General features: G+C 48.1%; 2 protein-coding genes and 1 long non-coding RNA gene across 3 annotated transcripts; 1 reads left to right on the forward strand and 2 right to left on the reverse strand.

Moving 5' to 3' along the window:
- The first annotated feature begins 75,341 nt into the window (after window positions 1–75,341).
- On the forward strand, window positions 75,342–242,176 carry CACNA1A (calcium voltage-gated channel subunit alpha1 A). The gene is made up of 46 exons (XM_090289739.1): window positions 75,342–75,442; window positions 77,503–77,642; window positions 129,677–129,768; window positions 132,247–132,399; window positions 136,252–136,445; window positions 151,726–151,829; window positions 152,915–153,030; window positions 154,357–154,419; window positions 155,399–155,488; window positions 160,329–160,538; window positions 163,128–163,240; window positions 164,811–164,923; window positions 165,051–165,182; window positions 165,482–165,554; window positions 167,233–167,350; window positions 167,468–167,535; window positions 170,821–170,927; window positions 172,517–173,326; window positions 181,937–182,400; window positions 183,946–184,081; window positions 185,656–185,785; window positions 189,739–189,798; window positions 190,588–190,694; window positions 199,304–199,403; window positions 201,290–201,450; window positions 203,164–203,301; window positions 204,796–204,997; window positions 206,077–206,241; window positions 208,583–208,693; window positions 212,838–212,921; window positions 220,519–220,635; window positions 220,789–220,854; window positions 221,030–221,145; window positions 222,510–222,660; window positions 226,008–226,135; window positions 228,602–228,698; window positions 231,179–231,284; window positions 235,137–235,244; window positions 235,380–235,480; window positions 236,402–236,487; window positions 236,599–236,737; window positions 236,886–236,999; window positions 238,275–238,310; window positions 239,402–239,588; window positions 239,880–240,127; window positions 240,874–242,176. Exons 1-46 carry the CDS (start codon window positions 75,350–75,352, stop codon window positions 241,549–241,551), a joined length of 7,125 nt encoding a protein of 2,374 aa, XP_090145865.1. The 5' UTR covers window positions 75,342–75,349; the 3' UTR covers window positions 241,552–242,176.
- A 12,375-nt stretch (window positions 242,177–254,551) lies between these two features.
- On the reverse strand, window positions 254,552–269,054 carry LOC149999960 (uncharacterized). The gene is made up of 5 exons (XR_016513597.1): window positions 268,832–269,054; window positions 267,555–267,687; window positions 261,479–261,528; window positions 258,056–258,198; window positions 254,552–256,990 (listed from the first exon to the last, which is right to left on the reverse strand). It is a non-coding gene; the product is annotated as an uncharacterized LOC149999960 (long non-coding RNA).
- Window positions 269,055–273,719: 4,665 nt separating this feature from the next.
- IER2 (immediate early response 2) lies at window positions 273,720–275,426 on the reverse strand. The gene has a single exon (XM_090289742.1). The coding sequence runs from the start codon at window positions 275,305–275,307 to the stop codon at window positions 274,627–274,629; it is 681 nt and encodes a 226-aa protein (XP_090145868.1). The 5' UTR covers window positions 275,308–275,426; the 3' UTR covers window positions 273,720–274,626.
- Between the last annotated feature and the right edge of the window lie 2,285 nt (window positions 275,427–277,711).

Genomic DNA, 277,711 nt, shown 5'->3' on the forward strand with positions numbered 1-277,711 from the left:
ACAATACAGATGTAGTCCTTACTGGCCAGCATCCCAATCTCACAGGTAACTGGAGTGTCCTGAATGAAGAATAAGACTTATAATTGCAAATCTAAATGTAGTCTAACAAGCTCAAAGAAGGCTTCTTGGATAAAGGAGCATTTAAGCTGAAATCTGGAGAATGAGTAGAAGCTAGCTGAGGAAGGCAGAGAGGAAGGAAGAGTGCATCTGGCTATAGGTATAATATTGCAAAGGTCTGAAGATGGGAAAGAAGATGGTATATTTAAAAAATTGCAAGTAGTCTGGGTCACCTAGAGGGTAGAGTATAAGAGACAGGAGGCCAGATCATGGATGGTTTCTGGGTCACAACAGAGTTGGAATTTATTCTAAGAGATGATGGTGGCCTGGAATTTGATGAATGTAATGGCGATGGAGAGAAAAGGATGGATTTGGGAGGTGTTTGGATGTAGAATCAGTACATCTTGGCAATGAATTGAATAATGGGATGAAGGAGAGAAAGGAGTGAAAAATAAGTCCCAGTTCTCTGCTTTAGCAACTGGATTGCCTAGTGGTTAGAGAGCATTATCACCAAGTCTAAAGTCATAGGTATGACCTCTCCAGCACAATTGATTATTTTCTTTGCCAGCCCCCAGGCAAGAGAGAGGGAAACTGAGCTAATTACTAAGCCATTGCTGCTATTATTCAGCTGCGGAAAAGAGCATTCAGAAAACCCCAAATATAATTCACCTTATGGACATCTCTCTCTCTCTCTCTATTTCTGTCCCCCCTTCTCTCTATCCTTCTTTCTCTCTCTCTGTCTCTCTCTTTCTCTCTGTTTATTTCTCTTTTTCTGTATCTCTCATCTCTTTCTCTCCCACACCTCCTGTTATATACTTTGATTGTATCATATGTCTTTCTTTTATTACCTTTGCCAACATTGCCATTTAGCTTTTATTGATGTGATTATTTCATTATTATGATGATAAGGGCTATGGCCAGTTTTGCTCCTAATGCATCCCAGCACAGAGCAGGTGCTCAAAAATATTTATTAATGAATTGATGTACAGCTGTTAACACCTAATTATTCACATTCCTTTCTTAAACTTTTCTTGTTCTTGTGATTTATTCCTGCCCTCTGAGTGGCTCTTTCCCTCATCTGCTTCAGATGTCTATTCAAAGCGGCCTTCCCGGACCCCAGACACCTATGTTCAGTTGCAACCACTCCACCGTCACCCAGTTTTCCCATCCCTGTTCCTCCTTCCTTTCTTTTTAATCCCCTTTTCCTTTTTTATTTTTTACTTTCTGTTTTGTAATTTATTAATATAAGTTTATTTGCTAACCCAAACACACATTTACTTATTATCAGGAAAAATTAATACACATACAGTTCTTCTGACAAACACAAACATTTGAAGTCAGAGGTCTATCAGCCCACTTATGTATCTTTTTGTATTTTTCTGAATGGGGCCACCACACAGCAGATTTCACATATCTCAAGTCTATGGCTCAATAACTTTTAGCACGTGTAGGCCCTTGTGTAACCACCATCAGTTCATGATTAACACCTTTTCCATCGCCCTAGAATGTTACCTCCTGTCCCTCCCCTGAGGCAGCCACTGCTCTATGACCCCTGTGGCTGTGGGTTGGTTTTGCCTGGTGTCGTCTCGGGTCTGAAGTTTTCCTTTCTTGTTGCTACATCATATTCCGGCAGATGGGCATGCCACGATCTGTGCATAACCATGAATTAGTTGTGCCTGTTTCTGAACTTTAAATAAATGAGTCATCTCTGTTTTATCTTTACCCTAAGCAATTGCCACTGTCTCACATACTGTAAGTTTTACCTATTTATCTTGTTTATGCTTCTCTCCTCTTTAGAATGGCAGCTCCCTGAGGGCCGGGTTCACATCAGTCTTGTTCATCACTATATCCTCAACATATAGAAGTTGATTCTTTTTGAATGATCGAACCAGTGAAGCTGAAATCCTTAGTAGAAGAGATCACATTATGCTTAGAGAGGAACCCGCTGGGCCACCAGCTTCCAGCCTGTGGAGTGCAGAGGGAATCTGAGGATAAGAAAAAAAGAATCAGAGTAAGAGAAGGGCTGTTGACATAAATGATTTATTTTAGATAACATTATTTTTATTTATTGGGAATTTCTTGTGTGTGTAGAAAATAGGACAAGTCACCCATAATTTGAATAGAAGAAAACTTTCATACTGTTATTTTAATGTCTCTATAAGTTTCTTTACCTTAGAACAAACTTAATTCCCCTATTGCTGGGCATATTTTGATATTACAAAAATGCTACAATAAGATTTTTACATGCCTTTATCATCATTTGGATTATGTCCTTTGTATAGATTTCTAGGAATAGTTTCACTGGGTCAAAAGTAAGATTCATTCTAATGACTTCTGATACATATGGCCAACCAGCAATGCATGAGTCTACTCATTTGTATGCCCACTGACCAGCATCGTGTATTGTCATTTAAAAATATTTTTGTTAATAGGTACAAAAGGAATCACCTTATTATTTTATTTTATTACTATTTTTTAAATCCTCATCCGAGGACATGCTTATTGATTTGAGGGGGTGGGGGAAAGGGGGGGAGAGAGAGAGAGAGAGAAAGACTCATCGATGTGAGAGAGAAACATTGATCGATCGGTTGCCTCTAACATGAGCCCTGACTGGGAACCAGACTCGTAACTTTCAGTTTATGGGATGACGCTCCAACTAACTGAGCCACACTGGCCAGGGCCATCTTATTACTTTAATTCTGACTTGTTTGATGATGAGAGGCTAGTTATTCCACAAATATTCATGAAGCAACTTCTCCATGCTAGGCCATGTGCTGGGTCCAGGGTACCGTCGTCGTCGTCGTCGGCAGCCGTCCGTCTCGAGAGACGATGGCGTAGCTTCTTGAGAGTCTATCTGCACCGCCGAGAATGGCTGTGCAGTCCGATTCGGGAGTGACAATCCCTGCCGCACTTGGTACAGGTGAAGGCAGATGGCTGTTGTTGCTGCTGTTGACGCTGCTTCCGCCTCGATCTTTTCTGGACCGCCTCCTCGTTGCGCACAGCCTCCGCGCGTGACGTACCTTGCCTGACCGCGAGCCTCCAGGCTAGGCGGTCGTCTGCTTGAACTTTCCATGTGTTGAGATTGATGGAGCATTGTGTCATGTCCTTTTTGCAGATGTCTTTGAACCGCAGTTTTGGGCGCCCTGTCATCCTCTTGCCTTCTGCTAGCTCGCCGTAGAGGAGGTCTTTGGGGATACGGCCTGCATCCATTCTTTTGACATGGCCGAGCCACCTGAGGCGTCTCTCGCTAAGAACTGCATGCAAACTGCTCATATTGGTTCGCTTCAGCACCTCGGTGTTGGGGACCTTATCCTGCCAGGCGACATGCAGGACGCGTCGCAGGCACCTCATGTGGAAGCTGTTGAGTTTCCTTTCGTGCCTTGCGTAGGTGGTCCACGTCTCGCTGCCATAGAGGAGAGTGCTGAGTACACAGGCTTGGTAGATGCGCAGTCTGGTTTTCTCAGTGAGGCTGGAATTATTCCACGCTCGCCGATTCAGTCTGGCCATAACTGTGGCTGCCCTGGCGATTCTCCGGTTGACCTCCAAGTCGACTGACAGAGAGCTCGAGATGGTGGACCCGAGGTAAGTGAAGTCGTTGACAACCTCCAGGGTGTATCCGTCGATGGTGATGCATGGGGGAGTCCCCGTGCCTTGAGCCATAACATTCGTCTTCGTCAGGCTGATGGCTAGTCCGAACTCCTTGCATGCGTGGGAAAGGCAAGTGACTAGCTGCTGGAGTCCCTCTTCGGAGTGTGATGTCAAAGCTGCATCGTCGGCGAAGAGCATCTCACGGATGAGCACCTCTTTGACTTTGGTCTTGGCTCGTAGACGGGCCAGGTTGTAGAGCTTGCCATCGGATCTGGTGTGAATGAAGACACCCTCGCTGCAGTCCTTAAAGGCGTATTGGAGGAGCATGGAGAAGAAGATTCCGAACAGCGTAGGCGCGAGGACGCAGCCCTGCTTTACTCCGCTGCTGACTGGGAAGGCCTCAGAGGTTGCGCCGTTGTAGGACACCGTGCTGTGCATGTTGTCGTGAAAGGACATGACCACAGCAAGCAGATGTGGTGGACAGCCAATCTTCCGTAGCAAGCTGAAGAGTCCGCTTCGACTGACCAGATCAAACGCCTTCGTGAGGTCAATAAAGGCGAGGTAGAGTGGTTTATGCTGCTCGTGACACTTCTCCTGCAGCTGGCGTAGGGAGAAGATCATGTCCACTGTTGATCGGCCAGCTCTGAAGCCACACTGGGACTCTGGGTAGACGCGGGAAGCAAGGGTCTGCAGGCGGGCAAGAGCGACCCGGGCGAATACTTTGCCGACGACGCTGAGGAGAGAGATGCCCCGGTAGTTGTTGCAGTCGCTGCGGTCTCCTTTGTTCTTGTACATGGTGATAATGTTGGCGTCTCTCATATCCTGGGGGATGTAACCCTCCTTCCAGCAGAGACAGAGTAGATGGTGGAGCGGCTGTAGCAGGACTGGTTTCCTGCTCTTTAGGATTTCTGGAGGGATTCCGTCGCTTCCTGGTGCTTTCCCGCAAGCGAGGCGGTCGATGGCTTTGCCGAGCTCTGCCGCAGTAGGTGGGGTGTCTAGCTCCTCCATGACTGGTAGGTCTGGGATGGCGTTAAGAGCAGTGTCTGTTACGATGTTCTTCATTGCGTACAGCTCGAGGTAGTGCTTGGTCCACCGCCGCATTTGCTGTTCCTGGTCAGTGATGACCTCACCTGTCTTGGACTTAAGGGGGGCGATCTTGGAGGGGATTGGGCCTGTTGCCTTCTTGATACCCTCATACATTCCTCGTGCGTTGCCTATATCGGCGGCTTCCTGAATGCTTCTGCACAGGTTTAGCCAATAGGTGCTGGCACAGTGGTGGGCGGTCTTCTGGACTTTGTTCCTGGCAGCCCGTAGAGCTTGAAGTGTACTGGGAGTGGGCGTGACCTTGTAAGCCAGTAGGGCCTTCCTTTTAGCCTCGATCACGGGTTCCATTTCTTCCCAATGAGCCTCGTACCAGTCAGCGTTCTTCCGCTCTTTCTTACCGTAAGCAATAATGGCGGAGTTGTATATGGCGTCGCGGAGACGTGGCCAATTGGATTCGATAATGTCATCTGCCGCCACTCCCTCGCCGAGTGCATCTTCCATCTTGTTGATGAATTGCTGGGTCTTAACTGGGTTGCTGGCACAACTGGTGTTGATGCGTGGGCGACCCTTCATCTTGGAGTGGTGCAACCTCTTCGGTATTATGCGCACCTTGCTTACCACGAGGGCATGGTCCGTGTCGCAGTCTGCACTGTGGTAGCTGCGGGTGAGGAGGGTGCTGCCAATATCCGTTCTTCTGGTGATGACGAGGTCAAGCTGGTGCCAATGGCGGGAGCGGGGGTGCCTCCATGACACCTGGTGGATCTCTTTGCACTTGAAGAATGTGTTTGTCACGCACAGGCCGTGGTGACACAAAAGCTCAAGCAGTCGCTGACCATTCTCATTGATCTTTCCTCTCCCAAAGTTTCCAAGGCAGGTGGGCCAGGCCATGTGGTCGGCTCCTACTCTTGCGTTGAAGTCTCCAAGGAGATAGAGAGCGTTACTTCTGGGAATCTTGGATAACGCTTCGTCCAGTGCATGGTAGAACTGTTCTTTCTCTTCAGTGGTGGCGCAGAGGGTTGGGGCATACGCGCTAAGAATGCTGACTGGGCCGAAAGTTGTTGACAATCGGAGGGTAAGTAATCTCTCTGTGCCTCCTGTGGGTGGCTCTATGGAGTTAACAAGCGTGTTCTTCACAGCGAACCCAACACCGTGCTGTCTTGGTTGGTCCGGAGACTTCCCTTGCCAGTAGAAGGTGTAGTTGGTTTCTCTGATAGTTCCGTTGTCGGCCAACCGGGTCTCCTGTAGAGCCGCAATGTCGATGTTTAGTCGTGCCAGTTCCCTATCGATGACAGCGGTTTTCCTGGCACCCTTGATCCACGGAAGGTCTGCAGTAAGTCCGGGGCACATGGTCCTGATGTTCCAGCTAGCGAGGCGAAGAGCCGGAGGCTTCTTTCTTGTTGTTTGCTTGGAATTAACTGGTGCGGGTGTTTTGTGGCCCACTTTTCGAGAGGCGCCTCTCTGATCCCCACGCACCCAGTGGGGCAGGCGAGCCATGGCGAGACGGTAGCTGTCCAGTGAGGTGCGATGACCTCTCCCACCGTCAGAGGAGACCCCTGGCGCTCGTTTCCTTCGCCAATCGGATGAGCTTATAACCGGTATCTGTCTCCTCCCGTGTTGAGTCGACATCTTGCGATGACGCTGGAGTGTCCTCTCAAGTGAAACTGAAGCTACAGAGCCTGGGCAGGGTGATATGGAGGGTCTGCTGTTGCCCATGCAGCAGACCCCCCCTCTCTTCGCAGCTGAAGGGTCCAAGGGAAAGACAAAGTCAATACAGCTTGGCTTCAGGTGCGCCGCAGGAGTTGCCGGTGTTGACTACAATGTCAAACCGCCTTAGGGACTCCGGCTCCGGATTTTCTGTCGGGGTTTACTCCCTTAGCCTTTCCCCTGAAGAGGTATGCCGCAAGGCAGCGGAGGTTTTTTGGAGTCAGAGTTTTCCTTCTCTGATTTTAGAGATGTCCTTCCTCTTTCCTCCTTTACAGTCTTGAGGGCAGCATTTACAGGCTAAAATAGAAAACTGGCAGTGTAACCTTCTAAGCAGATACTACCAATACCCTGCTTGGGTATACTCACCCAACAATAAACATCTCTTAAATGTCCTCCAAGTGCCATGCCTCGAATTAGTAAATGGCAGTGCAATGGCAGCCAAACATTTGGATCAGTTTCACTAAGTAAACCACCAACACAAGTAGGTTTTTAAAACAATAGAATAGTGTCTCATTTTATTAAAAATAATAACTATTTTTAAGCAACTTACCAGCAACACTGAATAAAAACCTGGCTGTGTTTCCCACTGTTTTAACTGCTCCTCAGCTGGCTTTAACACAGCAGTATCCTGACTGGTGGCCTGAGTTAAGACTTGAAGAACAACAGTGCTGGCACTATTGAGATCCATGGAAACCAATTGGCTCAGTCCGAATAGCCCAGCTCTCCAGCTTCCACTGTCCAACACGAAGTGGCGTCGGTTGGTCCCGCGCCCCACGCTTGCAAGTCCACGCGCCGCCGCCCACTGATGCCGAAAGCGGCTTCTAGGAACGTGCCATGTTCTGAGTCGCAGCTCTAAACGATGCGGACGCTAGAATATCGCGTCACAGACATCCACAGCAATAAAAAAGATCAAAATACTGATACACAAAACAACACAAATGAATCTCAAAAAGCATTACGCTAAGTGAAAGAAGCAAAGCATAAAAGTCTACATGAAGTTCTAGAAAATGCAAAATTATAGAGACAGAAAGTAGATCGCTGGTTGCCTTGGGCTATGGGGCTAGAGGAAAGGATGATACAACAAGACACAGGATAATTTTTAGGGAGATGGAAATGCTTTAATCTTGATTCAATAGTAGTTATGCTACCGAAAAGCAATTTGGGGTCCTGCTGCCTGCCGCCACCCTCTAGGCAAAATTCCAGAAGCAAAGGTTTGGTGATAAAGAAAGTCTATCCAGTCACAGCTTCAATTACTTAAGCCTATCAATTAAGGCTAAACTCTAACACCTGGGCCCTGCTATCATTTCCCCCTGTTTTAATCACCTTATTTCTATAGGGCTAGTTACAAACTAAAACAGCATAAAATACAAAAACTACACAACTTTGGAAGAATGACAGGCTTCTGCCTCATAGCCTGTTCCCTCTAGAACACCCAAAGAATAAACCAGGGACCCTCTGCCAGGCCAGCCCAATCCTTTAGAAAAATAGGAAGCCCCACACTTTGTTCTTCCACAGAGACACGAACTTAACAATATACTGTCTAAAAACGCTTTAAGAGAACTCCAGAAACCAGTTAAAAAGTCATAATATCCCAGGAAAGTGCAAAGCCAAAACCAGCTACATTAAAATGGTTAAAAAAATTATTTCACCCATGAGAGCCCCTCCCCTAAGCCAGCACAGAAACAACCTTAAAGAAATGAAGACCTAATAATTATGAGACAAAAATAAAAACGACCATCTTAAATAAGTTCAATGAACTTCGAGAGAAAACAGACAACTAAGGAAAATCAGGAAAATGATGCGTGAACAAAATGAAAATATCTTAAAAAACAGAACTTCAGGAATTGAAGAATATAATAATTCAATTAAAATATTCACTAGGAGGACTTCTGGCCAAGATGGAGGCATAGACAGACATGCGGCATCTCCCTCCACAACTAAGAAGGAATACAATTACCTCAAAACTAGAAACAACCATAAGATCCAGAAAATCAAAGTGCATGGAAGTCCAGCAAACCTGGTAGATGCTGTCACTATGGCTGGCCCTCGAAATGGTCAACTAATATTTGACAAAGGGGGAAGAAACATAAAATGGAGTAAAAAAACCCACTTCAACAAGTGGTGCTGAGAAAATCAGACAGGGACATGCAAAATAAAAATGAAACTAGACCACCAACTTACACCATACACTAAAATAAACTCAAGATGGATCAAAGACTTAAATGTAAGCCATGGCAGCATAAAAATCCTAGAGGAAAATATAGGCAGAAAAATTTCAGATATCCCACGTAGCAATATTTTCACTGATATATCTCCTAAGGAAAGAATAAACACATGGGACTATATCAAACTAAAAAGTATCTGGTCAGCAAAAGGAAACATCAGCAAGATGAAAAGGGAACCAACCATATGGGAAAACATATTTGCCAATGATACCTTAGACAAAGGATTCGTCGTCGGCAGCCGTCCGTCTCGAGAGACGATGGCGTAGCTTCTTGAGAGTCTATCTGCACCGCCGAGAATGGCTGTGCAGTCCGACTCGGGAGTGACAATCCCTGCCACACTTGTTACAGGTGAAGGCAGGGTACCAGTGAGTAAAGTAGCTGTGTGCTTTGTGCTCTCGTGGAAATACCACTCGGTAGATGTGGTGTCTCTCAGAGTCCAAAGAGGAGAGAGAATTCACCCTCTGCCACTTCCCCAGATAGTTCAAACAAAGAGGTTTTAAGGGGAAGCTCCCTTGAAGATGTGTAGATAGAGTTAAGGGAACCCGCAAGGGATGGGGCACCCAGGAGCCAGCAGTAGTGGAGAGCCCTAATCACCTTTGAACTGAAGAAATGGCATTGCTAGAGCCAGTGAGAGCTGGACTTATGGAGGAAGAGCTGCCTGGCTAGAGGGGAGGGAGGGACCCAACCACTGTCCAGAAATGTGGCCCTAAAGCAGAGAGGAGGAAGGGTGGGGGCGGGGAGTGGGGGGAGAGGGGAGGGAAAAGCCTGGTCCTCTTTCTCCTCTTTGCCTCTGAGTTTCTGCTGGTGCCTCCCATAGGCTGAAAGCAACAGGAACCCAGAAGGTCTGGGAACTGGGGGCACACAGAGCAGAGAAGAGTAGGGAATGAATGGGTCCGGCTTGGGGGGCGGGCAAATGCAGAACAACCTCAGGAGAAGATGCTCATAAGAGAAATCAACAATTCGTTATGAAGAGCGCTGTGAAGGGAACTAACAAGGCGCTGCAGTACAGAGCAGTGGTGGGGCAGGGGCGCAGGAGGAGGGATCCACTTTCCCTAGGGCTGTAGGGAAATAACAATCACAACCAAAGGCAACACTTAGTAGCACTCACAATAGGAGGGGTGCCATTCTACACCTTTGGGCTGTGGTGACTGATTTGATTTTCACGAAAAGCTTGTCCGTAGGTACTGTTATTATTCCCATCTCACAGAGGAGGTTTTCCAAGGCTTTAGGAGTTCATTGTGAAGACTTTGTGGTGGCAGAGGGGTACCACTAGACATTTTGTCATTCGAAATCTGGCCTGCTGTTTTTTAATTGTAAAAGTAGAGCCAACTCCTTTTCATTAATTCATTTGAAATTTCTTTTTAAAAATATTTTTTATTGATTATGCTGTTACAGTAGTCCAAACTTTTTTCCTTTTGCCCCACTCCACCTGGTACCTCCCTTCCTTCTAGCAATCCCATCCCCCTTTAGTTCATGTCCATGGGTCATGCATATAAGTTCTTTGGCTTCACCCTTTCCTATACTATTCTTTTTTTTTTAAGGATTTTATACCAGGTTTATTGAAGGAAGGGAGGGACAGGGGTTAGAGGTAAGAGAAAACTCCTGGACCAACTCGAGGGCCCGTAGGAGCAAGGGAAGGGGAATGGAGACTCCCAGTCCACCTCAAGGGGCCCGTAGCAGTCCCCTCCCTATACTATTCTTAACTTCCCCCTGTCTATTTTGTACCAACTGATTATGCTTCTTAGTCCCTGCACCATTTCCCAATTTCTCCCACTTCCCCCTCCCAGCTGATAACCCTCCAAATGATCCCCATACCTATGATTCTGTTCCTATTCTGGTTGTTTGCTTAGTTTGTTTTCGTTTTTATTTTTTAGATTCAGTTGTTGATCACTGTGAGTTTGCTGTCATCTTAATGCTCATAGCTTTGACCCTCTTTTTATTAAATAAGTCCCTTTACCATTTCATATAATAATAGCTTGGTGATGATGAACTCCTTTAGCTTTACCTTGTCTGGGAAGCACTTCATCTGCCCTTCCATTCTAAATGACAGCTTTGCTGGGTAGAGTAATCTTGGTTGTAGGTCCTTGCTCTTTATTACTTTGAATACTCCTTGCCAGCTCTTTCTTGCCTGCAAAGTTTCTTTTGAGAAATCAGCTGATAGTCTTATGGGAACTCTTTTGTAGGTTCATTTGACATTTCTTGAGGACTTACATAGCTAAATAAAACTGGTTTTTGCACTCAAGTTGTTTTGTGCAGAGAAATGTTCGGATAAAAGGCAGCTTATTCAGTCTCTTTGTATGTGTCATTCATGAATTTTATTTGGCTGCATAGAAAATAAAATGCTACAGTAGCCCAAGGATGTCACAGCCAAGGACCTCTTGGTCTTTACCTTATGGTCAGTCTTAAAATGGCTGCTGCAGCCCAGCCATCATGTCTGTGTGTCAGGCAGGAGGGAGTTCAAAGGACAAAGCTCAGTTGAGACCAGTGCCCTTAGGTTTCACTGATGAGCATTGCTTACATGGCCATACTTCCCTGCAAAGGAGCCTGGGAAATATATTTCTGTTTTATTGCTGGAAAGAAGGCATGAGTAATTAATGGGCGGGCAGATGGCTGTCTTTGAAACACTCTATCTGAGGTGTCCAGTATAGAACCTGGAGCTTAATGATTGTTTGTTAAATGAATAAACAAACAAACTGGAATGCGGTCGGACTGTCATTGGAAAGGGGCCGGGACCAAGGTAGGTCTTCCCTGACACAATTGGAATGTGTGGGTTCTTGCCTTTGTGCAGGAAAGGTTTCACAACATGAGTCCAGGTGATTTTGAGAGTATGTTTATCTCGGGACAATTACTAAGATAAAGGTCACTACAAACAATGAAAGTAGAGAAGGGAACTCGAATCCAGTGCTGGCAGAGGGGAGGGGCGAAGAGGGGAAAAGAGTGCAGCCTCCAGTGGGGGGAGGTAATTAGGTCCAATCTTCTCTTAGATTGAGGCACCCTCTTTCAGTCTGTCCTTCAGGCCAAATATCCTACCCCTTACACTTCTTGTGTTTTCCGTGCTCCAGTCCTTCTTCAGCTCCATTGTGTCTGTCTTCATGTTCCGATGATCCGTGGTCTTATAGAAGGTAGATGAAGGAGTAATAAGGTTAAATAGATTTTTACACGAGGCAAAGACTTTGCTGTTTTCCATCTCCTCCCTGATGGCATTTTATTGGCTTTGATAGCTGTAGAAGCTTAGTTCGGAATTTTTTCTGGCAATATTCCCAGAGAGCAGAGTTTATCTAAAACACCTAATATGCAGCATTTGCAAATAATTATCAATAGATGTTTGCGTTTTCATTCTTTATGAATGTTGCTGTGGGGTGATTCTGTAATTCAAGGGGGATGTGGTGAATGTAGATTGTCAGCCTTACCAACTCCTCCCCACCCCACTCAGTCTTTTCCATCTCAGCAGATGGCAGCTCCGTCCTTAGGCTGCTTGTGTCAAAATCCCCAAGGCATCCTTTACTGCTCACCTTCATTCATCCCTCAGGTCCGGTCCATAAGAAATACCTGTCTGTTTTACCTTCGGAATATATGCAGAAATAACCTTCCCTGCCACCCACCTGGTCACAGCCCCCACCATTCCCCACCTGAACCAGTGCAGGTACCTCTTTCCTAGTCTCCCAGCTTCTGCTTTTTTCTCCCTTGGTACTCATGGCCAAGGGAAGATGCGAACACCCAAGTCAGGTCACATCCCCCCTCTGCTCAGAAACCCCTCATGGCTTCCACCTTATTCAGGACAAAGGCCAAAGCTCTCAAGGCCTTTATGATTTATCTTCACCTACTTACCTGACAATACCAAGCATGGGCCCACCTCAGGACCTTTGCACTTGCTGATCTCTCAGACTGGAATGCTCTTTCCACAGATTTTTGATGGCTCCCTTCTTCCCTTCTTTCAAGTTTCTGCTTGAATGTTACCTTACCAAGGAGGCTTCCCTGATCATCCTCTCTATAGCCTGCACTTCAGTTTCACTTCCATGCCCCACTTCATGTTTCTACACCATGACTGCAATATTAAGTAATTTAATAATTAAATTATTAAATTTATTATTAAAAAATTAAATAATTTAATTTATTGCTTTATTGTCTGTTTTTCCCAGTTAGAATGTCAGCTCTGTGAGGGCAGGGGTTTGAAGCTGTGTAGTTCTGTGCTGTGTCCCAGGTACCTCAAACAGTCCCTAACACATAGTAGGTGCTCAATAAATATATGTAAAATATGAGTTGCAGAAACATCTCTTCAAGTGTTTTGATGGCAGAGTCCATTTGTACAGGCAATTTGGAAAGACAATGAAAGTATGTATTAAGGGTTAGACAAATACAGCAATTCTATAGGTCGGTCGGCAGCCATCCGTCTCGAGAGACGATGGTGTAGCTTCTTAAGAGTCTATCTGCATCGCCGAGAATGGCTGTGCAGTCCGACTCGGGAGTGACATGGTATCTGTCTCCTCCCGTGTTGAATCGACATCTTGCGATGACGCTGAAGCTACAGAGCCTGGGCAGGGTAATATGGAGGGTCTGCTGTTGCCCATGCAGCAGACCCCCCCTCTCTTCGCAGCTGAAGGGTCCAAGGGAAAGACGGAGTCGATACAGCTTGGGTTCAGGTGCGCCGCAGGAGTTGCCGGTGTTGACTACAACGTCAAACCGCCTTAGGGACTCCGGCTCCGGATTTTCTGTCGGGGTTTACTCCCTTAGCCTTTCCCCTGAAGAGGTATGCCGCAAGGCAGCGGAGGTTTTTTGGAGTCAGAGTTTTCCTTCTCTGATGTACCCTGACTGGAAGATCGAACCAGCGACACTTAGCTCGCAGGCCGACGCTCAATCCACTGAGCTAAACCAGCCAGGGCTATATCTGACTCAGTAATTCCACCTGTGGGTCAGTCTCTTTGTGTTCAAGACACAACATTGCTCATTGCCCTATTACTTTTAAAAGCATCGAGTTGGTAACACCATTAAAATTTTATAAAGGGGCCCTGAGTGGCTCAGTTGGTTGGATCATTGTCCCGTACACCAAAAGCTTGCAAATTTGTTTCCCAGTCAGGGCACATACCTAGGTTGCGGGTTCAATCCCTGGTCAGGGTGCATATGGAAGGCAACCAATTGATGTTTCTCTCTCACATCAATATTTCTCTTTTCCTCTCTCCCTTCCCTTTTCTCTCAAAATCAATGAACATATCCTTAGGTGAGGATTTTAAAAAGTTCATAAAAGGGAATAAGTAATAAGTAGGTGATGGTTATAATATGATATTAAGTGAGAAAGTGATAGAGGAAGCCTCTATTCTTCAAATTAACCAAGAATGAGTCAAAAATCAATATTTTGTGCATAATTTCCTACTGAAATTGCACAGTAGAACAATGGAGAGGCCTCCAGTTCATCTTTGACTTCTGTGGTGCAATTTGTGTGAACTTGGGCAGGGTCTTCATCGGTTTTCACAAAGGGCCTTTAAAGTTGTTTACTCATTAACTCATTCGCTTTTGAAGCATTTTTCACTGTCATGGCTCATTTTCTGCTTTTCAGGTACTGGCTCGACTAACTACAAGTTTCTTACTTGTCAACGGCATCCTTTGCATTGCAAGTGGTCAGTCATTGACTTCATGAAATCCTGCCGTCTTTCGCAAAGATTTCCCATTTTCACGTTGCAATTGATACACATGGTTTCCAACTGTATTGTTGAATTTCAACCAACCACCAACAATCAGAAATAAACATTGGCAAACACATTGATCTGATGGGCTCCAAAGCAATGTTTGTGTTTGTCTGGAACAGATCATTGTAAAGTTGTCAGTTCATTAGTGAATATTTTTATGTTAGGATGATTTTTGCTTTCCTAACTGCATAACTGAGTGGATATCTGGATAATGAACCATATAATGAATACTCAGATGATGAGTAACTATTGCATATAAAATATATTTACACTAAATTACCTCTGTAGGTAAAATGAAACATAGGGAAAAAAAACTAGACAGAAATACAAAATACTCACAATGTTTGTGTTGTGGTAGTCATAGGATAGTGACTTAAACTGTTTTTTAACATGGAAATTACTTTTGAAAATGTGTAGAAGCAAATTATGAGAATTTAAAGAAAAGTCTCACTTATTTGGGAAGAAAAGATTCTGTTTGGTAATGAAAAGTGACTCCAGGTTGGAGGCAGTGAAAGTTGGTAACACTAACACACAGGCTCTGAGTCTAACACACTGCCATTTAATCCTCACAACAATCAATTAAGTGAACATTGGAATTTCCTGGTATAAATGAAAGCATTGACCCAGAGAGGTTGAGCAACTGGCCCAAGGCCACACAGCTCAACCACACCTCATGCTGCCTTGTAACACATCTTTGAGATCAATTAAATCTCTTTTGCTTCTGGTCCCCACAGGGTGATTGTTTTCATTATTTTTTTCTCAATTTGGGAACTCATAACCCTTTGAGACAAGCATCTTAGGTATAAGAGTGAAGTGATTTCTGTCAGTGTGGGATGAAAGCATGTTCTGCAACAAAGGACACAAATGATCCTGGAGGAGGGCATAAAAGAGACACAGAACAGAGGGGTTCAACTTTCTGTCCATTATGGTCACTCTGAGGGGTGACATGCGTTCAAACAGCCTGCATCTAATTCTTAGATGGAACTTTTATTCCCTTCCAATGAGTTCATGGGATCTCTTTACTGTTACTTTTATTTGTCTGTGTCTCTGATGGGTCCTTCCTGCTTTTGCCTTCCTTGTTTCTGGAACATCAAATGTCCCCTTTGGACACGAGATGCAATTTCACTGCATGCAGCACATGTTATTATGAATGCAGCTGAAGCCATCCTCTCCTACCCTGTGCCTGGCCATCCTGTGCAGGGTGCCGTCTATCCTTTCACAATCCCAGGAGGTGCATACTGCCCTCATCCCCATTTTGCAGATGAAGAAAATGAGGTGCCAGAGATTAAATGATGGGTCAAGCTCAAGGAGCAGAACATAGCTTGGACATTAGTCTGGAGGAGTGGTGTTGTTACTCTTCCTTATTGTTGCTGTGGTGTCCCTAAGTGAGGAAGCCACCCCCGTGGCTATCATTCCCACCCACAGTGAATGTAGAAATAACAAATGAGACATTTCACATGTTTTTCTTACAGGTCTTCAAAATCTGGTGCACACTCTTATACTTATATCTTGATTTGGACCAGTCATGTTTCGAGTGCTTAGTGGCCACATGAGGCTTATGGCTACATTTCAGAGCGTACAAGTTCCAATCTTTTGACAAGTAGTTCTGGGATTTTTCTATTACACAATGAAGCTGGAGTAGTGCATCTATTGGAGAGTACCTGATGTACACTCAACCTCTATTCCACAAACCCTTAAATAATATTTTTGAAGAGGAAGGAAGAGTGAGAGACAGGAGAAGGGGGACAAGGATGAGGAAGGGAGAAGGAGGAGGAGGTGAAGGAGAAAGAGTGGGTGAGAAAATGAAGGAAGGAAGGAATTTTTCTCCTGCCTAAGATTTTTAAATAACAGAATGTTTCCAACTCCATTGTCTTAGTTTGGGGCCCCTCTCCCCAAAGTAGATCTGGAAGCAAGGATTCAGCTTCTTTGGAGAGAGATTCCAGGACACACTGGTAGAAAAGTAGGGAAGGGAAGACCCAGTAACAGATGTGCCATTCAGGCAAGTTACCACTGTGAGCAACTGGGACTCAGTACCGGTGGGGACCTCTGGGGGGCAACAGAGAGCCCATTCCCTAGAGTGACCACACCCTAGGACCAAGGGAGCTAGATATTTATCCTCCAACTTCCATCAATCACCAGTTAAATGATGCTCCCAGGAGCATTTATTTCCTAGCGTTCCAGCCTGCCGAGTGGACGCTCTGGTGGCCAGAAAAAGACTCCCCTCGCCCCCTCGGTTCAGGGAGACTGGCAGTGGAAGTCAGACCTCTGTGCACTGAAGTAACCAGGTCAAGGCTGGACGTCGACATCCACACACGTGACACACTTACCTTCTCGTAAATTCAAAAGGCTTTCTTTTTCATCTCAATCCCTTCTTACCTTTAAGTCATTAATTTGGGGACAGTCGGGAGCCATATGGAATGTGAAATTTTTTAGCTTTTGTTATCTCAGTGACAGAAAAGGCAGATCAGCTATGGAAGGACATCACAGATGTAACCTTGCAAACACGTGTGTGTGTTCCCATTCATGTTGTCACCAAGCTTAACTCTCACCACATTCTCTGTGGCGTGTGTGTTCCCTGCTCTCTTTTTTAGTCATTGAGCAAAACGGAAGAAAGTAAAAGGAGTATATTCATGTTTCCCAGGGAAATAAGGCTGATTTCTAACCGGTGTCAGGATTAGGTGCCCCCATCTCTGTCTCCAGCCCCGTCCCCTCACTCACCTGACTGGGAAGTCACTTGCACTGGTCTTCAGTTTATCTTTCGCTTCTTCTTAAAAATATGAGCAAACATTTTGATATTTTCATGCATTCTGTTTTTCTCTCACAAAGCTAGTCCCTGTTTTGCACTTCTCTGCAACTTGCCCTTGTTCCTCTTCGAGGCATTGGGCCTCTATGTTGACCTCCCTTGGTTGCTGAGGCTGGAGCCATGAACAGGACAGGCGGGACATCGAAGTCCCGGAACTCCAAACATTTTAAAACCATGATGTGACTTTCCAAGAGGAAAAGCCTTTCAGGTGAGTTTCATAAGATAAAGATATTCACCATGTGTTCTGGATGCTTTGAAATCTGGCTGAACCAGGAAGGACTACCCATAACAGCGTGAGACAGTCTCTGGAGACAGCAAAGGGCTCACCAGTGAGCATGCATTTCAAATACCCACCAACTAACCCAGGGCACACACCCCAGCCACCTCCTCTACCAGGCTATTGCTCTCACAGCCACTGTCCTCTGGTCCTCATCACCCCCGAGCCAGCTGCCCGACAACCAGGGCCAGCCCCTTTGCCCCAGAGCTGCTGAAATTATTAAAACTAGCCCATCCTAAGCCTGCACACCTGCCCCACCTGTTCCTTCCTGAGGAAACCATATGATGGCTCCTGCCCATGTGTACCCCGCATTCCCTCTGCTTCCTGACCAACCCTGGCTCTTCTCCGTGCAGCCCTGTGGGGCATAGTGGGTCCCCTCCTCTCGGGATCTGGGAGTAGAACAAGCTATTTTTTCTCATCTTTTTTCAAATTTTATTTTTCAGTTACAGTTGTCACTCAATATTATTTTTATTAGCTTCAGGTATACAGCATAGTGGTTAGACAATCATATATACTTTACAGAGTGGTCCCCCCAATACTTCAAGTGCCCACTTGGCGTGGTACATAGTTATTACATTATTACTATATTTGGCAGGCTATACTTCAGACTATTTTGTGACTAATGATTTCTACCTCTTAATCCCTTCACCTTTTTCACTGCCACCCCCAGTCCCTTCCCCTCCGGTACCCAACGGTCTTAGAACAAGCTCCCGTTTCAATGGTGGTTGTCTCCTCACCTGTTGGCCTCATAATGCCTGAGTAATAATAAAGCCTACATTTTAAAACAATAGATGGCCAACGTGGGATCACAGTCCTGTCGTCCTCATCACCTCCCTTCCCTCATCTCCTCTCACCGTCTCCAATCCAGCCACAGGAGCCTCCTCGCTGTGCTTCAGACACCAGTTATCATCCCTGAAGGTCTTTGCCATCCACGTGTCCTCCACCTGCAACACTCCTCCTCCTGATATCTGCATCTCTGTTCCTTTCAGTCCTCATTCTCTGCTGCACTGTCTCCTTCTCAGAGAGGTCTTTCTAAAATAACCGTCCTTCCTCTTCTACCCGACCCCTACCGGCTCTGTTTGTCTTATTAAAACAATCTCTTCCTGACATATGATAGAGCTAATCAGGTTGCCTTTTTTTTTTTCTGGCTTCTCATCCCTAAGCATTAGTTTCTTATTTGTTCTATTCATGGCTGTATCAGTCCCCAGTGCCTGACCTATGGCCTGATGTGTAATTGCTGCCCAATAAACACCTGCCAGATAAATGAATAAATGAACAGATGAAGCTGATCATTTTTCTCAAGCATTCCACATGAAATGACACACTTGATTTTGTCACCTGTGACTTGTCTTAAAATGTGGTAAAATCTGTTATTTTGCAAATTATGGGAACCTAGCTTAACTTTCACCCAAGAAAAACCAAGATGGGGGTTTCTATAAACAGATGTAGTTCATGTGATAAAATTTCCCCTGATAACTTTTCAGGATCCACATGACTATATAAGTAAGCATTTAATCAAGCTCCTGACTTAACAGAGGGTTTAGATGTGGAGCATAATTTTTAATTGCTTGAGAAGATAATAAGCTTGAGTACTTTTGTTTTCATAATTAAGTGTGAGGTTTTTGTGGCAATGTGAATCAAGAATAGTTTAAGTACATTATGTGAAAGAGTTTTTCTCTTGGATAAGTTAAAATATAAACACAAGAAGAGAAAATAGAATGGTAGCCCTCCATGTTCCTATCATCCGTCTTCAATAATTATCGCTTCATGCCTCTTATTGTGTTAGTGTATCCCAACCTTTAACATAACTTTACTTTGCAAATTAAAGCAAACCATTAATTTGCTTTAACATAACCCTGGGTTATGTTAAAGCAAATCTCAGATATTATATGATTTCATCTGTAAATATTTTAATACATTCTTCTAACAGCTAAGGATTCTATAGCTGCTGGGGAAAAAGGTCTAGCGAGTCCTCAAAAAATTAAATTTAGGCTAATCATATGACCCAGCAATCTCACTTCTGGATGTGCATCCCAAAGAATTGGAAGCAGGAACTTGAAGAGATGTTTGAACACCTGTGTTCATAGCGACATTGATCCCAACAAGCCAAAGGTGGGAAGCAAGTCAGTGTCCATGAATGGATGTGTGGGTAAACAAATGTGGTCCATCCACACAGTGGAGTATTATTCAGCCTTAAAAAGGAAGGAACTTCTAACACATGCTACAACATGGATTAACCTTGAAGACATTATGCTGTGTGAAATAAGGCAGTTACAAGAGGACAAATACCATGTGATTCCATTTACATGAGGTCCCTGAGAGGAATCATATTCATAGACAGAAAAAAGAATGGTAGGTTCCAAGGGCTGGGGAAGGAATGGGAAGTTAGTGTTTAATGGGGACAGAGATACCGCTCTGTAAAGTGAGAAGAGTTCTGGAAATGGATGGTGGGATGGCAGCACAATATGAATGTGACTTAATGTCATTGAACTGGACAATTAAAATAGTTAAAATGGTCAATATTATGTTATAACATAACATATGTTATGGTAACCTAATCTCAAAAGTACCATCCTATCACTCTTGCACAATTAAAAAAAAATTTATATACATATATATATATATATAATTTTTTTACCATACACAAAAAAGCTAAGCACTCGTTTAAAAAACCATGACTGTGGTGCTATTATTACATTTGTGGCAGGGGCATGATGATATTTTTCAGTCCTTGTCTTGCTTTGTGTTTACCAGTGTTTAATACTGGCCTGCCCCACCCCCAAGACTTTCTGTGGCTTCACCCACCAGGCAGGCTTTCCTGCCACCTCCAGATGGTGCCTCCTCAGTCTCCACTAAGGGCTTCTCTCTCTCTCTGCTCTGCCCTTAAATGCCAGACACCTCTCAGGGATCCTTCTTAAGACCTCAACCCTCTCCGGGGCCATTGTTCAGGATGATTTCATCCATTCCAAAGGTGTTCACTACTGTGTGTGTTCTGAAAGCCCCTGTACAGTACTTGTCTCCTGGGGAAAGCTGTAAAGAAAATTACTGCAAGCTAGGTAGCTTAAAGCAACAGAAATTTATTCTCACCAGTCTGGAGGTCAGAAGTCCAAAATCAAGTGTCAGCAGGGCCAGGCTCCCTCTAGGTCAGTGGTTCTCCACCTTCCTAATGCCATGACCCTTTAATACAGTTCCTCATGTTGTGGTGACCCCCAACCATAAAATTATTTTCGTTGCTACTTCATAACTGTAATTTTGCTACTGTTATGAATCGTAATGTAAATATCTGATATGCAGGGTGTATTTTCATTGTTACAAATTGAACATAATTAAAGCATAGTGATTAATCACTATGTAATTATATATTACATATATAATTATATATGTGTTTTTTGATGGTCTTAGGCAACTCCTGTGAAAGGGTCATTCGACCCCCAAAGGGGTCGTGACCCACAACTTGAGAACCACTGCTCTAGGTGCTCTAAGGTAAATGCCTTCTTTGCCTCTGTCTTAGCTTCAGGTATTGCTGGCCATCTTTAATATTCCTTGGCTTACACATGCATCACTTAGATCTCTCACTTTGTCTTCACATCACTTCTTGTGTCTGTGTCTTTTCTTCTGTCTCTTATAAGGACACTTGTCATTGGATTTAGGGCCCACCCGGATAATCCTGGATTATCTCACCTCAAGATTCTTGACTTGATTGCACCCACAAAGATACTTTTTCCAAATAAGATCATAGTCATAAGTCCTGGGAATTAGGACGTGGACATATCTTTTGGGAGCCATCATTCAACCATGACAGCCCCCAAGTATATACTATACAGCCCCATTGCAACTTCTCTCCTGAGTCTGGAGCCATACAGCAACAGGCAGATTTGTATTTCAGCTTCCAATCCTTTCCATAAGGAATTCCCTCTCTATCTATCCAAACTTTGTTCTCTTCTTCCCAAAGATGGAGCAGTAAGGTTAAAGAGGTTGGGCTGCCTGGGTTTGAAATCCAGCCCTGCTTATTCATTGTGTGAATGTAGACAAGTTATTTAAGCTCCTTATGTCTCATTTATAAAATGCAAGTAGTAATAGTCGTCGTCGGCAGCCGTCCGTCTCGAGAGACGATGGTGTAGCTTCTTAAGAGTCTATCTGCACCGCCGAGAATGGTTGTGCAGTCCAACTCGGGAGTGACACGGTATCTGTCTCCTCCCGTGTTGAATCGACATCTTGCGATGACGCTGGAGTGTCCTCTCCAGTGAAGCTGAAGCTACAGAGCCTGGGCAGGGTAATATGGAGGGTCTGCTGTTGCCCATGCAGCAGACCCCCCCTCTCTTCGCAGCTGAAGGGTCCAAGGGAAAGACGGAGTCGATACAGCTTGGGTTCAGGTGCGCCGCAGGAGTTGCCGGTGTTGACTACAACGTCAAACCGCCTTAGGGACTCCGGCTCCGGATTTTCTGTCGGGGTTTACTCCCTTAGCCTTTCCCCTGAAGAGGTATGCCGCAAGGCAGCGGAGGTTTTTTGGAGTCAGAGTTTTCCTTCTCTGAAGTAGTAATAGTAACTATCGCATAAGACTGTTGTGAGGATTAAATGAGTTAATGTCTGTAAGGCCCTTAGAACAATTGACCAAATAATGACAATATTAATAATATTATAATAATATAATAAAATGTCAAATGAAGTTGTCAGTATCTTGAGAAACTACCATACTATTTCCAACTAGACTTTAAGAAGCATTATTCTCACATGACACCTCTCCCAGGAAGCCTTCCCTGACTATGCCAACCTCTCTGATCTCCCTCTTCCAGCCTCTTTGTAATATAGTCCACAGTCTAGCACTTAATTATATAATCTGTGAGTATTATACTAGTGTACATGTTTAATGGAACATTCATTAAAATTTCCCTCCATATCATATATCCCCTCCATTAGGACTAAGTCCCTGTTTGTTGCCCAAATATTAGTTCGCTCATTGGGTAACCTGGTTAAGAAACTGGCATCAGAATCATACTTGCAGTCATTTTAAGGCAGATGCCAAGAGAGTGATTTGCTGAAATCTGTGAAGGCATAGGGTGTTACAGATTACGCTGCAGTAACAAGAAATCCCCAAATCCCTGCAGCTTTAAAATGACAAATGCTGATTTCTCATTCATCTAATATGTCCTCACATATCAAATTGGGGCTCTGTTCACTGTGGGATCAACCTTGGAGAGTGGTCACTGCCTGGAGCTTTGCTGGCTCCTTCGCAGGTGATGAGTGCCCTGGAGCCGCACTGTCCAGTAGAACCTCCAGGATGACAGAAATGTTCTCTCTGCGCTGTCCCATAAGGTGGCTGCTAGCCACATGTAGCCTCTGGTAACAAGGAATTGTGACTTGTGTAACCGAGGAAGAGAATTTTCAATTTTTGTTTGGTTGTAATTCTCACAGGTGGCTAGTGGCTACTGTCTGGAATGCTGCAGCTCTGGAGAGATTGACGCTGACAATGCAGTGCTCCAGTACTTTCTTTTTTCGCTGAGAGCTCACTGGCCAGAACTAGTCACATGGCCCTAGCAAACACAAGGGGGCCAGGACATGCCATCTTACCATGTGCCTGAATTTGGAGAATGAGCTCTAATGCCGATCTTAGAGAATAAGTCTTTGGGGGGATTCAGAAAAGAGAAACACTGGCTGTTTTATTTTTGGGGAAGATAAGAAATATGGAGCCTTAATGTAATAGCTATCTCTTGCTGCAGAACAAACTACCCAGACCTAGCAGTTTTAAACAGCAATTACTTATGGTCTCGAAGCTTCTGTGGGGGCAGGAGTCTCCCTGCAGCTCATCGGGATCCTGTTTCAAGATCTCTCACAAGGTGACAATCAAGGGTCAGTGGTGACTTCACTCTCATCTGAAGGCTGAGTTGGGGGAGGGCTGCCCTCAATGCTTAAACGTGTGGCTGTTGGCAGAATTCTGTTTCCTGTGGGCTGCAGGACTTAGGGCCTCAGTTCCTCACTAGGTATTCCCTAGAGGCTGCTCTTGGCTCCTTGCCTCGTGAGAGTTGCCACAGGGCAGCTCACAACATGGAACCTGGCTTCCCTCAGCATGAGCAGGAGAGAACTGGAGGGGCATGCAAGATGGAAACCCCTGGTTTTTGGTAACCTAATCTCAAAAGTACCATCCCATCACTCTTGCATGTTTTAAAAAAGATTTTATTTATTTCTTTTTAGAGAGATGGGAAGAGAGGGAGAAAGGGAGAGAAACATCTATGTGTGGTTACCTCTCATGTGCCCCTGACTGAGGACCTGGCTCACAACCCAGGCGTGTGCCTTGACTGGAAAATCGAACCCTTTGGTTCACAGGCTGGCACTCAGTCCATTGAGCCACACCAGCCAGGGTGCTCTTGCACAAGTTATTCATTAGAAGTGAGTCACCAGCTCCCATCCATTTTCAAGGGGAAAAGGATGACACGAGGGTATGAACACCACTAGTCAAGGATCATTCAGGGCCTTGTCAGCAGCTGCCTCCAGCATTTAGAGATCAGAATTGTTTAAAAATATGCGTATTGATTTGAGAGAGAACAAGAAAGAGAAAGAGAGAGAGGAAGAAAGAGAGAGAGAGAGAGAGAGAGAGAGAAATATCAGTTGATTGCCTCTCGTATGTGCCCTGACCTGGGACCGAACCCCCAACCTTTTGGTGTACATAGGATGCTCCAGCCAACTGAGCCTCACTGGCCAGGGCTAGAGATCAGAATTTAAGTAATATTTAGTTGACCAGTTTTTACTGAAGATGAATAGACTGTATCACTTGTACTGCTTTGTATCACTTGCCTCAGAGATCTATGTGACTCTAATTGCCAATGGTCGCACTCTCTATTACCCTTTTCTACTTTGTTCTTTTCCTTAGTACTTAGCACCATCTGATGTTCTATGTGTTTCCTTCTTTATTCTATTTATCCTCTGTCTCCATTTGGCTCCACACCATAGGGAATTTCATCTGTCTTGTTATCTCTTGGAAAACCACCTGGCACATAGCAAATGCTCAATAAAGTGAATGAAGGAATGAATGAAACTTGTGCACGTGTAACTTCTTGTAGCCTTTTGTTTAACTTTGTAGTTTTACAAAATTTCAGACTGATCAAAGTGTTGTAAGAACAGTACAAAAAACTTCTGTATATTCTTCATCCAGTTATCCCAAATTTAACACTTTACTATTTCCACTTTACTCTCTTTCTCCTCTTGCACCTTTGAGAGTGATTTATAGATACGATGGCCCTTTAACCCTATTTACTCCAATGTGTTCTGAAGGGCATTCTCTCTCTTTCATTAAGATTTTATTTATTTATTTTTAGAGAGAGGGGAAGGGAGGGAGAAAGAGAGGGAGAGAAACATCAATGTGTCATTGCCTCTTGTACACACCCAACTGGAGACCTGGCCCATGACCCAGGCATGTGCCCTGACTGGGAATCAAACCAGCAGCCCTTTGGTTCACAGGCTGGCACTCAATCCACTGAGCCACACCAGCCAGGGCAAAAGGGCATTATCTTATGTAACACAACACAAGGATCAAAATCAGGAAATTACATTGATCCCCTATTATTATCTAATCTACAGACCTCATTCAGATATCACCAACTGTCCCAGTAACATCCTTTATCACAAAAGAAGCTCCTGCCCACCTGTTGGATTTGGTCATCAGGTCTCAGTCTTTACTGAGCTTCCTCACATGAACACTTTCAAAGAATAGAAGCAAGTTATTTTGTAGAATGTTCCTCAATTTAAATATGGTATGATTCAACTTAATCAAATAATACCTTTTTGGCAGGAGGTCCCCAGAAGTCATGTTGCATCCATCTTGGTACATCATACTAAGAGTCATGTGATGTCAATTTGCCCCATTACTGGTGTGGTTAACTTTGATCACTTGCTTATCTGCCAGGGCACTTCACTATAAGGTTACATATTTACTGTTAAAATGAACACTCCTGTGTGAGGAGTGACTTTGATACTATGTAAATCTGCTGCTCTGTAAACTTTCACCTGTGACTTTCAGGATTCCCTGAAAGTACTCGCATATTCTTTATGCTGGTTGCCAAATTGCATATATAACCTTCACCAAAATAAAAACTAAAAATGCAATATGGCACCCAGTCCTGAGATCCATTCTCCAATGAAAGAAACCAGGGCTGCTTGGAGAAATGGCAAATTCTAGGGCGGGGCAGTTAAGAATGATCCTGGAGCCTCTTGGAGTGCCAGAAAGTGAGAAAGCTTAAAAAATATATGGGGGCCTATCAAAGGGACACAGGAACCAATCTGAAGGTGCTCCCAATGACCACAGCTAGTAATCCAAAGACTACAATAAATATATGAATCTATATTGATATCAGTAAAAAGTTGAATGAATGAATGAGCGAATGAATGAATGAATGAATGAATAAGGGAGTAGAGATAAATCATCCTCACAAAAGAATTCTAGAAGATACTCTTTCCTCCAGAAGATGGAGTGTAATCTCCTCTCTCCCACTAAATGTGGTCTGAGCTTATTGACTCACTTCCAAAGAGTAGAGTAGGGAAGGGGAAAAATAGTAGCTTGACAGTGGAGACACCTGGTAGATACCACTTAAAACCAAGTGATCAAGGTCAACATCAGAGTAATGAATCATGTAGATGTCATGGATCCCTGATACAATGCAACCAAGCAGGCATTTTACCTCTGTGGTCTTCTTCCCCCAAATCCATTTCCCCAGTCTAATCATGAGAAAACAACAAACCCAAAGTGAGGGACATTCTACAAATGTACCTGGGTTACATAAGATGTTAATGTTAGGGGAAGCTGGGTAAAGGGTATATGGTAACTCTCTTGGACTATCTTTTCAAGCTTTCTGTAAATCTAAAATTATCCCAAAATAAAAGTTTATTTAAAAATTAAAAATAAGTCAGTGCTGAATCAGTCTTGGTGAATGATATTCAGACTTGGATTCCAGGTCTGGAAGGTTCATATAGTGACTTTTATAAAAGAGACTGACATTTTTAAAGCAGTTTTAGGTTTATAGCAAAACTGAGCTGAAGGCACAGGAATTTCCCATATACCCCCTTTGCCCTCCGACATGCGTGGCGTCCTCCATTATCAACATCCCTCACCTGAGAGGTTTATTTGTTGCAGTTGATGAGGCTATATAGATACATCATTATCACTCAAAGTCTAGTTTACATTAGGTCTCACTCTTGGTGGTGTACATTCTGTGGGTTTAGAGAAATGTGTAATGACATGTATCCATTATTATAGTCTATACAGAGTATTTTCACTGACCTAAAATCACTAGCCTATTCTTCTCTTCCCCTGAACCTGGCAACCACTGATCTTTTCACTCTCTACATAGTTTTACATTATACAGAATGTTATATAATTGGAATCATACAGTAGGTAGCCTTTTCACATGGGCTTCTTTCATTTAATAATATGCACTTAAGTTTCCTCCATGTCTTTTCATGGCTTGATAACTCATTTCTTTTTAGTGCTGAATATTATTCCATTGTTTGAATGTACCATACTTTATCCATTCACATACTGAAGAACATCTTGATTACTTCCAAATTTTGGCAATTATGAATTAAGCTGCTATAAACAGCCATGTGCAGGTTTTTGTATGGACATAAGTTTTCAGCCCCTTTAGATAAATACCAGGTAGCGCCGCTGTTGGATCGTATGGTTAGCTTTGTAAGCAGTTTTTCAAAGTGTCTGTACCATTTTGCATACCCACCAGCAATGAGTGAGAATTCCTGTTGCTCCATACCCTCATCAGCATTTGGTGTTGTCAGTGATCTGGATTGTAGCCATTCTGATAGGTATGTAGTAGTATCTTATTTTAATTTGCATTTCCATGGTGACATGTCAAATGGAGACTCTTTTCATATGCTTGTTTGACATCTGTATATCTTCTATGGCAAGGTGTCTGTTAACGTGTTTGGCCCATTTTAGAATCAGACTTATGTTCTTAATTGTTGAGTTTTAAGAGTTCTTTTTGTATTTTGTATAGCAGTCCTTATCAGAGATATCTTTTACAAATATTTTCTCTCCCAGTCTGTGGCTTGTCTTTTTATTCTCTTGATAGAATTTTTTGAAGAGCAGTATTTTAATTTTAATGAAGTCCAATTTATCAACTATTTCTTTCATGGATTGGGCCTTTGTGTTATATTTAAAAAGTTATTGACAAAAAGAAAGTCATCTAGATTTTCACCTACATTATCTTTAGGAGTTTCACGGTTTTGCATTTTATATTCAGTTTGTGATCCAGTTTAAGTTAACTTTTGTGAAAAGTGTGAGATCTGTGTCTAGGTTTTTTTTTTTTCCATATGTATTCCACTTGTTGCAGCACCATTTGCTGAAAAGATTATCTTGGCTCATTATATTTCCTTTGTCAAAGATGAGTTGGCTGTACTTATGTGGGTCTGTTTCTGGGCTCTCTATGTTGTTCCATTGATCTAGTTTTCTATTAGTTCACCAATGTCACACTGTCATGGTTATTATAGCTTTGTAGTAAGTTTTGAAGTTCATAGTGTCAGTCCTTCAACTTTGCTTTTTTCCTTCAATACTGTGTTGGCAATTGTGGGTCTTTTACTTCTCCATAAAACTTTAGAATCTGTCAATATCCACAAAATAATTTGCTGGGATTTTGATTGGAATTACATTGACTCTATAGATCAAGTTGGGAAGAATTGGCATAGCGACAATATTGAGTCTTCTTATCCATGAATATGGAATATCTCTCCAGACTCTGATGACTTTTAAAAATCTATTTGCCATCGTTTTTTGACTGCTTATTATGTGCCAGTCATTGTGCTAAGTGATTACCTGTTTGATTTTAATTCATCCTTATAGCAACCTGTGGGGTAGAGTCATGTCTTCGTTTTACACAAAGAAGCTGAGGTTCAGAGAGCACGCTTTCCCAAAAGCACACAGCTAGGAAGTGCTAGAGCTGAGATTGGAACCCAGCTCTGCATCCAGAATTAGGGTCTGCCTCATTTGTTTTTGGAAATTTATAGGGCATGTACTGCTATGCAATTTTATGCCTAGAGTGACAACCACATTCCATCTCTGTACCACTCTTGAGTGCCTACATCATGACCTGCAAATTTCTGGATTATTAGACTTGGTTTTTGTAATGTATGCCCTCCAATGCCCAAAGACCTTGCTACTCATTCCTGACTGGTATCCGGACCAGAAGGCAGAGACCAAATTGTCTTTTGGCCGATGCATTCTTGCAACTCAGCATGACTGGATTAGCTGGTAATTGTTTTAGCAGCCAAATGAATGCAATCTGCGGTTATTTTATTTGGGGCACTTATTTCAGAGATGCTAGCCCTGTTCAACTGAATGACATTCTCAAAGCCAGGATGGTAATGCTGCTGCTGATTGATAAATTAAACCTCCAGCTGGCAGATGTGTTAAAGATTAGAACCAATGGCTGAGACTGATTTTTGGAGGCTTGCTGTTAAACTGCTTCTGTCTAGGATGTTAATGAGATTCTAAATCTTTTTACCTGATCAACATTAGTAATTTGGATGAATGGGGGCCAAGGAGCTATCTACTTTAGTCATTTGATGATCCTCTGAAGATTTCTTGCTCAACCAGATTTCAATATTAGATATTCACTCCTTTGGCTAAATAAATCTTTGTAATATGTAAAATGAATCCATAATGATAATAAACCTGGAGTCCTGTTTCACTTTAGGTGACTGAGTTGAGTTCTTTCTGGAAAAATGTGAGTACTTGGGGGTTGGTAGACTTGGGAGAATTCTGAGGAAGGAGATGGAAAGCCCAGCATGTCCAACTTCATAGGCAAGCTTTGGGATGCTATTTGATGAGGGGAAAATGTAGACTCTTCTGACATTTTAAGGGGTGATTATTTGTAAATGTATGTGGGTATCTTCGTCACAAAAGTGGGGGTGCTGCTGAGATTTAGTGAGCACATGCCAGGGGTGCTAAACACTCTACAATGCATAGGACAGCCCCAAATAGCAAAAACTGTCCCATCAAAAATGCCAACAATGCCATCATTGATAACGCTAGAGAATGCTGAGATAAGATTGGTAAGTTTGCCCCTTCCAGAGCAGCGATTACCGGCCCTGGCCATACCCCAGTGAACATCAGGGGGAGGGGAGAGCCCAGGAACCAGAATTTTTACAACACTTTTCAGGGCAGCTCTGACAGGAAGCCAGCTTGTGTTCTTCCTAGGCATGGCTTAGGGCAACCTGGAGGACTGCTCTTTGTGTTCTAGTAAAAAGGTCAGAGTTTGTTGTAGGATCATCAGGATACAATTATCATGGATCACTCTGACAAGTGGTGCTCCCAGGGTCTACATTCAGAGGCATTACAAACATTTTCTGTTGAAGTACAACCCACACAGAAAACTGCACAGCTGATAAGTGTGGAGCTCAATGAAAATGTACAAAATGAACTTCCGGCCAAGATAAATGTGTAGACAGACACGCTGTGTCTCCCTCCACAACTAAGAAGGAATACAACTACCTCAGAACTATAAACAACCAGAATTTCCAGAAAATCAGACACCTGGGGAGCATTCCCAGCTCCTCACCAGACCTCGAAGCCCACTGTCCCAGCACCGGAGAAAATTAAGCCTCATTGCTTCTGATTGTGCAAACCAGTGAGGGTTGGGGTGGAGGCAGAAACTGCCAGTCTCTGAGCAGCGTCTGCTTGTTTAAAGGGCCCCCACAGTCTTAGAACGTCTGTAGACCCACCCACTCTGGGAACGACAGCCAGGGAAGCAGCTAGAGGGGTGCCAGTCCGGTGCGGAAGTGGGAAAAGTGCCTGGAAAAGGGGCGAGTGCTGGGCAGGCAGCATTGTTCCCTCTCAGGCCCCTCTCCACCCCACAGCACCACAACATGGTGAAACAGGTTGCCCTGTACTGATGAATCCCTAAGGATCCGCCCCTTACAATGTAACAGGAGTGACAGCTCTATCTGGGACACAGAGGCAAACAAACACAGGAGCCTGTCAGAATGAGGAGACAGAGAGATATGGCCCAAAAGGGGGAACAGATCAAGGTTCCAGTGGGAGAACTAATCGACGAGGAGATAGCCAACCTAACAGATGAGGAGATAGACAACCTAACAGATGCAGAATTCAAAACACTGGTGATAAAGATGCTCACAGGCTTGACAGATATGCTTGAGTACAACAACGCTTAAGAGAAGAAGTGAAGGCTATATTAAGTGAAACGAAGGAAAATCCACACAAAACCAATGGTGAAGGGAAGGAAACCAGGGTTCAAATCAATGATTTGGATCATAAGGAAGAAAAAAACAGTCAACCAGTGCAGAATGGGGAAGCAAGAATTGAAAAAAATGAGGAAAACCTCCCAAGTTTTGTGAAGGAGATGGACATACAGGTCCGGGAAGCACGGAGGGTCCCAGGTGAGCTGGACCCAGAGGGGACCACACCAGGACACATCATGACAGAGATGCCAAAGGTGAAAGATAAAGACAGAGTCCTAGGGGCAGCAAGAGAGAGGCAGAGAGTTGCCTACAGGAGGGTGCCTATAGGACTATCAGCTGATTTCTCAGAGGACACTTTGCAGGCAAGAAGGGACTAGCAAGCAGTATTCAGTGTGATGAATGACAACCTGCAACCAGGATTACTCTATCCAGCAAGGCTATCATTTAGAATGGAAGGGCAGATGAAGTGCTTCCCAGGCAAGGTGAAGCTAAAGGAGTTCACCATCACCAAGCCATTATTATATGAAATGTCAAAGGGACTTACAGTGATCCCTCGCTTATCGCGGGTATTACATTCTAGACACACCCTGCCCCCCGCGATAGGTGAAAATCCGCGAAGTAGGAACCTTACATTTATTTTAGTATTTACTGTACAGTACCACAAAATCCCACGATATAGGGGAAAATTCGCGATAAATAATTAAATATAATATTTTTTAAAATCCCGCAATACAGTGAGGCCGCGATAAGTGAACCACAATACAGAGAGGGACTACTCTACTTAAGAAAAAGAATATCAAAACTATGGACACTAAAATGACAACAAACTCACAACTATCAACAACTGAATCTAAAAAATAAAAACAAAATCCAACTAAGCAAACCAGAATAGGAACAGAATCATAGGTATGGGAATCATTTGGAGGGTTTTCAGCTGGGAATGGGGAGGGAGAGAAATGGGGAAATGGTGCAGGAATTAAGAAGCATAATCAGTTGGTACAAAATAGACAGGGGGATGTTAAGAATAATATAGGAAAGGGTGAAGCCAAAGAACTTATATGCACGACCCATGGACATGAACTAAGGAGGGTGGGATTGCTGGAGGGAAGGGGAGTACTGGGCTGAGGGGAGCAAAGGGGGGAAAATTGGAACTACTGTAACAACATAATAAGGAAAAAGTAAATTAAAAAAAGAAAGAAAATGTACAAAATGCACAAAATTTACATCGCAAACACATTTGTATAATTATCACCTAGATTGAGAAGTTTCCAGAAGGCCCTCTCTAGCCCCAAGGGTGACAATTACTTTGATGTCAAACAGCATAGATGCATTTTATCCATTTTGAACTTTATATAACAGGAATAATATATCATGTTCTAGTGTATGCTTAGTTTCTTTGGCTCAAAATCGTGTTTGTGAGATTCATCCGTGCATTTGTGTGCAGCTTCAGAGGGCTCCATGTGCGAACATTACACACTGTATCGATTCTATTGATAGACATTTGGAAGGTCCCAGTGTTTAGCTAGTACAAATATGCTGCTTTCACATTCTAGGGTATGTCTTTTAGTGGACATATGTCCTCATTTATCCTGGATATACACGCAGGTGTGCCAATACTGGGTCACAGGGTATTCAAATGTTAAGCGGTGGTAGAAATGGCCAAACAGTTTTCCAAAGTGATTATACCAAATTACATTCCACCCAATTGAGTATGAGAATCAGAAGTGGTTTCAGATCCATGTCAGTGACCTGGGAAAGTTTTTAAACCTCTCTCAGCCTGTGTTTTCATCTGTAAAGTAGGACTTCTGGGAAGAACCAGTAGAAGCTTTACTGTGGTAGTCACTCTTCTCTGAAAAGCTCTGGCATCTTTTAGAAATCTCTGTGGGTAATGCTCATGCAATGATACTCAACGATCTTCCGAGGAAGATCTTCCACACTTTCAGTGGAATATACAGCCCTGAAAGTAAACCAATTGCAACTGCATGTGACAACAAATAAATCTTAAAGACACAATGCTGAGCCAAAAAAGCCAGTCCTCACAGAATATAAACTATATGATTCCATTTAGCCAAAACCCCAAAAGATGCCAAGTAAAACTGTATTGTTTAGGAATGCACAATAAAGTAGTAAAAGTATAAAGAAAAGCTCGGTTGTTGATACCATACAGTCAGGATAGTGCTTATGCTGGGGAGCTGGCAATGTTCCATTTCTAGTTCTGGACTTCAGTGTTAGTTTTATAAGTGTTCATTTCACAGCAATTTCTTAAGTTCATTTATGCCTTAGACACTTTTCTGTATTTATTTAATTTCACAATACAAAAAGGGGAATGGGAAATAAATTGCAGTGGCTCTGGAGAGGAGTGAATGCCACGCCAAGTTTATCACCCACAGGCCCTGTCCAGCCCACCAGGACCTGCTTGGTGATCTGCTCCTGGCAGTTAGGATCTGCTACCTCTGGGGTATGTGCAAAGATGGGGTGAATCTTTTTAAAAAATAACTTTTAATTTTTAATTACAGTTGATATACAATATTAGATTATTTTCAAGTGTACAACATAGTGACACCATACGTAGTTATTACAATATTATTCACTATATTCCTTATGCTATACTTTACCTCCCTGTGACTATTTTGTAAATACCAATTTGACTTCTTAATCCCTTCCCCCCTTTTACCCAGCCCCTCCCCCCACTCCCTTCCCATCTGGCCACCATCACAATGTTCTCTGTATCTGTGAGTTTGTTTGTTTGTTTCTTTTTAAGATTCCACACATAAGTGAAATCATACGGTATTTGTCTTTCTCGGTCTGATTTTACCCAGCATAACACCCTTTAGGTCATGTGTATCTTTTATCCCAGCTTGTGGGCCTCTGTGGTATGAAACTTTGACAGAAGTACACCCAAACCATTCTTCCAGTTTTCAAATTTTGTCTTTTGTCAAATAGACCACAGTTGAACAGAGATGGACTAATTGCACCTCTAGACACCAAACACCTTCTTCTTCTATCTTTAAAGTTGTTTCCACCCTTCCTCCTTCCTTCTGCTTGCAAGATGCTGGGTGCGTCCGGTTGTCTGCATCCTAAGTGAATGGAACCCACTGGAAAACAAGGTTTCCTCCCTGGGGAGGAGGAATCCGTAGTCCCAACTGCCCTGCAGCTTCCCGACCATCCTGCTTTCCCCTCTCCCCCACAAACTCCGTGGAGCCAGGTCCCCTCGAGCCTCCGCGATTGGTCACGGGCCATCATGTGTCGACACTCTGGGTGGGTCCTTCTCCCGTTCAACTCATCAATCGCTCCTCTTTGGGGCTTGGCTGCCCAGTGGTTCAGACCTTTGCACCCATTTCTCCCTTTTCTTCCTCTTCACCCACCCTTTCACTCCAGTCTTATTTTAGCAAAGCCAAGAGAAGGAGGAGGAGGAAGAGGCTTTTGGAGGGGGGAGGAGGGAACGCCAGGCATTGCAGCATCCGGGAGCAGCTATTGAGTGGCTAAGCGACGGCGCATACCTCTCCCTTTTTTTTTCCCTCTGTTGGGAATTTTCAGGATTTCATTGCTGCAATTTAACCCCAGGATGATGCACGGTTGAGCGAAGCGCTGCGCGCACACACACTCAAACCCAGCAGAAGAGGCAGCCGCTGGTGATTCAGGAAGAAAAAAAAAAATCACCCAGACCCTGCGGCCTCAAGACTCCTTAGGAGCCTCCCCGGAGCTTTCCCTCTCCTCCCGTCCTCTCCTTCCCCGTTAATATTCTTTACTTTAATTTATTTTTTGGACTACGGATCTTTCAGCATTTTTAAGGTCTAGGAACTCAAGCAAAACAAAAAGGGCGATTTTTAATTTGGGGGGCTGTCCTCCCCCCAGCAGGCCTGGTTTTTATTTTTTCTAATAAAATTTTTCAAAATGGGCCGAGCGCACGCCTTTTGCAAGATGCCAGCCTGACCCGTACCTCGGAGGAATTTGAAGCTTCCACTGCGTCCCGGGGGGGCGTCCTTTGCAAACCGTTTGCGTCTTAAAGGGGGTGTGCGTTTTTTTTTTTTTTTTTGAAGTGCCTTTTTTTTTCCTTTCTCTTTTTTTTTTTTTCCAGAGTGGGTGGCCTGGGGATTGCCTGGATTCCTTCCTTGGTTATTTTTCGCCTCGCTTCCCTCTCCCCTCCCCCTTCCCGGCCCCCGCGCCCCGCCCCCGCCCCTCCTTCTCCGGGGTCAGCCAGGAAGATGTCCCGAGCTGCTATCCCCGGCTGGGGCCGGCCAGCCGCCTGGTGAGCCCCCGACCCGAGGCGCCGCGCCGCCGCCCGATGGGCTGGGCCGGGCAGCGTCTCCGCAGTCGCAGCCCGGGCCGCCGTCTTCGCAGCCCCGGCAGCAGCAGCATCGGCGCCCGCCGCGTCTTCCGCATCGTTCGCCGCAGCGTAACCCGGAGCCCTTTGCTCTTTGCAGAATGGCCCGCTTCGGAGACGAGATGCCGGCCCGCTACGGGGGAGGAGGCTCCGGGGCAGCCGCCGGGGTGGTCGTGGGCGCCGGAGGCGGGCGAGGAGCCGGGGGCAGCCGGCAGGGCGGGCAGCCCGGGGCGCAAAGGATGTACAAGCAGTCAATGGCGCAGAGAGCGCGGACCATGGCCCTCTACAACCCCATCCCCGTCCGACAGAACTGCCTCACGGTCAACCGGTCTCTGTTCCTCTTCAGCGAGGACAACGTGGTGAGAAAATACGCCAAAAAGATCACCGAATGGCCATATCCTTTGCCCGAAGCCCGGCAGCTGCGCCTCCCCCTCCTCCCTGGCTTCCCCTCTTCCAGGCTGGGAGGGAGACCCGGGGGTTGATGGGAGGTGGGGGGGTCTTCCAGGGGCTGGGAGAGGGGGCACCGGGGAGGAGTGTGCAGAATTTCTCCACCCCGAGCTGGGTTGAGCTACCGTGGAGGATTGGGGTGGGGGGACTGGGGGAGTGGATTCCTCCTAAGGACCTATTCCAGAATGAGGGCTGGGCCCTGGGGTCGTGTAGGGGCCTGGTGAGGCCTTTTGGGCCAGTTCCCAAGGGGTCGGAGTTCTCCCAAATGCACTGGGACCCGGCCGCGGCCTGGGTGCACTAGCCAGGGTGGGAGAACCATGGGGGCCTTGGCTGGGTTTCCTTAGCCTCCCCTACAGGAATTCACGGTTCCTCCAGAGCCCAATTCCAGGTCGCTGGCCTCTCCACCGGCCTTCCCCAAGGTGGGGGCTGCACTCCCAGGGCACTTAGAGGTTCCCAGTGTCAAGAGTGAGGGGGAGAACATGTGGCCTTCACACTGAGGGGCTGCCACTGGCCTGAGTGGGCTACTGGCTGGACATGTTGGAGGGCACTTATTCTCCTCATGTTTGCAGCTCCCTTTTCCTTCCACCTTTTGGGGTGTAGAAAACATCCCAACGGCCCCCTCTGGGGTCCTGACCTGGAAGACCCAGGATGGGCTCTTTCAATGCAAAAGATGGGGCAGGTAAAAATGAGCTGTTGGGTTCTTCCTAGAGGGCCGTGTCAGGCCTTGGGTTGGATTCTGCTTCTCCCACCATAGGGAGCTGCAAGGGGACCAGGAGAATCAGCACCCATGTGGACATCTCGGGCAGGTAAACGCCTTTTTAAAATTTTTTAAAAATCAAAGATCCGGAGGAAGGTGAAGACCACATTTTCCTCTACTCAGATGCTATCAAATGCAGATACCCCTGTGTTTCTTTAAATCTGTGCCCGCTTGAAATAAACCTTGAGGAGGGCTTAACATCTGTTGAGATGTAGGCAGGCAAGGATGGGTAATTAGTCGGGCTTTCTAGCAGTTATCTAAGCATGACCCAGATTCCAAGTGGGGGGACGCACCCTGCTCCCCAGGCTGACTGGCCACCGGGCCATGCCCAAATGTGCCACTTCTCATCCAGGTTCCAACTGGCTGCCCTCAGTGTAAAAATTAACAGGGCTGCATAGGTCCCCAGGGCTCAGCAGTGAGCCCACACCCATTTTGTCTATGGTTTTGACTGTTAACATACTCAGCAGGGCTGGGCCCTGGGTGGTCCTGGAGTTGTTTATTTGAGGAGCGAAGTGGTGGGTGGATTCACTTTTAATGGGGCTCAGAATTGAGCCAGGCTTTTGGTTTCTGGGTGCTTAAATTGTCACAGAGGACGCTGAGGTTTGGAGTGTGTGAACAGTCTACTTTGCAGGCAGCGAAAATGAAGAGGTTCAGCTGGGGCCCTTCTGGAGGGGTGTACCCCGAACCACCATGAGTGCCCACAGCAGGAGCCGAGGCTTTGCCTGCTGAGTTCCAGCATCTCAGAGGCCTTGTGTTCACTCTGGTTGCCTCCCTCCCAAACCCCTGGAGGGGCAGTGGGAGCTCGGAGGATGGCAAGGTGTCGATGTGGGTACTGCTTAGCTAACAGGGGGTGCCCAAGAAGAATTCACTGGGCTGACAGGTTTCCAAGTTGAAAATGGCTTTAGATAGCCTTCTGGATCCTGGATTTGGCATCTTCTAAGAGGAAAGGAAGGAGGTGGGAGTCCTAATGTGTCCTTAGCTCACCCTGGTCCAGCCTGAATCCTGCAGAGAGGGCTGCTGGGGAGGCAGGGGATTGCTCAGGGGAGCGGTATGGGTGAATTGGGAGTGTTGGTGGATACTTAGATTTTCTTTGGCTTTTTTGCTCTTGGTAGCTTTGTGATGAGTTTGTGCATTTTTGCTCCTTACAGACAGTTTTTGTTCTCTCTTTCGCCTGAGGCAGCAAACACATTATACAGCCCCTCTCTGGAAGGGAAAGCTCTCCACCCCTCAGTCTGTCACAGAGCAGGTCACCCAGGACTGAGCTTTCTCTAGGGAGTATGAGAGGGGTGGGGACAGAGAGCTGGGAGGCTGGATAAGGGAATTCGGGCCAGTGCAAGACGGTGGAAACACTGAGAAGTCCGTGTACCGGGGCAGAATCCAAACTCTGAATACAAATACTTCTGCCATTTAAGTACTTATATGAACTTTTAGAATAAAGTCTGATATATGTGTAGGAAAGTACACAAGTTGAGTCCCCTTAACAAGTGTTCACAAAGTGAACGCAAGCATGCATCTGGCACCCAAGTCGAGGAAAAGCACATGACCAATTTCCCCAGCACCTTCCTCATGCCTTCTCCCAGTCATGCCCCTACAAGAGTAGCTGCTAACCTGACATCTAACCCACATAGGCTTATTTTGCCTCTTTTCAAACCTGTAAATGGAGTCACAGTCTGTGTTATTTTGTATTTGGCTTCTTCAACTCAACCAGGTTCATCGTCTGCTGCGAGTGGTTCTAGGCTGTTCCTTCTTACTGCTGTGTGGTACCTTATTGTGTGACTTAAACACAAGTACTTATTTGCTCTACTGAGGGCCACTGGGATAGTTTCCATATTGTGCTGTTGGGAACATTGCTGTACACGTCTTTTGTTGAACTTTTACTTTGCATTTCTTTTGGGTCCATACCTAGGAGTGGAATTGGCCTTGTCATTCTCTGACGTGTAACAGGACATGTTTTTGGAAATAGCATTAACTTAAGGATTGCAGCTGAATTTGGAATGCAGCTTCCTCACTGTCTTTGGAGGGAGAGTGAGTGCAAGTTCCATGAACTTGGCTGTATGCTCATTGGGCCCAAAAGTGTTACTTACAGTGGCCACTTCCCACATGGTGCGCTGGGGGAGGGTGCAGCCTTGAGTTCCCCATGCTCACGGGCACTTTGCCACCATGATTTCTTACTCTTCTGCAACAACCCCCCACCCTGGCCCCAAGCCGCACAAGCTTGAAGCCAGCAATGAGAATTAAGCGTTCTCATTAATTTCATTTTTCTCTTCCTAAGTAAGAAAACCGAAATAGAAGTCTTGGACGTTCAGATTTACACTGCTGCCTTTTCTCTTGTAGTAGGCTGGGCAGCAAGCCATCTTGACCACACACCTTGGTTTCATGTTTTTGTTGATTGGAAGTCTGATTTAAAGATGCCTGTGTCGGGCTTCCATGATGGCTTCTAAAGAGCTCAAATCTGTCAGCTCAATAAGGCGCATCTGTCAGCCTTCCTGGAGCCCCCACTTAGTGCCACTTGCTCCTTCTGATGTGCCACCAAGTGCCACTGTGAATGTCATCTTCCCCCAGTCCTGCTGATGCCAGCAGATCTCCCACAGAGCAGGGTGTAGGGATTTGGGCTACAGCAAGCACCACCGACTCAGGTCTGTGTGTTATCACCCTCGGTCTCCTGAATCGCATGTGGGAGTCCTGTCCTGTCAGGTGACCTGTGGACACTGGCCGGCTGGTATTCCCCTAGTTATTTTTTTAATGAAAGGCTCTTTAAAAACAACTTTCCTGCCTGAGAAACAGAGGACGCTCTGGGAGAAGTTGGAGCATGTTTTCAGACTCCTGGCCCATCCTGAAAAGTAGAATGTGCTAGAAGATACTACTCTAGAGGGCAAGACAGTATGACCCATAGATTCTCCTACTAGATCAGCGTGGCTGGTATTTTCAGAAGAGCAGAATTCTGGAAACTAAGAATTAGTGTGGCTTTTTCCATTGGGTTTTTTTTTTTTTTTTTTTTTCCTTTTTCTACAAGGTGCCATCCCTTCTCTGAAAAATCCTGAACTGGCTGGACTTTATAGTCTTAATGTATAGTCTGAATTTATCCCACCTGGTGTTTCTCTGCAGAAATGTTAGCCATGCTTGATAACAGGGTACTGTCCCAGCCCCCCACTGGGTGTGTGATGTGTGCATTGCTGCTGTGCTTCTCATACTTCCATGTGCATGAGGATTATCTTGTTCAAGTGATGATCCTGGTCCAGCAGGTTTGGGGTGAGGCCTGGGATTCTGCTTCTCCAACACACTTTAAGGACTGCCCACGCGCCTAGTATGTGGGTTACGCCTAAGTATCCAGGTCACATCTAGATGCATCCTGTTACCCTTTTGTTTCTTTTTCTCCAAAAATTGGGTTTATTGATTCTCTGGCTGGGTAGCTCAGTTGGTTAGAGCATCGTCCCAATATGACAAGTTTGTGGGTTTGATCTCCAGTTAGGGCAAATACAAGAAGCAACCAATAAATGCATGAATAAGTGGAACAACAAACTGATGTTTCTCTCTCTCTCTCTAAAATCAATATTTAAAAATTGGGTTCTTTGAGGTAAACTTTGCTTATAGCAAATTCACTCCTGTTAGCATACATTTCTGTGAGTTTTGACAAATGCATGCAGTCATGTAGCCGCCACCAAAATCAAGGTAGGGAACACTTCTGTCACCCCAAATTACCCTCTAAGGCCCTTTTGAGTTAGCTCGTCACTGCTCAAGCCCCTTGCTAGCACTAATCCGTTCTCCATCCTTACAGGTTTGCCTTTGAGTCTGGCTGGCTTCTTTCACACGGCCTTTGCAATCCCTTCATGTTGCTGTGGTGCCAGGAGTTCGTTCCTTTTCAGTGCTGTGTAGTATTGCATGGGATGGGTGGACAGAGTCTGTTCATCCATTTCCCGGTTGAGGGACATTTGAGATGCATCCCGGTTGGGTGATTATGAATAGAGCCGCTATAAACACTGGCAGAGATGGCTTTTAGTGGAAGCATTGGGAACCTACATTCCTCTTCTCTTGGGTAAATAAATACCCAGGGGCAGGATTGCTGGGTTGTGCGGTAAATTTATGTTTAACTTTATAAGAGACCGCCGAACTGTTTTCCAAAGTGGTTGTGCCATTTTAACATTCCCACCCTTGCTAGCCTTCTAAAAGCATCAAGCTCTAAATGCCAAGGCACATGTGGCCTCAAGAGCTTAGGATAAAAGGACTGTGGGTAGGTAGAAAGTGATGGGAGTGGGAGCATTAAGTGCCAGTCAGAGAAACAGGGAGAGTGAGGATGTTGTTGGTAGCCAAACGCCTGCACTGGTTTGAAATGTGGGGACAGAAGGGAGTCTCTGGCAGGGGGTGCATTGATTCTGTTGCTCCGCAGTAAACAGTCAAGGCTGTGAGATCCAGGCCTGCCCCCCCCATTTGCCATTGCAGTCCCCCGCACCTGGCACAAAGTAAGCGTCCCATAAACGTTGGTCCAGTGAGTGAAAAAAGGGGCCTTTCTGCATCGTTTGCTAAATCATAGAGATTGGATTTGACCTTGTGCCAATGTTTTAGGGTTTTGGTGGGTTTTAGTTGTGTGTTGGGATGGGAGAGGGGAGAGTTATGCCTGAGGTTATCAGACCAGAGAAGGTCTATGAAATTTTAGTGCTTGAGAAGCTAGAGAGCAGTGACCCCTTGACAGTGAAGTGTCCTTCTTTAGGGCCTTGGGGGGATGTCTGTTGGGTGCTTGCGGCTTATGTACCCCCGTCACCCCACCCCTCCGTAATGAGCACACATATGCTCTCCCCCAATGATGGCAGGCACCACCGGGAAAGTGAGCTAAGTGCAAGCTGCTCAGGACCCCAAATGCCCTGTAGGTAATCCATTTCTGAGAATGCTAACTCAGCCTCTTAGGAAGGAGCTGAGTCCCCAGGTGGTGCCAGGATAGACGGCAGAGAGAGGGAGGGAGAGTGCTCCCGGCTCTGGGTCAGCCAGGCCCAGGTTTGAATGACTCAGTTTCCTCATGTGCATGATGAGGATACTGCTTCTGAGAATATCTCCCTCAGATGGCTCTTGGGGAGTTTAAATGGGGTCACCCATGGGGAAATACTCAGCATCTCAGCACAGTGTCTGGCATAGAGAAAGCCCCCAAAATACACGAGCCATAATATCAGTGAGTACTTTTTCTCCGAATGCTCTTTTTGGGAAATATGGTTTTGGGGAAATGAGGCTCTCTGTAACTGGACAATTTGGGTTTACCCATCCTAATCCTGGTGTGGCACTCTTTAAAGCAACTCTCAGGTGTTTTGCATTCCTTGTTTTCTCCTGAGATTTTCAGGGGGAAATAAAATCATGCCCACTTTTTTCGATTCCTTTCAGTCTAAGACAAAATTGTGTTCCCCTCCTTTGATTCCTCCCTCTGTGGGTGACAAGGTGAGGGAGTTTTAAAAATATATACTTAACCCACCCACCCCCACCCCCAAATGCATCACCTTTTGAGCTTGTCAAGAGGCCAGCCCAGGGTGGAGACCGCAGGCCTAGGAGAGCTGCTGTGGCCCTCCGAGGCGACCACTGAGCGTTAACGGCAGAACCCTGTTCATCTTTGGGGTTGGCATATGTCCCCCTCACACCCCAATTTCTCTCTTTCTTCCTTCTCTCCTGGAAGAATAGAGAAGGCAAGTAACATTACCGAGGAGGAAATCAGGTGGTTGGCCTCAGCAACTTGGGTTTCAAAAACCACTCAGCATGAGTTCTTGTCTGGGTGACCAGATGTCCCAGTTTGCTTAGGACTGTCCTGGTTTTAGCATCTCAGGAAACCCAGCAGTTCTAGACAAATTGGGTGTTGGTCACCCTAGTGATGAGTTCTTAACATCGAAGAGGAGTGGAACAAGAAATGGTCCCATGGTCTAGGAAAGGAGAAGATAGGTAGCTTTTTCCCTCTGAAAATCCAAGACTTCTGATCGGAGTGAATTCTCCTAGCCACCCATCTAAGGCAGCTAATAGAAAAGAGATCCTGGCTCTGAAGCAAATTTCCTGAACTAAGTCGGTATCATATTTTGTCATCTCTCTTGGGTCAGACATGGCTTTGTTTTCTGTTCAGACTTGGGGCTTCCTGGAAGGGGCTCATTCAGTGCTCAGGTTGGACGTGGAATTCAGAATTAGCAGCTGTTTCCCCCAGATAACCCTACTCAAGGAGCAGTGAAGGAAACTGAACTTAGTTACCCACCTGCTAGTAAATAATATTCAGACTGTTAAGTTCTGTTCTCATTTTAGGCCTGTGTGCAATATACACACATATATTTTATATATATATTAAGCAATAAAGTAATTTTATACCAGCAGCATTTGCAGGAGGGCTAAGTCTGACCTCAAGAAAAACTTACAGATTTGTCTTCAATGAGACACACTGGGGCTGATCTAGAACTTGCTCTGGGGTGGGAGTTACGTGGTTTCTGACCTCCCAGAACCTGCCATATTCTTTTATCTCACTGACCTTTACTATTTTATTAAGAATAGTGGGGCTGGGGAGTAGGGGACCTTCACTTGCTGCTGTGAAATGTTTGTGGCTCATTGTAGACTCCACGTAGGTATATGACTGAGCAGTGGCACCAGGAGTGGAGGCTGAAAGGAGACGAAGTGGCAGAGAAAAGAAGTGATAGTGATTGGAGGCACAGCATGCAGGGCTTGGGGACTGGTGAACTCAGCTGCAAATCCCAGCTCCAGTTCACGGTAGTGAAGGCTCAGTCTCTGCTCATCTGTGAATGGGGCACAGTCCAATGTCCAGGGAATTCTGGGAAGGTTAAAAGATACTGTGCACATGTGGCATATATTATCACTGTAAAAAGTAGCAGGACAGATGGATTTTAGACTTCATGATGGCAAGGGTTGTTATGGTCACCACTCTGGCCCTGTGCTTGGCACCTACAGGGGCTGAATACATAATTGTGGGATGTTTTCATGCACCTCGGTTTTACAGCTTATTACTTTAATTCTCTTCTGGGTTTACAATACACTCTCAATATTGTCTCTCCTTTCGCTTATGTTCTTTCTTATTTACTAGAATGTGGAAATACTGGTGGACCAGCTATCTAAGTCAAGAATGAGAACGGTGGTCCTCGGAGTGATACATCACGTGCTATAGGGCAGACTTCTCACACCTGGGCACGCCTCAGCATCACCTGGGGGCTTTAAAAAATTACCGATTGATTTTAGAGAATGAGAAGAAGGGAGAGAGATAGAGAGGGAGAAAGAAACATCGATTTGTTGTTCCACTTTTTGGTGCATTCATTGGTTGAGTTTTGTATGTGCTCTGACCAGGGATTGAACCTGCAACCTTGGCGTATAGGAATGATGCTCTAACCAATTGAACTACCCGGCCAGGGCTCACCTGGAGGACTTTTAAACACAAGCTGCTGGTTCTCACCTCCTCAGTTTCTGATTCAGCAGATTTGGGGTGGAGCCTGAGAATTTGCATTTCTAGCAAGTCCCCAGGTGGTTCTGATGCAACTGGTCTAGGGAGCACACTTTTCAGAAACCCTGAACTAGAACATGACCAATAACTCCTCCCTATAATTTTCCACCTGCCTTCTCCTCATCCCCCTCCTCCACGGGACTCTGCCAAAGTATTTACTCTCTCCTGAATTGTGTGCGTCTTATTTTCTCCCTCCCTCCCTTTTGTTTGTTCGCTCCTTCCCTCCTTGTTTTATACATGTGTCTTAATATAAATTTAACTGGCTTGGCTTCTGAGCTTCTTAGCCTTCTGGAACATGTACTTGTTCTTTCCACTCAACAGTATGTTTCTAAGTTTCATCTCTTGTTGAGTGTAGCTGTAGGTCATTTATTTTTCTTTGTATAAAATTGCATTTTGTGATAATACAACAATTTATCCATTTTCCTGGGTGGTGGATGTTTGGGATATATCCGGATTTATTTTATTTTATTTTGTTCTGTTATGAACAGTGCTGCTGTGATGAATAAATAATTTTTGAGTGAATGAAATCAAGGTGTTAATTTTAGTCTGTGTACTTGGGAATCTAGCTTGAATAAATAATTTTTGAATGAATGAAGTCAAGGTGTTAATTTTAGTCTGTGTACTTGGGAATCTAGCTTCAGTTAGAATCAGCTGAGATTAATCAGCATTTATGGAAACACCAGCCATCTGACAGGCGCTGGCGAAGGCATTTCACATTCTACTCCTCATGCTCTCTAAGGGCTAGGTCAGCCAGACAACTCCTGTTCCTGCTTGTTTTCTGAAAGTCAACCTGTGGTTTAGACCTATTGGTTTGTAGAGAAGCTGCATGGCTGAGCTGAGAGCTTGGACTTTGAAGCAGGGTGGCTGGGGTTCAAATCCCAACTCTTCTAGTAATTATCTGTGTGACCTTGGGCAAATCACTTCAGTGTTCTGTGTCTTAGTTTCCTAGTCCATCTAGTGGGGATTCTAACAGCATCAATCTTGAAAGATTAAGTGAGAATACATGTTATTCTTAGAATAGTGCCTGGAACTTAGTAAGCACGGTATGTGTTTATAGATGGATGGATGGGGGTAAGGAGGAAGGGAGGAAGGAGGGAAGATGGATACATGGATAGGATGGATGGATGGATGGAAGGAGGGAAGGATGGGTGGATGAGAGGAAGTATGGATGAGTGGACTTACTAGGGTGGCCATATTTGAGTCTCCCAGACCTAATGCTTGGCATAGTGTGTGGCACACAGTAGGCGCTACAGAGTATTAGTTATTATCATTCTACCTTTTCTTGCCAAGGTTCTCAACTCCTCTGATCTCTGTTATTCTTTGGCATATGTCTTGTTAACCCATTCTCCTGGATGATTTACTCATCCACCATTGCTCTAAGGGATAAGCCAAGGGGAAATCAATCACAGGGTCCTATTGATTGTCAGTAGTAGAATTCCATAATTCTAAGGCCCAAGTAGAATTTTCTCCATCTCAGCAATCCTTTTCTATGTTCCTAATCATCTTCCTCTCCCATTCCCTATGCCCTGACTGATAGACTCTTTCCAATGCCAGATTCCCTCCAGTCTCCCCACAGCTCCCCCTTCCTCTAACCATACCTTACTCTCCCTAGCCTTGCTCTAAGAGCACCATTGTTGAAGAAATCAATTGCTTCAAACCAGTGAGAATAGATCAGCTTCTATGAGGGTCTTACAAGGACTCAGAGCATGTGGGTGTTGCAGAAATTGGAATAGCCAGAAACATTTATGGACTTGAATTATCTTTGGAAGAATTATTAGAATGCAAATTTTTAACAATTTGGTCTATTCCTAATCACGACGTAGTCTTCTGAGTTATGGATCGTGGATGGATGTTTGTGTAGGAGAGTGGCATCACATGCTACTGGTGTTGGTTGGGTGGACAGATAGATCTACAGATAGTTGGACAGACAGATCGATGGATAGGTGGGCAGATGAATGGGTGGAAGAAGAAGGAAGAAAAGAAAGATGGATGTTGTTGGATGGATGAGTGATTGGATGGGTAGGTGGATGGATTATAGGTGGGTGGATAAAGAGATTGGTGGATGACTGGATGGGTGGGTGGACAGATGGATGGATGATGAAAGGAAAGAAAAAGGAAGGAAGGAAGGAAGAAAAAGAAAAAGAGAAAGAAAGACACACGGATGGATGATGAAAGAAAGAAAGGTAGGATGGATGGATGGATGGATGAGTGGAAGTAGGTGAGCAGATGACTAGATTGAAGGATAAAAAATGGACGAGTGGGAGAATGGGTAGATGTTGGGTGTAAGAATGTGTATGGAAGGGTAGGTATCCATGTTGGGTCTTTCAAATATTTGGTGTTCTTACTGGTTTGCAAATGACCAAGTATGTCCACTTACCACCCTAGCTGGGCCTTCCCTAGTGTCAAGTGAACCTTGCATGCTTTTGGTGAAAATAAGGTTGTATGCATGTGTCTTAGCTCTCTACTTAGGAAGCTCCTGAGGGTAGGGGACAGTAATTTAACTTCCTCATATCCCCCAACAGTTCCTGCACTACATTGTGCATAAATGTTTGTCAGTTGAGTAATGATGAGAAAAATAGTGTTGACAAAGATGATTAAATTTCTGGAAACACCTGTTTTTGTTTATTTTAGCATGAGTCTGAAAGTGGAATTTCTTGGATTTTACTCCATGAGTGAATAGTGGTGGGCAAGAGAGAGAGATATCTCTCTTCTGAGCAGGTTGGGTACCTGCCCCAGGTTCTTACCCACTGGCCAGAGATTACAGATCAGACATATCAGAACCCTACATGGCCCCACTTGATCTGGTCCCTGTTTGGTCTTTGATCTCATCTCTTCCATTTTCTACTCTTTCTACTCTGTCTCAGCCCCATTGGTGCTCTTTGCACTTGGCTGTTCCCTGCCCCAGGGCTCCTCATGGCTGACTCCTCTTCATTTAGGTCTCAGTCTAGAAGTTGCCTCCTCCAAGAAGCCTGTCCTCTTCATTTATTGGACATGTTAAGTACAATGAAGAATATTAAATATGTATATACTCTCCTATCCAGAGAGAATCTCTGGAGACATTTTAATATATTTCATTCCATACCTTCTTATGGATAAAAGCTTTTTTTGAAAAAATTTTATTTATTTTTAGAGAGAAAGGAAGAGAGGGAGAGAAACATTGATGTGTGAGAGGAACATCAGTCGGTTATCTCTTGCACGCCCCCAACCAGGGACCTGGCCTGTGGCCCAGGCATGTGCCCTGACTGGTAATCGAACCAGTGGCCTTTCAGTTTGTGGTATGATACTCAACCCCCTGAGCCATACCAGTCACATTAGATATAAGCTTTTTTGAACACATTTCAATGCCACTAGATGTCCTTGGTAGCATCAAGACTACCATGTATAGTTGCACAGGCTGTACACTACGAAAGGGTATCACATGTCCTAGGCACCATAGGACTATACATTTATTATTTAAATGTCTCAGTTGATAGATGCTTAAGTAGCTTGTTCTAGAAAAATGAAGATATTATGACCATTTTTGATAGATGGACCTAATAACTTGGGAAAAAAAGGCATCTTATTGAAATTTACATAGTGGTGCTGTATGGCTTGGCAGCAACCCCAGAAAAGACTGTTGTTAATATCTGATGGTATTTTGCTTCATGGCTATATCATACTTTGTGTAACCATCTCCAGTTGTTTGCTTTGCTTATAAATAACAGTGGAAGGAACATCTTTGTGCATGCACCTCTGTCCAAGGTACTGGTTATTTTCAGAATAAAAATATGGTCTAGATATGGGACTCAAGTCTTGAAACTGTTGCCACCGCTTTCCTTGAACCTGTAAAAGAGATTTTGAGACCAGGTGACTCAAAATTCAGCTGAGGGGGAGGAGCAGGGAAAGAACAGTGGATTGGTTTGCAATTCTTCCTGGGCTACATGGAAAGCAGTGCCTTTGAAGTAGGGGTGGTTTTGCCCCACAGGGAACTTCTGGCAATTATCTGAAGACATTTTTGGTTGTCACAAACATGGAGGGAGAGGTGATACTGGCAGGTAGTGGGTAGAAGCCAGGGATGCTACGGAATGTATAAAAATGTGCAGGACAGCCCTCCTTTGCCCCAGTAAAGAATTATCCAGTCCAAGATGTCAGTAGTACCAAGATGGAGAACTCTATGACATAAAAGATGTCATAGATTTCTTAGAGGGGAGTGGGTGGATTTAGGGTTTTGGGGAGACTTACATTTAATTTACAGTTTGTCTTCTTGGCTGGGTGTTGAAGCCAGCTTTCTGTGAACTTTAGATATCCTACACAATCAGCAACAGCATAGCTACCAACTGACTCGTTGATGTAAATATAGACAAGTATATAGAAGGAAATCTCACCCGGAGTTGGAAAAGATTGGTATGAAAGCTGCTATGGCCTCTGTTTCTCCTTTCTTCTCCTTCTGGTGCCCAGTTTTTAAATCGTGACTCACTTTCTCTGTGTTCCTGGCATGGCAAGTGCTGCTGGTGTGGACTGTGGTTTCTGCTCCCTCAGTTCCCATACCGGGGCTGGCCTGGGCTTACAGGACACAGACCCCTGGGGCAGATGAGCTTAGAGATGTGAGGGGAGTGGGAATGCATTCATTCATTCATGATGCAGTCATTCATTCATAAGTGTTTATTGAGCACCTACCATGTGCCAGGCGAGGTGGGAGGAGATGAGATCAGGAAGGTGACAAGGGTAGATTTTATGCAGAGCTTTTTTGGCCACAGTGAGGACTTTTTCTCCAAAGGAATTCCTATATTTTCCCCTGGCACACCTGTACTTTCTGTTTTCCATAACGAAAATAGGGTCGTTTTGGGGTGCTATTTTTCCACCAATACGAGAGGCACACTGCTGTGATCCTGCCCCATTCAATGATGTTGTCTTAGCACACATCTGTGACGATTTCCTTGGGACAGAGTCCTGGAAATGGCATCACTGGGTCATGTGTCAGACTTAGGGCCCGGTCACAAGGAATAGTAAGTTTGTGCCCTCCAAGGTCCCGTTTCTCTGATTATGGGGCCCAGCTGGGTTGCCCTTGATTTAACATCCTGAAGATGATGATTCTTTTCCAGATCCATGTGGACTGTCTGCAATGCCTTCATGATCTCCTGGTCACACCTTTTGCTCCGTTTTCTCTAGGGACATTCTGCACAGATGTCTTTGGGGAAGATAGTTGCACCCCAGGTTCTGTAGACACTGAAGTTCTCTGGCTCTGAGTTGGTTTTAGGCAGCCTAGCATAGTGGTGAAGAGGGAGGACTATAGAAGCTGGCTTCCTGGGTTCAAATCCCCACTGTGCTTATTTTCAACAGCACCATCCTGGCGACTCACTTGCTTCCTGGGCCTCAGTTCCTCATCTTTAAAATGGATATAACATTAGTGCCTGCTTTGTGGGGTTGTTTAAAGGAGCAAACAGTACTCAGAACAGTGCCTGGCAACCAGCGTATGCTGAGTAAGAGTTTCTCCCCGCCCCATTATTGTTATAGGCCTTAGCTTCCCCTCCCTTCACTGCAGTAGTATGTGTTTCTGTGTGCCTCTGGTGGTGCTGAAAAGCCCCTCATTTCAGGGTGTCATAAGTGTCACATGGTTCCACGTGAGCTCTCCCAGCCTGAGTGCCAGCCATAGCTCTTCTCACGGACCAAACAGCGTTCCCTGTGCTCCCGGACTTGATGGAAAGCAGCTTGGTTGTTTTCCACATTCACGATGGGTGGGCCTTCCCGTAAGAGCAAGTGCCGTGTCCTGGGAGGACATGGATACTGACTGCTTTTTCTAAAATAGTTAGAGCTACTCTGTGTGGGGAGCTTATGAGCCCCAGGCTTTGTGAGAACCTCTCTGTCCAACTCAGTCTTCATACCAGGCCCACGAGCTCCATGAGTTTATTTTTCCTCCTATGTCACAGATATGCACACGGAGTCTCAGAGCTGAAGCCACTTGCCAACATCCCACATCTGGCAAGTGGGGAAACCTCATGGGACAGGTAACGGCACGGCAGGGACAAAAACCCAGAGAGCTTGGAGTGACTGCGGGCGAGAGATGGCACAGGGAGCACAGGCACACGTGGAGATACTGCGGGTTTGGTTCCAGACCACCCCAATAAAGTGAGTATCGCGACAAAGCGGGTCCTGAGGAGTTTTGGTTTCCCAGTGCGAATAAAAGTTATGTTTGCACAACACTGTATTCTAGAATATTAAGTGTGCAATTGAATTGTATCTAGAAACAGTGTACATACCTAATTAAGCACACTTTATTGCTAAAAAATGCTAACTCTCATCTGAGCCTTCAGTGAGTTGTAATGTTTGTGCTGGTGGAGGGTCTTGCCTCGATGTTGATGAAAATGGAATATCTGTGTATGAGATAAAGTGAAGCCTGTAGCTAAGGGACAGTTCGAGGTCAGCCAGGACTAGGTTCCTCCGTGGTGTGACCTTTGGGAAGTTAACCTCAGGGATCCTCAGTTTCTCTGTCTGTACAGTGGGTCAGAATAGCACTTTCCCCTCAGGGATGTTGTAAGGATGAAATTGATGGTGTGTGTCAAACACTGTGCTTGGCACATAGTAGGTGCTCACCATGTGGGGAAGCACTGTTTCCCCCTCGGTAGGGGCGCTGGGACACAGAAAGGCACAAACAGCGCAAACCCATGCCCTACCGTGGCTGCCTTTCTGGCTGGAGAGACACACCACGGAGCAGATAAAGGGATTAAGTGTGGTGGAAGAGCCATGGTGCAGAAGGCAGGCGGGGCTTGGAGTGGAGGGCGTTGGCACCCAGGAGCTGAGCTGGGAGGTGACCTGAGGGGATGTGTGGGCTGCAGTCAGTTGCTGTGGGGAGCTGTGAAGGTGAGGAGCAGGTGTGGCGACACCAGAGGTCTGTTTGTACATGATGGCTCTGTCTAGGGGGGGTGAAGGCGGTTGGCTGGGGAGACCAAAGGGAGGGCTGGTGAAGGGGACAGGTGGGGGGCCCTGAACAGGTGGATGGTACCAGGAAAGGGAGAATGCGGAAGGATCCAAACGACTTTCTAGTTCTTTCTCCCTTAGGTGTTTTACATCTTTTATCCCAGGTCTTGGGTCACTTAAAGATTCAGACAAAGGAACCGAACTCTGGGTTATTTTTAAGGCTCTAGGTTATTTATTTAAGTTCTAGGGTATTTTTCTGACCTGTTGGATGTCTCATTTCTTTCCTTCCTCAGAGCTTATCTAGACCCGCACTGCCCAATAAGGTAGCCACTAGCCATGTGTGGCTTTTCAATGTTAAAATTAATTAAAATCAAATAAAACAAACAAGTCAGTCCCTCAGTTGCACCAGCCACACTTCAGGTGCTAGGTTGCTACATGTGGCTAGTGGGCACTGTATTGGACGGTGTAGATCTAGAACATTCCATCATTGCTGGAAGTTCTAGGCCATTCTAGCGTCAGCATCTCCTGGGAGCTTGTTGGAAACGCAGTATCACCCCCAACCCTGCTGGGCCCCAATCCATGTCTCAAGAAGATGCCCCTGTTGATTTTGGCTACACTTGAAGTCACTTCAAAGCTTGAAAAATGCTGAGACCTAAGCCTCACCCGACAGGCGCTGATGGGATTGGTCCAGGGCTGGCCCCGGGTTTAGAGGGGTGCTCCTGGTGGCTCTACAGTCCATCTAGAATTGGCAGAGAGCCCACTGGGCGGGCAAGAACACTTGAGAGGCAGACAGACTGGAGCTGGACCCGTGTGGCTTTGGGTAAAGCCACTGACCCTCTCTGAGGCACAAGTTCTCTCTTGAAAAGCAAGGACTTGCTGGCAGGGCCTCAAGGAGGAAATGGTGTACAGGTTCACAGCGCTCAGCAGGGGCCGGGATGTGGGTAGTAAGCATGCTCTACATAAAACATTGTTAATTTTTTAAAATGAGGCCAAGCACCCTTAGAGCAGCTAATAGTTGGGGTGGAAGAACCTGAACTCTTTTTTCATGGTTTTTAATGTTAAAACATTGAGGTAAAAGTCATACAACAAAATTAACCATTAATCTTTTTAAAGTGAACAATTCAGCGGCATTTAGCACATTTACTGTGTTGTGCACCCACCACCTCTGTCTCATTCCAAGACATTTCTGTCACCCCAAAAGGAGACGGCATCCCCATGGGCAGTCACTCCCTGGTCTCCTTCCTTCCCCAGCCCCTGGCAGTTGCTAGTCTGCGTTGTCTTCATGGATTTACCCATTCTGGTTTTGGAGTTTTTGAAGTCCCTTCCCCCAGCAGAGGACCCCTCAGCATCCAAGTGAAACTGTGAGGAAACTCGGCTCTCGTCTTTTCTGGGTCTTCCTTCCAGGGCACGGGGGCTGCCCCCACCTGCGTCGCCTCGGCACCTGGTGACCATGGCTGTGGCTAATCCCAGCAGCGCAGCGGGCCTGTGATCTGCTCTCCTGGGGCCTCCACAAATGAGAGGTTTCATCTCGGCTGGGTTTCTCCCAGTTAAATATTTAATAAATAAGACCTACAACTTGTGATGCTGGGAGCGTTTGATAGTGAAATTAATGAGGGGGAGAGAGTCGCAGGTGGCCCACAGGCCCATGCCTGAGCTTGGCGGAGGGTGTCCTCATGGCGCAAACCTGGGCAGGCGTCTGGGCCACCAATGTTTGGTACCCACGGTGGGCCACACCATCCATGTGCCCTCGCTGTGCCTTCCTCTTTTTCTTTTTATTTTTTTTTAAGGTTTTATTTATTTATTTTCAGGAGAGAGGAAGGGAGGGAGAAAGAGAGGGAGAGAAACATCCATGTGCAGGAGAAGCATTAATTGGTTGCCTCTCACACGCCCCCAACCGGGGACCTGGCCCACAGCCCAGCCACGTGCCCTGACTGGAATCAAACTGGTGACCTTTCAGTTTACAGGGCAGCGCTCAATCCACTGAGCCACACCAGCCAGGGCCCTTCCTCTTTCTTTAGCACTGTGTCTGGCACAGAGGAATCACTTAATAAATGTGTATTAAAAGATAGAGAAGGAGGAGAGGAGAGAGGAAGGGAGGGAGAGAAAGGGAAGATGGAGAAGAAAAGGAAGGGAGAGAAAAATGAGGGAGGAAGAAAAAAATAGACAGAGATGGAAGGGAGGGAGGGAGAAGGAGGGGAGAGACGGGAGAAGGAGGGGAGAGACGGAAGAGGGGAGGGCTGGAGGGAGGGCAAGGAGCCCAATGGTGAGAGAGGGAGAAAGAGAAAGATGGAGGGGATTGAAAGAGGTAGATGGAGGAAGAGAGGGAGAGAAAGAGAAAGCAGAAAAGAACAGAAAAAGAAACAGAGAAGAGAGAATTTAGTTTCTCGAATCTTTTTCCCTCCCCATTACCCTTACCACCTCCGCCCCCACCTTTTCTGTCTTCCATTTCTCATTTCCTTACTCTCTCCTGCTTGCCAGTTCCTCCTCCCTTTTCATTTCCTGTGTCTGTTATCTTTTCATTTTCTGCCTGAGTGTTTGCCTTTCCCTTTCTCTTCATAAACTGTCCCTTGGTGTGTCTTATTTTTTTCTAGTCTGTCTCTGGCTGAGGCTGTGTGTTTGTGTGTGTGTGTGAATGAGAGAGACAGGCAGAGAGGGAAAATGAACCTAAAGAAGGGTGTAGGAACATAGATTATCATTTTAAAGATCAACCATGGAGTGAACATCCATTGTACCCAGGTCAGGAGCCAGAACTGCCACCATTTCCCCAAAGTCTCCCATATGCCCACCCCCCACCCCCACCCTTTCCTTCCTCAAGGAACCATTGTTGATGATTTCAGGGGAGTCATCCGCTTGCCTTTCTTTGTGGTTTTACCACCTAAGCACGCCTCCCTAAGTAATATAGTTAAATGTTTTGTGGTTTTGGACTTTATATAAATAAAATTATGTGATATGAATTGTTTTATATTTTGTTTCATTGGCTCACAGTTATATTAGCAAGATCCATTCTTATTGTGGTCACTGTGGCTCCTTCATAGTCATATTTGTTCACTGATGATGAATATATGAGTTTATTCCCTTTTGGTCATTGAAAATAAGCAGTATTGCTAGTTGTGTCTGGATTTTGCTGCCTGTGTGCAGGAGTCTCTCAGGGTACATGCCTCAAAGCAGGATCACTGGATATGAAAATTAGTGCATTTTAAATTTGACTGAATGCTGCCAAAGTGTTTTTGCAAACTGTTTGTGCTCATTTACATGCCTGCCATCAGTAGCTGAGTGTTCAAGTGGCTTCATGCCCTCACCAACACTTGGTATTGTCGGCCTGAACTGCAACCTGTCCAGTGGGTGTGTGGCAGTTTTAGTACTACCCAATAACAAAATAGATGAATGTATTTTATTATATTTATTGGCTACTCAAGTTTCTTTCCCTGTCTACCTTTTTATTGGGTTGCTTGGGTTTCTTTTCTTTTCCTTTCTTTTTTCATATTGATCTGTAGATGATCCTTAAGTTTTCTGGAAAATGGTCCTTCATCATTATATGCTGTGCTATATCTGTTGACGTGACTTTTGATTCTTTTTTATGATGTCTTTTAATCAATAGCAGTTCTTAATTTTAATGTGGTTGCACTTAGAAATCTTTTTCTTCACAATTTGTGGGTTTTGTATCTTATTTAAGAAAGCCGTTTCTACCCTGAGGTCATGGAGATAGTCTATACTATTTCTGCAAAAGTTTTGCAGTTTTGCTCACTGTATGGCTTTAACCAACTTGCAATTGATTTTTGGGTATGGTGTGAGATACGGGTCTGATTTCCTTATTATTTCATAAACAGTGTGTCAGAACTTTTTTTTTAAGTATATTTTATCGATTATGTTTCTACAGTAGTTCCATTTTTTTCCCCTTTGCTCCCCTCTGCCCAGTAATCCCCTTCCCTCCAGCAATCCCACCCCCCTTAGTTCATGTCCATGGGTCGTGCATATAAGTTCTTTGGCTTCACCCTTTCCTATATTATTCTTAACTTTCCCCCTGTCTATTTTGTGCTAACCAATTATCCTTCTTAATCCCTGCACCATTTCCCCATTTCTCCACCTTCCCCCTCCCAGCTGATAACCCTCCAAATGATCCCCACACCTATAATTCTGTTCCTATTCTGGTTTGCTTAGTTGGATTTTGTTTTTATTTTTTAGATTCAGTTGTTGATAGTTGTGAGTTTGTTGTCATTTTAGTGTTCATAGTTTTGATCTTCTTTTTCTTAAGTAAGTCCCTTTGACATTTCATATAATAATGGCTTGGTGATAATGAACTCTTAGCTTTACCTTGTCTGGGAAGCACTTCATCTGCCCTTCCATTCTAAATGACAGCTTTGCTGGATAGAGTAATCTTGGTTGTAGGTCCTTGCTTTTCATCAGATTGAATACTGCTTGCCAGTCCCTTCTTGCCTGCAAAGTGTCTTTTGAGAAATCAGCTGACAGTCTTCTAGGCACCCCTTTGTAGGCAACTCTCCACTAGGATTCTCTCTTTATCTTTCACCTTTGGCATTTTAATCATGATGTGTCTTGGTGTCGTCCCCACTGGGTCCAGCTCACCTGGGACTCTCCGTGCTTCCTGGACTTGTATGTCTATTTCCTTCACAAAATTTGGGAAGTTTTCCTTCATTATTTTTTCACATAAGTTTTCGATTTCTTGCTCTTCCTCTTGTCCTTCTGGCACCCCCATGATTCGGAAGTTGGCATATTTAAAGTTGTCCCAGAGGTTCCCAAGCCTCTCCTCATTTTTTTCAATTCTTATTTCCTATTCTCTACTGGTTGACTGTTTTTTTCTTCTTTATGTTCCAAATCATTGACTTGAACCCCGGTTTTATTCCTTTCACGATTGGTTTTGTGTGGATTTTCCTTCGTTTCACTTAGCATAGCCTTCACTTCTTCCCTTATGCGTTTGCCGTACTCAAGCATATCTGTCAAGCCCGTGAGCATCTTTATCACCAGTGTTTTGAACTCTGTATCTGTTAGGTTGGCTCTCTCCTCGTCACTTAGTTCTCCCACTGGAACCTTGATCCGTTCCCTCTTTTGGGCCATACTTCTCTGTCTTCTCATCTTAATAGACTCCAGTGTGTGTTTGCCTCTGTGTCTTAGGTAGAGCTGTCGCACCTGTTACATTGTAAGGGGCAGAGCCTTAGGGATTCGTCAGTACAAGGCAACCTGTTTCACCACGTTGTGGCGCTGTAGTGGGGGAGGGGTCTGAGAGGGAACAATGCCGCTTGTCCAGCACTTATCCCTTTTCCAGGTACTTCTCCCACTTCCGTATAGGACTGGCGCCCCTCTAGCTGCTGCCCTGGCTGTCGTTCCCAGAGTGGGTGGGTCTGTGGATGTTCTAGGACCATGGGGGTCCTTTAAACACGTGGACTCTGCTGAGAGACCCGCAGTTTCTGTCTCCACCCCAACCCCCGCTGGTTTGCACAGTCAGAAGCAATGAGGCTTGATTTTTCCTGGTGCTGGGACTGTGAGCTGCATGGTCTGGTGAGGAGCTGGGAACGCTCCCCAGGTGTCCCTCCTGACTTTTTAAAACGTGTAACTGTGCTTTCCGAGGGCCTGCCACTGCCTCCCGCCGCTTCTGCCACCACCACACCCCGTCCTCTCTGCCCCGCTCCGCCCCTCCTACCTGTCTGGATGAGTATTTCTTCTTTATATCTCTGTTGGACTTCCATGCAGTTTTATTTTCTGGAACTTCTGGTTGTTTCTAGTTTTGAGGTAGTTGTATTTCTTCTTAGTTGTGGAGGGAGACGCAGTGTGTCTGTCTACGCCTCCATCTTGGCCCGAAGTCCCAGAACTATTTATTTTAAAATGTCCATCCTTTCCTCAGTGATCTACAAAACAACTTCTCTGACTGCTTAACTCTTACCTCCTTTGGTCTGGTCTATTTTTGTACTCAGCCAGTCAAGCCACAACTATTTATTGAGTGCTGACAACACACTAGGCACTGGTCACAGTGATGAACATGGCAGGTGCAGTCACTGCTTTCATGGAGCTTAAAGTCTGGCAAGAATAATGGATAAATAATTATGGCTACTTGATTTACAATTACAAATGCTATAAGGCCTTAGGAGGGACAAGCCCAGCATGTTCTGAGAGGAGCATGTAAAACAACCTCTCCTAAAGAAGTGGTGGTGATAAACAATCTTTAGTGGAACCCTGCTATAGTGGGTCAGGAGTAGTGGTAAAGATATACTGACCAGAGGGACAGCATTTGCAAAGGCCCTGTGGCAGATGCTTAGAAATTTGGTATTTATTCTAAAGGCACTCCCTGGCCACTGAAGCATCAGTATAATGAGATTGTCTGCTGTGTGGAGAACGGATGGGATGGGGGCAAGGATATAAGCCATGAGATCAGTGAGGAAATGATTGTAGTCTTTCAAGGAGAAGACAGTGTGCCTTGGAGTGGGAGGATGGCTGAGGAGATGGAAATCGTTGATCATAATGAGATATTTGTCTTGTTCAGATACAAGATCATATGACATCATTAAACCTGTTTCCAGGCTCTGCTTTTTGAAGTTGGTTCCATTTTCCGTGTGGATGTGACATGCCATTTGGTCCTCCCTAGATCTTATCCAATGTGACTCCCTTCTGCAGCCATCCTCCCAGCATTCTCAGCAAATGGTTATTGCTTTTGATCAGCTCAGCTGGGCTCCTGTGCTCATGCCTGAGCCAATCACTGCAGGGACATGGGAAGTGTGGAATGGGATGCGCTGATTGGCTTAGGCTTGAGTCACATGATGGTGGTCTCTGGTGTTAGGGGTGGAGCTAACTTCATGGGACAGGGAGGAGAGAGACCCCTTTAAAGGTGTATTAGGGTGTGCTAGCTGCTGTAACAGAAGCAGTGAACCTCACTTCTGGCAGCACTCTGTTTATTGACCAGAATTTCATCCCATGGTGTATCAGTGAGGGTCTTAGTAGGAAACGGAAGAGAATGTGTATCAAGAATTGTGTATCAAGAATTGAAACTGTAGTAGAAAAACAATAAAATTTAAAAAAAAATAAATGGTGAGGCAATGTATTAGAGAACAATGGAGGACCTGCCTAAATATAATGATCAAGAAAAAAAAAGAATTAAGAGATGTGGGCAGTTATTAAAACAGAGCGGGAGGGACACAGGGACAGAAAGAAAGAGATGGAGATAAAAATAGCTGATTGGCAGAAGCTGCAACTTGCGGAAGCTGGCAGAATAAATGCCCCAACTTCATGCCCTCTCCAAATCTCCTGCCAGGGCTCTCCACTGTTCAAACCCATCTGGAAGCCAGAGGGTAGGTTGCTCAGTGAGGTCGTCAGCCTCCCTGGGCGTAGCCCAGTAGAGAAGGAAGGAGAGTGGACTCTGGATCACAGAAGACAGCCAGTGCCTGTGGCCCATGTGTAGGGGAGGCTGGAACATTGGGTCCATGTTTGCATACAGGAGGAGGGGGTTTGGTGGCCACATCACACTGTCTTTTCCACAAGGACAAATCAGGTTCCAAGGTGGCAAAAAAACAAGCAGACAACAAAAAACTACTTTGTTGCTGTTATTATTATTGGTGGTGGGTGCATAGTGGGTCTTTCTCCATGCTAGTGCCTCCTCCCTTTTCTTTCCCTCCCTCACTCTGCTTAGAGAGCTGGTAGTGGGAGTCTCAGCAGCCTCTGGAAAGGCCCTTGGTTTTGAGGGTAGATAAGTTTCCTGCCTAAAGCAAGCGACCATCTTGCTGTAGGTGAAATCTAAGAGAGACACTTCATACTGAGCCCAGGGAGGTAGATTGGGTCCCCAGGACAGGAAGCAACCCCCCTGCATTCTTCACCTGCTCTACCCTCTTTGGAGCCTGTCTTGGCAGCAAGAAGTAGACTGCACACGTGAAATTGTAGCCCAGACATATGAACAATGGCTTGTGCCCACCCCACCCCACCTTAACCTGGTACAGCTGTGTTAGCAATGGATTCTAGTCTCCAGCCCCCTCCAGGGTCAGCCCAGAATCTGTAACAATGACCTGCCCCCTCCCAGCCTTGCCCCTTCTTTGAACTTCTTCAGGGTTCTATGATGATAGGTCATTACTATCTTGGCTTCCTTCATTCAAACTTAACTGGCCTCTCCTCCCCTCCATGGAGAGCAGAAGAGCAATCCACTCAGTGTCTCTGGCAGCAGACCAGCCAGGTCCCTGCTTTCCTGCCACTCCGAAGTCCAGGACATGAGGAGGGAGGTGGACAGACCCATGTCCCCTAAGGTCATGTGCTGGTCCCATCTCTCATGAGCTCCATGGTTCCTGGTTTTCATCACCCGTCTCCCAATTTTGCAATATCCCTGCTCCCAGCAGTGATGGCTATGCAGGTTCAAATCCTGGCTTGATCACACCTGCAAGTGACTTCACCACCCTGTGCCCCAGTTTCCTCCACTGTCCGATGACAATCATAGTAACAAGAGTTCTGGATAATTTGGCAAGCACCTCACGGCATCAGTTAAGTTCATCCTCAACGCCCTGAGGGGTGGGTGCCATTGTCATCATCCCATGTGACAAAAAAACCAGGGCAGAGAAGTTTAGTAGCTTATCTGAGGCTTCACAATCCACAAGTGACAAAGGTGGGATTTGAACTCAGGCTCTATGGCTCCAGAGTCTATGTTCTTAATCAGTAATAATAATATCTTAATTCAATGAGCTATTGAACAGATTTAATGTAATAACATAGAAAAAAAAGCTTAGTCCGGTGCCCAGCACACAGTAAGCACTCAATATAGATGTTATAATAGTAGTTATATCCTTTTACATTACATAGTTATATATTAATATAAAAATACATGCCGTAAGTACTTAATATATTAAAGTACAGTTTTACATTATTGTTATGGTTCAGGGGTCAGCACACTTTCTGCAGAGGACTAGATAGCAGAGATCTGAAGCTTTGGGGGCCACATGGTCTCTGTCGGGGCCACTCGGCTCTGCCATTGTAGCAAAGGCTCCCAAGACAATATGTAAACAAATGGGCATGGCTGTTTTGCAATAAAATGTTACTTACAAAAACATGCCACAGCCTGATGTCATACGTGTTATTATACATCAGCATTTTTTTTCCTGTGTTCCTCTGTTTATATCCCTTTCCCTTCATTTTTTTGACAAGGCAGGTGTTTTTCTCCTTTGCTCCTATCTTTCAGGAAAGCATGTCAGGACTGGAATTGGTGGCCTCTCCTAACACCAAGCTTGTCTGTCTAAGGCATGGGAGTGATGGTAGTGGGGCCTCTGAGCGTAGGTCCTTCTCTCTTTCCACCCCCCATTCCTGAGCTACCAGTCACCATTTCCCTTGTGCATTGCTGGTTTTCTCTGCCTCAGGAAGCCCACAAGCATATCTGGACTCTTGTCCCCATAGTCCCCCCTCACCTATCTGGCTCCCACCATACTGGCCTCGATTCTTCTTCAAACATATCAGGCATGGTCCTACCCCAGGGCCTTTGCACTGTCTGTTCCCTCTGCCTGGATCCTTCTTCATGTAGGTGTCCTTGTGGCTCCTCCCTCACCTCCAGGTCTTTATTCAAAGCCCACCTTCTCTGCATCACCCTATTTTAAATTGCACACCCAGAATTTCCCATGCCTCCCCTGCTTTATTTTTCCTGTTGGCACTCTGGCTGTCTCCTCACTTTTCTGTGACACCCACAAGGTAAGCAGCTCTATTGGTTTCATTCACCAATGTGAACTAGAACAGCCTAGAGCAGAACCTGGCATATAGTAGGTAGTCAATAATTGTGTTGAATGAATGAGCTATGACTTCATTCATTCTTATCGCTGATTAACATTTGATTGTATAGAAATCCCACAGTTTGCTTATCCATTTACCTGTCGATAGACTTTTGGATTTATTCTCATTGTGGCCATAACAAATAAAACCGCTGTGAAATTCTTGTACCTTTCCTTAACTCTTCACTTGACGAATCCTTTAGGTTTCTCATTAAATGGTGCATCTTTGGAGTGCCTTCCTGCCCCAGCCCCCACTCCTGGTCTGAATTAGGTCTCTCGCCATCATTCCTTATAGCATTTGTCACATACAGTGATATGTTTTTGTTGTAGGGGTGCAGGTGGCGTTCTGGCCAGAACTGTCTACTTTCAGAGCAAGGAATGAAAGAAATAAACCAACACAAATATTTGTAAAACAGCTCCAGGGAGGTACCCAGTTCTCTGGCTTCCAAGGACAGAGAGATGAGGGTTTGTGTGGGGAGGGAAACTGGGGGCTGCTTTGTGAAGGAGGCAGCTCACAGTGCTCAGTTCATCCACAGTCTGCAAATGTGAGATGAAAACTATCACAAGGCCTCTGAGCTCACAGAACTCATGGTTGATGATGGAGACAGCGAGGTTGACAAATCCTTGTTTTATGCTGTCATATGATATCATGGAATGTACAGTGGCAAATAATCTTAAGGCTGGCACAGAAACAATGTGGGGTGCTGGTGCAGATACACAGCCAGTCCATTTTTCAGGGCATCTGAAACCATGTGTCTTCTGTTGGAGCCAAATGTGATGGCGGGTGAGAGTTGGGGCAGGAGAGCACTGAGCCAGGTATGATGTCACCTCCATGAGAGCTGAACTCCATCTGTTTTGTCCTTCGTTGTATCCCCAGCCCTTAAAATGCTTCCTGGCACATAGTAGGTGCTCGATTCATCCTTGCTGCATGGATAATAATAAGGGGCAATCATACAGTTGAAAACCTGGGCTATGAGCTCAGAATGAGTTGCATGATTGCCAATCTATTACTAACTGCGTCCCTGATAATGAGCCTCAGTTCTCTGCTTCTGTAAAAGGGGCGGGAGATTGTCTCTGCCTTCCAGGGTTAGACACAGGAAGCAAGCGAAGTCCTTGCCCGTACAGGCTTAAATTCTCTTTGGGAGAGACATGGGATAAACAGCAAACAAAATAATAAGCTGCATAGTACTTTAGATTATAAGGGCAATGAGGGGAAAACAGCAAGGAGAAGAGGTGGGGAGGCCAGTTGCTTTGTTAGGTAAGGCCTCACTGAGGAGTAGACCTCTGAGCCAAGAGTTGATGGAGGTGAGGATGGAGCCATGAGGATATCTGGGGGAAGAGAGAACAGCAGGTGCAAAGGCCCTGAGGCAGGGTCATACTTGACCTGTTTGAGAAACAGGACGCCAGTGAGGCTGAAGGGAGTGAGTAAGGAGGGGAAGTAGGAGGGGATGAGGGCAGGGAGGTGGCAGGACAACGCCTTGTGTTCTGTGGAGAGGTCCTTGGCTTTTTCTGTGTGTGAGGTGGGAGCCATGACATCTTCTGAGCAGGGAGGTATGTGCCTGGACTCAGATGTTCACAGGCTCCTTTGGCCTCTTTGCAGAAGGGGGGAGAGGCAGACTTTGGAGGATGTGAGCAGAAGCTGGGGAGGAGGAAGGAGGTTGACAGTGCTGGTCCAAGCAAGTGGGGGCAGGACCAGAGTGTGGGCTGTGAAGAAAATGAGGAGTGGTTGGAATCTGACAATAATTTTAAATTTTTTTATTGTGGCAAAATACAGATAACATAAAATTTCCCATTTTGAGATGTACAGTTCAGTGGCTTTTTAGTACATTTGTAATGTCGTGCAACCTCTATTTAGTTTCACGTTTCATTCCCCCAAAAGGAAACCCTATATCTGCTAGTAGTCACTTCCTATTCCCCCTCCCACCAGTCCCTGGAAACCACTATAGGATATAATTTAAAGATTGACCAGTAGGATTTCTGGACAAATAAGTGCTGATGACTCAATGAATTAACATGCAGAAAGCCCTTAAGTGGCGTGTAATAGGTGCTCAAGACTGAAATGGCCAAGAGTGTTGGCAGTGACAGTAAGCACTTCCCAGAAGCCTTGCTCTCATGCTAAACCAGCCTACTCCTCTGTTGGGAATTCCCACCTGCAGCAGAGCCAGGACCTTTCACACTAAGAGTCTGACCTGAGTAGGGTGGCAGAGGACTAGGCGGAAGGGCCAAGCCAGCACCATCGATGCTGGAGCATCACCTCGCTTCAGGCCAGATTTCCCAGAACCGCACAGGAAAACACCCAGGGAAGGGCAGTGCAGCTGGTGGGAGTCCTGGCAGGCCCTGGCCTCAGCTTCCTGAGGCTGCTGTTACACCATCTAGCGTCGGTTGGACCTCCGTCTGAGCCAAGGCAGCGGCTTTCAAGGGGAGAGCGAGAAGTGTGCAGCCTCTCTTTGTGGCTGTACCCCCACATCCTTATGTGGCTTCGCGTAACTCCCTACTCCGTTCTCTGCTGCCATTGACCTCTCTCTCCAAGGGGTGTGAAACTCACCACCCTTTTCCTAATGTTTGTGCTACGTTTTGGTTTCTAAAGATGAGACCCCTATGCTCTGGTGTCAACTTTCTGGTTCCTTCCATCTCTCCCTTAATGTATTATTTTTAACTTGTTCTTCTGCCTTGCCCCATGCCTCCATTGATATTTCTTATTATTGTTATCTGAATTTGATTCTCAACTCCTGCCACATGCAGAGGAGTAGAGCTAAAAGACAGTGGACCGTATTGTCCTGAATTCTGATCCCACTTCTGTCACCTTTGATGCTGTTTGACCTTGGGCAAGTCTTCCTGAGTGAAAATACTTCACTTTACTCAGCTAATATTTCTAGATTTTCTCTGCCACATGGTAGAGTCTCTTTTCCACATCCTTGAAGTTAGGCATAGCCTGGTGACTTGCTTTAGCCAATGGAACATGAGGGGAAGTAACATGTGTCACTTACGGGCAGAAGCTTTAAGCGTCAGTGTATGATTCCCTACGTTTCCCTTCCCCTGCCTCCACCATTGTGCATGCACAGAGATGGAGCCGCCCTCAGACTAGGTGCTGGAGACAACAGAGTCCCACTGCATGAGCAAGAAAACCCATCTGCGGTGTTCTCGGCCACTGAGGTTGGAGGATCGTTAGTTACTGCAGTGGGATGTGGAAGATGGGGTTGTAACACCTCATGGTGTGCCTGGGGGCTAGTATGTAAGCGCAGTGTTCTCCCGAGGGTTTTGTAGCCTCACGTGCATTTGAACTTCTAGCTAACAAACATTACTTCCCTTTTATTTTCTTCTATAGGACCTCTGCTTTCTCTCCCTGTTTTTAAATCTTGAAAAAAATGTGGGAAAGAATTGTTTGGCTTTTCCTTTGAGGAGATGAACAGTTTCTAAAGCCCTGAGCATTGATTCATTTGCCCTCAGCTCCATTCTTCCTAAAACCTTTTCTCTTCTTCCCTGATCACTTAGCATCTGCTGAGGGGTGAAGGAGTCTGTTTTATCTCATTCAGTTTTAACTCTTGTCGTTTTCATCTTCTCTTCCTCACACCCCCCACCCACCCTTTGCCTGTTCTACTCCTGCTCACCCCACCAGGGAGATTATACTCAGGTTCTAGAACCTGCAGTGTTCTCTGTTGTTTTCAGTTTCTTGCTTACTTAGGCGCCCCTAGGAATCAGCTGTAGTAACAAATTAACAAATAGCTCTGAAGGGCCTCAAGCTTGAAGACATTTACTTTTGCTCACCTAGGCAGGATCCTGGAGCAATTGCAAATATCCTTTCCCCTACCGTAACTCTTACTTCGTTGCTCTGAGAGACTCAGGCAGGGGCAGTGCAGACCCAAGCAGGAGATCTTGGCCGAGGCTCCTTGAGTGCTGGCCTCATTGGGTGTTGGCATATTGATTAAGCTCCTGGGACTGCTGCCAGCAGTCTCTAGGATTAAATCAATAGAATTTGCAAAAGTAAAAGCTTCTTTTGGAGGCACAGAAGATGTTGGTTTATTTTCTTTTTAATGATAAAGCTTCAAGGAGAATCTTTACAAACAGCAGGGCCAGCAGAGTAAGGGCCAGACAGACCCAAATATTTGGGGAAGTGCATGGGGAGCAGAGCAAGAGAAAGCAGTTTCACTGAGGATTTGGGGATTTCTGGAAAGATCTGTTTAACATGGCTGCCAATGCAACTGCTGGGAGATTTGGAAGGGAAAGGGGAAAGATACTGAAAGGACTGCTGCTGAGATGTCAATATGTAGCTGTGCATTCATTCTCTCCATCAACAAGCATTTACTGGGATCCTAGTATGTGCCAGTCACTAGGATGGGTGATGAGGATGTAATGAGCAAATTCTATGATATGTTCTTAGAAGAGAAGAGAACGAAGGGGAGAGGGTCTTATGAAGATGGAGACAGAGATAGGAGTGATGTAGCCACAAGCCGAGGAATGTCTGAAGCCGTTAGAAGCTAGAAGAAGCAAGGAAGGTTCGTCCTGTACAGGATTTGGAGGAAGCTCAGTTCCATTGACACCTGAATTGCGGGTTTCTGACCTGTATAACTGTGAGAGAATAAATGTATGTTGTTTCAGGCCACCTGATTTGTGGTAATTTGTTACGGCAGTCCTAGAAAACAAATGCAGATGCTCCTATGATGTTTGAGATGCTTCGGAGAAGGCACACAAAAGGACATGGTCATCACCGGAACCTCACTCTGTGGCAGGGAGGAGAAATACCCCAATTCCTCCTCCTTCCCTCCAATCTTCTGCTGGTGCTTCCCTTTGGCCAAACCCTGGAAGGCAGGAGATGGGGGAGGTTGAGTGACACAGTTCACAAGAGGCAGCCCTGCCTCTCTCAGGTTACCAAGCCAAGTGATGGGTGGATATTTTGGAAGAGAGGGCAGCAGGAGAATGACAGAACACGTCGAAATGCATGAGACCCCTAAAAGGTGGATATAGTCCAAGAAGGGAAGATTATGTTGGATTGATCCCCAGGGAACACCAGCAGTTAGAGATTAAGTAGACAGCTAGGAGGAAAACTAGGAAAACCCAAAAGGAGGACATGGCCAAGTCATCAGAGCAAAGAGACGTGGCCCAGGAATTTGGTAGCTTGGAGGTCTTTGGTGATCTTTCCCAGAAGAGTTTTGGTTGTGTGATGGGACTAGAGGCCAGCCTAGAGGGGCAGAGGAATTCAAGGTGAGGAAGTGGAGGTAACACTTTTTTTTTTTTTTTTTTTTTTTTTTTTAATGAAAGGGAGTGAGACATGAATTGGTGGCTAGAAGGAGATTTGGGCCAGGGGCAGGGTATCTAATGATGGGAGAATATTCATTTCTCTAAATTATGTCATTCCCAGCAGTATACCAATATATTCTGCCGTCTGCTCCCACCCAGGATGCTGGAAATCCCAAATGCCCATTTGTGGTTTGGGATCATGACTTCAACATCATCAGCACAGATCATCGATCTCATTCAGGAATGTTGCTCAGTACAGGCACCAGGAAGGCCACTAGTTGGGATCATCCAGGGATGGGCTTTTTCCCAGAGGGAAAGAGAGGCAAGGGAGTGATATGTCAGCAACGTGTGTAAGGTTGACAAGGAAGGAAGTGAAGTCAGGAGAAGAAAGGGTGGTGTGTGTGAGTGGCAAGGCCTGATGGATGGACCTTGGTATGCATGTAAGAGAGTTGAGTGAGTGGGAGGAAGAGAGTGATGGTTAAAGAGAACAACGCTGGAAACGGATGCCTCTCTGAGTGCACGTGGCTGGAGTGACTTGGAGTTGACCTTGGTCATTGATGAGCAGGTAGGGATGTGCTCCGATGATTAAGGAGGGAAGGGATCAGCAGAGACAATGGTTTCCCCACATGGAACTTGAAGGTCATAGGTGGTAACAGGCTTTACCAGAGTCTAACTCTCAGCTTTTATTTTCTTGGGTGCCTCAGCATTTTGGCTGTTGGGACTGCTTTTGACTTTGGACATCCCGCTGAGCCTAGCAGTTCTGGGAGGGACCTTCATGAACTTGTCCGACTTGGGGGGGGTGGCGGTTACTTCTTGGCCTTACTGCCTTTCTTGGGGCATTTTCCTTGCATCTAATGAGAGGGGGACTTCCTCACTTTATCTGGCCTTTTGGGTACCTTTCTCACCACCTGGTTTGGGAGAGTCCGTCTTTATCTCAGTTGCTTTCTTGGGGCTCTTCTTGGCTTTACTGTGTCTTTAAGGCCAGCATGGTAGACATCTCTCTGGGCTGGATTATCCTTTTATTCTTGGGCACTAATTTGAAGCTGCTAGTGGCTCACTTGGCCTTGGAGTTGATGGTTTTCAGAGAATTTCCAGGTTTGAATTGAAGCCAAGAGGCAGATGCATGTATAGAGAAGATGGAGAGGAAGTGGAGGATCTCACTGACAGCTGCAAGGGAGTGACAGCGCAGAAAGGCAGGAGAAGGACCTCTGTCAGGAGAACGTGTCAGGAACATGGTTGTAAATTGGATCAGGAGACAGAGACTTCACACCACTCAGATGTCCCCAGCAAACTTCATTGTCCTGGTAAAGAAGAGACCCCAAGAGTTTAAAATTGACCAACATCTTCTGCTCACAACTTGTTTTGGTGTTTTATTTTTTTCTTTCTTTTTAATCAAGGGAACTTTATTTTGTGTGTGTGTGCGCGCGTGCGTGCGCGTGTTTTCCACGAGTTGTGTTAATTGTTGTTTAAACTTTTTGATACAGAGCAACTTCTACATTTATATTATGGATTTAATTTTAGCAGGAACACAGATACACACTGACCTCACTTCTTAAAAACCTGTGAATTTCCCAGCTTGATTGGCAGTAACTGTGAGAATGTCAAGTGTGTATCCCTCTGACCCAGCAATTCTGCATGTTGGAATTTATCCTACAGAAAAAAAACCTTCACAAGAGCACAAGGAGGTTTGGTCAGATTATTCATCACAGTTTTGCTTGTAATAGAGACAAACTGGACGCTTTTAGGGGAATATTAAATAAATGATGATGCATCCATTCAGGAGAATACTGCACAGCCTTTTAAAAGAGGGAGAGCCAATTAAAATAAATAAAAGAGGGCGCTTCCATGTGTTAATATGCCCAGTGTGGTGAGGGGCACAACAAACTGCAGAAATTATGTATGACCCCAATTTTTAAAGAAAAGGCAGTTTTGCCTGTTTGTTTCCACTCATTCAGTGGTATAGGCTCTGTGTTGGGCACTGTTCTAGCTGCTGGGGACACAGCTGAGAATAAGTCAGGCAAATCCTTGCTCTAATGGGGCTGAGATTCCAGCGAGAAAGAGCACTACCAATAACATAAATAAATCAAATTCCTAGTTTGTTTGATGTGAGGAGCTGCTAAAACAAACAAGGAGGCCTGAGATTTGAGATCTGGTAGCCAAGAAAGCTAATGTTTTAGTGTAGCTTGAAGGAGGCAAGGGGGTGAGCCCTGCCCAAACCCAGGACAAGAGAGCAGCCGGTGCCAAGCATGTATGTCAGGCAGACTCCGGAGACAGACGCCAAGCTGTGGGTGGTGGTTGTCTCTAGGCAGTGGGGTGTGGGAAGGATTTTCCACTTTTTCAATTGTACTTTAGAAATTTTAATAATTAAAAACAAAAGAATACAATAAGCACATATCCCTTTTATAACTAAACTCACTTGTTATTTTTTTAGAAGTGTTGTCCAGGTGGTGTTTCTCTTTCTGGTGACAGTCAGCCAGAACAGTCAGTGAGTAAAGTCATATGATGGGAACTCCTGAGAATTAAGAGGAAATAAGAGAAGCAAAACTAACAGGGATTGTTTTTTAATTGAGGTGAGATTCATATAACATAACCGAACCATTGTAAAGTGAACAATTCAGTGGCATTTAGTACATTCACAGTGTTGTGCAACCATCTCCTCTATCTAGTTCCAAGACATTCCCATCACCCCAAAGGAAACCCTGTCCCCATTAACCATTTGCTCCTGAATTCCCCTCTTCCTGCAGCACACACAAGCACCAAACTGCATTCTGTCTCGATGGATATGCCTACTCTAGGTAGCCAAAAGGTCGAAACAGCCCAAAAGTACATCAGTGGGTGAGCTGATAAACAAATGGTAGTCCATTCATACAGTGGACTGTTATTCAGCCAGGAAAAGGAATGAAGTATTGGTACACACTACAATATGGGTGAACCCCAAATATATCATGTTGAGTGAGAGAAGCCAGACACAAAAGGTCACCTCTTCTATGATCCCATATATGTGAAATATCTGCTGGAGATTTTGCAGCATTTATTTTGAGCCTGATCTTCACAGGGTGGACCACACATACATTCACTGCTTTCTGCTCTTGGAATTACTTCCAGTTCGAGAGAAGGCCTAGTCAGCCATGGTGAGAGTGAAGAGAAGGGACGGAGACTTATGTGGTAAAAAAGAAATAGGAAAGTTAATACTAGTAGCAGCTATTGTAATAAAAACAATAAAATAAGCATTGATTGCATGATCACAATGAGGGGAACCCCATTGTATGCTTTCCTAAGTACTCAGTTTTCTAATCATGACAGGAACCAGAGTAAACAATAACAAAACACATGTATTTAGTATGTACTACATGCCAAGCCCTGTTCTACGTGGGTTGTTTGTCCTCTCATTCCTTTCTCACATAGCCCTGTGAGGTGAGTGCTACTTTTCCCATTTTATATGTGAGGAAACTGAGGCTCAGAGATGAAAATTCTTTTTCCCAAGGTCAAAACCATGTCTGACCCTCAAGCCCTTTTAATTGCTCTGCTGTATGATTTTTCTTGCAGATATTTCCAGCTTTAGGAGCAGAATTGTAATCTAACTGCCCTGGGTAGACTTATCTTTTCAGAACCAAAGTGTTAGAAATCTTTGGATAACGTTAAAAAACCAATGACACATCAAATCTATTTGGTGTCAGGTTTTTAATTTTCTCTTCATTTGATTTTCCTGCTAACATAATGAATTTTTTTTTGGGGGGGGGCCTCTACTCTGTATGTCAGATGTAGATCTTTACAGTGTCTCAGAGGGTGTTAGTACTTGATGCTGGCATTGCTTGCCCTGCCGTAGGCTTGCCTGGGATCTGGATGTGAGATGAAACTTGCGCCTCTTGTCTCTGGCCATGGTGCTGAAAACATCCCAGGCAGTTACTCGAGTTGCCCTTGTTAGCATGTGGTCACTGCTGGAATCTCATACTAGGTGGGCTGGTGGAGACCTGTCTTCTAGGCTTGATTTTCTGTTGTTGCTGTGTGTCAGAGTGTAAAGCCCAGATCTGAAAACTGCAGGCCCCTTGGGTTATTGGAAGTTGAAATACTTATTAATATGATCGCCTTGGATGGGCTTTATGAGGGTGTGGAATGGCGTGCGTTGGTCGAGCGTTACTAAATTGTGGCAGTCGGTTGAGTTTCAGGTGAGGTCTAGGCCATTTGGTCTCATCCATATGATTAAGGCCCCAGGTATACCCCAACTCCAATTTTTAAATAAGGCACAACCATTCACCTTTTAATAAGAGTAAGCTGCCAAGTGGTCTGGGAACCACCAGTTTACAAGCACGAATCTTAGGGTGAGCCCTAGCTCTTCCACTACTTCCTATATGGCCTTAAGGGATTTATTTAACCTCTCTGAGCCTGGATTTCCTTATCTGGAAAATGAGGCTTGTAACAGAACCCACCTTGTAAAATTGCTGCAATGAGTGTAAAGTGCCTAGCACAGTATCTGCACAACAAAGCACTCAATAAGTGGCAGCTGTAATTATGATGTTTGTGCCTGTTAATGGCCCCATAATAGCTTATTGTATTGCCGAGTTAAATTGTGGTTGTTTCGTAGAGCAAGGGATGTGTCCTACACCCATACATCTAGAGCCCTGGTACCCCCTCTTTTTTCCTGGTAATTGTGACAGGCATGGAACTAACATGAAATGAGATCTGTTTGGATTTCCCCTACAAGCTCAACTGCCTGGTTGACTCAATGAAGTATCTGTTTCCTCATAAAACATCCATCAGGCAGCCCCCATAGTAGAGACAAAAATTTTGTGTTAACAAATCTAATGCGATTTTCATACCAACAACAGGAGGCTGGGAAAGAGGTGGAGGTGGGGGCACCACAAAGAGAAGGATGAGTTACTTGGATATTCTGCAAGGTCTTGCTGAGGGGCTGCAACCATCAGCCATGCCCACTTTGCAAATTGATTTTCCTTGATGTTCAGGATCTCAAGAGCCGTTCCTGTTAGCAGATGCATCCCTTCCTCCCTCCCTGGAAAGAACTGCTTGGTTGTTTCCAGTGTCACACACAGCCCCTCTCCAGGGCCTCTGTGGGTCCTTATCAATTTAATCGAGGGTGGGGAGCTTTGTGCCTCTGCTCTTGCCTGCAGGGCTGTTTGCTACCCCACCTTCCATGAGCCATTTCAGGAGCCAGCTTTTCCTCCCATCAGGGATGCTTCTCTCCTTTCATCTCCACCCCCCTTCCTCCCCTTGGCCTCTTCTGCTGGCTGATTATTCTGGATCCCGCTGACACAGGTGCTTTTTCACCAGCCAATCCGGAAGGAGGAAGGCTCAGCTCAGCTATCAGAGGTATTGCTCACTGCAGCTGTGAGTTAGAACCCAGGCTTTCTAAATCAGGAGGATGAAGCACAACTTGGGGTTGGGTTAAGAAAGCCTTACCTCCCCCTGCCTGGACTACCTTTGACTTCTGCCTGGGGTGAGGCATCTCTTCCCATGCCAAGAAGTCAGTACCCCATCCTTGTGCCTGTGCACCAGCCAATCATTGTTTATTTCAAGGAGCAGGCTGTGTCCTTAACATGCCCACAGAGACTTGGCATGAGGTGGAGTGGTGGAGGGGTGCACAAAGCAGGACCTACTTGCCCTTTCTTTCTTGCACAAGTGTTTATTGAGCAACTACTATACTATATAACATATGCTCTCTTAGGTGCTGAGACCAAAGCAGTGAACAAAGTAGACAAAAATCCCTGTTTGCATAGAGCTTACAGTCTAGTGGGGGAGACAAACAGTGAAAGAGATAAAGAATATAACAGATGTTTGACTGAGGACAAAGAGCAATGGAAAGAATGAAGCAGGGAAAGAGGGTTGAAGGCCTTGCTGAGGTACAACAGATGCAAAGGCCCTGGAGCAGGAACCGCCTGGTGTGTTTGGGGAACCTGGAGGAGACTGGTGTGATTACAGCTGAGTAAACAACGAGAATGGAGAAGATGAGGGCAGGGAGGTGAGGGGGTCAGTCATACAGGGCCCTGCTGGCTGCCAAGAGGACTTGGATTTTCTTCTGCTTGAAATGGGAGCCATGGGAAGGCAGTGGACCACTTCCACATGCATTAAGTCATAATTTTCTTTTTGCTTGTTTGTCTTATTCCGACATTGCTCTTGTTTCATCAAGATCTTGGGTTTCTTATCAGTCCCCTTTGCCTGAGTGGTGGCAGAAGAGCAGGACTGCTGAATTCTTCTCCTGGGGTAGGAACGTGGAGGAGAAAGCTTGTGAGAGAAAGAAAAGCCCCTACTTCTTTTGGGATGACTCAAAGCCACAATTACCTGGGCTCCTCCTGCCCCTGAAATAGATCTAAGGCAGCACTTGCCAAACTTCAGTGTGCACACAGATCCCCTAAAGGTCTTGCTAGAATGAAATTTCTGACTCAGTGGGTCGGCCTGGGGTCTGAGACTCTGCATTTCGGTGGGTGCTACCTGTGCTATTGGTCCTTGGACCACAAGGGCCTGAGGTCAGTGTTGCAGGTTCCCTTTGGAGGCATGTCTGTAGACATTGGCAGGATCTGTGGATGCGTGGAGGGAGAGGTAGATGATATTTGATAGCCAGTGTGACAGTGTTTGACAAGAACTAAAAAAAAAAAAAAAAAACCAGAAAAAAGGGAGCATGGGGCAGCCTCGTTCCATTTGCCAGTGTGCTGACTAAGCCTTCATCGCATACCCGGCGAGCTCTGGGTCTGAAACCCAGGCGGCCCTGTGCACCTGAAACCCTGATAATGCAGCCTATAAAAGTGCTGCTTGCTGTCAGCCTTCTGGGACGCTTCCTGGAACCTCAGCTCGAATCTGATGCAAAGGAAGTCACATCCCAGCTGTTTGGGGCAGGAGGCCAGGGGGCCGGAGGAGGGAGAAGGCAGCTTAATGCAGAAGCAAGCAGGGAGCTAGTTGGCAGGGAGGAGAAGCGAAATCATCAGATTCAAATCATGATTTCAGAAGCCTCGGCAAGGAGAGGCCAGGGAAGGGCTTGGCGTTGCTTCTCTGTGTACAAATATTGTCTCTTATTTTCTGGGCTGCAGGGTGAGGCAGAATGGAGTATTTGTGCAACAGAGCCCAGCTTTGTTCTCTGTCCTCCTAATGACTGTCAGCTCGGAGGCAGGAAGCCAATCAGAGATGATCGTAGGCAAGGCTGGCTTTTGTTGGCTCCCGAAATTGCCCTGAGTCTCAGATTTGCTTTTTAGAGTGTGCATGGAGTGCAACTCAGCTGCATCCAGCTGGAGGCAAGGGCTGGAGATGGCGACAAAGAAGGCCTGCTTTTCCTGACCTCTATAGACTTTCTCCCAGGTTTCCTTTTTCAGACTCTGTTTTCCCACCTGGAAAGTGGGTATATGCCCCAATCCTCCAGCCTGTAAATTCCCTTGGTTTTGTGGAGCTTCCAAAATGCCAAACCTAACTCTAGGGCCAAAGGGGAGACTGAGGCCAATTAAGATTCCAAGGGAGAAAGCTGGGAGGAGGGCAGCAGTTTAACAACGGCCGAGTTCCTGACACGCTATTTGATCCTTCTGCACAACAGTGAATTTCAGTGTTCCCAGGAGACACGTGGAGATGTCTGGAGATCACTTTCGGTTATCATAAGTTTGGGTCGTCATAACTGGAGAGGAGGAGGTGCTACTGGCATCTAGTGGGTGGTAGCCAGGGCTGCTGCTCAACACTCTACAGTGCACCGGAGCGCCCCCCCCACCTCCCCAGGGGATGATGCAGCCCCCGGTGTTAGCCGGGCCGAGGTTGGGAAACTGCTCCAGAATAAGCAACACTTTGTGCTTTCTCCCTCTAGCATCCATTTCTCCACACCTAACCCTCCTTCTCAGAGTTTGCCAACTCTGTTTACCGAGGCTATTGGATGGGGGTGCTTCTGCAGGTCTGACAGGAGTCAGGGGACATTCTCACTCACCAACTGATAGCGGATCAAGCCCTAATATGAACTGAGCAGGACAGACCCTCTCCAAGGACACACCATCCAGTGGGACTCTGGTGAGCTCACAAGAGGCAGGGAGGAGTTTGCCTGGAGGAAGTCGGAATGCTGCATCTGCAACTTGCCGGCAGGGACCGCCCTTCCCTTGAGTCTCAAAAGGTCGATTTCCCAGAGGTGACCACCACCATGTAACAGTATTAGCCCTTTTAAAGTGACTAATTCGTGGCATTTAGTACATTCACAATGTACTATCTAGTTACAAAACATTAAGCAGTCACTCCCCAACTCCCCCTCCCCCAGCCCCTGGCAACCACCAGTCTGCTTTCTGACTCTGTGGATGTCCCCATTCTGGACCTTTTATATCAATAGAATTTATAGTCTGTGGTCTTTTGTGTCTGGCTTCTCTCACTCAGCATAATGTTTTTGAGGTTCATCCACACTGTAGCATGTGTCAGCTAATATTCCATTTTATGAATATACAACGTTTTGTTTAACAGTTCATTAGTTGATGGACACTTGGGTTGTTGCTACCTTTTGGTGATTGTGAATAGTGCTGCTGTGAACATAGATGTACAAATATTTATTTGAGTGTCTCTTTCCCATTTCTTTTGTTCATATACCTAAGAGTGGAATTGCTGAATCATATGGTAATTCTATGTTCAACTTTTTGAGGGATTACCAAACTATTTTCTACAGTGGCTGCTTAATTTTACATCACCACCAGCAAAGCACAACCGTTCCAATTTCTCACATCCTTGTCAATACTTAGTTTTCTGATTCTTGCCAACCTGGTGGGTGTGAGGTGGTATCTCATTGTGGTTTTGATTTGCATTTCTCTAATGGCTAATGGTGTTGAGCATCTTTTCATACGCTTGTTGACTATTTGAATATCTGCTTTGGAGAAATGTCTATTCAAGCCCTATGCCCATTTTTTTCAACTGGTTGTGTGTCTCTTTGCTATTGAGTTGTAAGTGTTCTTTATACATTATGGACACTAGACCCTTATCATACATATGATTTGCAAATATTTTCTCCCATTCTGTTGTTTACGTTTTCACTTTCTCGATAATGCTCTCTGATGCACAAAAGTTTTAATTTTGATGAAGTCCAATTTATCAATTCTTTTCCTTTTGTTGCTCATGCTTTTGGTGTCATATCTGACCACCGTATTTTGTTTTTTAATTTTTTAATTTTAATTTTTTTATTGTTGAAACTGTTGCAGATGCCCCCCGTTTCTCCCCCTTTGCCCCTTGCACCCAGCCCCCACGCCCCTCACCCCTTCATCGCACTGCTGTCTGTGTCCATGGGCTATGCATGTATGTTCTTAGACTAATTGCCTCCAGTCCCCACCCCAGACTGATCCCAGAGGGGAAGGGGGAGGACGGGACTGAAATAGCCTGACCACCGTATTTTAAATTGCAACCTGCGACCTTATTTCCTCCTTTTTATTTCCTTAGCAGTCACCGTCTTCTAATGGACTGTATCAGGTGGTTGTCGCACTTGCTTCTCTTCCCGAGGGCAGAGGTTTTTGTCTGTTTTACTCTCCGCTGCGTCCCCAGTGGCCCCAAATAGGGCCTGGCGCACAGTAGGTGCTGACCATATTTGTCTAATAAATATTGGAGGTGAGATGGAGGAAGAGTATCCACATTTTCCTTAAAAAGTCATCTGCCAGGTTTTTAGGGCAGGAAATTACTCTGTGTGAGGCTGTAACAGTGGACACATGTCATTGTACGTTTGCTCAAAAATCCATGGACTGTTCAACACCAGGAGTGAACCCTAACGTAAACTGTGGACTTAGAGTTCTTATGATGTGTCCCTATAGGTTTGTCACTTGTAACAAATGTGCCCCGCTGGTTGGGCGGATGTGGATGGTGGGAGAGGTTGTGCGTGTGGGGGACAGGGGGCAAATGGGAAGTCTCTGTATCTTCTGCTCAATTTTGTGTGAACCCAAACAAGCTAAAAAGATTTTCCTTAATTCTACGATACTCCCTTTGAATATATGATTTTAGCCACCATCATAGCAAACTGCATCGTCCTTGCCCTGGAGCAACACCTACCTGACGATGACAAGACCCCCATGTCTGAACGACTGGTGAGTGATGTCTCTCTTATGGGTTTCTCCTTCGCTATTGGGCCATATCGCTGTGGCAGGGGGAGCAGAGGGCAGCTCTCGGTCTTCAAGCCAAAAGCTAGATCTTGGGCCTTCTGTCTGGGGAAGCCTCAGTTTCATGAACACCAATAATCTGGGGAGAGAGATGTCCTCATTGCCCACCCCTCACCCTTGTCCCCCACCAGAACAGGCATCAACCAGCAGGGGGATAGGTGAGAGTGGTCATTGTCCATAAAAATGTCACATTCAAACCAAAATTCCTGTGAAAAATTTGGACCATTACCAAAATACCAAGAACGATACAATGAACCCTGCCTCCCCCCATGAACCCGTCATCCAGATTCAATAATTGTCAAGATTTTGCCTCATTCGTCCTTTCTGTCCTTTTTTATTTTTGTGGTTTGTCTTTCTTGGCCAGTTTTTAAAGGCAAATCCCAGATAACATGTCGATTTGTGGCCATATACCTAAGTTTGCATTGCTAAAAATATGGGTATTTTCGTAGATCACCACAGTTTTGTGTTCACACCCAAAACAATTCACAGTGGTTCCTTGAGGTCATCTAAGACCCAGTCATTAATCACATTTCTGTGATTGTCTCAGAAATGGCATCTTACAGCTGATTTGTTTGAACTGAGATCCAAACACGGTCTAGATTTTGTTATGTCACTTAAGACTTTTAATCTAATCTAGAGCAATATAGTCTCTCCTGTCGTTGACTTATTGCAGAAACCAGTCCAGATGCCTTAAGGAGTGTCCCACATTCTGATTTTTGCCTGGTGACCTGTCATTTAGCTTGTTTCTTCTTCCCCTGTGTGTCTTTATGCAGGGACGTCAGCGCTGGAGGACATTTTAAGTCCTCGTTGAAATTTGCTCATTTGGTGAAACTGCAGAGCTGAAAACTATGATTAAGACCCTTCTTGATGCCCCCAGTGGCCCCCTAGCTCTTAAGTCCCCTCCTGGCACTCTGACAATACAGTGGAGGAGACTTCTACTCTTTCTTTCACTTTTTAAGAACCGTTTGTAATAGTTCCAGGGTGGGTGAGGGGGATGTAAGAATCTACTGGTTTCTAATCTGTACAATATTGATGGTCTCAAGATTTTAAACTTTTAAGAGTCATGCATTATAATTTATATTCCAGAAAGATAGAACTAACCTAGAAAAGTTATGATTTCAAGACTTTTTTTTTTTTGCTTGCTATGAAACTAAGTGAAAAGAGTCCATTGAAAGAACAGTCAGCAAACAGTGGTGCCGTGGGAAGCTCATACACAGCAGCGAAGGCAGAGAACAAGTGATTGACGTGTGAGAAGCGTTGTTGGAACAGATGGGAAAGGGTCCGTGTAGGGGCTCTGACGGAGGGAGCTTATAGCTTAATTTCAGCTCCTATAGACTATCAGCTGGGAGCCAGAATCAGCAGGGGGTCCCGCGAGAGCCTGGGGGTGGGGGCCCTGCCATTTGCCAGCCAGCACAGAAGTATTATTCCAATATTTTGGCAACCTGAACATCTGTGCTGGTGCATACCAGCTGAGAAGCATCACAAGGGTCAGATTTGGGGGTGAGGTTGGTGCACAGGGTCCCACCTCAAAGGCCTTGAGTGATGTGTATGACGGGTAAACAAGCTAGACCAGCGCTTTCTGGGAGAATTTTCTGCAGTGATGGAAACATCCTCCATCTGCACTTTCTAATATGGAAGCCACTGGAAAGGTAGCTAGTGTGACTACAAAACTGAATCTTTCATTTTGTTTAATTCAAATTCATTACAATATATTTAAGCAGCTACACGTAACCAGCAGCTGCTCTATTGGACAGCACAGGTCTAACCAGTTCTGCTGGCCGAGTGGTATGTGAAGCTGACCCTTGTGTCTGCTCCTCTTGCAAAAGCCTTTAGGCAAGAGAACTCCGGGAAGGATGCGGGAGGAGACAGTGAGCACTGGAGGGTTGTGAGGTGAGGGAGGTGGGTACAGAACTCCAGGTGGCTGATTCCCTGGTCCTGCCGCCCTCTGCCCAGCCAATAACCCTGACCTTACCCTCTCTTCTTTCCAGGATGACACAGAACCATACTTCATTGGAATTTTTTGTTTTGAGGCTGGCATTAAAATCATCGCCCTTGGGTTTGCCTTCCACAAAGGCTCTTACTTGAGGAATGGTTGGAACGTGATGGACTTCGTGGTGGTGCTAACAGGGTAAGCAGAGTGTGCTGCATTTCTCAGAACTCTCTTGAATTCCAGGGACTTTGGAAACGTAACATTTGGTGTGATCCAGACTAGGCTCGGGGAGGCTGAGCCCTTATTTTTTCTGCCTTTTTTCACCCCACCTCCAAGTCTCGGCTGCATGTTACAGCGGAAGCTTTCTGTTACAATTAGAATAATAGCTTATTAGAATCAACTGCTTCCAAAGTGCTTTATGTGCATCTTCTCATTTAATCCTCACAACAACCCAATGAATTAGGAAATATTAATATTCCCGTGTGACCCCTGAGCAATCAGAAGCACAGAGAGGAACTTGCCTGAGATCACCCAGCTAGTAAGTGATGGAACTGGGATTTGAAGCTGAGATTATGTGATCCCAGAAGTCAAATTTTTAACGAGTGTGCATACATGGTCCTTTTGCTTTGCTTGGGGGATGTCTGGCCCCTATTTTAAATTGGTTAATGTTTGTTAGGGACTTTTTGGTACAAGAGATTATGGTAGAACTGTGGAGAAAACCAGGCTAGATAAAGTGCAGTCACTGCCTTCAGGGAGTTTTCAGATCTGTGTACAACGAACCTAAAAGATGGATGTGTATACACTTTTCATTAGTGATCCTTTATAAGGTAATGTTGGCTACTATAACAAAAAATCCAAAACTAGATCATAACTTAAACACAACAGAAGTTTATTTCTCACTCATTTTAAGTCCAAAACAGCTATTCCTCGTTGGCCAGCTTTTCTCCTCCAAACAGTGATTGAGGACCTAGGCCCTTGCTACATTGTGGTTCCTCATTTTTAAACCTCAGCTTCCAAGAACAGAAGGGGATACTTGGGAGGTTTATAAGCCTATCCGGGGCCTGGCACATATTCCAGCCATATGCCTTTCGCTAGAAGTCAGTCACATGCTTACACATCACTGCAAAGGATGCTGGGAAGTGTGAGACTGCCTAGAAGGGAAGGAAAATGGACTTGGTGACTAGCAGCCAGTCTTGGTCACAGACCCAAAGCCCTTCATCAGATCCCAGTATGGACATTACCATTTTGTGTTGATTTCTGCCTCTTCTGCCCACCCACTCCTCTCCTTGAGCTAAGCCTGGCTCTTCCCATCCAAGACCCCTCTTTGTTAAGAGGCCTTCTTTGCAGTGCTCCTCTGTGGGGTCACAGTCCTCTGTGGGTTCATACCTGTCCTCCAGACTCTGTTGCTGCTCTGGGTCCTGTTCTCTTGGCAGATGTCATGGGTCTCAGCACTCACACTGTGTTGGCTAGGCTCTCACTGTTCAGGTTTTGAGGACATATGTTATTCAGGGCCACGTTGCTTCTTACAGTAGGAGCTATGTCATGTGGGGTCGTTTTGGTAGAGCAGTCAGATGTGAGAAGCCTATTGTGAGGACTCTGGGGTAGCTAGCAGGTGGGTCTTCTCTGAGGGACCTCTGTTGGCTGTGCCCACAGTTCTGTGGCTTGGGACCTTGGCAGCTTCCAGAGACATGGCATTGGGGACTTTTCTCTTAGCTTGCTAGGAAACTTGTCTGTAAAAAGTGGCTGACTCTGTTGTTTTATTGTTGTTGTTTAAAAATATATATAATAAAAATAATCAAACATTCAAAAAGAAGTAGAAGATAATATAACAAATACCTGTGTGTGCAAATATTCTTTTGGTGAATATTTGGTGTACACCTACTATGCGTCAGGCTCTGGGACACAGCAGTGAACAAAACAGAGAAAAATCCCTCTTCCTGTGGAACTGATATTTTAGTGGTGAAAAAAGACAGAATGAATGACCGACTGAAATGTCTGATGTGTAAATGGTGGTGAGGGCTACAGAGAAATAATAAATCAGCAAAGAGTGGAGCGTATCATGGGCAGAAGGGCTAGAAGCCAGGGAAGATTTCATTGGGAAGGTGATATTTGCATGAAAACCTGAAGGAAATGAGTGATTGAGCCATGAGGATAGCTGAAGGAGAGTGCCAGGCAAAGGGAACAGGAGGTGCAAAGGCCCTGAGGCTGGGTTGTGTTTGATGAACAGTAGAGGCCAGGGTGGCTGGAGCAGAGTGACAGAGGGAGAGTAGAGGAAGTGAGGGGAGGGAGGTGATGGAGTACCACCATCAAAATGAACCCTTCCAGTACAGTGTAAGTCCCTGTGTTCTTTCTTTTGGCCCCATTCTTTTCACTTTCCCATCCAGGGGCACTTTCCTGAATTTTGTTTATCATTTCCATTTATGCATTTATGGTTTCATTATGTAAATATATAAGAAATTTATACCTGTGGTACTGTTTTGCATTCTTTAAGTTTCTCTGTAATGTTTTCTTCTATAACCTGCCTCTTGCACTCAGCGTGAGACTGATCTGATTAACAAGACTAGGTCTCATTCCCCCATTTTCACTACTACATAGTATTCTGCAGTATGAATATTCCACCAGGTATTTATCCACTGGGGTTGTTTCCAGCTTTGGGCTATTTTGAACCCAGCTGTCCCCTTGTTCTTGGGAGTGGATTTCTCTAGGGCGTATACCCAGGAGTGGAATTGCTGAGTCGTGTCCCATACACGTCTCCAGCTTCACTAGATGTTGCCAAATTGCTCTGCAAAGTGGTTGTGCCAATTTATGCTCCCTGGGGCCTGGCTTTTGCTGGCAGGGACTGCCTTGACCTTGCTGACAGGGAGGAGCCTTAAAAACTCCTGTTTTTTTTATAACATGGTTCTTGAAACACATAGGAAAGCTCATCTGCCGTTGAGAATGTAGTGAGTCTCACTAAGTGATCAGTACATTGAGAGGTGGCCATTTGATGGGTCAGTTTGTTGGCTGGATGTTTGTACCTGCTCCTTGATTACAGCTGTGGCCTTTTCTTTTTTTTCTTTCTTTCTTTCTAGTTTTATAGATCTGATGAGCCTCTATAGGATAAATTCTTCATCTGGGGCAGATAGATTCTAAGAATGGAATCCTATAGTTGTATCCATGAATCCTTTAAAATTGCATGCAAATTGTGTGTGTATATGTATTTTTCTGGTCTTTAGTTTTCATTAGACTCTCAGGTGTTTCTGGTCCTAAAACCGCAGGGAGTCACTATTGTAGGTTTCTAATCCTTTCTTATCCTCTTATTCTTTCCTTCTTTCTTTTTCCTGCATTCTTTTCTCTGGCCTTTCTCGCTCTTACTTCTCCAGTAATTAGCCATCCTTCCTCATTGTCTGGTGGTTCTATCTCCTTCAGAATCAGGCACATGGCTCAAATTTCATACTTCAAATTCCAAGGGGCTGATGAGTCTCCGGTTGTGTTATAAGCTAGGAACAGGGTGAGGGCTCTGCAAACCTAGCCTTCTGCTCTGTGTCAGTGATGGGAAAATGCAGTGAACTCTTAACTCCATGCTCCAGGGGGAGAGGACTCAAGTGTTTTAATTTGACATTGAGACAAAGATGATTTTAACGAGCACTTGCTGATTAATTCACTGTCTTCTCACATTTCTAAGCAAATCACAGCATTAAAACACCATTCATTTTTTTCATGAATTACCAAGGTTTTTGCCTTCTTCTTGGGTAAGTTTGGTGGGAAAGATCTTACCCATGGATTTTTTTCTGTTTGTTCTGCATAGCTCAAGGCTCAGAGAAATTCTGGCTTTGTAATTTAATCAAACCCCTTTAAAGTGTATTTCTATTGTATTTGAAGGACTGACTCAAACTGAAAATGTATAAGAGGAATATTTCAGAAGGTTCGCTATATATTTGAGATAACAGAGCTTTTACCGTAATGCTCAAATATATATAAACATCAGAGGGGTCAAATAATACAATTGTACAAGTTAAAAAAAGACACTGAACATTGCCAAGGTAAGAATAAAGGCAATTGTTTTTGTATTCACGGGCTCAGTGGCTTACCTGCTCTGGAAAATAAATGGTTGCTAAGCTGGAAAGTGGTAACACTTCTGATCATCGTAGTGTCCTGGGAAATTCACTAAGCTGTTTAAGGAGATGGGGACCATTGCATTGACAGAGACAGTCAAACATTCCAGAGGCTGTGACAGACACCCTGACATCACCTAAGGCAAGGAACATGAGCTCTGGGTCCTTGTCAACTCTGACATTTTGTGGTTCTACAAACAAAGGTTCTTTTTTGGAAGGTCCCAAGAAGTACCCCAGGATTTGGGCAGCTTTGTTGAGGATCAGAGTGATTAAAGACCCAAGTATTTGGGGACCAGCAGAGGACATTGGCTTTGGTTTCATAGCATCATTGAATTGTAGGGCTCAATAGACTCCGGCAGGTCCAACCCCTTTATTTCACCCACAAGGGAGTTCAGATGCTCAGGTGGTGGAAAATAAGGACTCCTCGAGATTCAGAATGTATGTTTATGTCAAGAAGTCTGTATTCCTGGCTTGGGGCAGGGGGCAGTGGGCGTAGTATAGGTGATGAATGCCACCCCTCTGGTTAAGCCATTAGAGCTTCCCTTCTCTTCCTTCCTCCTGTCCTCCAACTATGCAGTCTGTGGCCTCTTTCCTGAGATAGAGGAAAGGAGCCTCGGGGTAATTCCACTACCCCCTTTTCTCTTGTATAGTGGAACTGAGACCCAGAGGACTTCAAATGACTTTACGAAAGTCAAACAACTCTCTGGCTCTCTTTCTGCTTTGATTAGTTGATCAAACCCATACAGTCACTCCTCAGCCTCTCTTCCCTCCTTCCCCTGTCATGCAGCTATTCTGAGTTGCCTGCAAATATAAACAGCATTCTAAACAACAAAACATTACCAGTGTTCTAACTCATGAGACCAACTAGCAGCTCCTGTAAATACCAGCTGCATTTTATTTTAACGTCTCCTTGCATTAATTTCTCCACAGTGGATCAGTCACCCTTGATAACCAAAGGATTCCCCACTGTGGCACAAATGCTTTTTATCCTACAGAGAGTTTTACTGTTGAGAGAGCATCAATCTTTTTATTGTCCAGAGCATTTGGTTGTCATGCTATTTGCTGAACCGTGTTCCATCAGGAACGGCCTCACTTCCTAGCAGCAGGAGCTAGTTTCTCCATCTTGTAATGGTGGTGACAGTGATGATAATGGTGTTGGCTGCCATGGCTGTTTCCTCAACATTTATTGAGCACTTATGTGCCAGCACTATATTAACAATTTTGTGTGCACTACCAGTTTCACAAGCCTTTTTTAGAGAGGAAACTGAGGCTCAGACAGGTCAAACTACTTGCAAGGGGTCCCACAGCTAGTAAAGAAAGGGTGGATCAGGATCTTACCTGCTCTACTGAGACACTTCCCTAAAAGCAGGATTACCTGGACCTGAGTTAAGTTCAGACAAAGATCTATATTTATTCCAGTATCCCTTTGAACATAATACCTGTTACTGATAACAGTGGCAACGTTGTCAAACTGGAACTTACAAGGCACTTAGAACATGATATACCAAGCATGTATATATGTTCAGTTAATCCTTACAACCCTCTTAGTTAAGTACTATTATCATCCCCATTTTACAGATGAAAAAAGTGAGGCTCAAAAGAGGTTAAATAACTCACCCAAAGCCACCCATTTCACAAATTAGTAGATGCAGGATTTGAACTCAGGCAGATCTGTATCCAGAATTCATTCTCTCAAGTCCTACACTATTTCCCTAAAGTCATGTGTTCCAGGGAAAGAGGGGAATTGTTTCTTTTCTACCCTTAGTTGGGTTTTACTGCGGCAGAAAAAAAAATGGGCAAAAGAGATTTATAGAAATGGGAGATTGACAGAACCCGGTGTTTAAGATATGGGCTTAGAGTCAGAGGGATCTCTGCCAGTGGCAAACTTGAGAATGTTAGTTAATCTCTCTGAACCTCAGTTTTCTCACCTGGAAAAGGGAAGTAATGATAGTGTCTACCTCCTTAGGCTGTGGTAGGGATTAGAGAAGGCAGTATACGTGGCAAACACTATGAACCGAGTTCCTGGACCTTTCTCAGTGCTTCATAAATGGAAGTTGGTGATCTGAAGGGAAAATTAAAACAAATCCCTTCTGAGGTGTGTGGTTGATGCTGCAGATACCCCACTTCATGTTCCTCCAGCTCACCTCTGAGTTACCTACAGCTGTGGTGGGCAGTTCTCTTGTGAGCTGACCTCTTTGCACCTCCAACAGTCTCATCTTTGTGCATCGCTTTGGGAGGGTCTTCTGCAGCATGGCAGGTGCTTGTTCAGAACACATGACAGATGCTTAACACCTCCAGGAGTAGCCCTTAACTAAGGAGCAAAGGAGTCAGTGTATAAGAACCCTTGCTTAGTAGAAAACTCAGAGGTGTGTTCTACAACTTCTCAGAGGGTCCTCTGCAAGGTTGAATCCCAGTTGCTCACAATGAAACTCATTCATTAATGCACCCTTACCAACTTCCAGTTCATTCCTTGTGATTTCATGGATCATCTCCCTAAAGTCCTTGTCTTGGATCTGCTCTCAACAAATTCCGAAACTAACGTTAAGGAGCAATTGGTGGGAAGCCTAGTGCATTAGAGGTTTCAGCACCCTGGACAGCACACATTGCTGTATAAAGGCGTTCTCCTTTCTCCCTCTGCGCTCTGCTCCCTCCCCCACCCCTGACTGGGGTGGAGAGGGACTGAGCCAGGGCCAGATGGCCAGGTGACGTTTTTTCATACTGAGCTTCTTGGCCATTTCCCTTGTGTGACAGGAGAAGACTTTACCATCCATCTCTCCACAGTTTTAGGTGCTGACTGAGGTCTTATCCTCTCAAATTGCTATGACAAACTTCAGTCTGCTTCCGGAAAGGCATCTGGCCACTGCCCCTACAGTTTGCAGGGCTAATAACTCCCTGTTTTCTCACCAAGGCAGGGAGGCGGCTGCCTGGTGGGCAGAGGAAATCTCAGTGAAACAGGAAGCAAGTGGGTACCTGGGGCCAAGGCAGAGGCTGCCAAGCAAGAGATACTGTGCTTAGCTTTGTGCGGGAAGGAGCAAAGGACCTGAAGATGCTGTGTCGTGACAGCTCTCCAGGGAGGACCTGGGCCTCACCCAGAGACGAAAGGCCCTTACTTTGAGTGGGGTTGGATAGTAGAGGGCTAAAGCTGAGATTTAGGGGAGGTGGAAGTCCTAGGAAAGTGAAAGCCCCCTTTTCCTTGACTTCTCTGGCTGTAAGGAGCCCTTTGGTAATTTCACCCACTGATAAAGGTTGAATACCTCCTATGCCATTGTCTCCTAAACTTAACATCTCCAGCCTGGAGCTTTCTCAGACCCCCACTCAGGGAGGAGTTCACAGGTGTCTCATGCTCTAGATGTCCACAGCTGAACTCCTGAGTATCTGGCTAGTATTTCCTCTTCCTGTCTTCCCACATCATTGGATGGCAGCTCCATCCTTCCAGGACCTGTGGCCAAAAATCTTGACACCTCCTCTGTCTCGCACATTCCCCATGACCAATCCATCTGCAAATTCTGTAGGTTCTTTCTTTAACATACACACAGGGTCTCACTATGGCTCCCGTCTGCACTGCCACCACCCCGAGCTGAGCTGTCACCGTCTCTCAGCTGGGCTGTTGAAGCAGCCTCTGCTCCGGTCTCTCTGCTCCTGCCCTCCTTGCCCACAGCCTGTTATCAACACAAGCTGATCCTTTTAACACATAAATTAGATCAAATCACTTTTCTGCTCACATCCCTCCCATAGTTCCCTCTCACTCAGTGCAGAAGCCACAGTCCTCAACAAGGACCTGCATGATCTGCCCCCACCCCCTCCCACCCCCATCACTCGACCTTCCTCCTCGCTCACCTGGCTCCAACTACACTGGGCTTCTCACTGTTCCTTGAACACTTTAGGCAAGTTTCTACTTTAGGGACCTTGTAGTTTCCTCTGCCTGGTATGCTCTTCTCCAAAATATCTATGCATCTGCAAAACTTGACTCCAGTGTCCCCTGACCCCTTATCTACAATTTCAACACTCTCCCAACACATCCTGTTCTCTTCTATTTAGAATTTTTTCTATGCACTTAACCATTTTCTGACAAACTAAATTTTTCATTTACTTATTTATTTGGCCTGTCTCTTCCCCTAGGTCACCTCCATGTGGGCAGGGATTTGGTCCCTTCTGCTCATGGTTGTCTCCCTCAGTGCCTAGAATAATGCCTGACACACAGTAGGTGCTAAGTAAATGTTTTTGACTGAATGAATGAATCGATAATACCTATGGCTTGTCGATATTGAGGGTAAAATAAACTAATTCTTGAGAGAAGCCTGTGCCTGAGGGCCCATGCCTGTCAGCTGATCTAGATGAGATGGTGCAGTTGGGAGTGTTGACTTAGCCTTTGCCTGTCCTATGGCTAGCATATGCCTGCCTGGGGTTGCGATCTTACCCCAGGAGTTATGGTGTGTCTTAGGTCTTATAGCTCTGAATACTAAAGCCCTTTTGGAGTCAGCTTTCCTAGCTGCTTGGCACTAATAAGACAGCACAAATCCATACAGGTTTGTGTGAAGCAGGCGTGTCGTCTGACAGGGCTGCATTCTCAGGCCAGCTGTGTATGGCTGTACAGGCTGCACATTTAACCAGGCATCTGGAGTCTGTTTTGTAAGTGTGCAAGTCACCTATTTGTAAACCTTTTTTGGAGACATCAAAGACCAAAGAGTGTCAAATGCTTTACTCCCGAGAATCACTTCAGCCCTAAGAAGCTTTGATTTTTAGGGGTCAAAGTTTTGTTTTTTTGTTTGTTTGATTGTTTTGTTTTGTGGAGAGTATTTTGTTGGCTTTTTAGGGGTGAGGGTTGTACTGAAGAGGCACAGGCCACAGGTTGTTTTGTTATTCACCGTTCACAGGCACATTTGAAGGCCACCCACTGAATTTCAGGACACAAAACTGGCATCAGGGACAGAGGCAGGAAGGAAACCTAAGACTCTTAAATCCTGCTCTGAGCACTAAAATGTGCTTGATGCTGTTTTCCTTGCCTCGTGTTGGTATCCCAGGAATGTTAACTAGAACAACTATAAGATTGAGTGGACAGGAGGGATCAGATGAGGAGGTCTTTGTGAACTACACCGAGATATTAAGATGGATAGGACATTTCCAAAGCCAAAATTGTAAACCATGGAGTAGAATTGCATCCCATGCAAATTTGACTTACATAAAATCATTGACATGTAGTTGGCATACATACAAAAAGAAAAAGGAAGAATATAACAATTAAATCATGAGGTCATTTCTACCTGCCATGCCATTTAGTGAGCTTTTTCCAAGGAACATGCATGATAGATGTTCTACATAGAACCCAGTGCAGGGAATGCTTTTCTCTGCAAGTAATAGAAGAGACAGCTAGAAGAGGCATTAGCATTAAGTAGAAGTTTATGCCTCCTGACTTTAGACATCCCCAGATCAGTGGACCAGAATTGGTTGAGTGGCCTAGTGATGTCCTTCCATCTTCCACTCCACCTTCTTTAGTGTGTTGAATTTTGACTCCATGCTTTGTCACCTCAAAGTTGCAAAAGAGCTGCCACATCTCCTCCTCTCATGGCCTCATTCAAAATCAAGAAAGTAATGGTGGGAAGAGAAAACTTTCATTGGAGGCTTTTCTCTTTTTATCTAAATGGAAAAATGTTTCCCAAGAGGTCCCAACAGACTTCTCGCTACATCTTATTGGTCACATGACCATTTCTAGCTTCAGGGAAGACCAGAAACATGAGTATTGGGCATTTTTGCCTTTCTGTGGGAGGCTGGCTCTGCCTCTAGAGAAGGTGGAAGAGGGAAGTGGCTATGGAGACAGTTGACAGTGCCTGTCACATGTGGCATACTATTCTCAGTATTTTATATCACATATTACTGTACACATTATACACACTTATCATTCTCCAGGCTTAAATACATAAAACAATGTATACTGTACTTTATGGATGACTTAAGGGTTTTTCAAGAGTATTTTTGAGTATATGTAATTTTTCCCTTGTGCACTGACTTCAGAATCAGAACGTAACTTTCCCATATAAGACACAACATTACTTTGGAGATATGGGTTCAGATCCTGACTGCCACTCCAAAGATGTGTGACTTATGGGCCAATGATTTAGTCTCCTTTGTTCTTAGTTTACTCATCTGTTAATGAGGCTTGTATTAATACTTACTTCATTGGGTTGAGGTGAGGATTGGGTGGGATATTTCTTAGTATATAATAGAGGCTCAATAAAATATAGTCAAAAGGAGGGGGGAGGGAGGATTCCTGACTGTGATGGAGGTAAGTCATAGAATCAAGATGATTTGGGATGATAATGGAAATAAGAAGGAAAAGATGGATTTTTAGGGCTGTTTCACCAGAAAAAGGAGCATTCCAGACCATGACAATCAACTCTTGGCTGGTTTAATGGTGGTGCCATTGCAGGGGCACAGGGCACTCCTCGTGCAAACTTATTTCAGTCATGTTGAGGTTCCTGCAAGACATGGAATTTGAAACTGCTTAGCAGGCAGATGGAGAAATGCTGAAAATGTAACTAGGGAGACATCCGCTAAGGGGTTGGTTAACGCTGGAGAGTGACTGAGCCCGATAGGCATGATGGTGGGACAGACAGGAGCCCAGGGTCAGAGAAGCTCCCACACTTGGGGACCAGAGGGAGGAAGAGGATCAGGGAAGGAAAGGCAGAGGACAGGGAGTTAGGAAGGGAGGTAAGCACAGTTAGCTCTGAGGATTGCGGCAGAAGAGAGAAGAAACCACCTGGGGTGTCCATAGGGAAGTTAGGATGCTTGAAGCCTTGGTAGCAGACGTCTGACTGAGAAGAAGAGAAAGCAGTAAGTCTCATCACCACCACCCATTTGGGAAGTTTGATGATGACAAGGAGTAGTTTCTACCACCTGTACCAGAGATACGATGGGTTAGGTGGTCATATCTGGGGAATGGTTTGATTTCCAGGGTCTTTTTTCTCTCCTTTACAAAAATTTTTTCAGAATGGTGAGATAGTGGGCATGTTTGGAAACATAAAGAAAATGGACATGATATATTTTGTATCTCTCCATAAATAAAATTCTGGTTATGTCAGCCAAAACATCTGGACAGATCCGCAGGAAACATAGAGAATATGTGTGGGATGGTTGTACTCGGTAATATACAAGAAATTCACTTGAGAAGCTCTCTCTCTTTCTGAGGTAGGCTATGATCCACCAGGACAGCAGAAATTGAGGTACAGTTCTGAGTGATCTCTTCTCAGGACTGACATGTGTGATGTATTAGGTTTCAAATGTGAAACCTACATTAATAGGTACTAAGGTAGAGCCTTCAAGTTGTTGCAACATTGTTCTGCAGCCCAGTTGCTTCTTGTGCAGGCAGCTCTAGATGAGAGGGCAGCCAGGGTATACACATGCAGTTGAAGACCATGGGCTTTGGAATTTGAACAGATTCAAAACCCAGCTCTGTGAGGTTGGCTATTTCCTCGTCATTTAGTTCTCCCACTGGAACCTTGATCCGTTCCCTCTTTTGGGCCATACTTCTCTGACTGCTCATCTTGACAGGCTCCTGTGTTTATTTGCCTCTGTGTCTTAGGTAGAGCTGTCTCTCCTGTTACGTTGTAAGGGGCGGAGCCTTAGGGATTCATCAGTACAGGGCGACCCATATCACCACATTGTGGCGCTGTATGTGGGGAAGAAGTCTGAGAAGGAACACTGCCGTTTGCCCAGCACTCGTCCCTTTTCTGGGCACTTCTCCCACTTCCGTATGGGACTGGCACCCCTCTAACTGCTGCTCTGGCCATCATCCCCAGACTGCGTGGGTCTGCAGATGTTCTAGGACTGTGGGGGCCCTTTAAACAAGCGGACTCGTCTAAGAGACCAGCAGTTTCTGCCTCCGCCCCAACCCCCACTGGTTTGCAGTCAGAAGCAATGAGGCTTGATTTTCCCTGGTGCTGGGACCATGAGATGCTGGTCTGGTGAGGAGCTGGGAACGCTCCGCAGGTGTCCCTCCTGACTTTTTAAAACGTGTAACAGATTAGGAGATAGCCAGCCTAACAGACTGCAGAATTCCAAACACTGGTGATAAAGATGCTCACAGGCTTGACAGACATGCTTGAGTATGGCAGACGCATAAGGGAAGAAGTGAAGGCTATGCTAAGTGAAACGAAGGAAAATCCACACAAAACCAATGGTGAAGGGAAGGAAACCGGGGTTCAAATCAATGATTTGGAACATAAGGAAGAAAAAAACAGTCAACCAGTGCAGAATGGGGAAATAAGAATTGAAAAAAAATAAGGAGAGGCTTGGGAACCTCTGGGACAACTTTAAATGTGCCAACATCCGAATCATGGGGGTGCCAGAAGGACAATAGGAAGAGCAAGAAATTGAAAACTTATGTGAAAAAATAATGAAGGAAAACTCCCCAAATTTTGCGAAGGAAATAGACATACAAGTCCAGGAAGCACGGAGAGTCCCAGGTGAGCTGGACCCAGTGGCCCCACACCAAGACACATCATCATTAAAAAGGCAAAGGTGAAAGATAAGGAGAGAATCCTAAAAGCAGCAAGAGGGAAGTGGAGAGTTGCCTACAAAGGGGTGCCTAGAAGACTGTCAGCTGATTTCTCAAAAGACACTTTGCAGGCAAGAAGGGACTGGCAAGCAGTATTCAATCTGATGAAAAGCAAGGACCTACAACCAAGATTACTCTATCCAGCAACGCTGTCATTTAGAATGGAACAGCCGATGAAGTGCTTCCCATACAAGGTAAAGCTAAGAGTTCATTATCACCACGCCATTATTATATGAAATGTCAAAGGGACTTACTTAAGAAAAAGAAGATCAAAACTATGAACATAAAACAAACTCACAACTATTAACAACTGAATCTAAAAAATAAAAACAAAATCCAACTAAGCAAACCAGAATAGAAACCGAATCATAGGTATGGGGACCGTTTGGAGGGTTATCAGCTGGGAGGGGAAGGGGGAAAAATGAGGAAATGGTGCAGGTTTTAAGAAGCATAATCGGTTGGTACAAAATAGACAGGGGGAAGTTAAGAATAGTATAGGAAAGAGTAAAGCCAAAGAACTTATATGCACAACCCAGGGACATGAACTAAGGGGGATGGGATTGCTGGAGGGAAGGGGGTACTGGGCAGAGAGGAGCAAAGGGGAAAAAAATTGGGACTACAGTAACAACATAATCAATAGAATATACTTAAAAAAACAAGAAAAAACAAAACCCAGCTCTGCTGTTTCCAAGCTCTGTAACCTTGGGTCAGCAACTGTACCTTCCTGAATCTTAGTTTCTCATCTGGAAACCAGGAGTAATAATACTCCTTCTCTCATAGAGTTGTTTTAAAGGTTAGTAAGTTAATGTCTGACATGTGGTAGGTTAGGTTAATAATGGTATTTACCAAAGCATGGTCTGAAGAAAGAGCAAGGGATGCAGTGCTTCTAGGGGCCTCAGTTTCCTCATCTCTGAAATGAGAATAATTCTACGTACTCAAAAGGTAGCATTCAGTGAGTTAATACCTGTAAATCACTCAGAAACTGGCACAGAATAAATGCTCAATGAGATTAGCTATGATAAGACTAATGACTATAATTACAATGATGATAATAATTATTACTATTTCTCCAGGCCCAGTTCCATAGACCAGTTAGTTAACTGTAAAGAACATTTGCTCTCCTTGGTTGGGGACCCAACATCTGATCTGGAAAGACTCCCCGCCTTTGTGTATTATACTGCTGGATTACAGGGCCGCGCACTCACTCCCAGGTTGAAGGTTGTATTCGGGGGGTGTGTCTTGTCTTGCCCGCCACCCCTTGGCAGATAGGGCATGGGACTGAAACGCAATAGTCACATGCTTCCCACCCAGTCAGGTTCTGGACTTTGCAACCCAGACTCCAAACTGAGCCTGAGACAAAGATCTGTGGGCCAGTAGTTTGGAGATCCCAGGAAACAGATTGGTGAATAGAGGACTGAGGAGGGAAGAGGAGGCAGCCAGTGAAGGCTGTCTTAGCGAACAAGTCAGTGCTGTAGGCAGCTAGCACTTGCTTAATGTCTGGTGAACTCTGAGAGGCTGAGTAAAACGTGCTCTGCAAGGTCAGCCCCCCTAAGGAGTGAGGGAGCTGGGATGGGGCATCCTTCGGGGGCATGAGCTCCCCGGCTCCCCCAGCTTGCCCTGCATTCAGGCCGAGCCTGCATCTGTGGCCAGAACATCATAGCTGTTTGTAGTGAGCAGGGCACAATACAGGCCAGCACGCACAGCGTCAGCCTCGCCGGTTACACTTACCTAAGTCTTCCATGGAGCGTGGCTCCACTGCTTAGTTCCTGATGAAGCATTTTGAAGATCGATTCATCTCTAGGCATCAGCCATGAGAAGGGAAAAAAGTTCATCCTGTGGCCCCAAACAGGAAGTGAGAACAGCTGCTCTACAGGGAAGGGATGAATGAGAAGCAGCTGAAGCCAGACCCTGGACCTTTGGGGAGTTGGGGCTCCGTTGATATTCCAAAGACAAAGATCTCCCTCCCTCCTGGCCTGGTGGGTCATAGGATATCTGTGCAGAGAACAGCAGAGGTTGGAGCAAATTAAAGGCATGGAAATTTGAAGCAGAAAAGCGAGACAGGATCTAGGTGGGTTCTAGGACCTGAGGTTGAGGATGGGTTAGCAACATTTTTTATTGTCTGTGACTGGTGATGTTCAGTAGAATTTGTTCCAGGAAGGCAGAAATGAGGAAGCCAGGCTTCTCTCACTGTGAAGTGAGAACTGCATCAGCAAGGTAGCCTCTCCACTGAGTGCGGCACAGCGATCTGTGTGTTCATGCCTGACAAAGGAGAAGTGGGGTTCCTAGTCTCATGGTGGAGTCTTGTGTGGCCTGAAAATGCGGGAAGTTTTAAAAGATCTATTAGGAGTGTGTTCAGTGGCAAGTTACAGAAAATGGAACTCGTGGAAGCTCTGATGTTACAAAAGTATTTGGGGTGGGTACTGGTGGCATGGCCGGCATCTCTGTGGGTCTTTTCACCTTTACCTCAGGGTTGCAGAATAGTTGCTGGAGCTCCTAGCATCCTATCCCCATTCAAGGCAGGAAGAAGCAGGAATGAGATGACTCTATTCAGCTCTAATTTACTTTTGTGTCAGGCAAAGCAAAATCTTTCTTAGAAACCATTCGTTGAGCTTCTACTCACATCTCATGGCAAGAGGTGTGTCCCATGGCCACCCCGAGCCCCAAGAGAGCCTGAGAAAGTATTTAACTTCTCTAACCATTCTAGACACCGTTCTAATTTTTTATTTTATATATGATTAGAGGGTAAAATTTTAAAAATTTTATTTTTAGAGAGAGGGGAAGGGAGGGAGAAAGAAAGGGAAATAAACATCAGTGTGTGGTTGCCTCTCACACACCCCCAACTGGGGACCCAGCCCACAGCTCAGGCCTGCGCCCTGGCTGGGAATTGAACCAGCCACCCTTCGGTTTGCAGTCTGGCACTCAGTTCACTGAGCCACACCAGCCAGGGCTGATTAGAGGATAAATTTAATGTCATAACATTCGATTTTAAAACTCTGTCTTAGCTCTGAGTGGTGTGCTCAGTGGGTTGCACGCCAGCCTGGTAACCAAAAGGTCACTGGTTTGACTCCCAGTCAGGGCACGTGCCGGATTGCAGGCCAGGCCTGCAGTTAGGGACGTGCGAGAGGCAACCGATCGGTCTGTCTCTCCCACGCTGATGCTTCTCTCCCTCTTTTTCCCTTCTTGCCCCTCTCTCTAAAAAAATATAAATAAAAACTTTAAAAAACAATTGGGGAAGAATTATAACTTATTAAAAAAACGAAACAAAACTCTGTCTTAATTCACCTTATAACCCTCTCTTCTGGATGCCGCTTTGTATCACTTACATATTGTAGTAGTAATAGTGCCACATAACAAACAAACCAGAAACCCATTGGCTTAAAGTGAGCAGCATTGATTTGGCTCATTCTGCAGGTTGGCAGTGTAGGCAAGGCTCAGCTGGGTGCCTCATCTGCTCCCAGGTGAGCTCATTCATGCATCTGTGGTCAGCTCTGGAACAGCTGGCTGGCTCCTCTGTCTGGGTGTTGGCTGCCGGTAGACTGGCCTAGGGTGGCCTTCTCAGGGACCATTGTGCTCTGCTCCACGTGGTGCCTCACCCCAGCAGGCCAGCATGGGCTTGTTCACGTGGCAGAAACAGGGTTCCAGGAGAAAGAAGAAGTGCATAGGCCTCTGGAGGGCTCGTCTCAGGAACGGCCCACCCTCACTTTGGCCACTGTTGACCAAAGCAAGCAATGAGGCCAGTTCACATTCAAGGGGGTGGGACGAAAGACCCCCCTCTCTTAGTGAGAGAGGCAATACATCACATTGCAAAGGGTGTGCATCCAAGAAGTTATTCCCTGAGGCCCCAACTCCTGGCCCCTGAAGCCTTCTGCCCTGGCTTCTGTTAGCCAGCGCTGCCACCCTCTCCCCTTCCTTTTCATCCTTGACTCTTAGCAAGAAACAGGGATGATGATGTATTATTATTACTGCGTCACTCACAGAGTGAAAGGGACAAAAAATGCCAGCAAAGCTTCTGCTGAGAGCCCAGGGCCCGTCACACAGCCACCTGGGAAATAGAAGGGGAGAATATTACACGGCCTCTTCAGATGCCTTCAGCTTTTATCAAATCTCAACTTGCTATCTGAGCTCTGAGGCCTCACGGGCAATTGAAGCAAAAGAACAGATTTCTTGCCAACTACATTGACCCAGGGTAGTTCACAGCCACAGCCTCAATCCCTGTGTCAACTGGGGCTTTTGATTTTGTTGTTTTTTTTTAATGTCACCCACTCCTGACCAGAGCTAGATGGAAAGCTTGTTTCGATTTTATTGCCTCAGGGGACAGAAGCCAGGCTGGTGGGCATCTGATGGACTTTTTCTCCACCCTCTCCTTCCCACCCCAACTTTTTCTTTGTGTCTCTGACTTCTTTTTTTAGCTTGCTTGCTTCTCTGCTGCATTTCCAAGTTTGTGGAAACCCAGACCAGTGGGGCAGGTCAACCTCAGAGAAAGGGAATTGGCATTAATTGAGCACCTACTGTATGTGAGGCTTTTACCCAACTTATCACCTCCAAGCCTTTCCATGGCTCCAGTAATATGGTCCAGATGAGGAAAACTAGACTCAGAGAGAAGTTACTTGTCCAAAGTCACACAGGCAGGAAGTCCTGGAGCTGGGATTTGGATGCAGGTCCACCCCACTGCAGAGTTAGGCTTGCTTCTGTTCACTACTTCCTTTTAGAGGAAAAAGAGGGGAAGGGATCTCCACCTCCTCTATCCGCAGCATCTGTTTCTTCACCCCAGGACCTTTGTACATACTGTTGCCTTAGTCTGGAATATTCTCTCTCCTATATGTCTGGCTAATTCTTACTCAGATATGATATTTAAAATATGTAACATCCAAGGTGGCATGGGCACTGAGTAATTTTAAAAGAGGCTCCCCCACAGAAAAAGTGGTTTATTTTGCTTCGAAAGACCTGTTAGACACAGAATTCACATCTTTAAATATTAAAATGATAAACCACATATTGAGATGCTTACACTCAGAGAGTTACATGGGAACTAAGATCAACGGAAGGATATCAGATTGATGTTGTCTGTCTCACATTTACATGGAATCATAAATAAATTCATTGACTGGACTAACAGCAAGGCTAGAAAGACTGTGAATACCGTTTAAATTAATTACATTTCTCTCTTTTTGCCCCGAGGTTGTATACTTGAATTTGTTGATGATAAATACCAGTTTGATGTGACTCCACTGAATGCACAGAATGTGCATTTCTGAGCGCAGTAGCCCCCCCATCCATGGTTTCACTTTCCAAGGTTTGAGTTACCAATGATCTACCACAGCTCGAAAATATTAAGTGGAAAATTCCAGAAATAAACAATTCATAAGTTTCAAATTGTATGCCATTCTGAGTAACTCGATGAAGGCTCCTGATGTCCCTCGCTGTCCTGCCCGGGACGTGGATCATCCCTGTGCCTGGGGCGTCCAGGCCGCAGATGCTCCCTGCCCATTAGTCACTTAGGCATCGTCTCAGTTGTCAGGAACCCTTGTTTTACTTCATAATGGCCCTGCAGCCCAAGAGCAGTGATCTGACAGTCCGGACCCGCCACAGAAAAGCCACCGAGTGCTTCCTTTAAGTGAAAAGATAAACATTTTCGACTTGATAAAAGAGACCACACACACATAACTTCATTCTTCTATTTTATTAGTCACTCTTGTTAGATCTTGCTGTGCCTGATTTATAATTAAACTTTATCATAGTATGTGTGTATAGGAAAAAGCATAGCACATATAGCATTTGGTGCTATTATGGTTTCAGCATTCAGTGGGGTCTCTGATTGTATCCCCGTGGATAAGGAGGGCTACTGTATGTGCTTCTGCTCCTGAAAAGTTTCTAGTGAAAAGGGAAACACTTTAGCTTCATAATAATTACATGAACAACATTCTAACTTCTAGAAGTTAATTTAGGAGAATACCTTTGGGGTAAGGGAAGAAAAAAAAGAAAGGAGCCCCCCCCTTTTGTACCAGCATCATGGTGAGGTACAGGGGTCTTAGAGGGGATTGAGGTGCGGGCGGGCCATGCACTGAACTCAAGGAAGTACATCTTTACTGATACAGTCTTTGTCCTCAGAGAGCCCTCCTGACCTCCCATCCCCAAGTGCATCATGAGGCCAACTTAGGGCCCCTCTTTATGGGCATTGGGTGGCTTCAGTGTGAACCCTCCCATCCTTGTTTTCTGGGTTAATCACCGATCTCCTTCTGAAGGGCAAAAACTGAATCCAGAGTCTGATGCAGACCCTGAGAATGGAGCTCAATAAACGTCTCTGGAATGAATAAGTGGATGGATGGGTGGATGGATGGATGGATGGATTCATGGCTGCTAGTAAAGGGCACCATGCCTTGTAGTAGGTTTGCTGCGGCATTGTTGAGGGATAGACAGGAGGTAGAACAGGATACACTTAGTCCAGTCTTGTTGCAGGAGAGAAGGGGCAGAGAAAGCCCAGATGCAGGAGCATCCAAAACCCACTGCCGACCTGGTCTTCTGCTCGGACTGTGCCAGCCAAGGGGCATTCTGGGAAGCATTGGGCAGCAAGGACACTGGGGATTCCAGAACACAGTACTTGGGGGAACAGCCCCTAATTTCCCATTCCCTGGTCCTTTTTTAAAAAATAATTTATTTATTTTTAGACAGAAGAGAAAGGGGAAAGGGAAGGAGAAAGAGAGGGAGAGAAACGTCAATTGGTTGCCTGCCGTACACACCCCAACCAGGAACCCAACCTGCTCTGTCCAGGGATTGAACCAGTGACCTTTTGCTTTGACGGATGATGCTTCAACCCATGGAGTCACGCTAGTCAAGGATCTCTAGATGTTTCTAAAGCAGTGGCAGAGGCTTGCATGTTTTTAGATTGTGGGTTCAGTGACAAAGCCCAGTGATTAAGAGCGAGACCCTGGGTTCAGAGGGACATGGGATTCCCCAGCATCAGCTGTGGGACCAACAGCAGTTACAGTTAACACTGACATTCACTGAGAACTTATGCATCTGGTGCTGTTCTCAACACTTGGAGTAAACTATCTCCTGTAATCCTTCCAGTATACCTCTCTTGATAGTTGCAGCTATGTCCCCAGGCCAGGTTAGGGTGAGTGGTGGGGCTGCCAGCTTACTGTCGCTGTTTCGCAGAGCAAATGAACATACGGTGATAATGGTGACTGCAGAGACGATGCTTCCTGTGGCCAGGCTTCTGCTCCAAGGGCTTTTCTGAGGACATTCAGTCCCCACCTCCTCATAAGGTGTGAGCTGTTGTCATTCCGATTTCACATATGAGAAAACTGGGGCTCAGAAAAGCTAGAGGATGTGCCCCAGCCACACGGCTGGGAAGCAGTGGAATTGAGGTCTCAATGAGGAGGCCTGGCTCCAGGATCGCTGCTCTTAACCAGCTGCCCTGGAGGGTTTGGCTGGATACACAGCAACCCTTTTCTTGCTAATAATAACAATGACTCCCATTTACCACACACGAGCCAGGTACCAGGGACTGTCCGAACCCTTTCCATACATCTCTCATTTGTGCCTCACAGTGATTCTAAAGTTGGGACTGTGAGCTCCCCCATTTGTGGATGAAATCCCAAGGCCCAGGGGTCTGACCTGCACTCCTCAGCCAGGTCACTGTCACCCTCAGGCCCTGACCCGAAGTTCTGGGTACAAGCCACTTTCCGTGTCTCCAGGGGGTCAGCTTCCTCAGCTGATGTTCGAGGTGTTGAATCAAGTATGACTCTAACAAAAGAACTCTCATCATTGTCACCAAACCTGCCACCTTGTTCATCTCGGTACAAGTGCTTCATCCTTCCAGGTGCTGGGGCCCCAAACCTCAGGGTCCCTCCACTCCACTTTTTCTTAGCCCCCTATATCCAATCTGTTAGCAAATCTTGTTGACTGCACCTTCAGAATCTATTCAGAAACCCCCCCACTTCTCACCACCTTCATGGCCCCCTCCTGGTCTGGCCCCTAGTCTGTTCTCCCACTGTTCTTCCTTTCGTCAGGAAACTTTAATTGTGGTAAAACTCAATTATGCTAAAATTTACCATCTTAACCCTCTGTAACTGTCCTGATCAGTGGCAGTAAGCACATTCATATTGTCGTACAAGCATCCATCTCTAGATCTTTCTCATCTTCCCAAACTGAAACTCTGTCCCCGTGAAACACTGACTCCCCATTCCACGCCTTCCCAAGCCCCAGCAACCAGCATTCTACTTTCTGTCTATGAATCTCACAACTCTCGGAACCTCATATAAATGGAATCATACAGTATTTGTCATTTTGTGACTGGCTTATTTCACTCAGCATAATGTCCTCAAGTTCAGCCATGTTGTGACATGTATCAGAATTTTCTTCCTTTTTAAGACTGAATCGGTGGACTACGTGTTACTTATCCATTTATCCATCGATAGACACTTACTTGGGTTGCTTTCACCTTTGGACGATTGCAAATAATTCTGCTATGAACACAGGTGTACAAGTATCTGTTTTATGAGCCCCTGCTTTCACTTCTTTTGAGTGTAAATCCAGAAGTAGAATTGCTAGATGATTGTTCTCCCATTTTTTGAAAAATGAAGATTAACTCATGGGGGGCTCTGGAGGTCTGACTAAAGCTTTCCTCTGACATTCTGAAACTAGAAATAGGGGTGAGGGGCACAGTGGGGGCAGACAGCTCCTGTCTCAGCTTTAAACACATCGGGAGGAGCATGTGTGAGACCCCCTCCCCACCCGCTCCTGTATCTCAAAATACCCCATTTTAGGCAACGGCTGTGGCATCAGGAAGGCAGCGTGCGGCATCTGAGACACAATATTGCAAGTGGCTGGGAGCCCAGAGAGAAACCAGGACAGGCGCACTGGGGACGCAGACTGGAGATGGAGCTAATTTTAGTGGCTGAAGAGACTGCGGGGGGTGGGAGGGGGAGCACAGTGTCAAAGGCTTCGAGGAGAAGTTGCTGGCTAAGCCAGCCGGGGGAGGGGGGTGCGGAGGAAAAGTAATGGGCAGAGCACTGAGACCCAGCCCAGGGGCTGGTAAAGCAAGTTGGCAGGTGTGAACCCCGGGCTCAAGGTGGACAAGTGGAGTAGAGACCATTGCTTTAATGGAGGCTTGGTCTGTGAGAGGTGCTGTTTGCTCACCCTGACAGCCATTCTGTGAGAAAGACACTATTATCCCTCATTTATGAGCAGGGAAACTGAGGCACTGAACTAAAAAGCTTCTCCTGTAGAAAGCCGGAAATGAGCCTAGAAGAGAGGCAAAGATACAGGGTCAAAGGAGAAGCAAACAAATAGAATCAAGAAGGCGCTCAAGGCCTGCGATGTAGCTGTGAAATCCCCGAGGAGGGTCAGGTTGAAGGAAGAGTCCAGGTGGCAGAAAGTGGCTGAGCACTTGGGTTTGGGAATCAGGGTGGATGTGGTAAAAGTTCTGATTCTTCCCCTCGCTGGTTGTGGGCCCTCTCTGACCCTCGGTTTCCTTATCTGGTGATGCCTGCCACCTGTCTCCCAACTCTTGTAAGAACGTCACGTGCACCGTAGGGGCCTGTTCCAGGGTAAATTCTCAGTGAATGGTAGTCAGGGTTTTCACTATTGGCAGGTAAAGGGGAAGTTCTTATGCATTCAAAAATTGCCTGCTGAGTTCCTGCTCTGTGCCAGGCCCTGCGTGGTGGTCGACAAGACGGGCCTGGCTCCTGCCCTTATAGGACCTCAGTCTAGACACACGGCACTCAGCGGCCTAATAATTCTCCTACCTTATGATAAAAATGACAACTAGCACTTAACTATAAGCCAGGCACTATTCTGAACCCTCTTCAAAACATTAACTCATTTAATCTTCACCAAGAGCCTGTAAGGCAAGAGCTATTACCACGTACATTTTATATATGAGGAAACTGAGGTACAGAGAAATGAAGTAACTTGCTTAAGATCCTGCAACAAGGACTCTGGGTTGCAAATTTGGGGTAGCCTTGGACCCCACACCCCCGCCTCCAGTGGTTCACAGAGGAGTGGCTTTTCCAGGTGCCTCTTATCCATTTTTTTCTTTGTATAAGGATACACACCCCAAATCCCTACCCATAAACTGTAGACATAAATAGTTAAAAGAAGGTAAATGCTTTAGAGATGGAAATCACTGTGCTCCCCGCCCCCCTCCCCCAGGCATTGTTCCCTATGTGCTCATGCAACACAATGTCTGTCTGTTAGGCATTTTAGACAAATTTTATTTTCCTCAAAATATTTTGCCAAAACAAAATAGCGAGTGGGAAAGACATTCAGACACAGGCAGGAGAGGAAGCCATTCTCTTGAGTTTGAATAAATGGCAGAGTGGTGAGGGACGCGATTCTTCAGTTAGACAGATGCCAGTTGGCGATTTACTTCCTCCCAGCAAGCAAGATGCGGGCACTGTATTGCTTCAATTTACTCATTTGTCAAATGAAGAGAATAACTGTCCCTGTCTCCTTCCAGTTTACTGATTCCTTCTTTAGCTGTTTAATCTGTTTTATCCGTGCTCATTACATTTTTAACTCCTAGTGTTAAGTTTTTCATCTCTGGGAGTTCTGTCTGGCCCTTGTCAAACTTGCTTCATCTTTTGTAGTACTTTCGTTTTTCTACAGTAGGGCCTCCCAACCTTGGCACTGAGGACATTGTGGGCTAGATAATCCTTTGCTGTGAAGGGTTGTCCTGTGGTCGGTAGCAGCATTCAGCAGATCCCCTGGCCTCCACCCACTAAACACTGGTAGCATCTCCCCTCCAAGAGTGACAACCAAAAATGTCTTCAGATATTGCTAGATGTCCCCAGAGGAGCAAAATCATCGCCAGTTGAGAATTGCTCTATAGGTATTCTCGAGTGCATCTTATATTTTCTTAAACACAATATTCAAAGAATTATCTTATTATTAGTGTCTGATAACTTAAACATCTAAATTCTTCATGGCTTTTTTCTTGCCATCTCTTGTTTCCTTGAGTGTTTTATTATTTTTGATTATGAGAAACTCATTTTCCTTAGAACAACGCAGGGTGAGTTCTTTGATGCTGAGATGAAGCGTGTTGAGGATTTAGGGCACCTGTGTTTGCAAAGACCAGTTTGTGGTTATTATTTCTCCAAGACTTTTATTTGTCTCCTCTGCTAAGTGAGAAAGTGACTTCCCTCAACATCTCTTGGGATGGGAAGGATGGAGTAAGTTTAATCAGATTTCTCACCCTAAAGTGGTAGCCCTGTGGGGGGATCCATTCCTCATTTAGAGGGTCTCCTTTGAGACTCTCTATCTTAGGTGGGTCCAGGGCTTTGCCTTCCACTCCTGCTCTCAAGGAGGGCATGAAAAACGAAGTAGCATTTTTCTCAGTTAGGGACATGTCTTCAGCAAAAGTGGCTTTGATGTTCCGCCTACCTCCCAGAGGTTCCTGATTTCACTTAAGTTGGGAGTGGATAATGATCTGCTAAATTGTCGGGCCTTCGGGGCTTCAATGAGAGAGTCTTAGAATTTCATGCAGGATTCGAGATTGTTTCCAGCAAGAGGGTTAGTCTGATTACCCGACCTGCCGTATCGCCAGAAATGGAGGTATGTCGTATGGATTATATAAAGTAGCAGAAGGTCTAGCGCAGTGCTTGCTTGGCATACGTTGGCAGTTTTGATTGTTACTAAGGATGGTGTGAAAGGGAAGGGAGAACAGTGAATTCTTAGTTAGGGGCCTTTCTAGGAGGGTGGAAAAGTCAGAGAGTAAGACACAGATTTCCTTGGACAGTGTTTCAAATTTTAGCCAGAATTGTCAAGGAGCCTCATTTATTTCTTGGAGTAGCTTTGAGTACCCAAAATGTCACATTGCTCAGAAAATTCTCTGAGTCTCAGTTGTAGCCCATGCAGCATTGCTGCTCCATTTTACCTCCTCCTCCCCTGAGATACACGGTGTGCACGCACACACACATTCCACCCCACTAACTTAATCTGTGAGCTAGATCCTGGGAATTGTCCCCATCCTTAGCCAGAAGATAAAGAAGAAATGAGCACATGCCCTGGCTGGTGTGGCTCAGTTGATTGGAGCATCATTCCATAAATGAAAAGATTGTGGGTTTGATTCCTGGTCAGGACGCATACCTGGGTTGAGTGTTCAATCCCTCATCTGGGCACATACACGGGAGGCAACCAGTCAAGTGTCTCTCTCTCACATTGATTTTTCTCTCTCACATTGATGTTTCTCTTTCTCCCTTCCTGTCTCTTTAAAAGCAATGAAAAAAATGTCCTCAGGTAAGGAAAGAAAGAAAGAAAGAAAGAAAGAAAGAAAGAAAGAAAGAAAGAAAGAAAGAAAGAAAGAAAGAAAGAAAGAAAGAAAAGAAATGAGCCCACTGGCCCTACATCACACTTTCTGCCATTAGAATACTCAGCATACTGTTTGATCTCCCTTCCATTTTGCCTTCTGTCCTCTGAGTTACTTGGAGACAGGCAACAGTTCTGTCTTTCGGGTTTTCCTAAAGTCCTGTGCCTGGCAAGCAAACATGTCAGCTGGAGTTGCTTTCTCTTGACATGCAAAAAGAACATGAATTTTATTGGCCTGAGGCAGGTTTAAGGTCATAAGGCTATGTGTCACATGTCCCTAAGACCACCTTCAGGTTTGATGACTTGCTAGAAGGACTTATAGGACCTAGTAAGGCTCACAGTTTATTACAGTGAAAGAATACAGACGAAAATCTGCAAAGTACTTCAGGCAGAATCTAGGAGAAACCAGGCACAGGCTTCCAGGTGTCCCCTCCAGTGGAGCTGGGTGGACAGTGTTCAGTTCTCCCAGCAGTGATGTGTGACAGCATGCATGGTGTACTGCCAGCCAGGGATGCTCGCTTGAGCTTTGGTCCAGGGATTTTGTTGGCTGGATAACAGAAGCATGGAGCACCGTGTGGCTGGCTTTAACTGCTTGGTCACCAACCCCAGAGAACAAACAGATACAGCATTGCCCCGGGCCTCAGGTGAACACAAACAGGTGTTCACCACCAATTACATTGTTAGTATAAACTACCTACCATGGCCCAAGACCCCAGGTATACAAAGACAGCTTATCAGGCCAGATGTGCCAAAGGCCTAGGGGTGATCTCCCAGAAGCAGTAAAGGGCCACTCTTTCTTTGGAACAGGTAGGGTTTGAACACACCACCCCTACTTAGTTAACCCATAACTGTACAGAATATAAATCTAAACAAGTTATTCCCCTTGTAAAGTCCTCCCAAGGTAATGTGTTTCTCTTAGCAGGACATTGGAGGCCATGTATCACCTGGCCTTTGCCCACTTCACCTGCGTCATCTCTAACTAGATTGAACTTATTTAAGATCCTCTCACTGGGAAGTCTTTTCTCATAATTCTGGAGGCTAGAAATCTGAACTAAAGATACCGGCAGGCCTGCTCCCTGTGAAGCTCTGGGGAAGAATCATTTCCTTCCTCTTCCAGCTTCTGGTGGCTTCAAGCGTTCCTTGGCCTGTGGCCACATCACTGTAACCTGTGCCTCGCTGGTCAGATGACCTCATCCTCTTCTTTCTCAAAACTCTCTCCCTCCCTCTTCCAAGGATACATGTGACTGTGCTTAGGGCCCACCTGGGTAATCCAAGAATAAACTTCTCTCAAATTTTTAATTTAATCACTCCTGCAAAGACCCATTTTCTAAATAAGGTTACATTCACAGGTTCCAGGGATTCCAAAGGATAAGACATAGACCTACCCTTTGGGGGTGGGGAGTCACCATTTAGCCTACTACACCCAGAATGCCCTTTGGAATTCAATTTCTGACCTCTGGAGGCCTGCCTTGTATTTAAGGCATGGAGCAAACTGCCCCCAGCATTTGCTATGTGACCTGGGAAAGTTGACATCCCGGGGCTTCATTCCTCTTATGATATACCAGTCACTGTCATACAGACTTGACTTACACTAACCAATTTCATTGTTTTCTGTGGAGAAAACCACAGAGGAAGTGAGACACAGAGGGGTTAAGTAACTCGCCCAAGGACACACAGCAAGCGACAGAGCTAGAACTGGAACCTGTCTAATCCAACTCCATGTATGTGCTCGAACTGCCTCACAAGTGTTGTCCAAAATAATTTTGAGCTTCCTGCTAAGTGCCAGGAAGGAAAACTTCGTGGAACCAGGAGAGCACACAGGGAGTTAGGGCTGGGAGTCTGCAAGCCCAAGCCAGGTCACCTCCGGAAAGTCAGGCACTTGCATCTGGAGTTGAACAGGAACAGAGCCTCTGCCACTGGTCAGATGGAACCTGCCTTGCTGCCTCCAGAATGGGCGGTCGGTAGACTGATCCATTTGGGGAGCCAGGCACCCCCATTCTCAGCTGTTGGCCACTCACTCTCTCCTACCGTCACCACAGCAGCCACTGGGCACGCGTGACAGCTTTCCTTTCCTCTCCCTGCCCAGTGGAGTGGAAACCCCCCAGGACCTGGGCACAGACCTGCACACTTCTCCCGCAGCCCTCCGGATGCGAGCTGACAGATTGGTAGCTGGCTGACTGCCAAGGTCCAGCAAGCTCTTGGCAGTTGCTTTTTGACTTGGACAAGTGGCTACCACCTCCTAAAGCATCTATCATCCATCTCCAGAACTCTTTTCGTTTTGCAAAACTGAAATACTGTCCGCATTAAACACTAACTCCCTGTTCCTTCCTCCCCCAGCCCCTGGCACCAACCGTTCTTTCTGTCTGTGGGTCTGACTGCTCTAGCGGCCTCATATTAGTGCGGTCATATAGTATTTGTCCTTTTGTGACTGGTTTATTTCACTTAGATAATGTCCTCAAGGTTTATCCAGTTGTAGCGCATGTCAGAATTTCCTTCCTTTTAAAGCTGAATAATCCCATTGTATGGCTCTGCTACAGTTTGTTTAACCATTGATCTGCCGTGGGACACTTGTGTTGCTTTCACCTTTTCAGTATTGGGAATAATGCCGCTATGAACACAGGGATACAACTATCTCAAGTCCCTGCTCTGAATTCTTTTGGCTGCGTACCCAGAAGTGGAATTGCTGGATCACGTGATAATTTTATGTGTAATTTTTGAGGCACCACCATCCTAAATTTTGAATTAAGTATTCAAAGTTCTGTTTCTCACTTATACTAGCTACATTTCAAATGCTCAGGAGCTACACGTGGCCAGTGGCTACTGTCTGGGACAGCTCTGATAGAGAACATTTCACCATCAGGCAGCTCCATCCGAGTCCTGCGAGGAGTGGCACGAGGCAGTAGAAGGACATGGGCCAGACTCCTACAACTCAACAGCAAGAGACCTAATAACCTGATTTAAAAATGGGCTAAGGACTTGAATAGACATTTCTCCAAATAAGATATACAAATCACCAATAGGTATGTGAAAATGGTTCAACATCACTAATCGTCAGAGGAATATCAATCCAAACCACAATGAGATTATCACCTCACACCTGTCAGGATGGCTGTTATCAAAAGCAAAACAAAACAAAGACAAAAGGCATTGAAGAGGATGTGGAGAAATTGGAATCTTTGCACATGGTTGGCAGGAATGCAAAATGGTGCACACACTATCGAAAACAGGTCCCTCAAAAAATTAAAAATAGAACTACCTTATAATCCAGCAATGCCACTTCTGGGCCTTTATCCAAAGCAGTTGAAATCAAGATCTTGAAGAGATATCAGCACTCCCATGTTTATTACAGCACATTCACAGTGGTCAAGGAGTGGAAACAACCTAAACATTTGTTGACAGACTAACAGACTACATACATCCAATGGACTAGTGTTCAGTATTAAGAAAAGAAAGTTCTGCAATGTGCAACAACACATGGATAAACTTTGAAGACTTCATGCTGAGTGCCATAAGTCAGTCAGACGGACAACTACTGCATGATTCCACTTGTATGGGGAACCTAAAATAGTCAAATTCATGGACTTGGTGTTTCCTTAGGGATCGGAATGGGAGGGGGTTGGGGAGTTATTAACTAATGGGCATAAAGTTTTAGTTAAGCAAAATGAATAACCTTTAGAGCTCTGCTGTACAACATTGTACCTATCATTGATGTATCAATGCTGTACAGTGCACTTAAATTTTTATTTAGACGGTAGGTCTCATGTTAGTGTTCTTACCATAGTAGAATCAAATTTAAAAGAAAAAGAATTCTTAGAGCAAAAGAGAGAAAAGATAGGAACACTATCTGAGAAGTTACTAGGAGGATAGATTTGCCATCAACTAAGATGGGATGGGGGGGGACCAGGGGTTCAGCTTCAGACATGTTAAGTTTTATTTTACTTGCCTGCTCATTAGTAGAGCTACCATGTTGGCCTTTGAATATTTGGAGCCTGAAGTTCAGGAAGAGAAGACAGAGCTAGAGGTGGAAATGCAGGAGTCATCAGCCTGTGTAGGTTATTTATAGCTATGAAACTGGATAAGGAAGAGGATGTAAAAGGGCACAAAGAACTGAGCTGAGGCTGGCTCTCCATCATTAAAGTAGTTGGGGTGATGGGGAGGAAATAGCAAAGGGGACTGAGATTGAGGGAATGGGGGTGCATATGGGTCTTGGACGCCATGTGAGGAAAGTGTTAAGACACTTCAAGTCAGAGGGAATGATTGATAGTGTCAACTGATGCCAGTGGGTTGACTCAAATGAGGAATGAGCATACACCATTAGGTTTAGCAGCATGGAAGGCTTTGGCAATCCTAGCCAGAGCTGCTTTGAAGAGGGATAAAGGGAAAGGGCTATTGGAGGGATTACTAACAGTGAGCCCTGGCTGAGTGGCTCAGTTGGTTGGCATGTCATCATGTACAACCAAAAGGTTGAGGGTTCAATCCCTGGTCAGGATGCATACGGAAGGCAACCGATTGATGTTTCTTTCTCTTTCACATCAATGTTTCTCTCTCCCTCTAAAATCAATAAACATATCCTCAGTTGAGAATATTTTAAAAACTTTTGGTGTGAAAGGTAGAGGGGGAGAGATGGGGTGTTAGCTGGTAGGGAAAGTGGAGTTCAGAGGTTTGTTTTCTTTTTTGGAGATAGGAGACTAACAGCAGATTTTATGCCGATGGGAATAACCCAGTGGGAAGGGAAAACATGATGATGCCAGAAAGAAAGGGAAGGGTTGGCGAGAGGACATCTCTCAGTAGGCAGGAAGGAAAGGCATTTGTACAAGTGGAAGGTTTCACTTCAGGTAGGAGCATACACAAGTCACCCATAGGAGCACGAGGGGAGGCACTCTGTGGGCACCGGTGCTGGGGAGTGGGCAGTGAATACAGTGGCACGTGCCTCTGGAAGTTCTAATGCTTCTGGGTTGTTTTTTGTTGTTGTTGTTTTTACAATTTCTCAAGGGCAGGTTTGTGAGCAATAAACTCTTTTTATGTTTAGTAATTATTTGTAGGATCATTTTACCCTATCACGCACTGTGCTGAGTGCTGGTGTACAGCTGCCAACAAAGACACATCTGAGCACCTGCTCCATTTGTACTGCGACTCTAGTAGAAGACACCACACATACACACATGGGATTGTTCATAGACCAGCCATCTCAGATGGCAAAATCAGGAATGGTGTTTCTCCAGCCCTCTCCCCGACCTTCCACCACCTCTATCTTCTTCTTGCTGTATTTTAAGTCCTTAGACCCCAGCTGATCCCAGAACTCCCTGCATCTCACTTCCTTACCATGATCCCATTCCTACCTCCAAGGCCAACATTCTGGAAAGCAAAGTTCCAAAGAATCAAGATTGTACCAATGAGCCTGTCTCCATGGCAATGGTCATGAATGAGCCAAGCAAGGTAACCGTGGAGATGGCGTGAATGAGAAGTGGTCCGTTGCCATGGAGATGTGCTGAATGGAAAGGCCCACACAAGCAAGGCTACGTCATGAGATGGAACAGTCAGAATGAAGTTGGTGTGCCTATTTTCAACTCAGTTACAAAAATACATTTTAATAAAGCTCATGATCCACCTCATTCCTCCTCTCTGCCTCCCACCCCTTCTTTAACCTTCATCCTACAACTCAACCCAGGTTTACCAGGTCTCCTTCAGATCCATCAAGGACATCCCTGGGGCTGTTCTTTCGTCACATGCCTCCTTCCCTAGGCCAAGTTGGTACTCCTTTGACCAACTACTATCTTCCTTTTGGGACCAACAATATTTTCAAAACCCATGAACTGATGGAAATGATACTAACTACATTCTTTGGGGCAAGAACAGTTTATAAACTGGACCAACTCAGTTCACACCTGTGAGGGTTATCTCATTTGGTAGCGCACTTCTCCATGGAGGATCTGGCATAATACCCCATGCACAGTGACGTGATCTGATCACACTGGTAATGTTGAACATGTATCCTTAGTATTATGTGGAAGCATTTTGTAAAAGTGCAGGACATAGGGCCTAAGAACAACAACTTTGAATCCCTGAAACCCAAGTTCTCTCTGTCCTGCTCAAAAAGCATTTCCTCATTCATTGGTTCTTTTGCTTGTTCAACCATATTTATTAAGCATTGTTGTAGCAAAGAGTTAGATAACTTGTGTTCACCATGGGGAACTAACTACTTAATAAATTAGAGTACATACAGAGGCATTTTATTTATTTATTTTTAATCCTCACTGAAGAGCATGTTTATTGATTTCAGAGAGAGGAATGGGGGGAGAGAGAGAGATGAGGAGAGAAACATTGATGTGGGAGAGAAACATCGATGTGGGAGAGAAACATCGATCAGTTGCCTCCCGTATGCACCCCGACCAGGGATTGAACCTGCAACCTTTGGTGTATGGGACAATGTTCCAACCAACTGAGCCACCTGGCCAGAGGTGGAGGCATTTTTAAAAGGAAGAAGCAGAACTCTGGGTGTTGATGAGAGCTAGCACTTAGAGAATGTCTGCTGTGTGAAAGGCACCATTCTAAACCCTCTTCTAAAATGAATATTAACTCATTTAACTGTATAACAAGTTGTAAGGTGGATTCTCTCATATTCCCACTTTACAAATGGGAAAATAGAAATCTCTATATCCAGGATACACTGTCAGGTAAAAAGGGCAAGTTTTGTAATGGTACGTATAGCGGCTACCATTTGCGTGTAAATGCATAGGCTATTTCTGGAAGACTCCATAGGAAACTAATAATTGTGTTCACCTGTCTAGAAGGACACTGAGAGACTTGGAAATAAGTATACAGAAAAAAAAACTTACATTCTAAGATAAAAGATATATGTTTTTCTGAATTGCATACCATATATGTGTGTTATCTACCACAGAACCAAATGGAAAATGGTCATTGTCTTAATCCATTCAGGTTGCTATAACAGAATACCACAGACTGGGTAGCTAATAAACAACAGAAATTTATTTCTCTTGGTCCAGAGGATGGGAAGTCCAAGATCAAGGCACTGGCAGACTGAGTGTCTGGTGAGAGCCTGCTTCCTAGATTATAGTCATCTTCTTGCTGTGTCCTCACGTGGTGAAAGGGGTGAGGGAACTCTCTGGGGTCCCCCATCTGAGGGCACTAATCCCATTCATGAGGGCTCCACCCTCATGATCTAAAGGTCCCACTTCCAAACATCAACACATTGGGGATTAGAATTTAGAAAAACATGTGAGCAAAATATTTTACTGCTGAGGAAAATGAGGCACAGAGAAGTTAAGTGACTTACCCAAGTGGCAGAACTGGAATTCAAAGCCAGGCAGTTTGGATGCAGGATCTACGCATTAAAAAACAAAGTGTGACTGGAACTGTGTGTGTGCATGCATGTTCATGTGTGTACATACAGTGTGTGCATGCATTTGTTTATACATGCATGTGCGCATTGTATGCACGCGTGTGCTTGTGTGCTGGGAGAGCAAAGTGGCAAGAGAAGAAACTACAGAAGGGCGGCAGGGATCAAGCCATGTTTTGAGAGGTTCGGACTTTATTCTGAAGGCATGAAGGAGCCATGGAAGGATTTAGAGAAGGGGTGGATGTCAACGGATTTTTATTTAGAAGGATTGCTCTGGCTGAATGTAGTGGCCAGAATACAAGTGTAGGTGAAGCATTCGCTCTGCCTGGGTATGAGGATGCCCTCCTGCCCCCGCCCTCCAGCACATTATCAGGTCAGGCAGAATGTGGCCAAGCTGAGCAGCCCCAACCCCCTGAGGTTGAGCAGTGAGTATTGAGTGTATTGGCCTTTGGTTCTGCTCAAACCCTGAACTGAAGCTGTTCCACTAAGGTTGGGGGTCAGGTTCCCTGCTTGGTAAAGGTGGCTTTGGGGAAGAATGCCCGTCCAGTGGTGCTGATGTGGGCAGTGAGACAGGAAGGCAGCGTGGATGAATCCTGACTCCACCATCTCCCTGCTGTGTTAGGTTGAGCAAGTCAGCCAGCCCCCCTGTGCCTCAATTTTCTCATTTATAAAATGGGGCCAGTAATACCTCACCTTGGAGGGGATGAAAATATTGTAAAATACCCAGAGCATCATTATAATGGTGAGGGTAATAAGGATGTCATGTTACCAGACAACCTGGACTCCAACCAGTTCCCTGCTTTGCAAGCTGTGTAACTTGGGGAAGGTTCTGCAACCTCTCTGGGCCTCATTTGTTTCATCTATTCACTGAGAATAGTTCTACTTCCTAGAGTTATGGGGAAAATTAATTGAAATAATCCATGTAAAGCCCTTAAATAGTGTCTGGCTCCTGGCAAGCACTCAGTAAATATTAGGGACTATTGAAAGATGATGGTGGTGATGATAATGACAATAGTAATATCTTCATCATCATCATCATCATCATCATCACTATTACTAAGGGCCTCTCACTCTCTGCCCTGCAGTTTGCCAGTTTTCTTGGAATGGAATTATATGCGCTTCCCCTCTGGGTGATCACATTTAATGTCAATGACCCGTCCCTGGGGTTTCGTTAGCTCATTTTTAGAAAGTGGCATGTGCGCTGCCGGCTTCAGACATCGCTGGACTTTTACGATACAGTTTACCCCTGAAAATATGGTTTAAAGTACACGGGTTCACTTACACATGGATTTTTTTCAATATTGTATTTTCCTATGGTTTTCTTTCTCTCTGCTTTATTGTAAGAATACAGTATATAATACATATAACATACAAAATAAGTGTTAATTGACTGTTTGTTATTAATAAGGCTTCCAGTAAGCAGTAGGCTATTAGTTAAGTTTCTGGGGAGTCAAAAGTAATATGTGGATTTTCAACTCTGCAGGGAGTCACCAACCGTATCTAAGCCCAATACCAGGTTCTTTGGCCAGATCCTGGCAGACTGAGGGCACAGGGGATAGACTTATGCTTTCTTCCCTGCCCACCTCTGCTTTGCTGCAGGCCATTTCCTGTCCTGTTTGGGGCAGCCTGGGCCACTTATCACTTTCAGCTTTCTGTAGAGCTGATGCCTTTCCCCCTGGCAGACCTGTAAGCACACCCCTGTGCTGTTATTTAAAAAGCAACAGTTGCCTAAAGCATCAACACAGAGAAGCTTGTCCTTAAAGTAGCAGGAGTCATTGGAAGGCCACTGTTAGCTCTTCTGACTAACAAAGTGACAACATACCTTTCCCCAGGTGGCGTGTGACAGAATGTAGTGCAGGGATCAGCTCTGCTCTCAGGGGGCCTGCCCCACACTCCTGAGCTTCAGGCGGGAACTGTGATAATTATTTCTTCAGTGGGCACTTTATAGCACTTACTGTGAACCTTGCTGGGTATGTGTGCACATACATGCCATGGGTCTGCACATGTGTGCACGTGTGTATGAACCTGTTCTGAACATTTTACAAATAATAACAAAATTAAGTTTTTAATCTTCCCAACAACCCATTGTATAGATCAGCAATTTTCAATCTTTGTCATCTCATAACACACATAAACTAATTACTAAAATTCTGTGGCACACCAAAAAACATATTTTCACTAAACTGACAAATAAATAGGCATAATTTTGATTTATTCACACCAGATGGCTATTGTTGTATTGGCTGTTGTCATTTTTTTATTTGACAATCTAAGGGAAAAGAGGTCAGTGCCCCTGACTAAATAGCCAGGTATTGCATGTTTTAAAAATTCTTGCAGCACACCAGTTGAAAATTGCTGGTATAAACGATAAGACTGGGTCACAGAGAAGCTAAGTTACTGCCCCCAAATCACACAGCTGATGGGTGGAGGGGCCAGGATTTATAGCATTTACCTCTCCATCCTTTCAGCAGTCACCCAGCACAACTTTGTGGGCCTGGCCATGTCCACACACCATATTCAACATGGCGTATATTTCTCAAGCTAAATTAAAAAAACAGCTCTGATTTTCCTGCTTGTCCATAGTTAGTCAAATCTGTGACATGTGCTCAAACAAAGCAAATTCCAGAAGACCTAGACCCAGGAACTGGGTGGTCTGGGTTCAAATCCTGGCTCTCCCACTTCCTGGCTGAGTGCCCTGTTTTTTCATCTGTCAAATGGGAATAATCATAGTCTCCTCTTTGTTGAACTGTTGTGAGCGTCAAAATGAGTTCATGTGTGTAAAGCTCTTAGAATGTTCCAGGCACTCAATTCAAATCAGCATCTTTTTATTCATTCATTTAGCACCTTATCTGCACTGTTCTATGTGATGGGGGAGACCTTGTGGCCCTTAATATCTAACAGGAGGGGGAGAGGCCATAACTAATAACAATGGTGTGCCAGAAGATGGGGTGTTGTGGGGAAAACGGTGAAGTTGGGTAAAGGCGGTCAGTGTTGGGTTGAGGTGTGGGACGTGGTTTTCAATGGGGTGGTCATGGTAGGCTTCATTGGGAAGGTAACACATGAGCATTTGAGTGGACTACTGAGGTACTGACACAGATTATTACCACCTGGTGACACTGATGTAAGTTTGAATTTCACCTGTGGCAACTCTCACTCACCCTCTCACCCCATTAATTAGGTGAGATCCAAAACTTGGCAGAGGAACCAGGGCTCTTGGGTTCCTCCTAGTTCCTGTGTCAAAGGTCTTTGTGAAGATCTTGGCCTGGAGAGCCATCCAGCTCCTTTACCCTCACTGGGAGAAAGGGCTTTCTCCCAGTTTATCTGCCAGATCTTGGGGAAGGTATGAAGGAAAGTATTCAGTCACCTTGAAGCTGGTCAGATGGTGAGGAGATGAAGATATTCACTGCTGAAGAAAGAGACTGTAACAGATAAAACCAAAAATCCCTAGCTTAAGAGTATCCGAGTGAGAAATGAACTTCTGAAGTACAATTGGAAAGCAGAGGTATGGGGTGGAAGTGTGGGTGGTGCGACTACGGCTCTGCCCCACTCAGTCACTCAGGAATCTGGCCTGATGGAGGTGCCACTTCTCCAGAGTGTGGTTTCCAGGGTTGCCCTAAGAGTCTGCATCCAACAAGTGTACTGGGGAAAGGAGAAGTGGAGAGGTATTTATGAGCTAGGCCAGAAAGTGAACTCATTTCTGCCTGTATCCCATTGGCCAGAATTAGTCATGTGACTGCACCTAACTGCAACAGGGGCTGGGAAATGTAGTTTCTGACTAGGCATCCATATCTCAGCCACCCTATGGAAAGAGAATGTGAATCTTTATTGGGAAAATTGGTACCATGTTTGTACCAGGGATTCAGTCCACTTTCCACCCCATCCCCCAAGCCCCACCTCACTATGTACCAGACACTTTTTAAATGCACTTTACACATCTCAGCCCATATCATGTAATAGCCTTATTCAGTGGGCACTATTATTAGCCACACTTTACAGCTGATAAAACTGAAGCCAGAGTAGTTAAGTAACTTGCCCAAAGTCACACAGCTAGGAAGTGGCAGATTTGGAACTGGAATCCAGGAAGTCTGGCCGCAGAGCCCCGAGCTTCACATAAATTTATTGTGGTTAGAAGGAGACAGAGGGTCCCAAAAGTTGACATAATCCACTTTCTTGTCACTAAGGAACTGACCACTTGGACCAGTGAGTCCCAACTTAAAGAGCTCACCCCGGGGCAATCATGGCGAATTGTGTCCACATCCCTATTAGGTCTTAGATCAGAGTGGCTTGGCTGCAGCATTGCAAGATGTTTAGCAGCATCCCTGGCTACACTAGATCCTCGTATCACCTCACCCCAAGTCATGCAATCAAAAATGTCTCTAGATATTTCCTAATGACCCTGGGGAATGAAATCGCCCCTGGTTAGAACCACTGTTCTAGATTGTTAAATATTATCCTATAATATAGTGCAAGTCCAAGGCAGAATGACTTTGAAATTGCCAACCTTGCAAAAAAAATGCAGGATTTCATACAGTCTGTGAGCAGGACAGTAGCAAACTGCTGAAGTCACACCCTAAGACATTAACAGACAGGCCTGGGCAGAATTCATCTATTAAAATTTTGACAAGGACAGCAACACCACTAGTTCTTTAAAAGAGAATAGCTTAACTATCAAAGGGTCAAAACCAGGGTCACTGGTAAAGCCCCCTGTGAATCTGAAAATAAAAATGATCCTTCTGAAAATTCATGATGCAGGAGTCAAAAGTGGAGTGTGGGGTGTTACCTGCTATCAGGCTGTTTTGCAGGGAAATTGTGCACACACCCCCACACCCCAGCCTGAATATGTGTGCTAGGCACTGTCCGTCCTCTCTGCTCAGTGAGAGCCATTTCCCAACCCAGACTGATCATTTCCGAATTCTTGGATTATTTTTTTCTAATGAATGTTATAGTCGCTGACTTCTAGTGGGTGCTGTTCTTTGTCTTTACCACACTGTAGTAGGTTCTTTTACTACCCACATTTCACAGATAAGGAAACTGAGGCTCAGAAAGATGGACTAACTAGTCCAGGCTACACAGAGCCAGGATTCAGACCAGCCTGGCTCCAGGTGCCATGTTTCTAGCCAGTGGGCTCCATGGATGCCCTGGTTCTGAGGGACCCCCCACTTCCAGAACCTTCTACTCTCACTCCCCTTGGCCCTTTCCCATTGACCAGAGGAAACACAGCTCCCACTCCTTCATTTGCTATGAAACAATATGTATAAATGCAAAGCTTGAGGCTTTGTGGGGAAAACGAGGCAGAAGGATGAAGATTGGAGTCTCTTTTTGGCTTGGTGAGAAACCTGCTGTTGCCTGAAGGAATCAAGAAAAGAGATTGTTGAAGCTTGTATAGAATATGGGGACGTTTTCTGCTAGACAAAGGGTAAAGGGTCTCAGGTTCATTTTGCTGCTGCTCTCCCAAGCCCTGCAACTCTTTCCTGCTTTTTTTTTTCCGTTCTCATTTTTGAATCCAGGCTTCTGCTGATTCATCTCTCTGAGCAAAGAAGGAGGGAGGAAGTCAGAGTTGTTCATTGACCATTTTCTTTCTTCGGTGACTCAGCTGTGATTCACATTTTAATTAATGCAGGAGAAAGACCTGATCAGTCCTCAGGCATGTATGTGTCCAATCAGCCATACCTTCAGGCAGATGATAATAATAAACCCCCCAAACGTGGGATGCCCCAAATTAACTATGGCTGTTTCCTCTGGTAGTCCTGAGGACTCCACCAGGCTCTCTGAGTTCTGGGTTCCCAGTGGGACCCTGACCCAGAGCAGCTGGTCTGAGCCCCAAAGCAGGGGGGCTAATTTCTACAATTAGTCTGAGGTCAGGGTGAGAAACATAGTCTTGAGCCCTCCTGGGACATCAAGAGGATCATGGGACTATAATAGCATTTTCTGAGTTAGACTTTGGCTGTAATCCCAGGCTCAAGCCTTGCTTCTCTTCTCCCCCCATATCTTAGGGCCTGAGATTTGTCAGAGCCAATTGCAGGGGCCGTCTCTGAGCTTTTGGTTCACCCAGAGAATAAGGAAAGTTCAGATCATCCTGACTGTTACTTCCTGAGGGCTTAGTCTGTGTCAGGCAGTGTGCTCAGCACTTTTCATGAATGGTCACATTTAATCCTCCCACTGTCCACTGAAAGAAAAAGCTTTTCTGTAATTCTCCATCGTCCCTGTGAGGAAACTGAGGTTGGGAGTTTGCCCAACATAGACAATTAATGAATAATTTGGCAGGATATAAACCCAGCCCCTTCCCTCCTGAGAGCCAGAGTTTACATCTGCTGCACTTTTCTGCCTCTCACCCAGCTGGAAAGAAAAATTGAAGCTAACAGCTCATTCACCAAATACTTATTGAGGCCAGCCATGTACCAGGCTCTGTTCTAGGCACTGAGGTTCCATCAGTGAACATGAGACAGATCCGTGGCCTCATGGAGCTGAGATTGTAGCTGCCGAAGTGTATTTGTCACTGTGTATTAGATAAGCTAAGTTTCTAGTAAGTAATGTATTAGGTACTTCCTGCTGCTATAACACAGAACCCCCAACATATATAAGGGCTCAAACACAATAGAGGTTTAGTTCTTGCATATGTAAAGCCCCAAAGGGGTATTCTTGAATAATGGGCAGCTCTCCTCTAAGCAGGGAGGCAGGGGCCCTGGCTCCTACTGGATTGTCTTTAGCCTGTGATTTCAAGGTCCCTGTGCTTCTCAGTATGACGACATAGAAGGGAACAGACTGTGGAGAGTACCTGGCAAACGTTTCTGGGCCCAGCCTGGAAGTAGCCCACCTCACTTGCACTGGCCTTTCACTGGCAAGAACTGAGTCACATGGCCATGCCTACCTGCACAAATGGGAAATGTAGTCTAGCTGAGTACCCAGGAGGAAGAGACAGAATGCAGTTCTGTGATGGGTCACTGAGAATCAAGTCCCATTCTTGAGATGTGTCACCCCCTTACAAGTCCCATCTTAGGACAGCTTTTAGAGACACCCTGTCTTTTTCCACCCTCCTCCTCTGTTTCTTGGAGTTCCTGCTCTAATACAGTGGGGGAAAGCAAGAACCAGACAGAATGTCTTTTCCCCAATTTGAAGTCTTATTGGGAAAAGGCAGCAGACTATCCCTGCCTTTTGAGGTAAGGGATCCTAGAATCAAATTCTGCTTCTCCAAAGACTTTTATTTCAGAAATTGGGTGGTTTAGGAACCCTTAGATGAGAAGACTTCATGGACAATCCATTCTTCCTACCTTTTACTAGTCAAGGTCCCAACAGGAAATAGAATTTACCCACCAGATGGTTTCAAAAGAAGAGCAAGTCATGAAGAAATTCCTTAAAAAGATGGGGGCAAGTCAAGGAACTTGGTGAGGGATATTGAGATCCCCAGAAAGAAGCCATTACTATCCCTACACCCCTGGAACCCAGTAGAGGCAGAGGGATGCAGGAAGGACTGGGTTAGAACCAGGGAAGGAGCTGGCAAAGCAAGACTCCAGTATCTCTCCGTCTTCTGCCAGCACCTCCCATCAGTCAAACCCAATCAGGAACCAAAGCAAAGCATTCTGGGAGATGTAGTCCACAGGGATTGTCCTGGCTGGGCACAGGCAAGCTGGAGAATGGACCTGGGGAGCAAGCAGAGTAATCAGCATGCACCAACTGCATGCCTCGATTATGTAATCCACTCTATAATGCTAACCACATGGCTATTTAAATATAAATGTAAATCTGTTAAAATTAAATCAAATGAAAAACTCAATTATTCAACCACATTTTAAGTGCTCACTAGCCACATGTGGCTGGTGGCTGCCATATTACAAGCTCAGAATAAAATGTTTCCACCACGGCAGAAAGTTCTCTGGGCTGGCACAGAAGTAGTTTTGGAGGCAGAGCTGTGGATCTGTAGGGAAGAGGTTCTCTGGATAAAGGAGCAGGGGAGAAGCAGGGAGGTTGAGTGAGCAGCTTCACTGGGAAGGAGGCTTGGTATCAAGGGAGAGAGTAGAACAGAAGGCTTCAGTTCAAGATCAGCTCTGAAACTTCCTCTGTGTGATCTCAATCAAGACACTTGGCCTCTTGGGACCCCGGTTTGCTCTTCAGCAAAGTGGGTGTCAGCCCTACCTTCTATGGTGATGATGCCCACGAACAAGGCTATGGAAAAGGAAGACTGTATAAAGTGTTAGTTGTTGCCATGTTGGAAAATGATTGTTGAGGCCAAAATGTCACAAGAGAACCAGTAGGTCTGGTTCCTTTATTCCCTGCACGGACGAGTCCCCTTACCTGGACCTTCAGTACCCCTCAATGTTTTGTAAGTGTAAGCCCTCGCAGTTGTTGGGTTTTTTCTTTTTTGTAATACAAGTGCCTAACTTAAACTTTGATTGTCAAGGCTTCCATTTCAAAGAGGCATCCACTTCAAAGACAGCCATCTCAATAAACACACTGCTGGCCACCAGACTAGATAAAGAGCCAGGAGGCCTTCTCTCTCTGAGGTTCCTTTGTTTTAGAGATCTTGGTTGAATTCAATAACTGACCTTTGGACCACTGTGTTTTGTTTCTCTTTCCAGTACTTTAAATTTCAACTTTTTCCCTGGCTGCTGTGCCTCAGTGGATTGTGTGCTGGCCTGTGAACTGAAAGGTTGCCAGTTCGATTCCCAGTCAGGGCACATGCCTGGGTTGCAGAGCAGGTCCCCAGTTAGGGGCGTGCAATAGGTGACTAATCAATGTCTCGCACATCGATGTTTCTCTCCCTCTCTGTCTTCCTCCCTTCCCCACTTTCTAAAAAGAAATACATAAAATCTTTTAAAAAAAATTCCCACTCTTATGTTTTAAATTCACCCATAAAGAGTGAGCCCTCAAAATCCTAAGCACCTACGCTCGACCCCAGTAAAAGCAAAAGCCCTGGCCTGTGTGTTCTCTTTCCCCTCAACTTGGCTGTGTGGCCCCAGATATATTGCAAAATTTTCAGGTCACGTGAATAACAAACCTTTATTTTTCAAAGTTCCTTGATGATTATTGTTGAAGGGGGTCTTGCAGTCATAATAGAAACCACAAGGGCTGGTCCAGCCACAGCATTGGTTATTGATAGGCTGAGACTGGCACAAAACCTGTTTCTTCATCTGTAGTCAGTGCCTTTATTATATTCACTCCACATCTGCTTCCAGCCTTCTCTTATTCCTTGGGATCTTGCCAGCTTTCTCTTAAGACATTGGTGGTCATGTGTATGAACTCCCCTTCCTTTCAGTTCCCTCAAGATCATCATTTCCTTCTTTTTTATTTGTTTATTTTTCCTCCTCTGTCTCAAAGAAAACCATGAACCTTCACCTTTCCAAGCCTGGGAAGTATTGCAGAGTAATTAGAAATGAATGGAACATGAGATCAAAACCCAGCTAGAGTATATACTACCTGTCTGAGCTTGGAGCAGTGACTCAACCCCTCTGGTCCAGAAAGCAGAGGGAATGACAGGCCCTACCTGGTAGGATTGTCATGGGGATTGGATGAAATAATGCACACTGCCTGGCCCACAGCAAGCACTCAATGAACGTTAGCTTCTTTCTAAATCTTTTTAACTTTATACTGATGTGTAACATACATACAGAAAAGCACACTCATATGGGCGTATGGGTTGAGTAATTTTCAAAAACTGAACACACTCATGTCACCAGCACCCACGTCAAGACACAGAATATCCCCAACCTCCAGAAACCCTCTCATTCCACCAGTCACTAGTAACCCCATCCATAGATTAGTCTTGCTTGTTAATACATGAGATCCTACTGTGTGCTCTGCCTGGCTTCTTGCCCTTGACTTTGTGTATGTGAGCTCCACCCTTGTTATTGCTGTAGCTGTAGGGAATTCATTGTCACAGCTGTGTGTACTGTTATCAGGGCACTAGTGGCGGGCATTTGGGTAATTTCCACTTTGGAGCTATTACAGAGAAAGCTGCTGTTGCCTCTCTTCTAGTTGTCTTTTGGTGACTACTGCTCACATTTCTCTGGGAGGAATCTGTTTCACTTTGGTGGAAACTGCACAACAATTTCCCAGAATGGTTGGACCAGTCTAATTCCCATCAACTGCAGGCCAGTGAGAGTTTAGTTATATTTTGCTTCAGGAGTGTTTCTCTCTCCTTGTAGGAGGTGCCCCACTCGCTGTCTGAGAATTCCATTGTCTATTTCCTCAAACGTTTCACTCCATCAAACACCTGGAGTGGCCCTGCAGGCCCCCCTTTTCCACTGACACTATGCTCTTGGCTTGCAAATTTGGATGAATCTAATTTGTTGGGAAGACATTGTGCCCCACCCCGCTCGAATCACATCATCTTGCCCCACCTCTTCTCATTCTAGTCTCTCAGGGAGGTTTTCCTTCCACTGCCTCCTTCAGCCTGGTATCAGCAGGGTAGTGCGACCTCTCAGAAGGCACAAGACCTGCTAATCTCCAAATCTCCAAGTCCCCTCTCAAATGCCATCCTTTGTTGCCCCGACATATGCACCCCATCTTTTCTAGAAACACTTACCTGGCACTTTCTGCGGTTTTGCATTTGGTCCCGTTCCTTTTTATTTAAGAAAACACTACACTTTAAGAGAGCTTCATGAGTCACCCAAAATAGAAACGTCCTTTTGTGCAGTAGAAAGTGTCCTTTGGTGCAGTCCTCTACTTTAAAAATCAAGTAAGAGGAAGAACTGCTCAGCGCAAGGGTTCAGGCACTTGTGAGGACCTTGCAGGCGAGGTAAGAACTTCACATTAAGGGAGGAGAATATCTGTACAACAAGGACTTCTTCAGTAGAACTTGAAAAACACAAACTCTAAGGCAAAAAACACTTGATTACATGATGACTAAAATGTTCTGTTCAAATAAAGACATAATTAGGGGGAGGGGAACCAGATCCCTGTCTTACCTTTTCCTGTGAATCCTTGGGCAAATTACTCAACCTCTTTGTGCCTTAGTTTCCTCACCAGTGTAATGAAGAGAATATAATCTATTTACATATTGTTAGGAGTTTAAAATGAGCTTATATTGATAAGTCATTTAAAATAGCACCTGGTACCTGATAAGAACTAAAGTAGTGTTTGTAAATAGTGCATAGAGCAGTAGAAGAGAAGCTAACCAGGGGTTAATAACGAACTGCTGTCAGTACAGTACGCCTTAGCCACATGTGACTATTTTAATTGTAAGTGAATTAAAAATAAATACTATTTAAAACTCAGTTCCTCACCTACACTAGCCACATTTTGAGTGCTCAATAACCACACATGGCCAGCGGCTACCATATTGGGCAACATTGATCAAGACTATATATACAAAGGAGTGTCTGCGAGTCAAACAAGAATAATGCAGCAATCCCAATAGGAAAACAGGCAAAAATGTGATTGGGTAGATTGGGGAAGAGACCTCTGAAAAGCTAATCGGTATGACATGGTACTCAACATCATTTATAATCCGAAAGATGAAAAATTAAAATAGGGAGTATCTCTGGGTGCCTCTTATAGTGGAAAAAATTAGAAAAGTGGATGAGACACCTTAGTAGGTGGGAATGTGGGGACAGATGAAGCTCCTGCCTCACTCTTGGAGGTGTGGCCCGGGCAGCCACTCTGACGGGTCTGCAGCAGTACTGAGTGCAGTTAAGTCCGGACCCACCGGCCGTTGTGCCCCAGGTCACCCTCCTCGGGGGATTTTCACTGGGTCTCTCAGCAGAGGGCACAAAGATGTTCACTCCAGCACCATCTGTGGAGGAGGAGCTGGAGGCCATCTGGGGCCCATACCTGGGGAACTGGAGGTGGCATGTGACAAATGCACCTACAGAGCCCCAGGCCCAGGGACTGCCCCAGACTTCACGTCCAACAGACCATTCTGGACGGGGCTTTAAAACCTGGTTCTGGGTGAAAACAGAAAACAACAGAATATGCCTAACTTTATGCCATTTATGTAAATTAAAAATCAAAATGAAGTATGTGTTTTCCAGAACACATTCCAATCAGACCAGATTAAACACTACATCGGTTTACTCTTATGGGGGAAAAATGAACGTAGAGTCTGGGGATAAAAGGGAGTAAACGAACGAACAAACAACGGAGGGCTATTGCACAGACCAAATGTGGAAATAGGCCATGGACCGAGGAGAGCAATTAACTCAACTTTCTGCATTTGACGGTTTAAAAAGAATTTAGAAATAATTTTCCCAAGAAGAGCTACAAGCCAGCTGATTTCAGAATGAACTTGAAGAGGACTGACACAGTCTATGAATGGCAAGAATACAGACTGCATGGGAAGCAGTTGTGCTACAAAGTACGCATCTCAAATCTATAAGGAGCAGGTGCTTCTTCTAACCTAAGGTCGGGGCGTCCACGATAGCCCATCCCCCTACTTCCCAACCATGCTAACATCCTCTCACTCTCCTGTCATTTTCCTCTCCTTCTCAACTGGTAACCTTACTCTTCACCGTGAGGTCTCTAGCCCCAGGGCCTTTGTACATGTTTGCCTCCTCACCCCCCTGGCACATAGTAGTTGTTCCTCTACAAATATTTACTGACACCCTGACTTCTACACAGCAGAGAAAATAGAGCTGCTTCCACACTCAGGTTAGTGGAGGCATGAGATTGGCTGAGGTCCCAGGAGAGGGTACGTGGGGTGGTGGAGTTAACCAAGGGGCAGCACAATGGAGGTGGCAAAGGCAGCCCCAGGATCCAGGCACCCCATGTTAGCTGTGTGATGTGGGCATGTAGCTAACCCCTCCAGGGCTCAGTTTTCCTGTCAATGAAACGAGGGAAGAACACTTACCTGGCAAAGGTACTGGGGCATAAAATAAAATCTTAGTATGTAAACCAAACAAGTGTACAACCGGACAAAGAATAAACTCAACAATGTTGCCTTTATCGGTTAGTTCTGATGTAACTTAGCTGCAAGTAACAAGTTAAAATAAAAAGGCAGATGAAGGCAAACATTTGCATAGGACACACTAAATTCTAAGCACAAATGTAAGTATATCACATAGATTCCCACAGCTATAAGGGAAATACAATAATACTATTATCATCTCCACTTTCGTCGTCGTCGGCAGCCGTCCGTCTCGAGAGACAATGGTGTAGCTTCTTAAGAGTCTATCTGCACCGCCGAGAATGGTTGTGCAGTCCGACTCGGGAGTGACACGGTATCTGTCTCCTCCCGTGTTGAATCGACATCTTGCGATGATGCTGGAGTGTCCTCTCCAGTGAAGCTGAAGCTACAGAGCCTGGGCAGGGTGATATGGAGGGTCTGCTGTTGCCCATGCAGCAGACCCCCCCTCTCTTCGCAGCTGAAGGGTCCAAGGGAAAGACGGAGTCAATACAGCTTGGCTTCAGGTACGCCGCAGGAGTTGCTGGTGTTGACTACAACGTCAAACCGCCTTAGGGACTCCGGCTCCGGATTTTCTGTCGGGGTTTACTCCCTTAGCCTTTCCCCTGAAGAGGTATGCCGCAAGGCAGCGGAGGTTTTTGGGAATCAGAGTTTTCCTTCTCTGATGTGCCCTGACTGGAAGATCGAACCAGCGACACTTAGCTCGCAGGCTGACGCTCAATCCACTGAGCCAAACCAGCCAGGCATCTCCACTTTATAGCTTAGGAAACTAAGGCACAGAGGGGTTGTGTGACTTGCCCAAGGCCACACAGTTAGTGATTTGAGGAACTGGGATTTGACCTGGGCTGTCTGGCTCCTAATCGCTAGGAAGGATGTTTGTTACCCAGGTTACAAGAAGTTGGGAGCTTGGGCGGTGGGCTCCACAGCTCATCAATGTCTCCAAGCAATCTTGTCCATCTTTCCATTCTGCCATCTTTAGTGTAAAGATTGTCTGGTGACCTTTACCACTCAGAGTCCCAGGATGCCTGCCCAGCCATCCCATGTAGACACACAAGAAGAAGAGGGACTGTCTCCTGCTATGTGACCTTCACTCAGGACCTGTTAGGCACACAACCCAGTCATGTGACCAGTGCTCCCACGGCAAGCAATTCTGGGTAAAAGAAATTATTGGGCATCTTCTGCCTCTTTGATGGAAGACAGGCTCCATCTAGCAAGGGAAGGGGTGGGGATAGCTATCAGGTGGACAACCATCAGTGTCTTTTCCTAGTGTAAGACAAGTCCTGCCTTCTACCCCCACTTCCATCTCTTCTAAAATCCACTGTATTAGTTATCCCGATGCTAGCCTACATTTCACTTCATTATTTCTTCGTGCATTTTTTCAACAAGCATACTGTATACCAGGCAGACTTTTAGGTACTGGGGATACCTAAACAGATGAACAGAAGAGATGAGAACTCCTAGCCTAGTGGGGTGGACATGCTAGAGCAGCGCCATCCAATGGATTTTCTATGATGGTGGCAATGCAACCGTCCACTGTGGCTATGGAGCACTGGAAATGAGACTAATGCAGCTGAATGTCTCATTTAATTTAAATTAAATTAAGTATATATGTCAATAGCTGTGTGTAAGTACAGCTGATATGACTGAGGAAGTGAATGTCTAAGTTAAATTAAATTAAATTAAATTAAATACGTACATTAAATACTATATGTAGTGTGGTTACCATAGTGGGCAGTGTAGCTCTAAACACCAAGAGATACACCATTGACTTCTCTCTCAACATATAAACATATTCACTTCTCTCCCACCCCCAAAATCGCCTCTTCTCAGACCCAGGCCCTTGTTTCCAGTTCTTCTCTTGTTCTCTCCAGCCATCAACCTGGGCAAGATTCCCTGGTGACCTGATGCCACACATAAGGGATGTTCTCCATCCACTGCCTCTTAATCATCTCTGCTGCCCTGGAGACCAATGATCTCACTTTCCTCAAAACACTTTTGAACTTGATCCCTGGGGATGACACTCCCTGTCGGGTCCCCTCCCATCTCTGTGACTTCTCCCTTTGTCATTATCCCCTTCCTCTTCTTGTCTTTTAAAATGTTGCTTTTCTCTACCATTCTGTTGTGGCCCTTGGCTTTTTTCACTTGACCTATCTACACTGGGGTAGATCGCCTACCCTAGCCCTGTCCTGTGCCACTCCTTACTCATTCACCAGATGCGTAGTGAGTACTTACTAGGCCATGAAAAGTGCTTCAGGTACTTCTAAAACATTTTTTTTTAAAGTCTCTGTACTCATGGAGTACAGAGGAGGTGAATAATAAGCACAACTTAATGAACAACGTAATTCCAGAGAGGGAAGGGCCTCTTTAGCCAGAGATGCCAGGGACATCCTCTCTGAGAAGGCAGAATCTGAGCTGCAGCCTGAAGGATTTGAAGAAGGCCAGCTGGGCGAACAGAGAGCGAGATGAGGGGGTGGGCAAGCACCTGAAGTAGAGGAAATAGGCAATCTATGATTCCCATGGCAGGAAGAAGCTTTTCCTATTGACAGAACAGAAAGACAGTGGCCGGAGTGGGACCGCACAGCCTGCAGGAGTCAAGTCACACAAGGTCTTGCGGTCGTGGGCGAGCTTGGGTTTTATCCTGAGCCCGATGGGAGCCAGGGGAAGGTTTTAACAAGGGAGTTACAGAAAACTGGCACCTCAAACTCAGTGTGTCCACCGCCCAGCCCTCGCCCTTGCTTCACACCTGTCCTTTCCTCTGTCTTCCCATCTCAATCGACAGCAACTCCTTCCTTCACATAGCCTGGGCCCAAACCCTGCAGTTGCCCTGAATTCCTCCCTCTCCTCCCTCACACTAACTCCTTGCCCTGGAAGCCCTGGTGGCTGCCATGTTGCTCCCCATAGTGCTTCACCCCGTCTGACCTATATCGTATGGTTTCCTATTGTCACTTTGTTCATGGCAGCAGCATCAGGCCCCACCTGAGTACCCAGCCCATCATAGGTGCTAATGGACCCTTGTTGAATAAATGAATGACCTTCGCTTAGCCATTCTTCCCTTCTCTTTTGTCCCTACCATTGGCCTAGCCCACCCAGTGAGCCATGTGAGGTGGAGAACTGGGGTTCTGGAATGCAGGTGTCCTGGGTTCAAGTTCTTCCTCAGTGGTGTGGGTCTATGCTTCTCTGGGCTTTAGTGTCCTCCTCTGTAAAATGGGACTCATCCTGCTAAATGCTAAATACTGGGATGCAGGGAGGACTTGAGGAGCCCAGGCAAGCTCCCTGGTGCACAGCAATCAATGGCAGCTAAATATAAATCAGGGCCTCCTTTGTACTCCCACTGCCTTTGTCCTACTTCCAGCCCTCATTACGCTGGCCTGCTCTGCGGCTCCCTCCTAGCTCCTGCCCCCATCACCACCAATCTGTCCTTTCAGCTGTCAGGCTTGTCTTCCTAACACCACCCCCAATCACATCCCTCCCTTGCTCCAAAACCTTACATGACTCCCACTGTCCACACGGCAAGACCCACCTCCTCAGCCTCCAGTGAAGCCTCCACCATCCCAATTTCGTATGCACCACTTACCCTGAGTGAAGCCTCCTGCCTCTTAGGGTGCTCTCGGCCCGTTCTGGGCTTCTTGGCCCATTCTCTTTCCAGTTCCTTCTCACCTTTCCAGGGAGGAGATTAGGAGATAGTACATACGTCTTGAATGCTGGCTGGGTTGGCGGTGGGCAGCGGGGAAGTAGGAGTCTCTGCCTTTCTGAGGCTTAGACAAGTTCAGGCAAAGGCCAGCAATGAGCAAAACACAGGGCTAGGGTTTAACCCCAGGTCTGAGATGTGTGCAATTTGGTGCTGTGCTCCCTCCTCAGACTTGGACTTCGCAGTGCTGCTCCCGTCTGTATTCATTCCCTCCTCATTCCAGCCTCCTACAGCTCTGGGACCAGAGGACTGGGACTTGAATCTTCCATCCACTTCCTTGTGTGATTATCTCAGGGCGAGGCTGAGTTCCTGTCGGTGTTATCATTACATCCAGCACAACCTGGTCTAGACCCATTATCGCTCACGGAGAACAATGCAGTCGCTTCCTCCCTAGTCTCCCAGTTTCTGGCCTTGTCCCCAGAGGGTTCTTATTTTAATATAAGTTAGATCGTGCCTCTTCTCTGCTCAGAACCCTCCATAGCTCCCACCTCCCTCAGAGAAAAAGCTAAAGTCCTTCCCATGGCCTGCAAGGTCTCATCACCTCCCTGCCCTCATATCCTCCCGCTGTGACCCTGACTCATTTGGCCTCAGCCACACTGGCCTCCGCACTGTCCCTCAAATGCACCAGGCATAGTTCTGCCTCAGGACCTTTGCACTGGCTGTCCCTCCGCCTAGACTTTCCTCTGATGTATTCATGTGGCTCACCCCCTGTCTTTCTTCACACCTTTACTTCAGTGTCCGTTTCTCTGGACCTGCACTGTCTAGTACCTTCACCACTGGTCTTATGCAGCCATTAAGCATCTCAGTTGAGACTTGATATAAGTGGAGAATATGCACCAGATTTCAAAGACTTAATCCAAAGAGAATAATATATATAATGTCTTACTGCATCTTCATATTGATTGCCTGATGAAATTATAACACTTTAGATAGACTGGGTTAAAGAAATTATATTATTAAAATTAGTTTCAGCTGTTTCTTTTTGCTCGTTTAATGTGACTGCTTGAAAATTACACCCAATTCGTATTAAAGTTCTACTGGGCAGTGCTGGTCTGAGCATTCTTATCTCTGAATTCCTTCCCTGCCAGAGGGCAAAGAACAGTTGCCTTCACCGGCCGATATTAATGTCATTACTCCCCTCATCCTGCTCCATGTGCGCTGTTTCCATTCCCCCACGCCCCCGACATTCAGCATGTTTATTGGGTTTATTTTCAGTCTCCCCACCGGACAGGGATTCCTGTGGCTCAGGAGCTGGATTGGCTCAGCACGCTATAGGTGCTCAGTTAATGTTTGTGAATTGAATAAATGAACACTCATTTGTGGTTTGCTGTGCACACCCTCACCAACTGTCTGCCAAGAAGGAAGAAAGTAAGATGTAGAATTAGAATGGTGACTTATAAAATGCAGTTTGAGGAACCCAAAGGAATGTGAGAAAGTTGGTAGAAGAACAGGAAAATGGAGTAAATTGAAGTAAAACTTCTCTGGGGTTGTAGAGTTGTATGGCATGGCTTCCTCCTGTTCTCCAGCTTCATAGCACCATCCAAACCCCTGCCATGGCCCCATTGCATTCCTTGAATTTGCCAACCTTCTTCCCACCCATGATCTCTGTCTCAGCCATTTCCTTAGCCTGGAAAGTTCTTCCCCCACTGAACAGATTCCTCCTCCTCATCCATGAGACCTCAGCTTGAGACCAGCCCTCCCTGGGTCCCAGACCAGTTAACATGAACTGCTGTGTACCATCAGAGCTGTTGTCTTCCACGCCTTCTAAGGACACATCATATCTGTGATGGATTCATTCATTGTGTACACTTTTTTGTTAAACATTTTTCCTCTACATCAGCTCCATGGGGCAGGAAGTCTCATGCGTTGCTCTGCCTGGCACATAGGACATACTCAGATGTGCTTGTGCTGATGGAAAAAACAGGTCAGTCCAACCTAAAATGCTAATCTCTGCTCTGGAAGTAACCTTGAAAAGAATTGGGCACAACCCCTTAGCTTGGGTTGCCCCAGCATAGACCCTGAAACAAGGATTCAGTTGCAAGTAGTTTATCTGGGAGGTAATCCCAGGAAATGTGTGGATTGGGGAGGGATGGGGCAGCAAGAAAGGATGATTGGTTGAGCAGGTGATTCCGGTGGGCAGCTGGGATCAGCCCCTCTGGGGAACATATCTTAGAGCAATCTGGAATGAAGGGCGAGGGAACTTAGGAATTGATCCACCTATTACCAACAGTCTTTGGCTGTGGGCTGCTCCCACAGGGGCCTGTCTCAGACAAAGAGATGCAGACGCTGGTTGTTACAGGCCCAAGTGGTAAGGTCCATCCAGATCCCTGGACAAGACTGATGACTCCCTCAAGTGATTTTCTGGCCACCCTCCACTGGTTTTCAGCACCTCTTGTCCATCGTCAGAAGCTATGATGACAACTTGTCTGCTGAGTGGCTCCATGGTAGCTCCTACGTGACTTACCTTGGAAATGGACTCATTCAGGAAACAAGTCAGAGAGGTTCCCCAGGGTGCCTTAGAGGAGGGGCTGTGGGATCCTGTGTCTCACCAGTAACACTTATACAAATGAGACCGTAGTTGGGGTCTTTCCAGGTGTGGGAGGTGGGGGGTTCTACAGAAAGAAGGCTCATCTCACCTGCATTTACAAGAGTGACTCATTTTGACCCAAGTCTTGGGGTCTGTAGCCGCCTTCTAGGGCCAATGCCAACTGGTCCATCAAGGTCACACTTCTTGTTGGTTTGTTGGTTTTTCCATTTCTTTATGAGTAGCTTAGCACACTGCCTGCGTGCAAGGCTCTGTGCCAACCATTCCACAAATATCAATCCATTTAATCCTCACAACTCTTCGAGGTGTACTGATGTTCGAAGTGTAGTGTTGAGGTGTGTTATACTCTGGGGTACTGTTGTTATCCCACTATACAAAAGGGGAAGCTGAGGCATGGAGCAGGGAAGTGATTTGCCCAAGGTCACCCAGCTGGGAAGTGGCAGAACTGGGATGTGAATCCATGTGTTCTGGTCTATTATACTGAACTATTTTCCTGCCAGTTGGTAAAGAGCCCCAAGCCCTGAAGGGTCTTCCACTGCCCCTACAATCCATTTTGGTTGTGGTTGTGAAATGTGTTGAACAGCACCCTGACCACATGCCCTGGAGGAGCTTCCGTTCCTCCCAGTCCAACATTTATTTTCATCAGCCATCCACCTGCTTGGGGTCATTGTAAATCACCTCTTATCCCACTGTTTTTCAGATGACAAAGCAGTCCCAGCAATGTAACATCCCCTGCCTGTGGTCACCCAGCCAATAAATGACAACATTGAACCCCAGGCATCCCGCCCATCTGTCTGACCCCAACCCTGAAACCCACCCTCTGTTTTCCATTCTGGTTTCTTTCTTCCAGCATCTTGGCAACAGTTGGGACAGAGTTTGATCTACGGACACTGAGGGCAGTTCGAGTGCTGCGACCGCTCAAGCTGGTGTCTGGAATCCCAAGTGCGTGAGTTTCTGACCTGGAAAGGGGTCTGCTCAGGGCCCTGGTGTCCTCGGTTTCCCCTCTGCAGAGTGTCTCAGGAGGGGCCCCCCCAGCGCTGCCCTAGCCTGTGCCAGGGCAGCCTCCACTTTGAGGAAGCTCCCCAGGGGACCTTCAGGAGCCTGGCTGCAGGTCTGGGTGCGCTCTGAAAGCAAGCCAGGAAGCTTATCCATAAGCACAGCCCCTGCTTAGGAGTGCCTCCTGTCTCAGGAGCCACGCTAAGCATTCTCTCATTCAGTACTCACAACCAGCCCTGTCATGCTGCTAGTGCCACAATGTCCACTTGACAGATTGGGAAGCTGAAGTTCAGAGCGGCTCAATGATTTGATCAGGGCGCCGTGGCTGAGATGTGGCAGAACTAGGAGTCAGCAAGTGCGACCCCTAGCCTGGGCAGTGACACTGGTGGCAATGACTGCTGCCATTTATTGGATGTCTGTGTGGTACCAGACACTGCAAAAGAAGTTTTGTGTGCATCATCTTAGTTCATTCTTGTAATCCCCCGATGAACCCATTTTACAGATAAAAAGGCTGAGACTCAGAAAAGTTAAACTATTCACCTGAGTTCTTACTGCTTTTCAGTGACAAACTCCAAAGTCCATACTCGTTCCATGCTGCTTTCTCATTCTGCAGGGATGCTTCTACTCCAGCCTTTGGGGGTGGCTGCTCTGTTCAGGGTCAGGGTTGGGTTCAGCTGCCAAAACAAAACAAAACACAGAGCTGGCCTTTTTCTATCCTACTGCCTCGGTTAATAATAATTAGTAGTAGTAGTAGTATGTCCTGAGCACTGTTCTAAGTATTTGCCATTTTTAAACACATTTATCCTCATAACAAGCTTGGCAATGGGGGTGGGGGAGATGTTCTGTTGTTATCACCATTTTATATATCATTGCTTTGGCCTTCAGGTTCATTGCCATCCAGATTTAAAGAGTGGGATTTCCCAGAAGACCACCAGCAGGGTCTTTTTGTAGAAAGAAGGCACTCAAGTGTCTGCAAGATTCCAGTAGCAGGCTGCATCATTTTAAATTAAGGGCCATCTCAAAGCTAATATTAATAAGTATTTAATAACCACCTCTGACATGTCAGGTACTCTGCTAGGTATGAACTCTCATTTAATCATGAGAGGGAGGCACCATTGTAACCCCCATTTACAGTTGAAGAAACCAGGGTTCAGAATGGCTACTTGACTTGTCCAAGGTCACATTGCTAATAAGTAGATGACCAGGTCTGTCTGGTCCCCTAGAAGCAGACTTAGATAGATGTTCAGATGCACCTTCTTTAGTGGAGGTAGGGGCTGTCAGGAGGGAGGGGATGAGAGAATGGAGTGTGAATAGCACCGGAGTGGTCCTCCAATAGGAGTCAAGGAGGCTGGCCTTCGTACTTCTCTGGTTAATTATTGGGGGTGGGAGGTGGGACAGTGGCAGCCTGCCCGGTGAGGCAGCTCTTGATAACCAAGGGCAAGTGGATGGAGAAGAGGGGAACTGGGAGCCCTTGGCAGCCAGTGCTCACAGCAGCTGGAGAGTAGATACACCCGCAGCGAAGGATTCTGGCTTAGGCACCAATAGCATCCAGTGTCCAGAGCCCTAACCACTCTGCAATACTGCCTCCATTAGCATCGCCTTACATTTTGGACCCCTTGGAGTAGCGCAGCCCCCTTGGACCACCTTGACACTTTCCCTCTCCTGCTAGGGTCTCCACCTACCAGGAGTTGCTATCTGGGCCACGCAAAATTCTAATCAAGAAGCAAGTCCCAAGTTATGTGTTGGAACCCTAATTTTAACCATAGACTTTCCTAATATATAGCACAGTGGTTACAAACATAGGCTCTGACGTCACTCAGACCTGAATTTGAATGCTGCCTCCGTTATTTCTCGTGCCCTTGGGCGAATCACGACACCTCTTTGCGCCTCGCTTCCCACCTCTGCAAAATGGGGATCAATTTACATGTGCGCCCACCTCATGGTGGGGTTGTGCTAGAAGCCAATAAAATTATGTCTGGTTTTTCTGGATTGGAACTGGGATGTTGACTGCTTGCCAGTGCAGTTACAACTTGTCTCCGTGGTACTTTTGCATAAATTAGGGAATGATGCCCTTGGTGGAAAAAAATTAGGAAAAGACACCCTGTTCTGGGTGAGAGCCACCCAACGCCCAGGACCATGGTTCAGAAAGCAATGGATTTGCACTCCTTTTAGCCCAAATGTTCATCAAATGACAGCAGATGTCAAATACTTTAAAAAATATTTTGAAATAAAGTACTCTTAACAGTGAAGAGAGATCATTGCTGTTATAATAAGGACCCGCCTCTGCGTGTCCTTCTTCCATCTTCCCTCACCACCACCCCATCCCCAGCCTCCCGTGTGCTCTGGGCTCCCTTGGGAAGCATCCTGGGGGCGGGGTTTGGGGTAACTGCTCACAGCCATGGGCCTCTCTTTCTCCCTCCCCAGGTTTACAAGTCGTCCTGAAGTCGATCATGAAGGCGATGATCCCCCTGCTACAGATCGGCCTTCTCCTATTTTTTGCAATCCTTATTTTTGCAATCATAGGGTTAGAATTTTATATGGGAAAATTTCATACCACCTGCTTTGAAGAGGGGACAGGTAGGTCTGAACATCATAATGTGTTTGTTTCTGACCTTGCTCCCACATACTTTCCTGTCTTGGGGACAAGCTTCTGGAAGGGCCAGGCAGGGTTTGCTTCTCCTGGAAGCTTCCAAATGCACTGCAGGCAAGACTGGGCATAGCAGCACCCCAGATCTTGTTGCTAGAGCCTTTCATTGGGGTCCCCCAGAAGCTGTCCCAGGCCTAAGTGAAAATATTTGGGAAGTCGTCCCAGAAAGTGCCATCGGGAGTGTGGGTAAGTCATACAGGGAAAGGGAGACTTCTCTAAAGGGGCATTATCAAGCAGATTATCACTATGGGCAACCGGGGCTCAGTCCCATTGGGCACCTTAGGGAGACAGCATAGGACACACACTTCAGCACTGTGCCCCCTGAGTGACGAGGGAGCTGGGTATTTATATACCGACTTCTGTCCATCACTGGTGAGAACAGTTCCTGGGTGGGCATGGAAGGTGTTGTCAGGTGGGAGCAGGCAGGGCCAGTGGTAACAGGATGTGGGGCCTCGCCTGATTCCCGTGCAGTGACGGGCCCATGCCGAGATATAAAGCAGGAAGAAGGGGGGGGCCCTGGCCAGGAAGAAGGGGTCTTAATTGTTTTTGTGGGTGGTGACCTGAAAAAAAGGAGAATAGGGGATAGCTTCTCCCCGTCTCTCCCAGAATGTGGCTAAAGACACCCCAAATGGGAGTCCTGGCACCAACCAGTCAGAAGCCAGTACAAGCCAGTCCTGGTCCCTCTCCTCTGCACACTGCACCAATGTCTCTCACCTAGCAGCTGGCTCAAGAAGTGGGGGCGGGGGGCAGGCAGGAGGAAAACCAAGAAGACAAGCGGTACGCCCCCACATTCCACACACTTGGAGACCCAGTAGCTTCCAGATACATTTTCAGTGAAAACCCCATGCTATCCCAGCTCCTTCGGTCCCTGTAGCCCAAGAACCAAGTGAAATTTAAAAGGAGGGAAGCCTGTGTTTCAGTTATTGGGACCACTGGCTGTCTCAGCGCAGACAGGCTGAGTGGCAGCACTGGTCCTGGGTCAAGGGCACCGGGAATTGAAGGAATGGGCAGAGTGGACAGGGAAGCTGAAGAGAAGCCGTGTAGGGAAGGAAGGTTTTGGACCTGTCTTGTTGGGAAAAGATTCTGTCCTGGAGTGGCTCCCCGCCCCCCTTCTCTGCCCGTGACCCTGAGTGGCTCAGGCCCCGCCCCAGACCTCCCTAGAGGAAAGGAAACCCCGTAGGAAAGGTTTATTTGAGATGCTGTTTTGTTCCTTTTTTTCTGTTGCCCCTCCTGTCTCCTCCTCTCCTGGGCTTGTGAAGTTCGCTCAGTATGGGATGTCCTAATTATTTCTTTCCCCCATGAAGAAGGTGTTAATTGAGGCAGAGCTATTTCTGCGCCTGGCCTCATCACCAGGCGGAAATTCAAGGAGAGATACAGGGCAGGGTCCCTCGGAAAGAACAGCCAAGAGCAGAGAAACCAGGACTCCTGGATCCCAGATCTGGTAGTTTTGTTGGTTTTTTTTTTTTTTTTTTTTTTCCTTCATTTCCATTTCCAGCCAAGAGGATACACGATGGGCTTGGGTCTGAGTGGGGTTGTGAGGGGACAGACGTGGGTGGGGCCACCAGCGGGTAGGAAGCCTCCATGTAGGAAGATGACTGAAAAGCTCACGATTAAAATTATAAGGTGTGTGAGTAAGAGACAGTTATATACGGACACCCAGGCAGCAGGTTAATTTTAAAATATATTTATAACCAAATTCCTCAGACTCTCTGGACAGTTGCTTTTCTAGAAGCAGCACTCAGAATGTTTCATGATGGGGGGCAGGGAGTTGTGGGGGATCGGAATCAAGAATACCACTGGGCAAAGCTGCTAAAGAGAGACAAGTTTTTAGTTGCACTTCCTAGCCGTCACGAACCTAGTTTGAATGCGCCCAGCACCGTGCTGAGTGCTCACAGAGACCCAAAGATAAAGTGAGATTCTACCTACTTTCCAACCACTTCCAAAATAGTTTAAGGAGACAAGAGCCTTCATCAGCAACCAGTTCATTGCGATGAAAACCAGTGCACGATTTATCCCCATGCTATGAACATGCGAGAGCTACTGTAGCCCTGAGGAAAAAGAGGGGCACGTGTTCAATGGGGTAACACAGGGGGTAGGAATAGAGCCACACTTGGGCACAGGGTGGAGACAGGGAAGGTTTCCCAACAGAAACGACTTTCGCAACAAACAGTGATTCTCATTTAGTATAGGAGCCTGTTGACTTTTTTCCCCTGCCCTGGACTTTATGTTTAAAAGACTTTTGCCTTCCAACCTGTATTTATTAAATCATAGCCCCAAGTCCAGCATGGATGGGGAAGGTGTTTCCAGCCACTTAAACTAGTGGCTGATGTGGCCGTTGCTTCTTGAGCAGTGGGTGACTGACATCCCTGAGAGCAGGGGGCACTCCTTTGCATGACCTAAAGTTTCCATTTAACCGAGCTTCAAAGACCAGTGAGATTCATGCATCCTGTGCCAGTTTATTTCTCTTTGCTGTGTGTTGAGTGGAGGCTTGGAATTGGTGCCCAAAGCCTGGAGCACATACATTGAGATATATTTTCATTTAGTGGGAAGCTTGAGTGTACACACTCAGCTGTCTGTTTTCTTGGTGGATAATGTCACTCTCTGAAAACCTTCAAAAGTGTCACTCCCTGAATAGGGTCTTCTCATATCCGCTGCTCTGGTCGCCTGGGGACATGCCCGGGATGACGTGTGCTCCCCTGACTCCATGTATTCATGGAGGCATCTCTCCTCCCTCCCGATAAACCCCCTGGAGTTGAGACCTGACCATTAGCGCCCAACTCAGCTTTTCCGAGAAGCTGCCTTTGGTTTCCAGCGAAGCGGGCATTCTTTGGCTCGTGTCTCTTTACTTGTGGCATTTTCACAGTCTGCCTCCTGTTTTGGGGGGCAAAAGCTTAACTCCTGTGCCTGAGGGTAAGTATTGTGTGTACGGGCCTTCATTGCCCCCAGAACAGCTCCCTGAGCCCAGCACATCTCAAGGGAAAAAAAAATCAGGCTACAGAAGAATAACCCAGTGTGATTAACAAATTTGTCCTAATGAAGCCTGGAGAACACGGCACCCAACTACCTCACAATGCACATGGCACATTTCCCAAAATGGACTGTTAGGGACCATAATGCACATCTGGACAGATTTCAAAAGACTGAATAATACAGAACATATCCACTGGCCACAATGCAATTAAGCTGGAAAGCAGTAACAAAAAGACCACTCTAAACATGTCTGAAAGTTAAGAAACATGTTTACTTGAGGATGAAATAATAGGATGTCTGAGATTTGCTTTAAAAATATTCTAGTGGCAAGGCAAAGTGTGGGGAGGGGATGTAGATGAGGCAAGAGTAGCCCTGAGTTGATAAATGTTGAAATTGGTGATAGATACATTATAGTATTCTATTTTATACATGTCTGACAAGTTTTTATTAAGAGAAATACTTCTTGGTTATAATGAGTCAAAGAAGAAGTAATAGTAGAAATTGCCAAATATTTTACTTGAACAATGATGCTACATGTGAGGTGCAGCTAAAGCCACACTTAAAGAGCAATTTATAGCTTTAAAGGAAGTTAATCCATCTTAAAAATTTAAGAAAAGTAATAAAGCTTAGAGAAGAAATTAATGAAATAGAAAACAGTGAATAGATCAACAAAGGCAAATGTTGGGTTTGTTTTGTTGTTGTTTTGAAAAACAATTGATAAATTCATCCCAATAGCCTTTTATTTTCAGCTATTTCTCAAAGCTGTTTTTCCTGTCTCCTTCTCCTGACTTTTCTCCCCTCCTCTTTCACAGATGACATTCAGGGTGAGTCTCCGGCTCCATGTGGGACAGAGGAACCCGCCCGCACCTGCCCCAATGGGACCAAATGCCAGCCCTACTGGGAAGGGCCCAACAATGGGATCACTCAGTTCGACAACATCCTGTTTGCAGTGCTGACTGTTTTCCAGTGCATCACCATGGAAGGATGGACTGACCTCCTCTACAACGTAAGTGCTGAGGGCTCACAGGGAGGTGGCCCTCCAGGACCAGCCAACTCCTGAGGCTGCAGTAAAGGGACCCTGAGCTGAGCGGGACAGCCAGGGACAACTCAGCATGGCCCCTGAAGCTAAGGCTCTTGAAGATGGGGGTAGGGGATCATCCTCAGAGCTCTTAAGTAGGAAGGGCCCCTCAGAATGTGAAAATCCAGAAGGCACACAGATGTTGAATAATTTTTCACTGTGCAGGTGTTAAAATATAATTTTAGGTTTTTAAATACAGGCATATCTTGCTTTTATTGCACTTCACCCATTGTGCTTCACAGATATTTGGGGGGTTTTTGGTTTGTTTGTTTGTTTTAACAAATTGAAGGTTTGTGGCAACCCTGCATTCAGCAAGTTTATTGGTGCCATTTTTCCAACAGGCTCAGATAATGATTCTCATTTTTTAGCAATGAAGTATTTTTAATTAAGTTGTGCACATTAGTTTTGTTAGACCTAATGTTATTGTATTTAAGAGACCACAGTATCATTAAACATAACTTTTATACACACTGGGAAACCAAACATTTGTGTGACTCGCTTTATGGCAGTGGCCTGGAGCCCAGCTGCAGTGGTGCCGAGGTCGACCTGCATGCAAAGGTTGTGTGATGCATAAACCCAACAGGAATAGGAGTGATGGCCTTGGACCTGTGCAAGGCGGCTCTGCACTGGGCCTCGCTGGCCGTCCTCCAACCATGCCCCTCCCCATGGTGTGAGTTGTCCATGGGGCAGGAAGACATGTCTGCCAAGTGCCACCATCACCTCCATACTTTCTAGACCACACTCTGAGTTACCCAAGATTCTGGAATTCTCTGTCCAAGCCCAGATTCCATGGACTTGCATTAGAGTCTTCTGTCTGTTCTCTGACTGGACTGCCTATTTGTACCCTCCAAGGGCCAAGCGGGTCCTGAGGGTGGCTGTTGGCGCAAGTGTGGCGGGAGCTTGGACATGCAGGCAGGATATTTCACTCCCAGGCAGGACAGAACCATGGGTGGGAAGAGAAGGTGGCAGGCTATGGTCATGGGGCAGGGCTGGCTTTCCCCACATGTGATGCTCCAGGCATCCAGATTCTAATTTTTACCCTGACCTTCCCAGTGCTTATGAAGGCATGTTTGTAAAGGACAAGCATCCAGCATATTTTATTTAGTGGCTTTTAAATATTTACACATGGTATGTGGGCCACTTATCATTATACTTGTCCTGGGTCTTGAAAATGTTACGAACAGGTCTGAAAAGATGTACACCCCTCCCTGTGCCCCCTTCCACCCTGTTTCCTGTCTCCCACCCTGGGGCTGCTCCACACAAATACTGAAGCTGCTGGTGAAGGTTCTGCCAGGGCTTGGCCCACTGGGGACGCAGTACCAGGCTTCTTCCTGCACACAGAGGAGCCGAACTCTCCTGGTTGCGGTGTGTGTTCCTTAGGGAATTTCCCCACTTGGGAGTAGGGGAAACCTCTCCTCTTGATGATTAGTAGCTCACTTGAGGGTGGGGTTGTGAGTGCCACTTGGGAGTGGACAGCAAAAAGAGCCGCCATGGGCAGCTGTGCATGTCACACACTGCACAAGCCACCACATTTCGGGAGTGCCGTTCATACCATCCACAACAAAGGCTTCTGCTGTTATTGTAACTTGTTGACAAATGCAAAGGATGTGGGAAAGGGACTCACTATTCTAATAGCATAAAGCCCTTGTCCGAGCATAGCCCCTCTAGGAGCAGAGAGCAGACCTGAGACGTGCTCAGGCTCTCTCTTGGGCTTCACCTGCAAAAAGCTTGGGCAAAAATTGGCCAAAGCGCCCTGGCCAGTGTGGCTCAATTGGTTGGCCATCATCTTGCTAGGCAGAAAGGTCACTGGATCAATTCCTGGTCAGGGAGCATGCCTGGGTTGTGGGTTCAGTCCCTAGTCGGGATGCATATGAGAGGCAACTGATCAATGTTTCTCTCTCACATAGATGTTTCTCTTTCTCCTTCCCTTCCCCTCTCACTAAAAATAAATAAATAAAATCCTTTTAAAAATTGACCAAAGCTTGCTGGGGGATTGTTACAGGTTTTTTGCTTTTGCTTAGCAAGGCTGGTGTGAGAGAGGGCTTGAGTGGGGGCAGTGAACCCTCCCGGGAGTGAAACAGAACTGAGAGATGGTTGGAGAACTCAGGAGTGGGGAGCAGGAGCTGAGAAAATTGTGAACGTGAAAACTGTCACAGACTGAGTTGGATGTCCAGAGAAAGGGTCCGGAGTTTCTAAGGAGTTTCTGTGCTCAATGGTGGGAGAGGAAGTGTGAGCAAAACCGTGAATTCCCAGAAGATTCTACACCATTATTTGAGGGAATGTTTGTCCTAGAAGCTTAGAGCTGAGCTGCCTCAGGGGAAGCAAGCTCAGGGAGAGTGGTTGAGAGCACAGAGTCAGACCCCAGGCTGCCTGGGTTCCCATCCCAACTCCACCACTTTCTTGCTGTGCAACCTTGAGCAAGTCTCTTGGCTTCTCTGTGCCTCCATGTCCACTTTGTAAAATGACCAGAAACAGTCCTGCCTCACAGGGCAAGAGGACTGAGTGAGACAGACACATGCAAGGCACTTAGAACAGTACCTGGTATTGGACGACTATGGGTAGGCCAGATTCTCCACCCCAAAGGTGCTCCTGTTAGAAATGTGTGGACTTTTCATCACAGAAAGTCCAGCAGCACCTGAGGAAGTGGTGTGAGCTCTGAGGTCCCTCATGTTCCAGCCTCGCCCTGCTGGTGACTCCTTCTACCTCAGAGTAACCATTCAGAACATTCCACACATCTACATCCCACTGTCGTCCCTTGGGTAGAAGCTTGAGCTGTGATTTCCGCCTGATGCAAGCCTAGAGCAGTGATAAAATACCACAAATTGGGTGGCTTCAAACAACAAACATTTATTGTCTCCCAGTCTGGAGGCCAGAAGTTCCATATCAAGGTGTCAGCAGGGTCACACTCCCTCTGAACGCTCTAGGGGAGGATCCTTCCTGCCTCTTCCAGCTCCTGGTGGCTCCTGGTCTCTGCCCTCCATGCCAATACGCCATCTTCACATGGCCATCTTCTTATAAGGACGCCAGTCATATTGGATTAGGGCCCATTCTACTCTAATATGACTTCATTTTAAATAATTATATCTGCATTGACTTTATTTCCAAATAAGGTCACATTGTGAGGTCCTAGAGGTTAGGACTTCAATATATCTTTAGGGAAGGGACAGAATTCTCTTCATCACACCTCCGAAATAAACCTTTTGTACTTGAACCTTCGTCTGGGGCTTCCCAAATTAAGACCACCCCCTTACCCAACACAACCACTGGGGCCCTGTTGCCGAGGGCGGGGGCTCAGCTGGCTGTCTTTGAGTGTCTGTTGGCAAAGGCAGAGCTGTTGCTTTCCTGGACTCACCTGGGCCCTGCCCTTGAGCCCTGCCATCTGCCAACCCCACCCAGGCCTGTACTAGGTCACCGCTTGTTCCGTCCACCCACAAGCAGGCACAATATCTAGAATCTACTTGTGCAGAGCTGAGGGCCATGGATGTGGCCTCGCCAGCCACTGGCAGGTGAGATCCATGGTGAAAGTCTAGGCACACCTGCTCCAAGTGTCTTAGAATCCACAGACTCAGGTGCCATATGGATGCCGCTCGCCTGGGTAGGCGACGCCTTACAATTTCAACAGCTCATTTATTTTCTCAACGTCATTGAAATCCATGTGTGTGTTCTGTAATTATTTATGGAGCACCTACTGTGTGCCAGGAAACAGGTGACTGGGGACACTGCAATGAAAAAGACAGGCACAAAAATGCCCCCAGTATGGAAGACAGACGTGAACAATAAACATGATAAACAATAAACTACTCAGGAAGTGGGAGAGAGACCATAAGCAAATGCATAATATAGGACAGTGGCATACCCTCTGGGGACAAAAGCAGCACAAGAGGACAAGTGATGCAGAGATGAGGGCTAGAATAAGCCAGGAAATTAGGGAAGGCTCCTTGGAAGAGGTAACATTTGACCGAGAAGGAGGGAGCCAGGCAGGTGTTTGGGAAAGAGCATTCTTGGCAGAGGGAATGGCAGCGGCTCACCTACACAGCATTTTCAGGCCCTTTCCAGGTTTTCCCATTTTTGATTTGTTTCTTCTTTCCCACTTGGCTTGCTAGTTAAAGTGCCTTTTGGAAAAAGCCTAACCCAACTAATCAGCAGTGCCGTCGAAGATTTACATCAGGATGTGCACCCCAGCATTATTAATAAACAGAGAACACAACTGAAAGCAACTAGTTACCGTATTGTCTCTCCATAAGATGAAATAGCATGTTGTCATTAAAAATCATCTGTTGGGAGAGTATTTAAAGATGTGAGGAAATGCTCACCATATAATGATAAATGAGGGGAATTTATTTTAATCCTCACCTGAGGATATGTATATGGGTTTTAAGGAGTTGGGGGGAAGAGAAAAACATTGATTGGTTGCTTCTCATTCCTGCCTCAACCAGGGATCGAACTCAACCGGGAATCGAACCTGCAACCTTTTGGCATATGGGACAATATTCCAACCAACCAAGCCATCCAGCCAAGACTCAAAACATTTTTAAAAACAGATTTGTGATGTAGTTTTAGTTTATAACACATTGCCTGCAGGACCTGGTGACTGGTCAGATAACTCCTGTCATTTCATCAGAGTTGTTAAGCTTAAAAGAGTTTGTGCGACATATGTAAACTGTATGTGATTTCTGTTGGTGACAAGCGTTGCTGGTTCTGTCCAGACTGCTACCGTTCGGTGCCTCCCTTCATATTGGAAGAAAATGCCCATTTCCTGTGGAAATGTGGGACATGAAGGATTGACTTTTTCTATTCAAATTCATAAACTCCTTGCATTCTGTCCTCATGAGCCCCAAGGATTCCCCCCACCACCAACAGCTGACTTCTCCATTTGCTGTGTCTAGAAAACTCTCAGAGGAGGTGATAGTTTAGGTGACAGGTGGGGTCCTCATGATGGCATTAGTGCCTTTATAACAAAACACGAAAGAACTGAGTGTGTGTGTGTCTCTGTCTCTGTCTCTGTCTCCTCCTCCTCTTTTCTTTCCCACCTCTCTGTGATTTTCTCTGTGTGTTTCTCTCCCTCTATATTTCTCTCTCCATTAATGTTACTTAAGAGGGCAACAAAACAGTATTTAGTAGGTGATTATAAACACATGTCCCTTGACAAATGGTCACTAATGGTTGAAGCTGATCTTTGCCCTAAACCCTTTTTCATTTGTAGATGTTCATTTTGGCCAATATCGAAGCATCAGATTGGAGGGGGACTGTAGATCACACATTCCTTCAACAAACCTTTGTTGAGTTTGTCCTGTGTGCAGGCACACTTAGGCATCAAGGATATGCAGTGAACAGAGGTGACATAAATCCCTGTTTGGGGAGAGTGGACATTTTAGTGGGGGAAGCAGGCAAGCAAAAGATAATTAAGAGATATGTATTTTTATATATTAATTTTAATTTATATATGTAAAGAGAAGATACTATCTTAAAATATATCAGGGTTTGTGGGCCATGCAGTCTCTGTTACAACTACTCAATCTTTTGTCATAGCACAGTATCAGCCACAGAGAAAATACATAATGAATGGGCATGGTTGTGTGACAATAGAACCATAATTTACAAAAACAGGTGGTTGTATTTTGTCAACTCCTGTGTTAGAAAATGATTAAAGTTCAGGAGAAAAATAAACCAGCAGAGGGCTTATGGATCATCAAGGTGAGAGGCTACAGTTCATGCTGTAAGACCTGAAGGAGGTAAGAGGGAGCCATGCAGGTATATAAGGGTATAGAGACCCAGGCTGACATCCAGTGCAAAGGCCCTGAGGCAGCAGTGAGCTTGGCCATTTGTGAGACGCATCAAGAAAGCCCATGTGGCTGGAAGGGAGTGAGGGCTGGAGGGAACTGATGAGGCCATGGGACGTGAGAGACATCTCATAGGCAGAGAGACACTATAATTTGTCATTCAAACCGGGACAATTTTGAGAGCAAATAGGGAAAGGAGGACTCGAAAAATATTTAATAGGCATTGCATGATCTATAACAGGTATAAACTGGGACATACAGCCTTTGTTGTGGCCACTGTGAGACTTTATCCCTTTCATAGTCAGATCTACCCCATTTTTATTTCATGTGCTGTGGAATTGGGTGTTCTCCTGAGTTGAGTATTTTTTTTACATCCTCTATATTTTTTCTGAATGAACCGTGCTAAAAAAAAATCAGAGGAAAATAAACCATAAAACAGAAGGCACTTAAGGATTTTACTGGGACTCAGCCATTAATTTGATGAGTATTTATCGAGCGCTTGCTAAGTGCCAGGCGCCACACTAGGCCCCGTCAGTGCTGGAATGAATCAGTACCTCCCCTCTCCTTTAAGGCTCTCATGAGCCAATCATTATAAACTTAAAGTACTATGTAAGTGCAGCCAAGGGGTGAAATAGGGGAAAAATATCAGTTACAGGCCAGAATGACAGGTCTAGCCCCAGCCATGCCATCCATATCCTTGTGAACCAGGCAAATCACACTGCCTCCTTCATCCTCAGTGTCCCTGTTCACTAGGTGTGGCGATTGTAGGAATCGGGGTTGTTTTGTCAGCTCAAAATGGTTCTACGAAAGTGACCGGGGCATCCCACCTGCTTCTCCATTCCCAGGAAAACCATCTGATCATTGGAACGTGGTGGGAAAAGTACATTTCCCTGTCATTGGTATTTAAACAACCCACCCACAGGGACCTCAGGATTATATGCATCCACCATGCAGCCAACACTTAGTGATCACCTACTATGTGCCAAGCATTGTTCTGGGCATTGGGGAGCTGGCGTTTTAGGGAGCAAAGATCTGTAAACGAGTAAATGCATAAATTGACAATCGATTCAAAGTGTGAAACATGCTAGACAAAGAATGAGACGTCTGGTTGTGCTGAAGGTTGGGAAGGGCTCAGTGGAGCTTCAGGCCGAGTGAAGAGGAAGAATCAACCAGGCCAAGATCTAGAGGAGATTGGGCTCCATGCCGAGGTTCAAAGAACAGAAACCACTAGCTCATTGTAATCTTGAACTGTACCTTTTTGCATACCAGTTTCTCCATCAGACGTACAGGAGATGTTCTTTTTCCCCACCTGCCTTATGAGATCCATATAAAGGTCAATGGGAAAGTGACATTTGAGAAGTACCTGAAGGAAATGAAGGAGCAAACTAGGGAGATACCAGGGTGTATCAGTCAGGAAAGCTAGGTTATGATGCAGTAACAAACATCCTCAGAGTCTCTAGTTTTAACTGCGTGTATCTTCTCTTGCTCACACTATCTGTCCAGCATAGGATGGAAGTGGAAAAGAAGGAGGCTCTGCTCAACTTAGTCACTTGTGACCTAGCTAATGGAGCAGACACCACATAGAACATTGCCACCTGCTGTCCTAAAAGGAAAGAGAGCCCTGGAAGGTCTCACACTGACAGTTCAGTGTTCTGGTCCAAAAGCGACACAGGTATTTCCACTCACTCCTTATTGGCCAGCACTTAGAGGAGTCCTTCTCTATATCGATGTTCACTTATCATGGCCTCACTGTATCGTGGGATTTTAAAAAATATTACATTTAATTACTTATCGCGGATTTCTTGCTATATTGCGGGATTTTGCAGTACTGTACAGTAAATACTAAAATAAATGTAAGGTTCCTACTTGGCGGATTTTCACCTATCGCGGGGGGGGGGGGTCTAGAACGTAATACCCGCGATAAGTGAGGGATCACTATATTATGTGACCCTCAGCCAACCACAGCGAGACCAGGAAGGGCCATCTAGCCACATCACTAGAAACATGTAGTGACCGCACCAATGGGGAATAGCATTCTAGGCAGTGAAATTCCTTTAAGCTTTTGGAATAAGGACAAGGTGATCTTGAAAGCACACCCTCCACAATATTATTAATTTCAACAAGTGAGCAAGTTTCCCAACCCCTTCCTCCTCCCTGCACACCCCACCGTGAACCACCCAAATAGGTGAGACATAACAGGGAGGCTCTGTCCCCATTCTTCCTCTGCAGTCACAGAAGGGCTATGGCAATTCCCGTCTTTCCAGTTTGGGAAGATATTTCCCATTTTGCTCCTGAGCAAACCCCAAGGGAAGCCCACCTCCTATTTAAAAAACAAACAAACCATGTTATTGAAGTAAAATAAACATACAGAAAACCCCACAGATCCTAAATGAGTAGCTTAATAGATCAGGGTGATGCCTCTACAAGCCAAAGGATACCAAAGGTTGTCAGCAAACCCCCAGATGCTGGGGACAGTCCTACCAGATTCTCCTTCACAGACCCCAGAAGGAACCAGCCCCGCCAACACCTTGAGCTCGGACTTCTGGTGTCCAGACTGTGAAGCAATAAGTCTCTCCTGTTTAAGCCGCCCAGTTTGTGGTTCTTTGTCAGCAGCCATGGGAAACTCAGACACCATGGCACCCTCCCATCGGCAGCATGACTCACCTGACATTAGAGGACCAATGACATTTTTAATTACTGATTAGTACTGCTATCTAATGATTGATCAGCAATGCTTTCAATGAAAGATCTTAATCAAAAGGGGGAAATGTAAACAATAGTATCAATGGAGTCACTTTAAAGTGGAGCCGGAGCTGCCGTCCCAGAGCAACTGCCTTGCACAGCTCATGCCTCACACTGGGAATGTTAAAGGGGGGCAAAATCACCTTTGGGCTGGGCCTGAGCAGCCTTGTTCTCCAAAGAACTGTTTGCAGGGATGACAAGAAAACACATTATTGGGGACTTATGGCCAAGATGGAGGCGTAGACAGACATGCTGCGTCTCCCTCCACAACTAAGAAGGAATACAAATACCTCAAAACTAGAAACAACCAGAAGTTCCAGAAAGTCAAACTTCATGGAAGTCCAGCAAACAAAGATATAAAGAAGAAATACTCATCCAGGCAGGTAGGAGGGGCGGAGCCAGGGCGGAGAGGATGCGGTGTGGTGGTGGCAGCAGTGGACGCAGTGTGGTGGCGGCAGCAGTGGTGGCAGCAGAAGGCCAACGGAAAGCACAGTTAACACGTTTTAAAAAGTCAGGAGAGACACCTGGGGAGCGTTCCCAGCTCCTCACCAGACCGTGTAACTCATAGTCCCAGCTCTGGGAAAGGTCAAGCCTCATTGCTTCTGACTGTGCAAATCAGTGGGGGTTGGGACAGAGGCAGAAACAGCCGGTCTCTCAACAAAGTCCACTTGTTTAAAGGGCCCCCACAGACCTAGAATGTCCGCAGAGCCACCCACTCTGGGAACGACAGCCAGGGCAGCAGCTAGAGGGGTGCCAGTCCAGTGCAGAAGTGGGAGAGGTGCCTGGAAATGGGGTGAGTGCTGGGCAAGCAGCATTGTTCCTTCTCAGACTGCTCCCCCAGATACAGGGCCACAACGTGGTGAAAACAGGTCGCCCATTACTGACAAATACCTAAGGCTCCACCCCTTACAACGTAGTAGGAGTGACAGCTCTCCCTGGGACACAGAAGCAAATAAACACAGGAGACTTCCAGCCAAGATGGAAGCCTAGACTGACACGCTCCATCTCCCTCCACACTAAGAAGGAATACAACTGCCGCAAAACCAGAAATAACCAGAAGTTCCAGAAAATAAATGGAAGTCCCGCGTATGAAGTTGTAAAGAAGTGGTGCTCGTCCAGACAGGTAGGAGGGGCGAAGCCGGGGAGGAGAGGTCAAGCTGTGCTGGAGGCGGCAGCTGCAGCGATGGTGGCAGGACAGTGGTAAGCACAGACACCTGTATTTAGGGGGAGGTGAGAAGCACCTAGAGAGCACCCCCGGCTGCAGACCAGACCCGTCAGCTTCCGATTCCAAAGCTGGAGAAGGCAGACCCCCATTGCCTTGGACTGTGAGGCCCAGAGTGGGTGGGGACAGAGGAGGAGGCTCCTGGTCTCTCAGTGGAAAGTGAACGGCAGGAATCCATCTTGTATCCCCATCCCCGCAGAAAATGCCACAGCATGGGGAGACGGGTCACCCGGTTGTGACGAGTGCACGGGACTCCACCCCCTATAGTATAGGGGGTGTGAAAGCCCCACCCAGGAAGCAAAGGTAAACACAGAACTGTCAGGATGGCACAGATCATGATAGAGATCCCAGCGATGCAGCTAACCAGACAGCAAGTATCTAATCTAATGGGCTCAGCAGATAGGAAATCTTTCTGAGGCTCAGTTCAGAGCCTTGGCTATAAAAATGCTTACAGACCTAACAGCAGATCTGAAACAAGACGGGAAGGAATGAAGGTTAGTCCTGCTGAAATGAACAAAAACACATACGAAACTAGTGGTGAGGGAAAGAAAACCAGGGATCAAATCAACAAATCGAAACATAGGGAAGGAACAAACAGTCAACCAGTGCAGAAAGAGGAAACAAAAAGTGAAGAATATGAGGAGAGACTCAGAAACTTATCGGACAGCTATAAGCTGGCCAACATCCGAATCATAGGGCTGCCAGAAGATGAAGAAGAACTAGAAATTGAACAATTATGTGAAAAAATAATGAAGCAGAACTTCCCTAACTTGGGGAAGGAAATCGAGTTATGGGTCCAGGAAGCACAGAGAGTTCCAAGAAAACTGGGCCCAGGGAGAACCACACCAAGACACATTATAATCAAAATGTCAAAAATTAAGGATAAAGAGAGAATCTTAAAAGCAGCAAGAGAGAAGAAAAGAATTACGTACAAAGGGGTCTCAATGAGACTATCAGCTGATTTCTCACAGGAAACTCTGCAGGCAAGAAGGGACTGGCAAGGAATATTCAAAGTAATGAAAAACAAAAACCTACAACCATGATTACTCCATCCAGCGAAGCTGTCATTCAGAATAGAAGGGCAGAGAAAGCACTTCCAGGACAAAGTAAAACTGAAGAAGTTCATCAAATCCAAACCACTGTTCTATGAAATGTTAAAGGGACTTGTTTAGGAGAAAGAGGATCAAAACTATGAACATTAAAATGAAAACTGCATCACAACAACCAACAACAGAAGCTAGGGAACCGAAACAAAGGCAAACTAAGTAGGCAACGAGAGTGGGAAAAGAATTATAGGTATGGGGAACATTATGTGGGGAGGTCAGCAGGGAGGGGAAAGCGGGGAAAGGGAGGGAGATGGTGCAGGAATTAGGGAGCATAGTAGGAGGGAGTGGAGTAGACAGGACAATGTTGAGAAGAACTATATGCACAACCAATGGGCATGGACTAAGAGGGGGAACAACTGGAGGGAGGGGGGTCACTGGGTGGAGGGGAACAAAGGGAAAAGAAATTGGGACAACTGTAATAGTATAAACAATAAAGCATATTAAAAAGAAAAAAAAAGAAAACATACTATGACTACTGGACACTAAAGTGACTTCTAGGAAACTTTACCACACCTCTTTTCCTACATCAGACTGAACATATCATCTCTCTCCCCCTGAACTTTGCTCTCTTTCAGCAGGAAATAACTAGAGGTCATCACCATGTTCCCAGAATTAGAAGAGTGTAACTATACCACATAGCAAACCAATTAAGACTTCTGTCCCTCACCCTGGCCAGGTGGCTCAGTTGGTTGAAGCATCATTCTGTACACCAAAAGGTTGCAGGTTTGGTTTCCAGTCAGGGCAAATACTGGCAGCAACCAGTCGATGTTTCTCTCTCATGTCAATGTTTCTCTCTCTCTCCCTTCTTCTCTTGCTAAAAATTAATAAACATATTCTCAGGTGAGGATTTTTTTGAAAAAGAATTCTTTCCCTCAAGGTTGAGGGATTTACAAAGAAAAGGGAATTGTTCTAAAATCGAATCTCAAACTAGAATGCCTTTGAAGACAGATGCTTCTATAGAGGTCCTTTGACTTAAATAGTTTTGCATTTTATTTTGGTGTCTTCTGAATTCTCATCAGTCCATAAGAAGGAATATTGGACTTTGCTGGTGTGCTTGAGTGTCTGCTAGTTTTTTTCCTTTAAATCGTAGCTATATGGTAAATTTTCCATTTTGTTAATCGTTCTCTTATATTGAGGGGCATGCAGTGGGTTTTTCTTAGAAATGGCTAATTTTTATTAAAATATTTCTGGAATAAAAAAAGAAAAGGGGGATTTTAATACCCCTGGTATTTTTGGCAGCTAGAATTAAATAATTCAGTTCATAATTAGAGCCCTTGCTGGGTGGCTTGGTTAGTTGGAATGTCATCCCGAACACCAAAAGTTACAGGTTCAATCCCCAGTCAGGGCACATATGGGAGACAATTGATCAGCACAACATTTTTCTCTCACATCAATGTTTCTCTGTCTCTCTGTCTCTCTGTCTCTCTCTCTCAAATCTATAAAAACATATCCTCAGGTGAGGATTTTTAAAATTCTTAATTAGAATATAGATAGGCTTTAACTAAATATTTAATTGCTTATAGTCAAAGATTAAGAAAATAAGTGTTAGTCGTGTTCTGAAGGACTGCCTGTAAAGCAAGTTCCAGGAGAAATGTTTAAAAGTACACTTTGCCTGAAAGAATAGAAAAATACAGCTAGTGAAGCACAAAACAATGATAGCTTAAGCAATGACAGTAGTCACAAGATGTCTAGCTTCTGCTTTAAAGATGTCACTGACGCACAGTTAGGAGACATTTTGCAGGATCTCTTGATGCTTCAGTCCAGCACCGCTTGTTTGCACCATGTAGTTTTGCATTGCTGAGGTCCTGTTTCTTTGTCAAGGAGGAGGTAACTCCAAGACCACAATGAGTATTTATAAGTTTATTTTGCAGGAGTAAATACCTTTAAGAAAGTTGTGGCCAGCTCTGGCCTGTTCTGTTCAGCTGGTTGGAGCATCATCCTGTTCACCAAGAGGTTGTGGGTTCAATGCCCATTCAGGACACATATAGGAGGCAGCCTTCTCTCTCTCTCCCTTGCTCTCCCTCTAAAATAAGTAAACAATTAAAAAGAAAGAAAGACAGAAAGGAAGGAACGAAGCAAGGAAGGAAGGAAGAAGAAGAAAGCTGTGACCAGCTGCTGATACCCAGGAGTCTGATATTCAGAAGCCTTATTTCTGACTAAAGAAACACAGCCTTCTCTGTCAGATCCCTGGAACTCCCCCTCCCCTACTCCCTAGCTGCATAAAAACAGCCTACTTTTGCTTTGCGGGGCATCAGTTTGAGAGACCTTGCTCTCCTGTCCTCTCGCTTGGGCTGAATTGAAGACAAGTACCAGTGTCTCTACGTTTTGGCCTCCTAGCACATCAGGTATATGAACCTGAATTGGGGGAGGTGATTCAGTAAGTCTGGCAGGGTCAGTCTTTCTCTCTTTTCCTTTAATTTACAGAAATTTAGTATCTATGTAGTTAGTTCCAGGGGAAAGGAGTGCCAATGGGCTGGCAGCAGGCTCCCAGGGTAGCTACCAGAGTGAGTGCATACAGGGGCATCTCTGCAGGAGCACGAACTCGCCAGTCCAGCGACCCCCCAACGGATCCCAAGACAGAGGGGGGAGGGTCTGGGCACCCTATGGAAAGGTTGCCCCTTCTCTAATCTTGCTTCCTTTACATAGCAGCTCTGGAAAATAGGATTCCAAATATAAAATGCCTATTGATGCTTCTGCAGAAACACATTTACTATGGGAAAGAGGGAACAATCACTTTCTCCCCACGGCAAGTTGTTCCCTAATGTATCAGTGCTTCTCAACTCTCAACCCTGGCAGCACATGAGAATACTTAAGATGAGAGAGAGAGAGAGAGAGAGATGCATGATAGCCCCACACCTGAAACAGCGGATGTCCATGGTGAGGAGAACGGATAAACACATCCACATGGTGCAATAGTAACAAGCTTGAATGAATTTCAGCAGCATTGTGCTGAGTGAAAGAAGCCAACACTAGGATATGTGCAGTCTGGTTCCATTCATATGAAACTCTAGAAGCAGAAAAATAATCTATACAGACAGAAATCAGATTAGTCAGTGTCTATGTCTGGAGGTAGAGATTGACTGAGAAGGCACATGAGGGATGTTTTGAGCTGATGGGAATGTGGTTACATGTTGTAAACATTTGTCAGGACACACTGAAATGGACACACTTAAAATGGATGCATTTTACTGTATGTAAACTATACCTCAATAAAGTTGATTTTTAAAACCATAGATGTTCAGGATCCAGCAGAGACCAATTATCAAATTCTCTGGGCTGGGGTCTGACTATTACCTCAGAACTTTCCAGGTGGTAATGATTTGCAGGTAGAGATGTGAACCACTTAATCTTTCTCATGTTAACCTTTTTGCTGGGCAACAGCAGCACTGAATGTGCTTCCGAAGGTGAGCTTTTAAAGCCACGTGTAGAAGCCCCCCATTCTGCAGATGCCGCAGAGGTGTTGAACCACCAGAAGGTCCCCCCTTCTCTGGCTGCTGAAGCGGAGGCTTCCCCAGCACAGAAGCTAAGTCCATGGGCTCTGGGGCCTGGCCACCTGGTTCAAGTCCCCTGTCCACTGTCTAGCTCTGACCTCAGGCTGACCATTTTGTCTTTCTGGGCCTCAGTTTCCTCAATTGTAAAATGGGCATGATGATAACATAGGGGTATGATGAGGATTAACTGAGCAAATATAAATAAATGTGCTTAGAAGACTCCCTAGTATGTAGTAAGTACTTAAGTGCTGGATCTCTCTCTCTCCTCTCCTCGCTTCTCCTCTCTTCTCTGCTCTCTCTCTCTCCCTCTCTCTTCTTGATTTTCCTCCTCTCCTCTTACTTCCTTCTTGCTACAGCGTTCTCTCCTCCATATCAGAGAAGAATGTTCTCCCCCCCTTGAAAACTGAGCTGGGTGCTTCCAGAATTTTTGGTGGTTGACATGAGGAAGCAGCAAGTAGAGGAGGAAAAGGCTCGCAGCCCTGCCGCCCGCCTTGGTGATTTAAACCAGCCATCAGAGCCACCATCATGCACCTCCTCTGAGGGAAGAAGGAAGGAGCCAGGGGCCCATTTCCTCATTTCGATGGGCTTTGGTTTTTCATTCCCCTGGAGTTTCCTGAGTGTCGAGCTGGTTTCCAGGTCCTCTAAGGACTACATGGATAGGAGGGGGCTCTGTCCTTCCGATGGCAGCCCTGGCTTCCCCACACTGGTCGGTCCTGTGCTCCATTTACCGCAGCTCCAGGGCTCCACAGATTAAAGCGTTTGGGGAATGGATCCCCAGGAGAACCAAGACTCCCCGTACCCCCACCTGTCCAGTCGGACCTGAGTCCCACTCATTGTTCACCTGCCTTCTCTCCTTTCCTCCCACAGAGCAACGACGCCTCAGGGAACACTTGGAACTGGTTGTACTTCATCCCCCTCATCATCATCGGCTCCTTTTTTATGCTGAACCTTGTGCTGGGTGTGCTGTCAGGGTAAGTCTTTGCTACGCTCCCATCCCACTCTCCCTTGTCAGCTTCCCCCAGAAGGGGACCATCAAAGCTTGGTTTGTGTTCTCCAGGCAGAGAACAGGCTTCTTCCCTTGCCTTGGGTTAGCCAGGCAGTTAGGAGCAAGCCAGGTGTGGGTGTGTAGGTGGTGCGCTGCGAGGGGAGCCCAGTCAAGGGGCGCACAGGGACTGAAATTCAGCCCCGACCCGACTCACCACAGTTCGTCCCTGGCATTGAGCTACCTCTTCCCAGGCAAAGGGAAGCTTCTTTCCAATGCGAACCTCTCATTCAGAAGGTTTCCCAAAATTTTTCAGACCCACAACCCACTGATAAGAAAATTTTATAGAGCTTTACTTTCTGTAGTTTACATTTAAAAAAACCAACATGTTGGGTTTCCAAATATATAATTATAGCCTACTGTCAGACATGCATGTTCATGACACATATAGTTCCCTATCCCCAGGATTGATTTTTTGGCTTAGTCATAAATGAGTTTCATTCTTCTTACCAACAAGAAGTCTAGGGATTGGTATGGTGGCTCGTGGTGCCATTAGGGACCCCGGTTCCTTCTAGATTTTTATTTGGACATCCTTATCAGAGACTTTTTTATGGTTGCCTCATGGTCTCAAGGTGGCTGCCTTACCCTCCCAAGATGGTCAACCCAAGTTCCAAACAGGAAGAGAAAGGAGGGAACCAGGAAGGGGTGGGGCCTGTATCTGGGGTGTGAGGCTGCTGCAGAAACCATCAGCTCAGGTGTCATTGACCTAACTTAAAACAGCTGACAATGTTTTGTAGCCAGGAGCACAGAGACTGAGAATGGAGCACGCAGCCGGCGATGGTTGACATGGCACGGTTTATGGTTTTGCTTTTCTCTCTACTAGTGCAGTTGCTGAGAAATGTGGGAAGCTGGCAGAGATACCCCTCCTAGAATATTCGATTTTCTCCCAGAAGATCGATTCTACTTGTTGAAACCCTCTGCCTTCCAGAAACTTCTGAACCTCCAAATCCACACACACAGAGACTCCCCCAAATTTCTAAAACAGCCAACCCTAGCTTCTTTGTGCTTCTGCAGGGAGTTTGCCAAAGAAAGGGAGCGGGTGGAAAACCGGCGGGCTTTTCTGAAGCTGAGGCGGCAGCAGCAGATTGAACGAGAGCTCAATGGGTACATGGAGTGGATCTCGAAAGCAGGTGAGGCCCTTTCACCCTGGGGCCCAGGAACTGACATTCCAGGCCACGGCGCACGCAGAGTTGTGCATGCAGTTTGGAGATGGATGAGGGAAGCGTAGTCATGGGAAGAGAAAGAGGGCTGAATTGGTAGTCCCAATTTGTAGCAACAAAGATCCAGAATATGATAGTGAAGCTTCTGCACTAAAGCCAGTACAGGACATTGCATAATGGTTAAAAGCTCTAAAACCAGACTTCGATTTACATCCCAGCGCTGCCACCTCCCGGCAGTGTACTTCACCTCCCTGTGCCTCAGTTTCCTCAGCTGTTAAAGATAATGGTAGTCCCCACCTATCAGGCTGTTTGGGAATTCAGTGAGATAATCCAAGCTGAGTCGCTTAGGAAGAGCAGTGCCTGACACACAGTGAGCATGTGTTCATTTGTACAGCCATTCTGAAAACACGTACGTGGCACCCACCGTGCCAGCCACTGTTCTAGGCACTGAGGATATTGCAGGGAACAAAACACACCAAATCCCTGCCCACAGGGCTCCTGTGTTCTAGTAAGAGAGGCAAAAAATAAAGACACAGAATGTTGGGTGCCGACAAGTGCTAAGAACAGAAATAAAGCAGAGTAGCCCTGACCGATATGGCTCAGTTGGTTGGGCGTCATCCCACAAAGTAAAAGGTTGCTGGTTCAATTCCCGGTCCAGGTACATGCCTCGGTTTCAGGTTCAGTACCTGGTCAGGATGCATATGAGGCAACCGATCAATATTTCTCTCCCTCTCTTTCCACCTCCCTTCTCCTCTCTAAAAAATAAGTATTAAAAATAAATAAATAAAGCAGTGTAGGAGGCAGGGTGATCAGAGAGGGTCTTTCTAAGAAGGTGACATCTGAGCAGAGACCTAAAGGAAGTGAAGAAGGAGGCATGTGGATATCGAGAGGAGGGGTGTTCCAGGCAGAGGGAACAGCAGGTGCAAAGGCCTTGAGCTAGGAGCAGAGTTGAGTCATATCAAGGAAACCAATGTGGCTGGAGCCAAGGCAAGGGGAGAGTGGGAGGAGAGGAAGGCAGCGAAGTGATGGTCTGGATCAGGCAAAGCCTTATAAGCTGTGGTAAGGATTTGGTTTTTATTTTGAGGGAGGTGTGATAATTTGGCTCTTACTGCCTTTGCTAAAGTGAGGCTGGGAGTCAGAAATAACTGAGCGACACGTCTCTGGCCAATGGAGCTGTCGCCATCAGCAAGGGGAGGGAGGAGGTGGTCAGGCAGCCCTTCCCCGTTCTGGTGCAAGGGACCCTGTCCACAGAGAGTCCTCCGGACTAGAGCTTAACCATGTGCTCTTCCTCCTCAGAAGAAGTGATCCTCGCCGAGGATGAAACCGACGGAGAGCAGAGGCATCCCTTTGATGGTAACTGTTCGGAACCTGACTGGGGGGTGTCCCAGGGGAGATGGGGGAATGGGCCACTTGGTCCTAAGGGGTGTTCAGGTCCCAGGTGATGCCAAGAACAAACATGATACTGGATCAGGGTCAGGAAGATATGGGGAATGGCAGCAATCTGCTTCCTTGAGGGATTTCAGGACCTCAGCAAAGTTTACCCCTTCTGACTCACCCTTTCTGCCTTAACCGCATGCCCCGCTTCTGCTTTGTGCCTCCTTTTCTCTCATCTGCAAAATGGGCATGACCGTAATAATACCTACTTCACTGGGTTGTTTATGAGGGTTACATTAATTCTTCCAAATAGAATGCCTGGAACAGTGCCCAGCTCAGGGTCGGCACCCTTTGTGTTTGCTAAATTTAAAAAACTTTATAATAATAATTTCACCAAGAATCCAGCTTACTATTAAGGACAGTTGTCTCATGTGTCCGAAATTTGGCTAGATGGAACCAGTTCTGATTGAAAATACCAGGAGTGAGAGCTGGGACTCATCCCTGCAGGGATGTCTAAGTCACTTTATTGGAAATGGATGCCTCAACTCATGTCCCCTGGAGCGGTGTGGGGGACTAGAGAGTGAGCCCTGAGGTGGGGCGTCCACAGTGCCAGCCTGCCTAGCAGGTATACTAAAGCCAAAGGGTGGGCTGTCTTCATGGGGGTCACTGTATATATCCAGTCCCGGGGCTCCCAGAGGGGACACAGTGGCACGGTCCCAGACAGAGACTGGATAAGACTGACTTTTCATCTCCACCCCTTGAGCAAAGTTGTGACCTCCCTGTGCCCCTGTCAGCACATCAATGAAATGGGCATACTGTTACTTCCGACCAAATTGGATGCCATCCAATGACACCTAGAATGTCCCTGGCAGAACGCCTGGCCCTGAGGACACACTAGGTCGATATTGTTGCTATGGCAAAAAGGGTCACGTCTTTTTCTCTTGCCATGTTTCCATTGTTGGAGCTCTGCGGAGAGCCACCATAAAGAAGAGCAAGACAGACCTGCTGAACCCCGAGGAGGCTGAGGATCAGCTGGCTGACATTGCCTCTGTGGGTGAGTCCCTCCTGTTTATCACTGGCCGCCCGCAAGGCGGGACCTGAAGGCTTTGGCACCAGGCTGCCTAGGTTTGAGTCTCCACTCTGCCTCTTCACACCTGTGTGTCCTGAGCAAATGACATGATGATGGAATAACAACAGTGCCTGTCTTCTAGCGTTGTTGGGAGGATTAGACTAAATGATCCACAGTAAGCGTTTTGAACAGCACCTGGCAAAAAATAAGCTGTCAGTAATGTTGTCTGACATTATTACTTCATTATTCATGATAATAATCATTTGTTATTCATGATAATATTATTATGCATTAGGACTCATTAAGGGGCTGCTCTTATTAGGTGCCCAGTTGTGAACAAAACGGAGACTACATCCCTCCCACAAGAAATAGATATTAAACAGATAATTAAACAGATAAACCTGTTGCAATAATGACACTACAGAGGAGACACCCTGGGCTTGGCCTGTCTTGGGAGAGTGGGTGTGACCAGGGAAGCCTTCTTGGAGGAGGTGACATTGAAGCTGAAGGCTGGATAGGAGTTCACCATGGCAGCAAAAGCAAAGAAAAGCATGTTGAAGGCTGTGCTCAGACCGTTGCCATTGGTTATCACATAGGATAGTTTAAAGTGGGAAGGGACCCTGACCCTTGTCCTGCTAATCCCTCTTCATTGAAACTGTGTTGTTTTTGACCTTCTCCAAGGAGATCTTATTTTTTTAATAGGTTTTTAAAATTCCAAGGATGAACAAGGTTTCCTCTGCATCCAGGCAGAGGAAACAACATACCACTGAACAGGAAGAAAGCATTTAGGCTGGTGGAGGAATTGTGTGGCTGGAGCAGAGAGGAAGAAAGGACGGGAGAGGAAGGGAGGGAAGAAGGAAAGGAAGGAGAGAAGTTAATATATACACCTTTCTCATCCACTGACACCAACTATTTTATTCTTTGCTTTTTTCACTCAGCCGTAGTTTATCCCCTTACTGTTGAGTTTCAACGGAATTTCCACTGCAGTCTTCTACTCCGTAAGAGTGGTCACACTAGAGTCGCTTAGCCATGGCTCTATTATATGGCACTGAAGCTGTTTCCAGTGTTTGCTCGTACAAGGAGCACTGCTGTGAACATTTATGTACAATTACTACCCCCCCCTTGGGCGTGTTTCCTTGGGGATAATTATAGGATCAAAGATATTAACAGCTTTTCAACTCATTATTCACAGAACCCTTTTGAGTTTCAAAAACACTGAACCCATTTATAAACCTGCCAAGAACCCATACATTCACAGATTCCCCACCCCAGCCATTGCATAGTACCCATTTCCTTTCCCAGTGAAGTCGGTTTGTAATGATACCTTAAAGCTTGTTTTCATTTGCATTTTTAATTTCTAGCCAAAACACTGTCTCTCTTAATGATGAACTCGTTCTGTTCCTACTTGTGGCTATATCTGCCTCTCTCCTTCCAGCAAGTTCAGGGACTATAGTATTTCATCAGTGCTCAGTGCAGTTGAGCAGTCATGTCTGTATTATATTTTCCCAATTCGATTGTATCCATTATTTAATCTGTTCTGTTATATTTTGATAGGTAACCTTTTTTGTTCATACCACATTTATTAAATGCCAGGCACTGAAAAAAAAATGGGTTCCCCAAGTCAGGATCTCCTTTATGAGTAAGACTAGATACCTGCTGTTAATTAACAGGGTGATGTTATTTTTCATCAGTCATTTGAAACAAGATTAAAAATGGTACTGCCTGGTGTCAGCAAGGATGTGAGGAAATGGACATTGTCATATGCCATTGGCAGGAGTGCAGTTTGCAGTATATGATTTGGCATTATTTAAATAATTTGGAATGATTTAATTCTAGATGTTTTTGCTCTTTGACCTAGCATTTCTACTTCAAGTATTTCTTCATGTATGCAAAAGATCTGTGTATAGCCTGTGCTCAGCAGCATGGTTTCTGGTGTTCAAAAAAGGAAAAACCAGAAACAACACACGTGCCCCAAAATGGGAAGACAGTTAAAGAAGTTATAGGAGAATACTATGCAGCCAGGAAAAAGAGCAAGATTTCTTCTGGCATGGAAAGATGATTGAAATATAGTTTTCATTGAAAAAAGCAAGTTGCACAACATAATGTAAAATGTATGATGCCATTTAAAGAACATATTAAGGAGTGTGCTGGTGTAAGAAACGTCCAAAGCTGTAGAGAATTTTATATAAGAGTTTATTTGAGCCAAACTGATGACATTGCCAGAAAGCAATATCTCAGATGCTTTGAAGAATAGCAGTTTGTAGCTTCTTTTATGCCTTTGCGATTAAGGGGGCAAAGTAGGAACATTACCTGAAGGTGAGAGAAAGCAAGCTGGGAATTGGATTCTGGGATAGTTAACAAGATTGTGTGCTGTTTTAAAAGTGATTATGCCTCCGAGGGGTCTGAGAAAGATGTATTTCAAAGGTCTGTTAACGTAGATGCACAGAAACAATGGATAGGGCTTGCTTAAGGCAGAGATAAGCCTTTTACTAAAGCTGTGTACCTGGGGTGTCACTATCCTCCATGATCTGCCAAGTTAGGAATTTGTGATCAGACCACCCTGTGAGGTTGCTTTGGTTAGATTTATTACATTTCTCTTTTCTCATCTACAAGCATAAAGAGATACTTAAAAGATTTACAAATTGGAGGATTGAAAGGAATGTTCATGTTTTAGGTGATATTTTTCTGGAATGTTCAAATTAGTGACGTGCATTACTTCTGAAATCAGAAAAGTAGTTAGGTAAGTTCAAAGTTACTTAAAAGCAGTGGATACTAATTATTAGGAATCTCTTGGCTATACAGGGCAGGGAAGAATTTGTTTGGTGGAAAAGCAAATGGAAGGAGGCACTTCTTAACTGGGCTTTATGTGAAACGGGGAAAGCATATTAGTTCTGTAGGGCCACTGTAATAAAATAGCACAGACTGGGTGGTTTAAACACAGTTTTGGAGGCTGGAGGTTGAGACCAAGGCGTCAGCAAGGCTGGTTTCTTCTGAAGTCTGTCTCCTTGGCTTGAATATAGTCATTTTCTCCCTGTGTTTTCACATCATCTTCCTTGCGTGTGAGCACATACTCGTGTCCTAATCTCCTCTTATGACACTAGTTTCCCTGGTCAGGTTAGTCAGTTGGTTAGAGCATCGTCCAGGTGCACCAAGGTTGCAGGTTCTATCCCTGGTCAGGGCATGTGCACGAATCAGCCAATGAGTGCATGAATAAGTGGAACAACAAATCAGTGTTTCTCTCTCTAAAAATCAACATTTTTTAATGTTTAAAAACAACAACAACCCCAGTCATACTGAATTAGCACCCAACCTAATGACCTCATTTTAATTTAATCACCTCTTTCAAGGCCTGAAATTTCTCCAAATACATCACATTCTGAGTCCTGAGGGTTAGAACTTCAACACAGGGATTTGGTGGGACACAGTTCAGCTCATAACAGAGAGGTAATCCAGGAGCCATGAGAGGTAGTCACAGAGGGTTTGTCTGTGGGATACCCTGCCCTTGAATTTGTGGCTGACATAAGAAAACCTGCTGCTTGGAGAACCCAGGCTTCAGGCTGATGTTTGGTAAATGTGTGATAGAAGGATGCTGAGAAACCAAAATACAAAGCTGTCAGACTGAATAAGACCTGACAGCGTCCTAGGGCGCCTATTAACAAAGCAGGTGACTTTCAGCTTTCTAAATGGATCCAAAATACAGGCCAGTGACTTAGTCTCCGGGGACCCAGCCTCCTACTGGCAAACCCACCGAAATCCCCTTCTTTTGCTTGGTAGCTCAAAAACACACAGGAAGGGGTCCCCATCCTAGATCACCCAGAAAGAGACCTCTAGAATTCTCTTTACCTTTATTTATTCCTGTAAAAAATAAAATAATACTAATAACAATTTCGTTGAAATGTTAAATCAGCTGATAAACACATTGTAAAGCGGCCTCATTTATAGTTGATGAGCTTACAGAACTTGAATCATTTAAAGAAGTTGAGCCATGACTGGAAACTTCCATCACAATACTATTTCTTTAGAAAAGTCAGATTTTAATGATATAAGTTCCATGTGGGCTATATTCGTTTCCTGGGGCTGCCATCACAAAGCACCATAAACTGGGGGGCTTAAAACAACAGAAATGTATTCTCTTACTGTTCTGGAGGTCGGAAAGCCAAACCAAAATCAAGGTGTTGGCGGGGCTGCACAGGCTCTGGAGGCTCCAGGGGAGAATCTGTTCCACGCTTTTCTCTTAGCACCTGGTGTTCTCAGCAATTCCTGGCAATCTTTGGTTTGTATGTGCATCATCCCATTGTCCCCCTTTTGTCACGTGGTCTGGCACACAATAGGTGCTTCATAAATGCTTAAGAGCAAAAATGTGTGCAGAGAACACAGCTGGTTCATAACTCATTGATCATTTCTAAAGGGAAGAGTCCATGGAAAACGAGGGTCCTATCCATGCCCCTCCTCCTGGAGGCTTTCCAGGCATGCTCCACACAGCTCTGCTTTCTACCCCTGCCTCATCCTGCCCCGTGGCATGACCCCCAGAGTTATCAGATGTCACCAAGAGGGGGAGACACAGAAGGTTGGCTCTGGCAACGAGCCATCAGGCTCCCTACTGAGCTCTCATTGGTTATTTCCCGTACCATTATTTCCAGAGATGGCTCCTTCTTGTTAGCTCCATCTCTGGAAAGCTAAGGCCTTGGGTCATGATGGTTCCCTTGGGCCAGAGGGCTTGTTGGGGAGGTTAATGGATCCCATGGCCACAGTCCATGCCTGGGCCGTGCATTGGTTAGTTTTCCCCACAGGAACACCCTGACATTCTCTATCCTTTCCCTGGCAGGGTCTCCCTTTGCCCGAGCCAGTATTAAAAGTGCCAAGCTGGAGAACTCGACTTTTTTTCACAAAAAGGAGAGGAGGGTGCGTTTCTACATCCGCCGCATGGTCAAAACTCAGGCCTTCTACTGGACTGTGCTCAGTCTGGTAGCCCTCAACACACTGTGTGTTGCTATAGTTCACTACAACCAGCCCGAGTGGCTCTCCGACTTCCTCTGTGAGTACCACCCAGCTGCTCCCCCCAACCCCCCCACTGGCTCCCTGACCCCTTCCTGACACCTTTTTTCCAGTTCTCTTTCTCTGGCAGTATGTGTTCCTTCTTTGGTCATTGTTGAATCTGCCTTTTCATTTGGCTGTGTCTACAACTGAGATTGATGCTGATGTTGCTGCTGCCACAATGACAGGCCCCTACTCCTTCAGGCCTGAGAGCTGGAAGCTGGAGTTCAGGCCACCAAACACTTCTGTGATCCCTTTCTAAGAGAAAGATGATAGCCAGGTGGGATTGAGGAGAAGCAGTGAAAAGTAGGGAGACCTCTGACCAGGATTTAAAAAGTAAAGTGCTCTGAGAAATCAACAAGAATAGTGGCTGGGCAGTGAAGATCAAGCAGATGCCCTGGCTCTGGCTTGTGGGCCCTGAGTGAGGACTTCAAAAACCATTTTGTCTGCATCCACTGGCTTGTCTGACTTAGGTCTGTGGATTCTCTGCCCTTCTGACATCATTCAGAATTGACCCAGACAGCCACTAGAGCAGTCGAGTCCTCAGCCTAGAGAGGCCTGGGAGCCTCGTCCAGGTCGCTGTCTCCTTGTAACCCTCATTGTCTCCTGTCACGTTGGCTGACCTTCCCAGGACACCCCCCCCCAGGAGCCAGTTCTCCTTCTGAGAGCCCTGACCTAGTTCCAACCTTAGTAATTGCACTTGGTCCCCCTGGAATCTCTTACAAATGAGGACTCACTGCTTCTAGTCTTAACCTCCTCCAGTAGTCTATTTTTAATCTACCATATTCCCCCCACTGATCACCTTGTTCTGTCCTGGTTCAGGAAGAGAGGGTTGGAACTTTCTGCCCTGGGCCTCTGTGTCTGTAAAGGTCCTTTCATTATCCCTGGTTGAGAAAACTGAGACACAGAGACGTGAAGTAACTTGCTCAGGGTTACACAGCGAGTCCAAGATTTGAACTCAGACTCCAGGCTATGTCTGATGGCAGATCCCTGCCCTGGCCACCAGATGACCTGGGTTCTCAATGCCTGCCTCTGGCTTGCCCTGTGACCTTAGAGAAGCCATTAATATATCCATTAATTGAAGACGTCTCCAATTATAAGACACTCTTATTTTTTGTGCCACTAATAAAGAAAACAGTGCTGCTGTTTTAACTAGGACATGCTGATTTTAAGATACACCCCAATTTCAGAAATGTCAGAATGTGAACCAAAAATATGTCTTACACTCAATGAAGTATATTAGTTTCTGTGAGTCTCATCTGTACTTGGTGGAAATTGGATTCAATGACCCAAAAGTTTCTTCCAGACCTACCGATGCCATGGGCAATTCTCTCAGGTCTTGTGCATCACCAGCTATCATGTTTCCATGGTAACTGGAGAACAATCATCTTGGAAACTCTGAATTCTTCCCACAGTTGCTTCTGGTGGTTCTTGGAATGCACCAGATGTTATGGACAGATTTTCCTCACAGATATTTTGGTCCTGGAGGTCCTGGAGACCCTAGAGTTTCCCTCAGACACGAGGCACTCCCTCGAGTCCTGGAAACCAAGGGAATGTTTGGATAGGATGAGTGGGCAAGACAACAGTCAGTTCACACCATCTCTTAAAAGAATGATACAACAAGCACCCTTGACCTTCCAACAGATTTAGCTATGTGACCCAAATAGAAATTCTTGGAAGTGTGAGTCCTCTCCCTTCCCTTTCTGCGTGCTTTCTCCCCATCAGAAGCACTCGCTACCTCCTCTCCTTTTCATCCATTAGATGAGTACCCATTCCCTCCCTGAACCTTCAGCTGCCTGCCCCATTAAGAAGCTCTGTCAGAAAATGACCTAATATTAGACATTTCTTGGCCAGTGAAAAAATACCCCTGTGTTGTCTCTCCTGGAGGCATTTGCACACCAGACCTCAGCAAGACAGGAGCCCCCAGGGGTGTCAGACAGGTTTTCCAAGTTGGGAGAAGCTTTGCCTTAGGCTGGTTCCCTGTGATGCTGCCACTAAATCTCTAAAACAAGGGGCTTACAAATAGGACACTGTTATGATTTCTATTTCTACTTTTCCTTTGGAGCTCAGGCGTATAAAAGTGGATTAATCATAATTCTGAGACTATGACACACTGGCGTCATAGGGCCAGCCATGGTTCTTTTGTTGGTTAGCCAGTTCGTGAGGCAGTTAGTTCTGAGTTAGCCAGTTAGTTCATGCGTTTGTTTGTTCGTTCCCTTTTAAAATGTAGTAAACTCCCAGGAGCCCCCCACTCAACACAAACCTAGGTCCTCGGCAATAATCTACATCCAACTCTTCTCATCAGACCAGAGCAATAACTACAAGATAGAGACCTGCTGAACTTTTTCTCCTTTTAAGATTGGCCTGGGATTGGTCAGCTGGAGGGTGGGGGACAGTCATCACTCCTCCCCGTTAACGGACCGGAAACTGAGTTTCGTGGAAGGGAAACCTTGCATGATCTTTGGCCAAGGCCACCAAAGACCATCCAAGCAAGGGACAGGATTGGTACGAACAGAAAACTCAGAGCCACTTGACTTTGCAGGCCCTCTTGACAAAACTAACCTTCTCTCTGTTTCCCCCTCCCTTGTAGACTATGCAGAATTCATTTTCTTAGGACTCTTTATGTCCGAAATGTTTATAAAAATGTACGGGCTTGGGACACGGCCTTATTTCCACTCTTCCTTCAACTGCTTTGACTGTGCGGTAAGTACCCTGATTTCTGAGGACTTCCTTTCTCCAGCTCTTGCCGAGCAGGGCTGAGGCACCTGGGGACCTCAGAGAGGAAGAGGCAGAGTCATCCCTGAGTGTGAGAGACTTGGCTAAATGCAATAGGAATAAGAGGACCACCTCAAACATTGGGTATAGGCTCCCAGAACTGTCCGATGCTGCTGGTGGGAGGGCAAATGGTGGACCCTCTTTGGAAAGTGGGGGTGACCTGGCCATGCGACTGCTAGGGATTCACCCTAGAGAAGCTCACACAGACGTGCAGGAGACACAGGCAAGAATGTTCTGAGTGGCCCTGCTTATAATAGTCCCAAACCAAATGACCCCAAATAGCCCTCTGCAGTAGAAGGAGTGGGTAAGTGGTGTCATCGCCGCGCATGGACTGCCGCCCCGAAAGGCAGCCCACCCACTGGCTACACTGCACAGAAGGAGGTACACCCTGACAAAGGTAGTCCGTGCCGTGTGCCATTCTACTCATCAAAGTTCACATGGACGAAACACCGCTGCATTGGTTAGGAATGATACTTAAATACTTTTAAAAAAGCAGAGACCTCTAAAATGTTATGATAAGTGAAAGAAGTTGGACGCAAAAGGTCACACATTGCATAATTCCATTTATGTGAAATATCTGGAACAGGCAAATCCACAGAGACAGAAAACAGATCAGTGGTTGCCAGGGGCTGGGGGAGGCGGGGTGGAGAGCAAGTACTCATGGGGATGGGGTCTCCTTGGGGGTGATGGAAATGTTCTGGAGCTAGATAGAGGGGATGATTGTACAACATTGCAAATAAGTGTTGCCATGGAATTGTGCACTTAGAAATGGTTAATTTTAGCCCTGGCCGGTGTGGCTCGGTTGGTTAGAGCATCATCTCGTGCACCAAAAAGATTTCAGGTTTGATGTTTCTCTCTCACATCAATGTTTCTCCAAAAGCAGTTTTTTAAGAAGGTTAATTTTTACGTTATGTGAATTTCACCTCAACTTTTTAAATCAAGGAAATGGATATTACAAAATTCAGGATGGTTCCCTGGCCAGTGTGGCTCAGTTGGTTGGACATCATTCTGCAAACCAAAAGGTTATGGGTTCAGTTCTCAGTCAGGGCACATGCCTGGATTGCGAGTTCTTTCTCTGGTTGGGGCACCTACAAAAGGCAGCCAGTCAGTGTTTCTCTCTCACATCAGTGTTTCTCTCCCTCTCTTTCTTCCTCCCTTCTCCTCTCTCTAAAATCAATACGCATGTCCTTGGGTGAAGATAAAAAAAATTCAAGGTGGTGGTTATGTCTAAGGGGGTCCCCGGAGGCTTCCAGGGTGCTGACATGTCCCATTTCTCACGTCAGTGGAAGCTCCATGGACACTTATCTTGTAGTTATGTGTCTCGGGAATTCTTTGCTCTTATCAGCTCTTAATAAATAAAAATAAAGAAGGGATGGGAGGCGTCTGAGACTGTCACCCTGCTTGCATTGAGGGTGGGAGTTGGGTTGGGTTCCTGCAAGGTTCAGACCTAGGACATGTTGCGAGGGCTGTGGACACGAGCGCAGATCCTGTGTTCTAGGTTATCATCGGGAGCATCTTTGAGGTCATCTGGGCTGTCATAAAACCTGGCACATCCTTTGGAATCAGTGTGTTACGAGCCCTCAGGTTATTGCGTATTTTCAAAGTCACAAAGTAAGTCTTTGGGGCAAGGCAGGGAGGGGGCTGGGGGCGCGTCTCCCCCATGTTGAAAAGGCAGACTCAGATGCTGCCACCCTGGCCCAACCTAACCCCTCGCCCTCACCCCGGCCTCTGTTGGCAGGTACTGGGCGTCTCTCAGGAACCTGGTCGTCTCTCTTCTCAACTCCATGAAGTCCATCATCAGCCTATTGTTCCTCCTTTTTCTGTTCATCGTCGTCTTTGCCCTTTTAGGAATGCAGCTCTTTGGCGGCCAGTAAGTGCCCGGCAGCTTCTCGGCTTCTGTTTCCCCAGGGTCTGGCCCAGGGATTCCTCCAACCCCTGCACTCCAAGCTCAGTGCCTCAGAGACACAGGCCCACCTTCATGCCAACTGCCCGTCTTGTGGCCCGGATGCCCTGTACACTCACCCAGACAGGCAGGGCCCTGGGTACCACTCAGGTATCCTTCTGGGGGACAGAGATGCTGGAGATGTTGCCCTGGAAACAAGATGCTGAACCACGCCCTCACAATGCCTGGGGCAGGGCCAACAGGAAATGTCTGCATTCTCCCCACAGGTTTAATTTCGATGAAGGGACTCCTCCTACCAACTTTGACACTTTCCCAGCAGCAATAATGACAGTGTTTCAGGTATGACCTTTACCCAGCCCTACACCATGCAGGGCCACACACAGAGCGCCAGAGTCAGGAGGCAGAGGGAGAGGGAATCTGGGGTTTCCATGGGAAGAACTGGGGAGGCAGGGTGAGCAGGTTTAGGATGGGCTTGGTTGAATAATTTCAGTGGACTCTGGGGCTTAGATGCTATCCTGAGCTGTCTGGTGCCTGGCCCTGGGGTAGTTCAGGCAGAGAATGCTGCTGACCTTGAGTGTAAGAGTCTGTAGAGGTGGTTGAGGTGTGGGCCCTGGATTGGTTGATTTGTACTTGAAAAGTATGGTCCTGGGCAAGTTACTCACCATCTCTAGGAATTAGCCAGCCCTGACTCCCTTCAGTGTCAGCAAGGCCCCAGATGTCAAAGCATCGGAATACAGAAAATAAAAGACACAGCTAACACCCCCTCCTCTCCAAGATTTCAAGACACCATATCCAGAGCAAAGATACTGACCCTGGGCAGTCTCCCCAAACCGACTTCTGCACCCATATGGGCATATGACCTGAGGATTGGGACTGGCCCAGCTGGGACCTCCAGAGCCTTTCCAATGGGTTCTGTCTCTTCAAAGGACAGACTGTGTTGGGAAATGGGACTTTACCCACCCCCTTCTCCTGTGGGGTTAGCTTCTAAATGAGACTCCAAGATGGGGGTTAGGAAGAGGGCCACACCTGAAGCAGAGTTCTGATCCCTCACATAATGAGTCAGCAGCCATCACCACCACCCACAGGTCCTCAGCACAGCTTCTGGCCCAAGAGCAGTTCTGCCCCCTAAGGCTACTTGGAAACCTTTTGGGTTGTCACAGCTGCAGGGGTGGGTGCTACTGGCATCTAGTGGGAGGAGGCCAGGGCTGCTGCTCAACACCCCACAGTGCCCAGGGCAGCCCCACCCCAGAGAATGATTGGCCCCAAATGTCAGTAGTGCTGAGGCTAAGAAACCCTGCATTACGCATTAGTGTTTCTGGACTCCTTTCACATTGACTTGATCCTCGTGGAAATATTATGAAAGAGGAGAGGGGAGTCTTTTAACGAGTGTGTGGGCGCCACACCCATGTCCTCTCAGTCTTTGCATAAGCACCTGCTGGCAAAGCCCTCTGGTCACCAGCACCCCCGGCCCCAGGCACAGCAGCCCAGAAGGGCCAGTGCCAAAGTTGCTTAAACAGCATAAATTCATCTCTCACGGTTCTGGAGGCTGGACCTCATGGTCAGAGTGCCCACAGGGATGGTTCCTGGGGAGGATTCTCTTCCAGCCCAGCAGGCAGGCCTTCTGCACATGCCCTCACGCAGGAGAGGAAGGGAGAATGAGTAGGAGCACCCAAGCTCTATGGTTTCTCTTCTCACAAAGGCTCCAATCCCCTCATGAGGCCCCACCCTCATGACCTCATCTAACCTTAATTACCTACCATTTCCGCACATCATCGCATGAAGGCTTAGAGCTTCAACATATGAATTTAGGGGGCACAACTCAGCCCCTAGCAAATCCCCTTATCACATCAGTGAAGACAAGTTACAGAGGTTTGTGACTCCCCCACAGCCCCCTTTTCCTCAAGCTGGGCTGAGAGCCCGCACCGCACAGGCAGCCAGGTTCAGGCCCTGCAGCTACGTCTCCGAGGGGCCCATGGCTGAGGGGGGCATTGGCTGTGTGTTTCTCTCTCCCTTTCAGATCCTGACAGGTGAGGACTGGAACGAGGTCATGTATGATGGCATCAAATCTCAGGGCGGCGTACAAGGCGGCATGGTGTTCTCCATCTACTTCATAGTGCTGACACTCTTCGGGAACTGTATCCTCCGTCGGGGGGACATGGGGGCACTCCTGGATGGGAACATGAAAGCAGGGGTCAGTAGTTCAGATGCCAGGGTCCATGTGGCAGCGTTTTCCCTAACTCTGGCGTCCTCAGACACCCTCCTGAACGTGTTCCTGGCCATCGCGGTGGATAATCTGGCCAACGCCCAGGAGCTCACCAAGGTGCAGTGGGTGGGAGAATGTTTCCCTGGCAAAGTTATCGCCTGCTCATGGCAGATCAGGACCATGCTGGACACAGGGACGGGGACAGGGTCAGACCTTTTGCCCTGGATGCACCATGCTAGGGAGAAGGCGCCCCCTTCCCACTCAAACAGACTGTCTCTAGTCGAGTGGACTCCACATCAGGGGAGGTAGGGGAGGGAGAGGCACCAGGATTGCAGAAACAGATGGCAGACTCCACCGAGTACCCATGGGCAGACAGTGGACAGCCTCAAGGGGCCTCGAAGGAATGGTGCAGCCCCCAGGTTCATGGGCACTATCACTCTAGACCTGAAAGGATGGGACAGATGGAGAATAACCTACACAGGGTCCTGAGGCTTGATGTCCATCCCTGTGAGCCTGGGACCTGGCAGGACCTCACCGCTGATTACTAGCAATAAAAATTTCTGATACTCATGGTGCCAGGCATTGCTGTTATCGCCCTTTTACAGAAGAGGAAACTGAGGCTTAGAAAGGCAACGTCACTGGCCCCAGCTAGCATGATAATAGCAGCTACTATTTATAGCATCACATGATGCATGTCAGGTGCTCTGCACAGTTTTTGGTATACACTCAGTGCTCAATAAAAGGAGCCTTTTTTCGTGACTGGGCGTGAGCCAGGCCCGGACCTAGAGCTCTCATTTTATAAAGCCGGTAAAGGGAAGACTGGTTCGAACCCAGACCTGTCAAGCTCCAGAACCCAAGTTCTTGACTTACACTCCCTGCTACTTTCATTTGAGCCCCACCCGGGCAGGTGGTGATAAAAATAATAACTACCACAGGAAGTATCATTGCCTTTTTATGCCAGGCACCAGGAAACAACAGATAGGGCGTTACTGTTATTCTCCAAGTCACAGATGGGGAAACTGAGACCCCAAAAAGGTTAAGCGACCTTTTCACATAGCTAGGAACTGAAAAAGCAGAGTTGTGACCCCCCCCCCCCAAAGATCAGAAAAGAGAGAAGAGCCGAGAAAATGAGGTCCAAAGAGAATGTAGGGAGAGGGGAGTGAGACCCATGCATATGAGTAGAAGCCCGGTTTTTATTCATGGTCCAGTAATAAAGAATTCTCTGGAAAAAACCTGGTGCTGGATGCCCCCTTTGGGCAGCCTGGGACTCCCTGGGAGTCGGGTCCACCTCATATAGGCACAGAGGAGACAACACTGCCCTCAGCTCACACCCCCAGGGTGGCCTGCGAGTAGGGCGCTGGGAATGGCGGGACAGTGTGCTGCACAAAGTAAGCTAAATACCTTTGTACAGTTTGAGGAGGGGGTGGTGTCAGGAACGAAGGTGTGTTAGGAGCTAGCAGTGGTCCACCCTAAACTTCCCCAGCAGCCCCATCATGTTAGGAATGACATGTACCGAGCCTTCCTCTCAGCCCAGGAGGGCCAGGCCTGGGGTCTGGCAGCTTCGTGGCCCCAGAGCCTCGGAGGGGTTCAGGATGTGTTCATGCAACTGAACCGGACTGAGCAGACGTTGCCAACCCTCCATCTGCTGAGCCTGGCAGGAGGGAGAGAGAGTTTCCCAGGCCCAGCTCTGACTGGGGGTGGCATGGGGGGGACGGAAGTCTCCACCACCCCCAAATACTGGCTACCATGGAGCTGGCTGGCATGGCTGCTCTGGGGCGTGATCCAGCGGTGAGCTCATCCAAGTCATTGTGGAGAGGGGACGCTAGAAGGGAGGGGGAAAGGGAAGGGGAAGAAGAAAGGCTCTTCACCTGTGAGGTGTGGACATTCTCCTCCAGACCCACATTCTTTACGTCATTTATTCCACAAGCATATCTTAGGCATTTATTATGGGACAGGCACCCCACAAAACCCTGATATGTTTTTAGCTCATTTAATCCTCCCAGATATCCCAGGAGGCAACTTCTCAGAGCCTCATTTGACAGCTTTTGTCATTCATTCAAAAGTATTTATGGAGCACATACTGTGAGCAAGGCCTGGTCTAGGTATACAGCCATAAACAAAGCAGGCAGAAATCCTTGCTGTCATGGGGCTGATATTTGAGTGTAAGCGACAGACAAGAAATAAATTTGTCAGATGGTGGTAAGTGCCAAGGAAAAAAGTGAAGTAGAGAAAGTCGGAAAGAGCTCAATTTTTAGATGAGGATTGTGAGACACAGAGAGGTTAAGTGACTTGCCCAAGGTCACACAGCAGTAAATGGTGGAATTGGCATTTAAATCCAAGTAGGTCTAGAATTTGTGCGCATAACCACATGCACTTGAGTGTGTTTCATACTAACCTGGGAGCTTGTTGAAAATACAGGTTCTAGGTCCCAGCCCAGGTTCTTTGGGGGTGGAGGTGGGGCTGGGAATCTTTGCAGTGTTTCTGAGGTAGGTGGTCCAAGGGCCCAGCTCTGAGAAATGCTGGATGCAGTGCCAGGAGGAAGGGAGGCCTTGTGAGAGATAAGGATCTGGCTGGGTCACAGCTCCATGTTGTTACTGACAGAGTGTCCTGATCTGACCATTTCTGAGGTGGTAAGATTGCTTCTTGCACCAGTGATTCCAGCATCAGGAATGAGGGTTCTATGGCCACATGACTTTTCTTATTGGCGGGTTCATCTCTGGCCATTTCTTTCTCGTTGCTTTTTCTTTGCTTTTTCTTTGTTGGCTTTTCTGTTTTACGAATGAGGCCCTGCATGAAGGCTGAAGAAGGATTTAAGGCCCCAAAACATCTTTTTCTGTATGTATTTTTAAAACCTCTTTCCCCATCCTCCTCCTTCCTGAACCTAACCGGCTGAGAATATAAGTTCCTCTCCCAATTTCCTTCTGGAGGCTGCTGGCAGTGCATGGGTGGGCCATGGGATGCCAGATTTTTCTGCACATGGGGGTTCGTCAGTGTTTCGGGTTTTTTTTTTTATTGTTTCGGTTCAGCGAGTTTAAACGGCCTGGAAAGTAGAGTGAGAGGAAAATCTTTGCATTGTTTTTCAGCTTGTTGAGACAGGGTGCAGAAAAATCTCCACCGTGGAAAGGGAAGGGAATCTCTTTTCTTTTTTATTTTCTTTTGGCTGTGCTATAACACAGAGTTAATGAGCTGGGGATCTAGCCTGTACATACAGGGGATAGCAGTACACTTAGTAGACATTGGGCATCTGTTCTGATCGGCGGGTCTCAGCTCTGATTGGTCAAAACAAAGACCAAACCTGTTGATAAATGTTTCCAAAGTTGGCCCTGGTTAGCAACAGGGTCAGAAGTGAGGCCCCAAGGCCCAGCTCATGTTTTGTAAACAGGGATCTCATGTGCCTTTTAGGATGAACAAGAAGAAGAAGAGGCAGCCAACCAGAAACTCGCCCTCCAGAAAGCCAAGGAGGTGGCAGAAGTGAGTCCTCTGTCCGCGGCCAACCTGTCCATAGCTGTGTAAGTGCTCCTGGCTCTGGCTGGCTCTCCAGGCCCTTCCGCCTCTGTATCCTCCCAGTCAAGGACTTGGGGTCAGGAAGCAATCCTTGACAGGGCTGAGCTTTAGGAAGAGGTACTTATGCCCTCCCACTCATTTTTACACAATAAATAGTTAATAAGCACCTACTTACTATGTGTCAGGCACTGTTCTAGCTGCTGAGGATATGGGTGTAGTGAGTACCAGGGATGGAGAGAACAGTGATTTTTAAATATAGTTGTCAGGAATGGCTTCACTGAGAAGGTGATAAGGCCTGCAAGACGGAGGAGTGTTGGGGGGATCTGAGGGAAGAGCATCCAGGCCATGGGGACAGCATCTACAAAGACTCTGAGGCAGGAACAGGCCCGGTGTGTTTAGGAGGCCAGGGTGACTAGAGTATAGTGAGCAACAGGGGAGAGCGGGTGGAGATAAGGGCAAAGAAGTGATGGAGCAGACCATGCAGGACCTTGTGAACCACGGGGAGGACTTAAACTTTTGCTCTGACTCAGATGGGAGCCATAGAGGGCTCTTAAGCAGAGGGACAGGGCCTGACTTAGGTGCTCACGGGTGCTCTCTAGCCACTGTCAGGGGAACGGACTGGGGGTGAGGGCAGAAGCCAGGAAACAGGTTGGAGATGAGGGCACTGGTCATGCAAAAGAGACAGTGGGGGCCAGACCAGACCGGTGGCCGAGGAGGTACTGGATACAGCTAAAATCCGGACAGATCATGAAGGTGGAGCAGACAGAGTTTGCTGGTAGATTTGAAGTGGTGAGAATTAAGGTGTCTTGATGAAAGGGAGGTTTATAGACACCAGTATTCTTAATTGTGCCTTTATTGGGTGGCCTGGGGATTCTGCACACTGTGGGACAGTGCACCATGGGACAGGGGGCAGGCTTTCTTTCCTAAAGTAGCAGGAGGTGGCTAGGAACGTTCATGCTCGAGCAGCCTTTGGAAGATCAAGGTCTGTATAAAACTATCAATGCACACAGAACCCCTGAAAAACTCTGTGTCCCAGGTGGGACTCCAGCCTCACCTGCACTCCCAGCAGTGGTCCCACTGGCTGCTCTGTCCCAGTGCGTACATAGGCACTGCCCGTAGACTCCCAAGTGCCCACTCTGGCTCTCCTGGGACCCCTGGCCTTCCTATGACCCTGAACTGAAGAGTCCTACAGGCCGCACGGGGGCCTCAGGAATCTGCTCTGGGCCAGTGTCCTTTATGATTGGCTGTCTCAGAGGTTAAAATATTTTGGACGTCAAGACTGCTTCTGGGGGGTAATGTGCTACAATATAAAGAGGACAATGGTGACACCCACCTGGGCTGAGACCCCCATCCACCAAAATGCTGAGCTAGGTGGAGAAATACATGGTGTATCTGAACCAAGATGCCCACCTGGTCCAGCCAGGTTGAATTTTCTGCACAGGTTGAGACACGTGCTTGGGCTGAGATTCCCACCTCAGCCGGGATGCCCACCTGAACAGAAACACCCTCCTGGGTTGAGACTTCCATAAACCCAAGTGTTCCCTACAGGTGCAGTGCCCAGCAGTGCTCTAACCCACGTGCCCCTCCCTTGCAGGAAGGAGCAACAGAAGAACCAGAAGCCAGCCAAGTCCGTATGGGAGCAGCGGACCAGCGAGATGCGGAAACAGAACCTGCTGGCCAGCCGGGAGGCCCTATACAACGAGTTGGACCCCGACGAGCGCTGGAAAGCCACCTATGCCCGGCACCTGCGGCCTGACATGAAGACCCACCTAGACCGGCCGCTGGTGGTAGATCCCCAGGAGAACCGCAACAATAACACCAACAAGAGCCGGGCGGCGGAGCCCACGGTAGACCAGCGCCTGGGCCACCAGCGCGCCGAGGACTTCCTCCGGAAACAGGCGCGCTACCATGACCGGACCCGGGACCCCAGTGGTTCCATGGGTCTAGACGCACGGCGGCCCTGGGCAGGCAGCCAGGAGGCCGAGCTCAGCCGGGAGGGCCCTTATGGGCGAGAGTCAGACCACCACACCCGGGAGGGCGGCCTGGAGCCACCAGGGTTCTGGGAGGGTGAGGCCGAGCGGGCCAAGGCAGGGGACCCCCACCGGAGGCACACACACCGCCCCGGGGGCAGCCGGGAGAGCCGCAGTGGGTCCCCACGCACTGGAGCTGACGGGGAGCCCCGCAGGCACCGGGCCCATCGCAGGCCAGGCGAGGAGGCCCCAGAGGACAAGGCTGAGCGGAGATCCCGGCACCGTGAAGGCAGCCGGCCGGCCCGGAGCGGTGAGGGCGAGGGCGAGGGTCCTGATGGTGGTGAGCGGAGGCGGCGGCACCGGCATGGCACTCCAGCCACATATGACGTGGACACCCGGAGGGAGGACAAGGAGCGCAGACACCGGAGGAGGAAGTAAGTGGAGGCCACTTCAAATCTAGGCAATAACAACAGTAGTAATATTAACAGTCCAGGTGGCGCCTGCTGTATACCGGCACTATCCTGAGCAACCCTGTTCCCAACAACCCCCTGAGCTAGATCCCACTGTCATCACCCTAGTTCACAGATGGGAAACTGAGAAGTGGAGCAACTTGCCCAAAGTCACACATCTAATAAGTGGCCTTGAACCCAGGCCATTGATGCCAGAGACTGCAGGCAGATCATCATGCCCTCCTGCATCTCGAAACTCCACAAAAACAGCCCCAGAGTTATACGGCTCTTCATGTGCTGCTTGTGTGACCTTGGGCAAGTGACTTCACAATTCTGGGACTCAGTTTTCTCAGTCTGTAAAATGGCATAGTGGGATCCAAAATGGCATAATGGATCATTGCTGTAAGTAAATGAGGTAATATATGCAAAGGGCCTGAACGTGCAGCTGACACATAAGTGCATGGCCCGTTGAGACCATTTTTAGCTGCTGTTGAGCCAACTGTCTTTTTACCTGATGCTATTCCTGCACAGATTTGAAAAGCCGCTCTGGGCCCTCATCTCCGAGGGGAGAGCAGGGCTCAAGGCTTTTGGAGGCATCTTCCAGCCAGCACTTGACCCACTCAGAAACAGCAACCTCTTTTTCATAACAATGCTTGTTACACTCCTTAGAAGATCCTATGGAGAGATTCTACACCTAACAACCCAACAACTTACATGTTGAAACAGACATTGTTCTTTTGTTAATGAATGTCCTCTTAGTCTTCTTTAAATCACCATTACAGCATCATACTGATTTTTTAAAGATGTGTTGGAGTGGTTCTGTTACATGACACAACAGGCTAGCACTTCTCAAAATCAGATATGTGCCTGATCACCAGGGATCTTGTCAAAACACAGACCTTCATTCTGTAAGTTTCAAGTGCGACCTGGGAGTCTAAATTTCTAAAGTGCTCCCAGGTGAGGCTGGTGCTGGTCCGGGGACCGTACCTTAAGTAATGAGACTCTAGAGGACAGAGTGACGTAGTTCTGAGGCAGGCAACTGCACAAGTCCCCAAGAGTGCTACAGATACAAATGCTGGGTGACTTGGGGTTATGTAGACAACTCACATGACACAAGAGTGTTGCCATCAGTGTGGCAATGTTCCAGAATGGGGGCCTCCGGGCCAGTGTCCATGATGATTGTCTGTCTCAAGGTAAAGTTCCTTATGAAAAAGAGTCTAGTCTTCCTTCATTGATCTAATAGTTGTATTCAGGGAAAATGCGATGTATATTTAAAACATGCAAAACTACTTGATGCTCATGTAGAAAACAGAGTTAGGTAAAAACTAAAGGCACAAATCATTGGAAGCACATCTTTCACCTGTGTGAGGGACATGAGAAAGTCATGAAAGAGAAAGGCTAATTCTTCCCCAGGTGGGACTGCCCTGCACATGCTAAGATAGTAGGGGACCTGCTTCCCAATTCCTAAATGCCCACAGGCCCACCTCTGCAATTTTGATATAATTACGTCTCCACGTACCTCCACAGCAGCCCCCTGAAAACCATTATTCCAAGGCATTCCTGCTCTAGGGTTTTCTCTTGTGGGTTTATTCATTCATTTCTTCAGTGTTTACTAAATGCCTATTATAGTGTAAGCTGGGGCTGTAGATTCAATCAAGTAAGTGCAGATAATGGGTACGCAGGTGACAGGCTTGCAGAAAGGAGAATTGGAGAAGGAAGTTAAGTGGTCTAAGAACAGTGTGTGCAAAGGACCAGAAGGAGGCCAGTTTGCAGTTTGGAGGGTGAGGAGAGACAAAGAAATTGAAGGGGCAGTGATAGGTCATTAGCAGGGCCTTGAGTCCTCTCGGGGCAGTGGGGGCCCCTGAAGTCATTTTAGGTGGAATAAAGTATTTAGCACAGGACTACATAATTAAGGCCAAAGCATCACTGTGGCTATTATTTTTACTATGAACACTAGTACTATAAATACCATCCTTGGTATTATATCTGCTCCCCTTTTCGAAGAAGGCAGAATGACAAGGACAGAGTTGCACGTGCAGCCTGATGGCGCAAGGCCAGGACTCTGGAGCCAGAGGTCGCATCCTGCCTCCTCACTTCCTGGCTATGTGACTTGCAATATGTCACCTCCCCTCTCTGGGCCTCTGTTTCCTCATCTGCAAAGTGGGGATAAGTACAGTACCTATCTCCTCAAGTAGGCATAAGGTTCAAATGAGTTAGTACACGTAAAATACATTAACTAGTTCCTGGCTTATAAGTGTTCGGTAAATGTTAACTATTATCAGCATGAATATTATTATTATTAAGCACTCAATAGATGTTAAGTATTTCTAGTAGTATTAAACATTTAATAAATATTAGCTATTATTGTTATTATTAAGACCAACAGACATTAAAAACAACTTTAGATCTGTAGTCTTTAGACTGTTCACTCAAACTCCTTTTTACAGATGGGGAAACTGAGGCCCAGAGAGGGAACGGGACTTACCTGAGGGCAACCAACTACCAGCAGAAGCGTGACAACCCCACTTTCTTGAATCCCACAGCTGGCCCCTGTTCCCCCTCCTCTCCAGAGGAAGGAAGTACCTCCCCACTTTCACACACAGATGCTCAGCTGGTTGGGCTCTTATCCTAAACCAGAAGGGCACTGCCAACTCCCTTATTAATAGATGTGTCAGACACCCTGGCCAGGAGAGGCGCTATTCATTTGGCTGATAAAAAGGTTCTAATGCTTGTTGGAAATAACACTTCGTGAAGATTCAGGCACTTCTAGGGAAAAAACAAAATCCAAGATTGAGCCATTCATCTGCTTTAAGAAAAATAAGAATGACAAAGTTAAAACTTTATTCAAGAATATAATACAGTAAAAAGATGTTCTGGTTCTATGTTACAGCAAAGCCAGCAGTCGAGAGCTGTGCCTCCCGCTTTCTTCCTCCTGTCCTTCCTCATGCCTTTTCCCAGACACACTCTGTATTTTTCATTCTCCAGAGCATTGATAATATATGCGATTGTTTTCTTTCCGTTCCCTCTGCTTCCCCCCATTTCTTCTTCACTTCCTCTCCAGTTTCCCCAGCTTCATTCAGGTGCCCCTTCCCCTAAAGCCTTCACTGGCTCACCCCAGTGAACAGTGAGTAGAAGCACGTTCTCTTTCATATGACTCAGTTGCTGGCCTCGGGTCCCACACCAGTGGCACCCCAGGGTAGCCAGAGAGAGGATGGAGCTTTACCTGACCCCCAGGAGAAACCTGGATCACCGTGTCCACCACTCCCCACAGTAGCCAGGCAGTGGGGAGACTGCCAAGGCCTGCATGCCTCCCACCCCAAGAATTAACATCTGTGCTCTTTGCATCTTAGCTCCACCTGCTCTCTCACCATAACAACCCACTGCACAAAAGGAGCAAGAAGTGAGATACTGGACTTCTGAGCCTCACAGTTTATCCTGCATGGGGAAGTAGGGGGCGCTTCATCCTTTAACACCCTGATTCTTATAGCACCCCCACTGGGCCTTAGCCAATCTCTTCAGCAACCCCATTCCACGTACCCCAAATTATCTATCATCTCCATTTTCTTTACTGAGTGGCATTGTACCTTAAAACCTGTAGACCTAGCCCTGGCTGGTGTGTCTCAGTGGATTGAGCACCAGCCTGTGAACCAAAGGGTTGCCAGTTCAATTCCCAGTCAGGGCACATGCCTGGGTTGCTGGCCAGGTCCCCAGTTGGGGACGCACGAGAGGCAACCACACATTGATGTTTCTCTCCCTCTCTCCCTCCCTTCTCCTCCCTCTAAAAAATAAATAAATAAAATCTTTAAAAGCAAAAATATATATCTTGGCCTGGAGTCCAGCTCAGCCCTTTACCAGCTGGGTAATACTGGGCAAATGCCTTTGCCTCTCTGGACCTCAGTTTCCTCATCTCTAAGATGGACCTGATTCTAATGCCACCTTCAAAGATGGCTGTCATGGGATTAAATAAGTAAATGCATGTAGGTCCTTAGGACAGTGGGAGCACGAGGAAGCAAGACCCTCACTGGGTCCAGGGACCTGAGCACACTGCAGGCAGGCTAGCCATAGCTCTCAGCAGAGGGATGCTGGAGTGATTAGCTGGCACAGGGATCTGGTGCAGGACAGGCATTATGCAACCAACTGCCTATTCAGGGCAGATGATGGCAAATCCCCAAGAGGGAAGGAGGAAGGGGCCTGACTTCTGAGTTTTCTGCCCCTTTTAGGTTCTCCTTGGAGACATTTAGAAATGAAATCTCTGGGGGATTATATTAGGTTTCTGCCGGCTGAGCTTGTTAAAACTCCACAACACACAGAGCCAACGAAGGAAGCAAGAACGAAACAAGACAAAGGCCTGCAGGTCCCTTTTCCATCTGACTGGGGGCTCTTGGTCCCGTGCGTGAGGCTGTCCCTCCATGAGACGTTCAGTGTGCTCTCAGCTGCTGTATTACTTAGTATAGCATCTCTGGATGGCGGCCAAAGGATTCAGATTCTCCTTGAGAGGATTAACTTAACTCACAGCCTGCTTTTTAATAGGGATATCTATTTTTAAACATATATAAATGAGGAAATATTCCCAGCCAGATTTTTATCTTATGGGCACAACATCTAAAAAAGCACCAGCAGTGGGTTAGAATTAGGAACCCATTTGTGGTTTCACATTTATTTCATTTAATCCACACTGTTCCAGCTGACACTTGCTGTCCCGGCACAGTGTTCGTTTCCTAGAGCTGCTGGCAATTCTTGGTGTTTGGTGTCCCTTGGCTGAGAGACATGTCACTCCAGTCTCTGCCTCCACCTTCTCGGGGCCTCCTCCTGCGTGTTCCCGCTCTCTTCTCCTCTTCTAAGGACATTTTTCATTGGATTTAAGGTCCCCCCTCATCCAGGACAAGCTCTGCTCATGATCCTAACTTAATTACACCTGCAAAGACCTTCTTTCCAAATAAGGTCACATTCACTGGTTCCAGACAGACATAATTGTTGGAGGAGCCACCATCCAGCCCGCTGCAGTCCAGCCTCTAACTCCACCCCAAAACTCACAGCCCCATGTGCAAAATACATTCTCCCCATCCCAATATCCCCAAAAGTCTCAAATTCCCCTCCATCTGTGAACCTGGAAATTAGAAAACAAGTTGTCTGCTTCCACAATATGTTGGGGCAGGCACAGGATAGACATTCTTGGTCCAAAAGAAAGAAATTGGAAGGAACAAAGGGTCACTGGTCCCAGGCAAGTTCTGAAGCCATCAGCGCAAATTCCACTGTATGTCAAGGCCTGGGAGTAACCCTCTAGCCCTCAGCTCATTCACACATTCATTCCTCACAGCGACTCAGTGAGTTTCCCATGCCCATGTTATGGGTGAGAAACAGGCTAACTCATTGGTGGTTACAGAGCAGATCAGCACCAGGATCTTCACTTTCATCTCCAAGTTATAGGAAAGGTTCTACTACCATTTTTCTCAAGTTAAAGATGAGGGACCTGCTCTGGCTGGTGTGGCTCAGCTGATTGAGGGCTGGTCTGCCAACTGCAAGGTCACCAGTTCAATTCCTAGTCAGGGCACATGCCTGGGTTGCAGGCCAGGTCCCTCGTTGGGAGTGCGAGAGGCAACTGATAGATGTATCTCTTGCACATTGATGTTTCTCTCCTTCTCTTTCTCCTTTCCTTCCTCTCTCTCTAAAAATAAATAAATAAAATCTTTAAAAAAAAATAGATGAGGGACCTGAAGCTCAGAGAGCTTATTCAAACTACAGAAGGTCATATAGCTGGTAAGTGGCATTGATGAGACTTAAACCAGGTGTCAACTTGTAACCTATTCATGTGATTTATTCATGTGCTGGAGAAGTGAGACATTCCCTTGGGCCTGCCCTTCTTCCTCTGAGGACTCAGAAATACAAGTTTGAAAATAAAATACCTGGTCTGCTCACTAAACGCCACCATAGCCTTTTGCAAGTTAAAGTACAAAAACAAAATGAGGACAATGGTGCTGGTAGCTTAGCAAGTGGGAGGCCAGCTTTTTTTCTTTTTAAGTGGTAGATTTAGGCTTCTGGGTTCGGCCTGGGAAACCAGGCCTGTGCCATCCAGCGGCTTTGGTTCCTGCAACTGCATCTCATCTGGGGGTTAAATGAACAGGCGCAACCTGAATGCTGGCTTTTGCTCACTCTGGTATCTTGAGAGTGTATGTGATGGTGACGGCCTGACAAAACCATTTTCTAGTATGACAGCTTCTCTGGGCCTCAGTTTCCTCATCTGTGTGTTGGGAACAGTCATGATCCCAGTCTGATAAAACTGTTCAAGAAATTAATGAGTTGGGCCCTGGCTGTTGTAGCTCAGCAATTGAGCACCGGTCTGTGAACCAAAAGGTTGCTGGTTCAATCCCCAGTCAGGGCACATAACTGGGTTCAGGGCCGGGTCCCTAGCTGGGGGCGCGCAAGAGGCAACCAGTTGATGTTTCTCTCCTCTTTCTCCCTCCTTTCCCCTCTTTCTAAAAATAAATAAAATAAATTTTAAATCTTAAAAAAAAAATCAAGTTAATAAGTTGGGATAGAACAGAGGTTGGGCCACACTATTGGCCATTACAGTGAGTGCCAAGGATCTCCATACCCACCAGCTGCGAGCCAAGCCTTCTGGGGGAGTTCAAACTGCTTCGTAAGCCCTGGCTGGGTAGCTCAGTTAGTTGGAGCATTATCCTGTACACCAAAAGTTTGCAGGTTCAATTCCCAGTCAGGGCACATATTTGGGATTCCGGTTCAATCCTCAGTCGAGGCAAGTATGGGAGGCAGCCAATCGATGTTTCTCTGGCATTGATGTAACTCTCTTCCTTCATCTCTCTCTCTCTAGCAATAGACTTATTGGTGAGGATGAAAAGAAATGTGCTTTGTAAGAGAGGTGCACTGTCAGGTCAGGGTTAGCAGTATGGATGCTGGAGCCATGTTGTCTGGACTCCAAGCTGCCTGTGCCACCAGCTGGCCGTGTGGTGTTGGGCAAGGCCCTTCCTAACTGGGCCTTGGTTTCCTCATCTGTAAGATGGAAATAATAATACTACCCGCTTCCCATGGCTACTCTGAGGATTGGATGAGCTGAGCACGTGTAAAGTCTGGCACGCAGCAAGGGCTCATTAAGTGCAAGCTGTGATGAGGACATGTATGTGGAGGACAAGGTTGCCTTTAAGAAGATCCAAGAGAGAAGTCTTAGACTGCAAAGCCCTCTGGAGAGAGGAGTCATTGAGATCAAATAACAGAGGCCCTTTGTTTCTGGGATACAGGCTTCGCCAGGGCCAGTGAAGGCGCCCAGCCCTCAGGGGGGTGGCTGGGGACTGCATCCACGTGGTTCCACACCTAGGCAAGCAGAGCACCCGATGGGCCCCAGACCCCAGCCACCCTTACCAGGGCCACGGCTCCTGAGGGTCTTTGCCAAGCTGGGGGTGAGTGTGCAGATAGAAGGAGGCATGGACTGAAGGACGGTCATGACCTATGGGACCTCAGTATCCTCATCTGAGAAATGGGGACATTCACGTATCATGTAACAGGAAGTGACCAAGCATTTGCCTGGCGCTCATCTCACCCCCAACTCTCCACCTACAGCTACACCAGCTTTCTGAAACTCAGCCAGCTTGTCCCCACCTCAGGGCCTTTGCACTGACTATTCCCTCTGCCTCCAATGCTTTGCCCACCACATTTGTAGTCATGTGAGAAATTACTCATTCATTTACTATATTTGTTGCCTTGGGCGAGAGACTTAACTTCTCTGAGCTTCTCTTTTTCTCACCTGTAAAATAGTGCTAGTAATTGTCCTTCTTTGGCTGAGGATAAAGGGGTCATTAGAAGTCAAGTGCCTAGAACAGCACCTGGGAGTCTGTGTTACTACAGTGTCTGCTGTTATTATTTTTATTGTTATTTTGTAATATGATTATGTGCATATATTGCTTGTTTCCTAAGTGGAATAGTGGGAGGAGACATACATACTACAGGCATTTAAAGCCATTGGCAATCCCACTACTAAAGAGGTGAGATTTCCTGCCCTGGCCAGGTGGCTCAGCCGGTTGGAGCATTGTCCTGTACACCAAAAGGTTCAATCCCCAATCGGGGTGCATCTGGGAGGCAACCAGTCAATGTTTCTCTCCCACATCAATCTCTTCCCCCCTGCTCTAAAATCAATAAACATATCTCTGGGTGAGGTTTTTTTTGTTTGTTTAATTCTGCTTTTCAAAAAAAGAGATGGTGTCCCCTTGTCTGCTTTCTCCACTCCTGGAAACAGTGTGTATCCAGTACTGCCTGGGAGCTGGTGGGGACATGCAGGCAGATCTGGAAGTCCTGGGTTGGGTGCATGCAGGCTCCGGCAGGAAGTTCTCTTCCCCTCGGATTCCCCGCCACCCAGAAACAGCCATTCGGGGAGGAGAAGCAGCACATGGAAACCTGGGAAGGTGGGCAGCTACACTCACATGGGGACTGAGAATCTCGGTGCCAGGAGCTGGAGAGCTTTGGGACATGGCCTCTCGATGTCAAAGTTGTGCCCCTGAATGAGGGCATCTTAGGCAGGATCCAGACATGTTCTCTCTGTTATTCTAACTCGGTTATGGGTTCTTTTTCATTGGCCTCCTTCCACAGAGACACCCAGGGCTCCGGGGTCCCTGTGTCGGGCCCCAACCTGTCCACCACCCGGCCGATCCAGCAAGACCTGGGCCGCCAAGACCCGCCGCTGGCCGAGGACATTGACAACATGAAGAACAACAAGCTGGCCACCGCAGAGTCAGCCAGTCCCCATGACAGCCTCGGCCATGCCGGCCTGTCCCAGAGCCCAGCCAAGATGGGGAACAGCACCAACCCTGGCCCCACAGCGGCCCCATCTGCCACGGCCAGCAATGCCCAGAACACCACCAGTCGCCGGATGCCCAACAACCCGGGGAACCCGTCCAACCCTGGCCCCCCCAAGACCCCTGAGAACAGCCTTATTGTCACCAACCCCAGCAGCACCCAGACCAACTCAGCTAAGACTGCCAGGAAACCCGACCACACCACAGTGGACATCCCCCCAGCCTGCCCACCCCCACTCAACCACACTGTAGTCCAAGGTGAGACTCCAACCTCACATGTGGCTAGGCGGGGACTCCGTAACCCTGGGCTCAATCCCTGGACGCTCAGCTGGGTGACCCTGGACAATGACGCCACCTCTCTGGCCCCAGTTTCTTCCTCCAGAAAATGAGTATCGATGTAGTTTCTGCCCCATAGGTCTGCTGGGAGCATTAAATGAGATATGCATACAGTGGCTGGCCCATACATGCCCCATAGGGTCTATGATAAGTGCCTGCATCCAGACCCCCACAGGAGAGCCAGGAAGTCACCATATTTGAGGAGCAGTGGATTCTTCTGATGGAAATTTGGGGGAGTCAGATGATTCTCTAAGCCAACACTGTCCAAAAGAAATGCAGCACAGGCCACATATGTGATTTTAAACTTTCTAGTAGCTATGTTAAAGGACAGAAAGACAGAAAGGAGGGAGGGAAAGAGAGAGAGGGAAGGAAGGGAGGGAAGAAGGAAAGAAATGAGTGCAAAATTTAGAAGAAATGGGTAAAATAAACTAGTAAATTATATGTAACCCAAAATGTTATTTATATGCAAAATGTTACCATTTCAACATGTAATCAATCTTTTTAAAATAATTAATGAGCTATTTGACATTCTTTTGCTCACACTCAGACTCCGCTACCCGTGTGTGTTTTTGCTTACAGCCCATCACCGTGGGGACCAGCCACGGTTCAGTGTTGGACAGCGCAGGGGTAGGCCCTGGAGGGACTGGTAGTTCTTACTCCCTTCCCTCCATCCCTCATTTGAGATTGGGCCCAGAGAAACACTAGGAATTTGGAGATGACCCAGTGAGCTTGTTATTTCCTAAGATGATAAGAGTAGTCCAGTTCCTCTAGTGTCAGTTCTATGTAAGAGATTTTTGTGAGTTCTCTAAATGCTCAGCAGAGTCCTACAAGGTAGATCTTGTCATTGTTCCCATTTTACAGATGGAAAAACTGAGGCTCAGAGAGGCTCAGCCTGCCCATGGACCTACAGTGAGGGAAAGCTGCAGAATCAATGTTGGGTTAGGGTAGTGGCTCCTCGCCCTGGTCAGGAGAGGGCTATCAAGGGGGGAAAACCCTGTAGTTTGACGGTAGGTGAGCTCAATATCCCCACCTATGAGGTGGGGGTTATTGGGACTCACCGTGCCTGCCTCCCAGTGACAGTATGAAGATCATCATAAGATGGGGGCAGGTCTGTGTTAACATCCCATGAAGGTCCCACCAGACTCAAAGCTGTAGAGTAATCAAGCTCAGGTACCCTGGAGCCAAGCTGCCCATGTTCAAATCCCAGCTCTGCCATGTCCCAGCTGTGTGACCTAGGCAAGTCACTCCACCTCTCTGTGCCTCAATTTTCTCATATGTAAAATGGGGATCATAAAGTACCAACCTCATACAGTTATGTGAGGATTAAGCAGAATAACATGGTGCCTGGCACACAGTACGCAGTTTATCAGTGTCACCTGCTTCATATCTGCTCTGGGGAGTGAACTGGAGCCCAGAGGCTTGTGGGAAATTGTGGCGGGAGCCCTGTGTTGGTTCTTGTCCCAACAGTGAACAAAAACGCCAACCCAGACCCACTGCCAAAAAAGGAGGAAGAGAAGAAGGAAGAGGAAGATGACCCCGGGGAAGACGGCCCCAAGCCCATGCCCCCCTACAGCTCCATGTTTATTCTCTCCACAACCAACCCGTGAGTATGACTCCCAGCTGGGGCAGGGGAGCCAGGCCGGCAAGCAGACCCAGACAGAGGGTAATGGGGGAGAGTGACCTCCAAGACCACTCTTAGTCCAAAAGGGACCATTGAGCAAATTTTGAAATGATGCCCTTTCCTTGAGTCACATAAGATAGAAATTTGTCATAAAGCACTGATTCTGTTGGCAAAGACCCATTCCTGCCATCAGCAAGAAAATCAATGTCACAAATGTCCAAATCTGCGCTGTCTGTAATGTGAGAGGTGCCCCTTAGCAATGGCTGCCTGGGGCACAACCCGCAGGACTGAGCAACGACCAGAGCAGGAGCGTGGCTGCCTGGGGCCTGAACTCCACTCATAACCTCTGCTCACAAGCATTTAGATTCAGGGCAGATGATCTCTGAGTCCCACGGCTCTCTGTCCTGGGCATCCTCAAGGAGGATGGTTTATTTAGGAGCAAAATTTATCACACGTATGTCATGGTGGCTCAGCGTTATCTTAGGATTACATTTTTCCAAAAGATATTTCTTGAAACTCTGGTCCCTCAAAATGCTTCTCAACAAAGAAGAATCACATCAAATAACCAGATTTTGGAGGGGGGCAGGGCAACTGCTTTCTCTAACCTGTCTCTTGGGGACTCACCCTATGCATTTACTTCTTTATTTTTTATTTAGTTGGCATTACCTATTTTAATAGAGGAATACAATACTTACATGACCTTTACTTTGTGCCTGGCATGGTTCTGAGTGCTTTACAATTTTTTTTTAATTCCTCACAATAATCCTATGGGATTGGTACTATGCTTAGTCCCATTTGACAGATGAAGAAACTGAGGCTCAGAGAGGTAAAGTCACCTGCCCGAAGTCAAGACAGCAAGAGAGTGGGGGAGCCCAGTGACAGACTGACTCCAGCATCCGCGTTCTTAATCACCCATTCCTGACCATTCATGCACCCTTTGACATATTTATTATTATTAGCTCCACTTAAAAAACATTGTCCTTAAGCATTATCCATTAGCATATTGAAGGCTCTAATAAGGCTTGTAATTCATAATTTAAGTAATTAACTTTTGGGAGCCTGTCCTATTAACTCTTTGATTCCCACATTCTTTTGAGTTAGGTCCTGTTATCAGGACCACGTCCCAGAGGCGATAAAGTGAGTTGCCTAAGGTCACTCAGCTAATGTTTTTTTAAAGAAATCTACCTAACCCAGGGTTCCGAGTTTCCCAGTTTTGTTTGACCATAGGACATTTTATGCATGAAAAATCTTTTCGTGTCATACAGTATCAAGGACAATACTTCCTCAGCATGGGAATCAGATGTTCCAAGAGAGTTGTGTGGGAGTGATAAGAACTTATAAATAGGGCACAGGAATATCTGCCCTAGCTGAGGGCCCCCCTGCCTTCTTGGGAGTTTAGGACCCCTTAAACCCCCAGATGTAGGAGGTTAATAGTTTGTTGAGTGTGGGGCATTAAGAGTGAGATCTCCAGTAGTGACATAAGGCGATGACACAAAGAAAGAGCTTGTGAGCCCAGGGTCTGAGTGGACCTCTGCACTCCCATCTGTTCCCAACAGCCTTCGCCGCCTGTGCCATTACATTCTGAACCTGCGCTACTTTGAGATGTGCATCCTCATGGTCATCGCCATGAGCAGCATTGCCCTGGCGGCTGAGGACCCCGTGCAGCCCAACGCCCCACGGAACAATGTGAGTCCTACCCAGCATCCTCAGCCCAGCTCCCCTGTCTAAGGCCTCTGTCTCCTGCTCCCAGAAGCTCACAGCCAGGGTGGGAGGAATGCTGGTCAGGAGGGGAGGCTCTGGTTCTTCAGGGATGCTCTCGAGAGCAGGATGTTCCTTGAGGAGGCAGGGGCTCTGTGCACCTGGAGAAGGAGCGATGGCCCAGAGTGGCTAGGGCTGAAAGCTGTGAAAGTTGCTGGTGGGGGAAGTGGGGCTGACAGGATGTGGAGTTGTACTTTCCCTGTGTGGAATGCAGGGTGTAGTCAGGCAGGGGGTGCTCCAGAGGCAGCCAGGTCTCACCAAGCAGACTTCCATTCTGACACAGAGTTGTGAAAGAGGATTATTTCACTCAGAAACACAGCCTAAACTTTTAGCTTTTGGGGGAGTTAAAAATCTCTCTCTTGGGGGGGTCCAGGGTCTACAAACAGCCCTGTTAATGAGCACTTGCTGTGTTCCAGGCACCACCCCAGGGCATGTGGCCCTCCCAAGTACCTGCATTGGATAGTTGGGGAAACTGAGGCTCAGAGACGTTAAGTAACTGGTCCAAGGTCTTACAGCAGAATTCTAATTTTGACCTGCCCTAGAGCTCCCACTGCTTTTTTCAATCACCTCCATTCATTGAGCACCCACTCTGCGTCTGGCCCCTTTTGAAGCCTGCCAAGTAGAAATGAGTGTGTGCCAGTGACTGAGAGGGGACCCTGAGGCACTGGCAGGCAAGGGCATGGTAGAGGCCAGACTGGCAGCTGTGCCTCCTTTCTCAGCCCCTGTCTCCACGCTCCCCCCACCCCGCCCCACCCAATGCCAAAGGTACATTTTCCAGTGGGAGTGAGGCCCTGCCACCCTCACTAAGTAGGTTAGGAGCCTGGCGAGACTGGAGGGCCCATACATCAAGGCCTCCTGTTGGCTTCTCACCTTGCACTTTCCCTTCCTGTGCAGGCCTGGCAGGCCTCCTGGGGACCCTACAGCAGGGGCGGGGGCGGGGGCGCAAATTGGAAGGAAATAATTAGAACGTGGCTCCTGGAGGAAACCAGCTTCAGAGAAGGGCTGAGGCTACACTCAGTTATGGCCCAGTTCCCCAGGGGCCTCAGGGACCTAAGCCCGGGGAGGGGGACTTTCAAGAAGGCTCAGCCAAGCCTCTGCCTCCCCTAGGAGACCAGAGAAGGTTCTGTCTTCTGCAGGGAGGGGATGGGCGTGGGGGACTGGGGGGCGGGAGGCACGGCAGCTCCCAGGGCTTTAGGAACCCAGACAGGGCTCTGACCAGCCCCCACAGGGTATTTTACAAAGCATCTGCCCCCCCTCACCCCCCACCCCGCTCCATCTCACACTTGAAACTTCTCCCCTCAAAGCCCTCCTCCCCTTGTTGAGAGCATGGTGGCTCCATCCTGCCATCTGATGCTCAGGGACCCCTCCCAGAGCTTTTTTCTATTAGCTAAACTGGCGCAGGCCTCAGAAAGGTCAGTAGAACACGTGATCCATTTATCAAGGGTTTTAAAGTCCCCACACCCATCTAACCACTCCCAGGGCAGGAAGGAGAACAGAACCGCCCCTAACCTCTGGCGCTGACTGGATCACAATCTGGGACAACATCTGGAGACATATTGGATTGTCATGACTTGGGTGGAGCAGGGAGGGCCTGGGATGCTGCTCGTTGCCCTGCCGTGCCCAGGGCAGCAAGTGAGCCAACCCCAAATGTCGACAGTGACAAGCCTGAAAAACCCTACATTAGCGGTAACCACCACCCACTTCTGGAAGGAGCATTTCTGAGCTTCCCTGGTTTTCCCACCTGCACCTGCATCCTTGAACACTGGAATTTGTTTGTGCCCATTTCCAACACTAAACACTGATGCTTCTGTCCCCCAGTGTGGTGGCTGCCGTGAGAGGGGCCTGTGTGACCATGGGCCAAGGTGGCCATGTTCTTCCGTTGCTGTTTAATATTCCACCGTGCGGCAGGATTTGTTTACCCATCTCCTATGGAGGAGCATTGGGAGTGTCCCCACTTTGAATGCCATCACCACATCCCACACCCCTGACAAGTCTCCAGCGCATCTGGGCATGACTTTCACAGGGTGCAAAACCAGAAGTGAAGTTTTTAGATCATAGAATCTGCACTAATTGGACTCTCTAGATGTAACGGATGATGCTGTGACAGTCGCGCTGGCAGCGTACGGGACTCCTGCTCCATGGTCTTGTCAACACTTGCTGGACGCTCTTTCATTTGGCCGACCCTGTGGGTGTGGAATGGAATCTCATAGGGACTCTGATTTCATTACCCCTGTGATAAATGAGACTGAGAACCTTTTTGGATTAGACTGAGCCACAGAAAATTGCCATTTATATAGGTCAAAATGATATAAGTATGAGATATGGTTGAATCTGATTTATTGGACTTTTGATTTCTTCTTACCCAACTTCCTCAGCTCTTCAGGATGTGATTCCCCTGTCCACCTGGCCTGCCCTTCCCCAACTCCATTCCTACCTTTCTTCCTCTCTTCCTCCCTTCCTTCCATTCATTGCTTTATTTAGTGGTTATTTAATGAGCAACTACTATACGCCAGGCACAGAGTAAACATCAAGGATAAACAGGGTATGAAATGCTCCCTGCCTTCCCAGAGCTTACAGAGTGCCAGTACACCTGAAATGCTCTCTATCCACATCTCCTCTGCCTACCCAGATCCTCCCAGCCCCTGTGCCCGCTGCCCACTCCACAAAGTCAGTCCTTGGCCATGCTGATCCCTCATGGCCCTCAAGCACCACACATAATGGGAATGTGAGTTGTGACCACACAGATCACAGAGGCTAGCTCCTGCAGGTCCCAGTACAGCTCCAGCTACTCACACATTCACTCAGCAAACACTTCTTGAGCACATACTATATGCCTGGCCCTGTACTAGAAGTCGGAGACACCGCAGGGACAGACAAACATCCCTGCCCTCAAGGGGCTGACATTGGGAAGGAGAATATGGACAATGATATTATTAATACCTATAACAAGGGGTTTGTCAGGAAATGATAAGTGGGAAGGGGTGGTGGTGGAGAGACTAGGTAAGGAAGATCACAGTGCTAGGAAGTGGCATTTCAACAGGCAGTCAGAGAGGGCCTCACTGAGAAAGTGATATTTGAGCCAAGCCACAAAGGAGGGGGAAGAGGGAACGAGGTGGGACATGGGGAAGAGCATTCCAGACACAGGGAGCAGGCTGTGCAAAGGCCCTGAGGTGAAGACATCCACAGTAGCAGGAGCTGAGGAAGTGAGGGGGAGAGTGAGAGAAAGTGAGGACAGGGAAGGGACCAGGCAGACCGTGCAGGGCTTTGGGGGCCATGAGGAGAACTTTGATTTCTACCTGGAGTGAGATGGGAGCTACAAAGGGTTCTGAGCAGGAAAGGTCCCTGACCTGACTTGAGGTGCTCAGTCACCCCCTGGTGGCGGGGCTCTGTAATTATCGGCACTTACTTCAACAAGAATCTGGTGGAGTTACCCCCAACCTCCGCCTAACTACGTGCTAAGCACTGTGCCTTCACAGTCACATCCTCACAACTAAGTCACACCAGAGACGTGCTATGGTGTGGCCTTGAGGGGATCCAGGCTGCAGGACATTGTTCTTCCAGGGAGAAACCACCTGGCCTTGGCAAATTAAAAAGGCGCCCTTTGGTAAGCAAACCAGCCTAACAGAATGATTTTTGTTAGGACTTTGCTGCCATCTTCTGGACAGCTTCTTTCACAACATACAAATCTACACTGAGTCAAGGTGGGAGGTGCCCTTGTGCAGACCAGCTGTGCAGGGCAGCTGAGTTGCTTCCTCTGGGTGGAGACTCTTCTTGGGTACTTGCCTGAATGCTGCACACCCCAGTGGTCCATCACTAGGTTCACATGGGCTCTGCTGGAGGAAGCCAATGATCCACTGCCCCCTCGTTCTTCTCCCCTGCAGGTGCTTCGATATTTTGACTACGTTTTTACAGGTGTCTTTACCTTTGAGATGGTGATCAAGGTGAGTGCCAAGGGATTCTGCACCCTCAAGAATGGCACCCTGGCACAGGAGGGCATTAGAAATGCTTGGTGTGTCAGGAGCAGCAAGAAGGCCGGCGTGATTGGAAAGACAGAACAGGAGAGTGGAGAAAACCAGGGCAGGGAGATGAGAGCAGAGAGGTGGCAGGGATAGGTCATGCAGGGGTTTGGTGGCCACAAGAAGGACTTTGGCTTTTTACCCCAGGTTAGTGGGAGCCATAGAGGGTTCAAAGCAGAGGGTCGTGACTAGATCCACGTGCTCACAAGTGCCCTTTGTTCTTTGTGGAGAGGAAAGACTTGGAGGAAAAGGGCAGGGTGGATGGGAGCCATGGAGGGTTCAGAGCAGAAGAGGGAGGGCAGATGGGAGCCAAGAGAATGAAGAACAGGTGATTGTGCTGACCTGCCAGACCAAAGTGGAAGCAGATAAGAGGGCAGATTTTTGGAATATTTGGAAGGTAGAACCAACAAGGGTTGCTGGTGGACCCAATGTGGGGTGTAGGACAAAGAGGAGTCGGGGGTCCCTGAAGTTTGGGCCCAAGAGCCAGCAAGCCAGAGGTGTCTTTCATGAGATGCAGAGGGGCCAGCTCTCATTGGGTGGGGGCTTCTCACTCCTCCTCAAAGTCCTCAGGCCTCTGTCCCATCCCTGCAGAATGAAGTGATCTCATTTGGCTACCATGCCCCTTCCCATCGCCTCTGCTTCAGGCTAGAGGGTGGGGGCTGCTCCTCGGGGGGTGACTGAAGCATCTGAGCACCGTCTCTTCCTCCTCCACAGATGATTGACCTGGGGCTCGTCCTGCACCAGGGCGCCTACTTCCGCGACCTCTGGAACATTCTTGACTTCATTGTGGTCAGTGGGGCCCTGGTGGCCTTTGCTTTCACGTAAGTCTCTTCTCGAGGCCTCCACCTGCCTCTTCAGTCCCCTTCCCCAGTCTGGGGCCACCCATTGGATCAAGGGACATGTTCTCATGGTGGGGAGATGGGGAGCGTGGGCTGTGGGGTGGTGGGTATTGCATGCCACTGGGAAGAGCTTCGACTGGCTTTTGCATGACGTCCACCATGGAGCAAGAAGGAGCAGGGACCCACCTTCTGCCTCCTCACGTCATGACCCCTCGCTCTGCTGCTTTCCATAGACTAGCCCTGCCAGGACATCTCATCATCCTTCTGCTCTGTAAACTCCACCCAGACCACTGTCTCTTTGGGTAGCCCCTGAAAAGACAATCAGGACACAAGTGTGCATGAGAATTCGGACCTCCACCCCATGCCTGACGGCCCCATTGTTGTAGACTTGGTGACTCCCCTTGTGTGTCTTTTGCTTCTCCTGGTCATCCTAAGACATGTGACCTGGATAAAGGACCATGCATCTCAGGCAACTCCAAGGTGGCACCTAGGGCTGAGCAGCCATTAGCTCTGAGGGCCCTGGTAACAGACTTAGCAGTATATTCCTCAAGTTGTAGGCATTTGGGTCAGGCTGAAAAGACTTAATGAGTCCCTAATCAAGAAACAAATCTACTTGGGGTCCCTGTCTGTGCCCATCACAGCAGCTCCTTCCCAGAAAGGAGAATCGCTGAGGCATTGTAATCTATGTCACCCCCACAATGATAAGCCAGGGGCTTCCTCTGTGCCCCTGGCTTCTGACTCCCTTCTCAGCAGATCTGCAGGGGGTTCTTGAATGACCCCCTGTCCCAAAATGAGGGCTTGGTTTATCGTGAGGGCCAAAGTGATGGCCCGTTTCCAGTTTAAGGACTGAATGGGCCACTTTCGGATTCATCCCATGGAGATGCAGTGCAGTCAAGTTGTGTTCACAGAACAAGAAATCTCCAGAGTGAGGGATGCCTCTGGGCTGGTGTAGATGTACCACGAGTCAGGAGCGTGCCTAGGTTTCTGACTCTGGCCAGACTTCTACACCCCCTTTTTTCTTTATCTTCTAGTTTCTCCTCATCCTTCTATTTCTGCTCTCTCTTTCTACACTCACTCCTTTTCTTTCTCTTTCTTCCTTTCTCCCTCCTTCTCTCCCTTCCTCTTTTTAATAGGTTTTATTTATTTATTTTTAGAGTGAGGAGGAGGGAGGGAGAAGGAGAGGGAGAGAAACATAGATGTGTGAGAGAGACATCAATTGGCTGCCTCTCGCACACCCCATCTGGGGATCGAACCCATATGTGCCCTGACCGGGAATTGAACATGCAACCTTTTGCTTTGTGGGATGATGCTTAACCGACTGAGCCATGCTGGTCAGAGCCCTTTCTCTTTTTTAAGGAATTATTTGAATATTAGAGCAATGGAAGAGACCTTTAAAAATCAAGAAATTTGGCTGCATATTATTAAGATGTTCTGTAGGTGAAAATAATAATAAAAATAAATAGTGTAAAATGCACAGCAAATGGGGGAATTAGCACAAATAAGACAAGAAGTCAATGGCCTTAATATAGAAAAAGCAATTACAAATTAATAAGAAACATTGAACCTTGATAGATGAGTGAACAAAGGATTCAAACAGAAATTTCACAGAATGCTGAATAAATTTCACGGAATGCTAATAAAAATGGGGATGGGGATCCAACCTCATTGGAGAAATGTAAACTACAACCAGATACAACTTGTTTCCCATCAAGTTGGCACCAGTTTCTTTTAAAAAAAAAAGATTTTTAGAGATATACATACACAGGGTATGTGAGAGTGTATTGAAATACACTCCTTCCTCCCTCCCTCCCTCCATCAGCTCTTGGAGCAGCTTCTGCAAGGTGTCAAGTGGGCACCTTGCTAGGCCCTGAGAGCATTTAAATTCGGAAGAGCCAGACATTTTACTGCCCTCAGCCTGGAGTGAATCCTGAAACCCCCTTCCCTCCCTCACTCCTGTTTCTCTTCCCCTTTTTTCTCTTGTTTTTCTCTGCCTCTGGCTCCCTCTCTTGCTTGCTTTCTCTCTCCTTCCCTCTGTTTCCCTTCCTCCCTCCTTCCCTCTCTCTTTTTGTGCCTCTCCCCTCTCTCCTTTCTACTCCTTGTTCTCCATTCCTCCAATTTTCTGTCTTTTCTCTCTGTTTATTGGTTTCTCTTTCTGTCTGTCTCTGTCTCCTCCCTCCCCTCCCTCACTCCCTCCTTTTCCTCTTTTTCTTCCTCTTTCTCCTCCTTACTCTCTCTATTCCTTTCTCTGTTTTCACGTTCTGTGTTTCTCTTTATCGGTCCCTCCCTCCTGCCTCCCTCTCCTCCCCCATCTCTCTTTCTCTGCCTCTTTCTCTCTCTTCCTCCCCCCATCCTGGCCCGTATCTTTTGGTGATGGGAGCCTCGCCATCTGCCTAACCTGAGTGTGGCCTGAAGAGGGCAGATGCTCCACCATACAATCCGGCATCAGGAGACCCAGTGCCCTCCTTGTGACTGTGGAGTGGTCTTTTGTGATGGGGAGCAGCTCAGGCAGGCACCCCTCCCACACTTCCTCACGCCCTCCAGGGTGGCCTCTGCCTGGCAGCTCCAGGGTTCATATGGTGGGGGAGGACTTTGGTGGGGGGGCCCTGTCAGTCACATCCATCAGTTCACTCGCAACCCCACATGGCCAGCGGTGCCCTGGTTGGTGGGTTTTGGCCTCCGTGGCCCTCTCTGGTGTGGTGTAGTTGAAGCGACGTCAGAGCCGCTGGCCCATGGCACTTCCTCCCTGACCTGTTGAAGATGACAGTCTTCAGCCCTGAGAAGGGGGTCACTGCTGCCCCATCCCACCTCCTTCCCTCAATGTGACCCTCGCAATTTGGGGACAGGGAGGCCTTCAAAGACCCAGAAACAAGCCTTTCAACCACAGAGCTTTTGCTATGACTGACTCTCGTTTGCCATCAGCTGTTTCTGGGCTCCCTGGACCCATAGTTAAGGTCCACTTTAAGGAAACCTAATCTGCAAAAACAAAACCAATCAGCAAAAAACAATCAGCAGAATGACTCTTTGTGCTGCAAAAGAATCGCCACAGAGAGCAGTTTTTGTTGTTGTTGTTGTGTGTGTGTTTTGAGTTTTCTTTTTCAGTACGAAGTTATACAAAGGCATTCTAAATGAGCCTACAGAAATTTGGCAACATTGAAGTCCCTACAGGCATAAAGGCAGCCAGCTTGTGACCTTGAAAATCCCTGTTTCGGTTTTTTTTTAATCCTATGTGAGGAAGGGATCCAGACAGAGACATAAAGCCACCCTGTGAGCCTCAGTGGGCTCACAGGTGTCACAAGAACTGGGGGGTGCAAGATGTTGCTGGTTGAGCCCTGACACACGCCAGGGACTCTTATGGGGGTTTGGAGGAGCTGATAATAACAGAAGCACCTCTATGCGATGGTCATAAGGACGGGAGAGAGAGACCCAGAGACCCCAACCCAGACATGCCGCCCCCCCTCACTGCCAAGAATCCATCTGGTGCTGCCATTCCTCCTCCAGGTCAGGGCTACAGGCCCAGCACGGGTGGCCGAGTACCTTGATCAAGTCACTCCTGCATGCCCACAGGGGCAGACTGCCAGAAAGCTAGAGAAGGAACCCTCAAGCTGCTACTTTTTACCTCAGAAAAGTTTTAGAATCCTCCCCTTGGTTGCAGGTTTCTGACCCTTTTTGCCTGAGAAGATATCTTGTTCTATGAGGACTTTGCTTACTGTATTTCTTGTTACCAGATGGATGTTGTTTGGGCAGACGTATCCTCAGAGGGTCTCAGCCTGAATACCCAACCCCGGAGTCCATTGATTTTTTTCTGTCTGGCCGTTTAACTTGCTCTATCTGTCATCACACACAAGGCTGAGAACTCCGATAGGTGTTTTAGAGAAAGGTCCCTGCAAAGCTCCCTGGTTTCTCTCTAGATGTGCAAGTCCATAAGCTGCTCTGTGCCTCAGTCTCCCCCATAAAATTGAGAAGCTCAACTTGGCAATAATGATACAGTCTCCATTTATGTAATCTTCAGGACAGCCCCATGTGGGAAGCCCTTAGTGTTCCCATTGCGTAGATGAGGAAACTGAGGCCCAGCGAGATCACCAAGTCAGTCCCACTGTCAGATTCAGGGCTGCTGCCTGCCTCCCAGCCCCAATCACAAAGGCTTTCAGAAGTTGGCACACTCAGACTTGGTAGCCCAGCCATCCTGGGTTTGCGGAGGGCCCGACAGGCCCTAGAAATCCAGGGGAAGAGAGCATGAGGCTGTTCCCTTCCTTGTTGAAAGGAATCTTGCTGTTCTGGCCTTTGGGGTGGTGGCAAGGATTCTGCTCCATTCCTGTGATTGTGGCCCCATCTCAGACATGAGAAATAATCCCTATGGTCCTCCAAGGGATGTATTGGAGCTCTCCTGACAGTTTCCACCCCTCCTGCACCTCACCCGAGTATCTGTGTGTGTGTGTGTGCGTGTGTGTCCTGCTCCACCCACTGACCACGTGCCATGTCCATGTGACCACCGTGAATGCACCATCTCATGAGTCATCACCGATAATGTCACGCTCTGTGCCCATGCATTGGGGCGGCCACTGACATTCCTCAGCAGCTGGCAGATCACGAGCCTGCCCTCACTGCCAAGAGTCCATCTGGTGCAGCCACCCCTCCCTCAAGGCCGCCCGGCACAGCTGGTGGAGCACCTTGATCAAGCCGCTCCTGCATGCTCAGTGCCAGGAAGCCAAAGAAGGAGACCTCAGACCTCCCCTTTTTTATCCCCATTCTCAAAAACAGCCCCCGCCCCTTGAAGGCATTATTTTTTGCGTGTGCAATGAAATGGAGAAAGACTAGAGTGCAAGCTGTACACACCTGGGTTTAAATCTTAGTCTGCCACCTCCCACCTCGACGGCCTGGGGCGAGTCACTCTCCCTCCCTGGGCCTCAGCTTCCTCATGAGGAAAATGGGCATAATGGTGTGATCTTCCCACAGGCAGATGCCAAGACGGTTAGAAGATTCACTTATTACTCTTAAAGTCAGCATGTTAAGTAAAAATCACTGTCATCGAATGATTCCCTTAATAACCTACAAAGGAGAATCTACACAGTTCTGCACAGCAACAGGTCCTAGATACTCTGAGAACCACTGAGCTCGGGGAAAGGGGGAGGGGGACGGAAAACCCCATGGGAGCATCTTTAGGCATTTAAGCCAGTCTGTGTTTTTGCAAATAGCACTCACTTCAAAAGAGGTGACAGTGGGAAAGCCTATTGAGGACCTGCTTGGTGGTGGGGCTTCCACCGTCTGGCCAGCAGCCAAGTCGGAGGACTCGAGACCACGCTTGATGAGCTGTGCAGGGCCATCACCTGACACCAAGAGCGTCCCCTGCCCACATCTTCTGAGGGCACTTGTGAGCTGTCATGAATTTTATCCCAGGTTGGAACGCTTCGCTGGCCCTTTCTCCATAACTTAGGGGGTAAAACCAAAACCACAGCTTCTGTCCACTGAATGTCGGAGCCCAAAGGCATGTTTCACAGATAAGGACGGTAATTAGGAGCAGAGCTGAGATTTAAACCCAGGACTCCCAGCCCCAAAGCTCGTAGCCTTCAAGGTGCTCTAAAGCCTTCCAGCACCAGAACCCCTGGAGAAAAGCTGTTTCTCCAGCTCTTGGCAGTGACCTTCCATGGTAACTGATGACCTTCCGGCTGTCCTGCTACTTGGAAATTCGGCTTTCTTGGTGTTCTTGGGCAATGCCAGAGGCCTGCCAGGGGCAAGGGACTGAGCGGGGGGGGGGGCTTCCAGATGGAAGGATGACCATCAGCTGGAGTCGCGAGCCTGAGGCTGCCCCTCCTGGTGCTCAGGTGGGGCAGGGGGGTCCTCAGGTGTGTGTGTGTGTGTATGTGCGTGTCCTGTGTTCTTCTGAGGCCGCTTACGATCTGTCTCTCCTTCCGACGCCACCTCACCAGGAGCAGTACACGGTAAAGTCTCTCTGTCTCTCTGTCTCTCTCTCTCTCATCTGTCTCTCATTCTCCGTGCCCTGGTGCAGCCACGTTGGTTCTGGGCCTGTTTCCATGGCCTTGCGTCCTTGCTGCTGTCCTGTCGCTTGCAGTGACCAGAACCCCCCCTCCAGCCTGCTCTCCAAGGAGGAGGAACTCTGAGGGGTCTTGGCCACTGCTTCCCACCATGACCACCATTAGCCCAGTTCTTGATGGAGAACAAGAAGGGGCTGGGGGGACCCCCCCAGAGTCTGATTTCAATATGGCAGTTGATCTGGGCGGCAGTTACCAGAGAAATAAGAGCGTCCTCTCCCAGATGAGAGGAGGGTGAACAGCCCAAACAGCTGGACTTGGGATCTGAGAGGAGAGAGCACTCCTCCTCCAGGAGTGTCTACACTCTGTGCAAAGTGGTTTCAAAATCTGGCGGTTTTCTGTCAGAGCACCTTGATCAAGCCAGTCCTGCATGCTCAGCAGCCACTGCCAGGAACACTCCCCCCGGTGCCTCAGTAACAGGATTGTTTCTCAGCCTTTCTAAGGGGCCTAGTGTCTCCTGGGAGAAAGACCCCCCACAATGGCCATAGAGTCATTTTCAGATGAGTGGATGTACCCAGGAAGCGTGTTCCCAAAAGTCACCCATTCATTCGGCACATCAAGATTTTAGCCAGTTTCACATGCAACTTAGATACCCTGTTGCTTGATGTTTTTGCCTCCAATACATAGTCTAAACTTCATTTCCGTTTTGCTGAGGAACTTTATATCATCCCCTTACAACCACTATTATTAACCTCGGACAGAACCGCACCTGCCAACGTGAATCCCACTGGACAGAAACAGTTGCACTGCAGGTCGTTGCGTTCAGGCTGGGTTCTTTTTTCAAAAAGCCACCCATGCACACCGAAGGCGTTCCAGTCCTAAGCACAAACTGGCGACTTCCTCTCTGACCAAGCAGGGGGCCTGCAAAATACCTGAAGATAACCCCCGCTGCCTGATCCAGTTTTTGAACTGTGTCCCTGTCCTGCCTAAAATGATCTCAGCGACTCCTGAACGGTGTCTGACTGCAGGGCACTGCCTTGAGATAACAGGGATGGCTTTGACTTAACAGAGGAAACACGTGTTCACACTGCTGAATCCTGGAGCATAACTAATGTCCAGTTCTCTTATTGCCTGAAAAAAAATTATAGAGGGGCGCTCTAAAAAAGCAAATGGTGTGGAGAATTATGTTTCTGCACCTGGCCCCTCAGACATACCATGCGGGGGGAGGGCTTAGGGAGAGCTCTGTCTATGACCCAGGAGGCAACACTAGGAACATGATTGCAAGGAGACCGACCCCACCACCACCACCAAAAAAAAAGGTCTCTGATCTGAATCCACTCACATGTGTCCTGAGACCACAGACCAGGTGTGTGCTGGGCACCGGGACAAAAACCAAGATTAAAGGGGAAATGAACACAGTTCAGAATAAATCAGTTTAAGCCTTTGAGAGGTTTTTCTGTCTGAAGCCAAAAGCTAAGACTGAAAGATTAATCTGAAACAGCCTTTGGGTCTGACAGAAACCAGAGGTGATCAGGGGCTGTCGGGTGAAGGGGCATTTAGCCTGCCCTTCAGGGCCATGTACTCCGGTGATGGAGAAGGGCAGGGAGGGCATTTCTAGCAGTGGGGACAGTCTGTGGAGAAGCAGACAGTGGCAAAGTGTGGCTGAGGTTTGGGGTGCAGCAGGTGAAGGAAATGCACAGGTTAAAGTAAGCTGGGCTAGATTTCAAAGAGCCTGGAATGCCCCACTTCTAAAGAAGCAGATGCTCCAGAAGGATTCTGAGCAGGAGACAGATGTAGTCATTGGCTTTGGCCCCTGTGTGCAGAAAAGATGCAAAAAGAGAGAGTGGAGGGGAGTTGGGAGATGGGTGATGGGGGTCCAGCATAAGCTGGTGGCCAGGGATGGGTGGGGGAGATGTTTTGCAGGGCCACCCGCTGGGGATGGAGGACAGGAAGTTGAACATGACTCTTGAGTTTCTGACCTGGGTGACTGGGAGGGTGGTATGTCCCATTCACCATAAGCCTCGGTGGCCACACCCAGTATCCTCCTCTTGAGGGGCCTGAGTCATGGTTGGTGAGGGGTGCCATGGCATCCCCAGGGTCTACACTGCTAAGACCCGGTGGGCCGAGTCTCCATGCAGCTGACAAAGGTGGGCAAAGGGCCCCTGGGAGAACGAGGCACCTGATGTCCTGGTTCTTTCCACTCCTGTGGACTCAGGGAATAATGGGGGCGGGGGGGTGTTCAAGGGCCACCTTAAGATTTTCCTGAATCTTGTTGGAAGGGTGGAAAAAATCTTATTTTCTGAGTGCTCACCAAGGCCCTCTCCAAAGAGAGAACACAGGGGCAGCCAGCTGCTCAGGCCCAGACAGATGGTGGAGGGACTTCAACAAACCCCGACCCCAGAACCACAAAAGGCCATCTGCTCACTGGCTCCTGAGCCCAAACACAGCAGGGAGCTGGGCCACTCTTCCCCCGCAAGGGCAGGGCTATGCCAGGCTCACCCCAGACTCCAAGGGGGGTGTCCTGTGGAGCTGTGGGCCCACCATCACCCAGCCTGACCCCCGCCCCCTCTCTTCCCTCCTCCCCACCCTGACATCCTTCCACAGTGGCAATAGCAAAGGAAAGGACATCAACACAATCAAATCTCTCCGAGTCCTCCGGGTGCTACGACCTCTTAAAACCATCAAGCGGTTGCCAAAACTCAAGGTGAGATTGGGGCATGTGGGAGGTCTGGCAGGGTTGCTGTGTACAGTTGAACAAGTTGCCCCCTGCTCAAGGATTCTGCACTGAAAAGGGGGCTGGCCAGGTTGGTGTGGCTCAGTGGACTGAGCTCCGGCCTGCAAACTAAAGGGTCGCCGGTTCAATTCCCAGTTGGCACGTGCCTGGGTTGGGGGCCAGGTCCCCAGGTGGGGGCGTGTGAGAGGCAACCACACAGTTGATGTCTCCCTCTCTTTCTCCCTCCCTCCCCCTCTCTCTGAAAGTAAATAAATAAAATCTGAAAAGATAAGAAAAGAAAGGGGGGGCTGCTACCATCATGGCCATTACATATAGATATGTATATGCAATTCTCCAGCAGATGGCAGTAAAATGGATCTAATGAAATATACATTATTATGGCAATTTTCTGTTAGACGAAATATGTCCCACAAGGTCAGATTCACATGAAGGCATCGTGTGGATAAAATAGGACATAAGCCTAATCTGGGAAGTAGTACACTAGGTTTCTGGTCCTACAGAACCTTTGACTTTTCATCTACCTGTCCTAGACTCCAGTATCTCCTGTTCCAAAATATGAACCAGCATTTCCCAAAAGTTTATTATTCCAAAGAAGAAGGAAAGAAACAAAATGAAATGTAGTCATTTGAACACGTCTTTTCAATTTATGCTCCACCCGAGGGCATTATCTCTTAATGTTTCTTTAAATCAAGTCATTTGTTTTTTACTTAAGTGGATTTATTTTAAAAGGAAATGCTATCTCCAGTTTCTCAAATTGGAAAACCAGAACCCACTGTTAAAAATAAGTTAAAATGAAATATGTGTTCAAGAAAACATAAGATAATGCTATTAAAATCTAGCCAAACACAGTTGCCTGGCAAAGGCATTCAGCATGGATGCTGCTCTTTCTTGGTTAAAAGGGAAAGTATCAATGTTAGGCGTTAACGTAGTAGCAACTAAGGAAGACTTTCTCCTTCAGTGAAAAGGACCGGAAGAGAATTGGATTGGGAAAAATGGTTACCTGTGATTCAGTGGTACTTATTGTTGGGCTCCTATAGGACCTAAAAGGGCGCCTGATATCACCAAGAGGGTGCTCTGCCATGATTTTGGAAATATTGATACGAATGCTAATACATTGAGGAATGTGAAAAGAGATGAAATGTGGCTGCCTTTTGAATGTGGAAGTGGAATTCCAGCAGTATTTGGTTCACTGGTTCTTTGCCAACCCCTGGGTCACAGCCCCCTTTGAAAGTCCCATGAGAGCTGTGCACTCTCCCCTGCTGGGGAAAGCTGGCAGAGTTAGCCTGTAGTTTCAGCAGGTTCAGGGATCCAGGATACCCACTCACAGTTAGCACCCAATGTGGTAAGAAGCAGAACAGGGTGGGGGGCATTTCACACCAGGACCCCCACCTTCTCTGTGGGTTGATGGAAAGGTTCTGTCTTGCTCAGGGCAGAATCTCCTGAGCACATGAAGCCATCTCTCAAACCCAGAGCGCCCCCAGCTGCTTTGCGGACAAAAGGGAGAACAGAACTCCAGAAGATGGGGGACAGGGAGTGGCGTGACACAAAATTAACAGGAAATTACCTCTCCGTTGAAGTCCTTTCTTCTTGGCCTGAAAGGCCACACACTTGACCTGAAGAGGCTCCAAGCAGAGTCTCCACTTCCCAGGGGTTGAGATGGGCGTGTTAGGTACATGGACTCTCAGGATTGGGTGCAGCCCCAGCACATCCTTCTCAGAACTGCGTGGCCTTAACTTGGCTCCTGTTCTGGTCTGTGAAATGGGAATAATGACAATACTGGGGCATTAGGGACTGCCAGAGGCACAGGCCAGGCAGGTGCCTGGCCCCTCATGCCCTTTCTCCACCTCACCCATCAGGCTGTGTTTGACTGTGTGGTGAACTCTCTCAAGAACGTCTTCAACATCCTCATTGTCTACATGCTATTCATGTTCATCTTTGCTGTGGTGGCCGTGCAGCTGTTCAAGGGCAAGTTCTTCCACTGCACCGACGAGTCCAAGGAGTTTGAGAAAGACTGCCGGTGGGTCTCCCCTCCCCCAGGCGGCCCCACAGGGTGGGCCGGGTGGATCAGAAGCTCCAGTCTATTGTGCCAGGGAGCTGTGGCGGTGGGCATGGGGCAGGACCTGACTGCAACCAGCTTGAATCTGGGGGAGAAAGGAAAACAGTTTTGGAATTTAAGTCTGTCCATCTGTTCAGGATGAACCATAAACTGGTTGCTTCACTTTTCAGTCGCCAACTTTGTCGAGTGGGGGTGTTAATACACATCCATGTTCCCTTATTTGACACCTTTCCAGGCAGATGTGTTTTAAAATCAGAATATTTTAAGAGTGTAGAAAGGTTATAGAGTGCCTGTCCCACATAGGACATAACACCCTCAGCTGGGTCCAAAGCAGCCCTGCACTCAAACACAGGATTTCTGCCAGGGAACCTGTAGCTATTTGCACCAAATGGGATAAATGACAAACAAAAAGCCTCATATCCAGTTGGGTCAAGTTTTGTTGTTAAACAAATGAGATTAGAGGTGGGCAAACTTTGTCAAGGGCCAGGTAGTAAATATTTGGGGCTGTATGGGTCATACAGACTCTGTTTTGACTATTCAGTGCTGCCATGTAGTTCAAAAGCAGCCAGAGACAATAGGTCATCTTAACGGGCATGGCTGTGTTGTGATAAAACTTTAATTCTGGAAACTAAAATATGAATTCTGTATAATTTTTACTTGTCATGAATGATTTGGAAAGCCCTGACCAGTGTGGCTCAGTTGGTTGGAGCATCATCCCATGCACCGAAAGGTTGAGGGTTCAATTCCTGGTCAGGGCACATATCTGGGTTGCGAGTTCAATCCCCAGTCTAGGTGTGTAAGGAAGGCAACCAGTCGATGTCTTTCTTACATCAATGTCTGTCTGTCTGTCTGTCTGTCTGTCTGTCTCTCTCTCTCTCTCTCTCTCTCTCTCCCCCTCTCCCCTTTCCTGTCTCTAAAAGCATTGAAAAAATGTCCTCAGGTGAAGATTAAAAAAAAAAACTATTCTTAGTTTGTGGGCTGTATAGAAACTGGTCCCTGTTTGGTCTATGGGCCATAACTGGCCCACTTCTGAGTAGGAGAAAAGTGTTTGGTTTTCAGAACTTTCTGGATTTTGGAATGTGCATAAAGGACTGTGGGCGTGAAGTACCCCATTTGGGGTCATCCTCACATGGGAAGCTCTGAACTCAGCTCAGGAACATGATGAGCCCTTCATGTAACCAGACGCTCAGTAAATGTTGCCACTGTTGCCTGTGCAGCAGCTGTCAGACTGTTGTTATTTCGGTGGCTATTTCCCGGAATCGGGAGGAGCCCAGGCATTTGGCTGGGAGTCTGAAGCTCAGCTTTGATTCCTGCCCTGAAAAGTGGCAGCCACTGCCCTCTTTGGCCTGATAAACCCGGAAATGTGCCTGTCTCTTCCCCTGCTCTTACCCCCCAAATCTGAGGTTTCCCCCTCAAAACTAGTTTTCCAGTGGGAGGAGAGCATGGAACTCAGCAGTGGCTCTCCCACAGGTCGCAGGCATTATCCGTGGGTTTGTCTCCAAGTGGATACGCACACCCTCCTGGGAGAAGTAGGGGTATATCACTGCTTCCGGGCTGAGGAAAGGCAGGGTGGGCCAGTGGGTCCGTCTTCCTCCTCCCCCCATCTGCAAGAGCCAAGGACAAGTGTTCAGAGTCCCTTCCCCCTCTCACTAATGGCCCCTCCGTCTGTGGCAGAGGCAAGTACCTGCTCTACGAGAAGAACGAGGTGAAGGCCCGGGACCGAGAGTGGAAGAAGTATGAGTTCCATTACGACAATGTGCTGTGGGCGCTGCTCACCCTCTTCACCGTGTCCACAGGAGAAGGCTGGCCACAGTAAGGGGCTCGGGGGCCCCAGGGAGCAGGCGAGGAGAGGGTCTGAGTGCCCAGTGCTGAGAAGGCTCTAGAGAGGGGCTGTTTGCTCCTGTCTTCCCAAGATGGGGACCCTGCTCGATGCCTGAAGGGCCGCCACCAGACCATCAGCCTCCAGGTGTGGTTGGGCGTGTAGGGGCAGACACCCAGCCCTCACTGAATTCACCAAGCCCAGAACCCCCCAGAAGGGGCACTTTCGAATTTACAAAAGTGCTCTGTGTACACAGGCAGTCACATCCTTGTAGCCCTTTCTGTGCTGGAGAACGCAGACCTCCAGGACAGGCTGTGGGTCTGGCATTGTCCAGGTCTGACGGTGGGGCCATTATCTCCCAGAGAGAGGGCCCGGCCTGAGTGAGAAGGGCGAGGCTGAACCATGCAAGTGCAGGGTTGGACCCCCTATTCATTTAAATTCTGATGTGTTGTTTATCTTGGGCTTTGGGGGATTAGTTTTGATTAATTAAAATATTGCAGTATAAAGCTATTTACCTTGATTATTGAGGATGTTGACCTCACTGTCCTTGCCCTAGTCCAAGTTCTTGCCCTGGAGATCTCAGAACTGCCAGGCTGAAGGCTGGGTAGATGCCTCAGCATCCTCTCCTGTCTCCGTTCTCGGCAAACTCGTCAGCCTGCACATCTCTCGTCACCCACGCACACACTCAGTACCTACACACATGGGGCCAGTGCTAGGCCAGAAGGCACCTTTGGGTGAAATTTTTTTGAAATACCCCTTCCTCAACAGACTTCACTTCCATTTGTCAGAGAATTGTTTGTAATATTCTCAATGATTTTGCTCAAATAAGACACTTGATGGCCACCTGCCAAAAAGTTGTCATCACAGATACACAATCTATCATGTCTATGGTATGAATGGCACCCACAGACACAGCGCCCTTGAGCGGTACATGACCTTTGCAACCATACAGAGCAGCTGTTCACATACACACCCTCCTGCGCATCCCCATTGCACCTGCTCAGCTCCCACCCCCCACCCCCCCGTGCTTACACACACACACACACACACACGCCTGCCTCCATGACTTCTACCCACTCCCATTTGAGCCAGCACAAACCTGGTTTCAAATCTCAATTCGGCCACATCTGAGTGGGTCATCTCTTCAGCAAGTCACTTTAAATTGCTGAACCTTAGTTTCCTTGTGTGCAAAATGGAGCCAGTGAGAAGCTCCCTAAGAGGGATGCTGGGAAAATAAACAAACCGATAAACATCTTCTCTGGCATGTAACAGGCTTGCAATGCATGGTGGAAAAAGCAACTGACATTGTTGTTAACACTCCTCACAGACCAAGGAGGTGGGAAGCTTATAGTTTCATAAAGTAACCATGGTAACTGAAGTCAGAAAACAGGGATTACTTTTATTTCTTGTCCATTTTCTCTTAATAGTTCTCTCCATTCCTGTTCCCTTGTCCCGCCTGCCCCCTGTCCCTGCCCTGGTCCTCAAAGGGTTCTCAAGCACTCTGTGGATGCCACCTTCGAGAACCAGGGGCCCAGCCCCGGGTACCGCATGGAGATGTCCATCTTCTACGTCGTCTACTTTGTCGTCTTCCCCTTCTTCTTCGTCAATATTTTTGTGGCCTTGATCATCATCACCTTCCAGGAGCAGGGGGACAAAATGATGGAGGAATACAGCCTGGAGAAAAATGAGGTGCCACTTTCCAGTTGTACCCCCCATTTAAAAATGGACGTGCCCCACCTCCACCTCCTCACACACATACACACAGAGAAACCAGCTTCTGGGGATGTGTGGGGAGGGAACAGCAGCATTCTCCAGGCAGAACCCAGTCTGCAGAGCAGCCCTTCCTGTGGTTTCCAGAGGAAAATAACAGCAGACAGGTGTATGTATCAGCCAGTTTATGCTGCAGTAACAAGCAGCCCCAAGATCAGTGCCAGCTAGCTGTAAAGGGAGTGATTTCTCGCTTACCTTGTGTGTCCAAGTGGCTCTGCTCTATGTAATCACTATCCTGGTTCCCTCTGAGACGCTTCAGATGAAAAAGAAAGTATATATGGCAAACCATCACCTAACTCTTGAGACCTGTGCCCAGAAGTGACACAAGTCACCTCTGCTCACATTTCTTTAGCCCGAATGAGTCACACATCCACATGTGTTGTCAGTGGAGCAGGGAAGTATAATGTTCCCCAGGAAGCAGTGGTGAATGTTTATGAATGAAAACACAGTACACCAGAGTATATAGACATGGTCCTTTGTCCTTCTACCATCATCCAAGCTAGGTGGAGGATCTAGAATGTACCTTCCTCTACTCTCTTGACCCCTAAGACATCATAACTATGACTCCTCTCTCTCTCTCCCTCTCTCCAGGAGAAGGAGAAGCAAAGTGTTCAATAGGAAAGAATGGTTAGGCTTCAAAGTAAAACTTTAAATTTGAGTTTGGCCCACTTGACAGCTGTGCCACCTCAGGCAAGTGGCTTAACTTCTCTGAGCCTCTATTTTCCTCATCTGCAAAGTGGGGCTGTTAATAGTACCCACTCCCCATGTTTGCTAAGGGGTTTCCATGAGATAATGGGGAACATGTCAGCACCAATTCTGGTGACTTTTCAAGGAGCCATAACTGTTAGGAGATGAGAGCCATGGTGGTCAGCTCATCGGGGTCCGGGGATCCTAGCTGGAGACAGGATGTGCCAGGAAGCCGTGCTGAGTTAGATGAAGGTGCTCAGTGGCCAGCCTCCTCTCCTGTGGCACTCATGCCCCTGGCCTCTCTCGCACAGAGGGCCTGCATCGACTTCGCCATCAGCGCCAAACCTCTGACCCGACACATGCCACAGAACAAGCAGAGCTTCCAGTACCGCATGTGGCAGTTCGTGGTTTCTCCGCCCTTCGAGTACACCATCATGGCTATGATCGCCCTCAACACCATCGTGCTCATGATGAAGGTGAGCTCCCTAGCCCTGTGAACGCCCCCCCCATCCCTGCCCCTCCTACCTGCTCTCCTCCAGCAAAATGGAACTGTTGCTGTGAGTCTCCCAGACAGACCACACTGTGACCACCCAGTCTTTGCTCCAGCTGCTCCTGCTGCCTCACACACCGTTCCCAGCACTCTGTCTGGTCAGCTCCTTCCAGTGGCACCCTACACAGCCCTTCCTACAGGAAGCCTTCCCTATTCTCCACAGACTGCCCCAGGTGGTCATCTTTGCAAGCACCCAACAGTTACCTCTCATCCCCTAATATCAGTGTGGGTTGCCCGACAGTCTCCCCCAACAGCCCATGAGCTCCAAGGAGCCAGACAAGTCCTGGTCACCCCTGAATTCCTAAGGGTCAGTGAGGATCTGGCTCAGAGGTAACGAGAGGCCCTTGACAAATGTTTGATGAATGAAATGAGGAAGGAGAGACAGGTGACCTTGCCACCTCGGGGCCACAGAGCCTATTCAGGGTGAAAAGTCAGAACCTTTCAACTCGTGCGTTAGAGAGCAAAGATTTGAGTCGAGCACTGCCTTTTAACTCACTGCTTAACCTTACAGTGACCCATGCATGACCTCAGGGGCTCAGTTTCCCTGTCAATAAAATGGTGATGTTAATAATAGCAACTTCCTCCCCCCAGGAGGAGAGGAGGATTGAATAAGACAGTGTACATGCACGTTTCTCGACACTTAAGAAACACTCAATAAATTGAGCTGCAAAGTTTTGAACTGGCGATAAAGCAGTGACTTTATCTTGAAAACCCTTCTCTATAAGCGAGTACTTTTATTTTTATTGTTATGATGATGAACAGTTCCAAACAAACAGAAGAGACATAGATCATCTGGAGATCTTGTTAAAGGCAGATGCTGGCTCAGCTGGTCTGGGGTGGGCCTGGGAGTCTGCATTTCCCACCAGCATCCCTGGACCACGCACTGAGCTCCAGGCCCTCATGGGCACCTGTTTTCCATCACCCTGAGTTACCCATCTGAAACACTTTACTCTGTTAACGTCTATTTTTTTTTCTCACTTTTTAAAATTGATGTGAAATTTACATAACAGAGAATTTACCATTTCAAAGTGTACAGTTCAGTGAAGTTTAGTCCATTCACCGTGTGGTGCAGCCACCACCTCTGTCTACGTCCAAAACACGATCACCACCCAAAAGAAGCCTGTCCCCATGAGCATCACTCCCCATCCTCCTCCCCCAGCCCCTGGCCACCACCAACCTGCTTTCCGTCCCTATGGCTTTACTATTGTAGACACTTCATCTATGTTTTTTAAGTTTTTTAAATTATAAACACCACACTATTTCACCCTTAAGTTCTTCAGTATGCATTTCTTAAAAATAAGAACATTTTCCTACATATTCTTAAGCTTGACAAGATGAGTGATATTTCTCATAGATCCATATTGAATTGTCCCCAAAATGTCTTTTACAGCAAGTTGTTTTTTGAGCCAAGATCTAAATGGCTACACATGGCCTCCAGTTTTTTTCTTTTAAATCTCTCTCCTCCTCATCCATACCTTTTTTTTTTTTTTTTTTTTTTTTTTTCACACTTTTGACTTTTGGAGGAAACCAGATGAGCTCAATGAAAACGGTTCCAGCTCTGGATGCCTTGGTTCATACTTCCTGTAACCTGGTAGTTAAGTCTAAAGGTTATAGATTCAATTCTGATTAGTTTGGTCAAGACTATTTCTAAGGAGTCAGAAGAGCAGTTGCCTCTGGGTCAGGGGATTAGCTGGGAAAGGAGGCAAGGAAACTCTTTGGAAGTGTTGTAAAGCTTCATCTGGAGAGTGTGCAGGTAGGAATTAAAAAAGATCTGGGCCCTGGCCGTTGTGGCTCAGTTGATTGAGTATTGTCTCATGCAGCAAAGGGTCACAGGTTCAATTCCCAGACAGGACACACGCCTGGATTGCAGGCCTGGTCCCCGGTTGGAGGCGTGTGAGAGGCAACCCATCGATGTTTCTCTCATATTGATGTTTCTCTTCCTATATTTCTCCCTCACTTCCCCTCTCTCTAAAAATAAATAAATAAAATCTATAAAAATTAAAAAAGAGAGATCTGGAAAAACAAAGTGCTGCAGAGAGCCTGCCTTAGACATCCTCACAAGCACCATCCAACCAGGCTGCCCCAGGATCTAAGACAGGATTCAAGAAAGGAGTTTTGTTTTGATGGGAAGAGCTTGCCTGGAGTTGGCTCCACAGGGCATTCACAGGGACTGAGTCCTATCTGGCCTGGGATAGGACCACCACAAAGCCACCTCCCCAGTCCATGTGGCCCACTGACCTTGTCAACGCCCTTCCTCTTTCCTCTAGTTCTACGGAGCCTCCCTGGCTTATGAAAATGCTCTGAGAGTATTCAACATTGTCTTCACTTCCCTCTTCTCTCTGGAATGTCTGCTGAAAGTCATGGCTTTTGGGATTCTGGTAAGTATAGCCTTGGGGCTAGAGCTGTGGGTTGGGAGGAACCCCGAGGGGCACAGGGTGCTGGGTGGTGGTCTACCCACCTAGCCCCCAGACCCCCAACCCCAGTGGTGGCTTGAGCATCCCTCCAACACCCAGACTCCATTAGACTTTCTTGTGCTTGCCAAGTAACACCAGTGACACCTGACACATGTTGACTGTTACTGTATGCAAGGCACATATTTACACAGACATTCCTCGAAGCGACCCAGTGGGTGGAAGTAACTGTCATCCATTTTAGAAATAAGGAAACAAATCCAAAGAGGCCAAGTCCATGGCATTCCAACTGTTCTAACTGTAATCCACAGAGAAAATACATTTTACAATGGGGCCCAGCACACAGACATGCATCTAGATACCGAAATGAAATTTTCACGAAATCAATGTTGACTCTTACTGTGTGCCCTGAACTCTGAGGTTGTCTGTTCTACCAGATTCCATTTTCTTGTTTTAATGCAGTTTAGAACACACTCACTTGATTTCACTTCCCAGTAATGCCAATGGTCTTAAGCTGAGGCCCGCTGACCTTCAAGCAGCTCAGTGGATTGGGGGAGAAGGATCTTTGAAATTACATGTGAAAAAACTACATCTTTATTTTTTGCCAGCTGCTAATTGGACTTTAGCATTTTCTTCCATCTTGAAGGTAGACAACAAACCCCTGTACTATTAACAATACAATCTGTGTCACCGATAAAAATCAGATATTTTCCTAGTGCGTTACATAGGTTGCAGGAACCTCAGAATTCAGTTTGCATTCATCGTTGCTTCAAAATGCTGGCAGTCATTAAACCTACCGCTAGACCTTATTTAGTATGTTAATTAAGAAGTGCATTTATTATTAGATCACCATTTAAAAAATATTTTGATCATCATATTTCAACATAACAGGTGTCCTTGCAATCCTGGGTATTTTATTTTATGCACTTAGAAAGCTTACCTTCAGGTCTTCCCAGATGGTTGAGGAAGGTCACAGCACAAAAAACAAAAGAAAGGAAAAAGAAAAAAAAAGGTGAAGACAGCTGAGCTTAATGGGTTGTAGGTAGGAGTGACCTCAGGAAGGTCCCCAATGAGTGACCAAGCTGAGACTTGAAACAAGTGTCTTTTCTCTGGACCCCCTGTTTCTCTGAAGAGGAAGACCCCACAGCTCCAGCTCTCAGCCTGGGCCTCAGGGGGGTGGAGCCCAGCTCTCATCTTGGCTTCCTGAAGTGGTAAAGGGCATGAGCTTTGAAACCAGAGAGATCTCAATTCAAATCATATCCAGGCTCAATCACCTCACCTCTCCTCTCCATCACAAGAAGGGCCCACCCTCTGCCTTTCTTTTCAGAAAAGTTCTTGCAAACCCCGAACACAAATACTGTAACGTTTATCTGGAGACTGAGTGAAGCCTAGATGCAGTGAGCGCACAATAAATGCTAGGAAGGGTTACAGTCAAGCTCATTACCTCACCTTTCTCCTCTAGTGCAGTAGCTCCCAGCTCTGCTGCCTATCAGATGTACTTGGGGAGCCCTGGTTGGTGTGGTTGGGTGGGTTGAGCATCAGTCTAAGAACCAGAACGTCGCTGGTTCGATTCCCAGTCGGGGCACATGCCTGGGCTGCAGGCCACATCCCCAGTTGGGAGTGTGCAAGAGGCAACCAGTCACACATCGATGTGCCTCTCCTTCCTGCCCCTCACACTAAAGATAAGTAAAATCTTTAAAAACAAAAATAAGATCCCTTTAAAAAAAAAAAAAAGTATTTGGGGAGATTTTTTAAATTGAATTAGAGATTCTGATCCACTTGCTCAGGTGGGAGCCCCTGAATCTGTATTTTTAATGACAACCTCCAGGGAGCCCAGGGTCCAGCCCAGGCTGTCGGGCCCTGTACTGAGCACCTGCCAGGCAGGGGAAGCACCCTGAAGCCAAGTTACTGGCACCAACTCAGCATTTCTGTCCTGGGAATGCCACCAGGACAAGTCACAGAATGTGGATGGGGAAGAGCTTGGGCTCTGATTACCCATACCTGGGTGCGAACCCTGCCTCAGCCTCCTTTTTGTCTTGGCTCCTGGGTCCACATCTATGAAATGAGAGTAGCAAGGGCCTTGCCCAATGCTGCTGTGGCAGGCGACATTCCCTTCCTTGTCGGCCTTCTGGTGATTTTCGGCCAGGGGCGGGGGCTCCCTCTGCCCAGCCCCTAACATTTCCACAGGGGCCTGCACAGAGCCTCCCCCTTCAGTTTTAGATGAAGCCCCAAGTTCCCCATGTGAAATTTAGGCCATAGAGGGGAGCCCGGTAGTCCAGGGGCTTGAGGCCTATGGCTATACACCTGGGAAGTTGTCTTCATTTGCGCTCCCCCAGAAACAGAACCTGAGACAAGGATTGACTGCAAAGAATTTATCTGAGAGGTGACCCCAGGAAACATGGTAGAGGAAATGGGGAGTGAGGCAGGGGCGGAAGGTATCCAGTACAACAAGCCTTATGAAGCCACTTCCCCTGTGGACAACTGGGTGCAGTTCTGCTGGGGACCTCCAAGAGGCAGCAGAGAGCAACACATCAGTATCATTCCAGTCACAGGGGAGGAAGCTGGGTATTTATCCTCCAATGCCCATCAGCCATAGTAAAGGGCTTCTCCCAGGGGAGCTGTTAATTCCCCAGCAAATATGCAGCCTGAGAAAGCCCCTGGGCAGAGTAGCAAAGGTACACAGTCAAAATTTAAGACATATGAACAAGGGCCCAGCAACACCTGCTAAAATACTACAAGTGCCAGTGGAACGTGAATTGCTTTTAGGTAATTGTAAAACAACAGCATCCATCTATTGAGCACCTACTGTATACCAAACCCCCAGCTCATGCTCAATTTATCTGATTGCTGTTATACCCCCATCTTCCAGAAGAGGGCACCAAGGCCCACAGAGTCCAACTCAGGACACTGGCCTCAAACCTGCTGAAAGACTTTGATCCTGAGAAGCACAGCTCCTAAGCCTGGGCCCTTCTCTGTGAGGCAGATGGGCTGCTACAGGGTCAGACACTCGGGGGAGGAGCTGAGCACTCAGAACACCCGGCTTCTGCTTTGTGAGGATGCCGGGCAAACCTATGTTTGGCATGGGTCCCAACGAGCCATGAAAGGAGAGCTGTCTAAGCCAAACCCTTAGAGCCAGGCAGGGGATTTGTGGGCTCAAATCATGTGGGATATTTCAGTATTTTAATAACAATGCACTGCACCTGTATGTCCCAGTTGAGCCAGCACCCAGCCCATGAATGTATCAATCAGGGCCTATCAAGTTAGCTACAGTAATAAACAACCCCCACATCTCAGTTTCTTCATCAACAAAGGTGTTGTTGACATTCAGCAGGTAGGCTCTTTGCTTCTAGTTACTCAGGGACACAGCAGACTCATGGAGCAGCCCCCACCTGCAATGTTGCATGTCGCCAGGGTTAAAAGAGTGCCGAAGGTCTTGCCCTGGCCAGGAAGCGACTCAGCATTGCCTCCACTCACAGCCCATCTGCTGAAACTAGACACACGCTCCCATCTAACCACCAGGTAGCCAAGACAAGCAGCCTGGCATGTGCCTAGAAGGCCTCTGCCTCCTTGTTACTGTTCCCTTTCTCCAGATGAAGTAGGGGCCCAGAGAGGTTAAGTCACTAGCCCATAGCCACACAGCTGGACAGTAGCAGAGCTGGGATGTGAACCCAGTGGCTGCTTCATTTGGAAGGATGCTATAAACACGGTCTTAATTCAGTAGAGTCCTGGACAGACTCTGGACTCAAAGTCCTAGCCTGGAGTCAAATCATCACCCTTCACTTCTATGCTGCTCACCTACCAGGTGGAGAGTGACTCTCTGAGCTTGTCGCCTTGTGTAAAATGGGTGATAATCTTTGCTTCCGAGGGTCTTCTCCCCAGCAGAGCTGAAAAGGGACCTGGAGGCCCCCTTAAGCCAGGCGAGCCATTGGCAGGCCTGGAGTTTTGGGTAAGGGGGACTCAGGGAAACCCACTCAGTAGCATTTTGCTACTTAAATAACCAAGACTGTCCCAGGCACTTGGGCTGATAGATGGCTGTGCCCCGGGCTGTCCGTGGAGGGGGCCAGGCATGGAGCCCTATGTTGGCACCTCTGTCCTGTGGGTCCCATTCTAGAATTATTTCCGCGATGCCTGGAACATCTTCGACTTTGTGACTGTTCTGGGCAGCATCACCGACATCCTCGTCACTGAGTTTGGGGTAAGTTTCCCACTGGCTTCTTTCTGGCCAACCCCTGGCTGGGAGGGGAATAGAGGGGTAGGGAAGAGACCATCCAGAAGCAGCATGTCCCATCAGCCACAACCGACTCTTGCCAGAACTTGGCCGTGAGCAGAGAGGGAGAAGCAGGGCCCCAGAGGCAAGGGTGCCCCCTCAGGAGGGCAGCTCAAGAAGACAGGGATGCCCAAAGCCACGGCCACCAGGCCAGCCCTGCAGCGCAAGCTCCACAGCATCATTAACTTATGAATAAACCATGTGTCTGAGTGCAGTGAGAGAACTAAGACCCTTAAAGGACCCAAGGGTGAGCCCCACACCGAGCCCCACACAGTGTTGGGGCCCCAGAGAGAACCAGCTTCAAGTGCATTTTGCCTGAACTAACAACTTCTGGTCTGTGGGCAGGAGGGAGCTGTAGTCCTGGGGCTCACAAAGCGACACCACTCCCAGAGCCTGGGGAGGGTCCTAGGACATCCACCCTTTCCTATCCCCTGACCCAGGGGATTCCCATGTGGGGGGTCTCTGGACCTCTCTGGGGTGACCCCACATCATCCTGCCTTCCATTAAAGACTTGGGGCCCCAGAACTCCTGTTCAGGACCCTCTCCTTGGCCGTTTGCCAGTGAGCCCAGGCTTGAGAGTCCTCAGAATGTTGGGGGGAGGGTAGGAGATCCTCAAAGAGGGAGCAAAAGGGCAGAATGTGTCAGAGCCAAGGGCCACATGTGGTATGCACCTCATAATAATAGCAATAAAAATAATGGTGCTGGCAAGAATGGGGCATTTGCTGTCTGTCAGGCCCTGTGCCAAGTGTTTCGCATGGATTAGCTCATGGTATAGGTCTGTGGCTCAGCATAAAGGAGAATTCCCTCGGAGGGTTCAACTGATGAAATGGAAAAGCAAAGACCACTCGTAGAGGAGGCTAGAAGACCTCCCAAACCCAGCCACTGTGGGGAACTGTTACCTGCCCAGGTGTTGAAGTGGGGCGGGAACCTGAGTTGGATTGGGGAGGGCCCGCCTGGTGGTAGCTGTGGATGTGGAGGAATAGAGCCCCTAACAGACAGAAGGGCCAAAGCCGGAAGAGAGCATCTGGGGAGAAATACCCCAACCTTTCTCTCCTTGCACCGTCTCCTACCAGCACCCCTCATTGGCCAAGCCCAGCCAGAAGAGAGCCAAAAGGCCCGAATCCAGGGCGATACTCACAAGAGGCAGAAGAGAGCATAGAATAGATCTGGGTGGGGTGGTGCCCAAGGAGGGGAGTGTTGCACCATTCCACGGAGGAGGAAACTGAGACTTAGTGCTCAGGGGAGTGAGGCACATGCCTAGGTTTACACGGCCAGGGCTGGTGACTCCTGAGGGCACATGGGTGTTCCCTGGGTGTCCCCCAATGAGCCCCCAGCAGAAAGGGATCAGTTGGCCTGCTCCCTATCCGGGAAGGCTCTCAGGGCTGGGGGGCCACAAAGAAAGTTTGTCTTCCAACACCCTCACCCAAGTGGTACCCTGGCCTCTTTCCTTTCAGCTCCAGTGATCCAGAAGCTCCCCCTTCCCCACATCCCCCCCTGGCACTTTCCTCTGGAGATGTCATGCCCACCTGGGGTCTGTCTCTCAGGGTGCCTCCACCTGGCCACTGCCCACTGGCAGAGATCCAGAACCTAGGCCTCATCTTTGTCCTAAGTTTCTAAGAGGTCTGAGCTCCAACTGGCTGTCAAAATATCTTTCCACCCAGCTGAGCTCTGGACAGCTTTGAACCAATGTCCCTCTGGGTCAAGAGGTTGGAAGGAGTGGTCTGGCCACCTAAGGCAGGTGGAGGAAGTTGGCTATAACCTCCAGTTGCCAGTAAGAGATCCATAGGGCTGGACCCCAGCAGCCCATTCTCCTGGCCACAAGACAGGGGAAGCCAGGCTATGGGATTTCATTGAGAGACACCAGGACCCCTGCCGCAGTCAGATGGCCCGCCTGTGATGGGACCCCCCCGCCATGGTCAGGCGCCCCCACCCCCACCCAGCAACGGGACCCCTGCTGCAGTCAAGCACCTCCCCCGCTCCCGGTAATGGGACCCCAGCCATGGTCAGACGGCCCCCTGCAACGGGACCCCTGCCGTGGTCAGGCACCTCCCCCCACCTCCCGGTGGCGGCACCCCTGCTGCGGTCGCACAGCCCTCCCAACGAGCTTTTCGACTTCGGGCAATGGTGTTACTTCTTCTCGACCTGTATACAGGGATAATCTTCATAACTATCCCCATCAGATCCTCCCAAGACCCACATTTATTCATGCATTCAATAAGCAGGTATTGAGCACCTGCTGTGTGCCAGTCATTATTATAGGTGCTGGACACAGAGCAGTGAACAAAGTAAAATATACAAGAATGCCTGCCCCATAGCGCTGACATTCTAAGGAGAAAGGGCAACTTTTAACAAGTCAGAGCCATCCATGTGGAGTACTTGGCACAGAACCTATCAGAAAATAAGTAGTTCCCAAGTGGTAGCTATTATTATTGCTATTGCTATTATTACCGTGGATTACTTGGAATTGTAGTTTGTTAGCCAGCCCTCAGGCTCTGAATTAGAATCATTTGGAGGGGAAGATAGAGGGGGTGGGTGGGTATTTGGACCCTTTAAGAACAATAAATAAACTCCCAACGTGGAGAGGGGAAAGGCCTGCCCTGCCAGGCTGAGAGCCCACAGTCACCCCTTTCTGCCTCCCAGGTAAGCCCACTAGGTCTGAGGCAGGAAGAACCAGACCCTCGGGAGGGCAAGGCCCCAGGGTTTTGGGGGAGAGAGCGTGAGACCCACTGGGCCTCAGTGGCTGCCCGCAAGTAGCCGGGGTGATGAGGGTTTTGCCCTGCGTGCGATGGATAATGATTGTGTTTCTTGTCTTGTCTCTTTTCATGCCTGCTCTTTAAACTGTATATTGGCACAACGCCGTCTGAAAAACTCATCCAATCAAAATGCACTATGAAATTCATTTGTTCATCCATGACGTGGTCTGTGTGTTCATACACCAATGACTATCTCCCAACCCACCACCACCACCCCCACTCCCCGCCCGGGGAACCGAAACCCATTGGTTTTTTGGCACTGGTTACACATCAACCTAAAAAACGCTGAACACGCCTCCCCAACTGCCCCCGCCCGCCCGCTCCCCCTCCATCTTCAACATCTGCATCTAGAATCCGGTTGGTCTTTCTTCTTTCTGAAGCCTAAATGCCTTACATTAACTGTGAACGCATCTTCTCGCATCAGCGTTGCACGTCATGCCCTGGGCTTTCTGGTCGGAATGCCAGACGCACGCCCCTTTCCCGTCTGTCCCTCTCCAGCTCCCTTCCCTCCCCTCTGCCCCCCTCTTTTCCCCTCTCTCTCTCTCTCTCTCTCCTCTCCTCTCTCTTCTCTCTCTTCTCTCACTCTCTCTCTATCATTGTTTTCATTGGGTTCTGAACTGGGGTTTTCTGTTTGGCCTGGTTTGCATCTTTTGCAGAGAAGAGGATGGGTTTTCCAGGACAAGTCAGCTGGTGGGATCTCCTGCCCCACTGCTCACATGCATATGACACTTGGAACCCTTCACTGCCCTCTGAAATTACTTCTGTTCCCTGTTCGGTTCCGGGGAGCCTGAGCCCCAGGAAAGTTCCTCCCATTTCTGACCCCATCCTAGGCCCTCAACCTCTTTGGGCTTAATCACCAGAGACAAATCTCCAAGTCTGACGGAGGAGGCCTGAGGGGTGGGCAACATGCAAAGACTCTCAGGCGAGGGAGACTCAGAATGGCCAAGGCTGGGGTCTAGCTGCTTCCAGATGGGCCAGCCAGCCAATGCCCTCTTCTGAAGCCCTGATCTGCACACACATGTGTGCCCCACACACACACAGTCACTGCACACACATACCCCCTTCTCTTTCTGGCTCCATGTCTGACTCCTCCCGCCCCACTACACACACACACATGCACATGCTATCCCTCTCCTCCCTTACATCCATCTCCACTGCACGCCTGCGCCCCCACCCCAGCATACACTGTCTCTGTCTCTCCTCACTCCCTCAACTCCTTGCACTGCTGCACACCTCTTACTCTGTTCAACCTCATCTGCCTCTTGCCTCCCAACCCTGAGCCCCTTGAAGGACCCTCAATGACAACACTGCACTGGGATTCTTCGCCTGCAAGCGGTACACACGCACTCATTCACCGAATATTTAATGAGCCCCAGTTCCATGCTGCAGGTGGGGGAATGGCAGCAGACACCACCACTGCCCCCCTTACCTACAGTCATGTGGGGGAGGCAGGCACTGGTCAAGTCACCCCTCAGACCCACTTGAAATTGTAACTGCTGCCACCTGAAGGAAGAGCAGTGTTAACAAGGTGGAAAAGGGGAAAAGGGCTTTCAAGGCCCAGGACAGCACATGCAAAGGTCCAGTGGTGGGACAGAGCATGCAGGGGTCGGAGTCTGCAAGTGAGGGGATGTGGCTGGAGCAAAGAGCAGAGGAAGGCTGACTCAGAGGAAGCAAAGAGGCCAGAAGGAAGCAGGCCCCTGGGGCCTTGTGGGAGCCTGGGAAGACTTGGAGCGGGTGGCGCGATCAGAAGTGTGATTAGACAAGATCACTGTGACTACAGAGCCCAGAGCAGTTTGCAGAGACCTGGGCTGGAGGCGGGCACCAGGAATCTCAGCAAGGAATGTGGAGGAGGCAGCAGAGGACTGGCCATCTGAGCAGGGGCCTCTCTAGGATGTGGGGCTGGGCTGTGGTCAAGAGAGGGACCTGGAGGGACTTGAGTCTGGCTTTAACCAGGCGATGGAGGTTAGGAAATGCCAGAGAGGGCCAGGTTGGGGAAGAGCATGAGCATTTGAAGTGCCTTTAAGGACACCCTGGAAGAAGTCAAGTCAGCGGTGGTTATGGGGTCCGAAGCTCAGAGGCCAGTTCTGGGATGGAGGTGGCAGGGTTTCCCGCAAATGGCAGGATTTCTTTGGAGTCATTGGCTGGGTTCCCATGTCCTGAGCACGGCCAGCCTTTCAGGGTCTGCACCCTGCCCAGGCGCCCTAGAAACTGGACGCACAGGGCAGGGTCGGAGGAGAGGACAGCTGCTCCTTGTGGCCTATGGACGGAAAGATGGAAGCTAGGAAGAGGGAAGTGGCCAGAAGCTCCATGAGCCCTTGAAGGACTTGACGCAGACCTGGGAAGAGGGGGAGGGTGGTAAAGGGCAGACTAGCACCTTCCCCTACCCTATTGCCCAGACCTCTCTCATCTCCACCCCACCTCCCTGTGCGCCTCCCTTCTCTCTCAGTCCCAAGAAGGGCAGCATGCTCTCTGCACGCATCTCCCTGCCAGACCCCCTCGCTTCCCCTGCATGGTGGCAGGCACCCCCTGCTCCAGCCCGAGCCCCGAGGCTGCTTCCAGGACCCCCCTGCCTCTGCATGCTGAGCCGAGTCCACATGTTATGTTCCCACCCCAGGAAGGGATGGCTTGTACTCTGGGGATGGATGGGAGGAGGCCGGGGACACCCGAGCCATCAGCCCCATCCCCAGGTGGAGCTGGGTAGCCAGGCCAGACTGGAAGTCAGGTCAGTGGGGCACAGAGTGTGACTCTCTTACTCAGCTGGGTTTGGGGGCTTATTCAAGGAGCTTGGGACATTGTCACAACAGTTGGGCCCAATAGGGTCAGGATAGGATCTTTCAGCCTCTTCTCCCATCCTAGAGATGTGGGGTCCAACTGATGTGTCCCAGAGTGTCCTAGACTTTGCCAGCAAACCCAGAGGCATCTTGCCATCCCCAGAAATTCCCCCATTGCTGCCTCAGCTTCCAGACCAGAGGCAGAGGAAGGTACAGATCTGGTAGCTGGAACACCCTCAGGAGCCTCCATGTAAGATGTCCATTAATTCATTGTCCAAACTCTGGAGACCCAAAGGGGTGCTGTGACTGCCAGGGCAACCTGTGTGGTCATCCCTGTGCCATTTGGGGGTGAGGGCTGGGCCAGTTTAAACCTTGCTCCATGCCTGTGTCTCGATCTCTTCCAAGTCCCGCAGAGTAGAGTCCAGTGAAGGCCTCTGCCTCTCCAGCCCAGTGAGTGAGTGAACAGAGGAGGCTTCCATGTCTGCCTGAGACAGGGATCTCCAACTCAGAATGCCTCCGGGGGCCCTAAGCCGGGAAAGCAGGTGCCACTCCCGGAACAGGGGGCCTTTGGCAAACTGGAGGACACGTGGCCTGCTTCGAGGCAGGCAGCCACACCTGTGCCCCAGTTGATCGTTGCCAGAAGCAGGTCCAGGGTTTCCAGAAAGCCAGATTTGGGGAGGTGGGGATCTGATTTGTATACAGTGGCAAGTATTTTTAATGAAAAAAAAACTGCTCAGGCCCAACAAGATAACTTTGTCGACCAGATGACCAGATTTGGTCCATTTGTGAGTTCCAGCACTTTGTGTCCCACCAGTGCCCCCGGAGGCTCCAGTTACATAACGACAGGCCCAGACCCACCGTCTCTGGCTGGCTGTCTCCCGCCTCCCCCTGCTGTCTGGCCCCAGGTTCTGGCTTGGGCGGGAGGAGGTAAAGGCAGTAACTAGAGAGGGGTCTTTGAGCAGAGGCAGGGGCCACCCAGGGAGGTCCTGGGGGCAGGGACAGCCCACCTCCCCGCCTCCAGCACCGGCCCCTCGGTGGGCCTTGGCTGACAGCCAGCTCACCCACCCACGGGCACTGCGTACTTCCTGCTTCCTGCAGGCCTGGTCCCGTGCTACTCCACCCAGCCCCAGAAGCTGAGAAGCCATCCCTGAGAGGGGGGAAAAGGGCCCCAAATGCATCTTCTCCGACTCAGCGGGCAGCGAGGACTCGCCCTGCAGCCGAACAGCCCCAGCTCCCTCCCGTCCTCCCCATGCCCGCTCGCCAAGGGGGTAAGAAAAGATGCTCTTCCACTTCTCCAATTGGCTCGAGTCCTCTTGGCCGTGGGGTGAGGTCAGGGCGGGCAGGAGCGGGTGGGCAGCTCGGCAGGGCAGGGCAGGGCAGGGCGCCCGGTGAGTCCCAGGACAGATGCATTTCTGGCCTAGAGCGTAACCTGCCCTCGGAACCCGCCCGTGTCCACCAGGCCTGAGTGCGCTGGCTCCCGCCCCCCACGCCCCCACCCCGACCCCAGCGCCCTGGTGTGTGTGTATCGCACGTGTGATGGAGTCGGCAACTTGACCTGCCTGTGTCCTCTCGTCTCAGTGCATTTGGTTGTTGGGAGAAACAAAAACCATCTCGATTTTTTTCCTGATTGGATGATTCGGATATATTTTCTTTTCCTCGTTCTTTTGTTATTTCTTCCCCACCCCACCCCGTTCCTCTCTCCCCTTTTCTTTCCTTTTCCCCTCTGCTGGTGGGGCTGGCCGGGGGGGCTTATGCTTTTTGAGTTGATGCCGTTTCCTCCTTCCCACCCTCCCCCCTCCCCCCGCCCCACTTCATCCCTTTTTCAAGTTTTTTCCTCTGCACCACTGCATTAATAGTGCTTTCTCTCCTCTCCCTCCTTAGTTGGGGTCTGGCTTGCTTTTTCCTGTTGGTTGGCTTCATGTAGGGTCCTCTGTGAGTGGTGATGGTTCTAAGTCCCCAGGGGTGGGTGGACGGTCACCCCTTCTTTCTCCATTTCCCCAGAATAACTTCATCAACCTGAGCTTCCTCCGCCTCTTCCGAGCTGCCCGGCTCATCAAACTCCTCCGTCAGGGTTACACCATTCGAATTCTTCTCTGGACCTTTGTGCAGTCCTTCAAGGTGAGCCTCTGCCCTGCCCAGGGCTGAGGAAAAGCAGCCCCATCCCCCGCCCCCGACTCTAGCTGCGTCTAGCATGGAGGTCAGCAGTGCCTGTCTGCTGTGCTTGCCGAGAATGTTGTCTGCAGGGCTCTTGTCTGACCTCCTCCCCACCAGGCGCTGCCATATGTCTGTCTGCTGATCGCCATGCTTTTCTTCATCTATGCCATCATCGGGATGCAGGTGAGTGCTGCCACCACCCCACCAAGTTCCCAGAGCCGCCCGACGGGGCCGCTGTCCCGAGGCAGAGGTGGATCGGGGAGCCCAGTCAGAGAGGCAGACACGGGCATTGAGTGGCACTTCCCCGGAGCCACTGAGAGGCACTTCTGTCCCTGGTCCTTACCCTCCAATCCTCCAGGTGTTTGGCAACATTGGCATCGATATAGAGGACGAGGACAGTGAGGAGGATGACTTCCAAATCACCGAGCACAACAACTTCCGGACCTTCTTCCAGGCCCTTATGCTCCTCTTCCGGTGAGAGGGGGCTGTGCTTTCAGCCTTCTTTTCTGGTGGGAGAGTGTTCTTTCCTTCCCTTCTGGTGGGGGTGGGGGTGCATATTCTCAGCCTTCTGGGCCCTTGAGGCTTGGAGTGGGCATGGGGGACCCAGGAACCCTGGAAGGGTTGTTGCAGAAGGCCCTGGGACTCACATGAAAGGTGTTTTCAGGCATTTTCTTGACTCCTGCTGACCACCCTATGAGGTGGGGATTCTTGGCAGCCCCACCTGACAGAGGAGGAAACTGAGGCTTATAGACTCTAAGGCTTGATTCTTAATCCTGGTTGCATGTTCAAGTTCCTTCTTTCACTCATGGGAGCTTTATTGAGCACCTACTGTGTGCCAGGCACTGCCACAGGCACAAAGAAGAACGAGACAACATACTCTGCCCTCTGGAAGCTTATATTCCTGTGGGAGAATCAAATTGTCGGAGGAGATAAAATTTAAGATTAAGAGGGAAATGAAGGTGCAAAAGAACAGAGTGTGTGATTGTACTTACATGAAGTGCCTAAAATGGGCAAACTCAGAGAAAAAGAAGTGGAGTGCAATTGGCTAGGGGCTGGGAGAGGGAAGAATGGGGAGTTGTTGTTTAATGGGTACAAATTTTCAGTTTGGGACAAGGAAACAGTTTTGGAGGTGGATCGTGGTGACGGTTACATGGCATTATCAATGTGCTCACTGCCATTGAATTAAATTACATACTTTAAAGGGCTTAAATAATCGATTTTATGTTATGTATATTTTGGCACATTAAAAAGAAAATTTCTCATTTAACCACAAAAAAAGGAACAGAGGGCTGGTAGGGCACCTCCCTGGAGGGGGGCGATGTCTGAGAGGAATAGGCAAGGGAGGGAGCCATGTGGATATTCTGGGAAGGGCGGTCCAGGCGGGGGAGGGCACAGCAAGTGCAAAGGCCCTGAGGCCGAAGCGTGGCTGGCATGTTGGAGAACCCAGAGGAGCCCAGTATTCCTGGAGCAGAGTTATCCAAGGAGAATGTAGTAAAAGATGACTAACTCCTGGAAAGACGGAAGTCTTTTAAACATACTTGAGTCCTCAGGCCCCACCCAGACCAACTGAATCCAAGTCTGTGATAGTAAGGCAGTGGCATCAGCATTTTTTAAAAGTCCCCCCACACACACCACCAACCCATGGATTTTAATGCACAGCCAAGGAAGATCTCCTCCCTGAGCTCCCAGAGAAGAGCGGTGACTTACCTGGGGCTCCAGCCCATATGCTGGTCCAGCTCTGCAGCCCAGGTGCTCAGACTCAATACTCCGCCTTCCTGGGCAGCGGTGGTGTCCAGGGCTGGGAGCCCAGGTCCCTGATGCCCCCTCTCTGTCCTCAGGAGTGCCACTGGGGAGGCTTGGCACAACATCATGCTTTCCTGCCTCAGTGGGAAACCGTGTGATAAAAACTCCGGCATCCTGACTCCCGAGTGTGGCAATGAATTTGCTTATTTTTACTTCGTTTCCTTCATCTTCCTCTGCTCATTTCTGGTGAGTCCGTGGACATGGGGCGGGCTCCCTCTTAAGAGATGTGGGTTTCTCTAGAATGTGGCTGTGTTGCCAACTTGTTCCCCTAAGGCTTCTGTGAGCTGGCCTGCAATCACAGTAGGCAGGGTTCCTCACCTCGGCCCTCCTGATATTCGGGCTGGGTCGTTCTCTGTGACGGGCGCCGTTCTGTGCATAGCAGGTTGTTTAACATCATCCCCGAGATCCACCCACTAGACACCGGTAGCACATGGCCCTCTACCCTTCCTGTTGTGACAACCAAAAATGTCTCCGGAACATTGTCAAATGTCGCCTGGGGAAGGGGGTCAGAATCTCCCTCACTTGAGGCCCACGGAGTATCCTGAGGGAAAACCTAGCAGAACTGAGACCTGGTCCCAGGACCCATTTAGTGAGCCTATAGGTATCTCCCACCTGCTCTCTGAGAGCTGGGTGCCTTCCTGTGTACGATGAGGAGGCAAGAAAAAGTCAGCCACGTAAACATTCTCTGGGGACTTGGGCCTTTGCAAGGGATTGAATGGGTTTTCAATAGTAAAAGATACCCCTGACCAGTGTGGCTCAGTTGGTTGGGCATCATCCCACAAAGTGAAAGATCACAGTTTGATTCCTGGTCAGGGCACATGCCTGAATTGCAGGCCTGGTCCCTAGTTGGGGCGCTTGTGAGAGGCAACCAATCGATGTTTCCCTCGCATGTCGATGTTTCTCTCCCTCCCATTCTCCCTCCCTTCCCCTCTCTCTAAGAATAAATAAATAAAATCTTTTTTTTAATAGTAAAAGATAAATTTTCTGGAAGGAGAAATCTCATAGAGCCCAAGAATAAGAAACACTGCAAGAGATTGAAACTAAGAACCAGGAAAGAAAAAACAGTGGATGGATAGATGGGAAAAGGTTAGAGAAATAGATCAGGAGCCGCAGCAGCTACCCGCTCCTTCCCACTTCCTCTCTCTCATACTCTCTAGGCCTTCACTGCAGCCCTGCTTGTCCTCTGCTCTCCCTGGAGTAGTCACAGTTTAGAACAGACATAATCTGACTGTTGCAAGCTGAGGGGATTGAATGTAGGGATTGGCTACACAGGGTTGAAAGGAGAAACAGATAAAGCAGAAATCACCAGGGATTACTGACTGCAGGAATGTCAGGGATGGGGTGTTAACAGGAAAAGAAGGTGCTACTGATCTACTCAGCTTCCCTTAGCACCCCCGAGGGTAGCATTGGCACCCTATCTGTCTGCTGCCCCTGGACAACTGCAGGTGGAACTTGTTTCCTGTGGCTGCTGAGACAGAGTTTCACAAACTTGGTGCCCTAACACAACAGAAACGTATCCTCCCACAGACCTGGATGCTAAAAATCCAATCAAGGTGTTGTTGGGGCTGTGCTGCCTCCAGAGCCTCGAGAGGGGATCCTCCCTGTTCTCTTTCAGCTTCTGGTGGCCCCAGGCATGCCTTGGCTTGTGGCAGCATCTCTCTGATCTCTGCCTTCATCATCATGGGGCCCTCACCCTGTGTGTTGGTGTCCAGATTTCCCTCTTATGAGGATGGCAGTCAAATTGGATTTAGGGTCCACCCTGATTTAGTTTGACTTCATCTTAACTTGATGACATGCACAAAGACCCTTTTCCCAAATAAGGTTACATTCACCAGTACCGGGGTTTAGGATTTGAACATGTCTTTTGAGGAAGATACCATTCAACCCACAACACAGACCCTTCCAGGAAGGAGAAGTCTTCTCTCCTATTCCTCTCCTCCCACATCTGGCTTCCTGACTATGGTTGCCATTGGCAGGATGTAAGAAGCTGATGCTAAGATAGATGTGGTCTATAGATCTCGGCCCAACCACCAGCATCTGTCAGCAAAAGCCCAACGCACCCACCCTCTTCAAACTAGTGACCTCACACCAAGAGACCTACAGCCTCATCTCACAGCTACTGACCCAGCGAGTCCATTGCCCAGGTCGAGATTCCCAGAAGAGAGAGTCTGAAAGGGTCAGCTCAGCCCCTGGTCAAATGGCCACCATTGTCCAAGCAGCTATGGATCCATATAAGGACAAGATCTTATAATGCAGCCTATCTGGGATGGGCAGGCACCCAGAGGGCAGAAATTTCTGTTTTGTTCATTGCTATGTAACCAGTACCTAGGACAGTGACTGGCACGCAGCAGGTGCTCAATCAATATCATGAAATGATGAGTTAAGAATAGAGTCACTAAAGTTAGTTACATCTAGGATTACAGGTCATTTATTAATCACCTATTATGTTTACGTCTAAACATTTGTTTAATATCTGCTATGTGCCAGACTTTATGCTAAGCACTGGGAGTATAAGGAGAGAACACGGTTCTCTCAGTCTGCAGGGGTGATGGGCAGACAAGTCAGCACACAACAGCACACAATCCAGTATGTGCTTTGATGGGGGAAATTCAGACCGAGAACAGGAAGATTTCAAAGAGTGGCCCATAGGGGTGGTGAGCAGGAATTAAACCACATACTCCTCAAATTGGTTGCAAGTAACAGAAACTGACTTAAGCAAAATATGTAGTTCATTAACTTGTGTAACTCAGAAGTCCAGATGAGGCGAGGTCCAGGCAAGCAGAACCTGTCTTCTTTGCTGTTCTCCAGACAGGCTTTTTTCTCATACTTCCTCCTTGTACATGACAGCCAGAGTGCCAGCAAAAATCCCAAGGAAGGCTCTCATTGGCCACCTTGGGTCATGTGCTCCTCCCCAACCAATCACAAGGCCTCTGGAGCTGTGAGATGGGGGTTAGCAACACCCAACCACAGCATGTAAGTGTAAGGCGAGGGGGGCACTATCCAGGTATTGTTATCCAAAGGGGGAAAAATGTTCACTAAAGGAGCAACTTTTGCAAAGGCCTGAAGGCAAAACCCATGCAAGCTCCCCATGTGTTAAGAACTAGAAGAATACATGAAAAGGAGCTACCAGATGCAGATGAGGACAGGAAAATTCACCCATCCATCCATCCATCCTAGAAATACAGGGTGGGGCAAAAGTAGGTTTACAGTTGTGAGTATGCAACTAAGTATTTGCTGAGTGCTTGCTTTGTGCTGGGGCTGAGAACATGACAAGGTTCTTACCCACACGGAGTCTTCACTTTGGCCTTGGAGGCCAGGTATGGGAGAATATGGGGTCGTGGTGTTGGCCACCGTTTCACATAGCCTCTCCTCCCTCTCCCTCCAACTCTGTCTCCATATTTCTCTCTCTCTCTGTCTCGGTCCCTCTTCCATGTCTCATCTTCCTCCCTCTCTCCCTCTGGGCCCCTGTGTGTTATGTGTTTGGATGGGTCTCACTCTCCCCCACTCCCTCTTGGCCCCTGGGGTTCCCACAGATGCTGAACCTCTTTGTCGCCGTCATTATGGACAACTTTGAGTACCTCACTCGAGATTCCTCCATCTTGGGTCCTCACCACCTAGATGAGTACGTGCGTGTCTGGGCTGAATACGACCCCGCAGCCTGGTAAGGAGTCACCCCAAATCCTGTAGCCACACTGCCCACCTTTTTCTAGCACTGGAGCCCAGGCTAAGTCAGACTCCAGACCTCGGGGCATTGGGTTCCTGGGGAGCTAGAGAGGACCTCAGGGGAATCAGACTAGAACAGCGGTTCTCAACCTGTGGGTCGCGACCCCTTTGGAGGTCTTACGACCCTTTCACAGGGGTTGCCTAAGACCATCAGAAAACATATACATAATTACCTATTGTTTTTGTGATTAATCGCTATGCTTTAATTATGTTCAATTTGTAACAATGAAAATACATCCTGCATATCAGATATTTACATTACGATTCATAACAGTAGGAAAATTACAGCAACAAAAATAATTTTATGGTTGGGGGTCACCACAACATGAGAAACTGTATTAAAGGGTCATGGCATTAGGAAGGTGGAGAACCATTGGTCTAGAGGAAGGAAATGGGAATCAGCACACCCTCACACAGCCCAAGTTAAATGCTTTGGGTACCCGCCCTGCCCAAGCCCCAGGCTTTCTGAGAGATGAGGAAGGGAGTTGACCAGGAGGAGTTGGCCTCCTATGAGTCTCTCCTGCTCCTCACTGGGAGACCTCCAGATGGTGAGGACAAGTTTGCTGGGCCCCAGGGAAGAAGATGCCTGAGGCCTCTCAGCCTCAGGTCTCCTGGGAGTGTGGGGAGAGGAGCTGGCCTAGCTCCCTTGACACATAGGATTGGCTGCAAGATCAGAGTGGTGGAATCCAGCTCTCGCTGGAGTCCCAGGCCCCTGGAGCAGGTGATCACAGAGCCTGGGAGAGGACAAAGAGCTTCAGTAGCCTTTGCATCTTCATGGCCACGACAGGAGTGAGCTCTCCCATCTCCACGGGCACCAGAGTGCCTCTTCCAGGCTGACAGGCAGTGGTTTCAGAGGGTCAGCTGTGCATGTGTACTGAGCACCTGCTCAACACCAAGCACTTGCAGGCCACTCCGAGGTGCCACCCTGATGCTCAGAGCCCAGGAACTACTGACTGAGATTCTAGTTCAGGCTGAGCAGTAATGGGCACCCTTGGCAGCCAGAGTGCTGGAGGGGAGGCTTTATGAGGAAGCAGGGAAGGAGTTGGTCCTTACCATCCCTGCAATCCCAGGCAAGTCCTCCGTGAGGCCAAGAGGCTGGGGTGAGCCGTGGGTTTGGGACTTGGTTTTCAGCTGGCTCCTAACTCTTCCTCTTTTGATTTTAGGTCACAGCAGTTGGATGCTGTCCCCTTGTCCTCTATTCCACGAGCTCCCACCCCCATTCCAATGTAGCCCATGTAGATTATGGAGGAGGGAGGTGCAGAGAGAGCCCTGGGGAAGGTGCGCCCGGCCCAGAGCTCTGGGCACACCTCTGCTGAAACCCTCTGTCCCCTGGGGTCTGTGAGTGTCACTCATCCCAAGTCTCCCTGACCCCTTCAAGCCAGGGAGTCCCCAGTCCCTGACATCATGACCTCGCTTTGTGCACAGGGAGCCAGCGTGAAGGCAGCTTGACCCCTGAGCCTCCACTAATCCCCTCTCTTCTCCTTTCAGCGGTCGGATTCATTATAAGGATATGTACAGTTTATTGCGCGTAATATCTCCCCCTCTCGGCTTAGGCAAGAAATGTCCTCATAGGGTTGCTTGCAAGGTTTGATTTCCACTAAAACCTGCTAGCATCCATGGAATGAGTGTGGCTTGGGGTTCTTCAATATATATATTTCATATATATATGTATATATATATATATATATCTCCAAAAAACAGAGCCATCTCTCTCTCTTGCATTAAACTAGAAAACTTTCTTAGCCAACAGAATGCAGTCACGTAGACTTGAAGCATGGAACATACCTCTCCGTTCCCTTCAGCCATTCTGCTTGCTCTTAGCTGAAGCTGCCCATCCCAGGGTCTTAACGGCACCCCAAATCAGACATCAGGGGATTGTAACTTTGCTTTGCTCCCCCCACCATTACCTCTACTCTCTCCCCCTCCACCCTTCACCTCCCGAAGTTCCCAGACCTCCTCCCACTACCCTCTAGCCCCTCCGCCCCATCTAGGGCCCCTCAGAGACCAGCCTCAGCCAAACCAGAGAACTTAACCAAGTCTTTAAAATAATATCTAACCAAAGCATTGCTTCAGGCCCTCCAAAATGAGAACCCCCTTCTCTCCAGACTGCACATGAACCATAGCTCAGAGTCAAAACAGAACCTGACCTTTCTCTTTTCTCTCTCTCTCCCCCTGCTTGTGAGCAGTGAAGTAATATTTTTTAATTACATTTTCTTTTATTTTTTTCTCCTCTTTTCCATTTATTTGAAATACCTATTTTATTGTTCTCTGCATCTTTCTATATTTTTTCGGCTCGTATGGTTTTTGGTTTTGTTTTTTTTCTCTTCCGTTCCTTTCCCTCCTTCTACCTACCCTTCCTTTGGTTCTCCGTCCCCACTCCTGTTTTTGTTTTCGGTGCTGCCAGGGGCCGCATGCCTTACCCGGACATGTATCAGATGCTGAGACACATGTCTCCGCCCCTGGGTCTGGGGAAGAAGTGTCCGGCCAGAGTGGCTTACAAGGTAGATTACCTTTGCTGACCACCGACATCCGGGCACCGGGGATTTTTCAGTGCTGGCCAGGAACAACCAGTCAAGTCTCTTTCTTCAGCGTTCCTCTTCTCTCTTTTTTTTCTCTTTTTTTCTTTCCTTTCCTCCTCGAGTAAATGGATCATGACTATTCCTTGACTCTAAGGAGCACACTGTGTCCGTCCTTTCTGATGAGTGTGTCTTGGTGTTTTGAGACTCCATTATGGCCGACATGCTGGGGGGGGGGGGGGAGCCCCCAGTCCTCTCACACCTGGTCTTCTGGAAACCAAATTGGATACAAACACACTTCTGGGAGTATCGCCAATGTGCCTTCTTTCTGTCCACCCAGAGTGGCCCCCACTCCCAGGCCGGGGCAGGTACCTTTTAACAGGGAGCTTTGGCCCCCAAAAAAGCGAGGCCCTGGCCCTTTTGTTATCTTGAACTCACAGGTCCAGCAGTCCCCCCACTTGCGCACACCTGAAGCTGATCTCTGACCTAGGGCCTTGGGGGATCCTAGTCCCCCTGAGGAATACCCATAGCCTCTCTTCCCCACGCCTCCCTCCCCCTAGAGTTGTCTCCCCAGCCCCTGTCCCAATGCCTCCCACCTGCACCCCGAGACACCCCAACATGCCTCTCCATTGTTCCAGAGTGGGCAGGCGGGCCGCAGCTGGACCCCTGGACCGTGGCACCCTGATGCAGGCCATGCACGCTGCCTTGGCGGGAGCCTGGGGCGGGCAGGCACCATGGCCGACTGGGGGTGTGGGGGGGGATGGTGCATGTTGGCTGGAGGAGTAAGGGTCCTACCACCAGGTGGCTGGGCCAGGCCACCCCTCTAGATCCCTGTCCCGGAATCTCCCTTGGCACCCAAGGACAGATGCTCTGTTTCTTCCAACTCATCCAAGAGACGTTCAGGAATGACCTTTGACCTTCCAAGTCCCCCAAAGTTATTGCTCTATCATCCCATTCTCTCATCAGCCTTGGCCCACCCCGTGTCTGCAAGAGGTCTCCCTTCCCTTGTGTCAGTGTCTTTCCTTCCTTCCTGCCTCGTGTGGCTGCTGTCCCACAACCTGGTTCCTCCTCCTCCCCCTGTGCACCCCGCCTTCCCAGTCAAGGCTGGATGAGGCTGCCTCACCAGCACCTCAAAGATCACTGTGCCCGTCCCTCCTCTCTGTAGTTGTCCCCTCATCCTCCTCCCGCTCTCGATCTTGGCTTGCCTGAGCGTGTGAATGTGTGTGGGTTTGTGCAAGTGTGTGCGCGCACACGCGAGAGAGAGGGAGAGAGCCCTTCCCCTCCTGGCCTCTGTGCGGGGCCACCATGGATTCAGAAGGCAAATTTGAAAAGAGCACCCTTTCCACAGAACACTTCATCTGTTGCAAAATTGTAGCCAAGTGATGTGGTAAGAAGCAGACACTTTTCTCCTGGCAGCCGGGAAGTTGTCATTTAAATACACAAATCTACGATTTCTAAGACAGGGATCCCTTGCACAATGTGCAACCCGCACAGCGGCCCAGTCCGTGCATTCCTCTGTCCACTGCCTTCCTCCCTACCCTGCCCCAACCATCTCTTCTGTTCTACCCTGGGTGTGCCCCCCCTTTCCTCTTGTCCAGCTCTGTGTTTCCCGCTGACATGTCTCAAGCCCTGTGTGAACCCCAAACTCAGCCTCGGCCCCCATCTCTGTGTGTGCCACCTCAGCCTGGGCTGGTGCCGCCAGCCCTGCACTCTCTCCACATCACTAGGCGCAGGGGAGAGCCCCTGCCTGGGACACAGGTAGTCTTGTCCTCCCTGAACCACGGGAACACCCAGCCCCTTCCCCCACCATCACACAGAGCTAAGACCCAGACATGCCCTGAGATACTTCCCACGGAGCTATGAATGAGTCTCGAGATTCTGTCTGCATGTGCCCGTCTGCTGTCCTGTGCGTTCTGGCCTGGCCTCGCTGCATGTCTGCGAGGGGCCCACCCCATCAGCGGGGGGCCGCCTGCTGCTGCTTCTCAGAGAAATGATGTGGTCTGTGCCCATCTGGCCTGGCCTGGTCTGGGCCAAGAAAGGGATGGGGCGGGGAGCTGACGGCCCCCAGCCAGTCATGGCCGTGGAACCCCTGCCTGGCTGTTGCATGTCTGCTCTGATCCGGCTTGTGCTCTTCTTCTTTGGGGTCAGAATGGAACGGAGCCATCCAGAAGAACTCTGGAGCAGGGCGAGGGTCTGGGCCCACCCTGGAAATGCCAGCTCTAGGGTCTAGTGTGCGGGAGAGGAAGGGTAGGGGCTCCCGGCAGAGGAGAGCCCCAGGGCCCTGCCTGTAGGCCACTAAGGGGAATTGGGAACTGCAGCACTGGGACAGGTAACCTGAGGGTGGGGGGCACCTGAGCTGCTGCCTTCAGAGTTCTTCCTGGAGCTCCCCGGATAGGGTGGGTCTGGCTCATGGGGACCGGGAAGGGTGCTTGGGAATGACTGCCCTCGCCTTTGGCTTTCTGCAGAGGCTCCTGCGAATGGATCTGCCTGTTGCCGACGACAACACTGTCCACTTCAATTCTACCCTCATGGCTCTGATCCGTACAGCCCTGGACATCAAGATTGCCAAGGGTAAAGGGGAGCAAGGTGGGAGCTGAGGGGTAGAACAGGGTGGAGGCAGCCTCGCAAGAGAGCACAGAGGGCAGCTGAGGATCCCCCTCCCTGAAGGAGCCACAGCTCACCCACTCTCTCACTCGGCAAAGATTTAGTGCACAAGCCACCACTCTAAACACAGGAGGAAAAGAAGCTTACTACTCCGGTGATGGAGGCCTGCTCTAGGAGGTTCTGAAGGAAGGTGATGAGTCACATGGACACCTGGGGAGAAAGTGCCCCAGGCAGAGAGGCCAGCAGGTGCAAAGGTCCTGAGGTAGGAGGCCACCTGGAGCTGTTTTCGAACTGACTAGCACTCTGAGTAAGGGGGTGCCACGCAGCATTCAGAGAAGAGGAGCGAACAGGCCCCCTGAGGGGAAGAGTGGACAGGGAAGAGGCCAGAATGGAGGCCACTGTCATACTCCAGGTGAACACAGGAGGGCAGCTCTGACTGAGAGCATATGGAGAGTTCATATTCTGGAGATTTACCAGGAGCCAAGCCAACCAGATAACCCATGGATTGGATGTGGGGCATGAGGGAAAGAGAAGTCAACCCCTCTCGGGTTGCAGCCATTACATGAGACAGGGAAGAGGCAAGAGGGGCAGGTCAGGGGCAAAGGAGGGCAGGAGGGCAGCATTGGCTGAGGCATGTGGAGACATGAAGTAAGCAGGGGACTCTCCAGCTGACACTTTCAGTGGGGTGCAAGGGCCGCCTGAGAAGGTTCTGAGGGAGGTCAGATGAAGAGTCCTCAGGCTAGGCTGAAGATGAAAAGTCAGGAAACTGACAGATTTTAAGCCAAGGGACTGGATGGGCTCTCAAAAGGGATGGATGTGAACTGAGAGGATCCCAGAGACCGAACTCAGGGCCACTCCACCGTTAGAGGGGACTGACGGGCGGCCAGGGAGACCGGCAGAGAGCTGGGCAGTATGAGCTTCTGGAGAGGATCTTCAGAAGGAGGGGACCAGCGTGTCACAGGCTGCCCAGCAGCCAAGGAGGACAAGGACTGAGAATGGCCAGTGGATTTGGTGATGGAGCACCACTGGTCACTCTGACCAGGGCACCTGTGGTGGAGGGGTCAGGGTCCCCCACCTGGAGTGGGCTTCAGAAGCCTGACCATAGACCAGATGTCACTTGGCAGCTGAGAAGACAACAGGGCAGAGAGAGAGGACGTGACCATCAGGGAAGGAAGTTGGGAGAGGAGCAGGAAGAGGGCTGGGCGCACCCTCCAGCAGAGTTGGAAACTGGGGGACTGACCTCGCTCCACTAGAAACAGGAAACATCCACACTGTAAGGGGAGAGTGACTTTTAACAGGAAATGTCATGTTCTCTTCTTTCCCTTCCTGTGTGTCTGAGAAGGAGCACCCAGGACACTCACTTAGCTAGAGTGCACCGGAGACATGCTCTTACTTCCAACTGCTTCCCATGAAGAAAGGAGAACTGTCGTAGGCTGGTGCCCAGGGGCTTGAGCTGAGTTACAGGGGATTTTTTTCCCAAGGGTCTCCCACAATAGTCTTGACCTCCCAACTGCGGCAGGGCCACAGATCAGCTCCACCCTCTGCAGTCCCTCCCCAGTGACCACAGCCTCCTGCATCAGGCCATGGAGAACGCCCTCTAGTGGGTGAGATAGGAAACAACAACTTGAAAGGGTAAGTACAGAGAATAGGAAAGCAGGAAAAAGGCATAGAAGGTCATGGGGGGCTGTCCATTTTAACAGGGGAGGTGCCTAGAAAAAACTTATTTGATAAAGGGTTTGAGCAGGGACCTGAAGGAGGAAGGGAGCCATGTGGATACTCGTAGAAAGGATGATCCTGGCAGAAGGAACACCCCATGCAAAGGCCCTGAAGGAGACTGTGCCTGGCATGTTTTAGGAACAGTGAGAAGGTCCAGTGTGCTTGGAACAGAGAGGGGGTGGAGTAGAGGAGACAAGGGCAGATTGTGCAGGATGCTGTGAACTTGAGTGATCACCCTGGACGAGGTAGGGACAGAGGAGGCCTCTGAGCAGAGGAGCCGCCTGACTGACTTAGGTGATCACAGGTGCCCTCTGGTGGCTGTAGGAGGGACAGGAAGACCTGGGCAGAGGTGAATGCACTGGTCCAGACAGTTCAGTTTCCCACCGCCTCAACGTCCTCTGAGCTTGACTTGCAAAATGGCCCCTCAGAAGGATTTTCCCAAAATAAAGAAATCTGTCTCCAGTCACATGGACAAAAATAAGTGAAAGTTCTGCCAAATGCCTGGCAGATGTTTGTGCTTTGACTCGCATCTGCTGAGAGAGAAGCTGGGCAGAGCTGTCAGAGGCAGCTCTAGGCTGGGCCTGGGAAAAGGAGGAGGCAAGGCTTAGAGAGCAGAGGCCAAGGCGGCACATCAGGGCTGCCTGGGCAGAGCAGTCATTCAGTCTGCATGCCCCAGTAGGTGGTTGTTAAAACACTGAAATACTTCTCTAATAGCTGGTAGCCAACCTCTGCCCTTCCCCCAGATCTCCTAGGCCTCACACACGCACACGTGCGCATGCACACACACACCAACAACTACAGTTAATGTTTGGCCAGCAGGGAGTCTTGGGGCCCTTGCTCTAGCTCTGTTATCAGTGTCCCTTTCATACCTGCTGGTAAGTGTTTGGAACATGCCCCTGTGTCCGGGGTTGGGGGCTCTGAAGGGGAAGTAGAGACGGAGGCCAGGCTGGTGTATTATTCAGGATGGATGAGAATGTGCTGCTGTAACAAACAGCCCCACAGTCTCACGCCAACAAAGGTTCCCTTCCCACTCCATTAATGTGTCCTTCCTGGGGTGGCAAGGGGACTGTATTCATCAGTCACTTAGGGACTATGCCTGAGAACCACCATCTATAATGTCACCAGCCATCATGACAATGAAAGAGAACTTAGGAGGGTCATTCACTGGCCATTAAAAACCCAAAGTGAGCCCTGGCTGGTGTGGCTCAGTGGATTGAGTGCTGGCCTGCAAACTGGAGGGTTGCCAGTTCGGTTCCCAGTCAGGACACATGCCTGGGTTGCAGACCTGGTCCCTACTGGTTGGGGGCGTGCCAGAGGCAGCCATACATTGATGTTTCTCTCCTCTTCCCTTCCTCTCTCTAAAAAGGTAAATAAATAAAATCTTTTTAAGAAACCCAAAGTGACACCTCACTCTGCCCACACCTCATTGGCAACAACTCATCACATGGCCCCAGCCAACTACAGGATCCAGCCTGTGTCATCCTACCATGTACTTAGGCAGGAATCAATGGGACCAGAAATCACTGGCAAAATGACCACCATGACAGGGGTGGGTGAGGGACCAGGGATCGGCAATGGCCGAAGGTCTCGTCAGTGGAAGAGGAGTATGGATTAAGGGGAAAAGCTTGTCCATCAGAACTGTACCATAGCCTCCCAGCCTCCCTTGGGCTTCCCCCAGACCGATGGGCTGCTGTGGTAACAATTCTATGGCAGACACTGTCCTGAGGCTGCATGCACATTAACTACTTTAATTGTCAAACAACTCAGTGAGGCAGGTACAATTGCTGTCACCCCCATTTCACCAATGTGGAGACTGAGGCACAGAGCAGTAGACTAACACCTACATTGTACAGTTGGGAGTCACGTTTTGACCTGGGCCATCCAGCCTCTCTCGGTGCTGAACTGTCTCCCACGCACCTGCTCCACAGCCCTGTCCCTGCTGAGGACCAGAACCCCCATGGTCAGTCCTCCTCTGGGCCAGCCCCATGGGACACTGGGACCCATGCGACACAGGACTGACTGCAGAGTGCTGGGTAGGCAGGAGCTGCTGGCTTGGCGGGTGCCCAGGCAGGCAGTCAGGGCTTCTCTGTGCCCATGTTACAGGAGGGGCTGACAAACAGCAGATGGACGCTGAGCTACGGAAAGAGATGATGGCCATCTGGCCCAACCTGTCCCAGAAGACACTGGACCTGCTGGTCACCCCTCATAAGTGTAAGAGCCCAGAGTGGCCTGGCCCCGGGCCTCAGTCCCCCAGGACAGAGCGGGAGGGAAAGAGGAGGCACAGGCTCAGGAGACTGGTGCATACAGAGGCCCCCATCCACAATGAGCTTGCTCTGTGCCCCTCAGCCACAGATCTGACAGTGGGGAAGATCTACGCGGCCATGATGATCATGGAGTACTACCGGCAGAGCAAAGCCAAGAAGCTGCAGGCCATGCGTGAGGAGCAGGTACGGCGTAGGCCCTGACAGCTCTCTCCTCCAGTGTTCTTCCCTCTGGGGTCACCCAGGCCGGGAGACTGTAGCTGCCTTGTCACCATGAGGACCGTACAGAACAATGGGGTGTGGCCAAGCCCCAGTGCAGGTCATTGAAAAATAAGGCTGTGCCAAAGAGACATGACCTGAATTAATTCATCTGTTCCACCAACACATAATTGGGTGTCTAGTGTGTGCCGGGTGCTGCTCTCAGCCCTAGGGTGCAACTGGAAGCAAAACAGACCAGAAGCCCAGTTGGGGAAACGCCAACAATGACAAATGACTAAATGACATAGCATGGCAGAGCACCATGAGAAAAGAGTGCTTGGGGTGTGGGGTGCAACTTGAAATGGGGAGTCAGGGGAGGCCTCCCTGAGGAGGCGACTTCTGAGCAAAGACTTGAAGGAAGACGAGAGTGAGCCGAGAAGACATCTGGGGAAAGAACATTCCGAGGCAGGACTGTGAGTTTGAGTTTGGGGAACAGCAAGGTCATATGGCAGAACAGAGCAAGCAAGAGGAGCAGTGGTAGGAGACAAGTTGATGATTTTGTGGACCATGGGGAGAACTTTGATTTTTGCTCTGAGAGAGGTGACTTCACGCAGGAGTTGATTCGCGCCCTCTGGTGGCCATGAGGAGTAAGGGCTGGAGCAGGGAGCACTAGTTCAGGTGGGAGATTATGGTTCTGGACCTTGGTGGGGGCCATGGAGGCATGAGAAGTGACCCAGTTCTGGATGGATTTAGAAGAGAGGCTAGTGGGCTGACTAATGGATGAGACCTGAGTATAAGTCCCCTCCACAGCTTCCCCCCAGTGTCCCTACCTCCCTGCACCCACACACACACACTCTGCACACACGCCACTCTCTGCCTCCCCAGAACCGGACACCTCTCATGTTCCAGCGCATGGAGCCCCCATCACCAACGCAGGAGGGTGGTCCTGGCCAGAACGCCCTCCCCTCCACCCAGCTGGACCCAGGAGGAGGCCTGTAAGTGTGTCTCTGGCGAGGAGGAGGGTATGGAAGGGCAGGAAGTACCAGTCCCAAATACAGAAGCCTCCAGAGTGCCCACTGCCACCCTGACCTGTATCTCACATGCAGGATAGCTCATGAAAGTGGCCTCAAGGAGAGCCCTTCCTGGGTGACCCAGCGAGCCCAGGAGATGTTCCAGAAGACTGGCACATGGAGCCCGGAGCGGGGGCCCCCTACTGACATGCCCAACAGCCAGCCCAACTCTCAGGTGCCTCTGTCCTCTTACTGCCCCTGCTGGGCAGTACAGGAGGGTGGGGTCTGGGCCCCCTTGCCTACAGCTCCAAGCACATCAGGCTGCCCCCAAGGTCCATGGGTTCAGCCCGAGAGCTCACCCAGCCTTGACATCTGCCCTGCAGTCCGTGGAGATGCGAGAGATGGGCCGAGATGGCTACTCGGACAGTGAGCACTACCTCCCCATGGAAGGCCAGGCCCGGGCTGCCTCCATGCCCCGCCTCCCTGCAGAGAACCAGGTGAGCGCTTTTACCCAGCCTGCTGAAGTGGACCTGTCACCCTGAACTCAGGGCATCTCCTTCCTTCTCCAGACCCTGGTCTGGGTGGGGTCTCCTGCACCCTCAGCAGCAGCAAGCAGGCTCTGCCTGGCTATGCCTGGAGCATCTAGAGGCCCTGGTCCTCTTAGCTCCTCCAATGAAGGGCAGAGAGAAGGGGGCTCCCGTGGGGCAGGGGGCAGTGGCCACTGCCAAGTGATTTGTCTCTGCCCTGTTTGGGGGGGCTGAGGCAAGAGGATGTGCAGGCCACATGGGGTGTGGAAAGTGATTTGTGAGATTGCATCAAGAATACAAGCCCACAGGCATGCACACACGTGCACACACTCATGTGTCCTCATACACATGTACACACATGCACGAGTGGATCTGCTCTCAGAAACCTGGCAGGTCCTAGGACCTGGTGGCAGAGCCTGGGGAGGGCCTGGGACAGCTGGGGTTTGTCCTGTCTGGTCTATGTGGGGGCTTCTGGGGAGGGGCAGGGGCGTGTGCCTGATGTGTGTCTGTGTGTGGCTGCTTTGCCCAGCTGCAGGGCCCTGGGAAGGGGGAGGGTGTGCGGATTCCACTGCTCCAGGCCCATGGGCACTAAAGCCAGAAGCATGGCTGGCTGCCCACCTGGCCCGAGAGGTGGGGCAGCATGTCTGACTGTGGAAGGCTGCCTGTGTGCTGTGCTGGGTCATCTGCACGGGGTGGAAGGCTGCGCTGTGCCTGGCTGGGCCAGGGTTGCCCAGGGGCCTGGCCTCTGGCTGCTGGGAACTTGGGTGAGAAGCACCCAGCCTGCATGTGGTTGCCCAGCCAAATCCCACCAGCCTCTGCCCCCCAGGACTTAGCTGCTGGGCCCCAGGAGAGGGTTGGGACAAACCCAGCTGACGGCCACCCCCTAAGCTGCCCACCTCCCCCAGCTTTGAGTGTCAGCCAGAGCCAGGGCTGGAGGCATTGCATGAGGCAGAGCCCCAGGCCAGAGGCCTGTGGCCACACCGTCCCATCTGTCCGTCTTGTCCCATGACTCTGCCATCTGTCTGTCTATGGTGTCTCCTGTCTGTCTCCTCTGTGCCCCTGGGAGGACTTCCAGCCGGGCCAGGGGTCACCCACTTACCAGGGACTTTAACCTCTCTTTCTCCCCCTCCATTCTCCCCTTGCTCCTCAGGTCCATGTACCACCTCTCACTTCCTCTCTTGGCTTTTATATTTATTTCCTTCTTTCTGTTTTTTCTGTGTGCACCATCCCGTGGGGCTGTGACAGAGGAGAAGGGGCCGGCCACGTGGGAATAACCTCAGTGTATGTACCGCCCACCCTCCTGCCACCCAGCTGGGCTCCGGCCCCCTCTTCCTGCCTACCCCCCCTCAGGGGAGTCCTGTCATCTCTGCAGTTCCAGACCCCACCCTTTCTTTGCAGACAACACCCCCTCCCACCCTGTGGAGCCCTATCCTCGTGTATTCTGTTATCTGTGTGCCCCATGTGTCCCCTGAGGGGTGGCCCTACTCTATCCCTCTTCCTCCTCCCCCTCCCCCTTCTCTTCAGAGCCCCATGCCAGGGGAGTCCATCATTTCAAGAATACTGACCTACTCCCCCTACACACACACCTGGCCCGCTCTCATTCCCTGACCACCCCTGACCATCTGGTCCTACAGTCTTGTGTCCCTTAAAACTCCTACCTCAAGCAGTGCCATTAGCCACTCAACTGGGCCGGGACCTAGAGGATGTCCACCTGATCCTCACCTCTCCTATCCAAGCTGCAGAGAACCACAGGCCCCCTCTCTCCAGGGCTTGACCCCAAGGGGTGCAGCACTCCCAGGCTCCCAGGCTGCAGACCGAGGATGAGAAGGAAGGTTTCCCAGGACCTTGAGTGCCAGGGCAGTCCCTCGGGTGGGCAGGAAAGCCCAGAGCCCACTGGCCAAGGAGGACAGTGAGCTGGGGTCCTGGGCACCTGGCCCTGAGCCTGTAGGCCTGACAGCCCCAAGAAACAGAGGCTTCTCACCCTCCAGAAGAGCAGGCAGGGATGCGAGTGGGGCGTGCTGCCCAGCATCTCGCTTCCCAGGTTTGCACTGGATGAGCAAAGCTGTTCTCCTAAGCCAGGTTGTGTGGCCATCGCTGGACAGTGGGGCCTGGAAGTACCCCTGGGGGTGGTCCTGAAAAGCAGCAGAGGTGGATAAGACAGAGCCACCTGGCCAGAAGCCAGGATGGGCCTTTGGGTGGGGGGGGGGGGGCATAGGCATCTCAGGGCCCTGGTTGATCAGGAGCCAAACTCTCCCACCCACAACCTCAACCCTGAGTGGTCACACCTCATCACTGATGGCTGATGGGGCAGGACAGATCGGGACCACTCGGTGCCAGCCACTGACTTCAGCCTGCTGACCTGTCCTCCCCAGACCATCTCAGACACCAGCCCCATGAAGCGCTCAGCCTCCGTGCTGGGCCCCAAGGCCCGGCGCCTGGACGACTACTCCCTGGAGAGGGTGCCCCCTGAAGAAAACCAACGGCACCACCAGCGGCGCCGTGACCGTGGCCACCGAGCTTCCGAGCGCTCCCTAGGTCGCTACACAGACGTGGACACAGGTGGGCCACCCAACACGGTCCAGGAACCAGAGGTTATACCAGGGGACAGGGAAGAGGAGAGGGAAAGAGAAGGCAGAGGTGGGTAGACCCTAAGAGAGAGAAGAGAAGGCCTGGATGGGACCAAGCTATACCAAGGAAGCCTGGGGACCAGATCCCGATGCCCACCAGGCCCTCCTTGGTCCAGAGGAAAGCACCGCTGTCTAGGGCCCCCAGACCCCGTTGGTAGCCTCCTGTGTGCATGTACTGCCCCACCTCATGGCCTTCTGTCTGTCTGACCCCCACCCGGCCCAGGCTTGGGGACAGACCTGAGCATGACCACCCAGTCTGGGGATCTGCCATCAAAGGAGCGGGACCAGGAGCGGGGTCGGCCCAAGGACCGGAAGCACCGGCAGCACCACCATCACCACCACCACCACCACCCCCCGCCCCCCGACAAGGAGCGCTATGCCCAAGAACGGCCTGAGCACCGGGCCCGGGCCCGGGACCGGGGATGGTCCCGCTCGCCTAGTGAGGGCCCCGAGCACATGGCACACAGGCAGGTGGGTGTGGCAGGAGCTGCCCCCAGACCAAGCCATGGAGGACGAGGAGAAGAGGGGGGGCCCACACCCTACAGCCACTCTGGGCGGGGTCCTCACTCCCCATTCTGACCTCTGACCCTCCCCACCATTGAGTTCCTTCCCAAGCCAAGGGGGTTCTGGGCGAGGATGGACACTGCCTCCTGCAACTTGGCCCCCCCAGCCCCCTGCCGGCCCACCACCCGCTCCCCACCTGCAGCTGCTTCCTCTTTGGTTGTGGATCATGTTTGAGTTCTGGCCAGCCCGGCCCTTACGGCTTATTGCAGCCCTGGCTGCCCACTGCCTTTCGCTTTCCTTTAACCCGGCTTCCGTTTTTGTTCCGATTATGATTTCTGTCCTCTGGACGCCTGTGAGTAATTTTTGAAACTTCTGCTATTTTAACCCCGAAACTTACAAAACTCCATTTCTCATTTCTCTTTTCACTTTGTTGTGTTGGTTTTTTACTTCCCCTGCCCTCCTTGTCTCTCTCCCTCCTTACCTGCCTCCCCCTCCCCCTTCTTTTCCCCCTCCTCTTCCTCCCTGTGGCTGTTGCTTTTTTTCCTTTTTATCCATTCAAATGTCCTGTGTCCCCCACCCCCTCCTCCCCCTCCTGGCCCCTCTCCTGTCCTCCTTTGGTTTTCCTTTGCCCCCCTCCCTGTGTCTCCTGTCTCCTTCTGGTTGATTTTGTTGTATCTTTTTTTTTGATTTCCTTTGTTTCAATTTTCGTGTAGGGCAGTAGTTCCGTAAGTGGAAGCCCAGCCCCCTCAACATCTGGTACCAGCACTCCGCGGCGGGGCCGCCGCCAGCTCCCCCAGACCCCCTCCACTCCCCGGCCACACGTGTCCTATTCCCCTGTGATCCGAAAGGCCGGCGGCTTGGGGCCCCCGCAGCAGCAGCAGCAGGTGGCACGGCCTGGCCGGGCGGCCCCCAGCGGCCCGCGGAGGTACCCAGGCCCCTCAGCCGAGCCTCTGGCGGGGGAGCGGCCGCAGGGGGGACACAGCAGCAGCCGCTCACCTGCAATGGAACGTCGGGGCCCGGCCCGGAGTGAGTCCCCCAGGGCATGTCGCCAAGGCGGGATGCGGTGGCCCACGTCTGTTGCGCACGCCTCCGAGTGGTCCCCTGGCCCCAGGCACCACGGTTACTACCGGGGTTCCGACTACGACGAGGCCGATGGCACCGGCGGTGGCAGGGACGATGGGCCCTACGACGCGCCACCCCCCGCGCGACACGCGTGCTCGCCCAGGACTCCTCAGGCCGCGGGCCCTGCCTGCGCGTCGCCTTCTCGGCATGGCCGGCGACTCCCTAACGGCTACTACCCAGCGCACGGACTGGCCAGGCCCCGCGGGCCGGGCTCCCGGAAAGGCCTGCACGAAGCCTACAGCGAGACAGACGACGACGACTGGTGCTAAGCCCGGGCGAGGTGGCACCCGCGCCCGCCCGGCCCCCCCCCCACGCACCCCACGCGCACACCCCATGGGGAGGAGCCGCGGCCCGGCCGCGAGGCCACCTCGCTGCCACCTACCTGCCCAGCACACGGGGGAGGCCGGGGACAGGACCTGCTGGACGCACCCCCCACCCCCCCGGACTCTGGAGGGAGTCCCCAGGGCCGGGACACACCAGGATGTCCCTCAAAGACCCTTGGCGCCCCCCACTCAGCCCCGGCCCCCCACGACGGGGGCCCTCGGGGACAGACAAACCACACAGCCAAGGGATTCGAATTAACTCAGCCATTTTTGGAGAACCTTGGGGAAAATGGAAATTTAAAAAAAAAAAACATTTTTAAAAGTAAAACGGGGAGAAAAAAAACCGCTTCTATTGATGAGTTTTATCATCTCAATTAAATCTTTCCTTCCCCTGATGAACGCGAGCTGGTGGCCCGTGTGTGGCAGAGAAACGGAAACCCAGCGTCCCACACAGACCTCTACCAGACACGCTCATACCCCCATGCCCGTTCTCAGACACACACAGGAGTGCTTGCTGGTTACACCAAACCCTACTATTACTGCCTGCAGAAATCGATTTAAAAAAAAAAAACCATTTTAAAAAAGGACAAAAAAATTAATGATTGAGAAAAGAAGCATTTTTTTCTGACATTTGGTCCTGCTCGAAATAACAAAAGAAAAAAACAAACAAACAAAAAAAAAGAACACCACCACCGATTTCCTTTGCTTCTTTTTGCCTTTTTCCTACCTTGTTTGAAAACTGTGGGCTTGGGACTGTGAATTATTGCATGACATTCAAAAATTAAAAAAAAAAATAAAAATAGTTGAATCAAAGGGCTTATGGACTGGAGTGGTCATTATCCCTCTGTAAAGTGTTCCCCAGGTTTTTTGAGGGGGTACCATACAGAGATTCTGCCTTAGCAGGCCCCGGAAAGCCAAGGCCAAAGATGCTTAACACAGCCCTTGCCAGCTGTCCAATAAGAAACTAGAGAGGATTGGTTTTTCCCCCCAATTACCGTTTACATTCAAGAGGGGGTTTTAACTTCCTAACCAGACAGCTTGAATAATCACAACCCTCACAGATTTCCCAAACAGCAAGACAGATTTCTGTCAAAAGGCCCCCTCAAGGTGCTGGGGCTGTTCAGGTGAGGGGAGTGGCATGCAGTTCTCTCCAGAGCCAGGGAAGCTACAGCCAATTGTCTGCCAAGGAAATGAGGTCCACTGTGAGAGCCCCCACCCCCCAGTATCCAGAGGCCAAGCCTGTAGCTGAGTGCCAGGAGGTTGGACCTCAGGCCTGTTACCAAGCAACGCTGGGGCTTGGTCACATAGCTCCTTGGTGTAAGACCCAACAATTAATTTTGAAAAAAACAGGTCTTTATTTACAATAGTCCAACCTGGGGAGGGCTGGGAGCACTTCAGCCCAGAGCCTTGTTTTCCCAGCACTTCCCTTGCTCCCCAAAAGGCTATAAGCCAAAACTAAGCCCAATAGTTCCCCATTCCTTATCTGTCAACTCTGTCCTTCAGGATCTGGGGCATGTTGTCTTCAGTCTCCATATAATAGTCCAGGAAAGCATGTGCTGTGTTACACTGGATCATGGTGAAGTCCAGGGAAGGCACAAGTCCTAAGAGAGTGTCCTCTCCACATGTCCCAAGTTCCAAGAGTCCAGATAGAGTTGGGTCTGCAAGGCTGGGTCCTTGGTGGCTTTGGAGTCAGCTGGAGCAGGCACAATCAAAGCAGCAGCCTGCCTGCTTTCCTACTAGCCCAGGCTGCATGGCCACATCCTTGACTGCAAACTGCACAGCTATGTCTTCTCACATGGCTGCTACAACCTGTTCCTTCCATCGTGCTTCTTCTCATGGAGGATGGGGGCCCTTATTCCACCCTTTCAAACAGCATGGTTCTTCTTTCACATCAGACTTTATGGTGTACAGTGGGGCCTTTCTTCATCCTTTCAATGCCATGGCCCGCTTCCTTACAGCTGGCTCCTTTACTTAGGGCTCTCTCCTTCAAGAAAGGCTTGCTATCTCCTTGTCGTTGATATGCAAAGTATCTTAAACAGTATCATCCACCCTTTACTAGCCCTAACTACCAGCCTGCCATAGGCAAGTAAAGTACCTTAAAAGCTGTATTATCTCCTTCCTCCATCCCCAAAACCATGAGCTGTGGGGAATTTGGAGGCCCCTCCCCCACTGTTACAGGCTTACACAAGCCCACACCTTCAGGTTGGAGTGAGTGTAAGTTGCCAAGTAGACACAGTGTGGGGGGAGGGGGGCATATCAGAGAATGAAGAGGCCAAGGGGAACTTGACCTTCACCCTGGTCTCACATCTCCTCAGTCCCTGGCCTGAGCCACATCACCTGGAAGCCTAAAGAAGGGGCAAGGAAACAGGCACTGAGGGCCAGGGATGCTGTGCAACTGCTTTGGGCATCTCCCTTCCTGGGGCACAAAGGTCCAAGACACCCAGACTCCATTTCAGACAGGTCCTCAGGACTTCAAGGAATGGATACCCCTTCCCTACAACCCATAGTCTCCAATGGCTACTTCTCTGAGTTGCAATGTCCTATCTCTGAAATAGGACCCTCTGTTGTGTCAGGGAAGCAAAATGTTTCCTCTGCCCTCTTAGGTTCAGTAACTGAGGCCTGTGAATTAAGCTAACCAATAACAGCCCTGGCTGGTGTGGCTCAGTGGATTGAGCACCCGCCTGTGAACCAAAGGGTCGCTTTCTTCCCCTCTTTCTAAAATAATAATTAAATAAAATTCTGTAAAAAAATAACCAATAACAGATTAACAGGAGAAAAGGCACACAATTTTTATTAATACTTACAGAAAAGGAAAGTCACAAAAAGTAAGTGAAAAAGAAGCAATTTGACTCAGGGAATTACATAATTTTTTTTTAAAGGTCACGTTTTTGTTTTTTAAGATTTTTATTTATTTATTTCTAGAGAGAGGGAAAGGGAGTGAGAAAGGGAGGGAGAGAAACATCACTGTGTGGTTGCCTCTCGCACGCCCCCTACTGAGGACCCGGCCCACAACCCAGGCATGTGCCCTGACAGGGAATTGAATCAGCAACCCTTTGGTTCGCAGGCCGACACTCAATCCACTGAGCCACACCAGCCAGGGCTTATATAAATTTTAACCAAGGAAAAGGGATTTGGGCTCCAAGGCACTATAAACTGTGGGGGAAATGACTAGGAAATAAATGAAAAAACTAAAGAACTGTACAGGTGATTACAGCAAGGTTTTTTGATACGGACTCATCCCATCGCTGACTCTCCAGCTCCCATGATAAGATTCACTCTCTTGCTAGCACAGAAGGCAGGGACACCTTTACAAAGGGATATTTAAGTCACCTTCTCAAAGGGAAATTTATTTCCTGCTTTTAGGCAGAAAGGGGAAAGGCAGAGAACTCCCTGCATCTGTTGATTCTCAATTTCCTTCAGCTCAAACTAATCAAAATATTTAGGGTGCATATCCGGATTTCTGTCAGCCGCCATCAAAGGACTCAGGGTCATGGACAGGTGAGTTTCCCTCCAGGGTTCTTGAGAGAGACAGATCTGTGTGCCAGCACCAGAGCTCTCCAGAGACTGGGCCCTCAGGGACTCTAGCAGCACTGAGGGGAAGGCCTGATTTTAGAGAAACAACCAGGAGGGGGAGTGTGGGGGATGGGACACTCAGGCAGGAGGTTGTTTCTCATCCTCATTTGAAAAAGCCTCACCAACACAGCAAAGTCAGTATCTTACAGTGACCAGGGCTTAAAGTGATAAAATATTTAAATTAAATAAAAACTTCTACAAAATTAATAAAATAATAGTAATATCTGTCTCTTAGGCTGCCATAACAAATTACCAAAGACTCGGTGGCTTAAAACAACAGAAACTGATTCTCACAATTCCGGCAGCAATAAGTCTCAAATCAATGACGGTGTCTGTCAGCAGGGTCTTGGAGCCACACTGAAAGCTCACAAAGAGTATGTTTCCCCCACCCGCTGCCCTTCTGTCAGTTTCTGGTGACAGCTGGCATTCCTTGGTGTCCTCGGCTTGTGACCACCTCACCTCAGTCTCCGCCTGTCTTCACCCAGCCTTGTTTCCTGTGTCTCTACGTGTCCTTTTCTGTCTTTTATGAAGACACTGTCCCTGGATTTAGGACCCCCTCAATCCGGTTTGATCTGATTTCCATTCTTACCTTAATTACATCTGCAAAGCTCCTATTTTCAGATAAGGTCCCAAATAAGAAATATATTTGGTCTTTGTGTTCAGTTCCTGGCACAGAACTCTTATAACCCTTGAAATTTCCTGAGTCATAGGTGTGTCTTTTGTTATTTACTTGTTTATTTGTATTGATTTTGAGAGGTATCTGTTTGTTGTTCCACTTATTTATTTTCAGAAAAAGGGGAAGTGAGGGAGAAAGAGGAGAGAAACATCGATGTGCAAGAGAAACATCAATCGGTTGCCTCTCACACGCCCCCAACTTGGAACGTGGCCTGCAACCCAGGCATGTGCCCTGCCTGGGAATCGAATCAGCAACCTTTCAATTCGCAGGCCTGCACTCAATCCACTGAGCCACACCAGCCAGGGCTGTTCCATTGATTAATGCATTCAGTGGTTGATTCTTGCATGTGCCCTGACCAGGGATCAAACCACAACCTTGGCGCATTGGGGATGATTCTCTAACCAAATGAACTACCCGGCCAGGGCATAAAGAGCCCCTATAGATTACACCTGAGTTTGTGCTAATAAGGTGACTTTGGGTGGGGTTCCCTAGATAGCTTTAGGATGGGGGCTGGTCTCCAGAAAGACCACATGATTAGAGGGGGGGATCTTTCAAGCCACCTCCAACCTCTGGGGACAAAAAGGACAAATGGGGAGAGAGTTATAAAAACAAAGATATAAGGAGAGCTCCCAAGTTGGCAAACACATCCAGGTACCATGCTGGAGAGGATAGGACATCCCAACTTTATGGCGACAGAAGCTCCTGCTCTCAGTGCCTCTTCAGACCTTGCTCCATGTACCTCTTTCTCGGCAGTTCATTTGTGTTCTTTATAATAAATCAGGAATATTAAAAGTGCTTTCCTGAGATCTGGGAGCCTGTCTAGAAAATTATTAAGCCTGAGGGAGTCTTTAAAAAATTTTTTTAAATTTATTTTTAGATTTTATTTATTTTTAGGCTATTTATTTTTAGAGTGGAAGGGAGGAAGAAAGAGAGGGAGACACACTGATGTGTGACAGAAACACCACTCGGTTGCCTCTTGCACGCCTCCAACCGGGGATACCCAGGCATGTGCCCTGACTGGGAATTAAACTGGCAACCTTTTGGTCTGCAGGCTGGTGCTCAATCCACACCAGCCAGGGCTAAAAATAAATAAAATCTTTTAAAAATAAATAAAGTGGGAGTGAGGCTGAGTCTTTTAAGTTGTGATGTTAACCCCAGGTTTAGGGAACTGCTCCTTGTGGTTTCAGGAGTTGTAGCCCAAGCTGTGAGCCAAGCCTCCCCACAGGGGAGGCCTGTAAGACTCAATGGGAAACCAGAAGGCTAAGAGGCAGACAGGCCCAAAGGCCACTCAGAAGATTCCCATGGAAATTGGATTTAAAAAATGCATATTATGTTTTAGAGCTTGCTCTACTTTTCTTATCTCTCAGTTAACTATAAACAATCTGTAGCTAAAAATGTATGAAGCCTTGCACCTAATGCCAGTGTGGCATCAAGATGTTTAATAAACCCTGACACAGACTTGTCACTGTGTTCTCTATATTGATACCTGTAATCAGTAACTGTCAACTGTAACCCAAGCATCTGAAAGCTTATTGATGATTCATAAGTCTTGACCTTGTATCTCCCGAATCCCCTCCTCAGCAAAAGGCATGTGAGACCAAAGTTCGGTGCTCTTCTCTAGAGAGATTAGCCACCTCCCATCCCTCCAGACGAAATACAGTGTCCTGGATAAATTTGTTCTCTCAACCATGACCCTGAAACCTCTGCTGGACAGGGACTTTCCAACTGAGCCGGGGCATTGGAGGTGGACAGCCTTACCTAGGTAGATAATGTCAGAATTAAGATGAATTGCTGGACACACGGTTGTTGTCACAGGATTGGTTGGCATGGGGGAAAATCTCACACATTTGGTGTCAGAAAACATCCTAGTGCTATTCTGAGATTCCAAGTGGACATAAATTTTGGAGGGGCACTATTCAAACCACAACAATAATACAAGCAATAAAGTAGATAAGAAAAAAACGGAGGCCCTGGCTGGTGTGACTCAGTGGACTGAGTGCTGGCCTGCAAAGAAGAAGGTCGCCAGTTTGATTCCCAGCCACAGCACCTGCCTGGGTTATGGGCCAGGTGCCCAGTTGGGGGCATGCGAGAGGCAACCAATGGATCTATCTCTCACACATCAATGTTTCTCTCCTTTTTCTCCCTCCTTACCTCCCCTCCCTAAAAATAAGTAAAATAAAATCTTGTTTTTAAATTTAATTAAATTAATTAATTTATTGATTTGGAGGGGATCCCCGCTCTGTAACAATTCCTCCCTCTCAGACTTAAGACCCTTTATAATCTTATAAAGGACAATGGGCCAAGGCCTTGTGCTCCTCTAGCTACTTCAAGCCGGACATGGTCATTGTCCTACCTACCCTTGGGTCTAGAAATCCCTAATAAGAGTTGGGGTGTGGAGAAGAGGGCGGCCCTCCCACATGGGGAAGGATCTTGCAGATTCCAGGTCAGTTGACTGTCCCTGGACAATGGCGTGCTCAGTTTAACAGGCTGGCATCCTTGTTGTGTTCTGGGGGCAACAGATTTGGCAACAGGGTTAAAAGGCATCATTAAAACCAAAACCACTAGATGACAAAAGGCAGGGATTAATTTTTCAATGTCCCAAATTAGGGAATAAAAGGCTTCTTTGGAGAAGGTGTGCAATGCACGTCACACCTGTCTATAGCCTTTTTGTCCACTATACTTAGTTTGGGTTGAGGGGAATATTTTAGGTCCGCCCCCAACCCCAGACCTCTGGGCCCTTTCTGTACAAGCCATTAGGATAGAAAAGAGAAAACAGTTTTAAACGGAAGCCCACAGACCACCCCATACTTCACCAACCCAGCCACTTAGTTCAGCCAAACTGTTGAATCTCGGGAGGCCACAATGGAGACAGGATTAAATGAGGCCTCTATGTAGAGTCAGTCATTCAGGTAATAAGATCATAGGCTTATGCCCTATGAAAACAGAACACACATGTTAATTAACACAACATAACCCATAAACCAGTCTCTGAATTGCTTATTTAAGTTATATAGATTTAGATTATTTGCAGATTTCTGCTGTTAAGTCTTATGTTCTTTAAAACACCCATAAACACATATCCTTGCCTCCCCCCTACCAAACCTGGTCAGTCTTAGGAAGGTCAGAAACACCATTTCCCTACTTTCCAAACACAGTTCAGCTTTACCAGCAGCTGTCACTCTTCTGATTGGGGAGGTCCTTTCTGTGCTGTGGTGCCCTCCAGCTCTCAATGCAGGACCACCTGGATTCTCAGCCTCCTCGTAACCTGCCTTCTTCCTGCAAACTGCATGGATCTCCTCTCCTTCTCAAAACTGCATGGCGAGAGCCTCTTAAAGCAGCCTGGAACCCCTTCTCCAAGCCACATGTGTTACAGAAACAGGGGTGTTCCAAAAAAACCCCAGTTTGCGGCTGGGGGATGGGGAGAAGCAAGCAGCTTTTAGAATGCCTCCACATGCCTGAGGCTGGTGGCTAGTGTCTTTCTTATGCAAAATGGCTTTAATGCATCCAAAGCCTCAGGTAGATGGGAGGAGTCTTGAACCAGGGCACGGTATGGAAAAAGCACACAGAGCCTGCGTAAGGTTCTGTGAATGGTCAGGACTGCTTGCAATGCCCACTGCGTCAGAGGACGCAGTCAGGGATATATAAGCAGCTGCGGACATTTTAGCTCTCTCTTGCGCTCTCTTGCTCTCTCGCTCTCTCACCCCCTCCATGCGGCTTGGTGAAGGGGCCTTCTCCATGTGGCTTGGAGAAGGGGTCTCCAGGCTGCTTTAAGAGGCTCTCGCCATGCGGTTTTGAGGAGAGGAGATCCATGCAGTTTGCAGGAAGAATGCAGTTTGCCAGGAGGCTGAGAATCCAGGCGGTCCTGCATTGAGAGCTGGAGGGCATCACAGCACAGAAAGGACCTCCCCAATCAGAACTGAGTGATTGGCAGCTGCTGGTAAAGCTGAACTGTGTTTGAAAAGTAGGGAAATGGTGTTTCTGACCTTCCTAAGACTGACCAGGTTTGGTAGGGGGGAGGCAAGGATATGTGTTTATGGGTGTTTTAAAGAACATAAGACTTAACAGCAGAAATCTGCAAATAACTAAATCTATGTAACTGTTAAATAAACTATTCTTTTTCTTTTCACTAAACTCTGGTATTGAGAGTTATAATTTTGGCGGCGGGCAATCGGGCCTCTAACTAAAGAGCCCATGGGTTTGTTTTCAATTGGAGCAGCCCAGGGGTTCTGTAACACATGGAGGGAGCACACGAGAGCGAAAGAGAGCTAAAATGTCCGCAGGGGCTTATCTATTCCTGACTGCGTCCTCTGATGCAGTGGGCATTGCAAACAGTTCTGACTATTCACAGAACCTTACATAGGCTCTGTCTGCTTTTTCCATACCATCCCTTGGTTCAAGACCCCTCCCATCTACCTGAGGCCTTGGAAGCATCCAAGCAATTTTGCATAAGAAAGACACCAGACACCAGCCTCAGGCATGTGGAGGCATTCTGAAAGCTGCTTCCTTCTCCCCAGCCCCAAACTCTGGGGATTTTTGGACTCCCCTGTTTCTGTAACAGTGTCATGAATGACCAAAATGACCAAAGTATGGGACACAGCCAAACAAGAAAGCCATTTCTTTTCACCCACTCTGTGTCCTGCAGGAGCTTACTTCACCCTGAGCCTGTGTCTCATGGACACAATTAGCATGACTAGGAGTCACCCATTCACTCGCCAGTGCTGCCCAGTGCTATAGACTGGAAGTGTACGCTCTCTCAGAATTCCTGCTCTGAGATCCTAATGCCCAATGGTGATGGTATCAGGAGGTGGGGCCTTTGGGAGCTGATTAGGTGATGATGGTGGAGCCCCCATGAATGGGATTAGTACTGTCAATGCACTAATTAACAAAAATGTTAATTTCCAAGGCTGAAAGTCTTTAAAAGATTTTCTCAGAAAAAGCCACCTGGAAGTTTATTTAATAATTCCAACATACACTAAGGAGTGTGAACAGTCTTTATAGTTGGTTTAACACTGCAGTTAATCAGTTGTGAACTGATTAACCACTTTTTGTCTCTTCCTCCTGAGAAGGAAACTCAGAATTCAGGATTTTAGCTTCAGTCATAGTTGACAGGCTTAAGTGATTAATGCACTTGGAAAGGTTTATTCCAGGAACTTCAGGAACTGAAATGCAGGACCACTTGACTGGAGGAGGCAGACAGACAGAGGAGCAATTTAACATTATGCCCCAGGGGGTCTGCAAGTGCTGGAAATAGTTTCTGAGCCTTTGTGGTCCCTGGGGGGAACATCTGTGAGGCAGGTAAAGAATTGTTGATCAACAGACAAAGAGATACTAGGAAAATTGCTTCCAGACTGCAACTCTTATCCAATTAACCTTTTTTCCAAACCCCTTATCTACCCTTTCTTCTCCTTATAAAAAGGTCCGCTTGAGATGAGATGTTAAGACAGTTTTTGAAGCTACATAACCCACGGTTTTCTCAGATTGCCTACATCTGAATTAAGCACCCGTAAATATTCAATTATTGTTTCTACTTTTTGGTCTTGGTGGTGACAGGCAGCACAAGCACCAACTTTTCTGGTTTCACACCCACCTGTGGCCTGCTGTAATTTAATTTAGGACATCTCAGAATTTTCTCCTTGTCAGAGAGCTCCCTTGTCTCTTACACCATGTGAGGACACAGCAAGAAGAAGCCATCTATGAACCAAAAAGTGGGCCCTCACCAGACACAGAATCTGCCGGCACCTTCATCTTGGGCTTCCAGCCTGCAGAACAGCAAGAAATAAATGTATGCTGTGTAGAAGCCACACACAAAAGTATTCTGCTATAGCAGCCCCAGTGGACTAAGACAGCTGAACACCTGCTGAAGGCCAGATGGGGATGCTCTAGTGGGTGAGCTAACAAGGGCTGCTGGCTGGAGTAGTCTGCAAAGGGGTTGGACATGAAACCAATGTCATTGCACCTGGCCCTGGATCTGCCATGACAGCCGCATTCTCTAAATGTGACACCCAAACTCCATCTGGCCTCCTGTCCTTGCCCAGAACAGTGGCCCATGTCTCTCGGCAATTCCCATCATACCTTGGGCCCTGCAAGCCATGCAGCTTCAGCCCCACTCCCAGCTTTCCACACCATTCTACCCAGGCCCAGCCCCCGCACACACTCCCCTCCCCCTCACCCATCCTGCTCCATCTCTTAAACATGAGAAAGGCCTGGCCATCTACCCTCTTAAAAAGTGATCTGGGCCCTGGCTGGGTAGCTTAGTTGGTTAGAGCATTGTGCAGATATGCCAAAGTTGCAGTTCCATCCCTGGTCAGGGCACATACAAGAATTAACCAATGAGTGCATAAATAAATGGAACAACAAACCAATGTCAGAGAGAATGATCTGGAAGAAGAATACAAAGCCTCTGTGGACGGCAGTTACTTCCAGAGAGGACTGGGAAGGCGCTGAGTTAACTCTCCAAAACATATGATCACTTTTGTAATTTGGAAACAATTTTTAAAGGTGTCTAGACACCTCCAAAAAGCAGTTCCTAAGCCCCAGGTTGTCCTGGCTGATCAAATATCACATTATAATAATCAATAAATTAGACAACTAAATTTGACTCCGAACCCCCCAAAACCAAGGCCTGAGCCTCGTTCAAGGTTTTGTCCACAGCTCCTGGCCCCCAGGAGTGAGCAGGGGTACAGCTGGTTGAGCTGAGATTGCACAGAAGGGGCCATCAAGTTGCACCAGGCAGGCATCGCCACCTAGAGGCCAGATAGTGAATAGCCAAAGGAACGATCACTGTAACCAACTGGTCAGGGAACTGGGGTGCCGGCAATCAGGAGAAGAGGCGGTGGGACGTGAGAGCAGCCCTACTCGCTGCTCCAGGGACAGAACATGGATCAACCGGACATCACGGATGTAAATGACTAGCCTCTCTACGAAAGAACTTTCTAACGACTACTCTGAACAAAGCCAATGAATGACTCAGGAGGACTGAGCCACCCTGCTGGAGACCCTGTCAGCCTCTAAATTTCTGCCTCCACATTTTCTCAGGAATTGCCCAGAGAGAACAGGCCAGCAAGGGGGCTCTGGGAGCACTGTGAGAGGAGGGGCTGCTAGGAGAAGCAGAAGGAAGATAAAGTAGACACTTTCAGATCAGAAAACTAAGGGTCAGAAAGTTTCCATCACTTGCCCAAGGTCTTGCCCCAGGTCAGATAAGGTTTATAAGACCTTGAATCTGCAGCCCATAGGTTTCCCTCTAGTCAGCTTGTTGTGTCCAAGAGGGTGAGGACAGGCCCCCTCTTGATGGCAACCTAGTAACTCCTGCCCCGTGTCCTTCCCCCATGCTGTGGCCCTTTTTCTGGTTCTACTGTCATCTCAACCCACTTCCAGGCATTGCCTTCCTGCCCACTGGAACTACTAGTGTTACAGAGCGAAAGGGGGTTCTTTCATGTGACGCCTTGGTGTAAAACCCAACAGCTAGTGTTGAGGAAAACATCTTTATTTACAGTATTCCAACCGGGGGAGGACAGTGAGCACTTCAGCTCAGAGCCCTGTTCTCCCATGGGACCCAGCACTTTCCTTGTTCCCCAAAAAGCTAGAAGCCAAAAACATGCCCAGAAGTTCCCCATCCTTTATCTGACAGCTGTCTCCTTCAGGATCTGGGATATGATGTCTTCAGCCTCTGTTTAACAGTCCAGGAAAACATGTGCCATGTTGTACTGGATCACGCATGGTTCTCCCTTTGCCCTTTCAAAGCTGCATGGTATTCTCCTTTCTCAAAACCACATGGAGAACTCTCACCTTCCCTAAAAATATCTGCGACCTATTTTTTAAACCCCTGACTGCATCCTCTGGCCATTCACAGAAACTTACGCAGGCTCTGTGTGCTCTTTCTGTACCATTCCATGGTCCAAAAACCCCTCCCACCTCTTGGGGCCTTGGAAGCATGTGAAGGCATCTTAAAAGCTGTTTCCTTTTCCCCATCCCCCAACCTACAGGCTCTGGGGAGTTTAGGACACCCCCATTCTGTAACACTAGGAGTGTAAGCCATTAAACCACCAAGCAGGGACAACAGTCTCCAGGTCTTTGAACTTCAGGTGGTCAAAAGTTCAAGGTGGTTCAAGGTATTGCACAAATTTCTGTTCTCCACCCTTTTCACTGGTCAAGGTGAGCAAGGTCATGTTGCCTCATGGCCAGGAGAATGAATCAAAAGTCAACTGGTGGAAAAAAAATTTTTAAGTCCTCTGGTGGACAGGGGTGGATAAGCTGAGCTCTTCTCCCCACCTCAGGCCCCAGGACAACCCCTCCTTGCCCCGCTTTGGGTCAGCAGTGAACCCGTAGGTTTTCACCTGCTGGGCAGAGAACTCTGATGTGGTCTGAGTCTCCTGGAGGCACAGCGGTCTAACCCAGCCTGGTCCAACAGCAATTCAAATTGAGTGGAGTCATGTCTAAATACTCTGCTCATCACAGTGAAGAAAGTAAAAAGGAACAAGTGAAAAAATTTTTTTAAATATTTTATTTATTGATTTTTATGAGAGAGGGTAAGGGGGGTTAGAAAGAGAGGGAGAGAAACATCGATGTGTGAGAAACTGCTTCTGTGCTCAGATCAGGGACCGAACCAGCAACCCAGGCATGTGCTCTGACTGGGAATCAAACCAGCGACCTTTGGCTTTGTGAGATGACGCCCAACCAACTAAGCCACATCAGTCAGAGTCAGGTGAAGTTATTTTGAGGTTTTTTGTTTTTTAATAAGATGAAATTCACAGAGAATTAACTGTTTAAGTTGTATAATTCCACAGAATTTAGCGCATTCACAATGTTGTGCAACTGTCACAGAGCAAACATGGCTACAGGTTCCATTGGTCCCATCTGGGCTCGCCAAAACTGTTACAGAGCGAAAGGGGGTTCTTTCACGTGGCGCCTTGGTGTAAAACCCAACAGCTAGTGTTGAGGAAAACAGATCTTTATTTACAATATTCCAACCTGGGGAGGACAGTGAGCACTTCAGCTCAGAGTCCTGTTCCCCCAAAGGACCCAGCACTTCCCTTGCTCCCCAAAAAGCTAGAAGCCAAAAACATGCCCAGATGTTCCCCATCCCTTATCTGTCAGCTGTCTACCTCAGGATCTGGGATACGATATCATCAGCATCCATATAACAGTCCAGGAAAACATGTGCCACGTTGCACTGGATCACGCATGGTTCTCCCTTTGCCCTTTCAAAGCTGCATGTTGTTCTCCCTTCTTAAAACCGCATGGAGAACTCCATTCTTAAAACAACATGGAAAACCCAGATAAAATTCTGCCACTTATTTTTAAACCCCTGAGTGCATCCTCTGACGCAGTGGGCACAGTAATCGGTTCTGACCATTTACAGAACCCTGCATACTGTGTGCTCTTCCACACCATTCCATGGTCCAAAACGCCTCCCATCTTCTTGGGGCTTTGGAAGTATCAAAGCCATTTGTGCAACAAAGATGCTAGCCACTAGCCACAGGCATGTGAAGGCATCTTAAAAGCTGTTTCCTTTTCCCCATCCCCCAACCTGCAGGCTCTGGGGATTTTTGGAGACCCCCATTCTGTAACACAACCACCCCCTCTTCTAGTTTCAAAATATTAATATCACCCCAAGATAAAACCTCATTCCCATTGTCAGTCACTCCCCATCCTCCAATTCTACTTCTGGTCTCTATAGATTTGCTTGTTCTGGACATTTCATATAAATGGCATCATACAATGTGACCTTCTAGTCTGGCTTCTTTCATTCAGCATAATGTTTTCATGGTTCATCCACATTGTAACATGTATCAGGACTCCATTCCTTTTTACAGGTGAATCATAGTCCATTGAGTGGATGGATCACATTTTGCTCATTCATTCATCTATTAATGGATGGATATCTGGGTTGTTTCTATCTCTTGGTGATTATGAATAGTGCTGCTGTGTATATACATTTACATGGTTTTGTCTGAACACCTGTTTTTGATTCTTTTGGAGTCTAGACCTAGGGGTGGAATTGCTGAGTCCTTCGAATACTCTATGTTCAGCTTTTTGAGGAAGATAAAAATTACTTTGAATAATACATTTAATTAACACAGCATAGCCAAAATATAATCATTTCAGCATGTAACCAATATGAATATTATTGTAACCCTTTACATTCGTTTTTTCTTACTAAAGTCTTTGAAACCCAATGTGTATTTCACTCAGAGCACATGTCAGTTTGGATCAGCAACATTTCAATCACTCAGTTGCCACCTGTGGCTCATGGCAACCATCCAGGACAACACAGGTCTAGCCTCACACTTCTCACACTGGTATAATTCTCAAGCTTGGTGTACCCAGGCATCACTCCCACCACTGCCCGCTGGTGTCCAGGTGCAGGATCCCACTCATCTGTGGGCCTTGGTGCTGGGGTAAGTAGGTGACACCTGCATAGTAGTGTCCTCCATCCCCACTCTGCCACCTACAGACACATACATCCTGTCGTGAACTGAATATTTGTGTCTCTCTCCCAAATGCATATGTGATGGTATTGGGAGGTAGAGCCCTCCTGAGTGGGATTAGTGCCCTGATAACAGAGACCACGGAGAGCTCCCTCATCCCTCCCACCATGTGAGGACACAGAAAGATGTTCTCACTAGACACTGAACCTGCTGACCCCTTAATGCTGGGCTTTCTGTCTCCAGAACTGTGAGAAATAAATGTCTGTTGTTTGTAAGCCACCCAGTCTGTGATATTCTGTTCTAGCAGCCCAAATGAAGCAAGACTTATCCCAACCCAGGGACTTCTAATCAATATTTAGAGTAAGATAGGGAGAGCGTGTGTATGCAGACTTCTAGAGGCTATTTGGCACTATGTGTGTGCACACGGAGGAGGTGGGTACCTCAAGAGTCCCACAAGAGTTACCTGGCTGCAGAGGCCACTGCACACACGTAGGGAGTCGTCGCTGGCTTTCAGCTGCCGGAGGGTAACCCTGAGTCAGGAGGTCATCCACTGGGCTGGTGCAGAGCTGGGTCAGGGATGAAAGAGGGTGGCCCAGGTCAGCAAGGACCCAGATGGAGCTTCTGCAGAATTGCATCTTGTGGAAATGTTCCTGGTTCCTTTGGGGCCGGGCTTTGGGGCTACACCAGGCATCCCTCTGATTCATTCATCCTGGTGACAACCCCACAGTGGAGGTGGAGAAAGCAGCCGTTAAATATAGCTCAGCACCATCTGATGCTGCAGAGCTGTTGGAAGGAAGCCAGCCACCGCCCCTGACCTGGCCAGCCTCCCTCCAGATTGGGTTCATGCACCATACCGCCCTCCCCCTCCGCTCGCCACCTCTCTGCTTTCGTCCCCTTTCCTTGCAGCCTCAAACAGCCTGTTTTGCCAAAGCACAGGCTCAGATGTTTAGGTTTTCCGTAAATGTGAGATATAAAAAGAACCGTGGAGTGGGCGCAGGGGTGGGGAATGGCCACTGGCTGGCTAAAAGATGCCACCCCCACACTGCCCCTAGCAGTGCACACACACCCCCTCAAGAGGAGCAGGCGTGCACTTACACGCAGACACTGTGACAAACTGGCATTGGAAATCAGGCATAAGGAGCCAGCCATCTGGGGGAAAGCCAAGTCTGACTTTATAAAGGCCTCTCTCATTGGCTGGAGCCAGGGACTGGAAATTGCAGTGTGCTAATGGGCCCAGCTGAGGTGAGTCAAGCCTGCCTCAGGAAGTTACCTTCCTCATGGAAGACACCAGGGCTGCAGCCCTGCCGTGGCCTTCCCGGCTCTGAATGTGTGCGCAGGACAGTCATAGATACAGTAACATCATGCACTTGTCCCTGGGCTGCCCCTCCACCTGACCCCACTTCCACACCCCCTCTGCTCCTCCACCCGGGTAACTGCAGCTCCCACTCAGCCAGTGCCCAGGCTCTCTGCTCAGGTGCCCACTCCTGCCTCAGTCCACCCACCCTCTCCAGCATTCAGTTCACCCTCTGGCACCAGCACTTTCTCTGTTCCTTCCAGTATACACTGGGCTGCTCTGTCCCGGGCCCAGGAGCTGGAGGTGCGCAGCGACAGCACTGTTCACAGCCTCGTGGGCTCACAGTCCCATGGAGGAGGCAGAGAGCACATCAGCAATACTATATCAACACACCAAAAAGAAAAAGCCCACAGATGACAAATGACCACTAGGATGAGGGCTGTAGAGGAGGCAGCTCAGAAACACCACAGGGAGACTGACCTTCCTGGGAAGGGGACTGGAAGGTGTCCACCAGGCCTAAAGGATGAGGGCTCAGGTAGAAGAGGGCGAGGAAGGGACCCTGGTCCATTTTGCCTCTTGCAGGTCTCATGTCCGGCCTGGCACAGGGTAAGCCTTGCAGAGTGCTGCATGAATGAAAAGTGCATGTATGAATAGGAAAACAGCAATAATGTCTTTGCAGCCAGCCAGGCCAGAGAGCAAACCCCAGCACCTTTGCTTCTTTCCTGAGCAACCTCCCGCTTAACCTCTCTGAGCCTCAGGTTATCAGCTGTAAATGATCCTAGTCATAAAAACTATAAATGCAACTGGCACTGTGCAGGGTATGCCTTCACTTCTAGAGCTTTCCCCAGTTCTTCCCACTCTATCTACAGCTCACTGGGCCCCTGGGACACTGGAGGGTTCTGTCTTTAAGAGGGAGATGGTAGGCCCTGGCCAGGTAGCTCAGGTGGTTAGGGCGTTGTCCCAGTACGCCAGGGTGGCCATGGCAGGTTTGATCTCTGCTCAGAGCACATACAAGAATCAACCAATGAATGCATAAATAAGTGGAACAACAAATCCATGCTTCTCTCTCTCTTTCCTCCCTTCCTCTCTCTCTAAAAATTAATAAGTAAAAGTTTAAACAAATAAAAGAGGGAGGAGGTAGGAAACTTCCCACACTAGCTCCAGGCCTCTGCCCTCGTGTTTGCCAAGCCAGCGTTGGGGCCTGCTCCTTTGAACCACACTCTTGTCTTGGCCTAAATATATTGCAACCTCAGAGTCATTCCTTGGCCTTCACTTCCTGCCCTAGTGGGGTGCCAAGAAAAAAAAAATCTCCTCCAAAAAATGAAGGAAAAAATCCCACAGAGTGGGGGAGGTCAGGGACAGGAGGAGGAGGAGGGAGAATCCATGTGACAGGTCCCCCACCACCATCCTGCACCCTGTTTCTCTCTTTAGTTCAGCAGCTCTGAGTCACCATTCCAGCAGCTGCTGGCCCAGAGCCAGGGCAGGAGACGGGTGGGGAGACCTACTTTAGCTTCTGGTTTCCCCTCCCAGCCCACAGGGGCCTTGGGTCTCAGAGCCTACACCCTGACCCACACCTAGTTATTCCTGGAATCCCCACGCCCTCTGGCTCCCAGGGCCAATGCCTCTACCCCTGCCCACCCCTGGGAACCAGGAAGGAAGAAAAGGACTGCCTGTCTCAACCCATTAGGGCTCTGGCGATGCTACCACCTAGCAAGCCTACCCACCAGGGGCTGAGGAGCCATCACCCTCCCTCTAGGCAGAGAGTATTCTTTGGCCCAGGCTGGTGGTCTTGGTGGTCCTGCTGACCCCACTCACACCTCCCCGAGATGCTAGAACCTGCCAATCACTTCTAGTATCAGAGGACTAGTCAAATTTGGGAAAACACACACACACACAATGTTATTTTGCATCTAGGTGTGTGTAGGGGCAAGACAGTCAAGGCAGGTGATGAGCCTGCCCTGGACCCCACCCTATCATGCAGTCGCATCTAGAGACATTTTGGGTTGCCATGGCAGCGGGAGGAGACCCTATTGGTACCTAGTGGGTGGGTGCCAGGGATGCTGCTCAACATCCTCTGATGCATGGGGGAGCCCCCACCACAGAGAGTGATCTGACCCCCAATATGAATAGTGAGAAATGCTGGCATATGCCTGGGTTCAAATCCAGACTGGCACTTTTTAGCTGTAAAGACTATATAGTAGGCAAGCTGTCTAACTTCATTGTGCCTCAGTTTCCTCAATGTGAAATGAGGACAATAATGCCACAATAAATCTTTGTTGCAAGGACTCCATGAGTTCATACAAGTGAAGTGCTTAAACCAATAAGCAATAACATATTATTGTCATTCGTAAGCCCTTAGGCTCCAAGTCCCAAAGTTCTGTGGCCGCCTGTCTCAGGGGTGATGCACAGCCCCAGTGCGTGCTGGGGCCAGAGGGGAGCTGAGTAAATGCTTGCTGGCTCAGAGACACCTGAGCCTGGAAGGAGCATTAGGGGGCACAAGACCTTCTGGTTTCTGGGTACCACAGAAGCGGCAGGACTGGATGGGCTTAGGCTGCAATAGGAGTTATAGGGAGAGATGTGGGGAAGATTCAGGCTGGCCATGAGCAAGAAGTCTGGTTGCCCTGGGGGCCAGTCACCAGGAAGATGGTAGGAGCATCTAGCTGAGGATCTTTCCTCAGTTTTCTAGAATATACAAGCTAGCTAAAAGGAGGAAGTCACTGAGCACCAAGAGTAGGGGACAGGTACACTAGGGTAATCCAGGACAATCAGAGGGAACTTCAGTCCTTCAGAGAGTGGGGCAGAGAGTTTCCCAGGAACGTGTGTGTGTGTGTGTGTGTGTGTGTGTGTGTGTGTGTGTGTGTGTTTGGCTCCCTGGGCCTAGATGCAGCTTAGGGTGTTGAGGTCAAGCCTGCCTACCCACCTGTCCGGTCTAACCAGAAACCCATGTCCACTAGGGGTGGACCTTGGCTCCAGCCTTCCGGAACAGAACTGGTTTTAACCTTAGTAGAACCATTGGAAGGTTGGGCAACACATAGGCCCCTTCCTCCCACAGATGTCCAGAGAACCATGAGAAAGAGGGACAAGTCTGGGGAGTAAGGAAGAAGGCACGGGAACTGAGGATACACTCACTGGTTGTACTGGGAGACACAGAAGTGTTGCTGGCTACAAAGTTCCCAAGGGCCCTCCCTTACACACTCCCTCCCCCATGACCTCATCTCCAGCAGGGAAAGGGAAGACCTGCCACCCCTGATTGAAAGAAAAGCTTTGGTGGTCCCAAGGCATGCCCTTCTCCAAGCCTCGTTCTGACCTGCTTCACACCCACCCCTCTTAGAAGGAAATGCCTTGATCCAGACAACATGATAGTACTTTGAAAAGTCCATTTCTGTTTATGAGGCAGCACCTGGAGGGATTCGGAGGGTAGTTGGGGGATCCCTGGAACACAGTGCTTTAGACTTGAGCTCAAAGGGGAGAGGGTCCCAGGAACCCCATCCCCACCCTATGCTGAGTCTGATTGCTATAGTCACCAGGGCGCTGGCAGTGAGTGATTGCAGGCTTGCTTTGGCCTTCCTTGAGGCCAAAATAAGGTTCACTGTGGGAGGGTGGGCCAAAACAGAGGATGGGAGGGAGGGAGGGGGCCTCAGGTGGAGGCTGGTTGGCAGCAGACTGGCCTGGAGCCCAGGTGCAGGCCACTCTGGCCTCTAGCACTCTCCTGACTGGGAGGGTGGCCTACGATGGGTGGATGGGCCCTCCCCTGACTGCCCTGGAGTCTAAAGGGCAAAGCACTGAGCTACTTCCTGTTCCAGATACCAGCCAGGGGCCAAGCAGCAGCTTTTCCAGTCTAGCAATTTGATTTTGCTCAGTAAGTAATGATCACACACACGCACAAACCACCTTTGTCCTTACCAAGTTCCTGGATGGAGCCTGCACAAATTGGCCCCTGCGGATGTTTCCACCTGTAAAAGGGGGAAAAGATGATGAAGTCACCCAGCCAGTAGGTCTGAAAAAGCTGAAGCGGTGAACCTGGTACGCAAACCTGGCGGGGGCTCAGCCATGGACTCAAGGAGAGAGAGAAAGAAAACCCTGCCCATACGTAGCAGAGACCTGGGTTCTCTCCCCTTACTTCTGAACAGATTAGTTGCCGAGTATATAAGCAATCCATCAATCTTGACAAAAGTCTCTACCCGCCCCTCCTCTTGTGCCCAAATCCAGGAAAGAAAAACAATGGACTTTGTTTTATTAGAGGTACATTTGCTCTGTACCTCAATTCCTTCGTCTGTAAAATGGGGCTAGTGGGACTTGCAGTCAACATGGCGGTGTAGGCAGACATGGCTCACCTCTTTGAACAACCATATCAAAATTACAACTAAAATATAGAACAATCATTACTCAGAACTATCAGAAATTGAGTTGAATGGAAGTCTAACAACTACAGAATTAAAGAAACCACATCCATCCAGACTGAGTCGGCAAGCTGGTACCATATCTGAGTCTCCATCAACCTGGCTAACACTGTTTAACCAGTCTTGGAGATCCCGAGACTCCACCCCCACCCAATTTATGGGCCCACCCATACTTCTTTTCCATATGAATGGCTAGTCTTGGATCATGCTTCACAACTTCCTAAATCTAAATCCTATCAAACAAGCAACAGTTTGGCCTCAGTGAGTGCCCACATATGGCACTAGCAGCATTCAGCCTAGATTCACAGCTTGGCTTCGTCTGGGACTCTCCAAGCTCAACACAAGTAGTAGCCATCTCAGACTGCTTTATAGCTCAGGCAGGGTGCCCTGGGCAAAACACAGGTTGGGGGCTGACCTTGGTATGCACCACCCTGGATACTCTGGGGCCAGCACACCCAGTGGACAGCTACAGACAACATCAGAGCACTACTACCCTACTCCTGCACAGCTGATCCTCCACAGAGGGTGGCAGTTGGTGATAAGTGGTCACAGCCAATCCTTGTAGCTGACTGGCCTGGGTAAATCCCTCCCATTGATCTGCCAACAGCAACCAAAGCTCAACTACAAGAGGAGGGTGTACTCAGCCCACACAAATGGTGCACCTCGAGTACCCAGCTAGGGTGATAGGGGAGACTGTGCCACTGGACCCTACAGGATACCTACTACATTAGGCCACACTATCAAGAACAGAGTCAAAGTAGCTCTACGTAATACATAGAAACAAACACAGGGAGGCTGCTGAAACAAGGAGAAAAAAAAACATGGCCCAAAGGAAAGAACAGATCAGAACTCTAGAAAAAGAGCTAAATAAAATGAAGATAAGCAATCTATCAGATGCAGAGTTCAAAACACTGGTTATAAGGATGCTCAAGGAACCTAGTGAGGACCTCAGCAGCATAAAAAAGATCCAATCAGAAACAAAAAATTTACTAATTGAAATAAAGAACAATTTACAGAGTAGATGACGCTGAAAATCAAATCAATGATTCAAAACATAAAGAAGCAAAAAACAATTAATCAGAACAAGAAGATAAAATAGTCCAAAAAAAAAAAAAAAATGAGGACAGTATAAGCAGCCTCTGGGACAATTTAAAGAGGTCCTGTTATTGAGCAAAGTGGGACCTGTTCATGTGACACCTTGGTGTATGACCCAACAATAGTGTTGAAAATAACAGGTCTTTATTTACAATATTCCAACCTTGGGGGCACTGGCAGCACTCCAGCTCAGAGTGGAGCCCTGTTCTCCTATGAGACCCAGCACTTCCCTTGTTCCCCAAAAGGCTACAAACCAAAACCAAGACCAATAGTTCCCCATCCCTTATCTGTCAGCTCTCTCCTTCAGGATCTGGGGTACATTGTCTTCAGCCTCCATATAATAGTCCAGGAAAGCATGTGCTGTGTTACACTGGATCATGGTAAAGTCCAGGAAAGGCACAAGTCCTAAGAGAATGTCCTCTTTCTATGTCCCAAGTTCCAAGAATCCAGATAGAGTCTGGGTCTGCAAGGCAGAGTCCTTAGTGGCTCCAGAGTCAGCTGCAGCAGGTGCGATCAAAGCAGCAGCATGCCTGCTTTCCTACTAGCCCAGGCTGCATGGCCTGACTACAAACTGCATAGCTGCTTGCTCCTTCCCACACGGCTGTTACAACATCCTCATGTTACAGAGCGAACCTGGCTATAGGTTCCATTAGTCCCATCTGGGCTCGCCAAAACTGTTACAGAGCAAAAGGGGGTTCTTTCACGTGGTGCCTTGGTGTAAAACCCAACAGCTAATGTTGAAGAAAACAGGTCTTCATTTACAATATTCCAACCTGCGGAGGACAGTGAGCACTTCAACTCAGAGTCCTATTCTCCCACAGGACCCAGCACTTCCCTTGCTCCCCAAAAGGCTGGAAGCCAAAAACATGCCCAGAAGTTCCCCATCCCTTATCTGTCAGCTGTCTCCTTCAGGATCTGAGGTACGATGTCATCAGCCTCTGTATAACAGTCCAGGAAAACATGTGCTTTGCCCTTTCAAAGCAGCATGGTATTCTCCCTTTCCTTTCCAAGCCTCATGGAGAACCCTCTCCTCTGCCCTCTTTGCAAACCACGCGGATCTCCTCTCCTCCTCTCAAAACCACACGGAGAACTTAGCTAAAATGTCTGCCGCCTAATTTTAAACCCCTTACTGCATCCTCTGACACAGTGGGTGTGGTAACCAGTTCTGACCATTCACAGAACCTTGCGCAGGCTCTGTATGCACTTTCTGCACCATTCCATGGTCAAAACCCCTCCCATCTTCTTGGGGCCTTGGAAGAACCAAAGACATTTGCATAACTGAGACACTAAGCTACTAGCCATAGTCATGCAAAGGCATCTTAAAAGCTGTTCCCTTTTCCCCATCCCCCAACCCGTAGGCTCTGGGGATTTTTGGGGACCCCCACTCTGTAACACTCCTACATCATGCCACCTTCCTCATGCTTCTCCAACATGTTTCTCTTTCTTACTCCGGCTCATAATCCAAAACTGAATGGCCTCTTCTTTCACACTAGACTTCATGGTGGATGTCAGGGCCCTTCTCCATTCTTTCAAAGAGCATGGTCCTCTTCTCATACTCCCTCTAATTTTAAATGCTGATCTGGAGCACCACATGTCATTGTTATGAAAAGTATCTTAAGCCATATCATCCACCCTTTTACCCAGGTGGCAGCACAGTTTCTCTTCAGGAAAGGCTCAGCTATCACCTTGTCATTGTTATGAAAAGTTTCTCAAGCTGTATAATCAGCCCTTTGGGCAGCAGCACAGCTATTATCTAGCTATCAGCTTGCCATAGACATGCAAAGTACCTTAAAAGCTGTATTATATTCTTCCCCCATCCCCAAAACCTTGGGCTGTGGGGAGTTAGGAGATCTCTCTCCTGCTCTGTTACAGTCTGACATTCACATCATAGGGGTGCTGGAAGGAGAAGAAAAAGAGCAAGAAATTGGAAATTTATTTGAAAAAATAATGAAAGAAAATTTCCCTAATTTGTTGAAGGAAATAGACATGCAAGTCCAGGAAGCACAGAGAGTCCCAAATTAGATGGATGCAAAGAGGACCACACCAAGACACATCATAATTAAAAATGCCAAAGGTTAAAGATAAAGAGAGAATCTTAAAAGCAGCAAGAGAGAAGAAGTTAGTTACCTACAGGGGAGTTTCCATAAGACTGTCAGCCAGTTTCTCAAAAGAAACTTTGGAGGCTAGAAGGGATTGGCAAGAAATAATCAAAGTCATGAAAAGCAGGGACCTACAGCCAAGACTTCTCTACCCAGCAAAACTATTATTTAGAATCGAAGAGCAAATTAAGAGTTTCCCAGACAAGAAAAAACTAAAGGTGTTCATCATCACCAAACCATTATATGAAATGTTAAAGGAACTTACTTAAGAAAAAGAAGATCAAAACTATGAACAATAAAGTGGCAAGAAATACAAATCAATCAACAATTGAATATAAAAAGCAAACTAAGCAAACATGAACAGAGACAGAATCATGGATACGAAGAGCATTTTGATGGTTGCCAGATGGGAGATAGGGTGTGGGGAAATGGGTGAACAGGTGAGATAGTAATGGAATAGCCATGGGATGTAAAGTATCGTATCGGCAGCCGTCCGTCTCGAGAGACGATGGTGTAGCTTCTTAAGAGTCTATCTGCACCGCCGAGAATGGCTGTGCAGTCTGACTCGGGAGTGACACAGTATCTGTCTCCTCCCGTGTTGAATCGACATCTTGCGATGACGCTGGAGTGTCCTCTCCAGTGAAGCTGAAGCTACAGAGCCTGGGCAGGGTGATATGGAGGGTCTGCTGTTGCCCATGCAGCAGACCCCCCCTCTCTTCGCAGCTGAAGGGTCCAAGGGAAAGACGGAGTCAATACAGCTTGGCTTCAGGTGCGCCGCAGGAGTTGCCGGTGTTGACTACAACGTCAAACCGCCTTAGGGACTCCGGCTCCGGATTTTCTGTCGGGGTTTACTCCCTTAGCCTTTCCCCTGAAGAGGTATGCCGCAAGGCAGCGGAGGTTTTTTGGAGTCAGAGTTTTCCTTCTCTGATGTGCCCTGACTGGAAGATCGAACCAGCGACACTTAGCTCGCAGGCCGACGCTCAATCCACTGAGCCAAACCAGCCAGGGCAAAGGGATGTAAAGTACTATATAGGAAACGAAGTAGCCAAAGAACTTACATGCATTAACCACGGACATGAACAATGGTGGGGGGATTGCCTGAGAAAGTGGAGTGGGGGGGGTGCTGGGTGGAGGGGGGACAAAGGAGGAAAAAACAGGACAACTGTAATAGCATAATCAATAAAATGTATTTTAAAATGGGGCTAGTGAAAGTGCCTGCTTTAATTCTGACCTAGGCTTGCTAACTAAGTGAATATAAGCCACACACAACACCTAGCTTGTGGCAGTCAGCATCAATACATGTCTCTTCTTAGAAAAGGCTGTGTCATCTGGTCTACTGCTAACTGGAAGCTCCTGGAAGCCGGATACTCCTAGAACCTTCTGAGGGTACTTCTTAGGCTGGCTAGGTCCAGGGAAAGGACTTTGCATGAAGCCTCAATTAGCACAGCTGCTTATTCCCCAACAAGTCTTCCCAGGGCTCCAAGGAAGCTCGACTCCCTCCAGCCCCTTAGGACCACCCTGTGCTCCTGTCAGGCCTTTGGGAGAACTTCCCAAACTTGAAAAACTTAAGGAAACTGAGGCCCAGACCAAGGAGGGAACTCAGGGAGCATGACCCCCAAATAACTGGGCAAGGCAGCTAGGATAGTGATGGCAGACATAGCTGTGCCTTGCATTAACCTGGGACACTTGGCTCCCCCAGCTGGGCCCCCAGACCCTGGGATCTCTCAGAATTCAGCGTGGTGGCTTCCCATTGAGCCACCTGCCCCCCCCCGTCCCCTGGCCTCACAACCCTCCGCCAAGGAGGGGGAAAGAACCTGGCACTGGGAGGCAAACAAGAGGGCAAGGTCGGCAACCACCTCACCATTTCCCAATCACTGGTGCAAACAACACCTGGACAGAAAAGACGCTGTGTAACGGCTTGCTTTGTCAATCCCCTCGCTCCGCCCACCCCCACCCCGAACAGGCCAGGCCTCCAAGGTGCTCCCCAAAGCTGCACGTCCAGGAAGGGGTTAACAGGAAGTGCCTGGCGTCCAGCAGCCACAGAAGTCCATTGTTCTCCAGCAGTCCCCTCCCCCTTATCCAGGAAGACCCTCCAGGGAGTCCCTTCTAAAGGTCTAGGCCCGGTGTCTCCGGGCTGCAGGCCAGCCCTCGGGGAGGGGAGGGACAGTGAGCACAGGAAAAGGAAACTCCTTGTGAGAGGGCTGGGGCACAGCTGTCACCGCCAAGTCTCAGGGGGTTTCCGAGGAAGGGGGGCTGGGCCGTGTGGTCCCTAGAGGGGCAGCCCTCCCCCACAGGGCCCATCTGGAAGCCAGAGGGTTTTGATCTTGAGCCTTCAGTTACAACTTAAGCTCCTGCCTCCTCTCCACCCGATTCCCTCCTTTGTACCCTCCAGCAGCGATTCTGGGTGGGAACGTTTCACACTCCACCCCTCCTCCATCTGATTTCAGATCTTGCCATCTTGTCAGCTTCTGATTAGCAGACCCTGGTGGAAGGGGCCCGTGTGCTTTGGCCCATCAGCCTATATTTGGGGGACACAGGAAGGAGGAGAGCTGTTAGAAATTCCCTGGGAGACTCTGGGAGCAGGCAGGGTGAAGGCGAGCAGCCGGCAACCAGATGTGGGTGGAGAGGCTGAGGAGGAAATTATTGGTGCCAGTCAGGTGGCAGGCAGGGAAGGCAGGAACCTAGAGGGCCCAAGAACTTGCCTAGGGGCGGGCGGGAGGGTGTGGGGAAAGTGAACGCTGAGATGATTTTTTAACTCATTGACAATGTGTTGGGGTGGGGTAGTTTAATCCGGGGAGGATGGGCCAGGAGACTGGAAGGCTGCGAGATTTCTGCGGAGAGGGGCTCCATCCAAAACGGTCAGACCTCAGGCCTGAACTTGCAGGTGGAGGGCCTTAGCCCCTGCTCAGCTTTCCTGAACACAAATTTGCGGAACCTAAACTTCTTTTAACACAGAGTGGGTGGAATAACCCCCGAGGCTGAGCCTTTGGAAACAGATATAAGGTGCCCTCCTAAGAGCAACCCTGGACTCAGGTGAGGGCAGTCTGGGATCTCCTGACCACAGGTGTGGGGGTTCTGGGGTCTCATAGACGCCGGTGGGGGGTTCTGGGCTCCACCCATGTGGGGGGCTTCAGCATCGTCCTCCCCTAGGGCTGCTAGCTTGAGACTCAAACTCCAGCAATCCCCATTTTCCTTTCCCTTTTTCCCGATTCTTAGCCCACCCTCAGCCGTAGAGGACCCCAGAGTGGTCTCCGCCACCCGGTGCGGCCCCGAAGTTCCGCCCCCGTATTCGTGGACTTGGGGCGCAGCCGAGCTCGGACGGTCTAGGCAGAATCCGGAAGGGACCGGTTTGGGGGCGAGGGGTGTGGCCTGGCCCACCCACTACGTTGGGAGTTCTTGCCAATCGCTGGATGCAGCGCGCGGGGTAGCGGGGCCGGGAGGGGGAAAGGAGCGCTGGGCGGGTAAATTTGCATGCTTGCCCCACATGTAATTGACACCCAGATCGTTCCGCCTCCCCACCCTTGCCAGTGACTAACCCGGAGCTCCCTGCCTGACACTTAAATTTCCTGGCGGATATCATGTTCCCGCCCCGCGGGGCTGGCAGCTAAGCCAAGGCCAGCGTCCCCCCTCCCCCCGCCCACCTCGGGAGGGCGGGCACTCACCCAGGCTCCTGGAACCGGGTAAACCGGTCTGGGTGCTGCTTCTGGGGTGGTCCGACTTATGGCCTGGCCCTTACCAGCTCAGCCAAGGCTGAACCGGGACGCATATTTCTACCCACCCCTCACGCATACGAAAGCAGAGAGGGGATCTCAGAATGGGGAACACACAGCTAGAGTTGTCTCCTACTTGCTCTCCTGCCGGGCGATCGTCTTTAGGCCTCATTTTCCAGATCCGTAAAAAAATGGACGTTAGAAGGACCTCAAAGGAAAGTTGCAAAGCCATCATTCATTCACAAAAACTAAGCATCTGCTAGACTTGCCTCTGCCCTCCTGGAGTCCATAAGCTAGAACAGGAGACAAACCCAGAAACAAATGTAAAATTGTAGTTGTGATAAATAATATTACTACTACCACTACAAATAAAAAGTAGCTCGATCTGAGTGTTAATAAATAGAGGGATCTTGGATCAAAATGGGGGGCAGACAGAAACACGTTCCTGATGACTTGCCTTCAAGCGGAGATGACAAGGTGAATAGGGATGGCAAAAGCTCTGTAGGAGAGAGTAATGTATGGCCCTATGGCTGGAAAGACATGGAAGTATGAGGAACAAAAAGCAGGTCAGTATGGCTGGCGGGTGATGCAAGATTAGGCCAGCGATGGATTGGGTCCAGATTCAGCAGGACAGAGGTAGGATAGTTGTCCCTTTTTCAGAAGCAGAATTTTCCTAACTCTAGGACAGTGAGCAAAGGGATTCAATGTTATTTAACTAATATGGACTACATCTCTCAGCCTCTCTTTCTTTTTAGCTTTCAGTCCCAGCTAATTCTCCGACTTAAGGATAGTCTTCCTCCTTTGGCAACAATGTGTCTTTAACCTTGCTAATCTTTGTAACTAAGAAAGCTGTCTGGACCTCACACTGGCTACTATTTCAGCAGGATCTTATGACAGTGTTTCCTTTTCATTGTAACTTTTATGAAGTTACCTACTAAATATGGTGGATAATTAACTCGCCATTAAGTTCTTTAAATTACATAAATAATAATAGTTGTTACACAGATCTGATAAAAATCCTGACCCTCAACTGTCTGAAGTTTGGGAAATTCTATTCTAAGAGCCATGGGAAGCCATAGATTTATGAGAGAATAAATATTCAGCACTTAGCACCTACTTAACCCAGACAACCTCATTTACTCATTTTGGCCTGGGCTGGACATTCATTCATGAAATTGACATTTGAATGGAGGAGCAGATGCTAAATAAAACATAAATATATCTTTTCAAATGGTGAGCATTGCTCTAAGGAAGGCTGAGCAGAGTGGCAGAGTGAGGTGCTATTTCACATCAGGTAGCCAAAGAAGGCCTCCCCAAGAAGGTGACATTTCAGCATAAACCTGAAGAAAGTGAGGGTGATCCTTTTAGTATCTGAGAGAAGGGCCTTTCAGGCAGAAGGAAGAGCAAGTGAAAAGACCCTGGGGCTAGAACACACTTGGGCTGTTCTGTAAGCAGAAGGGAGGCCAGTGTGGAAGAAGCAGAGGAGAGTTGGGAGAGTGTAATGATCCACTTTGTGTTTTATAAGATCAGTGCAACCGCTGTGTAGAATAGATTGTGGGGGTGAAAGGGGAGGAAGGAAGCCCCTGCCGTAATCTAGGTGAGAGGTGATGGAGCCATGAGGATGGGGAAAAGGCTTGGAGTGGGATGACAGGTCAAGTTGACAGCCCCTTTGACTGGATGGAGTGTGAGGGAAGGACAAAAAGGGATTTGAGGAGGATTCATCAGTTGGAAGGCTGGCAAGAAACAGCAAGAGTTCTCTTTGGCTCCTCTTCTGTTTGGAATACCTTAGACTCCCAGGAAGAGACTGGGCTGGGAGTCAGCACAGTTGTGGCATTGAGAGCCCTAAGACTGACTGAGGCTGCCAGGGGCAACTGCAGGAATGCAGACAGAGAGGTCAAGGGCCTGATGCAGAGATCACTGGTAAGGTAGAAGGAAACCATGAGTGTGGGCACTGGATGAGAAAAAACAACAACAACCCTGCCAAATCACTAGAATATGGTCAAACCCTGGAGCTAGGAGGTTAGGCAGACCCGTGTTCACACTGAGCTACTGGAGAAGGTGGGGAGTATGTTTCAAACTCTCTGGGCTTAACACAGCATCTGCACACACTTTTCCATATACAGTGGTACCTTGGTACTCATCGTTATATTCATTCCGACGAGTGGCGAGCATCGATTGATGAAGCTTTTTTTTCTTGCAGGGTGGCGTCGTGACTCATACAAGTTCTAGCAAGTTTGACAAGTGGCAATCAAGTGTCCAGTGCTGAAACATTTTTTCTCATCAAAGTGCAATGAGTACCAGGTTTGACTAGTTCTGAAGGTGATGAGTACCTGTACCAGTGTATATATACTTCTAGTGCTGTGTGTGTGTGTGTGTTTAAAACTTTATTTTTAGAGAGAAGGGGAATGAGGGAGAGAGGTGGAGAAACATCAATGTGTGAGAGATACATCCATCAGTTAGTTGTCTCTCATACACCCCCAATTGGGGACCTGACCACAACCCAGGCATGTGCCCTGATTGGGAATCGAACCGACAACCCTTTGGTTTGTAGGCTGATGCTCAATCCACTCAGCCACACCAGCCAGGGCTGTATGTGTTTTTAAATGGCCAGCACTGTTGTCATCCTGGCCTCTAACAATAAAATAATAATAATACTGTGTGTGCCCTGGCTGGTGTGGCTCAGTGGATTGAGCACTGGCCTGCAAAACAAAGGGTCACCAGTTTGATTCCCGGTCAGGGCACATGCCTGGGCTGCAGGCCAGGTTCCTTGCTGGGGGAGTGCAAGAGGCAACCACACACTGATGTTTCTCTCCCTGTCTTTTTCCCTCACTTCCCTTCTCTTTAAAAATAAATAAAATCTTTTTAAGAATAATAATACTGTGTGCCAGGCACTTTACATGTACTATCTTGCTTCATTTTTCCAATGAACCTAAGAGGTAGGAACTATTACTTTCCAAAATTTACAGCCAGGAAAACTGAAGCCCAGAGAGGTGAAGTAACTAACTCAAAGTTGCACAGGAAGCACATAGAACTGGCTGTCTGGCTCAGAAATCTATGCTCTTTACCCACAACTTCTGCAGCTGGACTTTATCCCCAGCATCATGGTTCTGGATCTCTGTTACCTGAGTATATAGATCTGTCAGGCTCAGGCCTTTTACTTTTGGGATGGGAAGCCATGGATAGTTTACATTCTACCAGACCAGTCCAGTTGGATGGGCATATAGGTTGTTTCAAATCTGCCAATTTCGGACAACACTGTGCTGAACACCCTTCTGGAATCTCCTGCTGTTTCCTGGGTGAATTGGCTGGCCACAGCATATGTGACACTTTGTAGTTTTCACACAGACATTGTCCAGTCAGCTACTCCCCAAAGGGCTTCCCCCATAGAATGGACTGAAAACTCCAGGCCCCATCAATATCGGTTATCATTACAAGTTTTTGATGTTGCCTATTCTGACAGGTAAAGCAGTTTCCGGGAGGGAGTATATCTTCAGGGAATGTGTGTGTGTGAGGTGCTGGTCTGTTTCCCACCTATGACATCTCCAGCCCCACTCCCCTGTGGCCAGGACAGGAAACGCCCAAGCGGCCGGGTGGGAGACGGCCACGTCGCTTCCCGCGGAAGGAAGGGCCCGGTGGTTCCTGTGACAGGATGCACAGTGAGGCCTCTTCCCCAGCAGCGGAGGGCTTCCTGGGGCGGGGCCAAGTTCTCAGGGGAGTTGCTCCTACAGGGACACATTGAGCTATCATTAGGGGATGGAGCTCCAGTCCTTCTGCGTCCCATTGGGAAGTTCTGGGTCAGGCCTTCGAGTGGGTAGGGTTAAGTCTCCCACTTTTCCCGGGAAGGAATCTGGCAGCCATGAAAGCTGGCTGGGCTGGATTCCCCGGGGCGAGAGGTGGAGAGCCGAGGCAGGCAGGGAGGGGCCATGGAGTGGTGGAAGAGGTGGAAAGGAGCCTGGGGGTATCCTGGGGTGGGGCTGCTCCTCCACTGCATCATCCTCCTTCCACCCTCCCGCCCAGGGTCAAATCCAAATGGCCTGGGGTCCCAGGAAACCCGCAGCGGGGAGCTAGTAATCTGGAGATGGGCAAGTGCTTTTCTGTGCCTCCCTCCGCCCTCACTGCCCACACCTGTGGCTCCTTTGTCCTCCCCACAGATCACCTTTGGGCCAGAACTGGTTGAATTATGAGGACTTTCTCCCCTGGGCTGGCTAAGGTGGAGCTGGGGTGCAGCCAAAGCAAATAGCAAGGGTTCCCTGAGCATTTCTAGACCTAGAGACTCTTCGTGGGGAAGCTGTTTAAAGGCAGACTCCACAGATGAGGAAACTGAAGGTTGGGAGCTTACTTCCTTGACTGGACCAGTTTCACAGTTAATAGATTAGAACATGTCATGAAGAGTGCTTCAAAGCTCACCTGCTCAGTTTCCCAAGGTGCCCCCCCCCACCCCGCCCCAATGGCCCGTGGGACCCCTGCCAGAGCTGATTCAGTTGGCCAAGTGGGGTGGGGAGTGCAGGAATCTGTCATGGTTCCAGTTTCCAAAGGAGGAGCGAGCGGTTCCCCAGCTACACATGGGGTACTGTCCCCAGTAGCATACTCCAAACATCTGAGCTCTGAAAGCCTCCTTATCCCCAGACTTGTGGGGTAATTTCTAAGGAAACTTCAAATGTGCAGCCCTAAAGTCAGAGCTCCAGGGCATCCGGCAAGAAGTGTTCCGGCTTTGGAAAGGGTTCCAGCCCCCTCTCACCTACATGGGAGCCAGTCAGACCGGTTTCTGGGACCCCAGCAAGTCGCCCCCAGCTCCAGACCTCTTAACCATGCCCCTCCCCCACCAGAGAAGACGCTAGACTTTTGTATTCAAACGGTCTTTATTTTAGTATCTGGCATCTCTAGGCAAAAGGCCAGATAAACAGAATTAAACAGAACCCACCAGAGTAAATAAGACCCTTAGAACGCCCTGGCTAAAATCTCCCCCTCCCCAAACTGGTCCTAACTCATCCTTACAGCGCTCTGAACACGTCCTTTCCCTATTTTTGTGACTCAGACCAAGATCTTCTGGGTTGGTTGCGTGTGTGTCTGAGGGAGGGCCACGCCAGAGACTGAACATATCCCCACCTCGAACGCACCAAATGAGAAAAAAATTTACCCTGAAATTAGATTAGCTTTCCCCTCAGCCGAAGGCACAGGGGCACAGGGTAAAGCACGCCGGGGCGCAGTGACTCAGGCAGACCTCCTCCCAGGCCCCTCACCCACGCAAGGCAACAGGAAGCTCCCCACGACTGCCCCATGACGCAACGGTGACCGCTTACACAAGTATGTCACTGGAGAGGAAGAAGAGTGCCTGGAATGCTTCGAATTGGGAGTGAGAACACCAACTATTGATAAACCTTGTAAGGGCTGCACAGCCCTCAGTACGAAATAAAGTCCAACCCTGAGGAATTTAAGGAACCAAGCCTCCCTCTCCCAGTCCCAGAAGGAGACAGAAAGGCCACGTCCCCGTTGGTTAAGATAGCACCTGTGGGCGCGGCAGGTCTCGGAGGAAGGCGCCCGTGCCCTCGGCTCAGGCTCCTTGGCGTCACAGCTGCACAGGGGTGGCGACGGCTCCCCGGAGGCATAGTCCCTCTCCGGGCCTCTCAGTAGACCCGGCTGTGGCTCCTTTCCACCGTTTCCGCGGGCCTGGCCTGACCTCGGGTCTGTGCACTTCGGCCGACGGTTTGGCTCGTGCTCTGGGCTCCCGCAGCGCCGCTCGGGGTCCCTCAGAAAGCCACTACGGCCCGGACGAGCACATTTAGCATGCTGTCCGCCGGGCGGCAGACCGGCTTGGCCTCGCATGCCGACGGCGGTGGTACCGTCGGGGGGGCGGCGGGGCTACAGTTCAGGAGGCCGGAAAAACGCCTCTGTAGGACACGCGCTAGATTGGGGAAGGCGCCCTCCGCTTGTGCGGGAGGTGGCTGCAGGCGATTGGGGACCTCCGAAGACTCCCCTTCCTCCGCGTCTTCCTCTTCCAGTCGGGCTTTCTTGCTGGGGACCAGTCCGGCGTCCCCGCTGTGGCTTAGGCTGCTGCTTCGCCGCTTGCGGCTGACTTTCGCGGGGCGCGGAGCACAGCGGTTAGGGGTCTCTTCGGCTTTCGGTGCCTCTTGCGTGTCCATGGGCTCCGGGCAGGGCTGCTTACCGTCGAGGGCCGCTACCTCCGCTCTGGCTTGAGCTTCCCGCGGTGGGTGTAGGCGAGGGTCAAGGGAACAGGCGGGCAGCGAAGGCACCTCGGACTCCTCGTGGGCTTCCACCTTGGCCGAGAGATAGACCTCCCGAGCACTACGCATGATCAGGGACAGCTGCAAACTCCGGTGCAGCCGCAACCCTCCGCGCTGCACGCGTGAATGGTACATCTTCCACACCGACAGGGTCATGATGCGTTGCGCCTCCTTCTGTACTTCCATAGTGGCTCGACGGCGGTGACTCTCCGGCTTAAGTGCACTCTGCACAACGTAATCGCTCACGCTTCTCCGCAAGCCAAACAACGCCGTCACGCACCTAGGACGCTCTGCCCGAGCGCCCGCCACTGGGGCCCATTTGTACCCGGAGTAACGTCACGAACACGCCCCACCCAATCAGAGTACTGCGACGGGCTTTCTACCGGGTCGGGTCCAGACACTCCTTAAAGCGACAGGCAGTAATTTACCGGATGGACAAAAGGGCCTTGAGCCAGGATGAGGAGGAGCGTTCCCCAGTCCACTCAGAGCTCTTGGGGTGCTCTCCTCCCCCCTCCCAATGCGCTCTCGCGCAGGCCCTGTGGATTGGGGCCCCCCCTACATGCTAGAGTTCGCAGGCCCCAGCAGGTCGTAGGCGGCTAGTTTCCCTTTGCTTCAGTAACTATGCTAACACTCATTAAGCGGTCCTACATGCCAAACGATGTTAAAAGCTTTCCTTTCATAAAAATCTCATTGGTCCATCACCTCCACTCCGCAGAGGAAACTACTGTTATAACTGAGTTCTTCACGTGGGGAAACCGAGGCAAACGGACTAGTCCAGTATTTGCTGAACGAATAAATGGGCCAACTGCGGTGAAAGGAGACCACTCGGGACTCCAGCTCTACAGCCCTCCTCACTCCTTGTCTGTGGGCGGTAAGCAGGCGGGCAAGCTGGCTGGTAACAGGGTAAAGCTGCCCGCTCCACGTCCGGCGGAAGTCTGCAGACATGAGCGCAGCCCGGGCTGCCATCTCTGTGCACCGAACTGAGCATCCTCAGTTTTCTTCGACAGAGGCTCCACAATGCGCTTGTCATTAGCGAGGTGGAGGAGTTGGCCGCACAACATCCGGGTGAACTATTGGCTTCCGCCTCCTAAAAGAAGCGGCCGTGCTCAACCTCTGCACCCCGGAGGCGCGGTTGGGGTAGGAGTTGAAAACTGAGCATCACAGAGGTAGAGCAGATGGAAAATATAGGCCCCATCTTTCGCCACGCGCTCTCTCTCTCTCCAAGAAAATGTATTTTCAGTTCCTACCAAAAAAAAAAAAAAAAAAGCTGCAAAATTGTTTCAATGGTTCCATTCATTCGTGGCGCGGGCCCTTTAAAGGGAGGCACCACCCACTAGACTGGTGCGCGCTTCCCGCCACTGAGTACGAGCTACAGGCAGGACTAATTTTGGAAGTACTACTGACGTAGGGCAGGCGCTGGAGCTGCTCCCGGATGCCCATATAAGGACAGAGGCCGGGATCTCCATACAGGGCAATAGCCAGCTTCTTCCGGGCGTGCGTGCGTGGGTAGGGCCTTGGGCTCCAACACGCCCCTTTCCTTTCCCCTATCCGGGCAACTAAGGCTGGCTGGAGCCCCCGTCTTCCGGACCCGCGTTTTGCGAGGCCGGAGAGGAAGGTTTCGCTTCCCTCCCGGGAAGCCAGGAAGGCGTGAAGCCCGCCCGGGAATGCCCCCGTGAGCGGACAGGAGTGACCTTAGGGCTTTCACTGACGCCATTCCCCAGAGATTACACAAAGACCTTGCCAGCACTGGGGACGACTCGGTGAGGACCCCCTCATCCCTCTCCCCAGTTATTTCTCTCTACAAAGCCCCTTCTTGGATATTACTGTTCCTACCCCCAAAAATTCTCTCAGGCACCTTTGGAGGATGCTCAGTTTCCGCCCTCCACACGTGGGGACTCAATTATTCCCCCAAAAGTCCCCATTCAGCGTTCTTTCCTGCCACACACTGCAGTGACCGGCTGAGAATGTCCAATCTCCCCACCCACGCACCACGGAGACTCCACAATGACATCTGAGGCCCAAGTACTATCTCTGAGACCCCACACAGCGAATCTGACACACACAGGGACGACCCTCCTTCGAGGACTTCTTCATAGGTCCCACCATCCTCCAGAGGTAGATCAGAACCTCAGGCAACTGCTTCCGCGCACCCCCCTCCCCCCGAACAAAGTGCTTTCCCGAAGACCTCACAAAAAACGGCCCTGTGTGACTGAGACCCTTTGAGTCCCTCCCCAAACATTCCTGGCCGCTCTCCAGACGGAGACCCAACAACGCAGAGGACTCCTCTGGAGACAGTCCTCAAAGCCACCACCACAAACCTCCCTCCCGCGACCCCCAGGCTCGCACCCAGTAAGCATCCCATGCCCCAGAAGCATCTCCGGGGCGCCCACTAACGGCTACCGCGCCCCAGGGTGACCTCGATGTGCCCCTCCTCCGTAGGAAAAAATAGGGGAGTTCAGCAGAACTACTCACAGAAAGCCCGCGTCTCACTCCACCGGAGGGGACGACCACCTTTTTCCCCAGCCCTTCCCAAACCTGCCATTCCCGACCCTGAGTTGGCACTATCTCCCAGGACAGGATCCGGAGGCAG

This window comes from Furipterus horrens, unplaced genomic scaffold (assembly GCF_987537825.1).
Source record: "Furipterus horrens unplaced genomic scaffold, mFurHor1.1.pri manual_scaffold_10, whole genome shotgun sequence".
NCBI classification, from domain to species: Eukaryota; Metazoa; Chordata; class Mammalia; order Chiroptera; family Furipteridae; genus Furipterus; species Furipterus horrens.

Coding starts and splice junctions, on each gene's coding strand:
- CACNA1A (XM_090289739.1), top strand. CDS start 75,350: ATGATTTTAGCCACCATCATAGCAAACTGCATCGTCCTTGCCCTGGAG. Junction 170,928..172,516: donor GCCAACCTGTCCATAGCTGT/GTAAGTGCTCCT, acceptor CCTCCCTTGCAG/GAAGGAGCAACAGAAGAACC. Junction 221,146..222,509: donor GCCCTTATGCTCCTCTTCCG/GTGAGAGGGGGC, acceptor CTCTGTCCTCAG/GAGTGCCACTGGGGAGGCTT.
- IER2 (XM_090289742.1), bottom strand. CDS start 275,307: ATGGAAGTACAGAAGGAGGCGCAACGCATCATGACCCTGTCGGTGTGG.